Here is a 288358-nt window from a genome sequence, read left to right as displayed (position 1 = left end):
CAAAATGACAAGAAAGCTCCAGGTTGGTATGGACTATCAGCAAACATTATCAAAAATATCCACTTGTGCATTCCTTCCCTCTTTGTCACAATTTTTAGTAAGTGCTTGGTGTTCAGCCTCTTCCCCACATCTAAGAAAATTGATATTATTTCAAGAATGTTTACTGCCAAATCGTTTAGGCCCATTTGACTTCTTCCACTTCTGGGAAAGATTTTTGAGAAGTTAATAATCGATTGGGTCGTGTACCACTTACATAGCAACAATCATTTAAGTCAGTTCCAGTACGGATTTACTCTATAAAATCGACAGAAGATGCTTTTATTTGTGTGGTAAAATGGGCTGAGACTGTTTTCTCTATGCATGAAGTAGCTGTCCTAATATAACTGGATATATCCAGTGGATTCGATAATGCCTGGTGGCCAAAAGTTCTGACGCAGTTGAGAAAGAAGCTCTGTCCCAAAAATGTATATAAATTAATACAAACTTATTTCCAAAATCGTAAAGTTAACTTCAAGTCGGATCAGCAGTCTCTTCTAAGAGCCTAGGGGTTGTCCACAAGGATCTAGTTGTAGTCCTGGTTTCTGGAACATTTTATACGATGATCTTTTAACTTTATATATTCCCGTTGGTTGTAAAGTTGTGGCCTACGCTGATGACGCCTTTCTTTTAATTAAAGCAGATAATGTGCGGAATCTCAGAGTAGGGACAAATTTGTCTCCTGACACTTCATTTACTTGGGGTTGTGATAATAAATTACAATTTAATCCCCAGGAAACGAAGGCCATGCTTGTTACCAGGTGAAGGAAACTGGGAAAGCCTAAAATTAAAATGAATGGACAAAATATCACTATGGAAAATCATATTCTTTATCTGGGAGTTGTGCTTTACAGGAACGTAACCTTCAGGGCCCATTTCAACAAACTACAACAGAAAGGCAGTAAGTTTATGCGAGGTTTAGCAAATGTCTGCAGACCTTCTTGGGGACTAAATTCAGAGGTACTAAGAGTTATTTATGATACAGGGTTTGTACCTATGATATCGTATTGTGTTTTATGTTTTCGAATGACACTTGAGAGGAAATGGGCTCAGCATAAATTGATGCAAATTCAGAGAGGATTTGCTCTTCATATTTCCCGTGCTTACCCCACCATTTCCACTGAAGCAGCTCTTCTTATTGCAGGCATTGATCCACTATTTCTGACGGCGATAACAAAAGATGAACTCACATATTTGAAGAAAAACAAAGTATCACCTAAGCTCATTCTGAAAACCACTCTAGAGCTACCTTGTCATTTTCTACAGCCTGATCGCCCAAGTCTCTTAAAAAACTTCATTATGAAAAGTATTGAATTACACATGAATGCTTTATTTACATAGATGGTTCTCGCATACCAAGCAGAGATGAACAGGACAGAGTAGGATGCGCCTTCGTTGTTCATGAAAACGATTCTGAGGTGTTCTCATCCCATTACAAACTCTTTTCCACATGCTATATTTTCCAGGCTGAGCTGTGATCGAATGGTGCAAATCTAACAACAAGATATATCAGTTATTGATTCGCAAGCTGCGCTGAATGCGATAAATTAGAAATATAATCTGAATCAAATAGCTGTAGCTATTAGAACCACAGCTCAACAAAGTCCGCGCATCTATTTTGACTGGATTCATGGTCATTGTAGAATATCTGGAAAAGAGAAAGCTGATCTTCTGGCAAAAGGAGCGGCCGCATCTAATTTGGAAATTACTTGTGACAAAACATCACCTAGCTACGCTAAAAATATCATAAAGAAGCACGTAATCCATCAATGGAACAACATTTGGATTTCTTCCACTAGAGGACAAGTCACCAGATAAATATTCTTCCCTGAGATTTTCAACCGCCGGCAAAGTAACGTGTTGGTGCCAAGCTTTGAAATTACTCAATGTTTGACTGGTCATGGCAAATTTGGTTATTATTTTTATGATTTGGAATCAATCGTCCTGATGGCTACGTGTGTGTTTGTGGATCCTCACAAACAATGGACCACCTACTGTTTGAATGTGCTGCATTTGGAAGAAGAAACCATGGCTTGAACTCTCATTTTAATTATTGCAACACTGCATTATCAAAACTCCTGTACCATTTGTTTAAGAAGCCGTGCTGTTACAAATATTTTATTAACTTCATCCACTTCATTTTCCGTCGATTAGATACATGAATTCATTTTCATGTAAAACTGAATATCTATTTTAAATATAACCCTAATATACTGTGTAAAATAGGGTACCAAAATGCTTTGTATATTCAATAATAATAATAATAATAATAATAATAATAATAATAATAATAATAATAATAATAATAATAATAATAATAATAATAATAATAATAATAATAATAATTTATTATTATTAAAATAAAGACATAACGACAGATCGTCCAACAGATTCCAAATTTTCTGCCATCTGGTAGTGTAAAGTGGAACAAAGGAATTAATATTTAGACATCCCTAATTGCGTCAAATTATAATGTCTGCAATAAAGTAGCTAAGTCCAAACGATTATTATTATTATTATTATTATTATTATTATTATTATTATTATTATTATTATTATTATTATTATTATTACTTTATTTATTTGATTTAGTACTACCGCCTTTCAGGTACAATAAAATATCTATAGGTTTTTCGGAAGGAGGTGTGAACCACAGTAGATGCCTGATAACATGGGAGTATCCTTCCGATCTCCTTACCCAGCTCTTAATAATGTAGTGATTTGTGTCTATCGTGTTGTATAATTGCCCATCGTGGTGGTCAGACATAACAGAATGACAGCTACTGAAGTCTTTACGGGCTGCCGAACCGGTCTATTTAATGACTCAACAAGGAACATCTACTATTCGTGTTCACTCTGTAATTGGATACGGTCCAAACAGATTATCTGTCTCGCCGAATTAATAGTCTCCTTTACTTCAGAAAATCGGGAAAAGGAAAGCTGAACAATGGAACTATGTTTCTTTCCTCTGCATATGTTTACAAAAAATAACACTGAGGCTAGTTTGAATCTTTCTGTAATGCAAGAACCATTCAGAGCAAGGCAGCACATAATTTTTATTTAAAACTGATTCAAGAAAAATGGTGTGTCTGTTGTACTTACAGTTGTACTGAGGTAAGCAGTGGTTTGTAATGTCTATCACATAGTTTACGTTGATAAATGGAAGATTATATTGTGTATATTACATTGAAGTCCGCCTCTGTGGTGTAGTGGTTAGCGTGATTAGCTGCCACCCCCGGAGGTCCGGGTTCGATTCCCGGCTCTGCCACGAAATTTGAAAAGTGGTACGAGGGCTGGAACGGGGTCCACTCAGCCTCGGGAGGTCAACTGAGTAGAGGTGGGTTCGATTCCCTCCTCAGCCATCCTGGAAGTGGTTTTCCGTGGTTTCCCACTTCTCCTCCAGGCAAATGCCGGGATGGTACCTAACTTAAGGCCACGGCCGCTTCCTTCCCTCTTCCTTGCCTATCCGTTCCAATCTTCCCATCCCTCCACAAGGCCCCAGTTCAGCATAGCAGGTGAGGCAGCCTGGGCGAGGTGCTGGTCATTCTCCCCAGTTGTATCCCCCGACCAAGGGACGACATTGAATGGGAATGGAAATACAGGAGATAAACCGTCGTATTTAACCATTAAAAGCAGGGCATTGCTTACATGTAATGGAAAATTATTGACTTGCTTCTTAGGTCTGCTTTACGAATTTACAATAATTGTACGTTTACTTCTACCTCGCTAGGGGTCGTTAGTGTATTAAACATGAACCAGTTTTTTATTTTATGATTACTCTTGCTAATTTGCTGGAGTGAAGTTTAAACTTTAAACAGTCGTGGTAAAACAACTAAAATGTTGTTTACCTCAGAGAATTCGTGGTACTGAATTGTGGCAGTAGCTATAGTCATCGTACAGATTTGCATATAACGATACTTTAAACATTCCAAAACCAAACCAAACCAAACCCCACGGCACTACAGCCCTTGAAGGACCTTGGCCTACCAAGCGACCGCAGGCCTCCAGATTACGAGGTGTCGTGTGGTCAACACGACAGATCCTCTCGGCCGTTAATCTTGGCTTTCTAGACCGGGGTCGCTATCTCACCGTCAGATAGCTTCTCAATTCTAATCACGTAGGCTGAGTGGACCTCGAACCAGCCCTCAGGTCCAGGTAAAAATCCCTGACCTGGCCGGGAATCGAACCCGGGGCCTCCGGGTAAGAGGCACACACGCTACCCCTACACCACGGGGCTGGCTTAAACATTCCAAACTCTTAACAATTTGACTGATCTAAATAAACATTAAATAAATAATTAAATAAATATATTTTGACTATTATTTTTTAAACGGTTTCAGTATGATGTATTACATTTGGAATGAAACACCATCATATTTAAAAGAAACAATAAATTACGCATTTAAGGGTTAAATTTCATCGTAGAGAATTTAACACAAACGCACTAGCAATAGAAGTCATGTAATGAAGAAGATTAACAATAATAATAGAATACAGACTTACTAGGGGCTGCCTGGCCGAGGCGATAAAGGCGTGCTCGGTTCGTTCGGAAGGACGTTTGTTCGAATCCCCGTCAGGATGTCGTAAAATTCGAGAAACGAGATTTTCACTTCCGGAGGTGCATGTGGCCCTCAGGATCACTCAGCTTACACAAAAATGAGTACCAGGTTAATTCCTGGGGGCAAAGGTGGCCGGGCGTAGAGCTAACCACTCTACCCCATCACGTGCCGAGGTTAACAATGGTGGAAGCCTTAACCTTCCACTCCTCCAAGGGCCCTCATGGCCTGTACGGAGGTGTCTTTGTCTTGACAGATCTACTAGAACGAGAAACAGTGGTTATGTTATGAAATTTGCGTAAACGTTAGGAGTATAACGTAAAAGTACCCCTAGAATTTATGTTATTTTCACTATATGGTTTGACGACACTTTTACTAACCGAATAACATTGCATTCCATCTTATTACTGACTACAGATCCGCGGTCTCTATTGTCTGCTATGTTCGACAGGAATGGAGCATTTGTGCCGCATTTTATCAGGTCTATACATCGGATTGTAGCTCTTCCTAACCTCACGAGCTCTCAACCGTTCCTACAATGATAGCCTCCTCCAGTTCGTCTGCTTTAATGATCTGCTCAAAGAATTTGGCGATTGAATAATTCACTATTCAACGAAGCTGCTTTCCCAGATTAAGCCAACAGACCTGTAATTTTACATGAATATCGATATCGTGACATCCAATTCACAGGGACACACACATGCATTGGATGCATTGGATAGTTCGAACCGCCGCAGCCTTGGTGAGAAACTGAGGTCTGTGCCACGCAGCTGTCACGCCCCCATTTCAGATTAAGCAGTTTTATGGTGGATTCATTCGTCTCTCTAAAAATCCTAGCTATCCTCAAAATCAGTCAAGAGCACTGATGCAGGAGAAAGAAGCAATCATGATCTTAATTTAGGCAAATTCCCAACATTTTCCTGATGTACAATGGGATACCATGGAAATGTGCTGATATTAAACGCACAAACTACCGACTGACAGTTAACAGCCCATTTTCAATTCATCTCAGATCGGCCTTTTTTCTTCGCTCTTTATTCAAATTTCAGGAAAAGAAGAATCACCAGACCACTATCAAGATTCAGGTTCACACATACAAATATCTGAGTTATCGGCTCGTTGATAGAAAGGGATGATGACTCAATAAATTTCATCTGGCAAAGCAAAGTGCCAAGAATCGAGGAAAAGTAAGATTCTTTGTAAATATGAAACAAAGCAGGATAGAATAAGATTTTCCAGAATCAGGATTGGACAGGATGATTAAAGATACGCTTCTGAACTCCATCTCGTTTAATCGCACACTACTCTGGTCCATACAAACTAAACCTCAGCTCTAACCTTTTGTCAGCCCGGCCTCCGGATAAATCCATTGCTCCTGGCGTACGCCACCTTCTTTAAATCAATGGCCTGCCGCAAAACGGAAGAGCTATTTCGAGCTCCATTGACACTCGCCACAAAATAATGAGACGAACTTCTTTAGGTAGAAGAGTGATCCGACGTGAAATAGAGCAGCCTGGAGGATAGACACGCTCCTTTTGTCTTAGCAGAGCTATATATCAATCAGTCTCACTGCAGTTAAGTTTAACCAAGCTATCTACATACACACATTCAGTGCATTTATACACGATAGTTATGTATTTCAGCATGTAAACTTTCCTGAATAATCTGAGTAGTTTCATAATCGTCTGCTTGTGACACCGTATTTTCTTCAATATCGGTATTCATCCTGAGGCACCTTTAGTTCAGTACTTTCAGTAATGTTTTATTTTACATAGCAAGGCATTTAAACCTTCTCTTCCATCTAACCGGGCACTGAAGTATACATATATTTTATTACTCCTAAATAATTAGAGTTAATACATATTAAATTAATATCAATACAAGAATGGTGAGTTTAAATTAAGATAAAATAAATTGAGAATTGGAAATATGTTAATACAACATGTGCACAAGTTCTGCTACTTAGGATCAGTTACTGCCGATGACAACAGATGCACTGTGGAAATGAAACGAAGAATTTCCCTGTGTAAGAAAGCCTTTGAGGAGAAGAAGCAGCTCTTAATTAATAAATCCTTAGCTAATGAAAAAAATTGTTTATCAAAACATTCATTTGGAGTGTGCTGCATTATGGCTGTGAAGGATGGACTCTCTTGAAAGAGGACGTGAAACAAATAGAGGCAGTGGATATGTGGCTATATAGAACTTGCTGGATTTAGAAGAAAACTAATGAAGCAGTGCTTAGAGAAATAAACACTCAAACACATTTAATAACAACGATAAAAAGGAGAAAAGCGTCGGCTTTTGGTCACATTCTCCGGCATAATGACTTCGTAAAGAACTTGTTCGAAGCCAAGGTGATGGGGAAGAAAGGCAGAGGGAAACCACGGAAGAAGATCATTGAAGAGGTAGTTGAGATGATGGGATGCCAAGCTTATGGAGAGATGAAAAGGATAGCAGAGAGAAGAAATCAATAGTTGCAGCGACAAGGCAGCCTTTAGATAATGATGATGATGATGATGAAATTGAGATTAAATTATAAATAAATTAGATAAAAATAAAAGGATACATTCTTAATAAAAGGATGAATTCTGAAAAATATAATCCTACATATAAAAAAGGTAGTAGATCAAATGTAATAACATTTGAAAAACAAGTCGGATATAATTTTTAGACTAATTTTCTACCAGGACATCCATGACAGTAGAATGGTTGTGAGTAGCAGCACCATGTGTACAGATGATCCTTACTGGTAAATAAAATGTCTCCAAAACAGTCTAATAGGCCCGCCTCCCCGTTCCGGGGAGGAATAAAAACGTTTAGTAGTAGTAGTAGTAGTAGTAGTAGTAGTAGTCTCCAAATTGCTTCCTTGAAAGCGTGAATAGTGCTTCACCCTCTGATACTTTCGGGAGGGAAGGAGGTTCCACTCACGGCAGGCAATTACTGTGAATGATTTGTCGTAGATGGCTGTTATGTGGGTAGGTAAAGAAAGGATGGAATTATTAGTAGAACTGGTGTTAAGACTGACGGAAGGTGAAATGGCTGTGAAGTTTGAAGGATTTTATGGGGATAGCATAGGCCATAGGGTATGCACAATAACCTCACGAAGGAAACTACAGTGAGATCACATCTCAGCTGATCGTAAATTTCGCTAATGGCCATCTACTAAAAATTATCTGCAGGATTTAACTGGATATATATATCGAAATATGTGGAAAAAAGCACACGTTATGAAACGTACAGTTTGTGCGCAAACGGGTGGTGTGAAATGGATCACACGCACACGAGATATAATATACAGAAGAAACAACGGAGAATAAACAACTATCACTTCCCTCTGCCAATCTCCGCATTGTTTCCATTCACCAAGCAGACAGGGATGCCGATTGCCGCTGGTAAACCACGATGTCATAATATAATTCCACCCTCTCTTTCGGGACCTTGCAGCGAATATCCTTTCCAACAAATGAAGCCATAAAACCTTCCATATGATCATGTTAAATGGTACTTAATACTCCCTCATTTTTACGCTTTACTTTTCAATAAATTGGAAAAATCTGACGCCAGCTTCGATCACCACCATCTCGATTATTTCATGTAACCAAGTGGAACTTGGTGCAATCTTAACTGTGGTAGAAGTGACTGGTGCAAGTGGATGCAAAATTTGTTCAAATATTTGAACTTTTCGAGTTGTTGAGTTCCATGACTTTTATCCTTGAAGAATAACCTGAAAAATGGTTTAAGACTAGCAGTAGGAACCTTTCAGAAATTCCCTCAACGATACTGGAATTTATCACCACTCTAGACCTGAAGATTTGTATCCACATTCAGTAGATCCCATGCATTGCATTTATTAATTTATTGTAAATAGTAGTTTTTCATAAAAACATGCGCTCTTAAAATCAATTATGTGATAAAGTATGTCGTGTATTGCAAAGTAATTCAAGTAATCTTTTTGTCAGTTAAACCACCTTAAATCTTAAAAAAGTAACCGCGGACTGCTCCATTCACCGTATTCATTTCTAACGTATGACTGGTTCCTCTTATTTTTGTTCTCACCTGTTCATTATTGCTGTTTCTATGACTGATTCCTTCAATTTGTGATTGAGATATTTGCGACAATGAAGGCTGAGCCTGTAATAATGCCAGCGAGTGGGAGAGGTTTATTAATTTATTAAAATGTGGACAAGGGCGACAGCGCGCAAAACATTTAGCGCCGACATATTGTTGAGGCAAGCAATAAAGAATGTTCTAGGAGGAGCTGGAAGCTGATTAACAACGAACCAGGAACCTTGGCTGATCTGGAAGTCGGAACTGGTAGAATCTTTTAACTCGGCGCACGCAATTTAGTCCGGAGTCCGTCTCAAGTGAATTAGTCTTGAGTCCGTCTATCCATAGTCCGTGGTGAGTAGAGATTGGGCTTGCAGGCCGTAGTAACGTTAGAATGCAAACTGATTTGGCTAGTGGGAACTGTCCTCTAGGCTGTTCTTCCGTAATGTACTGAGAGTAACATAAATTCTAGGGGCTCTATTAGGTGTGAAGAACAGGAATTCGAAGCACTGGTGTAAATGTTAAGATCATGAGTAAAATCTGCATCGAGCTGAGAATTCAAAGGCAAGTGAACTTGTGATTAACTGAAAACAGTAGTTCAATAAATTTAGTGGATAGTAAAATATGCTATATCTGTGTATAGTAAATATTGCTAGTAACTATGTTATTGATTTTACGTCCCACTAAATACGTTTACAGTTTTCGGAGAGGTCGTTGTGCCGTAATTTTTTCCCAAAAGAGTTGTTCTACGTGCCAGAAAATCTACAGTAATTAGCCACCTTTAAATTCCGTCTGTATTTAGGGGTTGTTTTAAGGGTGTAAAGAAGAGGGCGTGCAACCTACTTGTAATACACCCAACTATAATATTGTTCCAGTGTATGGAACTCACGCCACGATTACTTGATTTGAGAACTGGAAAGGTTCTTAGAGAAAGTGGCACGATATTTTCTGGGTGTTTTCCAACAAACGAGAAGTGTTATGGAAATGTTGTACACTTCAGGAGGGGAAGATTTTTGGGTTATGAGACGAACATTTCGACTAATGGGAATGTTCCAAGCCATTGGTGGAGAGTTGGCTTGGAATGTTATCAGTAGACGAATAAGGTTGATGGCGTATATAAAAGTAAGATAAATTTGGAATTCAAGTCGGCAATTTGAAAAAAGAAAATTAATCCTTTGTAGGAAGAAAGGATGGAAATAATTTACCCAGGGAGATGTTTGAAAATTTCCATTTTTTATATAATTTATTTCAGAGAAGAATAGATGAAAAAGCGATATTGAATCTACGAAGTGAGCGGTGCCATTTTAGTTTTTATGGACCTCGATAAACAGCCACATATAGTTTCAAATTTATTACGGTAAAGTCGACCAGAAGACAGAACGATAATAATAATAATAATAATAATAATAATAATAATAATAATAATAATGTCATTTGCTTTCCGTCCCATTAACTACTTTTACGGTTTTTGGAGACGCCGTGGTGTCGAAATTCAGTCCTGAAGGATTTCTTTTACTTGCCACCAAATCTACCGACACGAGGCTGACATATTTGAGCACCTTCAAATAGCACCGGACTGAGCCAGCATCGAACCTGCCAAGTTGGGGTCAGAAAGGCCAGCGCTTCAACCCTCTGAGCCACTCAGCCCGGCCCAAACGATAGAGATGAGCATACTTTTCATTTCTTTTTCTTATAAAGTACCGCAGTTTATAGACTGTCTCCAGAATCCTAAGGTATTCATCACGTTATCCTTGTTAGTGAGAGAAACAGCAAACTGACATCTTGATGACAGTAGAAATTCAACTTGGCTCTCTTCATGGTCATGGATGGTCACCCTTAGGCACATTGTCAGTATAATAAGTCACTTTTGACGGAAATTGTGATGATAATGGAAATAGTTTCTCATTCTGTCTGAGCAATCGAATTATTACCGGAGGGAACAAAATAAAGACCTCTAAGAATATTCCCCGATGGCTTTTCTCACAATCAGCAGTTTTCAATGATTATTGTCAGTTAACATTTGAAGTTCATGCTTGGGTTTATGAAAATGAAAATATTGCAACTATGGCCTTCTGCTTAGATAAGCAGAATAACTATATATGGCAAAGTAGCGGTTCTGGGAAATAACATAAAGGTATGTCGAGACAGTAATAGAATTTGCAAGGCATACGTCTGCCTTCTATGCAAAAGGTAGTCATGAATGCAAATTTGAACTCAAATGTTATTACTGTGTTTGTAATGGTTATTACTATACTTCGGAAGTATATGACCTAAAGAAGTACGAAATATGCAAGCAAATATGCTTTAAAAACTGGGTGCATAAGGTATCTATCTCTCTCTCTGTCTATCTATCTACCTACGTATCTATTTCCCTATATCTCTATCCACCTACCTACCTACATATCTATCTACCTATTCATCCAGCTGTAGGTCTATCTATCTATCTATCTATCTATCTATCTATCTATCTATCTATCTATCTATCTAACTGTCTTTCTGCCTGTCTACAGATGTATTAGTTTTGAGTCTTGAAATGGTGTCATTTGTCCTCTTGTACATTCATAAAATTAGCACAGCAATTTAAGCGTTTTCTTTAAAATATTAATAATGAACAACTCACTTCATTCTGTTCAATTTAGACCTATAATTAGTGGCCTGAGAAAATCTCGCGGAGCTGGAGTTAGGAAACTGTCAAGGGGTTGTCTGCACTTGAAAGGCTCACCAGGCTCGAACTGCTACACTGGGGAGTTAGTCATGAAGTGTGGGACAGGGTGGCTAACACGATGACAAGAGCTCGCCTGCCTGCATCTGACGGCAGCCTCAGTTTACTCTTTTCATTCTACTGCTCTTAAATTGTTATTCCTCTGCTCACAACATAAATCAACTCCGCGTTGCTCGGGGACTTCCCCAAACGGATTACAGGAAACAGCTCTTGTCGCGTGCGATCAACCTTGTGGCGAGAGAAAAATGGCACACACACTCTCTGTGGTCATATTCGTTCATTCTACAGTCGGACGCTAAAATAAAAGTAGTAGATCATTCCTCTTTTCACTACACACTGATTACATCAATAACTTTTATCATTCATAATTCAACAGTTGTTAAATAAGTATTGTACAGCCGATTCTTATTATTGTTAATACTACTGCTAATTAAGACTATAAGTAATTTCGATTCATTACCCGAAAATCTTAAAATTTTAATGACATACAGGTAGCAGGACATCTACAGTTCTGGCCCTTCAGGCAAGTAAGGCAAGGGTGTATTCTGCCCGAAGGCAGGTCCCAACCTCCGCAGAGGTGTGCCGGAGCCGGAGTTTACGTACGGTAGGGTGGGCAGTTCATTTCCGCTCCTCCATTCCCTTACGCCCACCAACAGCGCGTGGCAACCCATCCAAATCGTGACCACTCCCAATGTTGCTTAACTTCCGATATCTCACGAGTTCCGGTGTTTCATCATGGCTACGGCCGTTGGCTCAGGCAAGTAATTCAATGTTAAAAACATCCTAGGAATATGAGCTACGAATTTTAGGTAAATAAATGTAATAAAGTACTCGTATGAGAATAGATTCTTTATAATTCTCAAATGTCTTCTTCTCCTTAATCTGCTTACCCTCCAGGGTCGGTTTTTCCCTCGGACTCAGTAATGGATCCCACCTCTACCGCCGCAAGGGCAGTGACCTGGATCTTCAGACTCTGGTTCGGGGGATACAACTGGGGAGAATGACCAGTAACTCGCCTAGGCGGCCTCACCTGCTAATCTGAACAGGGGCCTTGGTGGTGGATAGGAAGATGGGAAGGGATAGACAAGGAAGAGGGAAGGAAACGGCCGTGACCTTAAGTTAGGTACCATCCCGGCATTTACCTGGAGGAGAAGTATGAAACCACGGAAAACCACTTCCAGCATGTCTGAGATGGGAATCGAACCCACCTCTACTCAGTTGACCTCCCGGGGCTGAGTGGACCCCGTTCCAGCCCTCATACCACCTTTCAAATTTCGTGGCAGAGCCAGGAATCGAACCCGGTCATCGGGGGATGGCAGCTAATCACACTAACCACTACACGATAGAGGAGGATTCTCAAATTTACAATCCTTTACCTTAATCATCGTTATCCGGCCGATTAGACTAGTAGTTCGCATTTTTCTACCACTACGAGCGCTAATGTGAGTCAGTGCATTGTTTCACTTAAGCTCTTATAACTACATTGAGTTTGGACATTTTACAAAAAATTTTAAAAAATCTCCTGGGGGTATTTAACCAAGGAACACATTACAGATATAATTATGTAAGTAAGAAACGATCGATTTTAGGCTGCTTTTCCGGAACTGCATTTAAGTAGGAAGTGATTTTCAATTTTTTTTGATAGAGCTATCAGGACTCATTTTTTGGAACGTTTCCTGGCTCTTCAGCCCTTCAAAGTTCGATCATTTTGCGTTTTTTGTTGAATGACACCCGTACTTTATGTTTTCAACATTAAAATATTTTGTTTTATAACTTAAAGGAGTATTGCAAGTTACAAATACTGGGTGGACAAAATAAAAATGGCGTGGAAATATTTGTATGACTCACGCGGAAATGACGCTTTTTTAATGAACAGGAGAAGTGCCCATCACAGGAAATTCTGGAAACCGTGATTTCGATGCAACAATCGGTTTCTGTCACATGTATGCTCAGCACACGAATATTCGTCTGAACGCTGAAAGGCATGAACAGCAGTAAACTTTAAAGGCAGGCCTACTGGTGCAGGTCTTTTTTAGATAATGTTTCGATATTACGCTCTCTTACAGGCCATTCTCACTTGAGCAAATAAACGGCGTTGAGATTTCGTCAGATTTCGTTCACTCGAGCGACGTTTTCTGGTGTTCGAACTCTCTTCCGAAAGTTACGGATTTTATTTGTTACGAAGCCCGTTTCACGCCATTTTGCCACTAAGTTTTGCATTGCAGATTTTGCTGGAGGTTTTGCCAAAAACATTTCCAGTCTTGCGCGAACAGTTTCGCGCAGATTGAACGCAAATCATGCATCGCATAACTTACGACAAAGAACACACGCTATTTTATCGTGAGCACCGTATTGTGTTGCGTTCAACTGGTCCCTGAACAGGTCTGCACCTCCCATTCAGTCACTAACTCACACGTAATGATACAGTGATGTACAGCAACCGCTTCGTGCATCGAAATAACGGTTTCCAGCATTTTCCGTGACGGGCAGTTCTCCTGTTCTTCACCAAGGGCCAATTCCATGCCAGTCTTGTAAATAACTTCCGGACCAATTTTGTTTTGCTCACTGTAAACAGTAATGCGAACATATGAACCATAGGTCTGCGATGATTAGACTCGATGCTTTAAATAGTAGTATTAATAATAGGAAGAAGAAGAATATTAAACACTAGAGTTTTCGTGTAGGAGTTATCTGATTTGCGGCTTATTCATTGAACCTAAGGCAAACACCAATAAGGTACTAGGTAAGGTAAGGGTTATTCTGCCCGAAGGCAGGTCCGAACCTCTGCAGAGGTGTTCCTGAGCCGGAGGTTACGTGCGGTAGGGTGGCCAGTTCCTTTCCGCTCCTCCATTCCCTTATCCCCCACCAACAGCGCGTGGCAACCCATACAACTCCTGACCAAGTCCAATGTTGCTTAACTTCGGAGATCTCACGGGATCCGGTGTTTCAACACGGCTACGGCCGTTGGCAATAATGTACTGCAGGTCTATTATTATAATGACAAGTCACCTTGGATGGATGGATCAGTCTTGATGGCTCGGTCCGAAAAGAAATTTTATACAGAGCACAGTTCAAGTGCACCAAGACCGAGTAAAATAATTGACTCCTCTGAGATTGCAGGGCTAAATCAATAGACGGCGGAATGGCGTGACGCTCCGTACTTGGAAATAGCTGTTCTCGAATGTACATGAACGCGGAAGGAAATGCGTGCTATGTTTGAATTTCTCAAAGCGAAAAGGTTTCCGTGGTAAAAATCTGCACCGTACTCATGCATGGAAACGAAGAAAACGCTCTGAAGGACTGGGATAAAGGATTCTGAAATTAAAATTTAAGATCGTTGAGGCAGAATCAATACATATGAATAAAGGTACGTCAGTTTGTGTCACTGGTATCGAACCCACCTCTACTCAGTTGACCTCCCGAGGCTGAGTGGACTCCGCTCCAGCCCTCGTATCACTTTTCGAATTTCGTGGCAGAGCCGGGAATCGAACCCGGACCTCCGGGGGTGGCAGCTAATCACGCTAACCACTACACCACACATAAAAACGTAAAATGAGAAACAAGCCACGTCTCCGATTTTTTCTACATGTACAGGGTGAAGCGAAATTCGCGCACTCGGGAGTCGTAGCGTGTCTCCTCACATGCCAGCAATAAAAAAATGTCTCTCATAAAAGTTCGTCCTGCGAATATATCCCTGAGAAAAAGGTCGTTGAAAAGTGGCCATCTGGCAACACTGTGACCACATGTAGGGTAACTACCTCTGTCATCACTCATTAGCGGTGCTGTACAGTTGGAACAGTGGCTAGAGTTTTGGTTTAACATGCAGGAGGTCGAGGGGTCGATCCTGGGTTGAGGCGTATGTTTTTTATTTCGTAAATGTAGTCCAGGTGGTGTGATATCTGACAACTTAATCGTCAACAGCGATTGCAGCGGGTTCTCTAGAAACAATTTGCACTAACATACTACGATCCTAGAAATGGACGAACATTCGTTTTCATTGGTCAGCTTTGAAAGACGCCCTTCCCACGTCGTGGGCGTGAATTTCTTCGCACCACTTCATCTACTAGATGCGTTACAACGTGTTCAGCGATACTAAATTCTGTAAATGTAGGGTGCATGTGACCTAGTAAACGGTATCTCACTGTGTTACAGTTTGTAATGTCCGATGGAAATTAACAAATAAAAAATGTGCCTCAACCCAGGATCGAATCCCGACCACCTGGATGCTAACCCAAAACTCTGTCCACTGCACCAACTGTACACCAGGACTTAAGTGTGCTGGCAGAGGTAGTTACCCTACAGGTGGTTACAGTGTTGCCAGATTGCCACTCTTCAACGACCTTCTTCTCCCGGATATACTCGCAGGACGAACTTTTGTGAGATACATGTTTTAATTGCTGGCATGTGAGGAGTCGCGCTGCGACGCCCGAGTGCGCGAATTTCGGTTCATCCTGTATACAGCCGAAACCGTTTATCGACACCTATTTTAATGACGTATTGGATATAACGGCGAAATTTAGCGGCGAGGTCAAAGTGGAATGTAAACACTGTATTTAAAAAAAATCGCTTAGTACGACATCGCTTATAACGACATACCGTATAAAACGACATGTTTTGATCACATTTCCGGTTAAATATATCGGCTATAACGTCCAATGTTGCTTTGTCTGTTAAATATTTGGGGATTGCTTTCAATAACTCTTATTACTGTAGATCTGTCTGGCTCCATGGCTAAATGGTTAGCGTGCTGGCCTTTGGCCACAGGGGTCCTGGGTTCGATTCCCGGCAGTGTGGGGAATTTTAATCATGGTTGGTTAATTTCGCTGCCACTGGGGCTGGGTGTGTGTGTGTAGTCTTCATCATCATTTAATCCTCATCATGAAACGCAGGTCGCCTACGGGAGTCAAATCAAAAGATCTGCATCTGGCGAGCCGAACATGTCCTTGGATACTCCCGGCATTAAAAGCCATACGCAATGTCATTTTTATTACTTTAGATCTCAAAGCAGTCTGTCTGTTAAGTAATATTAATAAATGCTATTTGCTTTACGACTCACTAACTAATTTTACGGTCTTTGGAGACGCAGGAGTTCATTTACGTGCCGGTAAATGTACCGACACGAGGCTGACGTATTTGAGCACCTTCAAATACCACCGGACTGAGCCAGGATCGAACCTGCCACGTTGGGGTCAGAAGACCTCAACCGTCTGAGCCACTCAGTCCGGCATCTGTTAATTAGTCAGGCCAAGCTTCGCTGTGAAGATGTAGCAAAAGGAAAGGAAACAAGAAAAGTCACAAAAAAAGTCACACATATAATATCGATGGCTTAGTGCACAAACATGTATGTACAAAAATCATTATTCTGAGAAAAATGAAATTCAAAGTTTATGAAGTTGCAGTTACGTACTACAAATAATATAGCTGTAGCCAGTGTTACTGACCTGTAGATTATTTATTTGTAATTGTATTTCAACAACTGGACCACATTTTTGTGCATCAGTAAAGGAATTATTCACTATATTTTAATGGATTGTTGGGACATACAACATTTAGCACTAACAATGTGAAAGACATCTTCAAAGCACAAATGTTGTATTTCTCAAAGGAATTGATTTCAACATTCTTTGTCATCATTTATTATTAAATTATTTTCTTTTCTTAATAAAATCGCAATGTAGGAATAGTAAGTAATTAAAAACAGTTGAATTATCACTGTTCAGTTATAAATATGTCTCAAATCTTTCAAAGCAGTGTCCAGGACATACAATATTTGTGCTCCATTGAGGAAGTAAAAACTTAAAATATCCAACAGCAAAATACCCGGTTATTATATCTGCGCCTTCAAGTGAAATGAAAACCAAATGGATATACCTAGGCTAAAGTTATTATACGGGACATAGAGTATTCGTTAAGTAGTGTTATTGATTTAAGTAGGACATGCAATATTTGCACATTGGAAGTCAGCATGTTCCCTATTATTTGGATATACTATAACTGTCTCTTAGCTACATGTAAATTTTTAGGTCCATGTACCTTCACACCGGCGATAGCGGCTTTCCTCGCTCTGTTTCAGTCCACAGAACTACAGGAACACAGAGTAAAGTCTTCCGTTCTGTCGTCTCCAGTCCACGCACTCACTTGGCTCTCCGACACCAAAACACCAGCTTCTGGTTCAGAGCTCGATGGGACACTAGCGACAGCCAACACCTGTGTCGGCCTTAGCCCAGCCACCGAACCTTAACGCACTGAGTATCTCACTGACTTCACCACGGAGTCCAACACTGATATTGTCTGGAAACATATATTGAAGAATTTTTACTTAGGTGGTTTAAGCAGCAAAGAACAAATAAAATTGAAATGGCGTATGGCTTTTAGTGCCGGGAATGCCCGAGGAAATGTGCTCCTCGCCAGGTGCAGGTATTTCGGTTTGACACCCGTAGGCGACCTGCACGTCCTGATGAGGATGAAATGATGAAGACGACGCATACACCCAGCCCGCGTGCCAGAGAAATTAACCAATGATGGTTAAAATTCCCGACCTGTCGGGAATCGAACCCGGGACCCCTGTGACCAATGGCCAACACGTTAACCATTTAGCCATGGAGCCAGAACAAATAATGTGCCGATCAATGGACCTACAGTATTCTACAAGAGAAAGCCAATGAATTTCCTCGTGGTCCCATTCCAGATATACCGCACTGTACACTCAGTATTAAGTTTATCTCATTCAGTTAGTTAATCATGTAAGTACGCAGCCTAACAGATATGACATTTTTAGCAACGAAAACTATCGGATATCGGCTGTAACTACCTTTGAGCGGCGGTCCCTTCTATGTCCCTTCTATGATACAGCATAATAATTTACGACCAGTTTTGTTAATATATTAGGTTTCCAAACTTATTCAATTCATGGCACCCTTGAGAAATAAGGATATCCCTATGACATCCTAGATCAGATCATGTCTAATAGCGGATCGACGCATAAGTTCGTGCGTTTCTTGTTTTTTATGTTTTATTTTACTGTCACTGTCACGCACTGTAACTTACAATCACAATCACTCGGTGATGTATTCACCTCCACTCTCTATGACCTCCTACCAACGTTAGCAGTTGAACGCCTCGCCTGTAGAACTGTTTTGGTTTTGACTGGAGGAAATCTGTTAGCCATTGGTCAAGAGAGGCTTCGTCAGAAAAAACTTTCCCTTGAATGTGATTAGAAAGAGAGCGGAAAATATGGACATCTGAGGGGCAAGGACAGGGTGATACGAAGGATGAGGAAGAGGTTCCCAGGCAAGTTAAGCAATCACACCTTTGGTCAATTGCGCTGTATGTGGACGAACGTTATCATGGATCAATAAGACTGGTTGTTTTCTTTGTCGTTTGTTGTCAATAGCAACGGTAAACCGTCTTAGCTGGTCACTATACACAGCAAAGGTAACCCTTACGTTTATTGGAAGAAGTTATGGTGAACAATGCCATCTTTATTCCACAAAACATACAATACGATTTTCTTTGCATCGGCACTATCCTTGGCACGGTTTGTTGGGCTGAGCCACTCATCCCCTTCTTCATGTTGACATACAGGCACCATTTCTCGTCCCCGGTGACTATGTTCGAAAGGAATGCTTCGTGCCTATCATAAGCCAACTGGTGCCGGCAAGCAATGACGAACAGATGTTTAGTCGTTGATTTTCGTTACTGTCACATAGCATATGTGGTACCCATATACTCACTTTCTGTACCTTACCCACTGAATGCAAATGACGTACAATGGTTGACTGATCACTTTCAAAAACTTGCGCATTTCGTGCGTTGTTTGACGAGGATTTTTCATGAAGCACCTCATTCAAGATATTTTCGTCAAAATATGAATGTTTTCTAGAACGTGGATCATCAGACAAGACCAACCGTCCTGCTCGAAAGCGGGAAAACCATTTTTGTGCTACTCTTTCAGCAATTACTTCATTCGCGTACACTTCAAAAATTGTTCTCGCAGCTCCTGCTGCACTGGATCCTCGGTTAAACTCAAAGAGTAAAATGTGTCGGAAATGCTAACTTTTCTCAACTTGACATTCCATATCCGTTTTTCTGAAATTTACACAAATAATACGTTCACAGCCAGTGTTTCATAACACACGTACTCCAAACACAGTTAAAACAACGAAATAACGATAAGGAATCCCTTCACGCCACATTGTTGCCAACACAGAAGAATACCGCACGAACTTATGCATTGACCCTATAATTTCACCTCACTGGCGCCATTAAGGAGTTAGAAGTGCTACGGCTATGGAGCCAAGCTTCACGTTCGGGAGACGGTAGGTTGGAACGCCACAGTTGGTTGTTCTGAGAATGGTTTTCTAGGTTTTCCCATTTTAACTTCCAGGTAAATGTCGGGACAGTTCCTACACATAGGCCACTGCCGAGTCTCTCCAGCTCCTTACTCAATTTAATTCTATTACAGAAGAGTGCTGAAGGTGCGATAGATAAATCGAATCATGAATGAAGGGATACTGAATCGAATTGGTCAGAGGAGTTTGTTTTGGCTAAATTTGACAAGAAGAAGAAATATAATGATAGGATACATTTTAAGACACCAAGAACTTACACACCTGGTTTCTGAGGGAAGTGTAGGTGGTAAGAACGGTAATAGTAGACCAAGCTATGAATATTACAAGCAGATTACAGCATATGTAGGATGCAGTAGTTACGTGGAAGTGGAAAGGCTAGCACAGGACAGGCCTTGCATGGAGAGCTGCATGAAAACAGTCTATGGACTGATGACTCAAACAACAACAACAACAACAACAACAACAACAATTACAACAACAACATTCATTTCATCTTCTCAACTGATGTTGGCGTCAGGAAGGGCATCCGGCAGTGAAACATATACTATTATTTAACCTAATCCTCGACCCTATCAGAAAGCGGAACTAAGGGACAAGCACACATACACACTGGTGCCATTAAGATTTATTGATTTTTTGACAAATATTTACGCAGAATGTAGTTATAAGGGCTTAAGTGAAACAATGCACTGACTCACATTAGCGCTCCTAGTGGAAGAAAATATCAGATTGCTAATTTAAATGACCGGATAACGATGATTAAGGAATGGATAATAATTTTTAAGAATAAATATGGATTATATTCTCATATTTCACTATATTTTATTTAAATAAAATTCGTAGATAATAAGCCTAGAAGGTTTTTAACGGTGAGTTGCTTCCCCATGGATTTTTGCACGCGTCTTACTGCATTTACTCGACACGACCTAATACGCTGGAAATATATTTCTTATAGGCTACAATGTGACAACGAAAGCTAAATAAGCAATGTGCTCCCGACTGTTTCTGTGCTACTTGATTCTGTTATATGAGGGACTTTCTGCACTTTGAAAAATTGTGATAACACAATTCTCGAGTATCTGACGGGCATTTAACACTAGATACATTTATCAACACGGGAAGCTTGACCAAAGTTACATGGCGGCTTTATCACAGGAGCCCACCCATTTAAGGGTTAGTCCAACTTTTAAGTATGCGCAGGGTAGGAGGTACAGATTTTACTATGCATGGCAATAAAAAGGACCTGAAACCATCCTCTCATGAGAATGTCATAAAACCTCTAAATTCATTAAACTACAAACGAAGCAAAAAATATAATTGCTTCTAAAGTTGAAAAGCTGTTTCCATTGTTTGCCAGAAACTCGTTATAGACGCATGTATTCAAACAAGAAAGGGAGAATAGCAAACGAGTTCACAGTGAGGAAGGGAAAAATCATTAAATGTTTTTCAATTTCTCTTTCTTGTTAATGAGCTGCAAATTGTACACGAAAATCTGAACGATAATACTTCTATCAATGGCGAGGAGTGCCGTACAACACAACTATTCATAGACTGGCTTGATACAGCACTATATGCCACCCTAAGCTGTGCTAACTTTTTATATCTACATAACTATTGCATCCAACATCTGTTCTAATCTGTTCATCGTATTAATACCTTGGTCCACTCTTGCCGTTCCTACCTTCTACACTTCCCTTAAAAATCAACTGAATAATTTCTGGGAATCTTAAGATGTGTCCTGTCATTTTATCACTTCTTCTGATCAAATTTAGCCAAATTGTCCTCATCTCACCAATTCGATTCAGTATCTCTTCATTCATGATTAGATCCACCCATTTAACATTCAGGATTGATCTGTAACGCCACATTACAAAAGCTCCTATCTTTTTCTTTTTGAGCTAGGCCTACTTACTGTCCATGTCAATTCAATGACATGCTCTAGACGGAAGTCTTGAAAAAAGTGTTTCTAATTGCTATATCAGTGTTCGAAGCAAGCGATTTTTAAGGACTTCCTTGCTTCTGCTAGCCTGCATTTTATGTCCTCCTTATTTCTGCCATCGTCAGTTCTTCTACCACCCAAGTAACAGTATTCATCTACTTCTTTTAAGCCTTCATTTCCTAATCTAATGCTTCCTGCATCACCTGATTCCTTCGACTTCACCCCATTACATTTGATTTGGCCTTATTTACTTTCATACCGTACTCCTTCTTCAAGGCTATATCCAAACTATTTGGCAATTCTATATATATTCTGCAGTCTCACATAAAATAACAATAGGAAGAATCACCGGTAAATGTTACAGTTTTGATTTCCTCTATCCTTGGGTTTTGATTCCTGTACGAAATTCCTCCTTTATATGTGGTTTTGATTTATTGTTTTAAGACGATGACTTTCTTGTCTTAATACTAATCAGAGGTAAAAAGGGAAGAATATAGATCCGATAAGATATGATAATATCGGTTAAAGAATGGAAAGAATGACAAACGACGTGAAAATGGAAGACTGACCAGACCTCGCAAAACTAACACCGTCGGAGTCGTAGGAGGGCAAATGTTGGCCAGTGGAGATTGAATAACAAAGTTGTAAGTGAGAAGACTATCATAAGTGAGTTGAGACAATGCCAGAATCAGCTTGGTGCACCCATGGTCTCCCTTTCATGCTCCCACGTGCAGATATCCTGGGTGGGGAGGGGGTTTTCCTCTTTCATTCAAATCCCATTACTGCCAGGCAGGGTTACCGTATGTGACAGACTTCATGAACAATCCGCGATTTAATAGAGAAAGAGGAACGTCCTAGCAGAAAAGTCACAAGTCTGTGAAATTTAGGCCTACCTGCAGTTATTAAAAATATTGAAAGTAATTGAATTTCAATTTGCCACCAATACTTACTAGCCAATTGTTGGCAGCCCTGAAGACGGTTTTCCGTGATATTCACTTTTTACACAAGGTAAATGCAGAGACTGTGCCTTAATTAAGGCCACGGCCGTTTCCTTTCCACTCCTAGCCCTTTCCTGTCCCATCATGGCGAAAAGACCTACCTGGGTCCATGCGATGTATAGCCTATTGTAAAAAAAATGGATATAATGTGTTCATAGATTGGTTTCCTAATTAAAAACGTGTACTTTTGCTATACGTGTCACATTTCAATGAAAATACTCTACACACAAAATTCCTCACAATTTACTGTGCAATATATACGTAGTATAGGCCGGAGTTTTAGGCAGGAACAGGTCAAAATGCAAACTTAATGAAGTGAGTGGCAAGTATACTCTAGTCTGTACAAGGGTTATGCTACGAGTTTTGCATACACTTTAAGCGTACGGTCCATCAGAACCCCTAGAATTTATGTTACTCTCGTGACTTTACTGAAAAGAGGGATAGTATATTCCAGTCTGCACAACGGTTATGCTATGAGCTTTGCATAAACTTTAGGGGTACGGTCCATCACAACCTCTATGATTTATATTACTCTCGTGACATTACTGAAAACCGGACCAGAATACTCTAGTCTGCACAACGGTTATGCTGTGAGTTTTGCATAAAATTTTGAGGTACGGCCCATCTGAACCTCTATAATTTATGTTACTCTCGTGACATTAATTAAAAGCTGACTAGTATACTCTAATCTGCACAACGGTTATGCAGTGAGCTTTGCATGAACATTAGGTGTACGGCTCATCAGAACCTCTATAATTTATGTTAATCTCGTGACTTTACTGGAAAGTTGGCTAGTATATTCTAGTCTGCACAACGGTTATGCCATAAGTTTTGCATAAACCTTAGGCGTACTGTCCACCAGAACCTCTATAATTTATGTTACTCTCGTGAAATTAATGAAAAGCGGACTAGTATACTCTATTCAGCACAATGGTTATGCTATGAGTTTTGCATAAAATTTAGAGGTACGGCAATCGGCACATCCGAACCCCTAGAACTTATGTTAGTCTCGTGACATAGCTTAAAAGCGGGCTAGTATACTCTAATCTACACAACGGTTTTGCCAGCCGTATTCAAAGTTTTTGGTTGGCGCCCAATTGTTTTACCTTCGTACACCCGAAGTACGAATATATTGCGATTATATCAGAAATAAAAAATGCTTGTTGCTGGGTGCCAAATAATATCATCATCATCATCATCATCATCATCATCATCATCACCACCATCATCATCATCATCATCATCATCATCATCATCATTTTCGGCAGCGTATCCGACTTGCTCAGGGTCCCTGCATGCATTGAGGTATGAAGTAGGTGTGCCCGCGGATTTAAGGTCCCTTTCCCTCCTTTACCCCACGGGATTTTCAACTGAAAATCCCAGCCAGCAACCCCGAGTATCAAACAGCGGTTGCCGGGATAACGGGCAAGGAGCTAAGCTGCTACACGACTCTGTTCCCCAATAAAAATAATGTATTATACATAACGGTACACTGTCGCTGGGCAAAAGAAACGTCGCAATTCCTCCGGAGTAAAGTTTAAGGAAGAAGCCCAAAACTGATTGGTTAGTAATGACCGCAAAACTGTTCCTTGCATTTTCATTGCTGGATTATAGCTCAATTATTCCATCATTTGAGTCTTCTGTTCCCTTCTCAGGCAACGTGACAAGCCTTCACGAAAAACAGATGGAGAAACGTGGTTTCGATTGAATTCATGTGACCAAAACGTGGTTTTCTCTTGAATGGAATTACGAGATTGTTATTGCTGTTGTGTTGTATACACTGCTAGCTCAGTGAAAAAACTGAAGGGAATTAGTGCATTTCGAAACAACAAAACTACAAAAGAGCAGGAAGCATTTTGACATACGCAGTCAATGAGAGATAAAAACTGATACATCTTTTATAATTATTTCTATACTTTATCCCCTTTCCATCCCCGTCCTAATGAGTTCTGTAAACGTCTTATCCACACAGCATAATTTTTCCAGATAGTAATTCATATGTGTATCAATTTCGGGTTTCAAATCTCGCTTCTTTAGAATCCTTGAGCTGACGTTGCTATGGTTACGGCTGGTCGTTTCTTTATCGGCTTCCTAGAGCAGGGGTAGTGTGGTGCCAATTTCTCCATAACGGTTGGTTTTATGGCCCTAAAAGTAGTTTTCTGGACTTACCGAGTTTTGTTCTTTGTTTTAAGGGACTTAAATGAGCTTTGTATCGTCCTTGTACGACAAATTCGATATTTCACCTATTATTTATATATCTCTCTCCCCATCGCCTCCTCTATTTGTTTTGATAAGTCAAAAGTAGCCTAAGTTACTCCTTATACCATCAGTTATCTGCCAGTAAAAATTTCGTCAAAATTGATCCAGTCGTTTCGGGGATTAACCGGAACAAACAGAGAGACAGACACAAATTGGAAAAGTCTGTGTTTAGTTATAAGTACCGTATGTACATTCATATGCACTAAGTAAAATGCTATTATTTTGACATTACAAACAGACACTTCAAATTTATTTATATATTTTTAATGTATATATTAATAGTTCGGAAATGGGACTCTGTGTAGTAGTAGACAAAGATACTGAATCAGAACAGGATTTTACTGAAAATGAGAAGGCTCAACAATTTTCTGAAATGCTCACTGAAAATTTGCAAACCCCTTGAGATAATCCCGCGTACACCTAGTGGTACGCGACCACATTTTGACAACCACACGGTTATGCTATCAACATTGCATAATCTTCAGGCACATCAGAACCCCTTGTATTACTCTCGCCATATTACAAAACTGCGGGTGAGGCGACACTTCCTAATAACCGAAGAAGTTTTTATTCTAACCTTTTACTGCCTTAAAATCCGGAGTCTAGATATTGCTATGCAATTCAATAAAAGTATTGCAGTACACAAGACTTACTGCTACGTCTTGGTATAAAACAAACTAACTTCTTACTTAATGGAAAGACTACAACTGGAGAGAAAGCAATCAAATCATCTTGAGCTCATATTCTCCTACAAGGCGAAATAAATTTCGAGATCCCGGTGATAAACGGCAATCCTATGCAAAGAGGCCGTGATGTAAATCATGGAACTACTTGGACGTTTATTGTTGTTATTTTACGAGCCGTGCTGTGTTCAACTTCGACTCTATAAGGCTGGGGGTTAGCAGTGGACATTGACTCGGGGCAGGCCGCGTTAAAGGGCGACCGTATGATATAAAGTTCTGCCTGGTGTTTCCAATTTAGCATGGGCTTCATATGAAGGTAAAGTAAACACACAGCGTCGTGAAAAATCTTTGTATGTTTTAGAAAATTAAACTGAACTACTAAAATAGGAAATTTACCTAGTGTATTTACTTGTCTCCCAATCTTAACCGAGCGATCAGTGGTGAAGCCTTCTAAGCTTGCTCTCGCTTGCTGTAGGATTAGCAGCTCTTTTCTTATTTTCCAAAAATCAATTCCACGCCTAACGTGGGTAATTACGATTAATTCAATTATGACCAAATTTCGAAAAAAGTAATTACGCGTAATCAAAAAAGCCAATTTGCAATATTTACCAGTTAAATTAGATATGAACTATAAATGTTCAAAACCAGAGCTTAAATGCTTTTAAAATTTGCAATCGAACAAATTAAATTATGGTTTCCTTCTGGTAACTTATTTTTTGATACACATTAAAGGAAAGTAAATCAGGCACAACAACGAACTGTACCAACAATTGGGGAGCATTACAATATCTATGAGGAAGAGGAGATTGAACTTCTATTGTCATGTCATGAGAATGGACAATCAGGGGCTCCCCTCTAGAATCTTCCACACCATGTCTAGAGGGAAAGCGACTAATGCCAAGTGGGCAAGACTTGTCAGAAAAGACCTTCAAGAAATCTATGACAGGAATAGGTACAGAACGTTGATCAAAACATCAAACTCTCTCCAGTCACTAACAGTATAAACAGTACGTCCGGGAGGAAGTGTGAAACGGACTCAGGAGCGAAAAGGCATTCACAGTGCAAGAATGAAGGAGTACTTGTCAAAGAAGAAAGCTGCTAGAGATAAGAACTACGTGGTCCATAGCAGGCCCAAACGGAACTAAAAAAGACCAAAGACAGGCATTTACACAAGTGGATGCGCATGCTTCACCTAGTGCACCGTCAATGCAGTGCCCTGCATAAGAGCCTTGCAGTGATGTATCAAGGGCGCACTAGCAATCCAACTGATGAGCCTACTGCTACTCTGGGGTGAAACGCTTATAATTTCACGACTGAAAAACCCTAATGAACTTAAATGATTTTAACATTTTCAATCGATTGAATTAAATTATGAGATAAGATTTTATATAATTATACAATTCATTGAATATACACCGGGTGACTTGTCCCTGTGGTTCAGGTCATGTACCTGATAAATTCCATTCGGGAGATGGGGAATTTAATCACCCCGTTTGTATCCTTAAAGATGACTCTCCATATTTTCCCACTGTCACATTAATGAAATACAGCCACTGTCGCTACCTGCCATCACCCACCCATGTTAACGTTGCCGAATACTGTGGATGACTTAGTGCGACGTTAAAAATTTAGTTAGACAAAATTGCAAGCATTATGTCTATGTGGTCTGGCAAAATAAAAGCCTGCGATTTAATTTCGGCTTCGTTCTCCTTATCACAAGTTAGAGTCTTATGAATGGTAGGCTATAATGTAAGGTATATGAGATGAATGTTAGCAACTCTTTCGTTTCGAAGGAATCAAAATTGCAATATCCACATGGAATGATTGGTAGGCCTTCGTCCTTGTAGTCGGTCAAATCGATTATGACATCCTTGAACGAGGCTTCCGATGCCAATAGGAGTTTTAAATGTGAAGGAAGAGTAACTTCAACCATTCGGAAGTCACCGACAAGGGAATCTGTTCCTATCATTCTAAATTAAAATGTATCCGGTATGAATAATAATCGTATGTCCTCAGCTACCGTGTGGACACATTACATATTGACGCCATCTGGCTGTCTGCTCGTCAATTTCTATGTTCCGCTCTACTATAGGCCTACTAGATGGCAGACCGAGTAAATCGAAACTCTTGGGCGTCTATGGCTGAGGTTTAATGAATTTTGTCGGGTAAACACCAAATGTGTCACCAGAGTTCTTTTACATGCCGACATCGTATGGCATGGAGTGTCGAATGGACTTTCCTTCCGCCCTTCAAAAATCTCACTTCCTCTGCCGGATTTGAACCCGCTTTCTTGGCATCCGGTGGCCGACACTCTACCACTGATCCACAGAAACAGCTAAGGAATCTGTATATTTTATTACTTACAGTATTCATACGAAATGAAATTCGAAATGGCGTATAGCTTTTAGTGTCGGGAGATCCCAAGACGGATTCGGCTTTTGATTTGATTGTGATATGATTTGACGTCTCCCGCAGGCGACCTGCGCATAATGATGAGAATGAAATGATGATGAAGACAACACATACACTCAGCCTCCGTGCCACGGAAATTAACCAATGGTGGTTAAAATTCCCGACCCTGCCGGGAATCGAACCCGGGACCCTTGTGACCAAAGGCCAGCACGCTAACTATTAAGCCACAGAGCAGGGCACAGTATTCATACCTTTTCATCCTAGTTAGCATTTATTCACAAGCTCCCTTACAAACTAGTGCTGAGACAGGACATTGGTAAACGTTACAATCATATTTACCGATGCCATCATCACTGCGCAGGGGAGAAAAACAAAGTGGCACCGATTACAGCGCCTCTTTACTTTAGTATTCGTATCTTCGGAATGATTGGACGTATTTCGAAGATGAAGGTGTTAGTTGATGCGTCTTTATGTACCCCATCTTTAAAATGCCATAGCATCAATTTTATCTTGGCATTATGAGCCGCATTTACTACATTTCAGTTTACTAGTTTACCATTCGCTTAATTCCAACATCAATGTACAGAAGTCTACTGCATATGAAAGAAATATTTATTTCCTTTCAAATGACAAATTGAACATCGAAGTACGTCTTCTGAGTCAGAAGTCAGACACAAGGTAATTATATATATATATATATATATATATATATATATATATATATATATATATATATATATATATACCAGGCGGCTTGCGAGCGCCGTACTTTCTACTTATAAATAAATGGCCAAAACTCACAAATGATGAATGCGATATCTACTAACCAGCAGGCAAGATACATCGGGATATGAAGAGATAACAACCGGATGGTCGCTGGTAGCTTCTTCCTCAGCGTTACCCGTCTCATGCAACCCCTTGCATTAGTAAACCTCGTTTTCGACCGCATAGTACTAGGCTGGTGGATAGCACAGCAGCATTACATTTGCTGCCTGCATATCGGCAATGGATAGTGTGCTCATCAACGACAGACACTATTTTAATATACGGAGAATCTGGTCGGAATACAGCCGAAGCTCGCAGACGGCATGCACAAGAATTTTCAAACAGACGTTTGTCTTCTACACACGTATTTCGCCGAACAGTGTTAATTTTTGTTTCATACAAACAACTCTTTTACAGAGTAGAATTTTTGGGCATGTATACATTTTCCTTTCTGCGTAATTGGCGTTTTTGCAAATGTACTCTGCCATGGATCGTGTACAGTAAAATGACTGAGATTTGTTTCAAAAACATCCGAAATACAGCACGCAGTAGCGCTCTTTCGAAAACAAGTGATTAGGAATCACTATTGCATGCGGGACATTCGCAAGTAAAATGTACGGCGCTCAAGAGCCACCTGGTATATACAAAAACCTGAAATATTATTTTCTTTAAAGCCTTAGCTTCCAATTAACTTTATTGTTTTTATTTGATAGTATTTATAAGTTGTACCCACTCCATTACGAGTTGAAAATAATGTAAAAAAATAATATTTTCCTCACCTTTACATGTAAATATTTACCCATTTCAAATCATTCCTGAGGATATTCTTGTAATTTTTTGGTCAATTTTGTCGTCAATACCCGTTTCTTCAACCCTGTAGTTAATTTATGTCACCTTCAGAATATCAAAGAGTTGGTCCCGGCGACGACCTATTGCACTGAAAAAAAATCCCTTTAGACCTCAGAATTTACAAATGTTTTTATTTTCCTTTCTAGGTAAGTTCGGTGACGTTCATTGGTTGTTCCTGACATTAACTCCTGCCTATGAGGTATAGTATTATAATAATATTTTTTTTGCTAGGGGCTTTACGTCGCACCGACTATAATAATATTAATGCTTATAATGTTAATTCTTGCAACATGCACAACATAGAACCTACTGAAGTTAAGAATTTGATGTTTTTTACATGTTTTACATTTTATAAATGTCAGACTCAGCTGGGGCAGAAATTGGGTCATTCATTTGAATTTTAACAGGAGAATGCACTATAGTCTAAATCTTTCCCGCTATGGTCGGGGTGGAACGTATCTTGATGGCAGTATTCCCCTTAAACTAATACACGAGTGCGAAGTTACTTTTTCTACTAAAAGATGCCGAAGGCACAATCCGTGCGATAAGTTTGGTTAAAGCATTTCACGCATGAACTTGGTCAGTTTCCTAAGAAGGAAAAATACTTTAATTGACCACATTTCTTCCATGACCTATTCTTGTCTTTATCTCGTCGGTACAAGTGATGTTCTCTATCTTAAGTTAATAGATCATTGCAGAAAAGGCATGAGTCAAAATATTGTACTAAAACTTTTCACAATTCTCCCATCAACTATTCACTGCAGAAAAATCTTGAGTCCATGACTCATGACTTTTCACAAGAACTGTAAAGTTATAAACCAAGAAAATCTTGTGTTCTTTTCCAGACTGGTAGAAAATCATTTAAACTGTAGTTTTCAATTAAAATATGTTTTCGCACATCGTGCTGTCTCATGCCCTTTCGGCAATATATGATTCATATATTTCTGGATTTTTTGCACTGTCTATTTATTACTCATTCTTATATAGGTGACCAGACAGTCTTGAACGCAATAAAATGGACTGCTAATCACGGCATCTTAAGCCTGTTACATAAAATTAATAAAAAACAAAAAACATGAACGAAAAATAAATGAGTGATCCAGTTGCCTGTTCTATTATTTACTACATTCATTAGGAACGTGTCAATTGGTGGGCGATATATGGAATGCTGTATACTCACTGGACCAGTTTCTATACATCCGTGTTACTTGTCTAATGTTTCTACATATCGTGATATTGACCCTTGATCTTGTGTGCACGAGATTTATAGCTCGACTGTTGAACGAAGGGCAGGCTAATCGACTGTAAACAGCAAGTACTTGTCTACTAGTTCCCAAGGGAACTGCCAACATCGAGCTTTGAAGGTGTGGTAGTACATGGTTGATACACTACAAACGGACTAAGCAGATTGTCAATGAAATATTAATTAACGATTAATATATCCTAAATATAACGGTAAAATTAATTCTGTTTTAAAACTAAGGTCGTGTTATAATTAATTGTTGTAAAATATCTAAGTGGTCCATTAATAATTCTATTTTAGGCTTACATGGACTTTGTTTACTGAAAGTGAGATTTTAACACCACGAATGGAATTTCACCCTGTTCGAACGTATTTTACTAATACGTGCAATGTGTAAATATATCAAACTATGCAAGTTTTAATACTTCTGGGTCGAGTTAGATACTCAGTCGGTACCTCTGGCGACTTCCATGAAGAGTCTCGCGTTCATCGGAGATCTATGCAGTCACCGCTCATTTTTATCCTTGTCATGGGCATAATAAGACGAGATTTGTATTGCGATGTCCCACACACATGACGTCATGCTGGTAGTAAATACTAGAGAAGAACTGCAGTGACAAGTATAGACATTGGCCGATCGCGGCTTCCTCTTAACACTGCGAGAACAGAGTATTTGGAAACAATTCGGGATGATGATTCCATCCAAGTTAATGGCGTAAAGATCAACACAATGCTAACTTGTTCAGATACCTCGAACCGTACGTGCAGTGTTGAATCGACGGTGATATTAGAACGCGAGTCAGAGGAGCGAAGTCACAGGTACGATTTGTGACAGCAGAATTCCAAGTCAATCATCTACCTAGTTGGTTTACATGCATTGGCGTTACATCGTCACTGCGTAAATAATACCGCGTATCTCAGAATACTCTTCCATACATTTTATTTTCCTTAAGACTGGTCACGCCTCCCACCCACATATGGATATGCAGTCCATCAGAATAACTTTGTGTTCATTTTCCTATGCGAATGTGTAAAGGAGAATGAACCACACTTTAGGAATATATTCTAGCATGATGTATTTACGCAAGCACAGGAACTTGGACAAAACGAAAATTATCCTGATGGACTGCATATCATTATGTGGCTGACCATTCAAGGAAAATAATGGGTAGGAAGGGTATTGTCATGTAGGCGGCGTTGTACGCGCAGCGACGACATAACTAAATAACTATTGTCATTCCACGTCATCTCTCCACTGACAGCTCGGAACATACCACACTACCCGCCACCAAATCAATCAATCAATCAATCAATCAATCAATCAATCAATCAATCAATCAATCAATCAATCAATCAATCAATCAATCAATCAATCAATCAATCAATCAATCAATCAATCAATCAATCAATCAATCAATCAATCAATCAATCAATCAATCAATCAATCAATCAATCAATCAATCAATCAATCAATCAATGATATGATTTTAAAGCTGTCGTCCAGGTGGCAAATTCACTATCAAATATTTACCTCTGCATTTATTACATATTTCTAAAGACTATGGAAATTTACCTTGATACATTGTTCCACTCCCTTATTCCTCGCCTCATAGATGAATATTTGCCCTTATTTGTCCTCCTGAATTTCAAATTTAACTTCTTCTTCTTATTATTATGATCTGTCCTACATTTTAAAACCCCAATCAAACGTATTTGTCTACTAATATATTCAACGCCATCTTTCCACTGACAGCTCGGAACATCCCACACTACCAAAAGTCGACCCCAAGTCATGGACAGCCCTAAATGCAAATAGATTGTGATTGGTTGAACCTAACAAATTGGGCTCAGGAGGCCAGCATTATACCGTCTGAGCTACTCGCCTCTGTAGTTTAATTTTTAAGGACCTCGGCAAACAGTCAGAGATAGTTTCAAATCCCTTAAGGTAAAGTCAACCAGAAGATATAATAATAATAATAATAATAATAATAATAATAATAATAATAATAATAATAATAATAATAATAATAATAATAATAATAATAATAATAATAATAATAATAATAATAATAATAATAATAATAATAATAATAATAATAATAATAATAATTTTGATGTTATTTGCTTACCGTCCCACTAACTACTTTTACTGTTTTCGAAGACGCCGTGGTGCCAGAAATTAGTCCCGCAGGATTTCTTTTATTTGCCAGCAAATCTACCGACACGAGGCTGACGTATTCCAGCACCTTCAAATAGCACCGGACTGAACTAGGATCGAACCTGCCAAGTTGGGGTCAGAAAGCTAGCCCCTCAAACCCCTGAGCAACTCAACCTGGTTCAAACGATAGAGATGAGGGTATTTTTCAATACCTATTCTTATAAAATACCACAGTTTATAGATTGTGGGATTAGAAGCAACCTGTCTCCAGAATCCTTAGTTATTCATCACTTTATTCTTGTCAGTGAGAGAAACGGCAGGCTGACATCTTGATGACATTAGAAATTTAAGTTGGCTCTCTTCGTGGTCGTGAATGATCACCCTCAGGCACATTTTCAGTATAATAAGTCACTTTTTACGGAAATTGTGATAATAATGGAAATAGTTTCTCTTTCTGTCTGAGCAAACCAATTAAATCCCGAGGGAACAAATCCAGTAAATATAGACCACGAAGAATATTCCCGAGTGGCATTTCTCAGCAGTTTTCAATGATGATTGTCAGTCAACCTTTGAAGTCCATGCGTGGGTTTTTTTATAATAAAAATATTACAACTACTGCCTTCTGCTTACTTAAGCAGAATAATGAAAGAAGCTGTTCTGGGAAATACCAACAAAGGTACGTTGGGACAATAATGGAATCAGCAGGGCATACGTCTGCCTCTATACAAAAGGTAGTCAGGAATGAAAGTTTAAACTCATTTGTTATTACTGTGTGTGGGCGGATGTGATTGTTAACGAGTTGGATCTCTCTGCTCCAAAATGAGATTAACTCTATATGTAACATTCTGAAAGTCGATAAAGGTTCGAATAAAAATTGGTGTGAAAAGTGAAAATTTAGGTTAATGTGATTAAACAAGCGATAGATACTTTCAAAGGACATTTGCTCAAGGTGACAGTCTCTGCTGATACAAGTGCCGGTAAGCAGAATGTCAGTTACTCCGATGCCTTAATTATCAGGAAACCTGTAGTTAGCGCAACAAAACATGTATTTTTGATATCCCCTAAAATTCACAACGAAGTGATAGAATCTGAACAGACCTTAAAGTTGCTACAGTCCACTACAAATACTAGGGAAATGCAGATAGATGTGAATCGGGTGGAGGAAACAAAGGCGTAGTTGTTGAATTACAGAATGATGATGAGTGTAAAACAATGGTAAATGCCATAGAAACTGATAATCCTCATCTGAGAGTAGCTGTTCCTCGCAAAAGTAACCCCAGGATAATCATTCACGACATTGAGGTTAGTTTACCAGAAATTGAATTAACAGACTGTTTTATAGAGCAGAATCTAGCCGTAAAGCAAGCTGTCAAGGAAGTTGTTGAGGATAACAGATCGTGCTTCATGCAGAAGACACGAGTTGGCAGCGCGCAATTCGCAGTTGTAGAAGGTAGTGCCGCCATTTTCCGTGCCCTGCAAAACTGCGATAAAGTATTCTTAGGTTATACTAAATATAACTTCTGTGAATATATTTCTGGCATCCGTTGTTACAAGTCCACTGGACTTGGTCATTTTTCCTCTAGTTGTGATAAACAATAGGGGCTGCCTGGCCGAGGCGGTAAACGCGTTCTCGGTTCGCCCGGAAGGACGTGAGTTCGAATCCCCGTCAGGAAGTCGTAAAATTTAAGAAACGAGATTTCCACTTCCGGAGGTGCATATGGCCTTGAGGTTCACTCAGCCTACACCAAAAATGAGTACCAGGTTAATTCCTGGGGGCAAAGGCGCCCGGGCGTAAAGGTAACCACTCTACCCCATCACGTGCCGAGGTTAACAATGGTGGAAGCCTTTATCTTCCACTCCTCCAAGGGCCTTCATGCCCTGTACGGAGATGACTTTGCTTTGCTTTGCGATAAACAATAGTGCTGCTCCGAGTGTTCAAACGCTCATCCTAACAGTGAGTGTTCAAAAACGAGGATTGAATACGTAAATTGGAAAGTAAAAAATCAAATAAATACTGTGAGACACTTTCCCGTAAACCTAAGCTCTCAACACCTTGCTACTTCAACTGACTGTCCAATAAACAAGAAAATCTATGATATTGTAAAATCGGAGATTACTTATTGCTGATCTGTGCTTTTCTCAAGAAAACTTGCATTAATATATTGCACCCACGCAGGAACTTATCTTAAATTACGATCTTAATGGAAGATCAATTCTATGTATAAAAGAACCAAAACTTAGGAAAGGACAAATTGGTAGGCTTCGGACAAGACTTTGACATTTATGCTACGAGAAATAACGCACCTGGAAAGCGAATTCGTGCAGCTATTAAATCAAAATCAGATAACTGTATATCATTATTTCAGTATTGCTCTGCTGACAAATCCGTCGTTAGTACCTCTCTTAATCAATGTTAACTCTACCTGTGCAATGTGTATCTCTACTCTATTCGTGACATCACAGAAGTTCTAAGTGTTCCTCAGCGTATTTGTGACGACTTGAGAGGGAAACCACTGATAATAACTGGGGACATCAACTCTAAACGTAACTCCAATCAATGCACATGGTTCGCTGGACAATGGGTGTCGGGTGTCTCCCTGCAGGATCACATCCGTTCGAGATAAAATGCAAGAAGGGCAACCACGATTGTTTCGTCACGTCTTTATGGGTAGCAACTAGAACATTTGTCTTTGACGGTCAACGGAGACATGGCCGCCCCAAGCAACGACTGCAGGTCACGTATAAACAGCAATCTATGCATCTGCGACATTTGTTCAACTTATATCCAGGAATGCGACGTGGTTATCGAAGATTCTACTACAAGTGGACACTGGCGGGACAACGCAATGATCATCATGAAGAAATCTTGGTCATCTATACATAAACGAGAATACTGTTAAATTATAATTACACAAACGAGGAAAGTTGAGCATTTCTATTTAGAATCACACATTGTTTCATGCTGTAGACAACTTATCTTGAAACGGTAAGAATGGAGCGATCTTCTCTATCTAAAAGTAATCGTCTTACCAAGTTTCATTGTAATAGGTCTGTTCTAAAACAAATAATTTGCATATTCCAGAGAAATGGTTGAATGAAACATAATGCTGTATCTGGTGGGGACGTATGTCCGTTCATATTGTAATGCATACAGCAGGTACTATGTTCAACCTGGGAAGACAGCTCTACAGCAGCGATAACGCAGTTGGCATTGCACTGGAATGGCAGCTAGGAGTTATGCCGACAACTTGTACATCAACGCTGTGAGGTGGCTATGCATATCCTCCAGGCATTCTGAATGGCGATACGAACGGACTTCTGTTCCCACCAGATAAGAAAGTTTCAAGCAAGTGGCAATTAGTAGTACATTCTGTGCATCCCACTGTGAGCGAGGGTGGTAGAATAACATCCGCGATAGCCCCTGCCTGTCCTAGGAGGCGACTAAAGAGGGGAACAGGGTTTCTGAAATTCAGAGTTTTGTTGCCGACTACGATTGCCCTAGCTGACTCTAGCATTAGTTCCACTTGTGCCATGCTCGTCGCTTTCATTTTTCTTACCAAGCCTCCCTTGGTCAACCCTTGTTCTTTTCCAACACCGACGGTGTTAGGTTTACCGGGTCTAGGGATTTCGTGGCCCTTGCCTTTATTTTGACGATATCTTCATTTCCGAAGTGCCGAACTATTTCCAATTATTCCCAGTTGCCCAGTTATACGCCCCCTAAAACAATAATCACTACCACCACCATCACACTCAGTAGAATTGTTCGGAGTGCATTGTTCTGTTGCTTATCCCGAGTTTTCTTGGCTTCTAATTCGTAATTCTTGCATCCGCGACATACCGGGTTCAGTCCCCACTGTCGGCAGTCCTGAAGATGATTTTCCGTGGTTTCCTATATTCACACCAGGAAACTTCTGGGACTGTACCTTAATTAAGGCCACGGCCGCATACTTCCCAATCATAGGCCTTTCCTATCCCATCGTAGCCATAAGACCTATCTGTGTCAGTACGACGTAAAACAAATAGTTAAAAAAAATCGTATGTCTCAGCCAATCATATACTAGATTGTAGTTTTCGGTGAGTTAATGCCGTGTTCGTAATCTCGTGTGTTCCATTTATATGTGGAATCCGAACCTTAGGTACGTGACATTTTATTAGAAAGCGCATATCTAACGTGTTAGCTGGGATACAAACCTTCATAAATAATCAGTGTTGATTACGCCTGGACATCGCGTTGCATTAAGCACCCTTTTCTGAGATGCCCATGTATGTAAAATTAATATACATCTTCGTTGTAGATTAAACAAGCCGGCCCCGTGGTGTAGGGGTAGCGTGCCTGCCTCTCGCCCTGAGGTCCCGGCCAGGTCTGGGATTTTTCCCTCGACCTGAGGGCTGGTTCGAGGTCCACTCAACCTACGTGATTAGAATTGAGGAGCTACCTGACGGTGAGATGGCGGCCTCGGTCTGGAAAGCCCAGAATAACGGCCGAGAGGATGCGTCGTGCTGACCACACGACCCCTCGTAATCTGCAGGCCCTCGGGTTGAGCAGCGGTGGCTGGGAAGGCCAAGGCCCTTTCAATGGCGTTATGTGCCGCGGGGTTTGGGGTTATACATTGAACAACAGATTTGAGTTTGATATTTACGATGACTGGCCATTCGGCGATCGCATAGAATGCCAGTAGATTGTCGCCAGTCCACTCAGGCTATATTAACTTGACGCCGGGCATCTAGAAAGTGCGTCACCGTAAGCACTAACTAAAGAACGAGGTGCCAACAGTAATATCGAATCAAAGGCACGATAGACTAAGCGAAAGCAACATACAGAACAATTTTGGTATAGCCACGTCTGTTTCTGTGACATTTCGACTATTTGTGGTACCAACATATTCCTCACAAGGAAAGTGCTTTCTACTCAAACTGCTAGGGATGATAGAAGAGACGAAAGCATATGTTCTGGTTGCTCACTGGCATTCATAACTAACACATCTCTCTGTTATTTAACTTTCGCTATAACATCGTTTACGCTGAGGGAACCTAATTCTGCCTTTAAACTTTAACAACTTTTTCATGAAGTTTAATTGCTAGTGGACGTATTTTAATGTCAGACATGGTAAAATCTAATCTTAGGCTAATTATATTTTGTTATGTATTATCGTCCACCTCACTTGAATTACAGCATAAATACCCGTTATAACGACACTCGTTTATAACGACACAATTCACCAAATTCCTTGAATATTGTTATGACGAAGTTGTGGTCAACAAATACTTGCTTTTAACGTAAACTGTATCTCATTCTACGCTGAAGTAAAGCGTGCGTTACTTGGTAAAGGCAGAAAAAGTAGATGTTTGTAATTTGTTACTTCCTTTCGTGAATGTCACTACTTAATGAGGTACTTGGTTGACCACGGTAATATATTGGATGCTCTTACCATAGACTCCACTAAGTATGTAATTTGACTTAAGAGAAGCGGGTTATGAAATCTGTCTAAAAAGACCACTCCGAGTCAATATTATCTCTCTCAACACAGCTATTGAGCCCACCAAATGACCATTATCGTTAACGTCCACATAACCTGACGCCGTAGTTAGGCATTTCGACTTAGAGGGAGAAATTATCGCCATCAGAATGTTGGCCTTCAGAGTAGGTGAGGTGGTGGTGTAAAATGTATAATCACTTGACTGTGTGCCGGAAGCTCGGATTTAATTCCAAACCTCTCTTCAGTGTTCGCATGGAATGCGGGCATATAACGCTGTTGATAGTGTTTCGTCTGTCGTATCAGGACGTTAAGCTTTGGACAGACAAGAAAAGGTGATGTGTCGACGTCGAGATTCGCCCCTCTCCCCCTTGCTTCATTATAAACACTTCATATCTAGACGCGCAGGTCAACATGGGCGTCAAATATAAAGACCTATACCAGGCGCACCGAACATGTGCTCGGACACTCCCGGCACTAAAAGTCATATGCTAAATTAATTAATGAATGAATTAATTAATAATAAATAAACACTAATATATGGAGACTATGAGTTAGTTTACTTATTTGTAACAGATAATCTCAGAAACTACTGGGCAGATTTTGAAATTGCTTTTACCATATCAAAGATAATATAATTTCGGGTAACATAGGCTATGTGTCATTCCGGAATATGAAAGTCCTTCCGCGAATTTAATGAAAAAAACTTGAAGTAATAACAAATCTCAAAAATGTTCATGTTTGCCAGTCTGTGATTTTTCACGTGAACTCTACTTGACTGATAAAGCTCAAATTAGTTAAGGTTATAGCTGACCTTTGGTTAACATTCAAGATACTATCATGCTTTCTATGTGGGCCATATAGTAGAAGGAAATGTGAAGTTAGTGAGAGTAAACCGTACGCTTGGGACCCTTGAAATGTAATAAGCTGGCTAAATGGTTAATCCTATTAAATAATGGAGTCAGTTAGAGTACTTAATATTCTGTTTCCTCCAAGAGAGTTTCTAAGCATTTCCTTCGTAATTCTAACAGTATTCCAGAAAAAAGATTCTTTTCTGTGTTTGACTATCACACTACCTCTTAAGCGGGCCATGTAGTGGAAAAATATGTGAAGCAAGTTAGAGAAAAATGTGCGCCTTGGACCCTTAAAAATGAATAGGGTGCCTGAATAGCTAGTCTTATTAAACGTTGGGGAAGATCAGGTGTACTTAAAATTCGATTTGCCAGAAATAATGTTGACATGAATTGTCTTCGTAATTAAAATTGTATCGAATAATTTTTTCAACGTTAAATGTGGTATACCAAAATGTAATTTAACAATCTTCCAAATTCAAATTGTTTATTGGTATAGTCCTATCTCTCCACCATTTTCGTGAATCAAGATTGCGCGAGATGAAAATTGCAACATAAAAAGTAGTCATCTCTGTACAGATCATGAAGTCTCTTGGATGGAAGGAAGGTAAAGGCTTCCACTGACCGTAACCTCGGAACTTCGTAGGGTAAGGTATTTACCTCTAAGCCCGACCGCATTTTCCTCTAGGAATTAACCTGATACTCATCTTTGCTGTAGGATGAGAGAACTACTATGTGCACCTACGGAAGAGGAAATGTCGTTTCTTAAAGCTTTCGTCTTCTTAACAGGGAATCGAACCCACGTCCCTCCAAGCGAATTGAGGACGCCTTTTTCATAAAATTGCAACAAGCTTGTCGAAAATATTAGGAAAATAATTCTCAACAGATTTATGCGCAGCAACCTCAAAATCTAAAATATGTTTTCTGGGTTAAACTATACACTTAGCAGCCAGATTAGTAAGGATTTTTACTAAGACTTGTTCTGCAACCAGCACGGAACAAGAAAACTACGGCGCACGTTGCCAACACCTTTCCTAGAATTTATCTACAGTCGCTACAAATGGTGTTGTGTATTAGCTTGATGATAATGCAACAAGACACGTCTTGCAGTATAATTTAAAATAACTGGTGTTCCATGTAAAACCAAAGCGAAGTTTCCTTACAGTTGGCAACCGTATTTACTTACCCATACATATATTTTACATTTGCTCAAAATGCATTCTTTATTTTGCTCAAAGGAAGCACACACTTTGAGTATTTCTTTATAATAAATGATATTCCAGTTACAATAACGGGAAGTAAACGTTTTATGGTTCCATGTATGGATCAGGGGTAGTGTAACAGTCACCCACCACCCACCTTAAATCCCCTGCCAATATCCACACCATGCAGGGTTGCGCCAGCGATCACTTAAAGGAACTGGGACAAGCTGAAGGAAAGTGGTGCAAGATGTTTTCAGCTGCTAAAATTAGACTAAACTCTAGGAATGGAACGTTTTGAATCAAAATTTATGCAGTGATCACAACCATATCTCTTGCTTAATTCACGACTTAGCCATAGTTCTGCCGTCTGGGAAATATTCCATATCTGATAAAGCGCAGTATTGGCGCACGCTTTAGGAGAAAGTGTACCGGATTCCAAGGAATATATTCATAGCATCGTGGTTTAAATCACTTCCCTTCCACAGAACGAAATTTTTATTTCGTCACTAACCGTGCTAGAAACAATAAACTTGCACCATTCTTGCCACCCATTTAACCTGTGTAGCAACAAGTTAACTTCATAAAAACAATCAATAATAAAACTAGTTGCTGTGGCCTTCAACAACAAACTAACCTGCTCTATCGGCATTCTATAAGCTTGCTATTCATTAAGCAGATCAGTGGAGCAACAACCGAACGGTACTTACGTCATTTACACAGCAGCGGGTGTTACGAACAGAAAATAGGCTAATAGTCATCTTGGCCTTCTCTCATAGGTCAACATTTTCGGGGTTACATTGAAGAATATTTCCTACAAAGGTCCGTCTTTGGAAAGAAGAATGAAATAGAAAACAGATGTAGGGATTGCATTATGAAAAATTATTAGAGTTAGTCACAAAAAAATCCATAATTATAGCCCTTCAGGTAAGCAAATCTTCTTCTTCTCCTTCTTAATCTGTTTACCCTCCAGGGTCGGTTTCTCCCTCGGACTCAGCGAGAGATCCCACCTCTACCGCCTCAAGGGCAGTGTCCTGCAGTTTCAGACTTTGGGTCGGGTGATACATCTGGGGAGAATGACCAGTACCTCGCCCAGGCGGCCTCACCTGCTATGCTGAACAGGGGCCTTGTGGAGGGATGGGAAGATTGGATAGGATAGGCAAGGAAGAGAGAAGGAAGCGGCCGTGTCCTTAAGTAAGGTACCATCCCGGTATTTGCCTGGAGGAGAAGTGGGAAACGACGGAAAACCACTTCCAGGATGGCTGAGGTGGGAATTGAACCCACCTCTACTCAGTTGACCTCCCGAGGCTGAGTGTACCCCGTTCCAGCCCTCACACCACTTTTCAGATTTCGTGGCAGAGCCGGGAATCGAACCCGGACCTCCAGGGGTGGCAGCTAATCACACTAACCACTACACCACGGAGGTAAGCAAATCAATGTTGAAAAAATCCTAGGGATATGGGATATAAATTTTAGGTAAATGCAGTAAAATATAATATAAAGTACAATATATTCTTGTATTTATTCCTAAAAATTACAATCCTCTTCTTAATCATCGTTACCCGGTCGATTATATTATCAGTTTTCCTTTTTTCCACTACGAGCGCTAATGTGAGTCAATGCAGAGTTTCATTAAAGCCCTTATAACGAAATTCGGTGTGAACATTTTTCAAAAAATCAAACAAATCGTGAGTGTATTGAACGAAGGGACACTTTATAGAAAGAAGTATATAAGTACGATAATTTGGCTAGGATTTGGATAAGAATAGAAACGAGCAAGGAAACAAGCGATTTTAAGCTTTTTCTCCGGAACTGCGTTTAGGTCGAAAGAAATTTTCAAAATGTGTCTTTAGCTTTATAGAGCTGTCCAAGATTCAAAATTCGAAAAGTTTCTGGGCACTTTACCCCTTCAACTTTCGGCACAGTAGAGTAAATTGCTAATGTTTACGTTTTTAATAACATAGGGACCCCTACTTTGTCTGCTAAGAAGTGTTCTCAACATTTAAAGAGCGGGAGAAATGGAACAGATTGTTGCAGTTATTTCTTTTCTAGGGACTGCAGTTTATGAGCCACATTATAGAACTGCCAACTCAATTTCTACTATACTGGTTCAGTCCGGTGGTATTTGAAGGTACTCAAATACGTCAGCCTCCTGTCGGTAGACTTACTTGCACGTAAAAGAACTCCTGTGGGACTAAATTCCGGCACCTCGGCGTCTCCTCAAACCGTAAAACCTGTTAGACGGACGTAAAGCCAATAACATCTTTATTATTATATCTACTAGATCACTACTGTCCACACAAAATATCTCTATAAATATAAAAATAATAAATAATGGTATTGGCTTTACGTCCCACTAACTACTTTCACGGTTTATGCAGTTGCCGATGTGCCTGAATTTAGTCTCACAGGAGTTCTTTTACGTGCCAGTAAATCTATCAACAAGAGACGGACGTATTTAATTACCTTCAATTACCATCGGACTGAGCCAGGATCGAACCTGCCAAGCTGGAGTCTGAAGGCCAGCGCCTCAACAGTCTGAGCCACTCAGCCCGGCTCCCTATAAAAACTGTCCAGAGAAAATTGATGAGAGTAAACGAAGAGACCCAGAATTTGAACTAAGGTAAAAGAACCTATTTATCAATATGGAAATAATGCATTAAATAAAGTTAACAACTGATAATTATAAGGAGATCCTCTACCCCTATTCTTTTTTATAACTTGCTTTACGTCTCGCCGACTCAGATAGGTCTTATGGCTAGGAGTGGGAAGGAAGCGGCCGTAGCCTTAATTAGGGTTCAGCCCCAGCATTTGGCTAATGTGAAAATGGAAAACCACGGAAGACCATCTTCAGGGTTGCAGCAGTTTGGTTCGTACCCACTACCATCAAGACGCAAGCTCACAGCTGCGCACATCTTGCTGCACGGCTATTTCACCTAGTCGCATTGTGACATTTATGCTGGACTACTCCAGGTTTCCCTGTCATCTTTCATTCCAGCAACACTCTCCAATATAATTTCAATCATGTGCCATTCATTAACCATTGTCCCGGAGGAATACGAATGGCTTCTGCAGCCGGCACAGTTCCTATCCTCACCGGGATATGGGGGCTTCATTCATTCCATGACTGACTCCCTCAAATGACTGGAAACAGGCTATGGATTTTCTATAATTTACCAAGGGTAGTTTTTGATAAATTTTCAGCATCTTCATTCCAGAAAAGACTTGGTAAATCACACATATTAGTGTCAGCCCTAAGTGCAGATCAGTGTGTATTGATTGATTGATTGATTGATTGATTGTTTGATTGATTTATTGATTGATTGATTGATTGATTGATTGATTGATTGATTGATTGATTGATTGATTGATTGATTGATTGATTGATTGATTGATTGATTGATTGATTGATTGATTGATTGATTGATTGATTGATTGATTGATTGATGTTGAGTGTTCCTAGTTTGTCGAAGGGAAATAACTACTTTTACGATTATTTGGAAAATGTAGGAATTTTCCCCCCTGGAATTCCCTTACGTACCTCAAGACTGACAAATTGAGCAACGTCAAATATCATTAGACAGAACCGGGATCGAAGCTGTGAACTTAGGCTCAGAAGCCCACCTTCGGAACCACTCAGCTCGGCAGAAGGACGTCATATTCATGAGCCAACAACAACAACAACAAAACACCTCAGGTCTGTCTGAGAGGGTGAACGCACGCACACACACACTCGCTACGTGAAGTCTCTGATATAGTCTAGAGAATTAATAAGCTAGCGCTACACGCAATTCATTGCCATCACGTGATTACTTGAGGGTTTATGTTACCGCCCACCAACCTACGCAGATAACATGTAATTGCATATGTTATTAACATAACGACGTGACCCGCCCACAACGTGTCACGTTTACTAGTATTGTACAGTAGTAATGTCACTACAGCTACCTGTTCTCCTGTTGGGCCCGAGAGCGCAAGAGAAGAAACAAACCAATATAAGCTAATGTGTTCATAAACGGCTCCTTCTGTTTCTAGATTAATAATAACATCTTCATGCGTTGGAAGCACTAATTTTGAAAAGGAAACACTGAGAAAAATTAACGCAAAATTATCAATACTTTTTATCAACTTGCTTTAGGTCGCACCGACACAGATAGGTCTTATGGCGATGATGGGATAGGGAAGGGCTAGGAGTGGCCAGGAAGCGGCCGTGGCCTTAACTGAGGTACAGCCCCAGCATTTACCTGATGTGAAAATGGGAAACCACCGCACGGCAACTTGCTCTGTTATCACGAAAATTCTAGGCCCAAAAGTTAGAAGCGAACACTACACAATCAGAAGTAAACAGAAATCAAACAATGTAGTACAGTGATATTAGGAAATCAAAAAAGAATTTTGGAAGGGAATAACAGTCCAAAGAGTGACACCAAAACCCTGAGATCTGCCGGTGATATAATTATTTTATCTGAGTCTGCAAAATACCTGGAGAAATTGCTGAGTGGTATGGGCATAGACTTGGGGAAAGAGCGCAAGATGAAAATAAATAAGTCCAAGGCAAAAGGTAATGAAGTGCAGTCGAACGAAGTCAGGTGATGGAGGAAATATTATTTTAGGAAATGGTCTTAAAGGAAGTAGAAGATTATTGTTACGTGGGTATTAAAATAAATAACGATGGCAGAAGTAAGGAGGACATAAAATGCAAACTGGTACCAGCAAGGTGGCCTTTCTTAAGAAAAGAAATTCGCTCACTTCGAATATTGATAAAGTAATAATTAGAAAGACGTTTTTGAAGACATTCGTCTGGAGCGTGGCATTGTACATAATGGAAACATAGGCGATAGCAAGTTCAGAAAGAAAGAGAATACGAGCTTTTGACATGTGGTGTTACAGAATAATGCTGAAGTTACAGATATTGATTCCCATAGCAGCTGTGCAGGCAGTGATTTAAGGTATGGATGCATGGTCGGACAATGTTTCTCAGCAACTGTGCAGGCTATGTCCTACTGCTGGTTGTCACCTGAAATGAGCAGCCGTTGATGGATGGCCATGGACGGGGAGACATATTTATAAGTAATTTATTTTCTCAACGGGAAATGTGGTTCCTTCTTGGTCACTGTCCAGAGCGTGTTCAGACCAATCTCTCCCGGGATTTACCTAACAGCTGGCAGCAATATCCGAGAATGTGAGATAGCTGCTAACATCGGAATCATCGTCCTTCGTACCCAGAATTGCCTGGAGACAATTCAGAACTTATACTCCCCCGCCCCCACCAAATCTCCCGAAATATTTATTTACGATCTGGCTCCTACCGTAGGTAAACTTAGTTGAAACCATCCCACAGCGTAAGCATCGAAATCTTTTCAGTTAAGGCTAAAATATCAGAAGGCGATGTTTTATTTCGGATGTTTATCAAATATGTATTTGAAATAGGCTACTGATTTATTGTTTTGCTTCCGAATTTGGCCAAATCAGGATTGCATACAACTGAAGGCTTCTCGGCATTTCTTCTTTTCCCAGAACTTCTTTATTGTTTCACTTCTCATCTTTCTCTCCTTTTCCAAAATGTTCCATTTCAATTCTCTTCAAATGATTTTAGACTGTCGACATTTCTTCTGAACCCTCTTCTGTTGCGGATCATCTCTATTGTAATTCCAAATTCTTCAGCATTCCTCTTGACCTCTTTGACCTTTAACCCCACAATGTATCTGAAGATCTTTTTGGTCAGTCGTTTGTCATCTATTATTACCACATGTCCGTAGAATTTCAGCGTTCGCTTCACCATAGTGTCCGTGATATTTTCGGTGTAATTGTAGAGCATCTTATTTCTCGTTTTCCTTAGAATTTTCCTTCTCTTCTTCTTGAGTTCTTGCAAGTCCTATTTTTTTTGCCAAAAATAAGACACTCTGAAGTGTTCAATCATTCCGGCTTTATTATCGAATTATAATATACGATTTTGGCCTTGTGAGATATTGCCCGTTTGTTAAACCGTTTCTGTCTTAGCTTATAGGTTAGATATAATTGATATTTTGTTATTAATAGTATTAACCCTTCTAAACTAAAGTTAGTATTTCTTGTTTTGAGGTAATATACGTCGACATAAACATCCCGCTCTTAATCATACTTATAGGAGAAACGAATTTCTGACCATTCTAATAATAGGAATGAATGTGTCAAGGAAAGAAAATGTAATTATGAACATGAAAAAGAAAAAAGGACTCACACCAAATTGAGAGATCCTGAAAGTGGGTGATGAACTGTACTCTGTATTGAAAGTTAAAAATTAAAGCAATTTTATGCGCTATTTTTAATCAGTTCTGTTATAATAATTCCCAGTAATCTAATGATCCAATATTGTAGGAAATACCGTAACGAAGCTTGAAAAATGTACATTGATCATTAAAAAGTGATAGAGTAAAAGAGTATTGGAGTTAAAAAAGCAAAGTGACACCACGTGGCTATCAATAAAATATGCTACATGCACTCCCTACGAATATTTATCTCCAACTGAGACTAGATTTAATCCATGATAAATATTACATAAGTTTCGTACCACACCTCGATCAATGGAACATAGTATCACAGCAACATCACGGACCTGCATATTGTTAAGGAATAATACAGTACTCAAAACATTTAACCATTAACAAAGAACAGAAGAGCTTTTGAACAGTAATATTTTATCAAACTTTTGTAAATATTTTACCTGTGCATGTTAGAATATTACTATTAGTATAACGCTTGTTGAAAGACCTTTTCCACCCGCGAACGTACAATTTTCCGTGAAAAAACGGGAGATTCACTGAAATTATATTCATATTTATTTCATTCTTTATTATTATTTTGTACCGTTATTTTGATAATTTTTTGCAATATTATCGAATCATGTTATTGTTTGTTGTTATGTAATTTGCCACTTTTATTTATTATAACATCAAACTACTACATCAGTATAGATCCCGGAATATATATATATATATATATATATATATGACCTTCTTTTTGAGCGAGAGAAACCGTTTCAGATACTGTCATTAAATGTTACAAGAACTTTTTTGATGAGTGAGAAATCGTACCCATTTGTAGCAAACAATCAAAATCATCAATCACCACATTTATCGCAATTAAACAATTTTTTGACACAAAATGCTGTCAGACTTTGAGCTAAATTAACGTAATAACTAATTTTGTATTTTACTTGGTAACTTATCAGTAAACGCCAGGATGTTTAAGAAGTAATAGGTTAATGCACTACAGCTATGGGGCCACGCTTTTCATTCAGGAGATGATTTGGTTCAAACCACGTCGTCGGTTGTCCTGGAAATGGTTTTCTGGAGTTTATTTTCACTTCCAGGCAAATGGCGGGACACTGCCTATTCACAGACCATAGTCGATTCATTAAACCACCTTACCAAATTTCATTCACAGTCATTAACTCCATCTCCATTAGACCCTCAGTTATGGTTCACATCAGGAAGGGAATCCGGCCGTAAAACATGCCATATAAATTTATCTCAACTCATTCCCCAATCGCGTAACAGGAAACATGACTGGGGATACATTATTATTATTATTATTATTATTATTATTATTATTATTATTATTATTATTATTATTATTATTATTTAAGACCCGGATGCTGATTACGAAACAAATATTTAAAAATGTACTTGAAAATGTTAAAAATAACCTTATTAAATGACCTAAAAGTTAAGAAATTGCATTATAAAAATGTAAAAATGTTACTGTTTAATAACCCTTAAGAAAGTAATAGATTAGACACAAACTTAAAAAGTAGATAATATTGGTCTTTTATTTGGAGATTGTTCGAAGACAAAGGATACATAAAGCAAAGAATATTGTTTGAAAAAGAAACAGTTTGAAAAGAACTAGAAATAATAAATCAATATTTGTGAAATTAAGGTGTAAAATATTTAAGATATAAATTACAGATACAAAGACTCGAAAGAATAAGACTACTTAACATTATACTGAAATGTTTTATTTCAATATTTGTATAATTGCTAGTTCAAGCTTTTAGATATAATTTCATAAAATAATATGGTAACACGTCAAAGTGGAAAAAAACGACCTAAAAAACAAAAATCTCAAAAAAAAAAAATTCTCCAAAATCAAAGAAAATTCTCTTAAAATATAAAGAAACCAAAACATGCAAATAATTCAAAACAATGATTTATTTTAATCGAGGTGCCATGAAGAAAGTTTGTATATATTGGAGCATTGCACATGACCACTCAATAAAAGGATGCCACCTCGTCAACATCCGGGCCCTACTAATTATTATTATTATTAACTGACAATCTGCTTACCATCCAGGGTAGGTTTTTCCCTTAGACTCAGCGAGGGATCCCATCTCTATCGCCTCAAGGGCAGCGTCCTGGACCGTGAGAATTTGGGTGGGGAATACAACTGTGGAGAAAGACCAGTAAATCGTCCGGGCTGCCTTACCTGCTATGCTGAACAGGGACCTTGTGGGAGGGATGGGAAGAATGAGAGGGATAGAGAGGGAAGAGAAAGAATGTGGTCGTAGCCTTAGGTCAGATACCATCCCGGCATTTGCTGGAGCAGAAGTGCTAAACCACGGAAAACCACGTAGAGGATGGCTGAGGCGGGAATCGAACCCTCTTCTACTCGGTTGACCTCCCGAGGCTGAGTGGACCCTGTTACAGCACTCGTACTATTTTAAAATTTCGTGGCAGAGCCAGGAATAAAACCCGCTCCTCAGTGGGGTGGCAGCTAATGGCGCTAACCACTACACCACAGACGCAGGCACATATAGTATTACTATTAAAAGTACAGCGCATACCATCATCTCGCAAGCGCTGTTAATGGGAGATTATATCTCATGGATTTTAATGGAGTTTGAAGAGCAATTATGAACGTCAGTACTGTGATTAGCTGTAAGCCTTTGCACTTGACACACTCTTGATTCGTGCAACTCGAAGCTGAAGCAGATATTGATTATTGACAGAGTAATAAATGGTAATACGGTATCCACTAAACAGTAATGTCTCTGAGCATTTTATCACTATTGGGATGCCGAACATAATATAATAGGAGGGAAGTTCAATGAGTGATGTAATAAAGAGTCTCACGTAAGAATTTTTCTCAACTTCATTCCAATATCACGCCAAAGTAGAGAAGGCACATCATAGCTTCCAGTCCTGCACATAATATGTGCACATGTGCTGTCTGGATACTTCTTTGAATGTTTAATTTTAGGATTTGTAAAACATGAAAACCTACAACCTGTTTTCCAGTCAGTGACTGGGTTAGGGTCTTGCGGCGAGGATAGGAATTGTGCCGGCTGCCGAAGCCTGTCGCACTCATCTGTGGCAATGATTAATGACTGACAGATGAAATGAAATGATATTGGAGAGCGTTGCTAGAATAAAAGATGACAGGGAAAACCAGAGTAACTGGAGAAATAACTGTCCCACCTTGGCTTTGTCCAGCAGAAATCTCGCATGGAGTTACCGCGTTTTGAACCACGGAACCCACCGGTGAAAGGCCGACGCGCTGCGGCCTGAGCCACGGAGGATTTTTTAGGATTTGTATTAACTGTTAATTATGTATAGAGTGAATTTTTGTAGATGCCTTTATTGTGACTTTAAATTATACAAATTTTATATTTGTTTTGTTTTAAAATTTGTGACACAGATAGGTTCATAGAGACGGTGGGATAGGAAACGTTTAGCAGTGGGAAGTAAGACTTAATTAAGACACAGTATTTACCTGGTGTAACAATATGACCACGAAAACTACCTTCAGAGCTGCCGACATTGGGGCTTGAACCTACCCTCTCCCGAATGCAAGCTGACAGCTAAGTGACTCAAACCGCTTACCCATACGCTCGATTTTTCTTCTTAATCTCTCTTAAGTTGCTTACCCACCAGGGTTGGATTTCCCTCTGACTCAGCGAGGGATCCCACCTCTACCGCCTCAAGGGCAGTGTCCTAGAGCTTCAGACTCAGGGTCGGGGGTACAACTGGAGAGAATGACCAGTAAGTCGCCCAGGCTGCTTCACCTGCTATGCTGAACAGGGGCCTTGGTGGGTGATGGGAAGATTGGAAGGCATAGACAAGGAAGAGGGAAGGAAGCGGCCGTGGTCCTAAGTTATGAACCATCCCGGCATTTGCCTGGATGAGAAGTGGGAAACCACAGGAAACCACTTCCAGGATGGCTGAGGTAGGAAGCGAACCCACCTATACTCAGTTGACCTCCCGAGGCTGAGTGTAACCCGTACCAGCCCTCGTACTACTTTTCAAATTTCGTGGCAGAGCCTCCGGGGGTGGCAGCTAATCACACTATCCACTACACCACAGAGGCGGACAGAAGTTATTGATATGTGTTTAATTTAAAGTTTAAGATTATTTTGTGTCGCGTTTAACTTTTGGCAGTACAGACTGTCTTGGAAAGTATTTGATCCTTTCAAACAATAAAAGTAGGTGATAACTGTACGTATTTACACGTTGCACTACAAATATTATGTGTACGATTTCAGCTGCCATTGGGTCTGCCACCAATCAGCTAAGTGAACTCGAAAACTGTACGTGAAATACTCTCGACAAACCACGACTCCACGATTGCCCACTCAGTTATGTAGACGACAGTGAAGAGAAGTCATACCAGACGGCGCATGCGCGTGCGCCGTTTAGAATTCCCGTCACCCACTGGCCGGCAGTGGTCTGGCGATTTGGCCAATCATAATGCTACATTATTAATTAATATTTTAGAAATATACGGCAAAAATTTTTTATGCTTTTAAAGACACTCTGCAAATCTATACACCAAGAGCTTTCGTCAAAATGCTTCATGATATAATTCGGTTCAGCGGTTTTCTTAAACTCGCTGTAACACGTACCAGCCTAGTGTATTAAGAGTCTAGGTGATTCCCTTGTTCCGAGAACGGGGTGTTTGTACTGCCCCTAGCATTCCTGCAACCCACACAACACTGCTCTCCGCCACAAAATACATACAGTTTCCTATACACGATTGACATTGCTCACCCTCGCCGTAGGGTCCGCCTTCCGAGAGTTGCACCAGACTACATTAAAACGTCGCATAAAATGACTTCTGTTTTATAATTTTTGTGCTAACTGTTTAGTGACGCAATAACTCCAACAACATTTCGGTGGGGATATGATAAATAAGAGCTAGCACTTTTACTGCAGCGACCGTTGTCTTCATGAGGTACCGACACAGCATTTTACTGATGTGAAATGCGAAACCATGGAGAACTATCTTCAGGGCTGCTGATAGTGTGGTTCGAAACACACATCTCCCGAATGGAATCTAACAGTTACGCAGCCAGTTTGATCGGTAACTTACTGCACGACAACACCAGGCCGCACTCAGTCAACTGCACATGAGTACCTACTCCTACTGAGAGATATAAAACTAACTTGTACAGATCGACTTATATCCATTCATTGCAGAGTATTCCAAATGGAACGGATTTGGGACCTGACTGTGACGTTTAGCGAGCTATCGTATCTTCGCGTCAGACATCGGATCTTTATTTATTCCGTGTCCAGTGAGATGCCATTATAACAAGATCTCAGACAAATAGGAGGACAAGTGTAAGAAGAATTCTACCAAGTCCATGAAGTATTTTATACGTCCTAGTTCTATTTTAAAGAAATCTGGAGCGCAGACTATTTGCAGATTGTACAGGTCCTGCGTATTGTATTTTCACTGTTTCTTTATTTAAAAAATACGAATTAAAACTCTCTGTGCAAGGTATGATGTCTACTGGTACCCATTTGAAGGAAATCAAATCTTTTAACATTTTCCGTGCATTTTCGGATAATACCTGCTAGAAAGAAATGCAGGATCTGACAGAATATTTTAAATATAACTTTCTCCAAGTATATCAAATATTGTCAACATTATAATTTGTTGTCATTATTAGATTGGTATTCCCTCCCAAAAGAATTAATTAGAATCCATTTAGGATGTTTAAATTTTATTTTTGTTTAGTGTCAGTTAATCTGGAAACTTGCAGAGTAAATATCTGGTGGTAGTGATTACTGTTTTAAGAGGATGAAACTGGGCAAGAAACCTATATTAACAATAATCAAGAGGAAAAGTGGAAGAGGTTCGAAACTTCGAAAAATGATGAAAGAGAAGTGTCAGAAAAGGTGTAAAATTGAAAGACTCTCTAGGCCTTCAAAATGTAATACCGTAGGGGGTAGAAAAAGAACAAGAGCTGATGAAGGGAAGTTTGATAGGAGAGATGAAGCTGGGGAGCCCACACAAGTAAGTGGAAGCAATGGGAGACTCAGCCACGCTCACAAGTTGGGAGTTCTTGGTTTACATTTTTGTCGCCCCCCTTACGACAGGACTTTATTCAATCACCCACACCTGCAGGGGAAGAGTAAGTACCTAATATATCTATACTAATATTATAAAGAGGAAAAATTTGTATGTATGTATGTTTGTTTGTAACGAATAGAATCAAAAACTACTGAAATGATTTTAAAAATTACTTCACCTATAGATAGGTACATTGCCAGTAAGTAACATGGGCTGTATTTTATTTTCAAAACAATTCGAAGTGGGGTGCACGGAGGAAGATATAAAAATAATAGGCTAATATAGGTAAAATATCGAATTTGTCGTATAAGGACGAGACAAAGCTCAATATAATCCTCTTGACGCAAATAACAAAACTCGGTAAACCTACGGGCCCGAAAACCATGTTTTAAGCCGCTAAAACCAACCGTTACGGAGATATTGGCACCACACTACCCCTGCTCTAGGAATCGGATAAAGTAATGAACTGCCGTTACCATGGCAACGTCAGCTCCAGGATTCCACAACAGCGACATTTTTTGCAATAAATCACAAAAACCTAACATGTTACAGACGTGAAAATTCATATTTAGAATCCCCTTTAAAGTAAAAGAACACAAATGTTCGTTTTAAGAAAATCCACCTAAGGGGGGGGGGGGGTGAAAAGAAGTGAGGAAGGAATTGAATTATTTATATGAGGATACATATATCTCAAAAAAGAAGATGACCGAGCTCGATAGCTGTAGTCGCTTAAGTGCGGCCAGTATCCAGTATTCGTGAGATAGTAGGTTCGAACCCTACTGTCAGCAGCCCTGAAAATGGTCTTCCGTGGTTTCCCATTTTTCACACCAGGCAAATGCTGGGGCTGTACCTTTATTAAGGCCACGGCCGCTTCCTTCCCACTCCTAGCCCTTCCCTGTCCCATCGTCGCCATAAGACGTATCTGTGTCGGTGCGACGTAAAGCTACTAGCAAAGAAATAAAAATAAAAAAAAAGAAATACGCCTTTTTCCAAACGTACAGACTTTGGTACTTGGAATCTTCCTTAAAAATGAACACACTCTTTCTGGAAAATCCACTTAAGGGGATCAAAAAATAAAAAAGCGGGTGAATATTTGAAATGAGTATATTCTTCTTCTTCTTCTACTACTTCTTCTATCGCTTTACCCATACCTGTGCGGTTGCGGGTGCGAACTGTGTCGTACATGTAGATTTGACCCTGTTTTATGGCTGGATGACCTTCCTGACGGTAACCGTGTATGTAGGGATGTAATCTATACTTCTATACTAATATTATAAAGAGGAAAATGTGTACATTTGTTTGTAACGGATAGACTCAAATACTACTGGACCGATTTTAAAAATTACTTCACCTATAGAAAGCTGCATTGCCAGTTAGTAACATCGGCTGTATTTTATTTTCAAAACAATTCGAGGGGGGGTGGTCGACGGAGGGAGGTATAAAAATATTAAAATAATAGGCTATATAGGCGAAATCGAATTTGTCGTACAAGGGCGAGACAAAGCTCTTTTTTAGCTTTTGACGCAAAAAACAAAACTCGATAAATCCTTCAGGCCCGAAAACTATGTCTTAAGGCCCTAAAACCAACTGTTATGGAGATATTGGAACCACGCTACCCCTGCTCTAGGAATCGGATAAAGATACGAACGGGCGTAACCATGGCAACGTCAGCTCCAGGATTCTACAGCAGCTAGATTATGCATTTAGTTTGGGCATAGCTGCCAGCCAAAACAGATACACATATATGACTTAGTATCTGGAAAAAATAAACTGTTGTGTAAGACGCCCTTTTGGGCGGGGATGGAATGGGAGTGAAGTATAAAAACAATAGCCCCGGAGATCTCCGTAGTACAGCGACCGCGGTTGCCGACGGGCCTCCGTTTTTACGTACTGGCTTAGGTTTCAGCATTTTGCGGAGTCTGTTACCTATAGTTTAACCTATTTTCTATCAAATCATGGAATAGTAGGATCACTGATGTTATTAGTGCCGATATTTTGGTCCACTTTTACGATCATTGTAACCATGAAAACAACCTATATACTGTACACAACTGTCAGGATGGTGCGCCCATGACTTGAAAAAATTTATCAACATTTACACTCAGGTTCATTATATGATGTGCGACATGAGTGACAAGCCCTGAGAATTATAATTCTCGTTAATTATAGTAGTTTATTTTATGCATCGCGTATTTCCTTGATAATTTGTAATAGTTACGAAATGTCGGATTAAGCAAATACATTCAAGTGGTATTATCTGGCGGAAGTATACTTACACTAAACATGCAGCTTTGTGAAGGGACCAGACATATCTAGGTGGGAATGAAGGAAAAACATGGTAGCAAAAGATCTTAGAGGTTGACGCTAATTAGGAACTAATATTTAGAGGCCCCATGAAGAAAAAAGAAGATACACGATGATTCCAAACATGACAAATAATTTCTACGTACTTAAGTAAATACACCAGTGATATAAACATCTAATGAAGTCAGTCACACCGATAGTATGAGAAACTAAAGCCAGTTTCTGATAACCCGTACAAAGAAGGGGTACTTCTGCTAGTTTCTAATAATAATAATGTTATTGACTTTAAGTCCCACTAACTACTTTTAAGGTTTTCGGAGACTCCGAGGTGCCAGAATTTAATCCCCCGCAGGAGTTCCTCCGCGTGCAAGTAAATATACCGACACGAGGCTGACGTATTTGAGCACCTAACATATTTCCAGAACGCGTATGGGAAAAAAATTATTATAATTTTACCTTTGCAGACATTGAACACTACCCACAAAAATATATTAGTTTTAAATAAAGAAAAACGTTTTCAGGTAGAAAAGCATTACTGAAGCGCCCTCGTACTTCGAAACATTGAATTCACATGATTAAAACCACTATGAATGAGGGAGAGGGAATTAATTCTGGCTCTCTTTGTACACAAGACAGAAGCTGGGAAATGGTGACCTCACGATAAATTCATTACTTGGACAAAACCAGGACTAAATGGGGATTGGCTGGTCGAAAGTGAGAGAGGTGTTTGTACAATAGGTAGCCCGACTGGCCGAGCGTCCTGCGGTAGCGAACATGGTATGTGGCCGGGGCATTATTCACTAACTCAGTTAAAAATACAGAGAGGTGAATGAATCTGGAACAAGGGAGGTTGGAGAGAAAATGGGAAAAGATTTAATAGACCAATACTGAGAAGAGATATGTTCATGTAACCTCTCTATCCTGTGATGTAGCTTCATCACAAGAGGTGCGTATTGAGACTTGAAACTGTGGACTTTAGAGAGGTCATCTAAATGCTTCATTCAATGTCAGCTATACATTCTGAGAATTGTTTCAATAACTGTTATATTAGCTAGCTTGCTCCACTGTCCACAAGCAACGAGCCTGGCGTTTACCCACAGTCCCCTGGTTCGATTTCCGGCCAGTTCAGAGATTATTACATAAATTTCAGAATTGTTTTCGAAGTTTACTTTATCTACCCCTGAGGAGCTATCTGACGATAAGATAGCGGGTCCGGTCTAGAAAGCCATTAATAACGGCCAAATGGATTCACCATGTGACCAGGTATTTGCTCCGGGGTTTTGCTGTATTTTTCTTGGATACACGTGCCAGAAATATTGGTATTGTTTATGTTAGAGGCTGTGCCTATTTCGATAAACAGCCTTGTATAATTTTTGATTGCTAGGGAGCTTTCACAACCAATACAGCTCTGTTCCCTGTACTGAGTTGACAGTTATTAATGCCCAGACTTAGAGCAAACCTTCGAACTTCTTAAGGCATAGTTATAAGAATGATATAACTGTGCACCAACGTAACTCTATGGTTTTCTCTGTGTCAGTAAAAAACCCTGGGAACTAGATCTACATCATACAACGTGGGCGACCCGAAATATAGTCCACACTAACCAAGGCATATGAGCTGATGAAAATCCAGAACCAGTTCCCTGTTTTAACCCGGTCAGGAATGGAATGAATGAAGCCCCATCTAGCGGTGACCTATGTATCTGTAGGTATCTACGATGAATTCTAATGACGAATACGGCATACACGCTCAGCCCCGAGCCATGAAATTCAACAAATGAAGTTTAAAATCCCCAACCTAGCCGGTAATGGAACCCAGGACGCCGTGGACCAAACGTCAGCACGCCAACCATTTAGCCATGGAGCCTCACATCGGAAAGTAGTGATTACTTCTCACAAAAGCGTCAAACGACTTGTCAAAACTCATACACACATTTCACTGAGGTTCTTTTCATAATCCGGGTGTTACATCGCAAATGAACATGGAACACCTGTTTCTTGAAGGCCAGGCATACGTCACTAGAATTACCTTGTCGTTGCCTCAATCAGGCACAAGTTTACGCAGAGAGTTTTTTGAGGGGTGAAACTGCCGAGATACGAGATTAAATTGTCGTTAGGTAAAAGCTAATAGAGTTGTCGCTAATCTCATAGCAATGCGTCATTTTTAACTTCGTTATTACTGCTTGTGATAACACGGAACAAATTACATTTCACTGTAGATTTCTTCAAACTGGAAGCCTTGGTTTGTAGGTCGAGATTACTTTCGTTCAAACAGATGGTCCAAATAAGAAATAGTGTATATACATCTTCTCGCGACCTGTTCACCAATATCCAGGTTCTGCGAGGGAGATCAACAGTATAACAGTAGACTAGTTTCCCCGTGGTGTATCTGGTCAACGTATTATAGTCGTGCGGAAACAATTTGCGCGATCATACGGTAAAATTTTCAGGTGAAGATTAGGTCTGTCTTAATTTCCTTACTAGATGGTTTTCCGTGGTTCAGAGGCTGTACATTAATTAAGGTCACGGTCACTTCCTTCACATTCCTAGGCCTTTCCTATCCCATCGTCGACATAAGACCTATCCGTGTCGGTGGGACGTAAAGCAAATAGGCCTACTAAAAAAAGTGAAAAATGACTTTCCTTACTACAGTAAAAGCCCTTATTTTACCGCCTAATCAATATGCACTTTTCCTTTGAATAGCACTAGATTCGGTCGATATGACGGGTTGTTAGATAAGGACATAGTGACATCCCATATCCATACATACAAATACATAAAACTGAAGTGTCTGTTTGTAATTTCAAAATAACAGCATTTAACTAAGTTTATCTTGAAGTATATACGTACTTAAAACTAAAAACAATTTTTTACAATTTTTATCTGTCTGTCTGTTTGTTCCGACTAATGTCCGGAACGGTTGGACCAATTTTGACGGGACTTTCACTGGCGGATAGCTGATGGTACAGTATAAAGAGTAACTTAAGCTACTTTTAAATTTTTAAAAATATTATAGTGGGCGGGCGACGGCGTGGTAGATATAAACATAATAGGCGAAATATCGAATTTGTTATATAGAGGCAAGACAAAAGTCATTTTAAGCCCCTTGACGCAAAGATCAAAACTCGGTAAGACCTACGGGCCTGAAAACCATGTTTGTAGGTCCTAAAGCCAACCGTTATGGAGATATTGGCACCACACTAAGCCTGCTCTAGGAATCCGATAAAGAAACGACCAGTCGTATTCATGGCAACGTCTGCTCAATCATTCTACAGCAGCGATATTTGCCACCCAAAATTGGTACACATTTGCAATAGTTACGAAATGTCGGTTCAAACGAGTACATTCAATAATATTTATATTTGTGGTACTATCTAGCGGCAGTATACTTAAACTATGATTTCAAACATGACAAATAATTTCTACGTTTCTGATACCCGGTACGAAGAACGGTTACTTCTGCTAGTATCTTAATAAAAGCAAGTGGAATGGGGTAAAATCCCAAGAATGATGATCGTAAAAACGCATAAAATATAGACATTCAAAGTCTTCATTAGTCTGTATCTAATACTTAACACTTAATCACCTAAAGTGACAGTCTAATGGAGTTGGATCCCAATCAGTCACCGACTATAGATGATCATAAATAACTCACATATAACTTATACAAACAGTTGTTAAAAGTATTCCTTGTAGTCTGTATCCAAAAATTTAACACTTAATCAGATAAAAGGTGACATTAATACAATTATTTGTTGTTACTCTAAAAAAGAGTGAGTTGTGAGAACATGCATATTAGGAACTTCACTGCTTTTTATACTTTACCCATGAAAGTTAAAATGTTTTTTGTTAAAGAGATCACAATGTTGAACTTGAATAGGTTACTGTTCTTAATATTGAGACACATGAAAACATGTTGTCTGTTAGCCTTTAGTTGTTGTTGTTGTTGTATGAGTCATCAGTCCATTAACTGGTTTGATCCATCGCTCCATGTCACCCTATTCTGTGCTAACCTTTTCATTTCTACGTAACTACTGCATCCTACATCTGCTCTAATCTGCTTGTCATATTCATACTTTGGTCTACCCCTACCGTTCTTACCACCTACACTTCCTTCAAAAACCAACTGAACAAGTCCTGGGTGTCTTAAGATGTGTCCTATAATTCTATCTCTTCTTCTTGTCAAATTTAGCCAAATCGATCTCCTCTCGACAATTCGATTCAGTACCTCTTCATTTGTGATTCGATTTGTCCACCCCATCTTCAGCATTCTTCTGTAACACCACATTTCAAAAGCTTCTATTCTCTTTCTTTCTGAGCTAGTTATCGTCCATTTTTCACTTCATACAATGCCACGCTCCACACGAAAGTCTTCAGAAACATCTTTATAATTCCTATATCAATGTTTGAAGTGAGCAAATTTCTTTTCTTAAGAAAGCTCTATGCTGTTATATTGGCTGAGGGATATCCCGATGTCTAAGAAGATCAAGTCAAATCTGTACGTACGGGGGATTGTGGGGTATATCCCTCGAGGTTCCAGTGGTGCACCTTATGCAGCTGTCAGTGTTAATGCTAGTGTTAGACTTAGTGTAAGTTCATTGCTTACACTATTAGGTCTGCCTCAGTGCCACAGCGTGTTGGACAATACTCTGGTACCTTGGCGTCTCGTATATAATGTACAGCAATTCTAATGGTTTAACTTCACACTATTATGTAACTATGGGGAAGATGTTATAGGTCTCTTTTTTCTCTCTTACCGTTCCCTCAATTCTTAGGATTGTGGTCTCCGATAAGGCTATTGGTCAGATGTGCCCATCTCTTGCGGTCCTCGGCCAGACGAGTTGCACCAAAGATGTTCAACTCAGTTATACTCTTGATAATGTTCGACCATCGAGTGACAACTCATGCACGATCTCTCTTGCCGGGAACATTTCCAGGAATGATCAGTTTTTCTATGCTGTCATTCCCACGTCACATAGTATCCAAAAATGTTAACACTCTTTTGCATATTGATGATAATCCAATTGTGAGGTTGATCTGGTTTATAGGGGAATCATTTGTGCGAAATGCTGTCCAAGGCATGCGTAAAATCCTTCGCCAACACCACCTTTCAAAAGAATCTATCTTCTTTAGGTTTGTAGCACGAAGAGCTCACATCTCGGCTATGTATGAATGCATTAAAGTACAGTCCTGGAATTTGTCTGCTGAGAAAGTGGGATACTTTTCTTTACGTCGCACCGACACAAACACGTCTTATGGCGACTATGGGTTAGGAATGAGAAGTAAGCGGCCGTGACCTTAATTAAGGTACATTGGCCTGGTGTGAAAATGTGAAACCACTGAAAACCTTCTTCAGAGCTACCGACTGTGGGATTTGAACCCAATATCTCCCGAATACTGGATATTGGCCGCAGTTAAGCTACTGCAGCTATCGAGCTCGGTAAAATGGTAAAATATAGAAAAACCAGCTTCAGAGCTGCGGGCGGTGGAATTAAAACCCAGCAACTCTCGTACCAGATAACACCTCACTTGGTTCACGAAGCGGGATGCACTCTATTTCAACGTTTGGCATTATTTGGCGAGCCTGGAATTGACCTCGGAGCTTTTAGATTGCAGGCAAGTATACCCCTACACTGCAGTAGTCGTGTCAGGTATGACAAGAAGGAGCAATGGTTTCTCAAAGCTAGTCATCTAACCATATAAATGCGTAACGCACAGAGTGAAAGCGAAGCTGACAAGGTGACATAAGATTTTCATCGTGGGGTAGTCAATGAATGGAAAGGTTAAGACGGGTAAGGGTAACATTACTCTGAAATACCGGCAAATGTTAATTGTGTTATTACTCTCGCACATTACATTAGTATTCTGCTAATAACTTCTTATATAATTCCATTTCGTGTCCTGTAAATTTATTTTAAACGAATAATATGACATACTTGTTAAGGCAAAGCTTCCATTAGTGCAACAACTTTGGTTTTAGTCCACAAGGAGCAAGAAATGCGATAGTTCATTCCAGCACAAGATTTATTCTTCAGTTCTGAGAGGCTGTAGTTCCTGCCCGAGCCGGGATTTTAGCCATATGTTGGTAATTCCTCTACATCAGGGAATGTGTGCTTTTGTTTGCTTCAGTACCCACTCTTCACATACACACATTATTACCGAGCACCGCAGAAAAACCCAATATTAAATACCACAAAGGTTTGGTGTCAGTAAGGACATCCGTCTGTGAAATAGGGCCTAGTTCAAGTCTGTATTGTTAGATTGAACTTTGCTGAACGAATGATAATAATATAAATCAATCTCCTATCAGACGAAATTCAGGTTTTTCATCACTGTAGTCAGGACTGAATGTTTATGTCCAGCTGAGGCAATAGCCAGTAAGGAAGTCTCGGACGTGGAAAAGAAAGGCAGTTCCTCAGAAAGATTCTTGGACCAAAGAAACCAACAGATAAGTGTACTTTCCGCTCAAGACCCAACAAAGAACTAGACGAAAGGTTTTAAAATATTAAAGACTCGCCAACAGGATTCTCACTTTGCAGGAAAACAGATAAACGCAAGTCCCATGGGTGAAAGAAGTGCTCCGGGATCTAGAAAAAGTGTGGAATCAGGGCAGAAGACGTACGAAACAGAGACGTCTTCAGAAGAAAGTCTGCTTACGTAAATGATCTCTCTGACGAGAAAACGAGAAAGAACAGAGTATTATCGGCAGAAGAAAGAGCACGAGTAAGCCAACTGCTGAATGACTACTGGCTTGAGGTAATTATGGAAGTTGTGTAATCGCAACACGTAGGGGGTTGAAACGAATAATAATAATAATAATAATAATAATAATAATAATAATAATAATAATAATAATAATAATAATAATAATAATAATAATCATACAATATAAATAATTTTGAATAAAGTTCAAAAAAAGATTACTGTTTTAAACAAGCGTCCTATAGGCCTACATTTTTACGGAATGATGTGATTATCCATTTTAAATTATACCATGATTTCAGTGTGTATATTCATTCTACTTATGACTTGTCACCAACTCGTGGTTAAAAACTTTTTGAATCTAACTGAAGTAGTCCGTAAAGAAGCCGAAACAAGTACTAGTTTAAGCATGACTCTTAAATTGTGAATGGTAGATACTCAGTATTGAATAGCTGGAACCTCAATTCTTCTAAGAATTAAGTTTAATAATTATTTTTTTTTTTGCTAGGGGCTTTACGTCGCACCGACACAGATAGGTCTTATGGCGACGATGGGATAGGAAAGGCCTAGGAGTTGGAAGGAAGCGGTCGTGGCCTTAATTAAGGTACATCCCCAGCATTTGCCTGGTGTGAAAATGGGAAACCACGGAAAACCATTTTCAGGGCTGCCGATAGTGGGATTCGAACCTACTATCTCCCGGATGCAAGCTCACAGCCGCACGCCTCTACGCGCACGGCCAACTCGCCCGGTTTAATAAATTTTAGTGAGTCGGGCTGATTGTCTAAGACGGTTAAGTTGCTGAACGTCCACCTCTGTGGTGTAGTGGTTAGCGTGATTAGCTGCCACCCGCGGAGGTCCGGGTTCGATTCCCGGCTCTGCCACGAAATTTGAAAAGTGGTACGAGGGCTGGAACGGGGTCCACTCAGCCTCGGGATGTCAACTGAGTAGAGGCGGGTTCGATTCCCACCTCAGCCATCCTGGAAGTGTTTTGCCGTGGTTTCCCACTTCTCCTCCAGGCAAATGCCGCGATGGTACCTCACTTAAGGCCACGGCCGCTTCCTTCCCTCTTCCTTGCCTGTCCCATCCAATCTTCCTATCCCTCCACAAGGCCCCTGTTCAGCATAGCAGGTTAGGCCGCCTGGGCGAGGTCCTGGTCATTCTCCCCAGTTGTATCCCCCGACCCAAAGTCTGAAACTCCAGGACACTGCCCTTGAGGCGGTAGAGGTAGGATCTCTCGCTGAGTCCGAGGGAAAAACCAACCCTGGAGGGTAAACGGATTAAGAAGAAGAAGAAGTTGCTGAACTTCTGACCGCAACTTGGCACGTTCTATCCTAGTTCAGTCCGTTGGTACATCAGCCTCGTGTTGGTAGATTTACTGGCACATAAAATAACTCCACCGGGACAAAATTTCGGCACCTCCGAGTCTTCAAAAAAACATAAAGAAAGTAGTTAGCGGGACGTAAACTCAATAACATTACAGTATTATTTAATTTTAGCTGAGACTGTTTCTCTAGGACGGTGTTTGTGTGGTTCGGTATCAGTTCAGCACACACATGTGAGGATTATTTTTTTGCTATTGGCTTAACGTCACATCGACGCAGATATGTCTTACGGCGACGATGGGACAGGAAAGGAAGCGGCCGTCGCCTTAACCCTAAACCGGGCGCGCTGGTGAATTTCGTTCACAACCTGCGTATTTCATTTGTAGTTTATAGTTCCTAAGAGCTACAGCCGTTGCGCTGCTAGTACCTTCTTATCGATACTCTCAGTGTAGCGGTATCTGCACAGGAATTCGTACGTGTCACGCTATTCGACCTTGGCTCACACGTGCCGTCATTTGGTGAACATTCTTCACCACGCGCCAGGAAATGTAAGTAAAATTGTACCTTAACGTTCTTGGATTTTCATTATTTTGAAATGTAGACTATAGAGGAAACAAAAGTAACTATCTATTTTTATTGTAGGACAAAGTTTGTGAAGGATGAAGACATACAAACGCTGTTACAGGAATTATCCGATGAGGAGGAAGGATCTGAGGGAGCTGAAGTGTGTGATTTTTCTGATGGTGAAGATGAAGTGAAAAATTATTCAGACATTGGTCATGACAGTGAGAGTGAACAAGAAGGTGATGTAGGCGTAGTTGATAGAGATGATCACGACGAACGAGAGGGGAAATTTTTGGTTTGAGAAAGACGAAACAATGTGGTGCACCACAAGCTTTTCAAGGGCTACCTCTAGGATTGAAGAATCTTCCGTTTCAAATCATGAATAAGTTGTTGGTTGAACGAGCTAAGATAGGGACACTGCCTCCGGATATCCGAGCAGTGTTATCCCCATACCATCAGGAAGGAACTTCAGAAGAAATATAAGTGGCATCGAGCACTGTGAGCGGAAACAAAATCAAGCCACCTCAATGATGTGTAATCAGTGTCATAACTTTGTGTGTAAAGCACACTCTAAAAGATGCATTAGATGTGTAAGCTGTGAGAATAATGATAATGATTAAAGAAGATTGTTAGAAGTGTTTCATTTTAAGCACTCATGAGTTAAGTATTCATCTGTTTCAATGTCCGACTCGTTGGCTGAGCGGTCAGCGTACTGGCCTTCGGTTCAGAGGGTCCCGGGTTCGATTCCCGGCCGGCTGGGGATTTTAACCTTAATTGGTCAATTCCAATGGCTCGGGGGCTGGGTGCATGTATTGTCTTCATCATCATTTCATCCCCTTCACGCCGCGCAGGTCGCCTACAGGAGTCAAATAGAAAGACCTGCACCTGGCGAGCCGCATCAGTCCTGGGATATCCCGGCACTAAAAGCCTTCCGACATTTCTTCTGTTTCAATTTCATTTTCAGTCTTCAACCCATGGAATTTTTACCTTTTATTATTATATGTAAGTACTCTCACTTGTAATTTGTGTTGTAATTATTACGTCTAAGGATTATGAAGCACGTAAGGAGTAATAATATCAGTCGTATAAGAGTTAGTACTTGTTAACCAGTTGCTAAGACTAAGAAAAATGAGTGGTGAACGAAATTCACCACGCGCCCAGCAATGTAACACTTATGGGCGCACCCGCTTTAGGGTTAAATAAGGTAAAATACATCCCCAGCATTTGCCTGGTGTGAAAATGGGGAAACCACGGAAAACCATTTTTAGGGCTGCCGACAGTGCGGTTCGAACCCACTATCAACCGAATACTGGATACTGGCCGCACTTAAGCGACTGCATCTATCGAGCTCGGTGGGATGAAATTCAGGAAGTTTTAATAGTTTGTCATGACACTGTTACAGAACTCAAAATTTCCAGAATATTAGATTTTTTCTGGGCTCATTTGGTCACCGTACCCTTGACTCAGCAGTTTCAATACAAAGACGACACTTTTTAATCTTGAAAATATTTCTTAGCAGGCAAAGAAGGGGGTTCCCCTACTACGGAAAACGTATTATTAAGCAATTTCCTGAGTTTTGCCAAAAGTTAAAGGGCTAAAGGGCTCGGAAAAGTTTCAAATTGTGAGTCTTGAATAGCTGTACGAAAGTAAAAAACAAATTTCGGAATTCACTTCCGGTCTAAATGCAGTTCCGTAAAAAGAGCTCAAAGTAGCTTGTCTCATTACTCGTTACCTTATCAGGCAATTCTTAGCTAAATTAACTTGTATACATCATTATGACTTTAATATGTTCCTTGGTTCAATATTCTGAGGTGTTTTTTATTTTTGAAAAATTCCACACCGAATATAGCAATGAGGGCTTAAGTTAAACACTGTCTTCTCTCACATTAGCGCTCGTAGTGGTGATTAATTGAAACGATGCAGTGACTCACATTAGCGCTCATAGTGGCGCTTAATTGAAACAATGCATTGACTCACATTAGCGCTCGTAGTGGTGCTTAAGTGAAACAGTGCATTGACTCACATTAGCGCTCGTAGTGATGCTTAAATGAAAGAGTGCATTGACTCACATTAGCGCTCGTAGTGATGCTTAAGTGAAACAGTGCATTTACTCACATTAGCGCTCGTAGTGGTGCTTAATTGAAACAGTGCATTGACTCACATTAGCGCTCGTAGTGGTGCTTAATTGAAACAATGCATTGACTCACATTAGCGCTCGTAGTGGTGATTAATTGAAACAATGCATTGACTCACATTAGCGCTCGTAGTGGTGATTAATTGAAATAATGCATTGACTCACATTAGTGCTCGTAGTGGTGCTTAATTGAAACAATGCATTGACTCACATTAGCGCTCGTAGTGGTGCTTAATTGAATCAATGCATGACTCACATTAGCGCTCGTAGTGGTACTTAATTGAAACAATGCATTAGCGCTCGTAGTGGTGATTAATTGAAACAATGCATTGACTCACATTAGCGCTCGTAGTGGTGCTTAATTGAAACAATGCATTGACTCACATTAGCGCTCGTAGTGGTGATTAATTCAAACAATGCATTGACTCAGATCAGCGCTCGTAGTGGTGATTATTGAAACAATGCATTGACTCACATTAGCGCTCGTAGTGGTGCTTAATTGAAACAATGCATTGACTCACATTAGCGCTCGTTGTTGTAGAAAAGGGCAAACTGCTAATCTAAGCGACTGGATAACAATTATTAAGAAAAGGATTGTAGTTTTAGGAAAAATAAAGAATATATTATCATGTTTTATTATATATTCTTTACCTAAATATCTCTAGGATGTTTTCAACATTGAGTTGCTTGTCTGAACGACTAGAACTGTGGATTTTGTTCTGGCCTCTGCCAAGAGGCAAATTCAAAACGGCTGCATTAATATCAACAGCCGGATGATGATGACTATGATTATATAATAAGTCAAAATGAGTAAGGAAAGCAAAACGAATCTGTTTACTACCACTTAGTGTTAGCGCTTAATTTCTGCTCTATCCGATTACCCTGAACTCGCGGATGTGCACGCTACTTGTAAATTACCTGTGGCAAGAACATTCTGAGGTGATTGTTCACATGACTCGAAGGCATCTGTGTTCTCCCAAGGTATTTCTACCGTGTCTTCAGCTTAATAGACCTGGCTGATCGTGACCGACTGTCCTTGCACATTTTTTGCTTCGTTTTGATCCTTTTCAACAAAAAATCAAGGATAAACATTGTGAGTCTAATGGAAAGAGATTAGCCACACTATTTTGCTTTTTATCAGAAGAAGCCATTGTTGACGTTCAGTAACTGGTTTTTGATGAATCTATTTTAGTTGGTTATTTACAACAAAAATGGTCCTATAGTTTATCTGCCATTAATCTTACTAAACTATAATGTGCCATTGAATATAATAGACATCCTAACTGTTATCCCAAAATGCAGAAAGATATACCGGCGAGTATAATAGGGCCCTATGCAGCTCAAATACACAGCGCAGTATCACTTTGCGTTTGAAAGAGACTTCATGCGATTTTCCCACTGCATCTCCTCCACTATGTCACTTATAAACACGAATTGACAAATGCAGCATAGTAATAAACTTAATAAAATTGATCGGCATTAATTTCATCCCACTCTTTTTGATAAAATAGTGTTATTCACTTTATGTGCCATTTACTACGTTTACGGTTTTCGGAAACGCCGAGGTGCCAGAATTCGCTCGCGCAGTTCTTTTACTTGCCAATAAATCTACCGGCACAAGGCAGACGAATTTGAGCACCTTCAAATATCACCAGACTGAGCTAGGAAAGAACCTGCCAAGTTGGGTTCAGAAGGCCAGTGCCTCAACCGTCTGAGCCACTCGGACCGGCTCTTTTTGACATAAATATGTCTTCTATCTGAGGTAGATCTGAAATGAGCAATACAAAATACATAAGGCGATATTACCTATCAACCTTGGAGGTGCTGGTGGTAATTATTGTTCTAAAAGGAAACACAACTGGGCAATCATCCTCTATTAACACTAATCAGGAGAAAAAATGGAAGGGGTCCGACACTTCAAAGAATGAAGGTATTGGCCAAGGAAAAACATGGGCCACGAAGGGCGTGGAGACGAAAGACTCTCCAGGGCTCCACACCGAATACCATCGGAGTGGGAAACGAACAATAGTTGACCAAGAGAGATCAGATAGGACAGGGGAAAGTGAGAAGCCTGGCACAAGTAAGTGGAAGCACTGCCAGGACTCAGCTAAGGGCCCCGTGCTCCTCAATCCACGCTCCCAAATTAATGGAACCTGAGACTTCTTTTATTCACCTCTTACTTTCTCCCACCCACAGGTGCTAGCAATTATGCAGGCTGTGATGTGAAGTATTGATGGACGGCCATGGCTGTGACATATAGAAGGCTCTTATATCAAAGGAGCCTCAACTCATCATATTCTAGGGAACTGATTATTCCTTCCGTGGTAGTTTTCATAGGTCTGAGTTACTTTCACCATTTTGATATACTCAATCCTTCAAATTCTATATAGATGTCTCTAGGAAACGATTCGTTAGGTGTAAATAAATGAATAATTATCAATTTGTAATTTCATTAATTAAAATTTGACACCAATATATTTATCACTGATTGGTATCAGTGTCTTTTAAGTGTAAGTTATGAAGGCGTACATAAAAGCTAAGAATTAATATAAAGTAGCGACAAGTAAGGTATTTTCTCTGTCTCTTCTTACAGTAAGGAATATGGCAATGATAGCGACCTATTTGAAATAATAATAATAATAAAACAATTGCGGTCAAATCATATTCATGCAAATAGTGACAACAAAAACACGACGGCGCCATATTATTTCACTTCACTATTTTACCTGCTCATTTACAAATATGTACAGTTGGTCATGGAATACTCCTAAAGAACATTGGTTAAGTCACAAAACTCACGGGATAAAGTGAGCATAAATACAATAGTATCAAAACTCACGACTACAAACTAATAAGTAAATTAACATTCCAACGAGTCACAAAATTCACGACTCCGATATCAGGTTCCTGGAATGTTCGCAGGAGGGATGAGGTGCGCGGTGACTCAAGCTGCCCTTCAACTCCTGGTTGTCCATCCAATTATTAAGTGGAATATCTCATGTATTGTTAACAGGAATTATCACCCTAGCGCACACCGAATTCTCCAAGTATGACATTAATATTTTCTCAATTATTCTGCCTGGGGTCATCGAGCAGTGCACAACATGGAATTCAATATTTCGCAAAAGGGTAAACTAAACTTACAACGGTACAGAGAGAAAAGAAAACTGGCGAAACAGTATGGTTTTGTCATAAAAGACAGTCATCCACGTGTGCCGATAAACTTATAATTACAAGTGACAATAACCTGTTAAGTGTAGCCTCCGCGGCTCAGGCGGCAGCGCGTCGCCCTGTCACCGCTGGGTTCCGTGATTCAAATCCCGGTCACTCCATGTGAGATTTGTGCTGGGCAAAGTGGAAGCCGTACGAGTTTATCTGCGGGTAATCCGGTTTCCCCTATTATCTTTCATCCCAGCAACACTCTCCACTATCATTTCATTTCATCTGTCAGTTATTAAGAGGAGTGGGACAGGCCTCGGCAGCCGGCACAATTCCTATCCTCGCCGCAAGATGGGGGCTTCGTTCATTCCATCCCTGACCCGATCACTGACTGGAAAGCAGGTTGTAGGTTTTCATTCATTCAATAACGTCTTAAGTGAAACAGCCCACCACTGTGGGTTTCTCAGCCGCCCGTCACGTGTACTTGTGCGAGGCTACACGACATATCCACCCCTTGAGGAGAGAGGTGATAATTACAAGAGGGCACGCAGTTCCCACTGGTACTGACAATGGACATCTTCGCACAATTCCGATTACATTTTCAAACATCTACAGTCATTTTGTGGGTAGGGTGGGCATTTATCCGTTCAAAGAAGAACTGGCCCAGTTCGTGATCTTTGAGACTGGTCAATCCTCTAATCCTCTTCTTGGAATTCTTGAATTTTGGTACTTGTGAGTTTTAACACTCGTTAGTTCTGAGACGACACGAAAAACTTTTCTTATTTGCATATCTTGTGCTGTTAACGAAACAGTCCTACACCTCTAGCTGTGGATTTCCAATGTTGACATTATTTGATAGGAGTACACGCAAAGCACACTGCACGTTCACACCAAGAAGTAACGCCACTGCAGAGTGGAGTTGTTCTGGCCGGTGAATGAAGTTGGGCTTTACGGTCCACTCGGGAACTCTTCAACTGTTATGTTGGCCAGTCACCTGTCATATTAAGGATCTCATCCTCCGCCACAATGTTCGAACTTGTGAGGCCTCTGATAAATGTAATAATAATAATAATAATAATAATAATAATAATAATAATAATAATAATAATAATAATAATAATAATAATAATAATAATAATAATAATAATGGCAAGTGGCCTCCGAATAGACCTGGAGTTGACGCGGTATAGGCAATCTGTGAGGATAGGGCCTCACCTATGATGAATTCTAATGTTATGACGGCACATACATCCATCTCCCGAGCCACTGGAATTAACCAGTGAAGGTTAAAATCACCGACCCGGACGGGAATCGAACTCGGGATCCTTCGGACCAAATCCAGCACACTAACCATTTAACTATGATAAACAGTGCGTTAGAGTGTGTTACTCTTTCATACACACTGTGCTGCTTTGATCGTTACCATAAGGGTACGAATTAACACCTACCAGTGTTCACGTACTATGACTGGAAGGATGTTAATATTAATGTTCCTCCAGAACTCAATTCAATTGACCACAAATGTAGTATTCGTGTTTCATGGTGCCGTGTAATTATTACGATGGAAATTTTTATTCTTCTTCTCCTTCTTTATCTGTTTACCCTCCAGGGTCGGTTTTTCCCTCGGACTCAGCAACGGACCGCTTCAAGTTCAGCGTTCTGGAGTTTCAGACACTGTGTCGAGGGATACAACTAGGAAGGCTGACCAGTACCTCGCCCAGGTTGCCTCACCTGATATTCTGAACAGGGCCTTGCGGGGGGATGGGAAGATTGGAAGGGATAGACAAAAAGATGGAAGGAAGCGGCCGTGGCCTTCAGTTAGGTACCATCCCGGCATTTGCCTGGAGGAGAAGTGGGAAACCATGGAAATCCACCTCCAGTATGGCTGAGGTGGGAGTTGAACCCACCTCTACTCAGTTGACCTCCCGAGGCTGAGTGGACCCCGTACCAGCCCTCGTACCACTTTTCAAATTTTGTGGCAGAGCCCGGCATCGAACCCGAGCTCCGGGGGTGGCAGCTAATCACACTAACCACTATACCACAGAGGCGGACGGAAATTTTTCTAGTGGTTAATATATCAAGACTGAGGTAGCTAAGTTGGTTTAGAACTCGTACATGGGGAGCTAGATGATGTACATCGCAGTTTTCTTGCTGTCTCCACATTTGTTGCAGAAATTGTCCAGAGTAAGGTGAGGAGTTGCGTGTCATTCTTAATAGGGAGCTTTGCCAGAACAAGCAACATGTTACTGATGGAACCTTTGTACTTATCATATGTTAGAAGTGGAAGTCAATATTTAAAAATAATATTCGTATTTTCAGAATTGAAAGTGAAATTACGAAACAAATGTGCGTAAAAACGAAGAAAACGTAACACGGACCTGCAACTGCCGTTGCCGTTTCCACCGGTTAGCTTCTCGGGTGAATATAATATAGCGCGTAATTTTATTCAAATCGTTTCGAAATTTGCCGAGATGTGTTGACATTCAATGCTGAAGATATGCGCATAATCTGAAGACTGTGCAATGTTTTAAGAAACAAAATCGGTCATATGCGAGGTGTTCGCCTTGACTTCATATTGGTAGCCGGAAAATACTTGCTATTTTCTTCATATAAGTTGCCCTAGGGTATTTCTTGAACGTGTGAGTGTTATTATCAGTGTTTGACCGTAACATCAAACAAGCATGGCCGGCTAAATGGCCGAGTGGTCATCATCTTGCCCCTCTGTACATTGGGCCTCCAGTTCGATTCCTGGCCCAGTCGTAGGATTTTAGTAATTACCTTGGTATGGGGTCAGGGTGCTTGTGTTTCCTCACAACATTTCTGCAACTGAAATACCACACACACCGTTGCCCTCCACCTCATTTACACGTACTTTTTCATACACAGCAGGCGCTACCCACCCTCGGCGTTGGGTCCGTCTTGCAAGGACTGCACCGGTCTAACACACGAAATTATTATTGCCAAACATCCATCGTCATCCCTGGAGAACGGATGGGTTAGCGAGTTGGGTGACACACACTCCAAGGCTGCAGAAATGAACAATAGCAAAAGTGGTCATGGAAATGAGGACGAGTTTTATGACAGGAAATAGTAGAACCCTCCCACCGTGACTACCGTCTACAAGGAAGGTCCCTGGTTAACTAGAGTTTACCTAACTCTCCCACTTAGAAGATAATTGTTATGTACTCTGCTCACGACTTAAACACACCTGTGTCTTACCACATGTAATTTCCTTCTGATGTGCCGTACTGTGTCTCTGATCAACAGCAATCCGTATCTTCCCAACAAGCTGGTGAGTGATAGCATTTCGTCCAACCCAATTTTTATAACGTTTCTACGTTGCACTAACTTCTTTTTCCAGTATTGGAGACGCCGAGGTGGCGGAATTTTGTCCCGCGGATCTTCTTTTACCTGCCATTAAATCTACCGACACGAGGCTGACGTTTTGATCATCTTCAAATACCACTGGACCGAGCCAGGACCGAACCTACCAAGTTGATGTAAAAAGGCCAGCACCTCAACCGTCTGAGCCACTCAGACCGGCTATTTGTAATTTAGATTGATGATAATTATAATATTATTGATTTTATGTCACACTAACTACTTTCACAATTTTGGGAGGCGCCGACGTGCCGGAATTTAGTCCCGCAGGAGATTGTTACGTGCCAGTAAATCTACGGACGCGAGGCTGACGTATTTGAGCACCTTCGAACCTGCCAAATTGGGGTCAGAAGTCCAGCGCCTCAACCGTCAGAGCCACTAATCCCGAATTACTTTAATGTATTGTCACAAAAATCAAGTCTCTTACTTTGAAAAGCAGTGTCTTCAACCCATTCATAAAATAACTTCAAGATCCCAGTTAGTAAATTATTTACTGCATGGTATACAATATTTACCAATAAAGTCATGACAAACGGTCAGGTAACATTACTCACACGTAGAAGAAGAAAATGTGTTATTTAGACATGTTTACAGAATCGCTTTATTTCAATGTTAGAACTAATTTTCTACAACTTACATAATACACGCATGCACAGAAATGGTGTCGAGATATAAACGGAGCATGAAGCCCCCCCCACCACACCTCCTCGCTTAACACATTGCTGCAGGTAGACAGCCCACTACAAGACTGTTGTGATTGAAATGGACTCAGTGATGGATGTATAGCAATACACACACTGTACCTTCAGCAGTACCGTTCACTTCCTTCCCCTCCTTTCCAGTACTTTAGTGGCTTTCAACACTAGCTCTTCAGCCCTCCCCACCTTTTTAGTACTGGAGTGGCCTTCAACATTGCCCCTTCACTCCCTACTACCCTTTTTGGTACTGGAGTGGCTATCAACACAACCCCTTCAATCCCTACTATCCTCTTCGGTACTGAAGTAGCCTTCAACACTACCCTTCACTCCCTCCTATCCTTTTCGGCAATGAAGTGGCCTTCAACACTAACCCATCACCCCCTACTATCCTTTTGGGTATTGAAATGGCCTTCAACACTATCCCTTCCCTCACTACTATCCGTTTCGCTACTGAAGTGCCCTCAACACTACCCCTTCAATCATTCGGTACTTAAGTGGCCTTCAACACTACCCCTTCAATCTCTACTATCCTTTTTTTACTGAAGTGGCATTCAACACTACCCCTTCACTCTCTGCTATCGTTTTCGGTACTTGAGTGGCTTTCAACACTACCCCTTCACTCCCTGCTATCCTTTTTGTTCCTGAAGTGGCCTTCAAGATTACCCATTCACTCCCTCCTGTATTTTTTGATACTGGAGTGGCTTTCAACACTACCCCTACATTACCTACTATAATTAACAGTCCTGGAGTGGCCTTCAACATTATCCCTTCACTCCCTGCCGTCCTTTTCGATACTGAAGTGGCCTTCAACACTACCCCTTCACGCCCTACTATCCTTTTCGGCATTGGATTGGCCTTCAACACTACCCCTTCACAACCTCCCGTCCTTTCCCGTACTTGAGGGACTTGCAACATTATCCTTCCAATCCCTCTCATCATTTTTAATACTGGAGTGGCCTTCAACACTATCCCTACACTCCCTACTAACCTTTTTGGTACTGAAGTGACCTTCATCACTACCCCTACACTCCCTACTATACTTTCCAGTACTGGAGTGGCCTTCAACACTACCCCTTCACTCCCTCCTGTCCTCTTCGGTACTGAAGTGTCCTTCAACACTACCCCTACATTCCCTATTATACTTTACAGTACTGGAGTGGCCTGCAACACTACCCCTTCACTGCCTCCTGTCCTTTTCGGTACTGAAGTGTCCTTCGACACTACCCCTACATACCCTACTACACTTTACAGTACTGGAGTGGCCTGCAACACTACCCCTTCACCCTTCCTGTCATTTTCGGTACTGAAGTGTCCTTCGACACTACCCCTACATTCCCTACTACACTTTAGAGTACTGGAGTGGCCTTCAACACTACCCCTTCACCCTTCCTGTCATTTTCGGTACTGAAGTGTCCTTCAATACTACCACCACACTCCCTACTATACTTTCGGTACTGGAGTGGCCTTCAACACTACCTCTGTACTCCCTCCTGTCCTTTCAGCACTGAAGTGACCTTCTACACTGCCCCTACACTTCCTATTGTACCTTCCGGTACTGGAGTGGCCTTCAGCATTACCCCTTCACTCCCTCCTGTCCTTTTCGGTACTGGAGTGGCCTTCGTCACTACCTCTTCACTCCCTACTATTATTTTTAGTACTGGAGTGGCCTTCAATATCACCTCCTCGCTCCCTCCCCTCTTTTCGGTACTGGAATGTCCTTCAACCATTCCCCCTTTACTTCCTCCCCATCTTTTCAGTACTGGATTGGGGCAGTGTTGAATTTTAATGTCAATACACTATTTCTGTGCATGTTTGTACATTAAGCATTGGAAAGACACAGAAACAGATCGTAACAGCACAGCACATGAAACGTGAAATGTTCAAAATGCCCTTCGTTAGCTTTGATACACGGATCAACACGGTCTCCCATTGAATCCTGTCTGCGTTGATGTATCCCTGGAATACTTCGTATGCCATGATGCGATGTTTCTTTTCCAAAATGCAAAGAAAGTCCCTTCTAACGTCTTCCATTGTCTTATGCAGGGCCTCTCAAAAGCCCAAAATCTCACGCGTGCAAGCTGAGGTGCAGAGGTTCTGTGTACAGTGCAGCCGTCCCACTCAGACAAGCACGTCGTCTCGGCGCGACTCGGCTAAGCTGATTTGGATCTCTCTCTACGGAGCATGTGACGAAGAGGGAGACAGGCGGAGTGAGCGAGACAGGCTTAGGGAAAGGGAGAGACAGAGCTATTGCTCCAAATCGATGAGTGGGACCTGCACTCTGGTCAACCAAGCGAAGTCGTCCTTTGCACCGTGCACAGCGCAATGCACTGGTGCATGCATTCTGAGAGGCCCCGGTCTTATGTCTCCCTGAATGTTCGTGAACCCACGTGCAGGCCAACAGAACCTCCTCATCAATGAGATCACTTGTATGCACAATCACATTACTCTCTCGACTGAACGGGGTGAGAATAATTAAAGCTGCTTTAAACTCAATAACATTGTTGCCAGTTACTGTATTAAAGGACTGTCTATACAATAAATGCCAGGCTGAATGGCTCGGAGGGTTAGGGCATTGACTTTCTGAGCGCAAGTTGGCAGGTTCCATCCTGGCTCATTCCGGTGATATTTGTTGGTGCTCAAATACGCCTGCCCCTTGTCGGTAGATTTACCGGCAGGTAAAAACCCCGCGGGGAGAATTCGTTCACCTCGGCTTCTCCGAAAACCGTAAAGGTAGTTAGTGGGACGTAAAAACAATGATAATAATATGAAATATGCCGACATAATACTCTTTAATATAGGCTAATATACTTTTCGTCAACCATATATTATGTTTTGGAGCAAGAAATATGTTCGATTATTATCAGTCAAAAGCACGGTACTCCTAATTCGGTACCGGGCGAGTTGGCCGTGCGGTTAGGGACGTGCAGCTGTGAGCTTGCATCCGGGAGATAGTGGATTTTCGGCAGCCCTGAAGATGGTTTTCCATGGTTTCCCATTTTCACACCAGGTGAATGCTGGGGATGTACCTTAATTAAGGCCACGGACGCTTCCTTCCCATTCCTAAGCCTTTCCTCTCCCATCCTCGCCATAAGACGTATCTGTGTCGTTACGTCGTTCGGTGTTCCTTAACTCGTCAGCAGATTGCTGTCATTAAAACATTCTGCTATATTCTCCATAATTTCAGGAACATTAATTCAATTACTGAGTCAAATGTATGTTAATTTATGTAATCAAGTGAAATGTCGGCAACTCGAACTCCTTTTTAAATTTAATGCACGATATGATTCTTTTGTTGCGTTGGTGGAGGATTTTTATTTTTACCAATATTGGCAACGAACCCTCAACCCTATACCCGAGACGTTACTATATTCTGACGCTTCACAGCTCTGCATTTCTGAGCATAGGTTCCCGATAAAAAAATTTTAATTTACTGCTCTACATAACATACTAAGTGCTACCGGTAATTTTCTAAATCATGCTGTGTAGAGATGACCTTTTCTGTTGAAAACTGCAACATATTTACATTAATCTTGGCTGAAAGGATTCACAGTTTATGGTTACTGAATAACTCGCTGGGTGCTGTTAACTTTGTGGCTGCCCTCGTACAATTACTGATGTGTCGCGTGTTTCTGTGTGCTTACAGAGTCGGTGAGACGCGGTTTCTACTCTGTCTGTTGTCCTGATGATGAGTTCACTCTAAACACGCAAAATGTCCAGCATCTCATTCTACCTGTGTGTTCTCCTCCAAGGTAAGTTGATAAACTCTTTTTAATTACCGCCTTATTTTAAGGGCGATAACGTCACCGGTCATAGTACTGCTACTTTAAGAGCATAAATACACGTTTATGCCATTGTGACTATCAAGATTTCGCTGCATAATTGGTAGCCCGTGTTTACTACGTGCACCGTGACATTAGGTCACAGTAGCTATCTCACAGGATCAGCCACCCGCCTGGAGACCCTGATCGTTAAGGCGTGCAGTCTATACGGTCTGATACGATGGTTAGTCGGTTCGAGTCCCGCTGATGGAAGAAGTTGTCACCATCAGAATATTGACAGGCATAGTAAGCTTTTAGTGCCGAGAGTGTTTGGTTGGCTCGCTTGGTTCAAGTCTTGTTATTAGACGCTCATGGGCGACCTAAACGTCTGGGTGTGTGATAAGGAGGATAATGAGGAAAGGAGGTGTTGAAACCCAGCATCCTGTTGAATAACACCAAGGGGTCCACTCGAGGCTTAAAGTCCGCATCGGATGCACGGATCACCATAAGCAACGTCATCTGCCCTCATCCCATATGAAATGATGAAAGTAGAGGACTACAATCACAGGTAAGGGTATTTGTGGATGATGTTATGTTGTATAAAGTAGTAAAATGAGTTACAGAATTGTGGGCGACTTTAAAAAGACAGACAATGTTGTGAGATGGACAGCGGACAATGGCATGATCGTAATTGGGATGAAAAGTCAGGTTGTAAGATCACCAACAGGAAAAGTCCTCTCAGTTTCAATTACAGTGTTGATGGGGTGATTGTACCTCATGGAAATCACTGTAAGTACCTAGGTGTTAGTAAAAGGAATTACCTTTATTAAGATTATCCCATTAGCGAGACTGTTAAGAAAGGTTACAGATCTCTTCACATGATTATGAGAGTATTTAGGAGTTGTTATAAGGATGTAAAAGAGAGGTCTCTCTAGAAGACCAAAACTAGAGGATGTTCCCAGTTTTTGGGACACTCACCAGATCCAAAGGAAAGCTGTACGGTTTGTCCTGGGTTATTTCCGAAAAAGGAGCAATGATACGAAAATGTTTAAACGTCGGGCTGGGAAGACTTGGGAGTACGGAGAAGAGATGCTAAACTAAGTGGTAGGTCTATATTCCGAAATATCCGTGGAGAAATGGCGAGGAATGGCATTAGTAGACGGATATGCTTTAGCGGGGATTTTAAAAGTAAGAAAGGTCATAGTCCGCCTCTGTGGTGTAACGGTTAGCGTGATTAGCTGCCACCCCCGGAGGCCCGTGTTCGATTTCCGGCCCTCCACGAAATTTGAGAAGTGGTACGAGGGCTGGAACGGGATCCACTCAGCCTCGGGACATCAACTGAGTAGAAGGATGTTCGATTCCCCCCTCATCCTTCCTGGAAGTGATTTTTCGTGGTTTCCCACTTCTAGTCCAGGCAAATGCCACGATGTTACCTAACTTAAGGCCACGGCCGATTCCTTACCTCTTCCTTGTCTACCCTTTCGTTTCTTCCTTCCCCCTACAAGGCCCCTGTTCAGCATAGCAGGTGACGCCTCCTGGGCGAGTTACTGGTCCTCCTCCCCAGCAGTATTCCCCACCCAAAGCCTCAAGCTCCAGGTCACTTCCCTTGAGGTGATAGAGCTGGGATCCCTCCCTGAGTCCGAGAGAAAAACCAACTCTGGAGTGTTTTTCGAGAAATTATGTAAACTGTCATTAGTAAATAAATCACCCTCAAATGCCTGTTTCAGTAGTAATGAAGTGGCGTATGGTTTTATTGTGCTGGGAGTGTCCAAGACATATTCGACTCGACAGGCGCAGATCTATTGAGTTGACGCCCGTAGGCCCCCGTGCCAGTGGAATTAACTAATGATGGTTAAAATACGTGAACCTGCCGGGAATCGAACCCGGGACCTCTGTGACCAAAGGTCAGCACGCTAACCATTTAGCCATGGAGCCAGACGCCTGTTTCAGTATCTGCTGTAAATGATTCAAAGAGCGACATATTAACCGGAGGGTATGAATAATCCAAGAACCTTATTTTTTTACAATTTGCATTACGTCGCACCGACACAGATAGGTCTTATGGCGACGATGGGATAGGAAAAACATAGCAGTGGGAAGCAAGCAACCATAGCCTTAATTAAGGTAGAAAACGAAAATTTACACGGTATGAACATGGAAGACCATGGAAAACCAACTTCAGTGCTGGGGTTCGTACCCACTATCATCCGAATGCAAACTCACACCTGCGCGCACCTAAACGCACGGACAAGTCGCTCAGCAGAACCTTAATTCTGGAGTGTGGCTTCAAAGCGAACTGTTAGAGAAGATATTTATTTTGATCTGATAGCTGACGTTAATCGATGAAGGAAACAGATGGCCTGGTTTCAAGATCGTGAATAACTCAAACCCAGATTGTAATCTTTCAGTTGGAAGGAGCGTCAGAGCGATGGTTATGACGTCTGTTTCACCTCACGGAAGATATTTGCATTAATTTATCAACTTTGTTTGCGCTCTGATGAAGCGAACTCAATATCTTTAAACTCTGAATGCAATAACGTTGAAGCCACCATCAAGCACGCTATGTTGTTACTTATCAGGAGGCCGACACGCTTGCCCCGACCCGCTGTAGATAACGATCTGGCACGGCCGCTGCTTCGCGCGTTCAACCAGAACAAGGCCCCAGGCTATGTTGGCTGAGGAAATTGATACATTTTATTATTACGTCAATAAGCTCCATGATTGGTTTAAACATTAAAGGGATGAACTGTTTCGTTACCCTCATTTCCAGTGTATCAATTCAACAAACACATACAGAAAATTAACAACACTACAGCTTTAGGCTGTCTGCCTTTCGTTTTGTTTAACGTGGAGTTACTGTTACCCCCCGTGCGCAAAAAAAAAAAAAAAAAAAAAAAAATACAGCAGACATGAAGGATCATTTTTTTTTAAATTCTCATGTAAATTCTTCCGGTTGCTTTCTTTCAAAATCTCCTTGTATTTTCTTTGCTTACGCTGTTATTCATGTCACTTTTGGTTTTCTTTTTCTTCCTTTCTTAATCGTAGAAACCATCCAGGGTTGGTTTCTTCCCCAGACTCAGCGAGGGATTCAACCACTTCCGCCTCAAACGTATTGGGTCGGGGGATACCACTGGAAAGGAGGACCAGTAAAATGCCCAGGTGGCCTCGCCTGCTATGCTGAGCAGGGGATGTCGTATCAGAGTACTTTATCTTCAAATATTACTGGACTTGACCGCGATAGAGGACTCAAAAATCAATCAGTTTGCCGCTAAGCCCGTCATTCCTCTAGGGTTTTGGGACCGGGTGAGTTGGCCGTGCGGTTAGGAGCGCGCAGCTGTGAGCTCGCATCCGGGAGATAGTGGGTTCGAATCCCACTGTCGGCAGCCCAGGATATGGTTTTCCGTGGTTTCCCATTTTCACACCAGGCAAATGCTGGGGCTATACCTTAATTAAGGCCACGGTCGCTTCCTCCCCATTCCTAGGCCTTTCCCGTCCCATCGTCGCCATAAGACCTATCTGTGTCGGTGCGACGTAAAGTAAAGTAGCAACAAAAACAACAAGGATTTTGGGCAAGAGTCAATAATCAGATGCTATTTCTCATGCTACGAGATTCTTCATTCGAAAATTCCGCCTGGATTCAAGCCTTGGCTTTCTTGACAGATAAGACACTTCTGCTCACAGGCCTTCTATACACAAAGTTTTATCGGAATATATTGTTGTTAATGACAATGTGCACATTTGAAAAATTAGGCCATTTAAATCCTGTCTTGACTGTCCATCGTATGTATAGTAGGGTGTATCCACTAACTGATTCTTCACGGAATCGTTCATTTATGGATTTTCCCACATTTATAATCATTTTCACAAATTTACTTTGTCGAAATGGATCGAAGACAACGCGGTCTTACACCTTAAGACAGGGCCTCTAAAACGCCCAAAATCTCACGCATGCAAACTGAGGCGCAGAGTTCCTGTGCACATTGCATCGGCCCCACTCGGCTCGGCTCGAACAAGCGCGTCGTCTCAAGGTGACTCGGCTAAGCTCGGCTCAACTCGGCTCGGATTTGGAGCGCTACGGAGCAAGTGAGGAAGAGTGAGACAGCGGAACGAGCGAGACAGGTGTGGGGAAAGAGAGAGACAGGGCTATTGCTCCAAATCGAGGAGGGGGGATCTGCATTCGGGTCAACCAAGCGAAGCCGTCTTTTGCACCGTGCACAGCACAATGCACTGGTGCATGCACTCTGAGAGGTATCCATCGCCAGTTAACACGACTGAACGATATTTTCATGTTAGCAATGCTAGTTGTTGATACGGAATAAGCAACAAAAGTCTAAATTCGCGAATTCGATTATAATAGTCGCTACGATAAAACTGCGTAAGATATAAATGATCGGAAATTGTATTCTGTATAACCTTTGTTATGTAGTAGTTTTCGATAAGACCAATAACATAGGTATCTGAGAATTGCATGCTTATGCCTTCCTCTAAACTGTAATTTCACTCAGCGTGAATACAATTATTTACAGCCTATATTGCAGTACTTCATTCCCCGACTTTTAATACCGATTTTCATTAAATTGTCTTCAGCCATTTTCTCGTAATGTGCGTACATACATACATACACATATAACTGTACATATATGCATATTGACAGACAGACAGACAGACAGACAGACAGACAGACAGACAGACAGACAGACAGACAGACAGACATGACAGTATATTAAAAAGTGGATTCCCTTGTTACAGCGGACACAACCGATTAAAAAATAACATTATTTTTAAATTTTGAGCAATGTAGTGACAAATCTCTTATTTTATATGGACTATATATAGATTGCTCTTTTTTACATTTTACAACAGCAATTTATGCTTTAATTCGAATTTTAATAAAATCACTTCATTTGTGAAAATGGTCGGCAGACGAATATGATCAATACAACACACGATGTGGTATTTTGCAGAATACAATATTAACCCTATACTAAAACGAGCAATAAAATTTGTTAAAAGTCCTATATTATATACCTATTGCACTGAATACCTTAAGATCAAATCGAGTCACTAAGTGAAAAATTTGTTGGTTAGTCAATATATGCAAAACAAAAATCTAAAGGCACCACAACGAAGAATGGAATGGCAAAGCGCCATTATACTTACCAGAACAATATACACTCATGTTCATAAAAACCGAAACACATTGAAGGACTAGAGATAGGAAGCACATATTCATAATACATGTGCACTAGTATGTTCTGAAGAAATGATTAGTATTTGAACCATGTCAGCCCTCAGGTTCAAGGTCCATATCGATTTCCCGTGCACAACCACCGACTGGTAAAATGTGCCTGCAGCTCTCATTGTCGGTAAAAACCGAAGGTAATGGATCAGTGTGACTTGAGCAGACGTGCAGAATGCCTCGCAGACGTATGCGAATACCATACCGTCAAATGAGTGAATTTGAAAGACGGCGCATTATTGGCATGTAGATAACGTGCTGCATCCACGGGGCATATGCTGAACTTAGGTAACTGAAATGCTAATCGTTTCTGCAGAACATACTAATATACATGTCCTCTGAATATGAACTTCCTATCTCTAGCTTTTCAGGGTGATCTGATTTTTATGAACATGATTGTGTTTAAAATATCACTAATTTTGATATATTAACAAGAAAATTTATGTATATATGTTCATATTGGTCACAATACTTATCATTTCACTGTAGAGATGAACTAATTCAAAAGATTTTGTATTTGTGTAAATATTTCCAAAATCTATTTATGGCTTTTGGTCAGATGATGCACGACACTACCAAATTTAGGGCAGCAGCTTCTGCGGAATAGACCGAAACATATACTGGGAGTAGAAAACATTGAGTTTCGTAGGAGTCTGGCCAATGGAATGCAAAACCCACTCTATTCGTTGGGATTTTTAATCTAATTTATAACTGTTAAGTGCTTCAATCTCCCGAAATTAATTTTGAGTAATAAATCTATAAATAACTTGAAAAAAGAAAACACATGGTAACAGTATCGACCTTGAAAAATAAGCAACTTTTTAAAAATGTTCGTTCTTGAAAAAATATCATCAGATTCTGTCAAATCACACTCAACTATTTAGAAATGCATAAACATTCAATAATACATTCCAAAATATTAATTTTGAAAACATTTCTTAGCAGACAAAGTAGGTGTTCCCATACTACGAAAAACGTAAAATTAACCGATTTCCTCAATTGTGAAGGTCTAAAGTGTCCAAAAAGGTTTATAATTGTGGGTCTCGGATACCTCTATCAAAATGAAACAAAAAAAATCACTTCCGACCTAAATGAAGTTTCGCAAAAAATGCTTAAAAATCTTTACTCGTTTCGTTGTTAATTCAAATCCCAGCCAAATTGACTTATTTGCATATTTCTTTCTGTAATGTGTTCCTTGGTTCAATACCCTCAGGCGTTGTTTGATTTATTTGAAATATCCACACCGAATGTAGTTATAAGGGTTTAAGTGAAACTCTGCATTGACTGACATTAGCGCTCGTAGTTGCGCTTAAGGGAAATAATACATTGTTTTATATTAGCGCTCGTAGGGTTGGAACAATGCAAACCGCTAATTTAATCCAAGACTTTTAAGAAAATGATTGTAAATTTTAGGAATAAATAAAATATATATTATTATTCTTTATGATATTTGATTTACCTATTCGTATCTCATATCCCGAGGATGTTTTCAACACTGAGTTGCTTGCCCGAGGGATAGAACTGTGGATTGTTTTATTCAGTTCAAATATTGGAATATACTGTTCATACATGTACAACATCTGTCGTAACGGTGTTATGAAATGAATACCGTTTCGAATATTGAAATTAGGTTATTTAGACAATAATGTGTTAAGAAACGAAGTAGAAGAACTTGTGTTTCGTTTTGCCTGGACTTCAGACTGAAAAGGTTATAAAATCTTAAAGGATACGCATAAAATAGAAACGAATTGTAATTTCAGGTTAGTGACATTCCGTGCAAAATTTGATTTGTAACTAAAAATCTCTCTCCACATTCACGGAGTAATCCCTTAAGCCAACTTCACTTCCTTTATTTCATATTCCTGCGAAGAGCAAGGAAGCTAGATAAATATTCCATTTTTCCTGGAGATAACTTATTGTCCCCAAGTGACTTCTCCATTACTTCTCGCTCTGAATGACGTCATGCATCTTCGTTAGTTTGTTGAACCATTTTTATGCCCTTACCAGTAGATGTTTTCTCAGCTGTGAAATTCGTTGAGCAGCTTTACTTTCATCTCCATAATCTTTTGTAATAAACGCGGTTTTAATTTTAAACTTCTTAGCTTGCTATTCACGTTCAGGATACAAGGCTAAACGTTGGTTAGGAAGAATTTACAGGCCTGTTACTTGTTTCATACGAGGCACGATCAGTATTACAAGTGCTAGAACATGACTAACTTGACATTCCAAGCGATCATCCAGTCAGAACGTAACATCAAGATCCACCAATTCAAGGCATTATAAGTTATTACATGACAACAAATACTAGGACATGTTTCGTCCAGTTACTGGACATCTGCTAAATACCATCAGTACTAAACCACTTACACTGAATTGTTAAAAGAGAACAGTGGAATAAATGGAACATTCCAACTACATCAAGACCTTCTGTATCAACACACCAAAGAACAATTTTCAGACTTCAGCGATCAGCTTTATTCAAGAACTGGAAAACACTCAAAAGAAAAGCAGCTCGATTGTTCTGGGTGATTTCGGACAAAATAGTAGCATAACAAAAATGTTGCGAAGTTTTGGTTGGGAAGACTGGGGAGAAAGAAGACGAGCTGCTCGACTAAGTAGTATTTTCCGAGCTGTCAGCGGAGAGATGGCGTGGAATGACATTAGCAGCTTACCAATAACACATGTGATATTTCACGACTTGATAGCTGCACTTTATATTCATATTTTAATTTGGGGTTTCGTTCTAGATATCAATGAATCATGTAGTAGTTTCCCCATGAATTTTAATTAGATTGCTCCGTTTCAATCATTGAGTGGTTTAGTACTGATGGTATTTAGCTGAATATGTCCACCAAGTGGACGAAACATGTCCTAGTATTTGCTGTCAGATTATAACTTTCATCTGAATAAATAGTATGCTTAATTGGTGCATAATTTCATTTGCTTATACAGTATTTAGTAACCTCAATACGGAGACAATATGAGACTTATTGCACTCTTGTAGAGCTCTATATGATGGGTGCATTTTAATATGTAATTTCTTTCTTTCTTTCTTTCTTTCTTTCTTTCTTTATTTATTTATTTATTTATTGAATAATGTACACTAATGATTCAAAAACCTGTTATATCTTAACCATCTCTTCACCGTTTCGATTCAGTCCCTGTAATACCAGACAGAGTGTCACTTTCACTTACCGAAGTGAAGAACTGAATCAGACAGGAATTCTTGATTTATTAAGACCCTATGATCCCTGAATGAATTTAGCGGGATGGTGGATGTAATATGTAATGTATATTGCTATCTTATGTTATTGGTAGCAGTACTGATATTATTTGTCGAAGGCGGCGGTCGGCCGACCCCAGGGGCGAAGCCGGAGCCATTATTCCAGCTGTCTGAAAAGCAGGGAGGATGCTATGTCGGTTTGTGAAAGGAAGGTCGTTGGCCCCTAGTATGCAGGTTTCCTACCACACAGGCGCAACCCCCATTTCCAATTATCTAAAATTGGAAATGTATTGACTCTGTTTGTAAATAAACAATTCAAATCAAAATTGGAGTCACATGCTTCCCCTAGTGCACCTCCAGTGCATTGTCCTACATAGGAGGCTTGTAGTGGTGTCTCAACGGCACATTGGAAAAGTGTAGCATTTCAACTGATAAGCCCACTGCTAAACTGGGGCGAAACGCTGGTAATTTCACGAATGAATAAGCCTAAAGACTTAAAGAGCTTGATTCAAATCAAATTCCTGGGAGCAAAGATGGCTGAGCTTAAAACTACATTGCTGTATCGCACATAGCGTGAAGGTGACGAATCCACTTAGGGTAATTATTAAGGGGACCTTGATTGATGTAGTTTTTCCACCGAGACGTCGGAGAATTGAAGCCAAGTCCATCTCATGGCGGACAATTTTGAGTCAGGGTTGTGCCAAAACCTCACACATGTTAAAGCTGAATTCGTGCTTAAGTGGAGTACGAAAGGTGGTACTCGTAAAATTTTTCCATTTTTAGCTTTATATTTGGAGTTTCCTCTTTAATTTGATGTATGTTATGAATGACTACATGTATTTATAAATTACTCCAGATTTCGTGAGCACTTTTTCAGTTAAGGTATGTCGGGTACTCTTTGGTCTAGAAGGCTGTAATTTATTTTGATATATAGGCTACATTGGTTGATATAATATCTGGTGTATACGTGCTAAGAATCACGGTAGCATCAATGGCTTGTAAGTAGCATTGCACCTTCAGGTGTAATTTGTGAGAAACTACCTTTATTCCCGAATGTTTCCCATTCTCTCAGAAACTGCTTAAGGTAGAGCTCTGAAATGTCTCTCTCTCATTAACAGCATTATTGCTTTTACATGGATATACAATCGTAGAGATATCACACATAGTTCGAACATAAAACATTTTTAAAAAGTAATTCCTAATAAAACTGCAGCAAAGAAAGTATGTCAGTAAATGTAATAGATATGAATCTATATCATATCAAAAATTTGTTTTATTACCATGGACAGTTGCAAGGAAATCGGGATATAAATATGTGAAAATTAACGTTATCAAGATAGACCTTTGATACTCCCCTTAAGGTAAAAGCATTCCAGCTTATCTACGAGTACGTACAGTTACATTCATGTTCCCAGAGTATCTGTTAACTTAAGAAACTCGATCCCTTCTTGAAGCCCTACTAGAAGAAAGCCTCACTGTAATTCGTACTTCGAAAAGAATGAATAAATTATTACGCTTCAAAAATCCAAGTATCCTTACCAAGTTTGATCCTGCAGTCTTAGGACTGGAGATTTTAATCCACCACTGATCCACACAGAGGGATGCAATTTACGAAATATTTGACCACTAAATTCACATTATGCGTGATAAAGCATTGTGTGTGGTGTGAAAGGAGTAGGAATTCCCACGTTACTGTTGAAAGTCAACAATAACAGCTCAGATTTAGCCACAGGGAAGGTCTATTCCTTTCTCCATCATGATGGGTCAGGGCTTCTATTCCACCAGCGGCAAGGGTGGGGCTGAGGTTACATCGTGAGTTCAGACGGATAAACATAACTAGGACTTGACTCTGTCTTATGAGTAGTGAGCCTTTACAGTACTTTAGGGTAGGTACGTATGAGTGTAGTCCACTATTATTAGAAAATACACTAACCGTGCTGATCCCTTGGAACTTGAAAAGAAATGCAGGAAGAATAACATGAAGAAATCCACAATTCCAGCCCTTCAGGGAAGTAGCTCATTGTTGAATGTATCGTAGGAAAACGAGCTACGAATTTTAGGTAAACAAAATATAATGAAATATGAAAATATTTTCTTCATTTATTCCTGAAGAATACAATCCTTTTCTTTGATTCCATCCACTGCGAGCGCTAATGTGAGTCAATGCACAGTTTCACTTAAGTTTTTCGGTGTGGATATTTTTCAAAAATAAAATAATTCTGAGGGCATGGAACCAAGGAACTCATTACAGAAGTAATTAAGTAAATAAATTAATATTGCTAGGGTATGAATCCAAAAGCAAACGAGTAAAGGAGCAAGCTATTTAAGGCTGCTTTTCCGGAACTGCATTTAGGCCGGAAGTGAATTTCGATATGTGTTTCTTTTTAGTTTGACGAAGATAACTAAGTTTCACAATTTGAAACAATTTCGGTACCTGCAGCCCTTCAACTTTCGGCATAATTGAGACAATTATTTCATTTTACATTTTTCGTGGTGTGGGGACCGCTACCTTATTTGACAAGCAATGTTCTCAACATTAATGTTCATTTCTAAGACTTCATTGGCGTCAGTGGGAAAGAAACCCAAGAATACTAAATGCCAGGTACGGAACATTAACAGGAACAAACAGAACATTATTTTTAGGATATATACAGAACGTGTTTTCTCCAAGGATGGTAGTATAGTAAGTGAAACGATCAACGCTATTTTATAAGAAAGGATTCAGCTCCCGGGAAACACTATATTTACATAGATCTGTGCTCAAATAAACTTAACTGTACGGAAGTGAAAGCTAGGTCGACTGAGGATACGTTATTTATAAGTAAGACTTGGATTCATTGCACTAAAAACTCCCAAACTATACATGCACATATGCACTAAAAATGTTGAAAATAAGCACAAAAATATGCGCTAAAATAAAACAAAATACACTTACCAAAGGTATTATTTAATTTTAAAGGTTTTAAATAGATAAACATGTTTCATTCCTTGAAAAATTATGCTTGGCAGTAGATTATCAACAATTTTCATTGTTTTCAGGGGTCAGTGCCTTTCTGTTGTCAGACAGAGTTAATTTATACGCTGAAAATGGTAGTTCCACGTCGACGGACGTAATTGGGCAATACTTGTACTCTGGTACTGACTGCTTAGAACATTCTTCTGGCAAAGACTGCCTGATTCAACTTATGTAGTTGCTTATGGATTGAATGTCAGAAAGAAGTGAATAGCTGTTGTGAAGAGGATAATTTTCCGCCTGCGACAATGAAAGCACGTTCCTTGATCAGGGAAGCCTTCTCCTGTTGCCAAGGGATATACAATATATATGGAGTATTAGATTTTTCATTTCGTTCAGAAATTTTAGCTAATCGACCACGCTTCTTCTTCTTCATCCACCGCCTTTCCCACATAGTGGGGTCCCGGTTACGAACTGTGTCGAACATGTGGATTTTGCCCTGTTTTAAGGCGGATGCCCTTCCTGACGCCTACCCTATATGGAAGGATGCAATTAGCTAATTACTATTGCATGTTTCTGTTGTGGTTGGTAGTGTAGTGTATTGTCTGCATATGAAGAGGAGAGTGTTGTAACAATCACAAACACCCAGTCCCCGAGACAGAATAATTAATCAAACACGATTAAAATCCCAGACCCTGCCAGGAACTGAACCCGGGACCCCCTGAACCGAAAGCCTCGATGCTGACCATTCATCCAATGAGTCGGACCGATCACACATCATAAGAGAAAAATATATTGTATATGCACTAACGTTAAAATATGCGCTAACGTTCAAAATATGCATCTGCTTATGCGCATATGCATTTTTTACAATCCGTGCCCTATTCATAAATTGAATGTAACGGACATGAAGGTAGGGAGGATTGTTGTTGGTACGTACAGGTGAGAACAACTGTAGGAAAATGCTTGGAGTGAGTAAATAAAATGAAATTGCTTATGGCTTTCAGTGCTGGGAGTGTCCGAGAACAAGTTCGGCTTGCCAGGTGCAAGTCTTTCGAATTAACTCCCGTAGGCGACCTGCGTGTCTTGATGAGGATGAGATGTTGATGAAGACGACACATACACCCAGTCCCCGTGCCAGCGAAGTTAACCAATTATGGTTATAATTCCCCGGACCTATGTGACCAAAGGCCAGCACGCTAAACATTTAGCCATGGAGCCGGACAATGAGGAAATAAATGCTAAGTTATGAATGAACTCAACGGATGAAGCAGTATTGGCGCGCATTTTCCTATAGCCACAGTATTTGCAAATCGCACACTTCGTACAATTTTTTAACTCATTTTAAAAAGAAATTATCGATCATTATGAAATTAGAGTGTAATTAGTTAGTGCTAATGTCTATTCTCTTTCTTTTTAATGTTCATATGTAAGGAAAAACTTATTAGGTTATTTATTCATTTATCTCTTTTGTATGGAATATTTATAGAGTTCTTATTTTGTATTTCATTCTTAGAATTGATTAGGATAATGAACTGCACATTTTCAATTACCGGTAATGCAAGATTTAGTTTCAAACCGTGTTTGTATTCGTTCTTATAATTACCTATAATTTAAAGTTTCAGTATTATTTTCTAATATTTATCTTTGTCTGTCTCTATGCTGTAGTGGTTAGTGCGCTTAGCTACCACACCCAGGGGCCCGAGTTTGATTCCCGAGGCATTAGCTACCATCTCGGCATTTGCATGGAGGAGAAGTTGGAAACCACGGACAACCACTTCGAGGATGTCTGTGGTAGGAATCGAACACCACCTCCCGAACCTGAGTGGACCACGTTCCAGTCCTCGGAGCACTTTTCACATTCGTGGCAGAACCGGGAATCAGTTGTAATCACGTAGGCTGAGTAGACCTCCAACCAGTCCTCAGATCCAGGCAAAAATCCCTGACCTTGTCGGAAATCGAACGCGGGGCCTCCGGTTAAGAGGCAGACTCGCTACTTCTACCCACGATGCCAGCCTCAAATTATAAAATAGGTATTTTGGAATCACCAGTAAAACTACGAAGAAACGTAATTATTACAATTGTTTCCGCTGTCCAGATTACACGACATGCAAAGATCTTATCTAAAGCTGAATAAATATGCAAGGTATTTAAAATTTATCAATGAAACTAAGTCAAAACTTACCTAGATATTTCATCACTACTTGAGAGTTAAACACCCTCCACCCTGTGGACTTTAGCTTCATTAAATATTTCTTACAATTCTTAATTATTTATTTCTTGCTTAAATATATCGCCGAAATCTCTCGCAATGAAGGTTTATTATGTGGAAGTTAATTATTCATTACTCGAAGTCGGCCGAAGAGTTCTGAGTCTGCTCGAATTCGTGGCTCGCTCGCTCCGGCGGTGAGTTGTGATGTCACAGAATGTGAGATGATCTTGCAATAAAAAATGATGGTTGCGCTTGTAGTTGCAATATTTAGCAGGGTTAGAATTATGTGTTCAGTACTAATTATCGTGTATAAAATTTGAGAATTGTTCATTAAGGTCAATATATTTATGGACTTTTAACGTTCACTCATGACATTCATTGTAATTATAGAGCAATTTCAATGTTCATCGACCCCACCCTTCCTCATACTCACAGTTGTTTCCTTTGGAGGTCACTTTTTATCTGCATGGACTGCTGCGTGTCGTTACAAGGCGTCATCTCGCTCTTCAGTCAAAAGAGACCCACAGAATACTTTTTTTAAGAATAAGGCAATTTTATTGCAAGTAACATATAATTAAATGACACACAACCTATTATTAGAATATAGATTTAACTAGCTGCTGCGTTCGGGTCGTTGGATGAGTTATTGATTGAACACGGAGCAGAAACACCACCTAGCGGAAGGCAATAAGAGACAGAAAGTACACCTCAACAATAAAAGTCAGTCACTACAATGCCATTATTCTGAGATTCTCAGACTCCTAAAAGTTCCATACAAACCCGCGAGAAGAAAATCCCTAAAACATAGATTTAGAAAATATGAGTACCTGACTAATTTTTAAGGCAGTTTTAATCGATTAGGCATTTTTTAACTTAAATCTTTCTTAATCCGTTTACCACTCAGGGTTGGATTTTCCTTTCGACTCACTGAGGGACCTCACCTCTACCGCTTCAGGGGCAGTGTCCTGGAACGTGAGACTTTGCATCAGGGGGATACAACTGGGGAGGAGACTAGTATCTCGCCTAGGTGCACCTGGGCAGTGTTTACCTGGATCTGACGGCTAGTTCGAGGTATATTCAGCCTGCATGATTACAATCAAGGAGCTATCTGACGGTGAGATGGCAGCCCCGGTCTAGAAATCCGAGAATAACGGCCCAGAAGATTCATCGTGCTGACCATGCGTCACCTCATAATCTGCAGGCATTCGGGCTGAGCAGCGGTTTCTTGGTAGGTCATGGACCTTCGGGGCTTCTGTTCCTTGGGATTAGGTTTTGGTTCTTATGTAAGTGAGGACGTGCAATTATACGATCACAATCACCCAGCCCAACCCGGATGAATTAACTAAACATGGTTAAAATCCACAGATCAACCCTGGAATTGAACTCTGGGCTCTATGAACTACACGTGACTACGAAGACCATTCAGCTAAACAGCAAGATTGTATTTGTTTTTAATAATGAACTAGAATATTCTAATACCGCCTTTCAAAAACCATGGGTCATGTAGTTCGCCGTAGTTCCTAACCTCTTTTTAAGTAATAATGTTATTCGCTTTACGTCCAAATAACTACTTTTTCGGTTTTCGGAGACGCCGAGGTGCCGGAATTTACTCACGCAGGAGTTCTGTTACGTGCCAGTAAATCTACCGACACGAGGCTGACGTATTTGAGCACCTTGAAATATCACCGGACTGAGCCAGGATCGAACCTGCCAAGTTGAGGTCAGAAGGCCAGTGCCTTAACCATCTGAGCCATCCAGCCCGGCTTAGAATTATAATTCGAAACAAGGACCAGCTGAGAGTTGGTTAAGTCTCCACGCTCGTATTTCTCTGCCATCGTGAACTCGTTTGCTGTCGATTGCCTTTCACGAATATTCCTGCCTTCTGCAGCGCATTTCATGCTCTTTAGTTAATGTTCCATAAAGTTCAGTGGTCCCAAACAACGCCCCAATTGAACGGCTCCCCTCTCACTCTAACCTTAATCGCTAACACAATGCTACCGTAAAATAACAAACCCCGCCCTGTGGGATAAAACTAGAGCTATTTTGTTTGATACTGGCACACTTCATACAGTATTGCTGATAAATTAGAGAAAATAGAATTAAACCCTCTGTAACGATGTCATCAATTCGCTAACCGTGTAATGGACATGTAATATGGTTTTGTAAAAATATGTAGCCTTACATCACGTGAGTAATTGGATCACTGTGCAATGAAGAGCTAACCACGCGCAGTGGGAAATTTTTCAACAGTCAGTTGGATCATGAACGAAAGGAATGCTCCATGGAATCAGACAAATTCCGTTTCTTTCTGCAACTTAATTAAAAGACCAGGAACAAACAGATCAACAGTTCCGCGTACAGTCCGACTAGAAATTCTAAGAGCATTCTGTAAACTTACGAGTTGGTTTGCTGCGAGGTACGTCGAGTTAGTTTGTAACTTATTCTGCTGCTTCATTCTTAGTCCTAGCCGTTCGCGATCACATTTAAAAAAGCATGGTGCAACAGCCTCAAATGGCCAGGGCCCAACAAGCAACCGCTGCTCAGCCTGAAGGCGTACAGATTACGAGGTGTCATGTGGTCAGCACGACAAACCCTCTCGGCCGTTATTTTTTGCTTTCTAGAACGGAGGTCCGCTAACTCACCGTCAGATAGTTCCTCAATTTTAATCACGTAAGCTGAGTCGACCACGAACCAGCACACAGATACAGGCAAAAATCCCTAACGTGGCCAGGAATCGATCCCTGGTTCTCGGGGTGAAAGGCTGACACGCTATCCCTACACTGCGCGGCCGGCTCCCAATCCCATTACCACCCACAAAACCTGTCTTAGTTGGAGGGTGACATACAGCCTCTATCAACAAAAATAAAATATAATGATAAGAATAAGAATATACATACATCTTCATTACAGACTTCTATGCCTTTCTGCGTTCAGTCTGCAAGCCTGCGTGAATTTACTAATCGCCGCCACAATAATCTGTTTGCAATTAGTTCTGTGGCCTTGTTTAGTTCTCTATGTCTTACTTTGAAACTGAGTCTGGTCTCCCTCTACATCTCTTACCCTCCATAACAGCGCCATTATTCTCCCAGGTAACGCGTCTTCCGACATTCGCCTCACATGACCCCACCACTGAAGCCGGTTTGTGCGTAGGCCTACAGTTTCATCAATCGAGTAAATTCCTAAATTAACCAATATCTCCTCATTCCGAGTATCATATTGCCATTGCTCCCACCTGTTTCTACCTGCGATCGCTCCCGCTGCCTTCATATATGTTACTACTAACTTTCGAAGAAGATAAATAGAATAGCGTTATTATTATTATTTTTTAACGTATGACACTGTTATCATGACTGTCGTATGTATTTAATGAATAATATAGAAATTTGAATGTCCTCCTCCGCGGCTAATTTGTCAGCACCACGATGTTTGTTCCAGAGCGTCCAGGGTTTGTTTCCCGGTCTGGTTTAGGATTTTATCAGTGCCCGATTAATTTCTCTGGTTTGTAGTTTGTTTCTTTGTTTGTTTGTTTGCTTGCTTGTTTATTTGTTTTTTTATATATCTGTTTGTTTGTTTGTTTGTTTGTTTTAATACACACCTCCTCACATTCACACCCCACAGTACTACAGTACCGATCACCACAGAAATATTATGAATAAATTCCTCCGCGTAGTGTTGACATTGGAAAGAGAAGTCTACACAGATCGCAGCCGGAGCGTGTGTAAATAGACTGAGAAATAATAAAGAACGCAGCCGTACTAGTTTAGTTTAGTTTAGTTTTGTAATGTTTTGTTTTACCTGGCAAGATTAAGGACTTCAGGCCTTCTCTTCCATCTAACCAGGAACTGAAATATACATATATTACATTGTACTACTTACAATAACTAGGTCTAATAAAAATTAAATTAATAATAACACAAGAATGGTGAGATTACATTAAGATGAAATAAATCAGATATAAAAAATGATAAATTCTTAAAAATAATAACCTCAATGTAAAACGGGGGCAGTACATAAAATTGGATTTTGAAAACAAATCGGGTAATAATTTTAGACTCTCTACCAGGACATTCATAACAATAGAATGGCTGCGAGTAGCAGCATCAAGTTTACGGATGATCCTTACTGGTGCACAAAATGTCTCCAAAGTGCTTCCTTGAAAGTGCGAATAGCGCTTAACCCCCTGATACTTTCGGGAAGAAGGTTTCACTCACGGCAGGCAATTGCTGTGAATGATTTATCGTAGATGGCAGTTCTATGGGTTGGTAAAGCAAGGATGGAAGTATTAGTAGATCTGGCGTTAAGACTGTGATAAGAAGATAAGTGTTTGAAATATGAAGTAAGGTAAAATGGCTGTGAAGGATGAAGGATTTTATGGAGATGGCATAGGGTATGCACAGTGCAACGGATTTCTAGTCGGGGCCAAGATAGGTTGTTATATGAAGGAGTTACCTGGTCATAGTACCGTAGGTTACAGACGTATCTCACGCATGCATTTTGACCACGTTTTAATCTGCTCAATAACTTGCCTCGAGCGTCTCTATAAATCGCGTCACAATAGTCAAAGTGAGGGAAAAGCAGAGTTTCTCCCAGCATTTTTTGAGTGGTGGTTGTCATCGAAAATCTCTCAGATCTATTAAATATTTAGCTAAACCTTCATTTCTGACTATATATCCTTCAAAAGTGCATTGCTTATTGCATTGTTCAGTGTGTCAAAAACTCAAATGCAAGTCAAATTATTTTCCTAGTACATACATGCAACATATGTCTTCATTATATACAGCTATGCCTTTCAGTGTTCAGTCTGCAAGCTTCTGTGAATGAACTGAGAACCTCTATAATCCTACATTTAGAACTAAATCTGTGGTCTTGTTTAGTTCTGCTGTGTGTCCCTTATAATTTAGTAATCAAAATCCATCGTTTCCTTTGTATCACTCTACTTCTCTTACCCTCTGTGGCAGAGTCTATAGCTCTCCTACATTTGTCTTACCCATCGAAGCTGGCACATGCATCCAGCTTCATCCATCGAGTTAATTCCTGACATCACTTTCATTTCCTCATTCCGAGTACCCTTGTCGCACCTATTTATTTCACCAATTATTCCCACCATTTTATTCCCGTAAAGTAGTCAGTGCGACAACAGATCGTTATAAATATATTTTCGTATGAAAACTCATTTCTTACAGAACGTCACACCGACACAGATAGGTTTTGTGGCGACTATTGGAGAAGAGAAGGCTGGTAGTGGGAGGGAAGCTATTGTGGCCTTAAATAAGACACAGCATCAGTATTTGTCTTGTGTGTGATGATTGGAAATAACTGAAAACCATCCTCAGGATTGCCGACATTGGGGGGTTCGAACCTACTATATCCTGAATACAAGCTGACAGCTACGTGACGCAAACCCCTCAACTACTTGCTCGATTAGAATATCCTTCATCGCAATTGCGATCTCACAACATTAGCTCGTCTGCAGTTTGATTCAGTTTCACATAGTATTTTACCACCCTGGGAGAATACAATTCCTCTTCTACAATAATACTACACTAGGAGATCCATGCGAGAATCCCGCATGTTCGTAGAGTATGTGCTGGTGTAGCCCCCTGGTGAACTACTGGTGAACTAAGGAATACACAAATCAGTACAATATTAGACAGTGTTACTTACCACTTAATGCAATCTTTGATTTTTTTACATTTATGGTATACACTTGAACGGAATCAAATGTAAGTTAATTATTATACTGGCGAACGCTCCGGAAGTAACCTTTGGTTTTACTATCATTCCATTCTTAACTGATAACTACAGCATATTATAATGCCATAAAATAGGTATCTCAGCAGCCAAAATGTGAAGTGGACAGTAATGATGGCGCGTATTTTCCTACAGCAACAGTAATTGCCAATCGCACACTTCGTACAATTTTAACTCACTTTTAAAGAAATTATAGGTATTTGTGGAATGAGCGTGCAATTTATTACTGTTAATGTCTATTCTATTTCTTTTTAATGCTCATTTGCCACGATCGGTTACTTGTGAGTGCCGCAAAAGGGATCTATGCTACTGAAATAATATATATGATATTACTGAAGGAGATTTCACCCCATACTACGGTAATTTTATATTTTATTTTGTTTACAATCTGCTTTACGTGGCACCGAAACAGATAGATGAGATAGGAAACGCCTAGGACTGAAGGAAGCGACCTTTAATTAAGGTACAGCCTTTGCAAATCGCACACATAGTACAACTTTTTACTCATTTTTAAAAGAAATTATAGATATTTATGAAATGAGAGTGCAGTTTGTTACTGTTAATGTCTACCTGGTGTGAAAATGGGAACTACGAAATACCATCTTCAGGGCTTCCGACAGTAGGGTTCAAACACACTATCTCCCGAACACAAGCTCTCACCTGCACGATCCAAACCACACGGCCACTTGTTCGTTTAAATAAAAATCAATCTCTTTCTTGGAGATCCAGTCATCGCATGACAGCATCTTTGTATTTTCCGTCAGACTGGACATGAGGTGAATGAATGACCCATTGTCCATGACCTGATTCGCGAGGCAGGATAGAGTAATGAGACGTTAGTAATACCGATAATAGCACGGTGTCAGCAGCTGGGATGTACAAATTGGAACCGTGTTCGAAGAATTGCTATAATAATATACGAAGGGAGCGGCTCGAACTCTAATGGAGCTCTCTACAATGTGATTAAAATATGAAATTTAAATGGAGGTTCGTGAGGGTCTGAAAATATGCTACTAATTTGGAAGGATACAATGAGCGTGGTTTGAAGCGTTAAATACATGTATGTCACCAAGAAGGTGAGTTTCCGGAATTAATGGTAGAAAAACACAGAGGGGTAAGACAAAGTAGACTACAGTGGTCATTAGAATATTTCTTCAATTTAATCATTATTTTGATCAGATAATTTATTTATTTATTTATTTATTTAATATACAGTATTTATCCTATCTAGGATATTCGGCACTTAGGGGAGACGTGCATGAAAATTCATTGATTTTCTAAATTCTCTATATCTTGGACATTATTTGAGTTAGAATCATGAAACTTTGCACACTGATTTAAAATACATTGTTCTCAGCTAAAAATATTAATTCGTCAACTTAGATAAAATGTTTGGACTTTTTGAAATTAGAATTTTTGTCATAGTAACGTACCTTTTTCCCAGCAACACCATATTTCTGGACATAGTCATTTCTTAGTAACTTCTAAGAACTGGATCTTTTAATAATGGCTGCAGGTGTTTTTAATTTCCAAATTTTAAATATCAAAATTTTCAATTTGAAAAATTCACAAAAAATAGATATTAAACAAAATCCATAAAATAATATATTTTGTAATTTCCTTGCAGGAAAATTTATGAAAGTGTTTAGCCTGTCTGTGTATGACATTTCACAATGATACCTTTAGTAGTTCCGGAGAAAAAGGTACCTTTGTCATGAAGAAAGGAAGTTTATGAAATGACGATTGAATTTCATAAACACGTAACTTCGCATTCTATCTTTCAAATCAAAACACATTTTTCGCGGTGATCGACATGCTTGACCAACCGGAAATGACCCTTCACAGTCTTCTTAACACTTCTCAGTGTGATACCGTCAACTGTCTGACAAAGCAGATGTCAAGAGTTCAGTAAAAATGAAAAAAAAAGCAATGCATCAAAAAGGGGACGTAGCACCTGGCGCATAAGTGTTAGGAATTTAGTTCACTTACGTACTGAATTCAACTAAATACATTAGGGACTGGATTCCCTACATAACAAGCTAGCAATTTCAGCAGAAAGATAGATTTTAAAGGTTTCATGCATGTTTCCCCTTGAGGGACGATAGGAAAATACAGATTTATAGCATTATCATATAAATAGTAAGAATTCCTTACAAATAATAAGCATTATTTTGGAATTTTCAATTTTTTCAGTTGGGTTTACGTCGCACCGACTCAAGATAGGTATTATGGTAACGATGGGACAGGAACGGGAAAGAAGTGTGAGTGAGCTTACTGTATCTAAGGTACAAAATAGTAAAATCACGGAAACCTTGGAAGCTCGACAAAAGTGGTGTCCACCACATTATTTATCCTAGAACTCGCCTATTTGACTTTAGGATTTCCATTACGTTTTCCCTGGAAGTACTTCAGACATGAAGGACTCTATTCTACTGTAGTGAGAGTTTCCCAGTATATCATTGTCCTCCAAGAGTTGTTCGATATGTCGTTCCCTCTACCACATCTGTGAAAGGAGACAGCTTTATTGCCTCTCGCGACTCGCTGCACTGATTTAAATGTATTCAATAGAGAACAGTTGCTGACGGGAAGTTCCTTTGATGATATTACAATATAATCAATGCCTGTGTGTAGTTACTCCACATACCGGTTATTAATCTTTAAAATCTAAGTAATATTATATAATCATTTAACTTTTTAAACTTTATTTTAGTTATCCGCATTAAATACTTAAATTATTAGAATTACCAACACAATATTTACAATTCATTTGGTGATTCCGGAGTGAAATAGGTGGAGGCCTACATCATTTTGGATGATATTCTTCTAAGTTAGAAAGATCTTCACAATATTTTCTATTCGATATACATTTAGTGGCCATTTACTGCCCCAAGGCAAGTCCGAACCGGAGCCGGAGTTTACGTAAGGTAGGGTGGCCAGTTCCTTTCCGCTCCTCCATTCCCTTACCCCCACCAAGAGCACGTGGCTACCCATCCAAATCTTTTTTTTTCTTGCTAGGGGCTTTACGTCGCACCGACACAGATAGGTCTTATGGCGACGATAGGATAGGAAAGGCCTAGGAGTTGGAAGGAAGCGGCCGTGGCCTTAATTAAGGTACAGGTGTGAAAATGGGAAACCACGGAAAACCATCTTCAGGGCTGCCCGTAGTGGGATTCGAACCTACTATCTCCCGGATGCAAGCTCACAGCCGCGTGCCTCTACGCGCACGGCCAACTCGCCCAGTCATCCAAATCTTGACCATGCCCAAAGTTGCCTAACTTCTGAGATCTCACTGGATCCGGTGTTTCAACACGGCTACGGTCGTTGGCACTGGCCAATAAAGTAGTGTTCAAAATCGTGATCACTTGACCAAAATGTAGTCATTATTCAACTCGTGAGCGTCCAACGTTTTAAGTACCGTAACCGAAAATATATTCAGAGTGCAATTTGTATTGTCTATTCAGTGGAAGTATGGTCAACAATCTAGTAGCAAAGTCACTGACTTCGTTATAAAAAGTGCATGGTTTCGAGCCACAATCAAAACTTTTGTTTGTTTGTTTGTTTGTTTGTTGAAGGAACTCGGAATTGTTTGCTCTTATTTATGTTTTCGGATGTAAGTTGTGTGCTACTCAAAGAAAACGATGTTATGATTAAAACTTACAATGTAATATATTAACAATAAAAGGGTGTATGAAGAAATACATACTTTACAAAACAACATCAGAGTAAACATCATTTTGTGACACTAGCGAGTAATACTGTTATCATTACCACAATATCGAAGCAAATGATTTGAACGTGATCGAGTATACGCATAGGTATCCAGTGAAGAACAAATATAGCCTTACCAAGTTAATACAATATTGTTTATTTCGCGAATTCTTCTTTACCAAGACCATGAAACCTGCGGCGCGAGCTGCGACTCATGTTCGTAAATTACTTACCGCATGTAAGCAAATTTGTGGATATCGCAATTATGATAGTCTAAGTGATGTATTTTCTCTATTTTGTATGTGAGCAGTCAAATACAGAAACGAGATTCTATTGAGTCTTTCACTCCTAATGCATGAGCAAATGTTACTGTGGCATCCATCCTAATAAACAAAGTGAAGTATGCTTATGATGAAATTAATATGCTACTTCACCTGTTTTATTTTATCATGGTTTCATTTAAGATGCAATCATGTATAAGTAGCAATATTTTATTCAGTGCGGTCCTACTCCGTATAACTAAAATAAATCTAAACGCATTCTCCTTAGAAAAGAAGGAGCTCTGGTGTTCCTCAAGGGATGGTCTTTAGGTCCTTTACTAAAGACAAGCTGCATGACAATTCGCACGTGCAGTGACGACAACTATTGTTTGCCTTAGTAATATGCTCCATGCCACATAGATTCAACGCGACTTGCTTTACCTTTTTAAATTGCTAAGCAGCTGGAAGATACGTGTCTTGTTCGACTCTCAAGGGAAATTATGCGGATGGGAGTCATTCTCTACTGCTTGTTTTCCGTTAGAGGCCAAACCTCCATGACAGACTATGCGAGGACATTGAGTAGAGGAGAGAGGAGAGTCGAGCTTTGTGTCCATCCCCGGGCGATGGTAGGCAATTAGCTAATATGCTTTAATTGTGCTTTGTTCGGAGTAGCTTATAAACATTTGAATAAAATGTATAATTGTACTATATAGGGTAATTAGTTGGAATACAATACCAGTTACCACAAATCATAAGGTAATTATATGCACCATCCATGTAATATAATGTATTTTTGTGATGTCACGGTTTGTTTTCATGATTTGCAGCAATATTACTATAATGAGTATAAAATTAAAACAGCTTGAAAACAGATTTTGTTTCAATTAAACGGTAATATTGTACCAAACAACAGTGCAAACTTCAATTTGAGTGGTGGTTTGTGTACTTGGTATGGAAATTTCGGCGAGCGTAGTGGAAACATGTTTTTAACACTGTTGTCATTCTCAGTGAATACGTCATCAGGACTAGTTCATAACATCGGTGAATGAAGTTTATGTACAACTGCAAGAGAGAAAGTTATTATTTTTTGAAGAAATCAAGGAAGTTGTAAATTGTAATTTTATCTTTATCTTCTTGCTGGTTTGGGTGTTGGTCCGTAAGTGCATTTTTTACAAGGAACATTCATGACGTGCCTGATAGATCACAGTTTTTTCCGCATCCTGGTCGACATGCGAACTCAGTACCATTTTACTGCCGGATGCCTTTCCTGATGTCGAACTTATTGTGTGCTTCTAAGGTGCTTAGTAGTATGCTGTGATGCATGTATATGAATCAGAGTGCGTTGGAACAGATACAAGCCAGGAACGAACGAAATTTCTGCCACAATCTGGAGTCAAACCCGGAATTCTCTGAATCGAAAACATCGACGCTATTAGGTCTAGCCCTTTCAGACCTGAAAGAAAACTGGTGGTGTGAATTTTTGTTTGTATGTCTAAAACTAACTAAAATGCTCTTAAATACATATATTTTTAGTTTATTCTACAAATTAAAAATTTATATCTGAAAAAAGCACCCGCACAATTGTGCGTGTCAGGACTTACTTCACTACTTACAAAAAAAAATTACCTCAATGCATGTGAATATACATATGTACATGATCAAATGTTCTATTTTACAGTGGGGAATAATTTAAAACAATTAAATATTCGTTCAAACACAAGTAAATGTTACATTTTCCACATTGAGGAGGAGTTTAGCTATTACTGCCCTTTTGGCAGCAGCAGCTTGTCGTCAGACCTGAAGGAAATCTGGAGGTGTCTAAACATCAAAAACTTACTAAAATGCTCTAAAATACATGTTTTTACAATTTATTTTACAAAATAAGAACTATCAGCTGAAAAACAGAACCCACACAATTGTGCGTGTCAGGACTTCATTCACTACTTGCAAAAAATAAAAAAATAAAAAATTCAACTCAGTACATGTGATTATGCACATGTACATGATCTAATGTTCTATTTTACAGTGTGGAACGGTTTTAAACAATTAAAATCTTATACATTACATTTCTCATGTAGAGTATAGGTTTTTCATTCACAGTCCTTTTTAGACAGCACCCAGCACTCCTGCATACATTGGTTGTAAGGAAACCTAGCCCACACATTTGTGCGTATCAACATTCAAAACCTCATGGTATTACGTACGATGTTGTAAGTTCACAATTTACGTTTGCTACATAATCTACACATTTCATTGATTATATTCTGATATTCAGTAAAGCTTCTAGATTAATATGAATGCAATAAATAAATACTTACTTTAGGCATTACTGCTCCCCGCCATATTCCTAACGAACTGTATTTTTAAACTATTCTTCCTGCCCCCTGGTGATCAAGTACTAAATAAAAACAGCTGAAGTACATGCTACGTGTCCCGCACAAGCACTGCAGTCCGGTCTAGCGCCAAGAAAACGTCAAATAAGCTCAGACATAAACAAAATACGAACCCACACAATTGTGCGTACACGGTCTGAAAGGGCTAGGAGACGAGCATGTGCATTATAGTTATTACTACAATCATCTTCTTCTGCTTTTCTGATACCGCTTTCCCGACACCTGTGGAGTCGCGAATGCGAACAGTGTTACACATGTATATTTGGCCCTATTTTACGGCTGGATGCCCTTCCTGACACCAATACTATGTAGAAGGATGTAGCCACTACTGTCCTTTTTGTTGTATTTGCTAGTGTGGTGAGTTTTCTGAATATGAAGAGGTGAGTATTGAGGCAAACACAAATACTCAGTCCCCGATCCAGACAATTAATCAAACGAGATAAAATTCCCCGATACGGAAAGGGAATCGAACATGGGACCCTCTCAACCGAAGGCCTCGGTACTGAATATTCAGATAAGAAATCGGTCAGATACTAGGACAATATTGCTATAATGAAAACCTACAACCTGTTTTCCAGTCTTTGCCCGGGTCATGGATGAAATGAATGAACCATATAGGGGCTATTATTGCAATGAGGTCGCCACTCCCAAGGTGATTTATTAATGACTGATAAATGCTATGAAATGATAATGAAGAGTGTTGCTGGAATGAAAGATGACAGGGAAAACCGGAGTACCCGGAGAAAAACACTCCCCACCTCCTCTTTGTCCAGCACAAATTTCACATGGAGTGACCGGGATTTGAACCACGGTATCCAGCGGTGAGAGGCCGACGCGCTGCCGTTTGAGCCACGGAGGCTCTGTGCGTATAATATAGAATAAAATTGGAAGTTCAGCTTTGTCTAATAGTATTATATTTGTAGTGGTTCTCAGTGTCTTGGGCTTGAGGCCTCGTGCGTCCGGGATCGATTCTCGGGTTGGTTGTGGAATTTTAATCGTAAAAGAATACTTTCCCTGGCGGAGAAAATGCTTGTTCTGTTTCCAAAATCCCTCCTACTGGCCACAATATCGAACACTGTCATCTAACACGCTGTTTTTCGTACACTGCTATTACAGGAGCTGCATCCAGCCATAACACCCACAGATATTATAATTAGACTCCGAATATTGTATGTAGTAATAGACCGCACTGAGTGACCCAGACGGTAGAGCGCTGGACTTCTGACCCCAACTTGGCAGGTTCGAGCCTGGCTCAGTCCGGTGGTATTTGAAGGTGCTCAAGTTCGTCAGCCTCGTGTCGGAAGCAAGCTGAGAGATATATGACCCAAACTGCATGGCCATTTTCTCGGTATGATCAGAAGTTAGGCGGATCCTGAACCACTGGATGAAACTCAGTCCTATTAAAATACTATTCTAGAAACATTTTAATCTTCAAATTGCTACTATAAATAAACCTTGGGGCTAATGCTAGGCTGTTGTAGTAGTCTCTGTAGGGCAGATCTACCTACGAGGGTGGGCGCCATCTAACGCGTATAAGAAACAGCGTGTTTAGTAGTGTAATATAGTGTTATGAGTGATGTGTGGGGAACTGAAAAATTCAGTATCGCTGGACCCAATAAACACAGCATGTGTTTTAAAGTAATCACGGATCTTACGTGAAGGTAACATTCATTACATCCTGACATAATCGGCGGTCAAGGTTCCGAGCACCATCATTTCAGAAGAATATAAAACTCCGCGCTTTTCATATCAGCAATTCTAGAGTATCTCATAATGGCTACACGTGTTACGATTTGTGGAAGGAGGAGGGTCATGAGTTACTGACATTTCTTTAAGTAAACCTGAAGGACATTTTGGAGCGACATTTTAGTCAGTAGTTGTCAGTAAGAATCGTTCGAACGCTGGATGGCTAAAGTGCATAGAACAAACAGGATTGCTCAATGGTGACAGAATGCTCCTTAAAGGAACATATGTGTGTGCAAGACTGCAGTTACCTACGGCATTTGCCGTATATGGAAACATCTTTAAATGTCAGCAATAGCATCAGGCAAACCAAAATATCTAAAACTATCCTTGTGCATATCAAAATTGGATAATAATAATAATAATGTTATTTCCTTTACGTCCCATTAAGGACTTTTACGGTTTTTAGGAGACGCCGAGGTGCTGGAATTTAGGCTGACATATTTGATTACCATCAAACACCGTGGACTGAGCCAGGTTCGAACCTGCCAAGTTGGGGCATATCAAAATCAACACCAGCACGATTAGCGGACGAGCTAACAAAGGAAATCTTCTTTATTGAGGACATTAAAACGAAAATGCTACTACCATCTACACCGCAGACAACAGGACAGAGGGAGGAAAAATGACAGAAATATTTGAAGAGTTCTAGGCATCGGATGCCATGATAGATAGCATTTGGGTGGGCACAAATCAGGAATTACGAAGCAGAATCAGACGTCGAGCTGTCCACTTATTTCACTATCAGTTCTGTGGAAATTCCTATTCCCACCAACCGAATGAAAACTGTGTGCAAATTACGCAAAAGAAAATGCGAAAGGTATCATTTAAACAAGAGCAAAAATCGTACAAAGTCTTTGAATTAATATAATAAAGAACAGCAGTAATATGTCTTTATTTTGATGATGCTTGTTACGCTTGTTATTGAAAGGGGTCTAACATCGAGATCATCGGCCCTGTCTTTATTTTAAGCGCATTCTTGCACGTTTCAAAAAGTTAAATTAAACTTAAGTTAATTTATCAGATGTTACAGCCTTTGTATGGCAATTTGACTGCAATAAAATTATTAATAACATCCAGCTAAAACGACCTATGTATTTATTTATTTATTTATTTATTTATTTATTTATTTATTTATTTATTTATTTATTTATTTATTTATTTATTTATTTATTTATTTATTTATTTACTTATTTATTTATTTATTTATCTATTTACTTATTTATTTATTTATTTAATCGTATGGTGATTATAACAACAAATTTATAAGTCCAGGTCCAAGTTTTTCAGCCACTCTGCAGCACTTTCAGAAAGATGCAACAGGTCACTCCGGAGGAGGCATGAAATGGACAGCGCACGATGACATGGTCCATGGTCTGCTCCTACTCACTTCATTCACACACCGGAAAATCCATCCAACCCCACATATGGCATAAGAAATGTCAGCGTACATGCCCAATTTGCGTCTGTTAAGGCGACACCATAGATTTTTTAGAAGGTCGAATCCCTTCATTTTCTGAGTTAGCTGATGAGCGTTAGTTCCAGATGTTGAATTTGACCACTCATCCCGCTAGCTCTATTTTAAATTATCATTCCCTCAAGAGTCGGCCAGCCAGTACACTTTCTGGTCTCCTAGATCGAAGTCGTTGTGGCGACGGGTAAAACAATTCCTAGTAAACTGGTAATGAGGGAGATGACCACATATTCTTTGCTTCTCTCAGCAGAGCTTCCTTTCTCCTCAGGTTGGGTGGTGGGATATGACTAAGTACGGGTAACCTGTGGCGAGGTGTTGACTACGCAGTACAGCCACCTATTAGCAGAAATATTAAAAGAAACAAGAGGAATTTCCCTAGCCTTCTATGGTGCGGAGGCTATAATTAGCCACATCCTGGACTCCATAAGTAATACCGACCAAACCCAACGACATGTACTGATAAAGCACGGCGTCCATGAATTCAACAAAAAATCTGTAAAAAATAAGCTTTTCGTAGTGCGGTAGAAGACTGCAAATGCATGTTATGTGGCAGCAGCAGCGGAGAATATAACTTAGAACTATAAGCTATAGGAACGAAGAGCTTAATCGTCCACGGTAGAGAAGACGCACTCCTAACAGAACACGTGCACACTTGTGTGCATTTCCCATTTAATAATATATTTAATATTTAAAATATTCTATCAAAGGTAGCGTAACATACAACTGCAACATGGGTCAACAGAAATTCACACATGCTACACAGAATAATAAAAGTGTAATTAAGAACAATTTCCTTAGGGCAACAAATAAGTCATTTCATTACAAAAATAGTGTGCCAAAGTGATTACATTTCAAGCACACGAAAATTTAGACATGAAATCATTTCAGAATTTAATACGATTTTCATAGGACTAAGCGGTGAAAAGACTCGCTACTGGATTAACATTGTATTTACAAGATTACCACTAGCGAAAGGATTTTAAGCACTAATAGGTTCGAAAGCAAATTCAATCGCAAAGGTGCAAATGTCTTCTACCCGCACAACGGTTCTGCAGTGAGATTTGCATAAATATTAGCGATCTGAACTATCAGAACTCCTAAAGTGTCTTCTATCCGCACAACGGTTCTGCAGTGAGATTTGCATAAATATTAGCGATCTGAACTATCAGAACTCCTAAAGTGTCTTCTACCCCCAGAACGGTTCTGCAGTGAAATTTGCATAAATGTTGCGATCTGAACTAACAGAACTCCTAAAGCGTCTTTTACCAACGCAACGATTCTGCAGTGAGATTTTCTCGTAAATATTAGTGATCTGAACTATCAGAACCCCCAAAGTTTATTCTACCAACACAACGGTTCTGGAGTGAGATGTGCATAAATATTAGCGATCTGAGCTATCGGAAGCCCTAAAGTGCCTTTTACGCGTACAACGTTTCTGTAGTGAGATTTGCATAAATATTAGCGCTCTGGACTATCAATACCCCTAAAATGTATGCAACTCATCGGCTTAAGTGTAGAACGGTCAGATTATACTTGCGCCTTATTCAAATACGTTTGCATTCTAAATTATTAGTGCTTAAAAATCCCATCCCTTCAGGACATTTATTTCGACTTGTAGCATTCAGACAGAGATGCTGTGTGTCCTTGATCTCTAACTTTAACGGAGGGAGATGTGGTCAGCGCCACACTTCGAGCAGACTTCATCCCCCAGAGGAAACACTCAAATGGAGCAGGTTAAACTCGCCTGGGGAAAAAGCCTTTGTCACTAGTATGGATCAATACTTGAGTCTTCCAGTTATGATGCTACTTAGGTCGTGGCCGTAAATCACGTGCGTATAATCCCAGCACATATTTAAGTATTGCCTGTTCTTCGTCTTAGAATTATTTATTGTAAATATTTTCCTGAATTTATTTTCTTATTCATTGCCTTCGTTCTAAGGACATTAACACATCATCGTTGTAAAATGATTACGACATTACAAAAAATAGGATATGAAGGCAAAATACTTTTAAAGTAGCATGACGCAAAGGGCCTAGAAAAGAGTGAGCGAAAAAAAACCACTTGTGATAAAGGCTCTTCCTTCTTCAAATATTTATCCAGTTTTCTTCAAGTATTTTGTTATTGCATTGCTTACACGTCGATCTCAGGTCGCCAGTAAATAATTAAGTACTTCCCTTCTTAGACCTTTCTAATAATTCTATGATTTTTCGTGTAACGGGGAAAATGTACTAATATCTGTAATAGAGGGCAGGAGTGTAGAAGTTCCCCCGCATGGCGTAACATTCCCGAAGAGACATGGCCCACCAAGCGACTGCTGTTCAGCCCGAAGGCCTGAAGGTTACGAGGTGTCATGTGGTCATCACGACGAATCCTCTCGGCCGTTATTCTTGGCTTTCCAGACCGGGGAAGTTATTTCACCGTCAGATAGCTCCTAAATTGTGATCACGTAGACTGCATAGACCTGGAACCAGCCCTCAGATCCAAGTAAAAATCCCTGACCTGGCCGGTAATTGAACCCGGGGCCTCCGAGTAAGAGATAGGCACTATACCCCTACACCGCGGGGCCAGCAGTGTAGAGGTTTAATTACATTAAACAAAAATGCATTTTACACATAAATGTACAGATATAGTTGTGGGTACATTATTTATACTCAGTAATGGACGATGATAGGAAAAGTAATAAACTCACTGTTGGTTTGTTAAGTGATTTACGTGGTGATTGCACGTACTACTTCCCGTAGTGGGATTGACTGGGTCGTTGTTTAATTTGAGGGCACACGTATCTCGCATGAAGGAGCGAAACTCTCGCCCAAGTGCTGACTTCAGTTCGATGTTCAAATCACCAGCAAGTACGATAGGTGGTAAATAGTGCTTGTTTGCACAAAGCTTGCGTTTTTATAGCAACGTATAAATGACACTACTTACCTAGGATTTTATTTATGATGGACATTGGTGTCTGAATTTCATGACGGTATTTCCAGTCAGACCCTCAGTCCAAAAAATAGCTATGTTTAAAAAGGAAGAAAAAACGCGTCCGTCTTTCTTACAAAGTAGGATGTCACTTTCCACGTCCAAAAGCCAGACTGTCCCTAATACCAAGACTTCAGGCAAGCCTATTTCAAGTTATAGCCCTGCCTTGTCCAGTTCGACGGATGCAGAGTTACCTTCGGCTATTCCGGTGGGCACGGCTCTAGCGCGGCTCTACAAGTCTACATTTGGAAGGGGCTGGTCCCCAATGTCGGCTAACCTGAGAATGGTTTTCCATGCTTTGCCATTCTCCTGCACTAAGGCGAATGCCAGGAAAGTTCCTAATATAGCCCACGGCCGCCAACCCTCTCACTTTCACACATCTCCTTCACCGACTCAAATCTCGTGGCCTGAGATACGGCGTTGCCGTCTAATAGGCCCGCCTCCCCCTTCAGGGACTAAATGCATTTTTTTGTGGTAGTGTCAGTTTCCTATCCGTCCGAATATCTGGCAGAATTATCAGCCAACGCCGAGGGTTCTGGGTTCGATTCCAGGCCCGATCGAGGATTTTCAACGCTGATGAATAATTCTTCTGGCTCGGGGAGTGGATAATTTTTATTTGTCCCAACACTCCATTCATCATATTCAGACAACACACCACACTATCAATCACCAAAGGAACACACAATAGTGGTCAAAACCCTCCACATTTGAAGGGGGGGGGGGGGGGTTGGAGTCATGATAGGTATCCATCCGTAAAACGGGCCAAAATCCACATGTGCGACAGAGTTCTTATCAGGTGTGGGAAAAGCGGCATAAAGAGAAGAAAATGGTTCTTATCCAATCGTTACCCAAATTCCTGAGTTGCTGCTACGTTATATAGAAAGAAAAGAAAAGCATGAAATCCATCTCGAATTCTGGGAAGTTCCATGCGATATCTTTGTTGTGCAGCAAGTGACCTTGACGGAAAGAGCTATACCAGTATTATGTGTGGGTTAGGTAATTCTGCAGCCGTTTGTGTGCTTTACACCCGTTACGAGTATTAAAAAAGAATCTGCTAGACAGTCTCTCTCTCTCTAGCATGCAACAAGCTATGCGAAGGTTAGGTGACGTAGTCTCACGTGTGAGAGCCCGTCGTAATGGTTGTAGCGTGCAAAGAGCCCCGCCTAGAAGAGGTGAAGGCTTAGGGTCATCGTGACCTTTACATATACCCACTTGTAGCAGCCGCTAGTACGACAGTAATCCTGCAGGTAGTCTTCAAATCTATGTGTACTGACTCCTTTCAACAGATTAACATGATTAGTAATGCAAGGCTATTATTTACATTGTTTATTGCGTTATACCCATCGCAAAGATTGATTTCCAGTTCATGAATTCATAAATTTATTCGAAGTGAGTCGGTAACTTCCCGATGCAGCTTATAGCCCAACACTCTCTAGTTGTCTAGTGCATCATATAACCAGTGCCGGATTGTCTGTTAGGCAAAGGTCAGATTTAGACCCCATACAGTAAGAGTTATTTCTATACTGTCCATGGCTCAAGCAGCAGTGCGCTGGCCTATCACCACTGGGTTCCGTGGTTCAAATTTCGGTCATTCCATGTTAGGGTTGTGCTGTACAAAGTGGAGGCGGAACAGGTTTTTCTCCGGGTACATCGATCTTCCCTGTCATCTTTCATTCCAGCAACATTCTCCAATATCACTTCATTTCATCTGTCAGTCATTAACCATTGCCCGAGAGGAGTGGGACAGGCTTCGCCAGTCGGCAAGATTTCTACCCTCGCCGCTGGATGGGGGATTCATTCATTCCGTTCCCGAACCGGTTCGAAATACTGGGAACAGGCTGAGTATTTTTTCTTAGTGAAATGCGGATACGTTTAGGAATAAATTTTTGAGTAGCTTCCGAGTTACAATAGAGAGCTGTGTTTCTTTAAAATAAAGATTGTCCCACGAATACTAATTACTTGTCTTTCATCCAGTTCAGAAGTGTACAAGCTTGCAACTCGACAACTATTACCATAGTTGACTCATAAGGATGCTCCTAGCGACCAGTTTTGCTGTCCAAATTTTCTTCGGTGTCATATAGATACAGTGTAACCACAGTTTCGAGATGTTCTGCCAGTTTCACCCACACTTAGGCGTGATCCCAGCTGCGAACTCCGTCGCACTTGCGAATTTGGTCCTATTTTATTGACGGATGCTCTTACTGTTGCCAGTCATACGTGGAGGGATGTATTCCATTCAATGTGTTTCTTTGGTGTGAGTGTTGTATTGTCTTGCGTGTACATGAAAAGGAGTGAATTGGAATGAACACTAACAGCCAGTCCCCGAGTTAGGAAAATTAATTAGACGCAATTAAAATTCCGACCAGACAAGGAATCGAACCCGGGTCCCTTTTCAAAGGCTTCTATGCTGACCATTCAGACAGGAAGCCTGGATTCCACAGTTACGAGATAATGCATCCAATTTTATTTATACTGCTAGGAGTTGGAAGAGAAAACATATTTTACGATTCCTTTGTTAAAAGGTCAGCGTACTGCCCTTTGGTTCAGAAGATCTCTGGTTCGATTCTCTGCCAGATCGGGGTTTTAATAGCTTCCGATTAATTCTTCTGACTTGAAGACTAGGTGTTTGTGTCTGTCCCAACCTTCCCCTCTTTATATGCAGACAATACTCCACCCTACCAACCACTGCAGAAGAACGCCATAGATATTAAATCTCTCCATATATGGTTGGCGTCAGAAAGGTCATCCGGTCGTTAAACATGGCTAAATCTACATATGTGACGGATTTAATACCCGAGAACCCACAGGTACGGAAAAGCGGTGGGAGGAGAAGGAGAAACTACATTCGTTGAAAGAATGAAAATAAACACAAAGAAAACTAAGGTGTTGACATATGAAGATAAAAAGGTAAAAACAACAGGAGGTCAAATTGAACAAGTTGCACAGTAGATCCATTTGTGGAATTACATAAAAATAAGAAGAGCAAGGGAAAAATAAGCTTCAAGAAAAGAAAAGGTTGTTATGCAGCAAAATAGGGATGGAGTTAAGGAAACGATTTACTAAATTCTTAGCGTGGAGTGTTTTCCTGTACGGCTGTGAAACCTGGACGTTGAAGAAGAGAAGTAGAGACAGAATTGAAGTATTCGAGATGTGAGTTTTGGGGGAGAATGGAGAAAACAAAATGGGTCGATGAAGTGAAGAACATTACAGTACTCAAAAAAATCAAGGAATATTGAACTCTCCTAAACCTGTTTAAAAAGTGGGAAGCGACCAGGATGGGATATACATTGAGAAAGGACTCGTAACAACAGTTCTTGAAGCTACAGTGGAAGTCGGAGAAGAATAACAATGTAAAGGGAAGATCAATTTGGATAGGATCATATGGAGACAGCCAAGGCGTCAGGTTCCTGTCAATGGGCTGAACAGCTTATGATGACGGAGAGTTAAATAATAGCTTGTATATTCTCGACAAAATTGTAATAAGTTGACATTTTTTTAAGAACACGGTGTAACGATGACCCTTTAAGTGGCGCAGACTGTAAAGTGCTAGTATTCTATTGAATGCATTAGTTTTCCTGCACTTCAATTCAGTTTAACTCAGTGGCGGCTCGTGGCTGTAAAGTATGGTGAAGAGCTATTACCCGTTCGGTTTCGAGCGACAAATTTAGGAACTTCTTTCTTTCTTTCTTTCTTCCTTTCTTAATCTGCTTACCCTCCAGGGTTGGTTTTTCCCTCGGACTCAGCAAGGGATTCCACCTCTAGACTCAGCAAGGGATTCCACCTCTACAACCTCAAGGACAGTGTCCTGGAGCTTCGGGGGATACAACTGGGGAGGATGACCAGTAACTCGCCCAGGCGGCCTCACCTGCTATGTTGAAGAGTGGCCTTGGTGGGGGATGGGAAGATTGGAAGGGATAGCCAAGGAAGAGGGAAGGAAGCGGCCGTGGCCTTAAGTTAGGTACCATCTCGGCATTTGCCTGGAGGAGAAGTGGGAAACCACGGAAAACCACTTCCAGGATGGCTGAGGTGGGAATCGAGCCCACCTCTACTCAGTTGATCTCCCGAGGCTGAGTGAACCCGGTTCCAGCCCTCGTGCCACTCGTGCCACTTTTCAAATTTCGTGGCAGAGCCAGGAATCGAACCCGGGCCTCCGGGGTGGCAGCTAATCACACTAACTACTACACTACAGAGGAGGACAATATTTAGGAACTACATTTCGTTTTTGGATGTTTTGTACTCGTATCTCGTACCTGTGACTGGTGGAGGGTCCAGCACGTGACCACGATTTATTGAATTTAATGTTTCGTCATGACCACGAAAAGCTAGTTCTTGCTTACTTAAATAGAGCACTGGATCAATTACCAACTGAAGGTAAAGCCTATTTAAATGTACATTTTCACTGAACTGTACAGTTACAATATACAGTCTGGTATATTCCTTCAGGACATCAGAGATCGTATTTTGGTTTGTTTCCTATGTCTTGAAATCTAGCTGCCGTATTTTATGTTCTGCAGAGTCTGAGTGCTTATGTAAAGAACGTGTTATGTTCAAAAGGGCTGAGAATCCTTTATTCCAAACGTTATTTTTATTGATAACAGGCAATCAGGCCCAACAAAACAACTTCTGTAGAGCTGGAGAGGAGCACAACCATGGAAATTCCTTAAACCACGATCGTTTGAAACTAACATAGTAAGATTTACCGGAATGTTTCACTTCTTTTGTAGCACAAATTTGCAGTGATTCAGTAGGGCGATCAAAACGTAGAACTTCATTCTGATCTTCGTTTCTCCAACGTGAAAATGGTGTTTATAATGAAATGCACACTATGTCATAAATAGGATACATATTTAAATAAAACAGCACAACACTAAGAATGAACCACGATGCATAAGTACTCGTACTTCACACAGGATGACGCAGGGAAGACGAAACAATCCGATCTTCCGACAACTTCACTAGCACATTCCGCTATGTGGAAAGTACGCGGATGACGTCACGGTTGTCATGGCAACCGCCGAGGCCAAGCGCTAGGAGGGAGCACTTGGGAGGTAGAGACAGCTGCGGAATCTCTCGTCTTCACTCAGTCTCACGCGCCGTGCTGTGGCCGACAGCCAGCGCTTTCGTGAGTTCCCCTGGTTCTCATCAGGTGATGAGGTGCTCCAAACGCCGTACAATAAAACATTTTCTTTCCGTAAAACCAACAAATGTCATAAGAAAAACAAATGTAATTCATTATGGTAAAAATAAGTGATGAACTGGCACTTCACATAATTCACCTGAAAAGCCGCCCCTGCTTTAACTTAGTAGCACACCGCCCTCCTTGGACAACATACATCCTAAGTACGGCCCAGTTTTGTATTCACAACTTGACTTTTAATCCAATAATAATAATAAAATTCTATTTCGCTGCAAATATATAAAATGTTAATTTGATTTTAAAATGTTATAACTAATTATTAGGCGTTTTCGTTGAGGATGGTTTTTAAAACCCTTTTACCCGCCATTTTTATTCAGATAATTGAATTATCAACCAGCAGAAAAAATCGGATCGGAATTGTTTTGTGAATATGCAGGAGGTTTGCAAGTAAAAATAGTCGGAGACATCTACCGAAGTACAATGGACAACGTGTGGATGTGATTAGGACATTCTGTGAAGCAACAGACGTTTGAGTAGCAACGGCTTAAAACATGTGTCCGAGCCGTAAAGTTGTTATTATCGTAAAAGTAATTACGTGCGTGCGTAACACAAATTCCAAAGGCCGCTGGAAATGTCATAAGGAGGCTATAATTGTGGTGTTTACGTAGCGTGACGAGATATTCCATTGTTTATTTGATCCCCACATGTCGCTGTTCAAATGCTTTCTCAACAGTCCCAGATGTATCCTTTTTCAGTTAGTATTGGTGAATTCCAAACTACAGCAGACGAATCTGACTTTTGAAAGAGAGTGAAGTATTACTTCGATTCCAAAAATTAAGGGAAAATCATCACCGTGATAACTAAACTCCGCAATAACGTATGTCAATTGAAAACCAAACACTTGTTTTCTCAAGAAATGAAATTGGCTCAGAGTTCTAATATTCACCTAAAAGGTGTGAAGGGAAGGAGGTGCTTAGATTTTTAAGGGGAAGAACAACTAGACACATAGAGCAGTACCATAGTAACATCAGCATTTTCTTATGGATGTGAGACATGGAATATATTTATAATATCTGAATAATAAATCCAAAAGTCAACGTTAGCCGAAAAAGTGAAGGATTGGACGGATGAATAAATAAATAAATTAGTAGTAATTTGAAAAACTAGAAAGGGAAAACCTTAGGAAAATTCATTGGCGCAGTACGCATAGACGGAGTGTGGATGAAAGAGAGCTCCCCTGAATTATATCATCATTTCGAGAAAAAATCAGACGCTATTAGTAAAAGTCGATAGAAGTTTTATGGCCATATTCAAAGAATTGACAAAGAGAGACTTACTCAGTAAAATTCAAGAAAACTGGATAATCGAAATTAAAAAAGACCTTCAAGAAATCAGCATAATAGGTGAAACCATATAGGGCAGGCTTAGCTTTAGAACGCTGCTGGACAAACATCATTTTGATGAAAAACCCAAGATGAAAACCACGACTACATGGACGGAAAAGCGGAAGAAAGATCACAGCGAATGGATGAAGAGGTTTGGGGAAGAGAAGAAAGAAAGTTCGTCTGCTAAATCATTCAATCGCGCTTCTTAGTTGGACAGAACGTTGTTAAAAATCTTAAAAAGTAAATAAAACGGAATATCAACCAAAACCTGGAAACATCTCTAATACGTGAACTGGATTAGCAAAACTGTCCCTTGGAAAACGAGATGCAAATATCTACTGCAAATACAATATTTTAAACAAGGTGCAGTTAATAAAGGATCCCACTTCTGGGGTCAACTAGTACCTTCGTACAATTTAATTGTTTTGCTTGTTTCTTAATTCTTGTAGGAAAGACAGCTGAGATCATTACGTAAATCCAACTCCTGTTTTAAGCAGTAGGCTACTTGGGGTACTCTGACTGTGTTGCGGGTATACGACTCTGTCCTGCGGGGGTACAGTATCTGTGGCAAGATCTGCAAGTGTGAGTGCCTTGCATACAAGTTGATGAGGACATGGCGTGGAATGCAATGGTGTCCTGCTGTGTTACACGTTCCTTATCATTGACTTCAGTATCCACGCCTACATACACTTCACTTTAACATATAACAGTTTCAATCGTTGTAAATAACGTACTACACCGCGACCAATGAAGTGACGGTATCAGCCGTCATACGGTTTCAAGTAACAACGTGACATCGAATTTATTAGCAAAAGTATATTATTATTATTATTATTATTATTATTATTATTATTATTATTATTATTATTATTATTATTATTATTATTATTTGTATCGAAATTTTCACGTCGTTCCCATGATCGGCCATGTTCGATTAATTCTGCACCATCAAATCTCCCAAAGTCGACTATGGTCTATTTCTGAATGGAGAATAAACCGCTCTGAACTGGGACCCATTACGTTTCTGAGGGTTAACACTTGAATCCTGAATTGTTTCATCCAGTTTATTTGTTGGGAACGGTGCAGAACGAATTTTTCATTTGTTTATTCTTATTACCGGTCTAGAAAGCCAAGAATAACGACCGAGAGGATTCGCCGTGCTGACCACATGACACCTCGTAATCTGCAGACTTTCTGGCTGAGCAGCGGTCGATTGATGGGCCAAGGCCCTTCAAGGGCTGTAGTGCCATGGGGCTGGGTTGGGTAGGTTATTCTTAGAACTTTCATACAATTTTGTCGCGGCAACTGATCGAACAGGCAGCATGACATGTAACGGTGATTTATTCTATTGACTCGTCTCCGTTTACATTATCTTCCACCTTTGCTTCTCACTGGGAGTCCGAGAGTTAATTTTCGTGGGAATGTAATTATTCGTGAAGTTTTCCTTTACTCCTGAATGTTGATCACACTAAATTCAAGCTTGATCAAGGTTGATCGGAAACCTAATCTGAAGATGGTTTGGATTACACGTCCTATTTTCAAAGCAACTACAGTTTCTATAATAAAGTCTCTGGTGTTTCTACAGTTAAATCACAGAATTCTTCACCAATTTGATTCCAGAGACCACTAAAACATCGATCAAATTCTGAAATTAGAATGTTTGTTTGTAGCCAAAAATACCTGTAAGTTTAACAACTTCCTTGTGATTCAGATTTTTAATTTTGATGTTAAAAGGACAGTCTTATTAAAAAACGGGAGAGAAATTTGAAAGGGCTTATCGTGCTCTTGAAGCCTAGACTGGTGTCTAGAAACATACACTATTTGTGTTGGGCAACATCATAATAGCTGTATGCAGATAATGGTTCGAGGGAGTCTGCAGAATATCACCTCCAATGGCCACTGTCACAATGCTGAACAACGAAAGAAGCTGGTTAAACTATTCTTCCACAACATGAGAAATGGTCAGATCGGTAAGGAAATGCTTACTTCTCAGAGCTTTATTCAGCCGAGCGAAGAGGTATCTATCACAAGGGTAGAGGTCATGGCTATAAGGCGGGTGATCCGGGATGTCCCAGTGCTGATTGACCATTGTTGCTTGGCAGTGTTTTGACGTGTGTTGTCATGGAGCACAAAGAAGTACACTTCATGGCAGTTTTCCTGGTCAAATCACCTTCATTATACAAGAATTGAATCATTGCACATGTATTTGTTTAGACGTAACAGTGGATTTAGTTTTTGCCGGTACATAGTGTACGCGTGATTCACACTGAACATGTTGTGAGATATATTACTACAAACCACAAAGCACTCAGTGGTGTATTCTCTATGTTCTCCTGTTTGTTATTTACAATGTTGGCAGCTGTGTCTATGTTTCATTTGAACACCATTCTGGTGATCCATTTCGTTTTCGGTGGCCCACAAATAACACTTTTTGCTCTTTGCTTTGAAATAAATACCGCAAACATTACCTAGATGCTCTGGAAATGTGTGCATACTATTTCAGAAGAATTATCTCTCTCAGATAACTGCCATTCTCTTCCTTAAAATGACTGACACTTTTCAGAGCATTTTCAGCGATGCGGTTGATGCAGAGTGGGTCTCAGCCCACAAGTGGCTACGGCTGGTCCGAGGTCCAACAGCTTTGCACTCTGACCGGCCAACCGAGCGGAAGGGAGGTGACCACTGCTCTACCATGGCTCTACTCCTCTGTATTCGGAAGATGGCTGTCGTGAGAACTGTTTCCCGTAGTTTTCTATTCTCGTGAGCAAAGGCGAATGCCGGGACAGTTCTTCGTATAGGCCACGGCCGCCACGGGGTCACCGTCTCAGAGGCCCACCTCCCCGTTCAGGAGATGAAGGAAAACATGTTAGTAGTAGTAGTAGTAGTAGTAGTAGTAGTAGTAGTAGTAGTAGTAGTAGTAGAAGTAGAGCATTTTTATCATTTCTATCATGGTTATGGGTGTAAGGCAACTACATCTCTTGGACTATTATCTGTCAATGGCCACTGGTTTGTTGACAGTTACCAGCACCCAGCAGCCGTCATTGTGCAGGACATAGAGAAATTTGTTCAGCCTTGGAATAGGTGCCTGATCGGTAACGGAGTGATTCTCTATACACTCTCCAGAAATGTCAACAGTATGTTATATAGTGTATTTTTCCCAGTATGGAGTGTATTAATATATTTTCTAGATACCAGTTGGATACTTATAGAGGCTGTAAAATAAGGAGACGGTAGAGATACATCAGCGCATCCAGGATTCAATGCGATGGCGGATTGATGCATGCATCAGTGTTAACGAAGAGTATTTTGAACATTTCACGTAAGAAAGAGTTCCACGTGATATGCTGGTACGTTCTGTTTCTGTGTGTTCCCCATGATTAATGTACGGTACTATGCAGAGTTGTACGAAATGAATTCTAAGACGGAAATAAAGCTATTCTCGACCCTAGTCCATATAACACATTTTCTTACCCTACAAAGAGGAATGTGTTCTGAAAGCTTCCACGTGCATTATTGTTACACGCTGTATACGAACATTCACGCATACTCCTTGGTATAGTCTACGTGTATGGCACCAAGGTCCATAATGCTTCCATTCTGAAACAGAGCAACAAGAACAAGTTTTCATCAGTAATAAATCTCTTTTCAAATAAAATCCTACGTTTAGATAGATTATCATTTTAATAGTGAATGTTAAATTAAAACGTACATAGATTATTGTCTGAATCTCTTTGACCTGCTTATCTTATCCGCAATAATCGTTACCAAGACGTGATATACGCTATATAGAGAAGCAGAGCAGAGACTAGACTAGAATAGAAAAGCTCGAGATAGTATCTTTGAAGTCAACGTGACTAGTATTCTACTTAAGACAGACGGTGAGTGTCCTGCTGAGGTAATAGGTCATGCCTGGATAAACAGATGGTGTTAGAGATTTAACACGTCATCGTCCATACTACAGGTTGGATTATAAAACTACTGTCTTTACTAGCATTATTTATTTGCCAGAATGATCGATTCAGGTATCTTAACGAATGGGTCCACCCCAATGGTACAGACGGAACCTCCCTCTTAGACAGATGTGCCAAACTCAACACAGCAAAACCATTGCAGGAAGAAGTGCATTTCGAAGAACGCCAAAATATGACATTACAAAACAGTTGTCGGACCCCAGTTTTTATATGGTGCGGAGACCTTTCTGATCAGTGGGAAAGGCACCATACTCCGGAAAATTAATGGACAAAAAGTGTTCCCGGGTTGAACCCACCGACTGAAAGCGAACTCTGAACTGTACCAACGGATGGAAAGCGGCTAACACTAGCATGCGACGTAGGTTCCTGAAGTTTTACGGGTACCTTTAGAGAATGGACAACGACAGACTTACGAAGAAGACCTTCCCAATCATTAAAAGCTACAAGACTAGAAGCATGTGGATCAATGAAGTAAAAAAAAAATTAGTTTCTGCTGTAATTTCTGATATTGATGTCTCAGACCGTCCTAAATTTTGTAAATTTTAAAATTCGTGGTCTCTTCTACAAAAAGTTCTTACATGTCGCACACATCGTTCACAGGAAAGAAAGTAAAAACTAATAGCAGCACTCAAGAGGTATTGGGAACGAAAGAGATGATCCGAAAGGAATTAGTCATAAGTGCTCCCTAACCCAACCCAAACCCATGGTACTACAGCCTTAAAGGGCCTTGACCCACCAAGCGACCGCTGCCCATCCCGAAGGCCTACAGATTATGAAGTGTCGTGTGGTCAGCACGCGGAGTACTCTCGGACGTTACTCTTGGCCTTCTAGACAGGGGCCACTATCTCGCTGTCAGATAGCTCCTCTACTCTAATTACGTAGGCTGAGTGGACCTCGAACCAGCCCACACATCCAGGTGAAAATCCCTGACCAGGCCGGGAATCGAACCAGGGGTCTCCGGGTAAGAGGCAGGCGCGCTACCCGCACACCACGGGGCCTTCGCATAAGCGTTCTTTAGTGGGATTAAATCACTAATAATGAATAATGACTGTAGAAACAGAAAGATCTAGGGGAAATTCCGACCGAGTGATTTGGCTGTGTGGCTTGGGTGACGTATCTCTGAGTTTGGATTCGAGAGATGGTAGGCTCTAAACGGGGTAATTTTTCGTGGTTTCTCATTTTCACGCAAGGCCACGATCGATTTCTTTCCAGTCTTAACCCTGTCCTATGCACCGTAAGATCGTAAAAACTTCAAAATTTTCATCATCTAAGATGGTCGTCAAACGAATGGAACACATGGGAATCGTAAGGCACTATGTCAATGCTACATACCGGATTGACCACAATCTTCCATCTGGTGCCAATAACGGTGTCAAGGCTCACTTTAGCCTGGTGTGCCATCGCGTAATCGTTCACAATAACGCATATTTACGGTCTCTTTGATAATCTCCGTTTCGCTGTCCTCTAGCACAGAGATGGCGAACCTGAGACAGCGTGCCAGTAGGTGACACACGAAAACGACTTATTTGGCACGCCACACAACACAATAATATATTTTAATTTTTTTAACATGTAATAAATAGGTCGAAAATATTGCACCAAAGCATATCGCAACATTACGTTTTAATAAAGAAGTATGCCACAATAAGTACTATGGATATATGGATTTGAATGTAATGCAATATAATAAATAAATGAAATCAAATGAGGGGGGTTTTAACGATGATTTTGGAGGAAAATAACCGGTGGCACACTGGACAAGAAAGTCTTTAATTGACATGCTGGTTGGAAAAAGTTTGCCATCCCTGCTCTAGGGAGTATGCACAGTATGTTCAATCCTTGTCCCGTTTCTCTACGGAGTTCGGTATGAATGAACTGAATCTTTGTAGCGAGGTTTTAGAGCCTGATGGCCTTCCTGAAGTCAACCTTACCAGGGGAATTCATGAAATGATATGAATGACGTGATATATGATATTAGGAAATGTGAATCCCGATTGCCAACACTTTGCCTAATACGACGTGTTAATAATTGGAGCCAGGATTTAACTATATAAAATTAGAATTAATATCCCTCACCCATCATTTATAGAGAATGCTAAATGTCTCTAGGAGTTTGCACAGTCGCGACGTCATTTCCGTATCGTTCACTGCAGCGCAAAGAGTCATTTAACTCGTTTACAATCATAAAATAGTATTTTAACTTCTTTATTTTACTTACCCATCAGAAGCAATCCTGTTCTCAAATAATGAAGTGAAGACAGTGTCAAATAATTTGTAAACCATCGCCCGTGCTATTGGTAGCGTGCCAGATTTCAAATGTCTTGCATGGCAATAGGTGATTTTTATCCACCTTGAGCTTTAAAAAACATGTAAACTTGTTCTAAAGTTATACACTTTCTTCGTTAACTCGAATAACTGAGTTGTATTTAAAGTTCAACGTTCTCTTCTCATACAGGATAAATCTCAATGCATATTACATAGATTAAGGGCTTGTAGTTGGGACCGAGTAGACATTTTTAATACCGTTTCCATGCTGCGAGCAAAGCGTCACCATAAGTTTTAATATCCCACGTCTGCTGCATCAATGAACGGCACCATAACCTGCCCAAACATATCTCCCTGTCACCTTGCCGTTATTCTTGGCTTCCTAGCCCGGCACAGCAATTACACCGTCAGATATCGGCTAAGCTTTTCAGTGCACGTAATTGTAGACTTTATGATAAGTTTTGGGTTTTTGAAACTCTTTACGTCTCCTAAAAAACTTTGCTACGCTTCTTCAGAAGAAAATTTCGACTGTTCACTAGCAAAACTTCTCCAATGATGAAAGGTTGAATTTAAGAATGCATTACTGTTGGTCTATAGCAAGTGGTACTCTAGTTCATCACTCGATGACTCACTGTCCGCTAGCCTTTCCAGCTCCAGTTAAGCTGAGTTGTTGAGTGTATTTTGTAGGGTTTAAAAACAAACCAATTGTGATAGGATATTTTACGCATTTTTGTTAAAAATCTTGCAGCTTGAATACCCCGTCCATCATTTCTCACCATCGCCAATAAATTCTACACACACTCTTCACACACATACAAAAGAAATATTTCATATTATTTTCATGAATTGTAATGTGTGATCAAGACAAGTAAATCTGCAGCCGTTGATCTCAGTTTACTAGTTCTATTGCATATTATAAATCATTGAGTGTTAATATATTAAATATTAAGTCACGAAGACAATTTGTGTTGAAAATGAATTGCACCCATTAAGTTTAATTTAGTAATGTTTTATTTTAATTGGCAAGATTAACGCCTCCGGCCTTCTCTTCATCTAATCAGGCACTGAAATGTACATATATTACATTGTATTACTTTGCACTAATTAGATTAAATACAAATTGAATTCATAAAACAAGGCTGATGAATGATGAGATAAAATTAAGATGTAATAAATTAGATATAACAAAAGGATAAATTCTTGAAACTAATATCCTACATGTAAAAAAGAGGTACTACATAAAATTTAATAACATTTGAAAAACAAATTGGGTAATCATTTTGGACTAATCTTCTACAAGGACGTCCATGACAATTGAATGGTTGCGAGTAGCAGCATCAAGTTTACTGATGATTCTTACTGGTGCATAAAATGTCTCCAAAGTGCTTCCTTAAAAGTGCGAATAGCGCTCAACCCTCTGATACTGTCGAAAAAGAGGTTCCTTTCACGGCAGGCAATTGCTGTGAACCATTTATCGTAGATAGAAGTTCTATGTGTAGGTAAAGCAAGGATGAAATAATTAGTAGTTTTGGTGTGAAGACTGTGCTAAGAAGAGAGCTTTTTGAAATATTATGTGAGGTAAAATGGCTGGAGGTACTTTCCCAAAACTATGAGGGAAAATTTCGGGTGCGTCCTTTATACAGAGATGTCCATTTCTCCGATAAATAGAGCAAATATTTCACTTAAATTATTAACTACGCTGGAAAATTGTACCTTGTGCAACGATTTCAATGGTACTGCATTGATATTTGAAATGTCCTGTAAAAGTAAAGAAACACACATCATTTTTTTCGGAAAATCCACTGAAGGGGGCTTGAAAAGAAGGTAAATAGGGGTTGAAGTATTTTATTATGATACTTACCTGCATAAATAAAATTCTAACGACCGTGTGTCTATACATTGACTATTTCTGCGAAATATTCCTACAGTTACCCGTTTCAGATTTAATAATGACATTTGCATATATTTTACCTTTCGTTTCCTGAAAGTCCTAATTTTTACCCACTTCGCAAAATCAAGATGGAGGCACAATCTGCCAGAAGAGCTAGACAATTGAAATTTGGCAGAGTTATAGGTTTCAACCTTTAACCGACTGAAAAATTCCAAGATGTTTAGAGTTTTCACTTTTAACTCCGGAAAATACCGAAATATGGAGGCAATTTTAATAACGGTGCAGGCCTCCGTTTTGACGTATTCCGTGGCTGAACGTTAAGTCACATCACAAAACGGTTGGCACAATAAGCGTTCAATTTGGAGTGATTTTAATGGTAATGGTTACTATTGACATATTGGCTTGACATTTTAATTCTTTTTGTTTCCTTCGCACAAGTTGAAAACTGTTTTCGCAATTAAACACAGACCATATTTTACACTGTCTTTAGGATCCAAAACGATGTCTGTTTACTGTATATGATGGACTTCTGTACAAAATTTCAAACATTATAACACAAAAACTGGGATTCAAAGAAACTTCTAAAGCAAGGGAAGCACAAATAAATTCATTTTGGGGAAATAATTTCAATTAAATTGCGCTCAAGGCTGTCCTTTAAACAAACGAACGAAGTTAGAAGGCAACAAGCAGGTAGGAAATAATTGAAATAATTTTGAAATGTGTAGTGTGAAACGGACGATGTTGTACGAGTTTAAAATAGCTTAATAAACAGAAGAGCGATGGTTAATTTTTGGACGGGGAATGGTCGTAGCGTGGAAAGTAAACACTAGCCTTGAAGATCATCCGCGCCGCTGCAGATTGGGGACGGAAATATAATGCTGGCTTCCGAAACACATGGTTACCTAACCGAGAATTACCTCACATTCATTTTGTTAATGGAAAAGTAATTGTCGTAAACAGTTGGCTTGCCCGCTAGCAGGAAAGTGTGATTTAATTTTCTCACGATCAGTCAGCGTATTTAAACTTTCCATTTTCATAACTAACTGCGCAGGTTAAATTAGGATAATGAATCACGCAGCTGTTCTCTTTCCGTCGTAGCATTCTAATCTTGGTTACCTCTGTCTTTAAAATCCAAATATTTACATTTATTCAGTGGTAGATATGGGTTGGGTTTGAGGTCCACGGTTCGTTCTACTTCCTCCGTAGCTCCAAGGTGTATATTCTTAAATTCGTTCTACAATTTCCCCCTTCACTCTTTACGGACGTCCAGTTCCGTGGCTACTGGTCAACATACTGGTCTTCAGTCCAAGAGGTCGCTGGTTAAATTCTAGGCCGATTGGGGAATTTTAATATTCATTGATTATTTCGTCTGGCTCGGCAAATTGTGCTGTATTCAACATTATATTTCATCCTAGGTAGTGCCTCTTCATCATAAGTGCGCAAGACACACATGGGCGTCAAATTTAAAGACCTGAACCAGGACCTCACCAAAGGTTATATTCCATTACTAATTACAGATTAATTACTCATTACTAGAGCCCGGCATTTTAGTCAGTGAAGCAAAGTAACAAAAGCGAGCAGCATGCATATTCTTCCCTGCACAACGGTCGCGTTATGAGTTTTGCATACACTTTAGGAGTACATTCCATCAGAACCCCTAGAATTTATGTTACTCCCGCTACATTACGCAAGAGCGGGCTAAACGGCACTTTCTAATAAGCAAATTAGTTTGCATTCTAACCTATTACTCCCTAAAACTCCACTCATTACTTATTAATGTATAGTTTACAATGCGCCAAGGCATTATCTGAAGCCCGGTTGGTAGGCTGACAGTAGAATGCTGACGATCACAGGCATACAATGTCAGCTGACTTGGATTAGAAGTTACCATAGTAATTTTCCACCCAACCAGTCTATTTTAAGCTCCCCCCCCCCCTGTCACGAATAGTCATAGGGACGCAGAGCTGGGTGCTCTCATGGAACAGTTGAGCAGTGTCTTAAACATCACTCTTATCCATTCCAGGAGCTGCTCTCTGCGGTTTACAGTTTCAAGTATCAGAATGGTACTTAATTATTTAAACTGATTCTGTAATAATTATGAAGGGTTTCCCGTAAGGCAGTATAATTGGATCTTTATATCTAGTTATAAATATAAAGTAGTATGAAATACCGGTCCGCCTCTGTGGTGTTATGGTTAGTGTGCTTAGTTACTTCCCCCTGAGGGCCGGATTCGATTGCCACGTACGTTCAAAAGTGGTACGAGGGCTGGAACTGCATACCCTCAACTGTGGGCGGTCATCTGAGTAGAGGGAGGTTCAAATCCCACCTCAGCCATTCTCGAAGTGGTTTTCCTTAGTTTCCCACTTCCCCTCCAGGCAAATGCCAGGATGGTACCTAACTGAAAGCCACGGTCGCTTTCTTACCTCTTCCTTGTCTATACATTCTAATCTTCCAATCCACCCGCAAGGCCCCTGTTCCGCATAACAGGTGAGACCATATGGGCGAGGCACTGGTCCTCCTCTACAGTTGTATCACCGGCCAAATGACTCACGCTCAAGGACACTGCCTATTCTACCCCCAAAATCCCTGTGGCTGTGACTTGGGCAGGGACTCCGCGTACGTTTTTCTTGGCAGAGAATTTAAATTCAGATGCTTGCTTCCTCGTGAGGTTCACTGGGATTCGAGCTTCAGCCATCTGAATGCGAAACGGGAAGATACTCCTCTACGTTACTTACGTATCCAAGCTTTAATAATACTTGGTAATTATGAACATTTGCGAAAACGCCGGTGGCTTCCACTTTCAACAAAATACGATTGCGTAGGAGGGATACAAGTTTACAACACCAGAACAACTAGTTCATTCCTTCACGCACGCATGAAGAAATCAGCCTGTAGAAATCACTCACCCAGTACGTTCGACATTAAAAGACAATGGAACATACTGTATATGCCAATTACTGTTAATTGGCTCTCTTTAAATACGACCAGTATGTATCAATTACGTACTTAAAACAGGTAACTTATGTTAACTGTGTAAGAAGCTGACGACATTCTGATCTTATTAAAAACGGAACATAAAGAAAATAGCTTGTAAGAGATAGATGTTGTTAATTAAACGTCATCTTCACAGCACTTAAGAATGAAGTAACTTACCAGTACACGTTAAGTAAATATGTAAAAGTTTAATGCAAAGGTCAAATTTGAATTCGCATTTATCACATGTATAGTTATCAACAAAACAAATTTTTCTGCACGGATCGAGTAGCCACGTGGTTTGCGTCTCGTAGATATAAGCTTGCCTTCTGGTGATATTGGGATCGAATCCTACTGTCGAAAAATCTGAAAATGTACCTTAATTACTGCATGGTTGCTTTCTTTACAGTCATTGCTCTTTCCTATCGCATCGTTGCCATTAGACTTATCTACGGCTGTGCAACCTATGATATAAAGTAAACATTTCTCTACAGGAATTATTTGGCGTGGCACTCATAGTACCCGGATATTGCATGAGATGGCGGTGCGTTCGACGAGGTACCACTCACAATGTGATGAGATTGCAGAGTGAGAATGGATGTGACGAGGCAAGAAGAGCTTGCGTACATCAAACTGGCCGTTCGCCGGGGTGGTGGTGCCAAATAATGTCACAGAGTGCTTGCGGAATCTGTGGGGAATAATATACTTCCTTGCTGGACCGTTGTTAGGTGGGCAGCAGAAATTCAATACGGACGTGAGCAAACACGAACCTGCAACGCTCCTGAAGGCCTCCCACATCGTTGTCCCGCTTAAGGGACTACTCCGAGAGTTTACCGTAAATGTTACTGACTCAAGGATTTCAGGACTGAATGTTTTCTTGACTTATATCATACACTTGGTAAACACACTCGGAATCATTCATACATTACACAGCAGTTTAGGCTCCCCACTACCATTATAATTCGTGCAAGGGGGAAAAATATTTGTCATGACTGATGTTCGAACCCTCGTAGAATAATAATGTTAATCTTCTTCTGCCCTACTTGTTCACACATTTCTGGGGCTGAGATTGCGAACACTGGAACGCGTATAGACAGGACCATGTTTTAGGGCCGTCTGCCATCCTGACGCTATTCGTAGGTGGAGGGATGTATTGCGTATTCCTGCCGAGGTTCGTAGTGTTTTGGGCTGTGAGTACAGGACACCCAGGCCTCAAATCAGAAGAACTAATGTAACACGACTGAACTATCCGACCTCACCAACAATCAAACCCTGACACTGACGGTTCATCCAAAGAGCCAGGCGAATTTGTAATAGGAAGTGTTGGAGTATAAGTCATGACAGGTATTTTTCGAACTTTTATGGAAATATAGGAGTGGAGAGTGTAAGGTGCTGCGGAAGGTATGAATTATGCCAAGTAGATTTTTCCAGGTGTACGATATAAAGCGAAGAGACTGCTAGCCATGAAATAATTCAGTACCTTTATGGTAAAACCTCAGAGTAGTCCCATATATTGTCCATAACACGTTGCTTACGATACAGCAGATGTAGGATATCAGTCGCCTCACCATGCGTGAATATTGCAGTCTCATGTTTTTCAGGGTTCGCAATGTCCTCTCGCGTTGCAATGGTTCTTTCTCTTTGCGTATGAGGTCAAAATCGTACGGAGACAGGTCCGGTAAGTATGGCGGATGTTCCAGTACTTCCTACACCCACAGGTGAAGTTACCTGCATATATAATTTGCTGCACGCTTTCTGGCGTTGTTATGGAGAAGTATGACTTGTGACTCAAGTAGTGTCAACCTCCATGCACTGGATAATTACTGTATGTGATACATCAGTCTGGACACCAACAGATTCTCCGTAACGTTGCACGTCACTGGTTGTTTCATGTTCGGGCTGAAATGCTTCTGCCATTCTGGCACCGGTTCAGTACGGAAGGGTATTATTAGCATTTCAACCTCGGTGAACAGCCAGTTTGATATACACACGCTGTTCTTGAATCGTCAAATCCATTCTGCACGGAGCCTAACTTACTACTGCAATCCCATCGGCCTATGGGTGGTACCTGTTCAACGCACTGTCCATTTACTACATATGAAATGCCTTCAGGACATAGACCATTGTAAGGTAGCACCGTGCAAATGTGAGGAATTGTAGTTGTCATAACGTATGCCCAAATACTACTACTACTACTAGTTCTTTTCGATTTTGGCCAGCTAAAGACGACGAAAGGTAACCCAGTGTATACATCTTAACATCTCTTTTCTTGACTTCCAATAGCTCTTCGTCCTTGCACTTCGATATTTCCTCCTCTCTTGTGTCCAGATGCTATTGTATTTCCTCTACTCCTTCTCCTGGAAACCACTGTTATTTCGTATCAATCCTCTGAAGTTTGTTCTGTCTTGTATTATATCTTCTGTTAATCCAATCTTTGTCTTTCTTTTACTCCTTGGATCAACTGGCTACCATTCTTGAACTTGTAAACATGAATAGTCTTTCGTTTTGTTAATCCGCTGTTATCCATCCCCATTATGTGACCAAAAATTGTAATTCTCCTCTTTCTGAGCGTGTCTGACATTCTTTCCTCTTCTCTCCATAATCTCCTTCCTTCATTTACAATGGCAACAAGATTTTCCTCAATATTTTCCTTTCCTTTCTCTCACTCTCTCTGTTATACTTCACCGGTTTTTATAGAGAACGTGCATTTGATTACTGTGTTGTATTGTTTGAGTTTAGTTTTCCTTAAGAGATTTTTTTTTTTTTTTTGCTATTTGCTTTACGTCGCACCGACACAGATATGTCTTACGGCGACGATGGGATAGAAAAGGGCTATGAATTGGAAGGAAGCGGCCGTGGCCTTAATTAAGGTACAGCCCCGGCATTTGCCTGGTGTGAAAATGGGAAACCACGGAAAACCATCTTCAGGGCTGCCGACAGTGGGGCTCGAACCCACTAACTCCCGAATGTAAGCTCACAACTGCGTGTCTCTAATCGCACGGCCAACTTGCCCGGTAGACAGAGGTTTGTCTTCTTGTAGGTATGTTTAGTGAGCTGGTATGTTAGTTCCAGGTTCCCGGGTTCGATTACGGGTGGAGTAGGAAATTTTAACCATCATTGGTTAATTCCGCTTGCACGGGGCTGGGTGTATATATTGTCTTTATCATCATTACTTCATCCTCATCATGACGTGCAGGGCGCCTACGGGAGTCAAATCAAAACACCTACACCCGGCGAGCCGAACATGTTCTCGAACATTTCCGACACTAAAAGCCAAACGCCATTTAATTTCATTTACCGTACAGGACTCAAGTTGTATCGAACAATATGCTTCATTATGTTCGATAGATAGGCATAGTCGAGTTTGTTCATGACTTTAGAAATAGCACTCTCAGGGTAGGAAAAGAATAATAATCGGTTAAATCCTAAATAACAAACGCCTAATGACCACGTCCTTGCCCTTTCACCTTAACAAAATGATGAGCTTGCAGATCCAAGGACAGAGTTCCTCAAATGATGTCAGAAGTGAGGGAAGAATTAAAGCAACCAGAATAAAGTCCTCGAACTTCTACTAAATCCTCGTTAAACCAAGTCTCAGAAAGTAAATTTGGCCGTTGTATTGCGCGCTATATTCACGGTCTGTTGAAACTGTAGTGAAACGAAAGTGATAAGCTGGCTTATAAAATCAATTAGTGGCAGAGAACGCGATACACTTGACTTCTAGAGTGGGCAACTGACCACTTGTTGAAGAGAAGTTCAATTGCATGTCAAAAATCAGGAGCGGATTTAACTTACAGAAAATTTTTATAATTCCAAACGCAACATGGTTTTCCGTTCAGAATACCACTTTAGTTCCGATCCTCAGTAGAAATTCACTTCCACAAAGAGAGGAAAAATACACATAAAATAACACTGCATGTATATCACGGAAAATAAAATTACTATGGATTTTTTGAATTATTCGCATTCACTTTGTCAGTAAGAATGTCAGACATGACACTTGCATATACTAATGAGAACTCAAAATTTTAGTCTTTCGTTATTATTAAAAATATTAAATATGTGAGTAATCGTCTCCTTGACTGAATGACCAGTGTATAGGCCTCCGGTTCAGAGGGCCCCGGTTTTTGTGTCTACCAGGCCGACATTTGTAACTGCCTACAGATAATTTCTCTGGTTCGGGCCTGGGTGTCAACTTTGATCTCAGAAGGATTGTGGCTATTGGGATAATAGCACTTGTACTCTGTAACTCTGTCAGTAATGCACACTTTCTTCATCAGCGCTAAGGAAAAGAATCAGTCAATAAGTACATTAACCAGTCAACACCGATCTTTACTTAGTTCTGTCGCCCAGATGCCAGATACCATTTCAGTTGTTAACCTGGCCTTTTCTTAAATTATTTCTAAAATAATATTAAAATACTATTGTTTCTACGTCCCATTAACTACTTCTAAGATGTTGGGAAGGCCGATGTGCCGGAATTTCATCCCGCAGGAGTTCTTTTATGTGCCAGTAAATCTATCAACACGAGGTTGACGTATTTGAGCACTTTCAAATAACGCCGAACTGATGCAGGATCGAAACTGCCAAGTTGGGTTCAGAAAGCCAGCGGCTTAACCGCCTGAGCCATTCAGCCCAGCTAATTTTATGGATGTAAATTTACCGAACAGCAACGGTCGGAAATGGTTTCACATTCTTTTCTGAGCGAACGCTCACGTAGTAATAAATATTGCCGTTAGGTGTCAGGACATTTCCTAAACAATTTCAATTGGATTTGATTGATTGATTGATTGATTGATTGATTGATTGATTGATTGATTGATGATTGATTGATTGATTGATTGATTGATTGATTGATTGATTGATTGATTGATTGATTGATTGATTGATTGATTGATTGATTGATTGATTGATTGATTGATTGATTGATTGATTGATTGATTGATTGATTGATTGATTGATTGATTGATTGATTTCTACTGAACGTAACATTAAAATGTAATTAGTTTATCTACAGTACCTGGACATCGACAGTTCACATGTGTTTTATCGCGATACTTTTAACTTTTTTTTTTTTACAAGTTGCTTTACGTCGCACCGACACAGATAGGTCTTATGGCGACGATTGGATAGGGAAGGGCTAGAAGTGGGGAGGACGCGGCCATGGATTTAATTAATATACAGCCCCAACATTTGCCTGGTGTGAAAATGGGAAACCACGGAAAACCATATTCAGGGCTGCCGATAGTGGAGTTCGAACCCGCTTCCTCCCGAATACTGGATACTGACCGCACATGAGCGACTGCAGCTGTCGAACTCGGTCATTTATATTTAAACATTTAATCTTTTATCTTGAGTGCAGTTCAAAAATCAGCAGTGGTTTACCGACTATTTCGTAATTCGTGCATTCCATTTCATTGCTTCATGGGACTCTTTTAAGAACGTCCTGCATGCCATGGACTGTGAATTTCTATCATCAACTAAAGCTGTAAAAGGAAGTAGTCTGTGACACAAGTGTGAGGAACGACTTAAGTTACATTCAGAGTATTTTTTCATGTATCAAAAAGGCACTGAAAAGGCTCGAAAACTTGTAGCTCTCATGTTCTGAAAGTTTCGAAATTGTTAATGATACTGTGGAATAGTTGAATCCCGGTAGAGGTAAAGCTGCAGGTATAGTCAAAATGAAGATGAATGCTGTTCTTTTAAAGATGTGAAAAATCGGAAATGTTTGTGCAATGTTGTGTGGTAACTTAAGTGTGAGTTTAAAGTTGGTCTTTACTCCAGAAGACATTGTGAAGTTCAAACATGCCCCTATAATCTCTTCTATTGAGCGCAGTTTCAGACAATATACTGTAAATCTGTCCTCATAAAAAGCAGCTGATTCACTTTCCAGCACTTGAAAGGTCATTTTGTAACCCATTGTTTTGGCAACAGAGAATAAAGATCGTGTGTTTATATTATTATTTATGTATCTTTCAGGTGGCGAAGTAAGGGCGCATGTCCCTCTCTCACACACTTACAATACTTTTCTGCAAATATATCTATATAAATAAAATTGTTTCTGTTTGTCTGTTTGTCTGTTTGTCTGTCTGTTTGTCTGTTCCACCATCACGTCGAAACGGCTGGATAGATCTCAACCAAACTTCATATTTAGAGTATACTGACCCCGGGAAAGGTTTCGATATGCATATCATTTTAAAATCTTTGAAAAGACGGGGGTTTTATAGGAAAAACGGTTTTCCTCCATTTTCTCTTATACTATTATAGGCAAAATATCGAATTTGTCGTATAAGGACGAGACAAAGCTCAATTTAATCCTCTTGACGCAAAGAACAAAACTCGGTAAGCCCTACGGGCCCGAAAACCATGTTTTAAGGCCCTAAAACCAACCGTTACGGAGATATTGGCACCACACTACCCCTGCTCTAGGAATCGGATAAAGAAATGAACTGCCGTAACCATGGCAACGTCAGCTCCAGGATTCTAGAGCAGTGAGATTATGCATGTACGTTTGGGCATAGCTGTCAACCAAAATAGGTACAAATAAGACTTAATATCTGGGAAAAAATATACTGTTGTGTAAGGGTCTCATAGGACTCCTTTGGGCGGGGATGGAAAGGGGGTGAAGAACGAGTGTAAAAATCTATATAAATAAAATTGTTTCTGTTTGTCTGTCTGTTTGTCTGTTCCACCATCACGTCGAAACGGCTGGATAGATCTCAACCAAACTTCATATTTAGGGTATACTCATCCCGGAGAAGGTTTTGATATGCATATCATTTTAAAATCCTTGAATAGACAGGGGGTTTATAGGAAAACCAGAATGGTTTTTTTCCACCATCACGTCGAAACGGCTGGATAGATCTCAACCAAACTTCATATTTAGAGGATACTCATCGCGGGGAAGTTTTTCATATGCATATCATTTTAAAATATTTGAATATATGGGGGGTTTATAGGAAAATCAGAATGGTTTTTCCACCATCACGTCGAAACGGCTGGATGGATCTCAACCAAACATTGTATTTAGAGTATACTAATCCCGGGGAAGGTTTAGATATGCATATCATTTTAAAATCCTTGAATAGACGGGGGGTTTATAGGAAAACCAGAGTGGTTTTCCCACCATCACGTCGAAACGGCTGGATAGATCTCAGCCAAACTTCATATTTAGAGTATACTCATCCCAGGAAAGGTTCCGATATGCATATAATTTTAAAATCTTTGAATAGACGGGGTGTTTATAGGAAAACCACAGTGGTTTTCCTCTATTTTCTCTTATACTATTGATTTTCTGTAAACTTCGTTTACCGTACGTGAAACGTCTCTTCATTATAAACAACTTTCGTTATGTTCATAATTTACCTTACTCTTCACATGACGGAGAAATTTACAATTTTCTGCTGATATCATGCTCTGCATTTAGTGACCGACAGACCGACAACGAACCTACAGGTTACCATGGCAACGTCTCTGACTGCATGCCAGTAGGGAAGTAACGTATTGCCATTTTCCTCATCATGCTTTTAAATTCGTGGTTGTTCCTTGGGTAGATGGCAAGAGAGGCATCAATCGGCTCATCTGCGGGATATTGGCGGAATATCGTTGGAGGTTATAACCGCCCTCGAATAGATTAAGTAATAACACCATTAGTCATCTTCATATTTGTTTACCTAAGAATCACTGAACCTAAATTTCTCCTCTGTTAGCGCTTTATTATATCCATAACTCACGGCATTTATTTATTTGTCGTTATCCGGCTGTCCTCAGTTATAATCCATTTTCTATTAGTTTCAACATTCTTAACTGTATTATTTTCTTCCTTAATTACGCCGTATGTACGTGAATGCTAGAAACTACTGGATGCATTTCCACCAAGATTCGTATTTAGAATACACCTGTCCTTGATAGGTTTCAGGGCAAATATTGTTTCTAAATCCCTGAACTAACTGGGGGTTTATACGAAACCGAAACAGTGATTTTGCACTTCCAAAAAATATACACAACAAAAGTTTATGGAAGTCTACCTACCTTGGTAGAAATTAATGTCTAAACCTTTTTTTCTCATGTGCATCATTTCGATACGAGGATGAATAAGGGAGATATCATTAAAGGACCGTTTTTCTGTACAAGTCCCATCGGAACTCACGAGCGGGTGCGTGTAAAGCGTATTCCTTACAACTTGAAAACTACTGAAGACATTCGAAACAAAATTTATATTTAGCATCCACCTGTCCAAAGGTAGGTTTTAAACGTAAATAACATTTCATGTTCCGGAATGGACTGGCGATTTATAAGGAACCGAAATGGTGATTTTACTCTTCCACAACATATACAGAACAAGACCAACCTGACTGGAAATCGACCAAACCTGATGGAATTCCACCTCTAAACCTTTTTTTTCATGTGCATTTTTTCGTCAGGAGGATTAATAAGGGAGATATCATGAATGGTCACTTTTGCAGGTTAAGTCCAGCGGATATAGCCCAAAAGGTGTTTTACATGGAGCAGATTCCTTATCTATATAAATCAAATCGTAACGACTGTGTACCTCTACACTGACTATTTTGGCGAAATTTTCGTACAGCTTTCCGTTTAAGGGGTAATAATAACAATCTCCATAATTTTTGATTTCCTGAAAGTCCTAATTTTTACCCGCCTCGCCCAAAATCCACATTGTGGCATAATCTGCCAGAAGAATAAGAAGATAATTGAAATTTGACAAAATTATACGTTTTAGCCCGTAACGAATGAAAAATCCTATATCATTAAATTTTTCATTTTTTATCCCCGAAGAATATCGAAATATGCAGGCAATTTTAATGATGGTGCAGACCTTCGGAAATTCCTATCACGTAACGGATTGCACAATCTCCGTTCAATTTGGAATGATCTACAACCTTGGTCTTATGACTTTATGCCGTATCTGTATCCCTTTTACGTTTGATTTTTCTCTATTAATCGATGTTAAGTCAATTTGGAATTTTCACATGCATTATTCATACTTTCAATTACTTATATGAAATACAGAATCATCAAACTCTTCACGAAAATTGGCCCACTCAGTAGCCATATGTGAGCCAAATGCTACGTATGTAGCTGTCACATTATTATCCGAAAAGTAATGTAATGTGATGATCTTACAAAACCTTTACCCTGTTCCACGTTTCTAAATCTGACCCAAGAATAGATGACATATCATTGGACCAGCCATTTAGGCCACTAAATCCGGCGTGTCTTATGGTATAATCCTTTGTCGATATGACGTACGTTTAGTAGCAGTTAATCTGTAAATGAAGGTCTTCAATATTGTAAACACGCATATACTTTCGTATGTCGATCTATATATATTCACTGATGTCGATTTAGCGATCGAGAAAGGGTCGGTCTGCTATTGTAATCAGTAATCCCCACACCGACTTTGACTGGCAGTAGGAAAGGGTTCCTTCTCCAACTCCTGTGTAACTGTCATTAGTAAGGAAGGCCTACAATTGTAATGAATAGTTCCCTTCTCGATTTGACTTGCAGAAGGTAAGTGAGCATGCAGTTTTGTTTAAAACTCCCCTACCCGATTGTGTTTGGCAGTAGGCAAGGGTGCCCGCCATTATAAAGAAATGTACTCATCTAAAATGTGACTGGCATTAGGCATAGTGGCCTGCTATTTTGATGGAAACTCACCAACTTGGTGTGACTGGCAGTACGCTGGCTGGCAGTAGGAAAAGGGGCCTGTCATTATAATGATAACTGCACAACTCAATTTCGAGTGATAGTAGGGTAATTGCCTGCCATTATAATAAAAACTGTAATCTGTCTGGAGGTAGGAAAGGGGGGCTGCCATTTTAACGAAAACTCCCCAAATCGATTCTGTCCGCATAGTAGGCAATGGGGCCTGCAATTATAATGTAAACTTCCCAACCTGATTGTGAATGCCAGTAGGCAAGTGAGCCTGCCGTTATATCACAAATCCGTAACAAACACTTTACATTGGAAACGTACGGGGACCTCCCCATGCTCTTTCTCGGATAACGCTAAGAGACATGCAATTTTAAAACTATCTTATTTACTGCATGTACACTATTTACTTCGATATTCGAATACAATGTAGAATACCGTAGCGAAGCACGGGTACATTCGCTAGTTAAGTTATAAATTAGTAGAATTGCATTATGCTAACACACACGCTATCACTCTCACTCACATTTATAAAGGGATTAAAATATTATACTTACATTAACCAATATGAAATAATATTGCTCGAACACACACAAACCGGGCAAGTTGGTCGTGCGGTTAGAGGCGCGCGGTTTTAGCTTGCATCCGGGAGATAGTGTGTCCGAATCCCACTGTCGGTAGCCCTGAAGATGGTTTTCCGTGTTTTCCCATTTTCACACCAGGCAAATGCTGGGTCTGTACCTTAATTAAGGCCACGGCCGCTTCCTTCCAACTCCTAGGCCTTTCCTGCGCCATCGTTGCCATAAGACCTATCTGTGTCGGTGCGACGTAAAGCATCTAGAAAAAAAACCACACACACACAATATAAATGCACATACTACACAACTGTCAGCTAGGTCTACATACTGGGTATACCAGAAAAACACAGTCCATCGCCATTCACACACTCAGCTGCATAGTGAATACGGCAGTCCATAGTTTTCAACAGGTAGTCTTGACAGGATCTCTTGAATTTAGTTAATGATTCACTGTTCCTGACACTGACTGGTAAGAAATTCTGAAGTCTGGAACAGGTCACAGTAAAAGAATTGTTATATACAGATGAATGGTGAAGTCGAATTGCAAGGGCTAGTTCCAGCGAGTGTTACAGTTATGAAATGAGGAGTGAAAGTGAAGTTAGAGAAAATATACTCAGGAGAGTTGCTATGTAGGTGTATATCTGTTAATACGAGTATGTGATATTTAGGTCTTCATTTTTTGAGGTTTTAACCAGTGAAGTTCTTGATAGTAAGGAGTTATATGCAAATCATTTCTCAAATTAAAAACGAATCTGAGGCAACAGTTGAAGGCTCGCTTTAGTTTCTTCGTTTTTTCCTTAGTTGCGTCAACAAAGATGACGTCACAATAGTCGAGGACAGCAAGATTTTTTTTTTTTTTTTTTGCTATTTGCTTTACGTCGCACCGACACAGATATGTCTTATGGCGACGAACAGGAAGAATAAAAGTCTTCGAAGTTCATGTTCAAATGAGAAGTGCACCATTATATTTCATGAATGCATAGCTTGTTTGGCTTCATTGAACTTCAATATTGAATTTAATTGATAATTTTGTAAATTTAGGTCAATATTTGAAGAAAAATAATTAAATATGAAAATGAAAATTCACAGCCTGTTTCCAGTCATTTAACCCTGTCAGGAATGGAATGAATGAAGCCCCCATCTAGCGGCGAGGATAGGAATTGTGCCGGCTGCCGAAGCCTGTCGCACTCCTCTGGAGCAATGATAATGAATGAGAAATGAAATGGAATGACGTTGGAGAGTGTTGCTGGAATTAATTATGACAGGGAAAACCGGAGTAGTCGGAGAAAAACCTGTTCCGCCTCCGCTTTTTCCAGCACAAATCTCACAGAGAGTGGCCGGGATTTGAACCATGGAACCCAGCGGTGAGAGGCCGGCGTGCTGTCATCTGAACCGCGGAGGCTCTCAAAAATAATTAAATAGTTATTTACATATTTGATTAATTATTTATTAGTACATATAAATATGTTCCCTGATTAACATATAGCTGTTTTTCTTGGTGCAACTACGATACATCGACTATGTCAGATAGCGGGCGTCTCCAGGTTTAAGTAATGGTGATTGTTTAGCGCGTGCGTGTCGTCAGCTGTTCGGTATTGTGGTTCGTGGTGTACTTCCCGTGCGCCCGCGCTTGATGGCTGCGCATTCATTAACTGTAATGCGGCATGAGACCGCATATTAATCCTATCACTCTGTAATGCGTTATATTCATTAGTGGCTGTACTTGATCCAAGCTGTCACCTTCGCTTATCATCACCGAGTAAGGGCAAAGAACTAACTAATCTTCTCCTGGTTAAATCGCTTATCATTTATTCCACGCAGGGGAGAGAAGACCAAACAAGGTATAATGAAATTTCACTCCATCTCGTGTGAAGGAGAGTAGGGAACGTGTTAAGAGGTAAAACAACCTGAATTCTCAGCAGATCCAGCTGAGTCCTGAGCTGTTCCTGCTTGATTTATAATTCTATTCCTGTCTCTTTCCAGTACAGCATTTAATGGAAATTCTTTGTCATTTCTGACCCCGAACACGTTACGAACGTCCTAAGGGAAACTTATAGACGGGCTTATCTTCTCAATTTTCAAATTACCGAGTGAGTTGGCTATGTGGTTCGGGTCACGTAGCTGTGAGCTTCTATTCGGGAGATGGCAGGTTCGAACCCCACTGTCAGCAGCCTGAAGATGATTTTCTGTAGTTTTCCACTTTCACTCCAGGAAAATTTTATTATTATTACGATTCCATTATCGCCGTAAGACCTATTAGTGTCGCTGCAATGTAAAACAAAATTGATATTTAGATGTAGGGAGGTGTATATACATTCTATGTACCACGCGATTTGATCATGTGGTTCGGATCGCGTAGCTGTGAGCTTGCATTCGGGAGCTTGTGGGTTCGAACTCCACTGTCGGTAGCCTGAGGATGGATTATCACCTTCGCACCAGGAAGGGCGGGAGCTGAGCACAGTCGCTTCTTTCTCGGTCTCCACTATTTTCTACCCCATCGTTTCTGTAAGACCTGAGTGTGTCGTTTCGACGTGAAGCTTATTCGTCTACTAATGTAATTGCAAGCCATCTCTCCACTTAATTTGTTTATTTCCCGTTGCTTCCTCAGGTCTTGTCAACCTCTGCGATTTCCTTTACGATCGTCCCCTTTCAGGTCTTCTTGGCCCGACCACGCTTTCTGGTGCCTTGAGTGTTCCAGTCCAGCGCCGCCCTCTCAACTGCTCCATCCGGCTTCCTTAGAAGAATCGACTTTACATTGCTGTTGAAGAGGCGTAGCTTTTCAGTCTACTTTTCTTCGTCAAGTTTCTTACATTACAGAAACCAATTTTCGTTATCCTCTTCTTGCCACAGGTCGTCATCAGGTTATCTGTCCGGTTTTGTACTTTCGCTTCAGTTTCTGTAATCAGATTATTTAAGTAGAGCGAGGGATTAACCCACAGCTTCCGAGTGCCATGATGGATCAGGCTGATTTTCTGTCGGGGTTTCTTTCCCTAGCCTTTGAAGTTCCCACTTCTGTTGCAAGGCAGCTGTTCCTGTTCTATTTGCCCAGAATAGGAGGGTTGCCCTTCCGCTAGTTCCACCATTCTGAAGTCCCTCTTCTCCGCCTTCACTGCCGTTGAGGCCTTCACCGTAACCCTGGCAAGGGACCCGTACCTGGGACTACCTGCCGGGTCAGCTGGACCAAGGTTCTTAAAGAGGTGTTTCTTCTCTATCGCTCCCCCTTTGTCCTGACTTGTGACAGGAAGAGCCTGGCTTCCCAAACATTGGCCTCAGGTTGGTGGGGTTCATCTCTCCACTGACAGTTTCAAACATTCTGCCTAGTCGAGCTGTTGTTCTCCTTACGTCCAAAATCTTCCCAGCTCAAAGTTTGCAACTTTCTAGTAACACTACTACTTTGTCGGAATCATCCAGAACAAATCGTGCAGCTTTCCTTTGAATTTCTTCCAGTTTTCGTGTTAAGAATTCCTGGTGATACTATGTGTGTTGTGGGTATCCACACAGTTTTTATCAACATGGGAGGTGAATTATATTTTGATAAAGTTTAAAACTAAGTGTCATAAAATATTAAATTAAAGGAACCTATAATACCATGTGCTCATTTTTTTGAGTGGCATAGCAAGTAATTTTAACTGTGAAATTTGATATTCCCTGTTTTTGTCTCCTGAACACTGCTACACCACAGTGTAAAAAATAATAACGGGATGTGATATCCATGTGTCATTGTGACAAGATTCTCATTGAGATGGCGGTGGTTCGATTTGTTATCAATGCTTTTGGGGTATATTAAATATATGTGTACTGTATATACCAATTGACGGCCCCGTGGTGTAGGGGTAGCGTGCCTGCCTCTCGCACGGAGGCCCCAGGTTCGATTCCTGGGCAGGTCAGGGACTTTTCTCTCGACCTGAGGGCTGGTTCGAGGTCCACTCAGTCTACGTGATTAGAATTGAGGAGCTATCTGACTGTGAGATGGCTGCCCCGGTCGTGCTGACCACACGACCCCTCGTATTCTGCAGGCCTTCGGGCTGAGCAGCGATCGCTGGGCAGGCCAAGGCCCTTTCAAAGGCGTTAAGTGCCGTGGGGTTTGGTTTGGTATATACCAATTATTAAGTTCGTAACACCTTCAGTTTTTGAGGTATAAATATTCTCATAAAAAGGATTCAACACCATGTTCACTTCTTTTCACCCCTTAAATTGATTTTACGTAAACAAAGAAACAAGTGTTTCACAATTGTTAAATAAGTTTCCAAATACCAAATTTTACGTCTGTAAACTGTTAAGTTGTTGAGATATAGATATACTAATTTAAGCACAGCACCCCACACTTTTCACCACCTTGGTGACGGAATATCCAAGAATCCTTCCTTAATGAGCATCTACATCGTAATATAAATGCAACCCTAGAATTTAATTCCATTATATCTCGTTCTTTTGGCTCGATCATGATGAATCAGTCATGACATGTTATTTTATATCAAGAGATGTTACGGAATATTCTTAAATCCTCATACTTATTCGCTGATTTGCATGTAATTGAATTCAGTTCTTGAACGCAACGATTACTCCCACCATTACGTGTTAACATGTTGGCCAATATTTTAAAATACATTTACTTTTATATTTTAATTGCACAATGACTTGTCATTTATTAACTTTATCTTCAATCCCCTATATCCGTATTTTCCTAGAATTTCTTTTGAGTTAAAGAGGTCAAAAACATTTATCCTCCGATATATAAATATTAACCATACCGCTTTAAAATCCACGACCCTGACCTGGGATCATTTCCTGGACCCTCTATAACTAAGGCCACTGGTTTGAGAATTCATGCTGAAAGCCAGATAAGTATTTTCACTACCGCTTCCAACTCTACCACCATTGTTCAATATATTGTTGACGACTTCAACTGTCACGCAAAATTACAAGATTAGGTTCTTGCTTTCTTAATCAAATAATAATAATACAATTAATAACATTAATAACCTAGTACTCGACTCGGATATTTTTGTACTTAAATGTACAATTTCGAGAGAAGTGGTTTAGCGAGTTTTGTATGATGCCGTAAAAAATCATGAACAGAAAGACAGTCAAACAAAAATTGAGTTAATTGTTCTCTTGACTTTAGTAACAGTTTACAAGCCAAAGAAGTAGATTTTGAAAAGAGGAGACACTGCGAACCTTGTTTTAAGTTCTTTGAAGGAAAGTATCACATACCCGCCAGTCGCTGGGAGGTAAATGGCTTGGTCGTCAGTACTCGACGATTTGTCACAACATTTTTTGTTAATTTCTTCATTCGTTTTGGTATTGGTGTTTCGTTTCTAAAACATGTTTATTTAGATGTTTTACGTAATTCATTGTCAATGGTGAAATATCATTTGTATGGTATATGTAAAGAAAACTAAAGATCTCCTTGTCGGGGATAGCTGTACAGCAGGGGAATTTCAAAATTAAAAAATATGTTAGCTCATTTTATCCTAAGATAAATAGTGTGAAAATTGGAGTGCATTAGGGACATTGCTGTCACTTTGATTCTCTTTTCGTACCGTTCCCCTTGATCTAGGACAATTATCCATTGTTGATTTTCTCTCTCTTCTCTCTTTTATCCGACAAGAAACGAAGAGTAGTTCAAATTTCGAAGTATACATACAACATTAGAATTATACTTATACTATGTGGAAGTCAACTTACTCTTTTTGTTAAGTTCATCTACAACGAGACACTGTCCAGGCGCTAGTCAGCGCCTCTTATGAGTGGAGAGGAAGGCTATTGGCTGGGTGGTCAATATTTTTTCAAAGGGAAGAGAAAATGCCTCAGGTTTGGAGAGAAGACTTTGACAAACACAGCCGTTGTTTGTGTGCCAAAGAACGAAGTGGGCCGATCGTCCAGTCCACAGGGTAAACACCTAACAGACTCCATGTTTACAGCAAACAGCGTAGAGGGAGCATCGGAAAGCAATTCCCTCCTCCTTTCTCGAGAGTCACACTTTATTGGAGAGAAGATTTATCCCTTCACACGTGTTCTCAATTTATATTTTATATAGCTCCATTGACAAACACTGTAAGAAATATTGTGTTAGTTCTAAGAACAATATCTGTTCGCATTCAACTCTGGGTAAACTGAATGACACTGAGGAAACAGGAGCGCGGTTTGTGTCATGTAACTATCAACTTGTATTCGGAAGATAGTGAGTTCAAACCCCACTGTCGGCAGCCCTCAAGATCATTTTCCATTGTTCCCCAATCACAACAAAAATGCTGGGGTTGTACCTTTAAAGCCACGATCGCTTCCTTCCCACTCCTAGCTGTTTTATATCCCATCTATCAGTGTCGGTGCAACATAAAGCAATGGGCAATTTGGCCGCGCGGTTAGGGGCGGGCAGCTATTAGCTTGCATCCGGGACATAGTGGATTCGAACCGCACTGTCGGCACCCCTGAAGATGGTTTTCCGTGGTTTCCCATTTTCACACCAGGCACGGCCGCTTCCTTCTCACTCCTAGGCATTTTCTGTCCCATCGTCCCCATAAGACCTATCTGTGTCGGTGCAACGCAAAGCCAATAGCAAAAAAATTGCAACATAAAGCAAAATTTAAAAAATAACAAACCGAATGACACAGAGTGAGTTGGCTACGCGGTTTGGTCACATAGCTTTTAGCTCATATTTTGCAGATGGTGGTCCTAACCCCACTGTCGGCAGCCTGAAAATAGTTTTCCTTGGTTTCCCATTTTCACAACTGGCAAATGCTAAGGCTGTACCTTAGTTAAGTACATGGTCGCGTCCTTCCCACTCCTTGTCCTTTCCTATCCCATCATATCCTAAGATCTGTGTCGATGGGACGTGAAACAAATAGTAAAAAGAAAAAATAGGAAACAAAGAACAACTGAATTAGCCTTGTTAACTGAAACTTGATAGTATACATCAGTGGGCCGAGATTTTTTATCACAACATACATGTTGGTCAGACTGAGTCAGTTTTAATCCCCAATAACTCCAAATTATTCTAGGAAAGAAATTTACGTTTTAAGAGTGTACATCTATATCGAGGATGATCCCAAAAATCAAGTCTCCTATTTTCTTATAAATACAAATTACCGTTTATTTCTATAATATTTACATCATCTTGAACGTCGAACAGTTCAGCGCCATGACGCTGAGGAAGCGTTGAACCTCAACTTTCACCTTATCGTCGATGTTTGTTCGAACTTTTGAGGATTGGACGTAAGGGGATTCCGTACTCGCGTTATTATTGTTTGGTCTCAGGTGTGAATTGCAACGCCCCGATTTCGTCAGCCGTGAGAATCGAGTCCATAAGTTTGTACTTTTCGTCTGCGAGCTGGTATGACTTGGGTATAAAGAAACTGTCAAGCGTCTACAAAAACGAACCTCACGAAGGGGTGATTATTTTTAAAAAACTAGATACATGTTCAATCTTTAATGTTATGTAGTTATTTAGAATTAAATGTATTTTTGTATTTATAAAAATAAGAGACCTTATTATTGAGATTACCCTCATATTAATAATTAGAATCGGTTAATTTCGACTGGCAAGATTAAGGCCATCAGGTCGATTTTTTCCATTTAACCTTAAAATGCAAGACTTCAAATCCAACAGTAAAGATACTATTATTTTAAATGTTAGATGTAGTGTTTATCATGAATTACCCCTTTTCAGCTACCTGAGTTCCACTTTTATTAAAATTCATATTCTTCCCATAAATACAAAAAATAAAGCCAGAATCTTGAGTAAATCCTACAATATATCTGTTACAGCCAATGGATATCTTTCACTTCATAGAAGGCAGCTTACAACAACAATGTTGCTGAGTATCTAACCACAGTATCCAAAGGATTTGTTTGGACTGAACTGCCGTGAATTGAAATAAGAGAATATTAAAGTTCATGATTAAGTTGTGTAACACTGCAAAATTCTGAAGGGATAATGCCTAGTTTTGTGATGTCTGAGAGTATGAAAGCTTGTGAGATAAATTAGCAGACAAAAACAAGAGACCTTGTACATCTGGTAACTGTGGTGTGATATCTCTCACATTGTGAAGGATGGGCCAACTGTCAAGGCTAGAAACATTGTTGAAGGACATTGTATAACACCTTTGTCTGGAAATTTACTTTCATTCAAACAGTGCATAATGACGTAGTAAGTTAACCACTTCTTAAGGGTATTATCTAATAAACAACACATTCCGGGTTCACCTGTCTGAGTCCATCAGCAACGAATTCGATTTAACGTCATATTATGTACAAGCTGTACCACGTGTCGCTAAATGATTATCGTACAACTTACAAACTATCCGCTTATCAGGAGGAGCTAATTATATACCACTCACACGGACCTCGGACAATAAGAGCTGAAAACCACGCGATTTTGTACATTTTGTAAACAATCGACTGCATCAGTGGTGAAGTGGTTAGTGTGATTAGCCGCCATCTCCGGAGGCCGGGATTCAATTCCGGCTCTGGCACAACATTTTTGAAAAAGTCTCGATTACTGGAACGGGATCCTCTCAGCCTCTGGAGTTGAACTGAGTAGAGAGGGATTTGATTCTCAGCTGAGCTTTCCTCGAAGTGGCTTTCCGTGGTTTCCCACTTGTTCTCCAGGTAAATGCCGAAATGGAACCTAACATAAGGTCACGGGCGCTTCCATCCCACTCCTAGCCCTTTCATATCCCATCGTCGCCACAAAACATGTCTGTGTAGGTAACGCGTAAAGCAAATAAAAAAAAATTGTTGGAGAGACAGAGAGTGAAAGTACCCGGGAAGAATTGCAAAATAATTCATCATTATTAGGGGAATGTGGGGAAGTAAACTGATATGAGGAAAATAATTGATACCAGTACATGCTAGTTAGTAAAAGAATTTTGCGTAAGGCAACCTAGATAACATAACTCCGTTGAAGACTAGAGCAGTTGGGTAAGTAGAATATAGTTATAGAATATAATTCATTTACTGTCGCAATTCTATTAGTTTGCATGTTTTCGGGTTTTTTTCGAGAGCCAGGGCGAGAAATCAGCATCAAACACAAACACACTGTGAGTTTCAGCCGGTACCACCGTAGCGTACCTGCTATGGCGTGATCGTATCATTTCGGAGGACCGTGTTCAAATCCCTCCACCAGCAATGTTTAGCTTTGATTGCTTAAAATCCAAGTCCGACGATGCATAGAACTCATGACTCTGAGAGCCGACGGACACAACGTTGAAAATTCAGCTCAAGAAGCAGACATAACGTGTCTTTACAGTACAGACTAATATTTAATCTTCGTTGGAGAATTATTTATTTATTTATTTATTTATTTATTTATTTATTTATTTATTTATTTATTTATTTATTTATTTATTTATTTATTTATTTATTTATTTATTTATTTATTTATTCATTTATTTATTTTATGGCTTTTAGTGTCACGAGTGTCCGAGGACAGTTTCGGGTTCCCATGTGTGACCTGCGCATCTGGCTCTGGGAGTACGATGAGGCGGTGAGCACACAAACTGCTCCTGGGGTTTGCTCGAGACTTAACGTCTCCATCCGACGAACGAAACACCATCAAGAGCGTCATATGACTTTTCTCACTGCCGAGAGGTTTAGAACTGAACTGAGGCTTTTTTCACGTAATGCAGTGATGGTGATTTTTTTTCCGGCAACGAGACTCGAACTGCTTAACCTAGGAGTCAGACTATAGACGCCTTAATGACCATGGCCAACAGGTGAACTCTTTGGGGAATTAAACTGTCTTTGAATATTGTAACACTCATTCATTGGATATCTATTGCCCCTGCCATGTAACAGCATACATTAAGGGTACAACGTTACTCTTTCTGCCCTATTAACCCGGCACATGGAGCGAGGTTACTAGGAATGGAATTGGGTGAATGGTGAGATTTTCCCTCACCCTTGGAATAAATGAAGAAACATATCTTTATAGTACAGTTTTAGATTTAATCGATTAATAAAGCTTTCTGTATTTATTTTAGTAAGATTATTGTAGCTTTATAATATTTTAGTTACAAACGTAGGGTATTCTACCTTTTTATCCATTTCACGTGTGACTCTTTTACGCATTTATACCAATTTGAGATGGGTATTTTTTTTTGCTAGCGGCTTTACGTCGCACCGACACAGATAGGTCTTATGGCGACGATGAGATGGGTTTAATGCACAATTTGTTTTATAGTATCTTCAGGGGAAAATAAATTCCGTGCTTCCATTGCCTAATTTACTTTTCGTTCTTGTTCTCTGGCACCTGGTAGATGACTCCTGAGATTCCAATGCTTCGTTTTATGTGTCATTTTGAGGTCCCACATCCGACGTGGTTCCTCCATATTTCCATGTGAATAGGGGTCTATTTCGTACCACTTGGCCAGGATTTGCAACAGCAGGTTTAGTTTCAATTTCAGAAAATTTACTTGCTATTTTGTTTAATTCATTCAACATTATTAATTGTCAGTTATATCATCTAAATCTTCACCTGCTTCTTCTTTCCTATTCACCTCCTTTTGCACTTGATCTATCCATTGTAACAGTTTCCGTGCATTCTCATCACCCATAGTTTTATATATTTAAATATAGTCAATATATTTACAGTACTTAATAATGCCAGAAATATTAACATAACAAGGCGCAAAGTGAGGGCAAATCTCACTGAACTGCAAGGATGACAACAATGCACCGCAGACGAAAGTAACGAACATATAACCAACATACAACACTTGCAGACTGATGTCAAAAATAATGAACTCGGAATACCTAGACGATAAGACATGTGTGAGAAACCTTTGCGCAGTGGGACATAACGAAATCAAGGAATGAGGGATTCCCTCACCTACGCCCCGATGCCGGGTTAATATTGAAGATGGTGATTTATAGTTATTATATAACTGTTCGAGTATTACTCTTTCACGAAGAAGTAAAGCATATTATTTTCTTTTTCTGCAGGATTGAAAATATGTTTAGGTAAAACCAGGTAAGTAGAATTGTGGCGTTTTCAAATAATGCGTTTAATAACGTTGTTGTGTTAAAAGACGAACGCAGCATTTTATTAATACGGTCTCACTTCGTCCAATTCGCATGTATAGAATTCAATTAGGATGTATAAGAAACAAGAAAAAACTGCAAGAATTTCTCCGAAAATGAAAGCAACGTTCCCTCCTCTATGAAGATGAGTTCAGTTGAAATGGAAGGAAATTTCTTTACCAATCTAACCTCACCTTGTCTTGTCACGGTACGGTTTGCACTCTTACAAGGAAACATCGGCAATAGGTTAGTCGCCGATCGCGATGAAACTTGGAAAACACATTGAGGTACACGTAAAAATGATGTCGGCATCAATTTTGGGTGTACCTCAATGTGTTTTCCAAGTTTCATCGCGATCGGCGACTAACCCATTGCCGAAGTTTCCTTGTTAGACTTGCTGTATTCGAATTGACTTACGGCATATGTGTACGTAATATATTTGCTTGTATGTATCATTTACAGCGTGCTTTCACTTCACTCCGACAAGTAATAACAAATTTCAGGAGGTGACCTGAATTATTTACACCGGGAAGACACCTAGGAATACGGTTATAGTTATGCGTATTGCACCGAAATTGCCTTCCCAATGGTACAGTATATCAAAATAAAAGTAGAAATATATAACCCTAGCTGAGGTACCCGTGTTTCTACGTAATTCTAAGAAAGACTTTCTTGTATTCCCAACTGAAGTCAACGTAGTTAATTACAATGACGTCAGTAGGAAAGTAGGGATTAAAAGCAATGCTATCATATAAAATACTCGATCAAATGAGAAAACGCACATTTTCTCAATTTTAACGAATAGTACAGTCCGAAGTTCCAGTGCTGGAATGACCAGAGCCGTGAACACTCCTCTGACATTATTCCGTTAAATATATAAACTGTTTATTTTAATAAGTGCCTCAGGGTAGGGATTGAATAGCTGGAATGCCATGGTGAACCAGTGTGTTACGTATCAGTAGTATCGCAAAATGATTGAACCAGAGGGAAGGAATGGCATGGTCAAGAAGAGAGATCTAACTGCCTAGCTACTTCCGCCAATTTTCACGCAGGCTGTTACACGCATCTATCGGAAATGAGTGACAGCAGAAGACACAAAGCACACCACAACAAACAATAGTCAATGAAATGTTATTGTTGATCCATGTTATGAGCTTACTATATTATCGGCCTTCACATTTAGTTTTCTTCTGACTCTCTTATATTAGGGCATGTTATAAAATTAGTTCATTATTCCCCGAATTTACATGCCGATTTTCATTAAAATCTGTTTACCCATTTTCTCGCGACTCGGCGCTGATATGGACTTTGCAACAAAAATCCAAATTCATCAATACCTCTGTTATCGTAGCCTGTTTGGTAAAAATGTAAAAGTCATAAATGATCGGAGATTTAATACTATATAATTTTAGTTATGTAGTATTTATCGACAGGACCACTAATATCATAAATGCTTGAGAATTACATTTTAGACCTTCCCCTAAACTACCATTCAATTCACCGTTAATACAATTATTTTTGGCCTAGATTGCCGAGACTTATTCCCCGACTTTACATACTGATTTTTATTAAATTTTCTTCAGCCGTTATGTCGTTATGCACGTACATACATACATACATACATACACAGATACATACATACATACGTACATATACATACATAAATACGTACATGCATACATACATACCTACATACATACATAGAGGCAGACAGAAATTACGGAAAATTTAAAAAGTGCATTTCCTTATTACATTGGGCACGAGCAATACAGAAATACACTTATTTTTAAATTCTGAGCAATGTACAGATAAAACTATTATTTTATCGTCGTTGCCGGGACAAAACCACCTATGTGTTAATATTTTTGGAGATATACTGACCCGAAGCACATACGTTATGAAGAGCGAGAATGCCTTGGCAACTGTCACACAATATTGCACCTTAGATGAGAGAACCTTACCGGCCAAAGTTCTAAGCTAAAATATTTCACATAGGAGGTATTGTCCCGGCAACGACGTTATATATACTGTAGATTTAATAGTGTGAGGGTGAGGTAGAATGTTCATTCCCTTAATTCACGTTTGAGCTTGAAAACCGACTTAATTATGATATATTGAGATCAGTTTGTTGATGATTTTGTCTCATTTTTTCAATATGTAAACAGTTAGTGATGCGCCATTAACAATAAAGAGAATAGGACGGCGATATTTGTGTTGTGTACAGCTTTAACGTGCTGAGTGCTGTAGTTAAGGAATTGTTGTGTTAGGGCACACATACGCAGCCAACAGGCTTACCTATTGTTACAGCCTGAGATCAAACAGTGACTTTTCAAGCGATCATTGTTCTCCAAATTGACGTTGTCAAAGTTGAAGGGACATTCTTGTATCGCACTTGATAGGTATATTGACAGGTTTCTCTGTGTAGTGTTAACCTCTCCTAATGACAATCGACTGTGTAGGTAGAAAGTGGAGGGATATGCCACTCACTAGTCTTCAGTCCTCATTCAAGTTGTATTGACAACTGACATCCACTTCACCGGTTCAATGTAGACGACTGTCAACATACACTCACACTTCTCCGAAGCCATCACCTTTGACATGTGTGAAGGTGTGTTAAATAGAGAGAATGATGTTGATCCATCACTTGTTCAGATTCTACAGCTACTATAGTATACTTGGATGGTGAAAACTTAACAAAAATATATATCGAACTCTAGTAAGAGTTATTTTGCTTCTTATTTGCAAAAATGTGCAGAATTTAGTGGTAGTGATTGTTCCTTGATTTGCAAAGTTCTGAAAATCGTGATTAGCCGCGGGGAAGATCCCGGCTTAAGGTGACCGTGAGAAGAAAAGTGGTCTCGATTGGTTATGGTTAGACTTCTGATCTGGAGAGGACCATCAATCTGACTGCAAGCGAAGGGGAGGTGTAGGTCCTTGTCTCGCTGAACTGTGACAAAAAGTAAGGTATATTCCTAAAGATTAAGAAGAGTCTATATCAGCACACATTAATATTTTAATTATAAATCGATTTTCGCAAGGTTAGTTCCATCATCAATGAATATTCAAAATTAAACTATTAAAATCCAGAGGGCAGTTGTGCAGTAATAAAAATAGAAAATAAAATAAGAAAGCTTACAAAATAGAACGTATTTTTGCTATTTGCTGTACGTCTCACTGAAACAGATAGGTCTTACGGCGACGATGGAATAGGAAAGGCTTAGAATTGGGGAGGAAGCGGCCGTGGCCTTAACTAAGGTACAGCCCGAGCATTTTCCTGGTGTGAAAATGGCAAACCACGGAAAACCATCTTCAGAGCTGCCGACAATGGGGTTCAAACCCACTATCTCCCGGATGCAAGCTCACAGCTGCGCGCCTCTGGCCGCACGGCCAAGTCGTCCGGTAACAGAACTTGTAAAACCTAATGAATATGCTTTAAAACATACCTTACAATGACAACTGTGCTGTATATCCTTTCCTCCACAAGGATTAGTTATGAAACACGGTATATTACATAGGTACTACGATTTTATCTTTGAACTGCTACTTAAAACTCATTGTGATATGAACGTGCAGTGCAGCGAACAAGTTTTGCTGGTTATTAAATGGAAAAATGTCCAAAGTAAAGAAATGAAAATGTTGCAAACTTTGGGCTGGGGAGTCTAGGAAGTACGGGGACAAGCTGCTTGACTAAGTAGTATTTTCCGAGCTGTCAGTGCAGAGATGATGTGGAATGGTATTAGTTGATTAATAAGTCTGATTGGTGTTTTGAAAAGTTCTAAAATATGGAATTCAACAGGAAGTATTTGGCGTGTTTTGTTTTGTTTTTAGGGAGAGGAGTTAGGGATTGGAATAATTTACCAAGGGAGATGCGCGACTAATTTCAAACTCCCTTGCATTTTTTAAAAAGAAGAACTAGATAAACAATTTCCATGGGGAGAACATATTTTTGAGAACGGAGAATTCACTTCTCCTTTAGCAGGTTAGCAATCGCTATTTGCTAAAATGGCGGGACCACGTGGTTGGTCTGCTACTGCCAAGCAGAGACTTGGAGGGGCGTGCCAATCCAACTGATGAGCCCAAACGGCACGCCTGGGCGAAACTATGCGTACGCACACGGCCTAACCACCCAAAAGCTTGTTCTATTCCCATGATCGTTAGATAAACAATTGTTAGGGAATGTGCCACCTGGATGACTGCCTTAAGTGCTGATGGATTAATTAATCAATATTTTGACCTGACTATCGTCTTAATTGGCAACACTAAAATACAGCTGTCCTTGAACAATGGGCGGTCGCACTGGATGTGTTTCACAACAATGCATAGTAATTGTCTGTAGGCTGTTGGTTGAGTGGGACTGATCTTCCCTCCAAATACGGTCACCGACATCCTCCTGTACGCCCTGTGAACAAGTTGATAAGTCTTCTTGGCAGCTACACCCTAGTCATAGCAAATCCCGCCTTCGCGACCTTGCAGCTACAAGCGTGACATCACTGAAGCCTCCAGGCAACGTTTGTCTTTTCCCTCCAGAAGATATCGCAAGCTAACAATAGCATATTCGTCGCTTGTCGTGACTCACTTGCGCTCTCAGGTCACGTGATAATCTAACCTTCTATTCACCACCGAATGATCGCATCTATGATTACTCAGCCAAAAGTTCATTCTAAAAGGATGCGAACTTATTTATTTAAGATTCCCTTGATTTTTATTGCGCTGAAGGTCAAATTGAAAATACTGAAGTTATCAATCTACTAACAAAACTCTACTGCCTCTCCTTGAGAGATTCACAAAGCCATGGAAAATGTAAGATATTAATATTCAGGGATTCATCATGTATTGTTAGTTCAGATATTACGTAAGAGATTGGGGAGAATTAAGATTTTGCACATCGCTAAACGTCTACTCTATAGTCGGCGTCAACTCAAGTCCTAAGTGGTCCCTTTGAAGTTGTACCGGTAGTCAACTGAAGAACTGAGGAAAGTATCGTTTCGCTTGTGAGCGCTTCCCCTCTTTCCCCTTCTCCATCCCGGAAAAATTTGAAACTGTGAGTCTTGGTAAACTCTAACAAACGAAAAAAGAACAAATCTCGAAAATCACTTCCGATCTAAACGCAGTTCCGGAAAAACAGCGTAAAATCGCTTGTTTTCTTACTCTTTTCTTATTCAAATCCTTGCCAAATTAACTTATTTACATAAATCTTTCTGTAATGGGTTCCTTGGTTCAAAACACTCAGAAGTTTTCATTTTTGAAAATGTCCACAACGAATGTCGTTATAAGAGCTACTCTACATTCATTCACATTAGCGCTCCTAGTGGCAGATAAAGGAAAACTGCTAATCTAATCGACCGGATAACAATGATTAAGAAAATAAATAAATAAATAAATAAATAAAAGGAATACATTAAGAATATAATTCTCTTACATATTATATTTTATTTACCTAAAATTCCTAGCTGATATCTCCGTGGTGTTTTCGACATTGAGTTGCTTGCCTGAAGGGCCAAAACTGTGGATTTTTGTACTTAAAACGTTCTGAGCTCGGGAATTCCTGTGAAGCAGGACTCTAACCTACTTACACTGTAGGAGGAACGGACTTACTTACGCCTCGCTCCCCGCCTAAGCTATTTAATATAGTTAAATTCACGTGGTTCAATCACGTTCAATTCAAGGTCCTGCTACAAATTTTAAGATGGATTTAAATGGCTCGATTAGGGTACGCTCGGCCTTGAAAAGAGACATAAAGTCCTACTTCGGCGATTCCAGAAGTGCTCTTCTTGAGTTTCTTCTCTTCAGCTCTAGAAGAATGTTGTGACGGTACCCAGCGGATTACATAATATGATCTGTTTTATCCCAATTCTAGCACAAATTTGTTTATTACTATTAGAAAAGGGCACGAATGTGAATTAAATAGATTATTGACCATTTTAGTCTTTGCTATAATCACACAGAGATTTGTCGTTGTTTTTACATCTTGTGCTGTGATATATGTCACAGAACTAATCACACAACGAGCACTCACAGCTTTCATTTGGGTCGTGATAAGACATATGTTTACATATTTTATGGTGGTACCCGTGCACTGCTATTTTTATTCATGTCTTAGCTTCTGGTTGGCGTTCATCCAATTTCGATCCAACATAGCATCTGTGCTGTAGAAATCTAGAGGAATTTCTTCTCTCTTCTTTTGTCTCTCCGCTAGGTGTGCTTCTACATTCTTTGTGGATGGTAATGGTAGTGTTATCCTCAGTTCTTCAATAAGGAAGGGTTCCAGTCCTAGTTCGTGTTCGGCGGGAACGCGTATATTTTGAGATTCCCATTATGGTTTTTAGGAATTTTGCTTTAACTCCTTCAATTATGGCCAGGTATTTCTTTGTTAGTCTTTCCCATATCAAATGGATTCCATAGGTGAGTATCGGTAGGATCTTTGTGTCGAATAGGCGAATAGCTGTTTTAAGGATTACTGCTGTAAATTGTTGATGTCGTACATGGCTTTCTTGGCTGCAACTGCTTTGTTTTTTATGTGTAGTCTGAACGACCCAGTAGTCTGTAAGGTTATTCCCAGGTATTTGAATGAATTTACTATTTCCACTTTGCCGTCTTCACATGCTACGTTGTCGTTTGCTGCATTTCGTCCGCCTTTCCGAAAAACCATCTGTTGAGTTTTGGTCCAGTTTATTTTCAGACAGTTATTTCCTGCCCATTCGGCCAGCGCTGAGAAGGCGTGTTGGAGCTTTTCCTTCTTTGTTGACCGTAGGACCATGTCATCTGCATATATGTAGATAACTGCATCCTTCGCTCTTTCTTTGACTGCTGTTGTTACATCCGCGGTGGCAATATTGAATAATATGGGGCTGAGGGGGTCGCCTTGCAGCACTCCATTAGTTTGGGTGATTTCCTTTGTTTTGCAGGTCGCATCGTCTATGGTGATCTGGTTTTATGCCAGAATATTTTGTATTATAACTGTAAGGGAGCTTTGATTTCCAATCATAATTTGGAGTTTTGACATTAATTTATTCATGTCTGTTATGTCGAAGGCTTTTGTATAGTCTATGAAGACAGCATAAGTTTTTCCTTTGTGAAGCCGCTGTGCTTTTTCTATGTCATTGAGTAGGTTTTGAATTGCATAGCACACAGCAGTTCTAGACATAACGGCTTTTCACGTTGTTAGACATTATACATTTGAAAGTATAACTAAAATTGAAAGTTATTCTACGTGAGCCCAACCATAAGCGATACCCTAAAAAGTACAGCAAACAAGAAGTCAAATTTCACGTCTTATATATTAAAAGTTAAAAGGTATATAATTCTTCTGAGTGGCATTGTTTGTATCCAGCCAGGTATTCCTTTCCTACAAATCACAGAGGGTAAATAATAGCTTTATCCTCGCTTTAAATTCAATAGTGTTTGAATCACGCGAAGGTACAATAATAATGGATCTTCCTCCTGCTGGTCATAAATTAAACAGCTCCAAGTTGGCAGCAGTGGGTTGGCTGACGTGCAAGTACAGTGGAATCCCCCTTTGATACAAGCAATAATGATACATTTCGATAGTGTGATGGTAATTGCTCTTACTCCTCGACTGTTTAAATGGCAGTGAATTCTCCTCTCACGAGACCTATTATCTAACTAAACACAGCACGTTCTATTCATGAATGCAAGAAACTGTGCGTGTGCCCAAAGGCTACATCTACATCCATTCATCAACTGCAATCTTCCAGGAAGCGAGTGAAATTCTTCTTTTGGCAAAAATTGACAGTCGAGTGCAATAATAGCCGCAATAATAACTCCACTTGGATTTAAAAATAATTAAATTACTCTCTGCTATTTCTCGTAAGCCTCTTTTGATGAAATACTTCCGCAATTACTTGGATTGGTACTTAAAATTAATAAATATTTTACTCCGTACGAAAAATAAATATATTGCATTGACTTTTAATTCACCGTTCATCACACAGCACTTCAAACGACTAGAGCTGATTTACAATCTGTAATGACTCTGTAAGAAGGAAAGTGCTCTTTATAACAATTTGCTAGGATAAAATGTTTCACATAACTTATTTTAACATTTATATATAATACAGCTCTAGCATGTTCCAGTAATGATAATATGCATTTTATAAACATATTTGTTTTAAAGATGGGAATGAAACTGAACCTGTAAATACGATTTTCTGGAGTACTTGTAAAGCTTATGTGCGTATTAACTGAAAATGTAATGCAAGGAGATATAATGAATATCAACTTTATAGGGAGAAATATGATGTTATTTTATTAAATTCTCTCCTTTATACTGAGGTATAATCTGTTGTTTTCGGGCCCGTGGTGTAGAGGAAGCGTGCCTGCCTCTCGCCATGAGGCCCGGGTTCGATTCCCGGCCAGGTCAGAGATTTTTCTCTCGACCTGAGGGGTGATTCAAGGTCCACTCAGCCTACGTTATTAGAAATAAGGAGCTATCTGACGGTGAGATGGCGGCCCCGGTCTCGAAAGCCCAGAATAACGACCGAGAGGATGCGTCGCGCTGACCACACGGCCCCTCGTAATCTGCATGCCTTCGGGCTGAGCAGCGGTCCCTGGGCAGGCCAAAGCCCTTCCAATGGCGTTAAGTGCCGTGGTTTTTTTGGTTTTTATGTTCTCTTGTTCCAGATGTCAGTTTCAAACTCTAACATAAACATGATCATCATTGTAACTATAATTTATGTACAATGTACTTAGCTACATATATACATTTCAGTTGTATTGTTCTCTTGTGTGTTACAGTGACCCTGTCTCTCTCCGCTGCTTACACCCCTTCTGGCGGACCTGTATATGTGAACCCTGCAGCCCAGTCCAACAACAACCAAAACCAACCTCAACAGAATGAAGCGATCGAACTGCTGACGCAGACCGTGTATGGTTTCCTGGATTTCACTACGACTATCGGGAACACCGTGATGGTGTTTTCCCCGCAGAGCGCTCCTGCGGCAGGTGAGAACAAGAACATGTATTGTTGTAATTCTTATCATTAATAGTGTGATTCCCTATCAGCATCATCGTAATCTGGAGAATGTTGGAATAGGATAAACATTTAGAATATCTGGATTAGTAAGAAAGAAATTCCAGAACATACCAGAATAAGCCTCAAATTTTAAGTACCTTTGTTGTGAAATATGTTTTAATGATGATGACGAGGTGAAGAAGAAGCTTGATCGACTTCAACATATGTGTGTGGGACAATTCGCAGAGCACTGAAAGGAAAAGTAAGAGAAGATACTCAACTTAAATTCTATAAGACTATGGCTGTACCAACTTTGTTATATGGAAGTGAGACATGGGTAGATGAAACAAGCTATATGAATAAATTACAATCTTCTGAAATGAGATTCCTAAGATCAGTGAAAGGATCCTCCCTAAAAGATAAAATACGAAATGAAGACATAAGACAAAAATTAAATATATTCTCAATGAATGAAAGAATATTCCAAAACAGGATAAATTGGGAAAACCACGTTCTGAGGATGGATAACAACAGAATCCTAAAACATGCCCTGGAATATCATCCTACCGGACGAAGAGACATTGGTCGTCCTATGGAATGTAATCTGAGGTCGGAACAGGCTATTAGCTTAATCCAGGAAGAGGAAGTAAGTGAGTACCACGCGAATATTTATAAAAATGTTTTTAACGTAGTTTTTCTTTGAAAATGTTAATTTTTCAGTCTCTAGAAAGTAAGTTATGAATACATTTTATAAACTGCCTTAAAAAGGAAACACATAACAGAATTATGACTGAGAAAGGAACAACTTAATTAAAACAAATCACAGTGAAAAATATTTTGAAATATATAAACTAATATGTCCAAACTCTGTTTAAGTCCTTAAATATTTGATATTTGTAACTTATCGTTATGAAGTCCTCACTTCTCTTCACTCTGGCATAAATACCTTCTATGCCATTCTATTTCAATTATTAAGTTTTTCTTCAGGTATAATTCTGTTATCATAAGACTTCTTTTTCAGGTGGTTTTGTAAATTTATTAATCCATAAATTAGTTTCGAAAGACTGAAGATCCACTTATAAATTAACTGAGTCTAAACTTTAAATTCGCAAAAATTATTTGAAATATTGTAATTTTTCTGGATTTTGGTGTATGTTTTAAAAGGAGTTATAGTTTAGGCTTCTGTAATATTTTTTTCAAAAAGCCGATCATAGAATCATTTATGTTCTGGTAGTGAATTTGAAATTCTTTTTCATGTCAACCTCACATAGAATAATACATATACATTATGTATAATATGTACTATTCGTATATTTATTGATGATGGGTATATATTCCGGGGTAGTCAAAGGAATGTTTATAAAATACTGAGCTGGCATTTTTAAAGTGTATTATGTATGGATTTAGGATATTCAGGAATTAATTTAGTGGTGTCATTGTTGCTGTAAGGGCAAACAGTAGGCCTGAGATAATTTACGAAATTACTTGCATAATCGAGCAGACATTGGTTACAAATGAATCAACTACAATTAACAACAATACAAGGGATTTTATCCGCATGCCTGTAAATTTGTACAGCCAGCTGTAAAAAATTTATATATATATATATATATATATTTATATTGGAGATCTCGGAACGTCTTTATTATATCCAGCTCAACGTTCATGTTTATATTTGTATGCCATCATTCTGGCTTCTTTTTACAATTGGTTATCTTATGGAAACGATGGGATAGGAAAGCCTAAGAATGCGAAGGCAGCGGCCGAGGCCATAATTAAGGTACATCCCCAGCATTTGCTTGGTGCGGCAATGGGAAACTGTCTTCAGGGCTACCGACAGTGGGGTTCGAACCCACTATCTCCCAGATGTAAGCTCACAGCTGCGGGTTCATGACCCCCAGGCCAAATCGCCCGGTCTGGCATTTTTTAATATCTACCAGAGTGCAATTGAGCGACTTGTGGTTTCATCCAACCTAGGAGGTCAACAAGGTTGAAACCCTTCCTCACGGTCTGTTGCAAAGAGGAGTTCCTAAGGAACAACAGCCAGCATAGGCTCAGAAAAAGGATATCTGACTACATATTAGAAATAAAACAACTGTAAGTGTATGAACCTGTACGTCAACAGACTGAAGGTTCCATTAACTGAGCGGACATTGCAGTCTTCTTCCTTTCCTTTATCTGTTTACCCTCCAGAGTCGGTATTTCCCTCGGACTCAGTGAAGGATACCACATATACCGCATACAGGGCGGTGTCCCTGAGCTTCAGACTCTGGGTCGTGTATACAACTGAGGAGGATGACCAGTACCTCGCCCAGGCGGCCTCACCTGCTATGCTGAACAGGGGCCTTGCGGGGGGATGGGAAGAGATAGGCAAGGAAGAGGAAAGGAAACGGCCATGGCCTTAATGTAGGTACCATCTCTGCATTTGCCTGGAGGAGAAGTGGAAAACCACGGAAAAAACTTCTAGTATGGCTGAAGTGGGAATCGAACCCACCTCTTCTCACTTGATCTCCTGAGGCTGAGTGGACCCTGTTCCAGCCCTCGTAACTCATTTCAAATTTCGTGGCAGAGCCGGGAATCAAATCCGGGCCTCCGGGGGGGTGGGCATTGTAGTCATCGATAGGAAATCTAACAAAGGAACCATTATCGACCCAACAGTCATATTTGAGCGAGATGAAGAGCTGTCCAAAGAAGTTGATACAGAAAGAAGAGGCACTATGACCCTTCCATTCGTTACCTGAGATCCAAGTATAACATTAATAAATGGAGAGTTTTTGGTGTGTCGTTTGGTGCACGTAAAACAATGTCTCTGCAAACATTTATAAACGGTTTAGGCTAACAAATGTTTTGAAAGATTTATAAATTGCTATTTTGAAATATTCCAATTTTTCTGAATCTTGTTATGCTACGAGTTAGGTAACAATATCAAAATAGTCATTACACGTATTCCACTGTTGTATTTAGTCATTTCATATTGATGGAGACTTTGTAATCTTGGATTCTCGGAGGAGGAATTCAAACTGAAAATAAGTAAGACCAAAACAAAAGCAGTGGTGTGTAGTCGAACGAACTCACGTAATGCTAGAAATATTTGACTATGCAATGGCCTCAAAGGAAGTAGATAAATATTGTTTCTAGAGCAGTAAAATGTTGACTAGCACAAGCATGGGAGAGCTTTCTTAAGAAAATACTGTAAATGAACTCGCTTCGATCATTAATATAGGAATTTAAAAAATATGTTTTTGAATATTTTCCTCTGGAGCGTGGCATTGTATGGAAGTGAAATATGGACGATAACGAGCACAGAAAAAAGAGAATAGAAGCTTTTGAAATGTGGTGTTGCAGAAGAATGCCGGAAGTGGGTACATTAAGTTGCGAATGACGATATACTGAATCGGACAGGTGAGAGGAGATTGATTTGGTTAAATTTGAAAGGAAAAAGGGATAAAATAAAAATAAACATCTTAAGAAACCCTGGACTTGTTCAACTGTTTTTGAGGAAAATGTACGCTGTAAGAACGGTAGGGATAGACCAAAAAATGAATATAAAAATGAGTTTAGAGCATTTGTAGGATGCAGTAGCCTAGTTACGTATAATGAAAAGGTTAGAACAGAACAGTTAGGCCCCATGGCTAATTGGTTAGCGTGTTGACCTTTGGTCCAGAGGGTCCCGGGTTCGAATCCCGGCCGTGTCGGAGAATTTAACCTTAAATGTTTAATTCCCTTGTCTCGGGGGCTGCGGGTTGCTGCTGTCCCCAACATCCATGCAACTTACACACCACACATAACACTATCCTCCACTACAATAACACGCTGTTACCTACACATGGCAGATGCCACCCACCCTCATCGGAGGGTCAGCCTTACAAGGTCTTCACCGGGCTAGAAACAGTCACAGGAAATTATAAATTATAATTATTATTTTAGTGCTTTCTTTCTGATTTCTATCTTTCGTGCATATAAATGAAATAATATTTTACTCTTTCAGGCGAGCAGAAGAAGCCTGCTGCAACTTCGTCGGTCATCGAAACGAAGCCGTCTTCATCAGTTTCGACGGCGACTACGTCTCATTTGGAAATCAAACCCAGCAAGACGATAGGAAAAAGCACGGACAATAAAAAGGCCATATCCACGAATGTGAACAACCAGCAAAAGAAAATTTCATCTCATGTAGAAGTGAAATCGGGTTCTTCTGCGACTGTTCTTTCTAGTGTAGTAGAGGTACGAGGTGGGCCTCCTAGCACTGTGGAGTCTCGAAGCGGTCCTTCCATTGTGGTGGAAACACGTAGTGGTCCTTCCAGTGTGGTGCAAGTTCGTGGTGGTCCCTCAAGTGTCGTTGAAGTACGGGGTGGTGGTTCGAGTCTCGTGGAAGTACGAGCAGGTCCGCCAGTAGTAGCCAGCAAGGTGGAAGTCCGTGAAGGCTCGTCCTCTGTACGTCCACAGCTCTCCAGTATCGTGGAGATCCGCTCCAGCAATGACGAGCCAGCAATTTCTGGAAATAACATCCTGGAACCTGAGTACGACTTCCTCTCCAGACAGCCATCCGAAGTGGTGGACGAGACTTATAAGGTAAGGAAGTATTTGGTACTATTAATATTTCAGATGTTGGTAGCACTAACTCGAAAACATAACATAACACTAGACTGTGGAATTGCATGTTGTACCTCTTACTCGATCATTTCCAGCTTCTAACATTGGCAGGTTGCCCTTATAGTAGTTATTATCCTCCTTGTTCGCTGGGTACCGGCCATATAAGGACTACGTTAAACAACTATGTTAGCTTTCTCCTTCCTCCTCCACTCCTTCATCCATTCACTTGCTAGTGTTTTTCTCTCCTCATTCCAGATGCTATTTCTATCCGTACACTCCTTTTCTTTCTTAATATGTTCACCCTCCAGGGTTGGTGTTTCCCTCGGACTCAGCGAGGGATCCGACCACTACCGCCTCAAGAGCAGTGTCCTGGAGCGTGAGACATTGGGTCGGGAGATACAACTGGGGAGAATGACCAGTAACTCGCCCAGATGTCCTCACCTGGCATGCTGAACGGGAGCCTTGGTGGGAGATGGGAGGATGGGAAGGGATAGACAAGGAAGACGGAAGGAAGCGACCGTGGCCTTAAGTTAGGTACCATCCCGGTATTTGCCTGGACGAGTAATGGGAAACCACTGAAAACCACTTCCAGGATGGCTGAAATGGGAATCGAACCAACCTCTACTCACTTGACCTCCCGAGGCTGAGTGGACTCCGTTCCAGCCCTCGTACCACTTTTCAAATTTTGTGGCAGAGCCGGGGATCGAATCCGGTCCTCCGGGAGTGGCAGCTAATCACACTGACCACTACACTACAGAGGCGGAATTTGAACCAACGGCACTTGGTTTTTCCAGGCGGTCACCCATCCAAGTACTGACCACGCCCAATGTTGCTTAACAGTGGTGATCGGACGAGAACCGGTGTATTCAACATGGTATGGCCGTTGGCTCCGTACACTCCTACTTTTACATTTTGAGTTATTGTCTGTATCTTAGTCTGTAATTAGTGTTCACAGTGATGCTTTTTGTAATTATTACTTTAGAATAAAGGAGATTTGAAGTTTGAAAATGTAACATGATATATATCTGAATCTATTATTAACAGTCATTTTCCCACTGTTCATTTTAAAATGTCTTCATAATTTATGCCCTTGTTATCACGGCACCTATTAATCAAAAATAACTCCGTATGTGTAAGCCTGCGTGGCTTGGGCGGCAGCCCGTCGGCGTCTCACCGCTGGGGTTCGTGGTTCAAATCCCGGTCAGTCCATGTGGGACTTTTGCTGGACAAAGCGGAGACGGGACATGATTTTTCTAATAATAATAATGCTACTTGCTTTACGTCCCACTAACTACTTTTACGGTTTTCGGAGACGCAGAGGTGCCGGAATTTTGCCCCTCAGGAGATCTTTTACCTGCCAGTAAATCTACCTACATGAGGCTGACATATTTGAGCACCTTCAAATATCACCGGACTGAGCCAGGATCGAACCTGCCAAGTTGGGGTCAGAAGTCCAGCGCCTCAACCGTCCGAGCCACTCAGGTGATTTTTCTACGGGTACTCCGGTTTTCCCAATCACTTTTAATTCCAGCAACACTCTCCAATATCATTTAATTTAATTTCATCTGTCAGTCATTAATCATTGCCCCAGAGGATTGCGACATGCTTCGGCTGCCGGCACAATTCCTTTCCTCATCGCAAGATGGGGGCTTCATTTATTCCACCCCTGGCTCGGTCATTGACTGGAAAACAGGTTGTAGGTTTTCTCAACTTCGTATTTGTATTACTTATTTCATTGTTATGAAACTACATTTTATACGTAACATTCTGTAAGATTTCGAAGATGGAATAAAAAACAGAAACTGAAGTTCCACAAAGTATGCTTCCTGTTCTGCTCGCATAGCTCCTCAATTGTAACTACTTAGGTTGAACAGACAGCGTATCAAACCTCAGATCCATGTAAAAGTCCCTTGACTTATACGGAAATATGTTCTTTCTTTTGATCCAAACAATCTGAATAAATAAATAAGAATAATGAAGCTGGACATAAATACTCTGTTATCTGCTCATCTCGAGTATAAATCGGAGGTCAGATATCGATCCTAGTGCATACGTTGTCGATGTGTTATTAGCATGATGATCCACGGAAAATTGTTAGAATACTCAATAAAACAATTACGGTCGTAGTTTTTAAATTAATTTTGAAGCCATCTAATTTAATAATACCAAACCAAGAAAACCCATGGTGCAGAAGTCCCAAATGCCCATGGCCTACCGAGCGCTCTCTGCTCCCCCCGAAGGCTTGTAGATTACGTAGTCGGTGCGACGAATTTTCTCGGATGATTTACTTGGCTTTCTGCACCGGTGCAGCCATTTCACTATCACATAGCTCCTCAATTGTAACTACTTAGGTTGAACAGACAGCGAATCAACACTCAGATCCATTTTAATGTCCCTGACCCGGTCAGGAATCGAACCCGGGAGCTCCGGGTAATAGACAAAGACGTTACCCCTACACAGTGTGGTCGACTGCAGGATATTAAAAAAATCATATTGCATGATATCCAGAAACTTCTTCTACGTATTTTCCAAATACTGCCTTCAGCACAAAACAAAGAAACTACGATTAAAAACCAGGATGACTGCTCTACAATTTAGCACATAAATATTCGTGAAAGAATTGAGAATATTGTATCCTGTCCCCACAAAAATGTCATGAAAACCCACTGATAAGGTAACTGCACATCAAACTGTAGTGGTGACTGTCGTGGTGGTTGTGATTATTCTTTTGATAAGTAGTACAACTAAGCAACCACATACCCTTAACATTCTTCGTTACATGTAACTGATTGCATAAAAAGATGTATAAATTTAGCGAAGTCGAACTTATGTTGGTGAGCTATTCAGTTACATAACTGTAAACATTTCGATTTTCATCATCATCATCATCATCATCTGTTTACCCTCCAGAGTCGGCTTTTCCCTCGGACACAGCGAGGGATTCCACCTCTACCGCCTCAAGGGCAGTGTCCCGGAGCTTCAGACTCTTGGTCGGGGATACAACTGGGGAGAATGACCAGTACCTCGCCCAGGCGGCCTCACCTGCTATGCTAAACAGGGGCCTTGTGGAGGGATGGGAAGATTGGAAGGGATAGGCAAGGAAGAGGGAAGGAGGCGGCCGTGGCCTTATGTTAGGTACCATCCCGGCATTCGCCTGGAGGAGAAGTGGGAAACCACGGAAAACCACTTCCAGGATGGCTGAGGTGGGAATCGAACCTACCTCTACTCAGTTGACCTCCCGAGGCTGAGTGGACCCCGTTCCAGCCCTCGTACCACTTTTTCAAATTTCGTGGCAGAGCCGGGAATCGAACCCGGACCTCCGGGGGTGGCAGCTAATCACGCTAACCACTACACCACAGAGGCGGACATATCGATTTTCAGTTTTTTAAAATATGGCGAACACTTTCAGACTGTGGCAGGCGTTCAGCGAGCACGATGGTTTCTCTTCAGTCGTGAGGCAGTCGGGCTCTGACAGGAGAGCCCTAAGTAGTTTCCTCGAGTTTAGCAAGTGTGTGTGACCGGGCAAGTTGGCCGTGCGCGTAGAGGCGCGCGGCTGTGAGCTTCCATCCGGGAGACAGTAGGTTCGAATCCCACTATCGGCAGCCCTGAAAATGGTTTTCCGTGTTTTCCCATTTTCACACCAGGCAAATACTGGGGCTGTACCTTAATTAAGGCCACGGCCGCTTCCTTCCAACTCCTAGAACTTTCCTATCCCATCGTCGCCATAAGATCTATCTGTGTCGGTGCGACGTAAAGCCCCTAGCAATAAAAGCAAGTGTGTGGGGTGCGGGAGGAGGCTGGACAGACGATATGAGCTTGTCAGGGGAAGGAAAAGTGCAGATGGGCGTGTGGTCTATCCGGCCGGCAGTAACATCGCCAACCACTTTACGATGTACTTAGGCCTTTTCCCCCTACGTCTTTCATTAATTGTTGCTGTTAGAGATTAATTCCGAAACAATTTATAAGGCAATAAATTCATTATACTGATTATTTTAATAATTAATTTATATCGTTCGTAATCTGTTTACCGTCCAGGGTCGGTTTTTCCCTCGGACTCAGCGAGGGATCCTACCTCTACCGCCTCAAGGGCAGTGTCCTGGAGCTTCAGACTCCGAGTCGGAGGATACAACTGGGGAGGATGACCAGTACCTCGCCCAGGCGGCCTCACCTGCTATGCTGAACAGGGGCCTTGTGGGGGGATGTGAAGTTTGGAAGGGATAGACAAGGAAGATGAAAGGAAGCGGCCGTGGCCTTAAGTTAGGTACCAACACGGCATTTGCCTGGAGGAGAAGTTGGAAACCACGGAAAACAACTTACACGATGGATGAGGAGGGAATCGAACCCTCTCTACTCAGTTGACCTCCCGAGGCTGAGTGGACCCAGTTCCGGCCTTCGTACCACTTTTCAAATTTCGTGGCAGAGCCGGGAATAGAACCGGGCCTCTGGGGCTGGCACCTAATCACACTAACCACTACACCACAGAGCCGGACATTAATTTCTATAAAGAAGCTAAGACAAAGATTCAAAATGTAAACATAAAGTGACGGCGCGATTTGTAGGTTGGTCAAACTGCTAAATACGTCTTTATGTTTTGAGATCTGGGCAAGACGAGAGAAATTCCGCCATGCGCTGTTTGTTTTCGTGAGTGTCATTATTGTCGCTTCTGATGTGATCAGTGAAATAGTGCAGTTATTTATTGTATTATTATGTTTATTATCTTCTTCTTCTTCTTCTTCTTCTTCTTAATCTGTTTATCCTCCAGGGTTGGCTTTTCCCTCGGACTCACCGAGGGATTCCACCTCTACCGACTCAAGGGCAGTGTCGTGCAGCTTCAGACTCTGGATCGGGGGATACAACTGGGGAGAATGACCAGTAACTCGCCCAGGCGGCCTCACCTGCTATGCTGAACAGGGACCTTGAGGGGGGATGGGAAGATGGGATAGACTAGGAAGAGTGAAGGAAGCGGCCGTGGCCTGAAGTTAGGTACCATCACGGCATTTGCCTGGAAGAGAAGTGGGATACCACGGAAAACCACTTCCAGGATGGCTGAGGTCGGAACCGAACCCACCTCCGGCCCTCGTACCACTTTTCAAATTTCGTGCCAGAGCCGGGAATCGAACCCTGGCCTCCGGGGATGGCACCTCTCACTAATCACTACGCCACAGAGGCAGATATTATTATTATTATTATTATTATTATTATTATTATTATTATTATTATTATTATTATACATCTAAAATACTGTGATACTCGTCAGTGAAAAGTGGACCGATTGGGAGGAAAGAGATGACCCCACAGCCTTGCCAGAGTAAACTGTCACGTACCGCCACTGCTGAAGTTACTAGCTTTAGCATAGTCCAGTAAATAGAACTTCAAAGCACGTCTTGTACACATTTCACAGATGTTCCCGCCATTTTGGTCACTCCGTTTTCACGTGTTCATTCTTTTAACTGTAAGCTTTTCAAAATGTAGTCGGAAAAATTCATCAAAGTGGTAAACTATTCTTTGAATGGAAGGATTTTATTGCAGGAATAGACCCCCTCTGCCCCCACCCAACAAAAAGATTGGGCAAACTGGATTTTCTAGAATTCTTGGATTTGAGGGATTGAATCAAGGTGCAGTGAAGCTAATGCAGTGAGGTCGCAGTTGCGATCAACAGTATTCTGTTAGAAGGGTCTGCTCCCGGACGAAACTCTCTTTGCATCGCTCTATTTTCGTACCAACTTTGCTTTAAGGAAGCAAGAGCTGAGTGGACACAGGATATCTTATGCCAATTTAATTGCAGTGTGGTAATTTTGCGTCTTTTTTTCTCTTTGTGAGCGCTCTTACGCTTAGGAATATATCATTTACGTAATGTTGATTCTAAACCTTCTCTACATCTGTTTTAAATGTAGTATTTTAAAAAATCCAAGTATACGTTTTGCAACTTATCTTTGGGCTTTACATGGAATATCCCGTAGTTACTGGGAGGTAAAATGACTAGCAGAAAAGGAACGTCATCAAGGTGTTGCTTGTTGTTCACGTCAAAGTAGTTTTGCAACTCAGAAAGAACTATATAATAGCACATCTGAATTTATGGTTTCTCATACAGATGCACAATTGTCCAGGTACGGTACTTTAATTGACATGTAAATAAGTATGCCCGGCCTTGTAGAGGATCAAGAGTATAAACTAGCAAGTAATTATTGCTATATTAATTGCTCAAAGACAAAGGTGCGATGGAAAGTATTTCTGCCACTTCGCGTGCAATAAATATGTTCCTTCTTACAGAGCACAGCCCATAGCTAACCGGATGTATCAAATTACGCACGGAATTTTCGCTGCAATTACTACTACATTGTCACGAAGACAGACTTATGGCACTTGGGCATTGATTTGTAAATGGCAGGTGATATTAAATATTAGAGACTATATTATTTATAGGCATTATGTTTCTATTTTTCTCCTAAGTTTTCACATTAATCTTTATTTCTATTCCACTCTCTAAGTTCTTGAAGCCTTGGGCGCCGGCACAAATGCCTACAGGGTGTCTGAGAGCAGTAGGGCTTGGGAAATAGGAGATATTTTTAAAACTAGAGTTGAAAATTACGTGTCTTTAAGGCACTTCAGTTAATAGCAAGTGCGTGTCCAAACACTGTCCCGTTTCTCTGCGGAATTGTGTAAGAAGTGAGATGAATCTTCGTAGCAAAATTTGACGACCGGATGCTGTTCTATTAATTACATGTAATTTCTACCATCGTTAATTACTTACATTTTTTAATCTTCAGAGACAAGTGATTTACGAAGTAACACCGACTACTTTTCTTAAGTTATGGAAGTTGTTTTTGTTATTTAGGACATCAGCCTATAGACTGGTTTTATTCAGTTCTCCATGCAACCCTATCTTCTGCTAATCTTTCCATTTCTACGTAACTACTACATCCTCCATCTCCTCTAATCTGCTTGTCATATTCATGTATTGGTCTGCCCCTACCGTTCTTAACGCCAAAAATTCCCTCAAAATATGACTGAACAAGACCTGGGTGTATAAATATGTGTGCTGTCAGTCTTATCTTTTCTTCTGGTTGAATGTTGTCAAATAGTTCTCCTCTCACCAATTCTATTCGTTCTCTCTTCATTCGTAATTTGGTCTACCCAGCTCACCATCAGCATTCTTCTGTAATACCACATTCTGAAAGTTTCAGTTCTCCTTCTTCCTCAGATAATAATTGCCCGAGTTTCATCTCCATACAACTTCATATTCCAAACGATCCTTCAAAAATTTCTTTCTAATTTCTGTACCAGTGATCGAAGTGAGCAAACCTCTTTCCTTGAGAAAGGCTTTTCTTTTCAATTTGATTTGCGTCCCACCGACAGGCCTAAAAGTTAAAGGGAATCGGCCATGGCCTTAATTAAGCTACAGCCTGGTGTGAAAAGTGGAAACCACGGCAAGCCGTAGAGTAGGGCTGCTGAGAGTAGGGTTCGAACACTTGTCACTTGTCGCTTGTTGGTTGTATTTTAAAATATTCGTGCACTTAATTGTTGTGCCTGCGCGTTTAATGTCCCTGCATAAAACTTCCAGAACATTCTCCACCTCCACGTCTTCCGCACTGATTTTTCTGGACCTCCCTTCACCCCACATAGTTATCAGCAGGATCATTATCGCCGCTATTTGTCGTTATTTATGGCATTTCCCACGTTTCCACATAGTAATTCGCATTCGAACGAACTTACTTAGAACGCCAGAATCGACTGCATAGCATTCTAAGTTTCCTCTCTACCTTACGGCTGACAAAAGGAAATTCTTCTTACAAGCTCAGCTGTTTAAGTCTGGTATCATTTCAGTGTTCAGTTTTGCTGTTCCTTTTACGTTACTACAGTGATTACACGTGAGGGAATTATACAGCCCTGAAAATGGTTTTTCCGTAGTTTCCCGTTTTCACAACAGGCGAACGCTGGGGCTGTACCTTAATTAAGGCAACGGCCTCCTACTTCCAACTCCTAGGTCGTCCCTATCCCATCGTCGCCATGAGACCTATCTGTGTCGGTGCGACATAAAGCAAAGTGCAAGGAAAAAGAAGAGATGTATGTAGCTGTCATGTTAATCATCTGTAAATTTTTGTTCCTGTGGGATCAGTAATATATACAGTACCTGATGTGATGTAGACTCGCGTATAAACGGCGATACATACAGTTAATAAATGGTGAACTCATACTATGAATCACAATTAACTGATTCACTAGCAGTAACTACTAATTCACAAATACAAACTCTAAAAGAGTAAGTCCATATAATAACAAATCGCAGTCAAAAATATATTAGTTTATCATAATCCCCATAAAACATACACCCAAAAAGAAAAAGAAAACATAACATATAATACAGACTTAACCACCTATCAAAAATAAAAAAACATAAAAATAACACTGTCAAATTCTAAATTTTTGAAATAAGCCACTACCATGTATTCGAACCACAGAGACAAACATTGACAACCCCAGTGCTCGTTTGCATATTGAAAATGAAAAAAAATATTGTGAAATATAAGTCATTCCTAATAATATTTCTGTACATAAAAATTAATACAAATAAACTCAACACAATACATTCTAAACTTAACAACATTTAGAATATACTTTCGTTTAGAACAAAATACCCATACATCTACAAAAAATATCAAGAACAATACAATTCAACTTATAATTATTATACCATTGTTTTGATAGTTATCTTATTGGCTACGACGATCTTGCCCATGCGGGTGATTTGTAAGGATGCACGAAAGGCCTCACCGTCAACAATGCGGGAAATTCAAAAGCTTTCCAGTGGTAACGTTCTGAGTGAGACGATTATAACTATCAATGGTAATGATTGTTCTTGTTGTTGTTTTAATCAGATGGAAATCCATAGCCACTATTGGCCGGTATGATGATCGAAATAGAAGAAAAATGCGATTGGTCACTCGTATAATGAGGGAAAAGGGAATCGTTAAAGAGGGGACGGATACCTCCATCAATGATTTAATATCACTGAGCCGGAAGAAAACAATTTGATGTCCAGACATCGGATTTTTTAGCAGCAACTGGTTAAAAAGCATACTAATTTTGTTAGTCTGTGTGCCATCAAGCCCACGATTTCGTAATATAGTGAGAGTAACATAAATACTAGGGGTTCTAACATGACGTATACCTAACACGCTGGGCGCCAACATTCATTTTTAACCCGTTCCTCCATAATTAATGTAATATATAGTGTAATATAAACTTTAGATCTTTTGATAGAACATATTCCTAATGTTTAAGCAAATATCAGTGCATACCCGTTGTACAGGCTGAAGTATACTTGTTACTTGCTTCATTAAGTTTTCATTATAACCTATTGCTGGCTAACTTTCCTGGCTTTAGTGACGACTTTCAGTGTTCAAAGCCCCAAAACGTACCAACTATAACAATACATAGACTGACCACTGTTGTTAGTTTAGGTGTACTGACACTCACCTGATATAGATGGGTTTACTGCAAGTATTAATACGTCAACAACAGCTGGTTAGCCGTAAAAGTTTGTATCTCGGTACAAAGATATTGGGCGGAACAGGGAGAAATGTTTCTCTAGAGGGTGAGTTATGGCTGTATCGAGGATTCAGCCGTAATTCACTCACATTTCGATAGCCGAATAGGTAAAAAACATACAATTGAACGACATTAATTAGCTTACTATTCATAATAATAAATTCTAACAAAGACGAGATTTGAAATAACACAATGAAAATAATACACAAAAATTAAAACTAGTATAGCTTACTTGATGTTCATTTCACAAAGGTACACTGTTATCTACTATGTTAACTCAATTTTGTTCTGATTGATAGAACATTACTTTTCATACTAGCAAAAAACTATAATATTCACAGCATCGTATTGTTGTTAACGCAGTACAACACTAGCACAAACATCGGCAATTACAGTCTGTTTCACATTCTTTAGAGACAGGGAAACACTGGAAGATCTTATTTCACAGAGTGTCACCAGATGATTCTCTGAAGAAATAACGAAAATCGGAAGAAAATTCGTTAGTAATTTACAAGATGTAAGAGGTACTGACATAAATAAATATGATTTATTTAAATTTCTGCTCTTCAAATGACGGTGACTTGTATTCCTGACTGTTCGTGTCATCGTAGTACCACGAGAAAAGCATGCCAGCGCGGCCTGAAAAAGCAATCGTAATAGAAGGATTTATCATTAAAATGAGATGAATTGTACAGTTAATAAATGAAATATGTGAATGAGAATATTTTATCATTGTATAGGTGATTATCATTGCTGTGTGGAGATTTCACAGAGTACAATAAGAATTCCATAACCAAAATCCTGTAAGTTATTTACAGAGTAATTTCCACTGTATGGTTAATAATTTGATATTTACAATTTCGCTCCCGGGACTGTGCAGTTTAATTGTATTCGCTGGCATATCCTGTATTGTTCAAAGTCACTGTGGTATTTATTCCGTCCCTCTGTGGTAGCGTGCTCACCTTTCAGCTACGTCATTGTGTAGCTTATTGGTTGATGTTACTTTGTTATCTGATCCAATACAAGCGGCTCAGGGGTATTGTTGGGTGCAAATATTAGCCTCATATGTATTATAAATGAGCTCTGCTCACGTTTCTCCAAGGATCAAAGTCATATGTTAATCATGATTGATTTTATCTATCCATTGAGTTTTTCTTTTGCCTTCATGTCGACCTGTCGGTCATATCTACATACACCGAAATAGAGATTAGTATGAACCGGTTTTAATAGCTCTACTGCTGCAAATTAGATAATACAACCGGGAAACTAGTTGGACAAGGTTTGTAAAGCTATACCTAAAAGAAAAAAGTAATGACTCTACTTTGGCCTTTCATCATACAAAGGGAGACTAAGAATGTGCTAAAATTCAGACAGTGTTTATACCTTATAATTATCCCGTCTATATTACACGTGTGGCATATTCAATGACGCAAATTGTACTGAATTCTCTCTTCAATAATCCTGCTTTAAGAAATTACGCCGCTAAAATTAAAGTGGGGATAAATCCAAAAGAATTGAAATTCACATATATTCTGGAAAACGTTTGTAACGGGGTGGGTGGTAAGGTATATAGTGCCATTGAATTAACGGCAAGAATTTTAGAGATGGTAGTGAATATATCTTACGGGGAAGCACGAATGCACGAAGCACCTTTCTCTTAACAGTAATCAGAAATTAAAAATGACTTGTTCCGATCTTCGAAATTTGCAGGTATTGATAAATGAAATGAATTGAAGGATTTCCGAAGTCTCGCACACCTAACGCTATTTGGGTCGGAGGAAGAAGCAAAAAGAACCTACGATGTTCATAAAGGAGAGAGGAAAGTGACATCTGGATCAAGTAAATAAAAGCAATACATAACTCAACTAGGTGCACATGGACACTAACCTAGCCCTCGTAGGATTTTATATTTCTTCTCCCTTGGTTATGACCTATGATTTAATTTTCAAGCCTTTCCTGACAATTCCCATATTTTTGCTCATAACTTCTGATTAATGATAACAGGAAATTTACCTTTAAAACAAAATGCATCAACCTTACAACAATCACCTTAATTTCAAGTACCAAATCAGAAACATTCCTTTTGTAGGCAGTGGCGTCAATGTAGTGTATAAATAGACAAAATACGTAGGCAAACATGTATGTGTACGTTATTAAGCATTTTTTTGAACAGATAGTTGAATCTGGTATTTAATATTAAGCCAGCTTCCTCTTTCTTTACGCAATGCAGAATAGTATACGATCGTCCCAAACCGAACTCTCGGTGCGGTTGGAGGCAGGGAGCTGTGAGTTTGCATTCGGGGGATAGTGCATTCAAACCCTACTGATGTAAGGAATTACGACGTTTCTCAATGCAATTTTGACTCCAGGCAAATGATGGGGCTGTACTTTAATTATGGCCTCGGCCGCTTCTTTCATACTGCTAGCTTTTCCCTCTCCCATCGTCGCGACAAGACCTACCTGTGTCGGTACGACGTAAAGCAACTTGTTAAAATAATATTGAACGAACCCGTAATGTTTATGCAAATCTCATAGCAGAATCATCGTGTGGACTAGTATGTACTTGAGTAAGTTTGTAGTCTAACCTATTAATACTTAGTCATCCAGACTCTTGTGATTTAAGCCTGGCTGAAAAGCACTCTTCTATCATACAGCACACCCCTTTCCTCTCCATCCAGTTCTTCCAGCCTGCCGGAATTTTGCTACTGAATACTAATTCCACGGGGTTTTCCCTGGCACTCATTCCTGGTATAGACTGAGTTAACCCTAGGGCCACGTGCCTTTCCGGAAGTCTTCTTTATTATCGCTCGATGATAAGGAAACCATTCGCTGAATATTTGTTTGAGTTACCTTCATGTTTAGACAGCTTCCAACAAGTATTCATTGAATCTTAATGTCTTGTACAAGATGAATAACGAGTAACAAATGCATTGTTCTGACCTTTCAACTTGGCGTTCTGTAACATGTACGTGACAGGCAATGTATGAGAATACCAGACCTCATGCCGAAGGTTATGATTTTAAAACACGTTGTTGACAGTGAGACGTAATGGTTATTTATAAGCCTGTCAGAACACGCACAAGGTGGACTAGATTCGTGATAATACCTTTGTGTATTTTGTAACCACCTATCTGGGAGATCAAATGACTTGTACTACCTTTAAACTGTGAGGTAATGTCCGGAAGGCAATAATTTCTTGACGTTCAGTAATAATAAATACCACGTGTTTACTCCAATACTACCCGGGTCCAGTCGTTCAGACCAAGCGAATATTCTCTTACTTAGAAAATTGTCAATACCGACTCGTCCGGCCTTGTAATCATTCGTCGCTAGAATTCTAATATACTGTCCTTTGGGACACAAAAATCACGCAGCCCGTTACGAAAACCAACTTATTGAATATGTGTGTTCAGATAGAACCCGGGTGATCTAAACTGTTTGCAATCCATGTTCAATAAAGAATGGTACAAATTCAAGTAATAATGTGTATTTTCTTTATGACAATGTACTGAACGTTTCACTTGGTCATAAAGGAATCTTACAGTGTAATGCAAATGCTATAATGTACAATTTATAATTAATTTTACATAATATTTAATAAACATTTCTACTTAATCTTTTCAATTCTTCGCTTTGGTATTGTGAATTTCGTTGAACTAGATCCTACTGATCAATAATTAACAAAAACGTAATTAAAAGACCTCGTATTTGTATGCAGTAACAGAGCAGAATTCAAACTTATTTCGTTAATATGAAGTGATGTCGACTAGCCCGTTCTTCGGTAATGTAGCAAGAGTAACATATATTTTAGGAGTTATGCTGGGCCATACCCCAAACGTATACACAAACCTCATAGCATAATCGTTGTGCAGGATGAACTGACGTGTTACTCGCATCAGTAGGTCTGCATTCTAACCTATTACTACCGAAAATAAAATTTTAACAATGAGACTTTAAAGAGATCTCGCATACTTGTTAATATACCTATCATTGTATCCGGATGGTGAAGGGTTAACATCCGTTTGTCTATAGGAGACTCAGGCATTAAGGAATTTTTCCTCGAATAAGGTACAGCTCTGTTAGTTTCGTCCCCTTACAGGACGTTGGTATCCATCCGTCGGCGAAATACTTCTATATGTTTGTGCGACGTTAAACAAGTAGGGCGAAAGCCTTCTTTACTTTTAAGCATAGCGGATACATTTACTTAGATCTTTCTTGAACTTTATTCAACAAAAATTTCTGAAAATATTCCTATGATTATGTATCACTTCTGGAAAGAAAAATATTCGGAGGGACATATAAATTGTGCATTTAAAGGTCATGTTCTATTGAACCTTTCTAGGACAACGTTAAGCTATGCTGATCGAGACATGAAAGGAAGACAGAGTGTGCTGAGGGTGATATCTGACGCCTAGTTAGAAGAGTACTGTCCTCAGTGCCGATTGATTAAGTTACCTTTTGTTTCCCTCGAATACATCAGCTCGCACGATATGCGAACTGAGGTGAGGTTATTGATGTCATTGGTATTCACCTGACACCACTGTCATCGACTGTATTGTACTAGCCAATGATCAGCCGCTACTCCCAGATGCACGACGTCACTTCAGCTCAATCCATAATCGGCTGCGCTGCAGAAGGAGAGAGAAGTGTCGCCTAATAATTCTTTCCGGTAAATTTAAATAACAAAGTCAAGCTAACTCACACTAAGCGAGAATAGCAGTGGAATCACGAGCGGCTAAATCTGCATTTACAATGATATGGTTCTTTACTTTGCACCTAGAGTGTGATAAGTACAGTCATTATTTCTGGAACGAGGGATTGATTCTGATATTCTAATACAGCAGCTCACACGATATTTGAAGGGAATAATTCAGACTAAATTGTGGCAATTAAAATTAAATTTTAATACGAATTTGGTTAATCGGCACTTCGTTACCGTTTTAAGAATTTGATGACATTTGAATATTATCCATTATAGCTTCAAATCAATCATCAACCGAGCTCGATAGCTGCAGTCGCTTAGGTGCGGCAAGAATCCAGTATTCGGGAGATAGTAGGTTCGAACCCCACTGTCGGCAGCCCTGAAAATGGTTTTCCATTGTTTCCCACTTTCACACCAGGCAAGTGCTGGGGCTGTACCTTAGTTAAGGCCACGGCCGATTCCTTCCCACTACTAGCCCTTCCCTGTCCCATCGTCGCCATAAGACCTATCTGTGTCGGTGCGACGTAAAGCAACTATAGAAAAAATCAATCATCATCATTCAGGGCTGCCACCCAGGTGTCAGGTTCCCTATCAGCTGTTTAGCTAAACCTTTTCTTAAACGTTTTCAAAGAACTTGGAAATGTATCCAAAATTTCCCTTCTTAAATTTAGCCCTCCCTGGAATTAGGATGTAACCAATAAATCACAATTTTTCAGTAGAGAGGAAAATTATTTTCGTGGTCTATTTTATGGTGTACACTATTTGAACCAATTGCATATTCAAGTGTACAAATGAGTTCATATATTAAAAATATTTTAATGTTATAAATTAAGTTTTAAAAATAATGTATGATTTGGAAGTAATACAGTGGAAAATAATCTGCAAGTATGTCTTACATTTGTATAAGACGGAATATAAATCATGTTCTTGCAGTTCCGACACAAATGATAGCAAATACGAGTAATATTACTTCAATAATAAAAATACTATCAGAAAGTCCAGAGGTCGCAACTATCCAGATTAACCTCTTGGAAAGAATCGCCGGCCAAGCAGGACTGAGGATCTCAGCAGAAAAGACCAAATTCATTATGAACATCAAAGATGGAGCAAAATTCCTGTAAACAGAGTTAGAAAGGGTCAGGAAGTTGAAATAACTTGGCGAGACCAAACAGGAGAATGGAATAAAAAGAGAGCATACGACTTGAAAAGAAACATCTATAATAAGAAGTGCTTATCCTGGAATTCCAAATTAAAACATTACAACACCGTGGTCAAAAGAAAATGCCTGCCCTTGAACGAAAATCTGGAGAGGCTAGAGGTCCTGGAAAGAAGAATCCTCAGAAAAATTATGGGAGATTTCAAAACTGAAAGTGGATTGAAACTTCGGAGCAACCAAGATGTTTACCAGAAGGTGGAAAGAATCTCAGAAACCATGAAAGATAGGAGACTGGCGTTTCTCAGACACCTGTAGAGAATGAACGCAAGTAGACTTACCAAATATACATTTGATTACTTCTGGAGAAAAAAGTCCACTTCAGCATGGATTAAGGAAACGAAGAAGGATATGGAAAAGTTAAGCATTTCGGAAGTCCAGCTGAGGGAAAGTAATACGTTTAGGAGCACAGTGAACAATTTGGAAGGTGTTCAAGCCGCAGGAGGAACTAAGAAGACTGGTAGAGCCTGGACGGATGAACAACGGAAGCAGGCCAGTGAACGCATGAAGGAGTATTGGACACGAAGAGAATGAAATGATGTTGTAGCGTGATCATTAGTGGTCCGTTCGCTTGTAAAAAATGAATAAATAACAACAATACCAATAAAAATGTTTATCCTGGAATTCCAAATTAAAACTTTAAAACACCCTGGTTAAAAATTGCCTGCCCATGAACGAAAATCTGGAGAGGTTAGAGGTCCTGGAAAGAAGAATCCTCAGAAAAAATATGGGAGATTTCCAAACTTAAAGCGGATTGAAACTTCGGAGCAGCCAAGATGTTTACCAGAAGGTGGAAAGAATCTCAGAGACCATGAAGAATAGGAGACTGGCGTTCCTCAGACATCTGTAGAGAATTAACGCAAGCAGACTTACCAAATAACTTACCAAATTATATTTCAAAGTGTGAATGTAATTTCGTCTATGCAAATTATTTAAATGATCTATTGCACCTGGTGACGAACCAACACAAGCACTCTCCACCATCTTGACTGATTTTCCATCCTTACACCGCGGAGGACAAAGTTCTGCTGGTTGCAAACCACCTTGAAGTTCAAATATAAGCTGACACCGCAGCATAGAGGCGGAGTGGTGCACCCTATTTCTACTAACATTTCACTTTTCAAAAATTTACTGGTTACATCCTTATTCCGGGAAGGTCTTCATATATTACAATCACTTATTCCCCGTCCTATAAATGAATATTTGCCATATCTAGTCTCCTTAATCCCAAGTATTCCCAGCACAAAGTTTACAAAATTTTTGTAACACTATTCTTTTGTTAGAAGTCATCAAAAAGAAATCGTGCTGTTTGCTTTGAAGTTTCTCCAGTTATCGTCTAAATTAATCTTTGTGCCGTTCCAATACACTGGAACATTACTCGAATTGGGGTCTTAACACAGACGTATATGCCCTCTCCTTTACATTCTTACTACAGCCATTAAGTACCCTAATAATCACGCGAAGAGATCTGTGGGATAATCGAATATATTCGATAGTCGAATAAACTCTATCCGATTATTTAAATTATCGAATAATTAATCGAATAAAATAATCGAATGAGTTTCAATTATTATTCGAATTTAGTTCCGAATGAATAATCGAATAAAATATTACTATGGAAAACTCCGCTTTTCGATTGCCTCATATACTCCAATGGAGTTTCGGATGGATAATAAAAAATAGAGGAAAAATAATTGAATGGAAAAGAATATTCACTATTCGATTGCCTCATTCATTCAAATGAACAATCGAATTGGGAAATATAATCGAATAATGTAATAAAATGAAATAATCGAATAATCGATTATTTCGTATTCATTTATCCCATCACTACTTACAACCTTGTTAATGTGATCACCCCAATGAAGATCATTCATTATATAAACATCTATTTACTTAAAGTGGTACCCATGAGTCACTATCATCCCATCAACACAGTAACTAAAAGTTAGAGGACTTGGACTTGACAGAGCTTGTCTGATAGCGGTACATATTATACTTAAAATATGAAATGATTCAAGCTACGATCAAAGAAATTCGTTAAGAATACTTAAAGAGTGAAATATGAAACTGCTAAACAAGAACTACCCTGAAGCCAGTCATACAATTTATGACAACGTTACCAACTAAATCTTTCTCTTCAAATTCGAGGAAAGGGATTCTTTTTATCAGCTTGTTTAAAGAATGCATAGATCCAACAGAATACTTGAAAAATGCAATAATTTTTAAATTTAACTTAGTCTCTATTTTGAGTCCAACCGTTCGTGAGGGTGTAGTGGAGGCACATGACAAGCCTTTTGGTGATCTGCCTCCAGGAGTCTCTGCTTTGGGCATGGGGACTTGCTTGCTGCAAGCTCATCCTGGTCAAGCTATTGATCTGGTCCATCCATCGTAACGGTGCGTGTCCTATAGGTCTTCGTCCCTCGACTTTTCCCTCTATGATAAGTGCTTCATTGCCTCCTCTCTTCTGGCAATATGACCAAAATATCTGAGGTTTTTTCGTTGATTAATATCAACAGTCTCGTTCTGATGCCGAGCTGTTCCAGGACCGATTCATTAGTACGGTGTGCTGTCCATGGTATTCTCCGTAATCTCCTATAGCACCGCATTTCTACAGCATCAATCCTTCGGCGATCCGACGTCTTTATCGTCCACGTTTCTGCTACGTAGGTCGCGATAGGGAAGATCAAAGTTTGAATGAGGGTGAGCTTTGTCTTGGAAGTAGTGGAGGTGTCCTTCCAGATGCGAATAAGTTTTCTTACATGGTAATCGTCAGAAATTTTATTCGAATAATTAGATAAAATGAAATAATCCAATAAGCGATTATTTTGTTTTCAATTATCCCATAAATACTTACAACCTTGTTACCCCAATGAAGATCATTCATTATAAAATCATCTAGATACTTAAAGTGATACCGATGAAGTACTATCACCCGATCAACACAGCAATTAAAACTGAGAGGACATGGACTTGACAGAGCTTGTCAGATAGCGGTACATATTGTTTTATATGATAAATTAAATTACAGAGGGGAAATTCTGATTGTAAGACGTAAATGTACAAATGTCCACGTTTTCTATGTTTAGGATTCCACTCCACTAAGAAACAGTCTCGTAGGTCCTCAAGGTAATAATGTTTTAGTTTTGGTGCAATTTTGCTGTTGTTTGGGTCATCAGTTCATAGATTGGTTTGATGCAGCTTTCCATGACATCTTATCCTATGCTAACCTTTCCATTTCTGCATAATTCTACATCCTACATCTACTGTAATCTGCTTGTCTACCCCTTCCGTTCTTATGACCTAAAATTCCCTCAAATCCTGATCAAATCCTGGGTGGGAATTTGTCCTATTGTGTTATCTCTTCTTGTTATCAAATTTCACCAAATCGCTTTCCTCTCACCAATTAGATACAGTATTTCTTCATTCGCGATTCGATCTATCCATCTCACCTTAAGCATTCTTATGTAACGGTAACACCATATTTTACAACCTTTTATTCTCTCTTTTTCTCGGCCAGTTATAGACCATGATTCATGTCCAGACAATACCACACTGCAGAGAAGGTTCTTCAAAATATTTCTAATTCCTACATCAATATCAAAAATGAGCATATGTCTTTACTTAAGAACGGGCTTCCTGGATTGCGCTAGTCTGCATTTTATGATATCCACCTTACTTCTGGTACCATTCGTTTTTCTATCACCCAGGTAACAATATTCCTATTCTTCCTTTAAAACATATTCTAACCTAGTATTTCCTGCATCACCTGCCTTTGTCCGCCTGCACTCCATTACTTTTGTTTTAGATTTATTTATTTATATATTTCGTCTTATACTCTTTCACCATGCCGTTCATCATTTCCTCCAGACCATCTTCAGACTCAGATAAAATAACAATATCATTGGCAAATCTCAAAGTTTCGAATTCCTCTACTTGGATTGAGATTACCATAGCAAATTCCTCTGTAATTTCCTATATCATCAGTTCTACGTAATGATTGAAAATGGGAGGACCCCCACTGTAACCTTCCCTCACTCTTTTCTGGATTGCTTCTTCCCTTTCATATCCCTGCACCCTGAATTTTGTACATATTGTAGACAATAATTCTTTCTCGGTATCTGATCCCGATCACATTCAGAATATGGAATTTCTTTACCGAGAAGGAAAATTTATGTGGATCTGTCATAACAAAGGATCAAATTTAATAGTGTGTGTTTTTCTTTCTGTGCAGGTAATCAACCTTAGACCCAACTCTAAATTCCATTTGAAGCCCCGTCAAACAGCTGAGGTGCGCTCCAAGGTGAATGTGGTGACCTCTGGAAAGGATGACCGCCCCACAGGTGTGGTGACCAAGCTTGGAGGCACTGTGGTGAAGGATGGCGTCACGACGGTCCATGAGACCACAGTACTCGGTACTTACATCTCTGGTAAATACGCTCAAGTGCTCCACAGTTCATCGCATGTTCTACAGCCCCATGGGAAACCCAAGCCGACTGCCGTGTCATCCGCGCCGCGTATTCTCAAGACAGCCGCCCCGTCCCTTCATAAGAACCGCCCTCCCACGCTCGAACCTACCCCCGCCGGATCTCTACACGACGAAACAGTAGCCCTCCCACTGGAAGCTCTATTCAGCTCTGCACCTGCTGCGGGCAGGAGTTCCAGGAAACACAATTCAGCATCCCGCAAACAGCAAGAGATCATCCCTACTGGCACTAAGAAGTCATCAGCAGGATCTTCGCGTACAACTCGGACCTCTCAGGCTGTGCGACCTTCATTCCGTGCCTCCAGTAAGAATGGGTAAGTTCACTTTAATTTTATCTGATCCCTTAATCCAGTCCTCTGCGTGTGTTTTATGTCTCGCCCCCTTCAAGAGCGTAAACATTTTGCATCCCCCTTTTAGCCTTCCCTTCCTCTCACTACTCATTAGATCGCACAAGAATTCAGCTCACGAGAACTACTGTTAATAATAATAATTATTATTATCATAATAATACCGAACGAGTTGGGCGTACGGTTAGGGCCGAGCAGTTGTAAGCTTGCATCCGGAGATAGTGGGTACGTATCCCATTGTCGGCAACCCTGAAGATGATTTTCCGTGGTTTACCATTTTTCAGGCATATTTTGGTGGTGTACCTTAATTAAACCCACGGCCACTTCCATCCCGCTCCTAGCCTTTTAACTTCCCATTGTGGCCATATGACTTATCTGTGTTGGTACGAAAATCGTAAAAAAATCAGATAATAATAATAATAATAATAATAATAATAATAATAATAATAATAATAATAATAATAATAATAATAATGTTCTTTTTGATTTTGGCCATCTGATCATCACGGAAAGTAATCCACTGCATTCATCTTGATCCTTCTGTTCTTGAGTTCCAATAGTTGTTCATGCTTTCACATTGCTGCTTCCTCCTCTTTTGTGTCCAGGTGTTATTATTACCTTTCCTCTTCTCCTTAAAATTGGAAATATTTAAAATTTTGTATCAATGAATTTCGAAAGTTGTTCTATCTTGTATTATATCGCCTGTTATTCCAAACACTGCCATTTCATTTTTTTTACCCCTTGGATCCTCCGGTTGTCATTCTGTCTCTTGTAAACAATCGTTTTGTCAATCTTTTGTTATCACTCTTCATTATGTGACAAAAACATTGAATTCTCCTCTTTCTGCTCGTGTCTGACACCCTTCCGATTTCTTCACACTTGTGCAGATCGTTATCCTTCCTATTTCTACACTCGCCTTCCCCCATTTTCAATTGTCCTCAGATTTTCTTCAATAATTCTCTGTCCTTTTGCTTTATCTCTTCTATTTCACCGGATTTCAAACAGAACATGACTGTCTTTATCATCATTTCACCCTCATCACGACGCGCAGGTCCCCTACGGGAGTCAAATCAAAAGATCTGCACCAGGCCTCGCCAGAGGCCATAAGATATTTCATTTTCCCAGAACATGCATTCTGTGACATACAGACTCTGGTTTAATTCCCGTGTTATAGTTTCCGATTTTAGTTTTCCTTGAGAGATTCTTCTTATTGTAGGTAGCTGTAAGGAGTTGGTATTCTAGTTCCAGATTTCTTTTTCTTGATCTGTTTGCTTCTTTATAGAGTCCATTAAGCTGAATTATTTCATCTAAATATTTAAAAGTTTTAACCTTTTCTTATTTTCCCGTATTCTGTATTTTAGTACTCTGGATGAATCTCTAATTTAGTCTTCTGAAAAGATATCTGAAATCCAACTTTTCCTGCTATTTTTTTCAGAAGGTAAATTTGCTCTAAGAAAGTCTCTGTACTTCTAGAGAGGTTTGCTATATCATCAGCGAAGGCCAAACAGTTTACATCAGCCCCTCTCTGCTTTGACCCTAATCTTATCTCATGATGGTGTATTAATAATAATAAAAAGTCCGAGTATTTTGGCCTCCGCATGAGGTCAGACAAATATCGCCACCGCTATGAAAAAAAGACGAAGGTCAATGATTTACGCTCATCTCAAGAGAATAAACGCGGAGAGTTTGGCGTACAAATTCCTCACTTTCCAGGTAAAATGGAAATCGTATGCCTGCTGGTTGAACGAGGTGCACAAATATACGCGGGTAAATGATGTAAGACCAGAATACATTATGTGGAGAGGACAAGCTTTAGGAGGAAATTTGAGGGGATGAGGGGTGATCCAGAGAAATGATCACCTAAACCGCTGAATATCTCTGCGGAAGAATGGCTGAATAAGAGCATGACGCTGGAAAGCCTTTGATTAAAATGTGTATAAAGAGGTGTAAGCATAATAAAGAGGGGCAGGTTGCTTGTGTCGCCATAGTCCACATTGACTGTGTCTATGTTAATTAATTAATAATATTATTAATTATTAGTGGCCTGTGATAGCAAATGATACAAGTAAAAACTTCTGAGGAAGCTCTTAGTACTTTCCCAGGAAATGCAGCATGCTAGGATTTTGATCTTCGCTTTCAACTGTTACTCGTGACGCTTAAAAATGTTCATGCACTGGATGTTTTGTCCGGAAATATCTTGTAAATTTCACTGGTTTTCAAAATTGCTGTCTAAAATATCCAAGCTAGAACACACTGTGGCCGTTCTTGGTAATTCACAAAATTGTTAGTGAAACCTAGCTTTAGATAATAAATAAATAAATAAATAAGTAAATAAATAAATAAATAAATAAATAAATAAATAAATAAATAAATAAATAAATAAATAAATAAATAAATAAATAAATAATTATTAATGTGTATATTTATAATTTGTATAAACTCCGTTACGAATTAGAGGCACCGTAATGAATACAATGTCCATTTTTAATATCTTTAATATTTTAATTTTTTCTTCATATCTTTTGGTCATCTCTTTGCTCATTTTAAGTCATTTTTTGATGATTTTAATACTTCTTTAGTATTTATTAGGTAATCAAAATCGCGGGGCCTGGTAATTACCCTATAATTTATGGCAGTATGACATTAACTTTTATAATATAATACATAAACGTTGAAACATTCCAAAGTGATATCTGTTGAGGAAATGCAGCTGGTTAAATGAAAACTTTTAATTCTGGAGACGAGGGCGGAGACCATTAGGAATAATACTGCAGTGATTGCTCTCTCATGACCGATTCGTGATTGGCATCAGAATGAGCCGGTCGAATATAATTAGCAGACTAAATATTGTAGAGCTGGAACCACTCCCATTCCACACGCTATGAGAAGAGATCGTAAGATAGTAAGCAATTTAATTGCAGCTTGCAATGCCTTGTAAAGCTGTACGAAGCGGAAGGAGCCGTGTTTAGCATTGTGAACGCTACAATTGATGGTGACGTTAATAACCAGGCATACAGAGCAACCTTGGAACGTCTGTGTTTCCTTTCGTGTGAGGAGATCGCGGTGGGTTTTGCTCACTGCGCCGGTGGATATAGCCTAGCCTTGATCTTCATCACGGATTATTTCTTTAATAGTAATGCTCCAAGCGTTTCACGTGATGATAATGCAGGTATTTCTAACTCGTAAGCTTGCTAACTGTTGTAAAGTGCTTGGATGAAATTTACTTCTCTGGGTGGGGCAGGTAGAATATATCCAGAGTATTCCATGCCTCTTGTAGGAGACGATTAAGGCCTGTATTCCCCAGTGTCAGTTACTTTGGCTGTTATCTTAGGTTAATAAATCTTTGATAATAATAATAATAAAGAATCCCTTTCTAAACGGTATAACTAATAAACCTTCTCCGTAACTCTAATTATTTGCACATGTCTGTTAATGAAATTAAATACCTGGAAATGCTTTGTTGAATTGTATGTAGACCTATGTAGGCTTGCCTCTTAGTTCCGTTTCGTGATACGGGGTCGGTTTGAATGCTTTTCAGACACAAATAATACCCTTTCATATTATCTTAAACTTATTAGCATTTAAGTTTCTTTCCGTGAATTCATTTAAATTAATAACCATCTACGTCTGTTAATTTGACTCTGCCGGTAGAATACGTCCACTTCCCTGCTGGTCGAAAGAGGCCCCTCGGGTGTAGTGAATATTATTTTGAGAGGAAGCACAATTGGGCAACCATCCTTTCTTAACGCCAATTAGAAAGTATAAAGATAAAGAGGTCCGAGCGTTCGAAAAATGAAGGTATCGGCAAAGAATAGGAAATTTTGTGAAAATCCAGACAAGAGAATTTTTTTTCACACTATCCACTTGAAAGGGGAGTTAATGTTTATAAGTCTTGTAAGAAATAATTCCTCAGATGTCATCCTATAAAATGAGCTTTATAATATGGAGATTTCAGTTCCAGGAGTGTCGCTTAATTACGAATATGAATTATCACTAACCACTTCGCCTCAGGTAGTTAAGCGAAACAGTGCTAATAACCATATCGAAATTCTACACGTGCTAACTTCCCATGCCACACATCTGTTGGGATGACACACGTGTTGTGTTAGAGAGCTTCCTCTTATACGTCAATGCCAGTAATATTGCTAATTAACTCAGTGAATGTATCACAATCAGGGCCCTATGTCCCGGATTCCGTTCTTCAACTCACGCGCTCACTGTTCATGAAGAAAGAACGTCCTGCTTCATTAACGATGTGTCCTCACGTCGATGAGACGTGTCCGCTAATCATAGAGAGCAGATGGAATTAAAATCTTCAGTTCCTATGGACATCGACACCTTGGGCCGGGTTGAGAGGCTCAGACGGTTGAAGCGCTGGCCTTCTGACCTGAACTAGAGAGTTTCGATCCTGGCTCAGTCCGGTGGTATTTTAAGGTGCTCAAAAACGTCAGCTTCGTGTCGGTAAATTTACTGGCACTAAGAGAACTGCTACGGGACTAAATACCGGCACCTTGGCGTCTCCAAAAACCGTAAAGTAGTTAGTGGGACGTAAAGCCTATAACATTATTATTACCATCGACTCCTTGGTTGAATGGTCAGAGTAGAGGCCTTCGGTTCGGAGGGTCCTTCGATTAATCGCGTGTACTTAATTCTCCTGTATCGGAGACTGGGTGCTTGTGTTTGTTTCAACATTTGCTATTCATACACGACAACGCACTGCACTACCAACCACCACAGAAACACGCAATATTGATTACATCCCACCATAAAACTTAACATATGCGACACAGTCAGCACCGTCGTTCTTACAGGTGTAAGGAAATCGGTATTAGTAGAAGAAGAAGCTTCTATGAACTTCATTTTTAAGTATATTTAAATAGCAAAGCAATGTAATCTCCGTACAGGCCATGAAGGCTCTTGAAGTGGTGGAAGGTAATGGCTTCCACTATCAGTACCTCGGCACTTGATGGAGTAGAGTGTTTAGCTCTATATCCGGCCGCCTTTGCACCCCAGGAATTATGACTAATTTTTTGTGCAGGCTGAGTGAACCTCAGGGGTACCTCTGGAAATGGAAATCTCGTTTCTTAAATTTTTCGACATCCTGACGGGGAATCGAAACCAAGTCCTTCCGGGCGAACCGAGCACGCGTTTACCGCCTCGCCCAGACAGCCCCTGGGTACATTTAAATGATCACATTATGTCGAAAGTCCTTAATCGTACATATGTGCTACACGGAACATCATGGAATCATGGATACGTTTATGGGGTATAAAAATAATTTCGTGTGGCTATTTCTAGCCGGGTACAGCGCTTGTAAGGCAGACCCTCCGATGTGCGTGGTTGACATCTCCCATATGTAGGCAACTGCGTGTTACTGTAATGGAGGATAGTGTTATGCGTGGTGCGTGAGTTGCAGGAATGAAGGGGATAGCAGGAACGCCCAGTCCCCGAGCCAAGGGAGTTAACCACTTAAGGTTGAAATCTCGGACCCAGCCGGGAAGTGAACCCAGGACCCTTTGGACCAAAGGCCAGCACGATGACCATTTATCTATGGAGCTGGATTGTATATGTCGTTAGAAGAGTGGTGGTGATTATTGTTTTAAGAGGAATTACAAATAACAACCAACCTCTATTATCATTATTCAGAGGGAAGGAAAATGGTAGGCTGGCGACACTTCGAAAAATGAAAGTGTTGGCAAAAGAAAGACAAGGGCCATGAAAGGCGTGAAGGTAGATACCCTTGTTTACAAGTTGCTCTACATTGCACCGACACAGATAGGGATAGGGATAGGAAAGGGCTAGGAGTGAAAAGGAAATGGCCGTGCCTTTAATTATGGTACAGCCTGTTGTGAAAATGGGAAACCAGGGCTGCCGACAGAGGGACCTCAAATGCCCTAACCGTCGGCGCCGGAAAAGAAAAAATGTGGACTAAGGGAGATCGGATAGGAAAGATGAAAGTGAGGAGCCTGGCACAAGTAAGTGAAAGCAATTGCAGGATTCATGGGCTTCGTGGTCGGCAATCCATGCTCCTAAGTTAAGGGCCACTGTGGCCCCTTTTAGTCGACTACTACGACAGGCAGGGGATTCCTTGGGAGTTATTCCAGCAACCACACCCACAGGGGTTTGAAGACAAGAGTGCGAGTACAGATTATTTGGTCGTTCCCTTCTTAGTAGCTTCTTACGTCATGCTAGGGGTTCCTTTGACTCCATCCACAGGGGAGATAAAGTGTTCCGATAAGTCTAAAGGAACTCTGATTGTAACCACAAAAGAATGGTAAGGGTCATGGATTGTAGAAAATTAATGTCACTCTTGATTGCGTAAATATATATCTTACTACAAATCTAATGATTTATTATTATTATTATTATTATTATTATTATTATTATTATTATTATTATTATTATTATTATTATTATTATTATTGCATTAGGGCCTACTAGGGACTATATTCCAATTTCAGTTTTTCATCTTTTGTTGTTGTTCCTTCCTTTTCTTCCAATATTCATTAATTGTTTCACTATGTTTCTTTTTTTCTTTCTTCAGACCACTTTCTACCGGTTCCCTTTGACTCCCTACCTTGGAATCTTTCCATCTTAAAAAATTTCTGCCTGAAAATTTCTCTTTCCATTACTTCTTCTTCTCTGATTTTATTTCTTTCCAGGTATTTTGTTATCTCTTGAAACCAGGTAGTTGTTGACTTTTTCTTCCAGAGATACGTGAAGATATTTTTGGTTAGTCTACTCTCCCCCATGCTGTAAATATGCCCAAAAAATGTCAGTTTTCTCTTCCGTTATAGATATGTTTTCTATGTTCTGATAAATTTCGTTATTAGTTCCTAATTTCCAAAATTCTGCACTTTTGGAGGGCCTAATATTTTTCTTATAGGCCCTAATTGTTTTTTTCTAGTACTTCCAATCTTTCGAGTTTACAATTGAGTAGTAAGCATTCACTGGCATATAAGCATTCTGGTCTCAGAACTGTGTTGTAGTGCTTTATTTTAAGATTTTTAGATAAACATTTTTGTTGTATGTACTTTTGTTATACCATATGCTCTTTCCATTTCCATTATTATTATGATTATTATGATTATTATTATTGTTACCGAGTTTTGGTGGTAGGTAGAGGTGTAAGAAGGTGCGGGCGTGAATGGGTCTCAAACTACGGAATCAAAGTTAATGTAAAAGTTAACAAGGTTATATTTCCTTTTCAATATTAAGTAATAACAAAGAACAGGTACTTAGTAGCCGAAACACAATTTGAAATGTACAATTACAGGGATTACAGAGTTTGGGCTTCGAGCCCTGAGTTCACAATTTTTGAGCAACTAGCCCAACTTTCCGATATACAAATTTTAACAAAGGGGCAGAAGACCCCAATCAAACCCTGGAGCACTTGCTCCAAATTACACAGTAAAGCCTCCTCGAGGCATACAACACTCCGTTTCCAAAAGAGCCACACGCTCTTTAATTTAAGCCTCTCCCAGGCCACACCAAACTCCACCTTCAAGTTGTCCTCAACGGACATAAACACAGGGGTAAAATACCCAATCTACTGAGGTCGATTAAATGAAAAGCAGGTTAATTGAATGACCTCTAAAACAATTTGAGAGGAGGCGAACTTGCACTCCTAATACACTTTGATTTTAAAACCTACTTTGGCACTAGGCCGTTATTACAAGGGCTAATCCCCTACTACAGAGGTGACTTAATAGCAATTTACATTACATTACGGAAGAATTGGTTGAGAGAATAAGTTCACCTCAAGACGATGTGAGTGGGAGCTCGAGAGGGTTAAGCACTCTCTATCCCGATATGTCGTTTTAAAATAGAATAGATACCAGTTGTTTTTACATTTTAGGAAAAGGTTACATGGTTGAACGCTTAGAACCCGCCCCGAAAGTTAAACTGCTGAGCAAGAAAAGAAAAAATTTATTAATCGGCCATTACCTTATTGTTGACCGCCGCCGAGGAAAGAGGCGCTTCCCGCCTCCTGCTATGTACTTAATACACTGAAAGATGGAACAGAAGTGGCCCGGAGACCCTAAAATCAGCAGTTTATATACTCTCGCGGAAGTTTCTAGGCGTTAGGGGAATGAAAACACCCGCCCACAATGTTTTTATTGGATAGGACCCCGCAACAGATACAAGTTGGGGGAAGATACACCAGATTGGTCAGAAATTACTAAAAGAAATTCGGGATTGGATAAATCTAAAACAAGGGGAAAAAGAGGGGTATACAGCCAACTTAAACAATAACAGAAAGAAATTTAACAAGAAACAAACTTTTGAAATAAAATTTTCTCCAACAAAATAGTTCTTTGACTCCGCACTAGGGAGCGCTATTGTTGATCTTCACTAGTGTCCTCTAGAAGAGAAAGTTCACACTTCTTACTTCAAGCGAAACAAAAACACATCAAAAGTGACACAGTTCAAAAACTCAAAATTTTCCACGTGGTGACATCTTCTGAGAAAGTAGAGAATTAATAGAGTAGATAAAGTTCAACCTTCCTCCAGAAGAGGAGTTTCAACTGGCGCAATTTTTATATAAACGGTGTAGAGGTGTACCGCCCGGTACAGACCTCCCCCCCCCAAAAGTTCCTCCAGGGGTGACACATGAAATCAGTTTGAAACAAAGTCCAAGTAATGATGTTGATACGAAGATAGATAGCAGAAGCATTTACAAGATTTCTTAATTCAGTTTCAAAATGTTGTTGTTGCAGGTGAATGAAAGTCTTTAAGTTGTAGAATTTGAATTTCTGAAGATAAACTTTTAATACTTAGAAGTGAAGAAAATTTTTTTGCACGGTCCACCAAATATTGCTGTTGAATTCCCAAATGTAGTTATCTCTTATAGTAACTGTCCATGCAGTTGATGTTGATGAAGTTGGATGGCCGGACCGGCCGTTGCAGCTTGCGTCCAAAAGGAGGCCGCTCGGACCCCTCAAGTACCCTGAGATACCGCTCGCCCGCACAATGAGGGGAGCAGAGTGTTGAAACACGCCGCGCCCGCGGTGAACATATACAGGCTGCGGGCCAGTAGCAGGTCGTGCGCCGCACATCAGCCTTGGCCGGGAGGAGAGCTCCGGCTCGCCGTGCACATGTCGTCCTCGCTGGAGAGGAGGGGGCCCATCCCCCTCCCCAGTTGCTGCACGGCGCTGCGCGGCTGCGGGGGCACTGAAACATTAAGGCTAGGCGGCAGAATTGTGTTGGACCATCGTCTTTTTGAAGGCACAGGCATTATGGAGAGGTTGAGGGGCCAGCGGCGTGTAGATATCCGTGGCATTTAATCTTATTAAGCCACAGTGTAAGGTGGAGCAGGAGACGGGAGCGTGGTAATGGCCGTGGCAAGAACAGGATGGCAGTTTAACGGGTCGGGGCAGATTTTACACAAGGCTTACATCTAAAACCAAAATATTACAGAAGGGGCAGAATGCCTTAAAAGTGAAACTCAAAAAAAAAATATAACCTTCATATCCTTTCAAAATAATATGAAGCAAGTTAACACAAAATTACACCGGTTTCACCTGGGACAGGTGAACCCTAAATATCCTCTCGGTGGCTGGATTACTTAACAATAAGGTAACCGGCGTAAGAAAATCGAGAATGATACAAGGCCCATGAAATCTGGGGGCAAGCTTGCCCGCGGGAACAAAATTTTTGACCATAACCTGGTCACCTACCTTCAAAGGGGTGGGTCTCCGTCCACGATCATACCTTTCCCTAACCTTTTCATGAGACACTTTAAGATTGGCTTTAGCCTTCTTCCAAAGATCTTTAATGTTGTCCGGATCTATTATCTCGGGTAGAATGTCATTCAGAGACCAGAGGTTAGAGAGCGGCGAGTTGGGAACAAACTTGAACATTAAAGAAGCTGGAGTGAACTTGTGAGATTCATGAACCGCTGAATTCAAAGCAAAAGCTATCCAATGCAGGGACGTGTCCCACCTGGAAGGATCTTCATGATGATAGGCAATGAGTGCGGACCTGAGATTACGGTTAACCCGTTCAGCCAGAGATGGTTGAGGGTAATAAGCAGAAGTAGTTACATGAGAGATGGATAAGTCAAAACAGAATTTACGAAATAAATTAGATGTAAAAGCCTTAGCATTATCGGAAACTATGTATTGACAAGGACCAAAAGAAGCAAAGATAGTATTAAGACAAGAAATGGTGGACTGAGCGGTAGCCAGCTTAGTCGGAAATAACCAGGAAAATCTAGTAAAACCATCTACACATACAAAGATGAACTTGTTGGCATTCCCCTTTGACTGGGGGAAGGGTCCCACATAATCAATATACAGGCGCTCCATGGGGCGCGACGCTTGATGAGAAGACAAGAGACCTACCTTAGTGGACATGGTCGGTTTACTAAGCAAACAGGATTTACATGCCTTTACTAATTCACGGATTTCACCGTCCATACCCTTCCAGATGAACATATCACGAATCTTTTCACGAGTTTTAAAGATACCAAGATGCCCTCATAATGGGGTCTCATGATAATACTTGAAGATCATAGGTACAAGAACCGCTGGAACAACAACTTTCATCATCTTATCATGCCTCGAAGGGCAACATAGAACTCCATTCCTCAGAACATAAGGGACAACATGTTCCCCAGAAGAAAGGGTTTCCATTATCGGAGCCAGCGTCGGATCTTCACGTTGGTATTTCTCAATATCCCTAAAAAGCATGGGAGCATCTGTTAAGATGGCATTAACACCAGATAGTATGGACTCGGAAGGTGATGAACTGTCGACCGGTTCGTGGGTCTCTACGTCGTTATGAAACATACGGCTGAGTCCATCAGCAACAACATTTTCGGTACCTCTGATATGTCTAACATCAAACTGGAAGGCGGAAATACGAATAGCCCAGCGGGCTATACGACCAGTACGACGCGGCCTACCTAAGACCCAGCTTAAGGCTTGATTATCTGTCTCCAGGTCGAATTTAACGTGTTCCAGATAGAGACGGAACTTTTCTAAGGCAAATAAGACTGCCAAACCTTCGAGCTCATAGATGGAATACTTGGCTTCTTGAGCCGACAATGTCCTAGACGCATAGGCGATGGGTCGCCTCCCTAGTTCAGTCTCTTGAAGAAGGACTGCAGCTACTGCTGACGACGACGCGTCGGTTTGGACGATGAATTTCTTCGAGAAATCAGGCATAGCAAGTACAGGGGCATTACAAAGAGCTAATTTAAGGTCTTCAAAAGCGGCTTGTTGAGAAGGTCCCCACTCGAATTTGATGCCTTTCCTACGAAGAAGGTTTAAGGGCGCCGCTCTATTAGCAAAGTTAGGAATGAACTTTCTGAAGAAATTCACCATACCAATGAACCTGGCGATACCTTTAATGTCCTTGGGAGGTTTAAAATCACGGATGGCCTGTGTTCTAGAATGATCGACTGCTACACCATCGGGTGACACAATATGCCCTAGGAATGACATAGAGGGCTTAGCAAAGGCAACCTTGGACAACTTAACAGTTAACCCAGCCTTACGAAGGCGATCGAGAACTTCTCGCAGATGATCTAGATGTTCTTCAAAAGTCTCTGAAAATACTACGACATCATCTAAGTAGTGATATAAGTACTCGAATTTGATGTCGGAGAAGACCCTATCTAGTAGCCTAGTGAGCACAGCTGCCCCCGTGGGGAGCCCGAAAGGCACGCGGTTGTATTCGTATAAATTCCAGTCCGTGGCAAACGCTGTAAGGTGTTTAGACTCTTCGGCAAGGGGAATTTGATTATAGGCCTGATTTAAGTCCAAGATGGTGAAGAACTTGGCCTTACGAAACCATGAAAAACAAGAATGAAGGTCGGGAAGGGGCACAGATTGTAACACCACCTTCCGATTGAGAGCCCTGTAATCAATGACAGGCCTGAAACCTCCTTGAGGTTTCGGTACTAGAAAAATAGGCGAAGAATACGCTGACTTAGAGGGCCTAATAATACCGTCCTTCAACATCTGACCGATGATTTCCTTCAGAGCCTTCATTTTAGGTGGAGATAGCCTATACGGTGGAAAACGGACAGGAATCGAATCCGTAACCTCAATCTTGTATTCAATAAGGTCAGTGACACCAAGAGTATCAGAGAACACCTCGGGAAACGACTGACACAGTTTGCGAATACTATCAGCCTGCTCCTCAGGTAGATGTCTAAGGTCTAACAACATCTCATCCTGGGTAGGCGAAATAGAAGCACATGACACAGAATTACACTTTAATAGTGTAATTTTACAACTAGAAGCAAATTTGAATGTGCACGACCTAGACTGCAGATCGAGCACAAGACCAGTGTGAGAAATAAAGTCAGCTCCCAATATAATGTGGCAAGACAATTGCTTGGCCACAAACAATTTAACTTTCCATGTAAACTTAAAAACACGAATTTTGACCAGTAAGGAACCTAGAATTTCTAATGGAGATGAATTAGCCGAAACGTATTGAACAGGAGAAGAGACATAGTCAGGAAGTTTACAAACCGTTTTCAATTTAGAATACCATTCAGCCGCAATAATCGAACAAACACTACCTGAATCTAAGAGAGCTGTTATAGGCTCGTTATTTACCTCAATCTTAAGAAAAGGAACAGGTGCGGGGGTATCCGCCGCAAACCTAAGACATTCTTTAGGGCATTCAAAAGATGAACTTGAAGGCTGATCGTTCTCTGCATTTACAATCTGTTTACTAGGGGCTGAGTCTCGGGAAGATTGATTAGTCGACTCAGCCGAAGCCACTAGTCACTTTTTATTATTGGCATAGGTGGAATTTGCACCAGAAGTTGAGCAGGAGGGGGTGCTATTTGAGTTTGGGCAATTCTTGGCGATATGTGAGAAGGCCCCACATTTAAAACAGCCTTGTGCTGAACCAGCTCCATTATTTGCCCTACTACTTTTGACTAATGGACATTTATTGCGAAGATGGTCAGGCGACCCGCAAGCATAACATTTACGGGGCGTGACTGGTCGGCGAGGTGGAGGCCGAGTGTTACTAAAGGAAGGCGGGGGTTCTTTCGCTACACGCAAAGAATCGGCGTATCTAACTCCTTCCGCTGAGACGGCCAACGCTTCAAGTTCAGAGAAAGTTTGCGGGCACGCCGCAAAACACAAGTATGACCTATAAGATGGTGAAATGCCTTCCACAATAGCTTGTACAATTTGATCCTCAGGGAAGTGAAGAGCAAACACCCTGGTATAAAACTTAATGTCTTGTATGAAATCAGCCAAGTTTTCATCCAAGCGCTGTACCCGATAATAGTATTTCTGAATCAGAGATGACCTCGCGCGGGCAGGAATGAAATTTGCAAGCAAGTGTGCGTGAAAATCTTCAATAGATGACTGTTCAGCAATAGCTCTTACTATCTTATCTGAGAGAACACCAATAGCATAAGGATAGATTATTTGAAAAATTTGACAAGGGGAAAGAGAAAACACAAGGGCGTGATCCTGAAATTCAACTAAAAATCTTAAAAATGAAATAACTTCACTGGTGGTGTTGACAGAAAACTTAGAGATACCTCTTAGCAACATTGCCAATGGATGAGGCAAGCTGCTAAACCCGGGTGACATAGTAGGTAGAGGTTTCAATGGCAAGGAAGTCAATTCAGAACGGATGTTACTCAATGATGCACGACGTTCAGATTCGTTGTCCAATGGGGCAGGGATAGTTTGAGCAGCAACGGTTATCCTATTAACTTCTCCCTTGGGAGGCGCTTCCTCACTACCTGGATTCACTATAGTGGGTTGATCAGATTTGGGAGGAACTTCCCCAGTTAACAATTGAGTGACCTTACTAGATAACTCGGAAATATTTTCCAGGAGCGTACTAGCTTCCTTCCTCTGAACGTCATTCAGTTTTAGAGACAACAGATCGTTAACCCTATTCGAAAAATGATATAGCCTGCCTTGCACACGCTTAATTTGATTTGGAGACGGATCATTTTCATCAAAAAAACTAACTACAGAAGCTAGCCCAGTAATATTCTCCGTGATCGTGGAAAGAGAGTCGTCAATTTCTTTCTCTCCCAAATTGGGGATGGAAATGGGCAAATCAAGGGACTCTCTAAGCTTGTTAGTGTCTACTGCAACCGTGCCTCCAGATTGTACATTTCTAATAGTCAATTCATAGATCAACTCCTCCTTGCGCAAATAGTTAAGAAGGAGAACATCGCGAGGGCCGGGCATAATGACAGAACAACTTGAAAAAAAATCAAAAAATTCCAGCAACTGAGAAAATGGTTAGAGTTCGGAACAAACAATGTTTAGCCGTCAAAAGGGGCTAAATTGAGACCCATTCAACCACGCTCTGCTACCACTTGTTACCGAGTTTTGGTGGTAGGTAGAGGTGTAAGAAGGTGCGGGCGTGAATGGGTCTCAAACTACGGAATCAAAGTTAATGTAAAAGTTAACAAGGTTATATTTCCTTTTCAATATTAAGTAATAACAAAGAACAGGTACTTAGTAGCCGAAACACAATTTGAAATGTACAATTACAGGGATTACAGAGTTTGGGCTTCGAGCCCTGAGTTCACAATTTTTGAGCAACTAGCCCAACTTTCCGATATACAAATTTTAATAAAGGGGCAGAAGACCCCAATCAAACCCTGGAGCACTTGCTCCAAATTACACAGTAAAGCCTCCTCGAGGCATACAACACTCCGTTTCCAAAAGAGCCACACGCTCTTTAATTTAAGCCTCTCCCAGGCCACACCAAACTCCACCTTCAAGTTGTCCTCAACGGACATAAACACAGGGGTAAAATACCCAATCTACTGAGGTCGATTAAATGAAAAGCAGGTTAATTGAATGACCTCTAAAACAATTTGAGAGGAGGCGAACTTGCACTCCTAATACACTTTGATTTTAAAACCTACTTTGGCACTAGGCCGTTATTACAAGGGCTAATCCCCTACTACAGAGGTGACTTAATAGCAATTTACATTACATTACGGAAGAATTGGTTGAGAGAATAAGTTCACCTCAAGACGATGTGAGTGGGAGCTCGAGAGGGTTAAGCACTCTCTATCCCGATATGTCGTTTTAAAATAGAATAGATACCAGTTGTTTTTACATTTTAGGAAAAGGTTACATGGTTGAACGCTTAGAACCCGCCCCGAAAGTTAAACTGCTGAGCAAGAAAAGAAAAAATTTATTAATCGGCCATTACCTTATTGTTGACCGCCGCCGAGAAAAGAGGCGCTTCCCGCCTCCTGCTATGTACTTAATACACTGAAAGATGGAACAGAAGTGGCCCGGAGACCCTAAAATCAGCAGTTTATATACTCTCGCGGAAGTTTCTAGGCGTTAGGGGAATGAAAACACCCGCCCACAATGTTTTTATTGGATAGGACCCCGCAACAGATACAAGTTGGGGGAAGATACACCAGATTGGTCAGAAATTACTAAAAGAAATTCGGGATTGGATAAATCTAAAACAAGGGGAAAAAGAGGGGTATACAGCCAACTTAAACAATAACAGAAAGAAATTTAACAAGAAACAAACTTTTGAAATAAAATTTTCTCCAACAAAATAGTTCTTTGACTCCGCACTAGGGAGCGCTATTGTTGATCTTCACTAGTGTCCTCTAGAAGAGAAAGTTCACACTTCTTACTTCAAGCGAAACAAAAACACATCAAAAGTGACACAGTTCAAAAACTCAAAATTTTCCACGTGGTGACATCTTCTGAGAAAGTAGAGAATTAATAGAGTAGATAAAGTTCAACCTTCCTCCAGAAGAGGAGTTTCAACTGGCGCAATTTTTAAATAAACGGTGTAGAGGTGTACCGCCCGGTACAATTATTATTATTCTTAACCAGAAATCAATTTAGATAACTCGTCAAAAAGGTCCGTGGTTTCCAGGAGACTTCCTATACGGAAGAGCAGAAGGAATTTATAGAAAGGATGAAAAGATACTGGCAGTAAGTGAAGGCAGAGAAGGCTAAAAATACTGCAAATATTGTCAAACGTTGTCCTTTGACGGCTAAAACGAAAATTAAACTATTATTATTATTATTATTATTACTATTATTATTATTATTATTATTATTATTATTATTATTATTATTATTATTATTAGCCAGTACTGTGGGTTAGAGGTAGCTTTTCCTCTCACCCTGGTGTGGTAGCAAGAGCGATCGGTGTCGTGCAAGTATACTTGTCTCTGTTTTAAGTCCGTATTCCCTTCCTAACATCAATCATGTGTGGGGTGATGTATTCATGTTGCGTGTTCCTGTATTGGTTGTTAGTGTGGTGTGTTGTGTGTCCGTATCGAGACAAACACCCAGTCCGAAGTTCAGGGGAATCGAACTGCGGGCCCCTTGAACACAAGATTGCGACGATGACCATTTAGTCAAAGAGCCGAACTAAAGGCCACCACACACTCAGAAAGCTGAGCTATGCTACGCAACGAAAATGATAAATAAATTACTCCAATTAAGTTATACGGAAGTCACAAACAAATCGCCAAAGAGGCGATTTTTTTTTAGTTTTAGCTGGCTTCCCGCATGCACACAATCACATTTTTGCCCGATTAAAGAGTAAAGACATAAAAATATGCTTGACTGATAAATTTTTATAGAGATATAACCACGGAAGGAAAATATGAGCAACGAGCGAGGTGGCCGTGCGGTTAGGATCGCGCAGCTGTGAGCTAGCATTCGGTAGATCGTTGGTTCAATTCCCACCGTCCGTGGCCTTGAAGATAGTTTTTCCATTGCGGCCACGACCGCTACGTTCCCAATCGAACTGGCTCTTTGCAATCCTTTAGTCGCTGAATTCTTTCGATATGTTATGGCGACGTTAAAAATGTTATCAATTCTTGGCAAGAAATAATTGAAACTCTAAGAATAGATTGTGCGTATCATTTATTGCTTATATTTACATATTTTCCCCTACATTCCAATAATAATTCTATTTTTACGGTTTTCGGAGAAACCGGGGTGGCGGAATTTAATTCCGCAGGAGTTCATTTACGTGCCAGTAAATCTACAAATACGAGGCTGTCGTAGCTGAGCACCTCCAAATACCATCGGGTTAATCTAGGATCGAACCTGCCAAATTGGGATCAGAAGGCCAGCTCCTCAACCACCTGAGCCACACAGCCGGCCCCTGTCCGACTCGTTCGCTGAATGGTCAGCGTTCTGGCCTTCGGTACAGAGGGTACCGGGCTCGATTCCCGGCCGTGCGGGAATGTTTACCTTCATTGGTTAAAAAAACAGACCAGATGTAAGGCTTTTCGGGCGTTTGCTCTATCAACCAGCGTTTCGTCTTATCAGTTATCAGACTGTGCCTCTTATCATGGGCTTCTGATAAGTTTACCTGCATACAACCCAGCGTCAGTGGGTAGGGTCTGACACATTCCACTCTGATGAGTCTAGTGTCAGACCTAAGACGAAACGCTGGTTAATAGAGCAAACGCCTGAAAAGCCTCACATCTGATCTGTATTTTTTTGACATGCTCTATTGGTGGAAAAATATCGAATTCCCTCCAAGGGAACTTAGAACTTCCATTCATTGGTTAATTCCAGTGGTTCGGGGTCTAGGTGTTTGTGCTGTCTCAAAAATCCCTGCAACTCACACACCATACCCAACGCTATTCTCCAACACAATAACACGCAGTTACCTGTACATGGCAGATGCCGCCCACACTCATCGGTGGGTCTGCCTTGCAAGGGCTGCACCCGGCTAGAAATAGCGATACTAAATCAATTAATTAAGTCGGCCCCTACATTCTACAGTTTAGGTACTTCATATTTATATGTTAATAATATCATCCTTAGTAATAGACAGAAGTCAATGAAACTGTTCCTGATTTAGACAAAAGTAATTTTAATTCGTCTTTATGTCCATACAAGCTTGCATCAAATGATGGATTTCACCATGTGCCATTCTTATTTCAGTTTCACGTGTACAGAATCTTCTCCTATTTCTATTTCTTTCTCTTTCCTTATACCCACGACACCGGGCATTAAAAATGTCTGCTCTTCAATGAATCCGCCATCTGTAAACATCTGACCAGCATAGTTTAGCTTAGGTCTTTATTGACACGATGTAACTTAGTTTAACGTATCATATCTTAGCTTAGTGTGTGTTTGCGTGTGTGTGTGGTGGTGGCCTTAAGGGTATAAAAGAAACATTAAGAGACAATTACCTACTTTTTATGTTCATAAAGTTACATTGAAGCATCGCAGAACTCATCTAGCCGTTGCCTTCACCATTCTTGTCAATTATTTCATCAAGTAACGTGTCCACTCTGTCCTTCCTGGATATCGTGTTTGTTAGTGCTGTGGGAACGATCATCTTCTGTCGCAACACTTACAGCTGTCAATGGAAGAGCAGTGCATTCTCACGCCCACAAGTAATTATTGTTTCCTCGTGCCTGATACATATGTTACACTGCAGGAACACGACACGATTATCCCTTCCGAGAGACACGATATATATTCGACAACCTGCTTTCTGGTTGAGCAAACATGCCAAGATTTCATCACATCTCTATACGACTTCGAGTGGACAAGCCACTAGAGAGCCCCCATTTTTTCAAAAAATTTACAATAAGTCATTTTGCTTTTCTCTCTGTAACATACAGTAGGCTACTTATGAAGATGACGACACATATAGACTTAATACATGTAAAGGCCTGCTGACCAAGATGCCCGCGGTATCATAATATAAAGAAACAAAGGGAAACCTGTAGAGTGACAGCCTATTAAGGCCTGTTATCGAGCAAGATAGCTTGCAGATATTGGAGATGTTCATGGTCAAAGTTATAACATTCTCAACAGTATTGCTTAGCATTCTTCACTGGATCTGCTCCCTTTCGTATCAGACTCTTCCGTAGTTGGCCTCCCGAATCGGAGTGAACCCCGTTCCAGTACTAACTTCATAATTTACATCCCTAGACTGGGCTGGAACTGAACATAGAATCTCCAGTAACAGACATTTGAGCTATCTCCGCACCACAGTACTGACTCCAATATGGAGTAACACTAATAACAATATATATATATATATATATGTCTTGCTGTGAAGGAGCAGAAATGACCAAGTCCATGATGGATTAAGTGTAATAGTATGAATCCATAAGTGATTGAAATATTTCCTCCCCATCATTTAGTGTTCTGTCCAACGGCAGGCTTCTACTTGTTCACCGTTAAAGTTCTCTATTTTTCGCCTCCCTTTACATTCTTTCACTGCCTTCTTCTCTTTTGCTCCTCTGCCTTCATTTCCCGATGAAAATATTTCGAGTACCTGCATTTGAAAGCATCCATTTCTTTCATTGTATCCTATCCAGTTCCTTTATTCTACTCCGGAAAATCTGTAGCACGCTTCTATCCTCTCCGCATCTCTTTAACATCTCTCAGTCTACAGGCCTAGTTCATAAATTGTCGCCACATCCACATCTCAGCTAGTTGAATTCACTCATCCTCCTTCCTCATTGTCCAGTTTTATGTACGATACAAAGAAACACGCCGAACAAAGAATTTCGCCAGATATTTTCTCACTCCCTTATTCAGGATACCACAAAGCAGGCTCCTCTTCCTGTCAATACATCTTTATCTATTGCTATCCTGACGTTTTTCTTGTCCACATTCCACTATCTCTGATCAAGCATCCCAGATAACTGAAGGCCGATGCTTTACCTGTTTTCTTTCCCCATGTCCTATCATATACTGACTCTTAAACCATCCCCTTTGCTTTTCCTTCATTTCATTTTACGTAAGGGAAGACGTGCATGAAAATTCATTGATTTCCTAAATTCTCTGCAACTTGGACACTTTTTCAGGTTAAAGTATGTTGAAACGTTGCACACTAATTTAAAATACATTATTATTAGCTATAAACATTAATCAGTTAATTTAGATAAAATATTTTCGAAAACAATATTTATTTACTTTTGAATTTTGGTGATATATATATATATGCACCTTTTCCTCAGAAACTCCAAGGTCATAGACCTTGTAATTTGTTTTACTAATTTTTAACACCTGTATGATTTAATTTATGCAGGCGTTTAAAATTTTAAGCCTTTTTCGATTTTTTAAAATAAATGAACTTTTCAATTTGAGGGTTGAATAATTTTACATATATATTAAGCTATGTAGTCCAGAAAGTTACATATTTTTCAACTCCCTTTCATGCAAATGTGTGTTAGTATTCAGCCTATCAGTATATCATGTTTCAGATTAATATCTTGAGTAGTTCCTGAGAAAAAGGTACATTTGTTATGGAAGAAGGATGTCCAGGAAATGACAATTGAATTTCACAGCACGAAACCTCGCATTGCATCTCTCAAAGTAACACAAAATTTGCTTGGTAATCCCCGTGCTTGACCAACAGGAAATGACGCTCCAAAGCCTTCTTCAATACCCCCAAGTGCGATACCGTCCACTGCCTGACTAAACAGACGTAAAGTGTTCAGCGAAGATGGAACTTAAAAACAAAAGGCAAGGTCTGAAAAATATAGTGTGGTACCTGACGAGCATGTGTCAGGAATTTAGTGCACTTCCATACTGAATTCAACCAAATACGTTTGCGATTAGATTCCCAACATAATAAGTTGAAAATTTCAGAAAAAAATATTTTGTATTGTTGTGAAGGATTTCGTACACGTCTTCCCTTTACATTTCGTGCAATTTTCTTTCGCTTTCTGCCAAAAGCAAATTTTCTGAGAGGGCCATAAAAGAAATACACGTGTAGGAACGGGGTGACTGATCATTACGGATATGATTTTTAGGCATTAGTAGGTTACAATGCAAACGTATTTGAACACGGCGGAAGCCATTCTACAGTTCTGTAGGTGAGTTGCATAAATTTTATTGGTTCTTATAATTCAAATCGCTAATATTTATGCAAATCTCACAGCAGAACCGTTGTACGGGTAGAGGACACTTTAGGGGTTCTGATAGTTCAGATCGCTAACATTTATGCAAATTTCACACCGGAAACGTTGTGCGGGTAGAAGACACTTTAGGGGTTCTGATCGCTAATATTTATGCCAGTCTCATAGCGGAACGGATAGAGGACACTTTAGGGATTCTGATCGTTCAGATCGCTAATATTTATGCAAATTTCACACCGGAAACGTTGTACTGGTAGAAGACACTTTAGGGGTTCTGATAGTTCAGATCGCTAATATTTATGCAAATCTCACTTGCAGAACCGTTGTGGGCGTTGAAGACACTTTAAGGGTTCTGATAGTTCAGATAGCTATTATTTATGCAAATCTCACTGCAGAACCGTTGTGCGGGTAAAGGACACTTGCGCCTTGCTTAAATCCTTTCCCTACAATGATCATTAAACAGAGAAATGAAACAATAACCAGGATATATTTCGAAACTCTGCTGGAAGAGTAGCCATACATGGAATTCACGATCTTCTACGTGCGAATATAACAACAAATGCACAACCATGTCAAGGACTGCGATGTGAAATTGATAATGAAACCAATCTATACCCATTATTCAATTCAGAATTGCTGACCCATAAACCTGAAATGTTCTTGCCAAGTGATTTACGTGAATATCACGGTCTCCATAAAAGTTTTGTTGTATGTTATTGTGTCGTGTATTCCAATTATACCCAGTATAGACACTGGAAAAGCCTCTTCAATGCCGAAATAATCAGAAGGAGAAGTAATCTCTACAGACGATTAGCTCAGCACTTTCAACTCACTACCAGGCTCTCAACTACTTGAGTAGAGGAAACAACAATCAAGATTCGATTTGCTTGGTGATTTTCTCCAGTAATACCCGGCAATGTTTGGATCACTGCAAGGACTCATTTCTCAATATGCTATACATACCAGAATTCCCACTGTTACCGCAGAGGCATTGCTGCAATTCCTTTGTAGATTAACTTAAGTGGTCGTACTGCGTCCTACTGCTTCCAATAAGGGAAATTATTCTGACTACACGCCTCACTAATTTTCTGATTTCAGTTCAAGCACTAGGAGATGATTGACAAACTAAAATGCTGTTACCGTTATTGCATTGGATATGGACAGATATCTTGGTCGCTGACATCATTCATTTCCTTCATGGGGATATAATGTACCAGTGATATTATACCGACCCGTTTATATTTGAATCCCAGTCAAAGTATCGTAGAATATTAATAGTGTAAATCACGTCCCATCGATATATATCACGTTTAAAATTTTGGTCCTGTAGCATTTAGTCACGTCATTACTACTGGAAGAATCAATATCTTTTACATATTTATAAAGGTAGGAATTATAATTATTATTATTATTTTGGTGTGGGCGAAAAAATTGTAGACTGGTTTTATGTAGCTGTCCATGCTACACAATCCTGCACTAACCTTTTCGTTTCTACTTCAGGTAACTATTACATCCTATATCTATTCTAATACGTTTGTCATAATCATACCTTTGTCCACATTTACCATTAGAGTTTCACCACTCACTTCCCTCAAAATCTAACTGAATAATTATTTGGTGTATTAAGTTGTGACCGGTCTTTCTATCCTTTCTTCTTGTCAAATCTAACTTAATGGTTCTCAATTCGATTCATTTTCACTTCTTTCTTTATTCGATCTATCCACTCACCTTGAGTATCTTTCTGTAACACCACATTTCAAAAAAGCATTTATTTTCTTCCTTCTTGAGCTAGTTATCGTCCATGTTTCATTTCCGTACAATCCCACGCTCCAGAATAAAGCTTTCAAAAAGGTCTTTCTAATTCGAATATTAATTATTCCTAAATTAGTTATTCTAAAACCCAGTATTAAATATACTACTACAGTACAAGATTGTGGGCTTGTCCCGCAGTTCATTACCTTAAACATTCTAGAAGTCCCTCCCTCGGTAGTAGCACTATCAACCCCCCCAAGAAAATTGAAAATCACGAACGGCTTAAATGTACTTTCGAAAAACTGCTTGTTTCTTTACTCGTTTCCTTTTTTAATTCAAATCCTAGCCAAATTAACTTATTTACGTAACTTCTTCTGTAATGTGTTCCTCGGTTCAATACATTTATTATTATTATTTTTAAACATCCACACCGAATATAGTTATAAGGGCTTAAGGGAAACTCTGCATTGAATCACATGAGCGCTCGTAGGCTCGTAGTGGTAGACGAGGTAACAATGATTAAGAAAAGGTTTGTAATTTTTAGGTGCACATAAGAAATATGTTCTCATATAATATTTCTTTTACCTATAATTCGTCGCTCATAACCCTAGGATGTTTTCACCACTGAGTCGCTTGCCTGAACTGTGGAATTTTTCAGCCCTGAAAAACTCCGACTGCCTATGCCGGGTTTGAACCTGCTATCTTGGGATACGGAGGCCGACACCCTACTACTGATCTACAGAAGCAGCTTTCATAAAGACGTGAAGTATGGACAGTCAGCAGACAAGATAAATCTAGCACTGCTGCTGAGATAAAAATTAAGAGAAGCACCATCCCACCGCAGAAGGAAGGGAGATGTGATGAAAGAACTAAAGACAGAATCCATGACAAGACCTGGTGAGGCAATGGCAATAGAATGCCTTGTGAATGAATCCCAAAGCAGGTCGTACGGATACCAACTTAAGGGGACACGATTGTCGATGTTATCTTAGACAAATACTCGGTGAGAACAGGCACTTTGTATCTTCTCAGCATACTTCCAATGTTTACAGTCTATTAAACCCTTCCCTAAGCCGTACGTCATGTTCGCTATAAGCAGCAGCAAGTTATTAACCTATTACTTCCAGGTTATTTACCCTGAATGAGTGTTAGATAGTACCACATCCACTTGAACCATACCAGACATCTAAACGGAAAAATATGGCACGTAATTTAGGGTGTGTTATTTGTTTACGCCGCTACACGCGGTTCCGAGTTTTGTGTTCTTAGGAAGAGGTAATTATATACCATCTCACCGAAAATAACAGCTTACTGAAGGATAATTATTTTCATTTTTAACACAATGTTCCTTGATTCTATTTCACGCGAGAATAAGCGTTGACAAAAATACTTGGGGTGCAGGACTAAATAGCTTAGTGAATGTTCATATTTCGAGTCCAAAGTTGTGAGTTCTATTCGACTCGAAGCTGAACCCGAGAAATGCTCAAATTATACAGGGAAAGATTCATGTATGCATGTCTAACAACTCGAGTGTGTCAGTATTGTATGTTAGAACAAGATTTTTATTTTAATTTCGTTCCTTTTCGTTGATTATTGCTTTATATAGATGTCTAGTATTTTTTAAAATAAGAAACTCGGAATGTAACTTTTATTTTTACTATTTATTATTATTAAGGGGCTGCCTGGCCGATGTGGTAAAGGCGTGCTCGGTTCGCCCGAAAGGACGTGGGTTCGAATCCCCGTCAGGAAGTCGTGAAATTTAAGAAACAAGATTTCCACTTCCGGAGGTGCATATGGCCCTGAGGTTCACTCAGCCTACACCAAAAATTAGTACCAAGTTAATTCCTGGGGGCAAAGGCGGACGGGCGTACAGCTAACCACTCTACCCCATCACATGTCGTGGTTAACAATGGTGCAAGCCTTTACCTTCCACTCCTCCAAGGGCCTTCATGGCCTGTACGGAGGTGTCTTTGTATTTATTTATTATTATTAAGCTCATGTCATTGTACACGACAATATTCCACACTGTGTACATATGTATCGTCGTTGATGAAATAAAACCTCTTATGTCACAATGCTCTTCGTATACATTATTTTCCTTAAGAATGGTCACGTCATCAGCCACATATGAATATGCAGTCCATCAGATCCATTTCCATAGTGTCCATTTTTAGTGCACAAGTATAAAGGAAAATGAACCCTAAATGTGTTATACTGTAACCTACCTAACTGAACCCATGACACTACAGCCCTGAAGGGCCTTAGCCTACTAAGCGACCGCTGCTCAACCCGGGAGCCTGAAGATTACGAGGTGTCGTGTGGTCAGCACGACGAATCCGCTAGGCCGTTATTCTTGTTTTTTTCTATACCGGAGTCACTATCTCACCGTCAGACAGCTCCTCAATTCTAATCACGTGGGCTGAGTGGACCCCGAACTAGCCCTCAGATCCAAGTAAAAATACCAGACCTCCCAATGAAAAGAAAAATCAAATATACAGCCCTGTTGTCAAACCAGAGAGTCTGTATGACACAGAATTCTTGTTCTCTATGGGAATCAGTTACTTTTCATCTATCAGAAGCGCTAATATATGCATATAAATACAAACTGAACAACCAAAAGACAACTATATAACAACATAACAATCATAACATAAAGGAAAAAAAGTCCCAGTGTGATATATCTGCACTATAGATGTGACTTTCTGTCGGGCACGGTGCTTGGAAAAGTGGGTGATGCGTTGGTTCCTTAATGTAAAGACTGTCTTTAGAAATGATGAACCACAATAGGAGGTTCTACGAAGACCAAAGAACATGGCAGAAGAATAAACTTACGTGGACCGGGCGAGTTGGCCGTGCGTGTAGAGGCGCGCGGCTGTGAGCTTGCATCCGGGAGATAGTAGGTTCGAATCCCACTATCGGCAGCCCTGAAGATGGTTTTCCGTGGTTTCCCATTTTCACACCAGGCAAATGCTGGGGCTGTACCTTAATTAAGGCCACGGCCGCTTCCTTCCAACTCCTAGGCCTTTCCTATCCCATCGTCGCCATAAGACCTATCTGTGTCGGTGCGACGTAAAGCCCGTAGCAAAAAAAAAACTTATGTGGTTGCTAACCAAGAGTTAGCCACTTTCATGGACTCAGGTGTTGTTTGCATGAGCTCTTTTATAGTACATGAAGTTGGACACACCTCGACAGTTTATATTTTACGCTTATAAAACCTGAAAGTAATCTATTAAGAGCCATACTCCTGAGCGTTTGAAACTCTCTCGCCATGTATAAAATCGGTCTTGGTGTGCTGTCCCTACGGGAGCCTCCGTTGTCATCATCATTATCATCTGTTTACCCTCCAGGTTCGGTTTTTCCCTCGGACTTAGCGAGGGATCCCACCTCTACCGCCTCAAGGGCAGTGTCCTGGAGCTTCAGACCCTTGGTCGGGGGATACAACTGGGAAGTATGACCAGTACCTCGTCCAGGCGGCCTCACCTGCTATGCTGAACAGGGCCCTTGTGGAGGGATGGGAAGATTGGAAGGGATAGGCAAGGAAGAGGAAAGGAAGCGGCCGTGGCCTTAAGTTAGGTACCATCCCGGCATTCGCCTGGAGGAGAAGTGGGAAACCGCGGAAAACCACTTCCAGGATGGCTGAGGTGGGAATCGAACCCACCTCTACTCAGTTGACCTCCCGAGGCTGAGTGGACCCCGTTCCAGCCCTCGTACCACTTTTCAAATTTCGTGGCAGAGCCGGGAATCGAACCCGGGCCTCCGGGGGTGGCAGCTAATCACGCTAACCATTACACCACAGAGGCAGACAGCCTCCGTTGTTCTGAGGAAAATATGAAAACCAACGAAATAGAGAAAGGACCATTGAAAACGGAGTAAGGAGAATTTAGACATAGGAAGACTAAACATAGGCTATATACAAGAACGAAGAAAATAAAAGGGTGTCAGACACAATCAGAAAGAGGAGAAATAAAATGTTTCGGTCACATAATGAAGATGGATAACAGCAGATTGACAAAGCGAGTGTTTAACCAAGTTTACAAGAGCAAGAGTCGCAACCAGTGGATCCAAGGAGTAAAAATATATATATGACAATGGAATAACATACGATATAATACAAGAAAGAAGAACTTTCAGAAGACCTATGCAAAATTTTATGGGTTTCCAGGAGAAGGAGAAGTGGAAAAGTAATAATAATATCTGGATACAGGAAAGGAGTAAGCAACAAAGTGAAAGAATGAAAAACTCTTGGAAGTCCAGGAAAGAAGGATAAAGATGGTTGCACAGGGTTACTTTCCGTGGTCCTCAGATTCTCAAAATCGAGAAGATATGATAGTAGGTTTTCCTAGTAGTACTTCTCTTTTAAACAGTAATTACCTCCACTATAACAGTCTACGCACTAGTCGATTTTTTCTTAAACAATTTTTAATTCCGTATTAACCTTTTACAGTAAGCGTATACAATGTATAGAAAAATACTGATGAGATACCTTGCCTGAAGTTCATCGACCTGGTTGCTTATGACAACAAAATTATGACAAACACTGAAGACCTTCTAACTTTATTTCTTTTATAATGTCAGTTCAGTGAGCTATCCGTGTAACATTAACACCTTATATTGATATAATAATCACAACATTCAAACACTGTTACGCAATGAATTAAAACTGGCATCAGAATGAGCTAAAACCTGTTGAAATGATCTGAATACACTTATATGTCCTTCTTTCCATCCGTATGTATTATTGAAATGTTCTTAGGTTTAATTATCTTGGTTTCCGTCAGCGTTCCATAATGTAGTGAGTCGTTGCTGCCATAGAACTGCATTGTTAACCCTGGTCGGGATAAATGCATATTCTGTGTTAATGATTCGATATTTTAAGATGAGATGTGGAGTCATTTGAAGTATTTTGGATAATTTTTTGCGACAGGCCACTCCCATATATCCGCACTTACACAAGACTTAACATGACAATGTTCACATATATTGGAGTCAGACAATCCATGTCGGAATAAGATACCCTTTGTTGGCTATGGGCTTTACGTCGCACCGACACAGACAGGTCTTATGGCGACGATGGGATAGGGAAGGCCTAGGAGTTGGAAGGAAGCGGCCGTGGCCTTAATTAAGGTACAGCCCCAGCATTTGCCTGGTGTGAAAATGGGAAACCACGGAAAACCATCTTCAGGGCTGCCGATAGTGGGATTCGAACCTACTATCTCCCGGATGCAAGCTCACAACCGCGCGCCTCTACGCGCACGGCCAACTCGCCCGGTACCCTTTGTTGGTAGTTTCATTTATTGTTAGATATAATGTTATTTTCCACTGAAGATTTATTATCACTATTATTCCATATTAGTTTCCAGTGTCGTTAAGGATACTTTGCCTGTATTGTGTGCGGTTTAATATTCCAGTTTATTATACGGTTATGATCGTATTTTTGTCGATGTACTCCCATGTATGGGTTAAAACTAATATCAAATGATGTGTACAGTAGTAGGTTCTATTGTAAAATTTACAAAAGTTTTTCAGGGCGCTGATGGCTGTGTTAGACTTCTGTAGAAAGGATCGCAAGGAATCCAGGGGTTCAGCCTGTAAAAGCCACTACTCTCCAAACGACTTAATGTGCAGAGCCGTATGCAAGCTCCAGGTGTCTGAGTACGTGTTTACGACTGCAATCTAATTTAACAGGATATAAATTCAACTCTCAAATCATATAGTCGAGCAAGCAAATGCGGGGCCGTCCAGAGACAAAAGAGAGAACTTGGTGGTGTATTTAATGTTCTTTATGGAGGTGATGATAATAGAAAGGTTCTGATCACAGAATGATATCACACAGGAGGTTATAAATTACTTTTCATGTCATCTCCTTTTCAACCTCATCATCCAGAAAACATATAAATGAGGGAAGAAAATTCTCACTTTGTGCATAGAATCATGGAAGAGAGGGACAGTGAGTACAGATTGGTTATTTCCCCCTTATTACCATTCAGGTGGTACAGAAAATGCATCGTTCAACTCCACGCACACGGGAGATAAAAATAATGCCAATAGATCGAAAGGAAACTGAGTGTTTTCTCAAAAGTATGGAAAGGCTCACAAATTATGATAAAATGAAGGACATTTTAGACTTTGTAAGCATAACACTAACCTAATGATTGATATTACTACTAGCCAGCCTTATGCTGTGCATGTAGTTTGCCTTCCTCTTATTCCAAAGCCCTGGGTTCGTTTTCCGGCCAGTTCAAGGATTTTAACTCTGGAGCGACGAGTAGAACGGGGTTTCACTTGATACGAAATTTCCTCAAGATCTCAGTTACAGGAACAAAGCGGACAATGAGAAGATGACGCTACTGACTGGCTGTGTGCCTGCTTCCTTCCATCCGTCCACTTAGGACTGGTGGACCCGTACTCCTTTTGCTTGTGAGGGGCAGTAAGAAGATTCTCTGTCGGTACTGAGATCGGCTTACTATAGTCTCTGTTGATATATTTAGTTCCTCTAGGTCTGATTTTACTGAGGTGTTCCACTTGGCCTTGGAAGCCATTCCCCTACTTGTCACTGTGAGGATTCTCTTGGTCAGCCTGCAGGAGTTTTGGCAGGCCGTGTGCCCATAGAAATTCAGCCTCTTTTTACTCATACTATGTCTTCCTGATGTTCGTATAGTTCGTTGTTGTAACTGATCCTGTAAGCGCCATCCTCCTCTGTTAAGGCTACTAGTATTCCTCAAGATCTTCCTGTTTCCTGAGTGGACCCTTTCGATTCTAGAATAGGTACTTAAAGGCGTAGAGTACAGAGGGTCTTACTACTTAGTTGCAGTGCTTCAGTTTCTGGTTCTTGGAGAGGTACTTGTAGGTGTACATGGTTTTACAGGAAGATGGACACTCTCTAATTTGGTACACGTGGGGTCTATGGCCAAAGTTTCGCTCTCGTTTGCTGAGATCCATCCTCCTGAATATTGAAAATAACGTCATTCTACATACAAACTAAATTAGTCTGTACGTAAAATCTTATTACTTCTTCCTTAACCCTTTTTCCTCCGGGTTGGCTTTTCCCTCGGACTCAGGAAGGGATCTCACCTCTACCACCGCAAATGCAGTGTTCTGGAACATGGCGCTTTTGTCCTGGGCATACAACTGGGGAGGAACAGAACCTCGCCCAGGCAGCCTCACTTGCTAGGCTGAACAGGGGACTTGTGAGGGATGGGAAGATTGGAAGGTATAGATAAGGAAGAGGGAAGGAAGCGGCCGTGGCCTTATGTTAGGTACCATCCCGGCACGTACCTGAAGGAAAAGTGGGAAACCACGGAAAACCACTTCGAGCATGGCTGAGTTGGGAATCGAAATCCTTTTGTCTACAGACCCCGTTCCAATCCTCGTATCACTTTTCAAATTTCGTGGCAGAGCCGTGACTCTAACCCTAGCATCCGTGGGTGGCAGCTAGTTACACTAACCAATACACCATAGAGGCGGACAAAACATGTTTTGTACAAATTAAGATAAATGGACACATTATTCTATAAACTGTGTAGTTGTCTGCTTGTTTGAAAAGTTCTTGGAATAGAACTACATCACTGCCATGTGATAAAAAAGTGTTTGAATCTCGCCGATGATGACCACAAAAAGATAGAAACATATTCTGGTTTAGGCATGACTATTTAGTTGTTAAATAACAGATATTATATATTGAATAGGTGGATCATTTTTAATGCAATCTTTATAAGAGTTTATTTTTGAATATTGAAAAATCGTATTTTACGTAATATGCGCCTTATGTGTGTATGCTGCGCGTGTGGCAGTGGTTGTGAATGAGTGTGCACACAGGGGAAGGAGTGAGGGTATAAATGACTGGATATCCTTACTCTAATACGTATACTCTAGAATAAATCCAGATAATTATTATCGTAAGAGTGCAGTGCTTTGAGTGTAAGTATGTAAATGTAAAATTGTCTAGATAACTGGATGGAATTTCACTTGGACAAAATTCGATTTATAGAGTATTTTTTACTTAAAGGGAGGAAATATTTTCTTCATGAAATCGAGATATTCGTGTAACCGAATTAAATTAATAGAGAAATAAATACACGTGAAGAATATGACAACCGGCCGGGAAATTCAAGTTATATCGAGATACTGAAAATTCGAGTAATGGAAGTTCGAGATATCGGGGGTCTTCTGTGTTTCATTCTTTATTTATTTATTATTTATCAGTGTGACCAACCCTCTAATGCTAATATACGCTGTTCGGGTTGTTTCTGACCACCCCTGTATATGAGTTGCGTCACGTTAGGCAATGAAACGGTCTTATTCATTGATTCGTCCCCGTGGAATTAAGAGTGGACAGTGGAGTTAATTAGATCGTCACACCTGGTCAGCTACATAACTCGTAGTAAATAGAGTACACAGGAGTAGGCACGACCTGTCAAGTGCACGATGCTAGTGATACAGTTTAATAACCCAGTGCTCACAAATACCAACCATTGACCTAGAAGGAGCCGGTAACTAATGTGATCATGACCACACAGAACAGGTTTCAAACGAGTTCTCCAGGATGTTATGCTATGGAGAATTTCTGTTCCCCACTCTTAATCGCAGCTCTTATTAATTTCTATGCTGGGCAAGAAAGTTGCGTGTCCTTGACGTGAATGTGGGCCTTAAGAAGGCAGCGTTTCTACGGTTATATGTAGGTCAGAAATGCTGTCACTTTTATTTGACCACCATTTCGTGTATTCTCAGCATACTTGGAGAAATGATTTGTAATGTTTCGAAGTATCTATACGAAGAAAACAGTAACGAATAACAATTCCTTGTTTGTTAATGATATATATGAAAGCTACGCCCGTATCTTTTTCTTCCGGTCTACTTCCGGTCGTCGATAATTTACCTCCGTACTTGTGACAGTCTCCTCCCTTTTAACATATCCAAACCAACCTCTCTTGGTCAATTCTAATTCTCTTTCACCCCCGACAGTATAAGGTCAACGAGATCTAGAGACTAATTTCTTTCCCACGCCCTTTGTGGCCTTTTCTTTTTCTTTATTCATATCTTAATTCTTTGAAATGTGGCGAAGGGAGTCTCTTGTTTTCACACACTTCTTGCCACGCCCAGGGACTGTCAATTTGGGAACGTCGCTTAGCTTCAAGGAGATCCATAGTCATGCGTCAGTCTCTTAACTTCCATATCTCGTATCCGACCACCTTAGGTTCACTCCCGACCTCGACTGTATCAGGTTTGCGAAGCCTTGGTCGTCTTTTTTTAATTTGCATGGCCCTTTGCCAATACCGAAAAGTGGGACTTCTTCCACTTTTCCTCTGATTTCTTTTAGAGTGATAGTTTACCAGTTTACTTACCCTGAACATAATAATCATCACCCTCACCATTTTCTTCCTTGTTAAGAATGGCAAACTGTTTAGCTTCCCATGATGTTTATGTGTTACGAAAACTCTTTCGTCGTTGCGCCTGCAGAAAACTGCTCTGTGATAATGTTGTGGGAGGAATACTATCCCGCACCACATATATTCTTCTAGAGTATTGAACCATCTGACCGTTTAAATGATGTATTTTTACCCGCCAAATTTCGAAACTGAAATATTCCACATAGCAGACGCAAATAAAATATTCATTAGATGCAGCGCACTCATTCTATTACGATATCCTAGATTTCTGGCGCCAAGGTAGCAAATGTGGTTATAGTTAATCTCTTTTGAGGGCGCTTAAATGTGATAACACCGTGTCATTGTCTTTCTTTTCGAGAGAACTTTGACACCGAAGTGCCTGTAAAAGGGAATGCCTGGCCGAGGTGGTAGACATGAGCTCCTTTCGCCCCTAAAGACGTGGGTTCGATTCTCTGTCAGGAAGTCATAAAATTTAAGAGGCGAGGTTTCCACTTCCGGAAGTGCGTATGACCCTGACGTTCACTCAGGATACACCCAAAAGAAGTGTCGGGTTTATATCAGGGGGAAAAGGGGCCGCTAACACTCTATCCCACCAAGTGCCGAGTTAGGGATAGTGGAAGTTGTTACTTTCTACCCCTCCAAGAAAGTTCAAGGCCATTGCGGAGATGATTTTGGTATTTTGATTTTGCTTCTGTTTTGGTACCTCTAACCATCTGCACAATTTGAATGAATGCTAAATGAATAACTTTAATTTTATTCACTGACACGTTAAGTACACAGAATTGATGTTTATGATATTCCCACTCAGCGAACTGCACCAATAGCTACAACAATCGATTAAAACTTTCAATTGTTTTCCGGCAGCGCACTGTTGACATGTATGGACAGACAAAATCGTTCACACTCCCCAGGAATCTGACCCTGTAAATCACACGTCTGACGGAACATGACGTCCGCTAATAACTTATTCATTTTCGGAAGACAAGTTTAGCAATCCTCTACCACGAAAGTTATGCGCTCCACCAGACCGTTGTTCACCTTCACGTATTGCCCTCATTCGCTGCACCATAATGGACTGTCAGTGACCGTAGCTACTTCCATAATCGAATTGCTTAACGTCAATTTTAGTAATTTATTGTATCAGCTATAGGAAAACAGTGAATAATTATCTGTAATAATTTAACGAGAGCTGCAGTATTTATCTAGAGAGAATAAGCCATTCGGGTTTTATTTATTTATATTTAAGCGGGTAACTGCAAATTTCATTAAGTACTGATAAATAAGTGCATGCATATAAAATCATTCAAATATGATAGTTGGTGCAAAAGTCATGACAGCTATTTTCTCAATGAATTGAAGGTCGTAGCAGATAAATGGAAACATACACATGAGAGTGAGGAGCGTAAGGAGCAAGGCAATGCATAAATAATGCCTACTAGTTTGAAATCCTTTTGCTACATAATGTTTATTCTCAGAGAGTATAGTTATCTCTACGGTAAACTCTCAAAGTCATCCCCTAGGTTGTCCACAACACGTTGTGAATGATACAGGAGACGTTGGGTTCCAGTAGCCTTACCATGTGTGAATTTTTCAGTCTCTCAGTATTCGCATTGCCCTCCTGCGTCCCAAATCATCTCGCACGCAATGGTTCATGAACGTTGGGAATAATATTAAAATGCAAGGGGACAGGTCCGGTGAGTATGGCGAGCGTTTTAGTACTTGCCTCGTAACATCCATTCTGTACAGAGCCTGACTCACTACTTCAGTCCCATCGCCCTTTACGTGGTACCTGTCCAATACACCACCAGCTCGTGCTGTGTCCTTGTACTAAGAGTGGCATGCTTTCCAGGACATATGACCATGGTAAGGCAGACAACGTTTATTTCTCGTCAACGTTGGTCAGGGATAGAGATAACCACTTTATTTCACTTAAGCCAACGGAACATAACATAACTATGGTATGTATAGATTCAACCTTTTGTAAAATATTATAGTAGAAAATCTCGGAATGTCTTTTCGTTCCTAATTACTTCCAGTTGTTAATGCTAGGCTCCATACGTTCATCTTCTTATCCGATATTACTTGGTGGTCTCTGGTTCTCTTCTTAATCTATCTACATTACGTTTGGGAGTCCTAAATATACTTCATTTTTCACGCCCTTCGTTGCCTATCCCTGCCTTTTACCAATTTGGTTTAATTTTACAAAACGTTAATGCTATGAATAGGCTTAAAATGGTTAAATTAGAAAAGTTCTGCATGGTGTGTTTGGACGGAGGTTTTTCTTAGATAGATATGCCTAGCCTGAAAATAAGTTTCTTTGAATATAAATTATATACACGAAAATCAATAAATAGTGCGTTTTGAACATGTATTATCTACAGAATTCCGATTTGCATATAAATTGTGAGGCTGTGGGTGTTGTATAAACAAAATGGCCCATCAGAACATCTGTAGGAAGAATTGGAGGATATTTAAGGTAAAAATAGGTAGTTCACTTTTTTTGGAAAAAATCGTAATATTTCGGTCATGATTCCCTTTTAGGAAGAATGGTTGCCCAGTTGTCCGGCCTCTTAAGCAATAATAACTAACACAAACGCCTCTCCCTATAGAAAAGCTATTTCAGTAGGGTTTATGAAGGCGCTAGGAGTACTGAAGAGTGAAGTCTTCTTCTATTCGTACCTACAGTATTGCTGAGATGTCCACCTTTGCTTCAGAAATGAACCTGGTTTTCATGTTCGGTGTAGAATTAGTGAAATACAAGTACAAGTGCCTTTCCAGGAAGCGAAACCTCATCTCTAAAATTTTCGGCTTCATGACAATGCATGGAACCCACGTTCTTGTGGGTGAACCGAATACTTCTTTACTGTCGCGTATAGACAGCCCCTACCTCTTCATTTATCGGCTCTTAAACTGCAGTATTAATGACATTACGAAGTATGAATGTAAAAATATATCAAAATTATAAATTATTTAACATATAAAAATATATTAAAATCTGAATTTACTAGACCTTTTCAAGTCTTACATTGTAATAATATCAGAAGCACCATTTTTCACTTGTGGCCCTCTTCTGTGTGTGATATACGTACACATAGTTTGCGGAGACCCTCTCCATAATCAGAGGTGTGAATTGATTGCGTTCATTGCCGTTCTCACACGACGTGATACAGAGCTCTTGCCTGAAAATTGCACACAGCATGTGATATAAAGAACGGTTTTCAGGGAAGTCAAATTATACCCGTGTAAATTTCCGCCACAGTAAAATGCACTTCAAATAACGAGTGAATAATAAAAGGTTAAATAAGGCTAATTTGAAGTAAACGAGACTTGTTTTCTATGTTGAGAGCTGATTTCAAACTAGAAACGAGTACATAGACGAAATGTCGATTTAACCAACAGCGTGCTGGAGAACGAAATGAGGGTTAATTACCGTACTCTGAAATATCTAGCGCGTGGTATAAATGTCAGGCAAAATGCGAGAGAGCGTAAAATACCCCGCGTAGTAGACGTGCTCTTAGTCTGAATAGAGTTGGTGCCTTATATAGGAGCAATCACGTGGTTGTTTAGTGGTGAGTTTTAATGAGGAGGTCACGAGGTTATTCCGTTCACTCGCACTGAGGGTGAGGATTTATTTCACGGGTCCATAAAACGCCAACATTTGCATCTCTTCTCTAAATATGCTCTTGATAGGTGTTCAAAATAAATAAAAAAACAGGTTCACAAAAGATTTTCCGAAATTAGAGTCTTCACTTACAAAATTGTGTCAAAAAGAGATTGATACTCGAATCGTAGATTTTTTTACCTCCCTCCGTGGTTCAATGATAAAACGTCGTCTCGGGATCCGAAGATCGTAAGTTCAAATCTGGCACAAATATTCGGATTTTTCAAGTGTGAATAAAATTCCATTGGGCAGGTAATTGTGGTGATTATTAGCACCCGGAATTTAAGGCAGCCCTTAGAGGTTCGATTGAAAAACTTACTGAAGAGAGTAACTGGCATATTCGTTAGGCCGCGCGCTGTAGGGGGGAACGCAACCGCCTGTCACCCGCCGGCTCCGGGTTCGATTCCCGGCGGGTCAGGGGTTTTTAATTACTCATGATTAATATCCCTGGCCTGGGGGCTAGGTATCTGTGTCGTCCTTAATGTTCCTTTCCCCACATTCAACACTTTGCACTTCCGCATTTTCCAAATACACGCAGGTTCATAACATATGATGCAAAGTAGGGGCAAAACATCTTCTTAGGTCGACGCCCCGAATAAATAGCATTTATAAAAAACTGGTATACTCTAGGCTGCACAGCGGTTATACTATGACGTCTGAAAAATATTAGGGGAATGGCTCATCAGAACCCCTAGAATTTCCGTAACTCTCGCGACAATACCGAAGAGCGGGCGAGTATACTCTAGCATGCACAATAGTCATGCTACGGATTTTGCATAAACATTAGGGGAATGGCCCATCAAAACCCCTAGAACTTATGTTACTCTCGTGAAATTACCAAAGAACGGGCTGTACAAAAGTTATGCTTTGAGGTTTAAATAAATATTAGGAGTACGGCTGATCAGAACCACTAGAACTAATGTTTCTCTCGTGAAATTACCGAAGAGTGGGCTCGTATACTCTAGCCCGCACAACAGATAAGTTATAGGTTTTGCATATATATTAGGGGAAATGGCCCATCAGAACCCCTAGAATTTATGTTACTCTCGCTACATTAAGGAAGAGAGGGCTAGACGCATCTCACTACTAACGAAATTAGTTTGCATTCCAATCTATTACTACCCAAAATTCTGTCTACTATTGATTACTGATTTAAGGAGAAGTACAACTAGGCAGCTATCTTATTATTATTTTCATTCTTCCTTTTCCTGTTTATACAGGGTAGACGATTTTATAGAGCCGTTTTCATACTCCACGGCTCCACACATCGTCTTCTGTTAGTCATGTTTCTGTCTAGTCCCTTCGCATGCAATGCTTTCATCTTGTTTTAGATCGACCTCTTCGTCTGCTCCCTTATGCACTCATGCCCTCAAATTCTACTAACTGGCAAGAAAATAAGACTACAGAAGGTGACGCCCAGAATGAACTGGTGCAATTTAAAGACCCAAATATGGAAAAGGAATTGAAAACAAATCCTTTTGAGAGAAATGCATTGTAGAAGGGGTGAAGAAATGGTGAACAAACAACGAACTGTTTAGACATGTAGGGAGAGAGGTTTCGGCTAAAATATAAGGAAAGCGAATTCGAGTGGATGAGGAAATTTGATGCTGGAACGATGAAGTGCAGAAGGCAGAGAAGGAGAAAAAAGTAGCTAAGGCAATCATCCTCCATTCACAATAATGCTAGCAAGAATGGAAGAGATCCGACACTCGAAGGACGAGGGTATCGCCGAAAGAAATGGGTTGACGACGAAGGGTGTGAAAATTACAGACCTAGCGCAAACCTAATGCAGATGGTCGTAAAATAACAAGAGTTGCCCAAGAGTGGTCGAAGAGGAATGGTTGACGTGAGGAACCTGACAAAGTTAAATGGGCATACTACTAGACTCAGGAAGGGGACCGGCGATCATCAACTCACGCTCCCAAGATGGAAGGCCCTAGTCCACATTTTAGTCAATGGCAGGATGTACCGTGGTGTACTTTTCCACACCCATCCACAGAGTGTTCCATTCAGCACTCCATGTCGTACGACGTAAAAGTTATATGGAAACACGATCCGTGTTTACTCGAAAAAATGTATTAAAACTCAGCCATAAATCCCCCAACTGGTAGAGAAAAATGGAACGATGGAATTGAGAAGCAGGCAGGGTAAATGGCATCCAATAAATGTGTCTGCACAGGTTGTATGAGACCGGAAGATTTCTTATTATTTCCCCTCATTGGGTAAGGTGAAACGGAAGGAAGTAACCTTCAGAGGGTCCATAAATTGAGTGTGTGTAGTGGCAGCCGTAGGTCCTGTAGCTGCGTCTGACAATGTTTCAACTTCCTTGCTAAGGGAACACCATTTTCATTTTTTATCCAATCACTCTTAAGCAATTTTTTCTCTCTTTTGATCCCGACTCTATTATGTTTCTTGCCTGAATTTTGCCAATAACATGATATATTCTAAGATTTTACACCCTTTCATCGAAGGAGCAGAACTCTTCCATTTGTTCCTCTGATTAATGCTAATTGACGATGTTTGCGTATCTGTACTTCCTATTTAAACAATAAAGGGTTTTATTAGCCTCGGTTGTAAATTCCAGCCAATAAATTGAAATTAGAATTCAAAATTCAATTTAAAATATTCGTGGTGCAATTTAGTCACATACTCCTTAATTTGGATTAGGTAGATGGTGAGTTGGCAGTCATGAAACCATGTTTTTCAATTTTTGTACCAGGCAAATGCTCAAGCTCTATCTTAATTAAGTCCATTGTCACTTCATTCTCATTCCTAGCCCTGTGATATTCCATCGTTGTCGTAAGACCTGTCTGTGTCGGTGACTTGCAAAACATATAGCAAAAAGAAGCATTAATCACCATCTTCTTTACTACTACAACTTTATTATTATCATCAATATTATCACCGTAGTATAGAAAATCCTGAATTAACTTTAGGAGGAGCAAAATTCTGGCTAGAATGTGTAACACTCTCTGAAGATGGCTGATAAATTTCGAATCAAAGCTTTTGGAACGTGGGTTCGGATGAGAATGGAGGACATAAAGCGTGTGGTTTGCGTGATAGAGTATTACAACTTGTCAAAGAACACACAACTCTCTGAATGGTAGAAGTAGAAGAGGAAAAACAACAACCAAGCGAGTTGGCCGTGTGATTAGGGGCACGCAGCTGATAGCTTGCATTTGGGAGATAGTGGGTTCGAATCCTATTGCCGGCAGCCGTGAAGTTGTTCTCCCGTGGTTTCTCATTTTTACAGCAGAAAATGCTGGGTCTGTTCCCTAATTAAGGCCAAGGCTGCTCCCTTCTCACTCCTAGCACTTTCCTTCCCAATGGTTGCCATGAGACATAATTGTGTCCTTGCGACGTGAAGCCAATTTTAACGAAAAAATGGGAACAATTGACGGAGAAGAATAAAAAAGTTGAACGAATAGAAGAACGGAAGATATCAGGTGAGCAAAGAACAGGCCTGAAACAGGAGGAGATGGCGACAGTGGTGGTGTCCTGGAAGTACCATTAGGTAGAATAACATATGATGATGATGTGTTCCGTCTCTAAGAGCACAGATTGAATATTAAAGCTGCGAATCTTCTGCAAGAAGAAAAAAAATCAACAATAGGTCTAGGTACACTAATTTTGATTGCACCAGCCCGGGTAAGCATTACATGAGGTGAGAGGGACTCAAATGTTACCGCAGCAGATGTACATTTACGTCCAGCATCACGTGAGGGCAATCATTTCATTGGGTGCCCTCTGGGTTGAGTATACATGAGAAATCTTCTCAGATTGGTGTTACCTTGGAGAAGATTACACTCCTCTGAGTGACATAAACTGAAGCTAACATGGAATATGAAGTAATGGGGTATCATTACTCCTAATTAAATAACTTTATAACATGTATTAGGCTCGCTGTTTGAACGATGCATTTAGAAACGTTAAGGACTGTGAGTGAAGGGAAGTGGTTTTGACAGCAATGCTAATTCCATTCCGTTCCGCATAATGTCTAAACAAGCAATTTAGGAATTTCACGTGACTTATAATCCGGTAATAGTTTAGTCGTAACTTTAACACGGAATCCAAAATGTAAGACTGGGTTGAGTGGCACAGTTGCGCTGACTGTATTTATTTATTTATTTATTTATTTATTTATTTATTTATTTATTTATTTATTTATTTATTTATTTATTTATTTATTTATTTAAAGTGCATAATACTGTATATAAAAGCGGTAACTCCCTGTTATAGTATTCGCTCATTCAGTGATACAGTCAACATACAAATAATAATAATAATTGATTAATTTGCTTTACGTCACAGCGACACAGATAAGTGTTATGGTAACTACAGGATAGGACAGGCCTAGGAGCGGGAAGGAGGTGGCCTTAACCTTAATTAAGGTACAGCCCCAGCATTTGCTGGTGTACAAATGGGAAACCACGGGAAACCGCCTTCAGGGCTTCGAACTCACTCTCTCCCGGATGCAAGCTCACAGCTGCGCGGCCCTAACCTCACGGCCAACTCACCCGGTAATACAAATTCAATATTGAACATATATGCAATTAAAAGAAACAATAAAACAAAGAGGAAAACATACAAATTCTAGAGAAAAACAACTATATTTTAGAAACATAGATGCCTAATGTATCCGGATTTAATATTAATGAAATTAAGGTGGAAAATTTATTTAGTAATTAAAGCTGCAATATTAATTATTCAATTGCTACATACGGAAAGGTGCTGAATTCGATGTCAGCTCAATCTCCTTTTCTTTGAAGTTGCTCGAATAGGTATACATTTCAATTTTTATTCACATCTTGTTTAAGGGTGTGTATGTTGAGCAACCTATAGACGACATTTTAAAAATCTTGGGAAAATATCACCAGCAATGTCCGATGACAATATTTGGAATAAATTAGGGGCACAAATTTCTGTATATTGGATGAGGATAAGTATTGAATCTATGATTGTCCAAAAACAATCACGCTGGACAGGCCCTGTGGTCCGCATGCCTGACAAATACCTTGCCGAACAGATATTGTATTCTTAGCTATCACTGTATAATCGCGGTATCGGAGCTCCAAGCAAACGCTTTAAAGATGTGATTATATCAAATCTTACGTGGTGAATCATCCATATTTATAGCAGGGGGACAACAACTCTGGACCAAAAATCTAGGAGGACATTGGTACGTAATGATACTTTTCGTTTCGAAGAAAGTCTGCGTCAGACTCAGGTTGACAGGAGAAGAAAAATATGAGGGAAATAAGAAACGGAATGTTTCCCATTAAATATCCCAATTACGCTTGCGCTCAATTTGGTAAATCAGGTGCTTCCGACATTAGGCTACGCAGCCACCTCAAGAGCCACAGATGGAGTTGGAAGATCAACCTATTTGTTTTCAAGTAGTTTTGCACTATATTGCCACTATACTTGCTGGCACTTAAAATAATTTATTAGGAACAAAATATGGCAATTTTACGTGACTGTAAATGACTCGGCATATGCTAAAAGGGCCTCAGTCACATAAAATGGCAAAGTGAGTTAAGCATGAAAATCGCATTTTAGAGGAGAGATTCAACTATCTATGCTGAAAGGAATTGCGTCACACGCGCGCGGGTGAGCTAATATTAGCTAGGGAATTTATTATTTTTAAATTAGGATCGCTGAGGGAGTTGTTTTCGTTTTTATCAAAAGTGAGTTGCTTGGACTGAGTCCCTTTTAGCATGTGACAATTAAAAATGTAGTTCGCAGGATGGCACAATAAAATTATTATTATTATTATCATTATTATTATTATTAATATTAATATTATTACTACTGATTCGTTACGCCGAACTAAGGAGCGCGTCCGAACTTATTATCTCCGTTTGGTTTTTCTTCTTTTCTTCCCAATATCTCTTCATCCTCTGGCTGTGTTCCTTTTTACGTTGTTTAGTCCATCCTGTATTTAGTCAGGTGGGCTTTACAGAAAAATTGTGTTTGTGAATTAAGGTTCCGAATTTTATTCTATCTTGAATAGTTTCTTCATTAATGCCAATTTCATTTAGGTCTACACTGATTTCTTTTAGCCAGTTATTGTCATTTTTCATTGATAAGGCTAAGTTTAAAATTTTCTTCCTGAGACTTGTAATATCCATTCTATATAGTAAGGTAAGGGTTATTCTGCCCTAAGGCAGGTCCGAACCTCCGCAGAGGTGTTCCTGAGCCGGAAGTTACGTGCGGTAGGGTGGCCAGTTCCTTTCCGCTCCTCCATTCCCTTACCCCCACAAACAGCGCGTGGCAACCCATCCAACTCCCGACCACGCCCAATGTTGCTTAACTTCAGAGATATCACGGGATCCGGTATTTCAACACGGCTACGGCCGTTGGCCGTTCTATATAAGTGACCATAAAATTTTTATCGTAGTTTCATGATTGTATCTGTAACTTGATAGGATTCATGTGATTTCTTTTTTATCCAAATTCCATTTTCGCATTTGGTCCTAAAGATTTTCCTGAGAATATTTCTTTCTTGTCTTTTGATCATATTTATACTTTATTTCTTCTCTGTTCTTCTTCTTATTATTATTGTTATTATGACATGACGTCTCATTCCTAATATTATTATTGAAAATTCACAGGATAGGAATCGTGCCGGCTGCCGAAGCCTGTCGCACTCCCCTGCGGCGATGATTAATGACTGACAGATGAAATGAAATGACATTGGAGAGTGTTGCTCGAATGAAACATGACAGGGAAAACTAGAGTACCCGTAGGAAAAACCTGTCCCGCCTCCGCTTTGTCCAGCAGAAATCTCGCGTGGAGTGACCGAGATTTGAACCACGGAACCCCGCGGTGAGAGGCCGGCACGTTTCCGCCTGAGCCACGCAGGCTCTACAATATTATTATTATTATTATTATTATTATTATTATTATTATTATTATTATTATTATTATTATTATTATTATTATTATTATTAATCCACAACCGGACCTTCAGTTGCAAAAATACCCTGATTTCATAAATCGAGATTCAAATGTAGGAGTATCAATTCTACACTACCACTAATAATGATAATAGAAGCACCACACCTCACGTAATGGCTCATCCCTTGCTCAAATACGTCAGCCTCGTGTTGGTAGTTTAGTTGCATTTTGAACGAACTACTATAGCACAAAATTCTTGCACCTCGGGGTCTCCAGAAACTACAATGATAGTCACTGGGAAGTAAAACTTTATTAACAAACAATTTAAATGAAGTGATAGGTTCTTCCAAATACATACGATATTATTACCACAAAAAACAGACGAGGAGCAAAGCTAACTTTTAGTGATCCGTGACTGTTGATTTCGTGATCATGGCCGTGCGACCACTAGTTATTGACAGGATTTCCTTTACTGAAATGGCGAATGACGTTTAGTGCCGGGAGTGTCCAAGGATAAGTTCGGCTTGCCAAATGCAGGTCTTTTATTTGACTCCCATAGGCGACCTGCGCTTCGTGATGAGGATGAAATGATGATGAAGACGTCACATACAGCCAGCCCCCGTGCCAGCGAAATTAACCAATTATAGTTAAGATTCCTGACCATGCCGGGAATCGAACCCGGGACTCCTGAGACCAAAGGCCAGCACTCTAACGAATTAGCCATGGAGCCGGACATTTCCTTTAATTCCACATATATTGGCTGGGATTGGAACTGCGCCCACCTTGGTCAGAAGTCTGTGACATAGCCAATCTTCTATCACATATCCTAAGAAGAGAAAATAAGACAAAATATTATTATTAAATAGTAAATAATTAAATAACTATGTACAGATTTATTACATTCGTGGCTAATAAAAAGAAGATATATCAAACTCTACTTTATTACTAATAAAGCATATTTCTTTCGTTTATATTAGAAAGGAGGTTTTATATTATTACTAAAGATAAAACTCAAAAAGAAATTTGTACCAATATTGCAACTAAGAAAGTAAACTCATATCCTCATAATGAGGTGGTGCATCTCCTTTCAAGTACACCCCCAATAGAGGTGAGCTGCATGAACCATTTGAACCACATACCAGCCCTCCAGCCATTCTTAAATTCCTGGCAGTACCGGGAATCAAACCCGGGCCCGCGAGGATGGCAGCTAATGACTTTTAACAGTTCAGCTACGGAGGCGGATATATTACAACTAATTAGTTTTGTATTATAATCTTTTATTTCATGATAAAACATCGCAATGAGTGTCAAATACTGAAAATAACATTACAAATTAGAACGTATTGACAAACAACAATTATTTGCAGCACGAATATGCAACTACATTCCCAATTTGAGAGAATATCTCAGAAACGTTGCCGTAAAATTTTATATTGCAACTGATTAGTTTGGTATTAAATTTTACGGCAACGTTTCTGAGATGTTGTCTCAAGCTGGGAATGTAGTAGCATATTCGTGCTGCAAGTAATTATTATTTCTCAGTACGTTCTAATTCGTAATGTTTTTTGAGTACTTGACACTCATTTAGATGTTTTACCATAATATAGAAGAATATTTCATTTTTAATCCTCTTCAAACGTAAACTTCACTGTGCTTGGTTGAAGGGAGTGACACATTCTAATTTAATCTCTCTTTCATTGTTTCAGATTCTCCAAGCATTTTGCACGTACTTCTACGCCTGAAGTTGCCACCGTGTCCGTGTTCAGCGAGACTGCCTCCGTAGCACCAAGCAACGGACGTCGTTTCCAGCAGTCTTCTCAGCGTCGTGCTGGGTTCCGTCCCTCAACCGCCGGTCCTGCACCTCCTCCCCCTCCTCCTCCCAGTTCCACTCAGAGTGACAACGGTGGGTACACTCGACGAGGATACAAGCCCCGACAACAGCAGACAGCAGCCCTGGAGGTGGCTCCAACTACTTCTACCAGTTACAACAAATTCAAGCTCCAACGCCCAACAGGAAGGTGGCAGTACAAGACGACACCCAAACCTCGCATTAGCATTCGACGACAGTCAGAGGACGAGGCCGAGACCACACAAGAACCCCCGCAGCCACAGTACACACCAGATGACTCCGAGAACGAGCAGCTTGCCCCTGAAGTAGAGGAGATCCCTGTCCAGGTCGCCCCCTCAGAGAAGGAAGTCGACGCTCAACCAGTAGTCGAAGAGACAATCAAAGTAGAGATTTCCACTCCAGCCGACTTCAAGGATGTCTACTATGAAATTGCTACAATTAAATCCCCTTACACTTTCCAGGTAAGTATTTCAGAACGCGTTTCACTTCATTGCATGACATTACCAAGCCCTGTGTTCTAGGTTCGGCAATATTATGTTGCCATCTAGTTGCTCTCGAAATAAGGAAGGGGGGGGGGCATATTTCATCCCATTAGCAGATTTGGACTTGTAAAAATTCAGGAATATTATGGACAAGACTAAAAATTGGTATATGTATACATATATATATTTTACCGAATATATTCCTTAATTACGGGCAGGTTGAAGTGAACTGTTGGAACGAAAGGTAGTCAACATATTTGACATCATCAGTACAAAAAGCTAAACCAGTAAAACGTGTTCGTAAATTCGTACCCCAACAAATTCATGAAAAATACAAATAATTTTTATACACTTTTCCCTTATAACCTTATCAAATGAATTACTTGAAGGCCATTTATGAAAAATATTTTCGTGGTATTCTTTTCAGCATAGTCCTTCAGAGTTTCTCGTGGGGTGTTAAACGTTTTACTTGCACGTTTGTAACCCATTACCTTGTCCCTCACTGCCTTAATACGCTTTTTAGCCTCCTTATCCCAATGCTTGAATTTACCCATCTGAAAAAGAAATACCGCCTCTGCAGTGTAGTGGTTAGTGTGATTAGCTGCCACCCCCGGAGGCCCGGGTTCTCCCTGCTCTGCCACCAAATTTCAAAAGTGGTACGAGGGCTGTAACGTGATCCACTGAGCCTCGGGAGGTCAACTGAGCAGAGGAGGGTTCGATTCCCACCTCAGCCATGCCCGGAAGTAGTTTTCCGTGGTTCCCACTTCCCCTGCGTCCGACTCGTTGGCTGAATGGTCAGCGTACTGGACTTCGGTTAAGAGGGTCCCGAGTTCTATTCCCGGCCGGGTCGAGGATTTTAATCTTAATTGGTTAATTCCAATGGCTCGGGTGCTGGGTGTGTGTGGCGGGTTCAACATTAGAAATAATCCTAGGTAAGGCCGTCATCTTCACAGACATGCAGGTCGCCTAATAGGCCGTCTACTAGAAAAAGACCTGCACCAGGCTTCTCCGGAGGCCAAACGCCATTATTATTATTATTATTATTATTATTATTATTATTATTATTATTATTATTATTATTATTTCCCCTCCAGGCGAATGCCGGGATGGTACCTAAAGGCCACGGCCGCTTCCTTCCCTCTTCCTTGTCTACCCCTTCCAATCCTCCCATCCCCCCGCAAGGCCCCTGCTCAGCAAAGCAGGTGAGGCCGCCTGGGCGAGGTATGGGTCATCCTCCCCAGTTGTATCCCCCAACCTTCAGTCTGAAACTCCAGGACGCTGCCCTTGAGGCGGTAGAGGTGGGATCCCTGATGAGTCCCAGGGAATAACCGACCCTGGAGGGTAACCAGATAAAGAAGTACAAGAAGAAGAAATAATAATAATAATAATAATAATAATAATAATAATAATAATAATAATAATAATAATAATAATAATAATAATAATAATAAAATTAAACAAGAAATAAAATGAAACTTTAATAATAGTTCCAAACTTCGTCCCCGTGACAGTAATAAGAACTATGAGAGGGACGAAATTACGAATATTCCCTGATTTATTATAATGGTCGCTGCAGTAACTCACGCTAACCACCTCACTACAGCGGTTACACTCCAGGAACTGGGCCACACGACTGAAATGCAGTCCAGCATTTCATAGACATATCAATGCTCACTTTAGGAATAACAGGCTCTTAATGTGAATGCTGCATTTACTCAGCTCAGCATGAAAAATGAATCTTCCATGTACACGGAAAGTAAACGTGGCGCACACAACAAATGCTCACAACAGGACAACGGGTGCGCGGCTAAACATTAGGTACCAATTGGAAATCCCTAGGGAGACCAAATTGGGTGCGGGGACGAAATTCGGCAACTCTACCTTAATAATTGTATTTTGACGTAGAATAACGACGTATGCAGGTCAACGTTACAAACTCAAGAACGTATTCAAATCATTCTCATTTCTAGATAACACGTCCTGCAACAGTATTCAATATATCAGCGTAAGGAGATAGGGCCAATGTGCCTAGGGACGGGATTCTAGCCTTATTATGACGTCATTGGGTGATAGAATCGTGCATCTATTTTAAGATAAAATTCGCCCTGCCGCTCGGCAAACGGTCAGTGTAGTTCTGAAAACACTGAAGGTAGAACATCGTATGAGGTATCATTAATTCGATTTGTCTCAGTACGACCTACACAATTATGGCGAACAGTGAACACCCATGAACATGGTATTGTGAATAAGTTGTGAAAAATATTTTTTTGACGCAAAAATATCTTTGTTTTCGGTCCGGCACTGGGCGTGCACTAGAGCTCAAATGCCCTTAACCTTATTTTGCAAATGCTGATATCTGCGTATCTATTAAGGATATCACAACGTTGCACACTGAGTCTTGTTTTTGGTCACACATGGACTCCACTTATTGAAAAATTGATACTATAAAAGAGACTTAATATTTAATAGGAGGAGTAGGATCAGAAAATAGGAAAGCTTGATGCATGTAACAGGTGATACTGACAGGGGCTCTACAGCATGCAAGTAGGTGGCGTCAGAACAAGGAGAGATAAACATCAGACGGCCGCTCGCTGCAATACCCGTATAAAGCACCCGTTTGCATTATTAATCCTCATTTTCAATCGCTCAGTAGTATGTGGAGCCAATCGTGGTGAAAATTTTGCAGGAAACCTATTCGTATATAGGGGAATTTTCCATACCTGACAGCTTTTGAACACAGCAGAGTTTTGGATCATCAGGATACTGCGAGTGAAATGTCTACCACATGTCCGCCTCCTACCTTCCCCTCAACTGCTCAGTTACATTCTCTGTTTTGCTTCTCTCGTGCCATAAATATGCTCTGACGTTACAACTTAGCATGATGGTTGAGCCTGCATTAAATGGTAATACAGTATTATCACTCCGTGGCTCAGGCGGCAGCGCGCCGACCTCTCACCGCTGGGTTCCGTGGTTCAAATCCCGGTGAGATTTGCGCTGGAAAAAGCGGAGGCGGAACAGGTTTTCCTCCAGGTACTCTGATTTTTCCTGTCATATTCCGTTCCGGCAACACTCTCCAATATAATTTTATTTCATCTGTTATTCATTAATCATTGCCCCAGAGGAGTGCGACAGGCTTCGGCAGCCGGCATAATTCCTGCCCTCGCCGCTGGATGGGGGCTTCATTCATTCCCTTCCTGACCCGGTCGAATGACTGGAAACAGGTTGTGGATTTCCACAGTATTATGAATCCAGTTATTGGGGCCCTGCAATCCGCGTTACGTTTCTGAAAGAAGGACAGTATGAGAAACAGGGTTCATTAACATTTTTGGTATCTTTCTCCACTCCCCTGTTGTGTCTAGTGACATCGATTTGCTGTTTTCAAAATTAGTGGTGACGCTCAATTGGCTACAGTATTGGACGCGGCACAAATTCCAGTAATCCCCACCTGTCTGAAGACAAGTGACAGGGAGTTCGCGAGAAGAGGATTTAGCCCTTGACCTGAGGAGTCAGACAGTCAGTCATTAAATGTTACGGTGATGGTTCGGCTGTTATTTCACACCTATTGTTAGAGGCAGCATAATGCACAGCAAAATCATAACCTTTATAATATTTCCTGGTGGTCGTTCAGTGGACAAATAAGCAGAGAGATAAACTGAGACATGCTATTCGGGCTTTCTCTCTCCCCACTCCTAGCGTTCCTATGAAATCGTCCCCATAAACCTTACCTGTGTCAGTACGACGTAAAGCATCTTGTAAATAAAAATAATGTGTACTAAATCTTTCAGTATGGGGCAGAACAAGTTTATTACTTTCATCTGTCTACCTCGAATCTTCATTACATTTGACAATGTGAAAGATGAAAATTCACCATCAGGGCAGCCGACAGTGGGGTTCGAACCCACTAACTTACGAATGGAAGATCTCAAATGTGTGCCCCTAACTGTCTGGTCAACACGCTCGGTAATAATAATAATAATAATAATAATAATAATAATAATAATAATAATAATAATAATACTGATAACCGTACTATTATTTTTCATTTATTGTTATGCAAGTTTCTTAATTTGTCTAAATAAAGAGGAATTCATTACTCAATAAATTTTATGGGTGAAAAATTATGTGTATCAGCATAGAGTGTCGGCCTCCTGAACCCAAGATAGCGGATTCAAACCCGGCAGAGGTAGTCGTATATTTCAAGTGTGGAAAAAAAAAAGTCCATTCGACACCCCATGTCGCACGATGTCGGCATGTACTGTAAAAGATCTCTGGTGACACATTTGGTGTCTACCCGACAAAATTAATTAAGTCTCAGCCATAGACGCCCAAGAGAGCTTTGCTTTACTCGGACTGCCATCTAGTAGGCCTAGAGTAAAACGGAACGTCGAAATTGACGAGCAGACAGCCAGATGGCGTCAAATTGATAGGTCTGCACACGGTAGCTGAGGCCATACGATTATTATTATTATTATTATTATTATTATTATTATTATTATTATTATTATTATTATTATTATTATTATTATTATTATTGGTGAAAATATCAAATAGGATTTGAGATGGGATTAATTAATTCTTGAACAACAGCTGTGTAAAATTACTACTATTCTACTGCTTACTTGTAATAATAATAATAATAATAATAATAATAATAATAATAATAATAATAATAATAATAATAATAATAATAATAAAATGGAAAGAGCATATGGCTTGACAAAAAACATCTACAATAAGAAGTGCTTATCTTGGAATTCCAAATTAAAACATTGCAACACCGTGGTCAAAACTGAATGCCTGTATGCCAGTGAATGCCTGTCCATGAACTACAAGCTGGAGAAACTAGAGGTCCTGGAAAGAAGAATCCTCAGAAAAATTATGGGAGCTGTCCAAACTGAAAGCGGATGGAAACTTTGGAGTAACAAAGAAGTTTACCAGAAGGTGGAAATAATCTCAGAGACCATGAAGAAAAGGAGGCTGGAGTTTCTTGGACATCTATACAGAATGAATGCAAACAGACCAAACAGATATTTGATTACTTCTGGAGAAAAAAGACCACTACAGCATGGATTAAGGAAACGAAGAAGGATATGGAAAAGTTAAGCATCTTGGAAGTCCAGCTGTTAGAAAGGAATACGTTTAGGAACACACTGAAGAATTTGGAAGGTGTTCAAGCCGCAGGAAGAACTGGGAAGACCGGAAAAGCCTGGACAGATGAACAACGGAAGCAGGCCAGCGAACGCATGAGGGAGTATTGGACACAGAGAAAACTCCACACGAAGAGAAAGAAATGAAGTTGTAGCGTGATCCTTAGTGGTCCATTCGCTTGTAAAAATAATAATAATAATAATGTGACGACGACGATGATGATGACGATGATGTTGATGAAGGAGGACTGGATTTTTTCTGAAAGTTCATCTGATCGATATATATTGAACACGTTTGCTTAAGGTAAGTCTTCCGTGGTTTGGTAACGTCTCACTAACGTCTTGATGGTGATTATGACGATAATAATAACACAAATAGAGTGACTGCGCGATTTGAGTCATGTAGCTGTCGCCTTGCACTTGAGAAGTAATAGGTTTGAACCCCACTGTTGGAAGCACTAAGGATGGTTTTCCGTGGTCTCCGTAGAGACCTGGAGCGGAACTTTCTAGCTGACGCGTGTCAGTGGCTTTACCTAAAATGAATTCTAATAATGAAGACGGAACTATCCCCCAGTTTCCGTGGCAGAAGAATTACCAATTAAGGTTAAAATTCTCGACCCGGCTGGGAATCGAATCAAGGACACCTAGAACAAAAGGCCAGCATGCTAAACGTTTAGCCATGGAGCTCAACAAATAAGTTGGCTGCACACTTGTAATTCTGCTTAAAACCATAACCACCACCGTCTTCGTCCCCCGACAATATTAACATTCCCGAGTCTGGAGAGCCCGAAACGTGTATACCTTCCATTTCTCCTCTCTTCTTCACGCTGTTTCCTCAAATTTTCGAATATTCGGAATGTCATATTTATTTATGTACTTAATTCGTTTACCCTCCAGGTTGGTTCCCCCCGGACTCAGCGAGGGATCCCACCTCAAGGGAAGTGTCCTGGAGCGTGAGTTATTTGGTCGGGTATACAACTGGAAGGAGGACCAATACCTCGACCAGGCGGCCTCACCTACTATGCTGAATAGGGGCCGTATAGAGGACGAGAATATAGGAAGGGAAGGAATCGGCCGAGGCCTTAAGTTAGGTACCATCAAGGCATTTGCCTGGAGGAGAAATGGGAAAACACGAAAAACCACTTCGAGGATGTTTGAGGTAGAAATTGAAACCCCTTTACTCAGTTGACCTCCCGAGGCTGAGTGGTCCCCGTTCCAGACCTCGTACCACTTTTCAAATTTCGTATCAAAGCCGTGAATCGAACCCGGGACTCTGGGGTTTTAGCAAATCACACTAACTACTGCACCACAGAGGTAGTCGGAGCATTCCTATTGAAGTTATTAAGATGGTGTGATAATTTTATTAATTTCCACCTCTAAATAATTACCTCCGTGAGAGAACGTAGGAAAAGAGTAATTGACCTTTAAATTTCCTAAGTGACTCCGCTCCGTGCGCACAGGTATGTTATAATAAAATCAAATATCTTATCAGGAATGTGATCACTGTAACAATCCTCTCTGAGTGGGCGAAATCTTTTGACCTTCCACGACACCTCTGTCAGTAAGCGACTGTTGCAAGGTGTTACTTAAGATCTTTGTGTCTGGAAATGACGTAATCACTCTGTAGTGCAGGTCAGTCCAATTATCGAGACACTTTACGCTGTCATCTGTAATTTTGTAGTTCTAATTACTTTGTAATGATCTAGATTGAGTAATCAGCAGCGAATTTTACTGGGAAATAATTTTACTTGTCTGATGTGTAGTGGACAGTGTGATTAGCTGCCACTCCCGAAGGCCCGGGTTCGTTTCCCGGCTCTGCCACGATATTTAGAAAGTGGTACGATGGCTTGGACAGGGTTCACTCAGCCTCTGGAGGTCAACTGAGTAGAGGGTTTTCGATCCCATCTCAGCCATCCTCGAAGCGGTTTTCCGTGGTTTCTCACTTTTTCTCCAGGAAAACGCCGGTACGGTACCTAATTAAGGCCTGGGTTGCTTCCTTCCCTCTTTGTTGTCTATCCCTTCCAATCTTCCCATCCCCCACAAGGGCGCTGTTCAACATAGCAGATGAGCCTACCTGGGCGGGGAACTGTTCTCCGACTGAATGTCTCACGCTCCAGGACATTGCCCCTGGTGCGGTGGAGTTGGAATCCCTCACTGAGTCCCTGCTGATGGAATGATATGAAACGAGAATGAAATAATATTACTTTCTAATTTACTTGATGTTTAAAGGGGCCTAATGTCTAAGGTCACTGGACCGAACTTTCTAGTTTAGCGTCGCATTAACAGGAGGAGATTTTAGGTGACAGATAGAGAGAAAAAGGCTAGGACTGTGAAGAGGTAGTTGACGTGACCTTGATTAAGGTACAGTCCCAGCATTTGCCCGGTGTGTAAAGGGGAAACTATGGTAAACTACCTTCAAGGCTCCCGAAGGCAAGCTGACGGCTACATAACCCGAACGGCGTAGTCAACTGAGTCGGTTTTTTGTACTGCTAACAAGCTAGAAATAACAAGAACGTTAGGTAATTAACTAGCGAGGGCAGATCATCTTCACTGCCTTCATCATCAACATGTTATTTCCTCTCTTCTTATTTGAAATGACAAAATAATACATAATATTTTTCTAAAAGCTGAACCTGTAATTGTAGAATTCTGTTTGTTCCAGTCTGCGTGTGTCCTAGATACACAGAACGTCACAAAAATACTTGGACACGTGGTGTGGGCGGGGTGCCCTGCATCAAAACAAAGAAAAAATATCACACACACACACACACACACACACAGAGAGAGAAATGCTCCTTTATTATTATTATTATTATTATTATTATTATTATTATTATTATTATTATTATTATTATTATTATTATTATTATTATTATTATTATTATTATTTTCATTACAGCCGCGATGTTTATGACATGGCATATTTCTTATTTATATTTTTCCATGGAAAATACAACTTAAGCATGATTTTAACTACGGTGACTAAAATGATGCAATTTTCACGGGTCATATAAAGTCATATTTTGGATTATTTAACGTGCTTTTTCATATTTCTCCGTGAATATTGGTACTTTTGTCATATTATATTTTTATTTCATTTTCGCATACCGGCTTGTAGTCGTCTCAAAGACGGATTTTTCACATCTCCTAATGGTTGTCTGTATAGAAAGAGCCATAAGAGTAGAAAGCGACAGTAAGGTGAGTCCCAATTGATCTCTGATTACCATAGGTTTGCGTTGCCTGTAAATGGCGCCGCAATGTGCGAAACACCATAGGTCTGTATTACATGTGCGAATTTCATTACCTGTGAGTAGTACCATATTGTGTGGAATACCGTGAGTCTACGTTACTTTTGATTAGTACCGCACCATGACAAATACATTGGTTCTACTTTCCTAGCGATAAGTACCATTATGAGGAGCCGATGACTTGGATTTTTTACCCCTTTAGACTGCAAGCATCATCCACTCAGCATTGTGCTTTAGAAGCACTCCTTTGGTCAGTAATACTGTTGTTTTCAGTCAGTTTCTGTGAATGTGAGGCACTGTGGGTCGGATCCACTTATTGTTTTAAATTCATACCATCCTTTCATTCTTCGTCCTCGCCTTTTGATTTCTGGTCAGTGGAGGATTTTGGACTTTTAATTTGTCATTACATTTCGTCTCATTTCGTACCATTGGAGGCCGATGAGCTAGATGTTAGACTCCTTTAAACAAGAAACATCACCATGGTCGTCTCTGATTATTGGACTTATTTCAAATATGCCCCATTAACATCCTCCGATGTTGAACGGTATTTTCCCGGTTTCAAGTCAATGTTGCGTGAAAATAGAATATCGTTCCAATTTTAAAACTTTAAAAGGTATGTAGTTTGCTACTTTCAAAACTGGACAGTTGTTTCATTCTGTGCAGAGTCGACAGTTGCCTCTGGATTGAAAAATGAAATAAATTCAAAATACCACATAATAACAAAAATTAATATCATTACTTATTTATTATTATTATTGAACGTGCTAGATTTTAAAATTATATTTTCAATGTAATGTTAATTTAAACATCGGCAAGATATTGAAGACATCGAAAATGATACCAAAACATTATTTATTTCACTTTCCGGGTTGAACCGTTTTGTTGTTTTCTGTACATCACGTACAGTTTGCCGACGTTTCGAATACATTGCAATATTCTTTTTCAAGACGACTGAAATACTCCTACTCGATCCGAGGTAATCAGTCTCCCAGGCAGCAGTGTTTACCTTGAGGCAGGCACAAGAAGTCCAGGACAAGACACTGTGCCTACTTCATTCTCAACAGTATCAAGGCGGCGCTTCAGCTAGTGAACTGCAATGTATACGAAACGTCGGCAAACTGTGCGTAATGTATAGATAACAACAACACGGTTCAACCCGGAAAATAAACTAAATAATCCTACACACGGTGGAAGCTTCACCTCTAAGTTACCAAAACATTTTGAAATCTTATTTATTGTCATATTTTAATACATTTTAAGTCATAAATACTTACATAATCCGAACATTTTTAGGTTATAAGCATCCGGGTCCCTATTATTATTATTATTATTATTATTATTATTATTATTATTATTATTATTATTAGTATTATTATTATTATTATTATTGTTGTTTTTGCAACGTATGTTCCGCGTACTCTCAAACATCGTAAGTGTGTCACATAATCAAGTGATGTTCTGATCCATGGCCAAATATTTAGCGTATATTAGCCATCTTGATTTGGGGGACGGGGGATAAAAACGTGGAAATTCCTGATAATTATTTAATTCCACGAAACATGTAGGTTGTCGCTTTGTCTAAATTATACGAACAAAGGGTGCCGGGTTAGATTACCGGCCGTGTCGTGGATTTTAAATTCCATTGATTAATTACGATGTTTAGGGGCTGTGTGTGTGTTCCCTCTTCTGCATTAGAATTCATCATTGGAAAGGCGCCCTTCTAACAAGGTCACCTACCAGGCATCAGTTCGCTAGATATACAAGAGGCGTCTCCGGAGATCGCACGCTATTACAATCGACTTATATTAGTAATAGCTGGTGGCAGCGTAGTTTGTGCGTTAGACCCATTACGACAAGATTGCGGGTTCTAACCTGGCCCAGGTCGGTTTCTACTTCCGATTGTGGCAAAAAAATAACGTGCCATGGTTAAGCTGTTCCAACGCGACAGTATTATATTCGACAATGCACCAGCCCGGTTACTGTGCTTAAATTACCTATCGACTGGAAATACAAGCACGATGAGGACATTTTGAACAGTTTCCTTGAGTTCCTATGAGTCGAACACTTCCTACGAGCTGTCAATGTAAAACAGGTAATGCGTCATTGTAAAAGGTTCCTTCAGTCATACCTCCTAAATGAATTATGTTTATATTCACCACTGGTTTTCTGAGGCATGTGCACCCCCACCCCCAATGTATGTCTATCCACCTTTTTCGTTTGTGTACCTCCTGAACCATTACGTCTCACGGACACCAATTACAAGTACCATCAAAATACATTGACGTTAATGGCATCAAATATTCCAGTATCTCTGAAGGGGTTAAATCAAAGGAATTTCTAAATGGCACCTGCGATGGCTGTGTTCGACACCTCATTATAGAGAAGAAGGATCTGGAAGTAAGAGTCTTGTCTTAGCATGACGTAGTTGTATAATGGAATGGTGCCATCATTTTCATGTCCTAAAACCTTCATGCCGCGCGGCTACAAAGCGTAGCTCTGGACTCCGACATGGTAGCACTTCGTATGAGGTATCGTTTGATTCACCTCAGTGAGTTGTGTAAACGCAAGGCAAAAATGAATTAAATATTGGACATTCGAGAAAAATATGCTGCGAAGAGGAGTGAAAACCTTCTCTTCCGAAAAGGGTCACGACAGCAAGTGGCTTCGAAGTTATAGAAGACGATTTATATACAGTAGGATAGAGCAATATATCACAATTCCAAAAGGTTCAAAATCACAAATTCAGAGTGTCAGAAGGCTTATTGGCAGTATCTCAAATTTGAGGCGACCGAGAATCGTGAAGCCATTTTCCACTCCATTGGAAATTCAGCCGAGCACAGTTACTGCGCCAGTACGGAAAAATGATTTTTAACTCATGGGTATGGATTATTCTCACCTGATCGGCTTTACCTGGAAGATGTGCACATTTATTTAGATTTAACAAATAATTTGTCAACAATTGCATTTTAACCCCAGGCTGGGGTTTATTAATACTTATGCCGAGGGAGTTGCCTGCCCTGATGCGGCACATTTGGATTCGAATCGGACAATCGGCAGATCTGAAGATGATTTACAGTAGTTTCTCATTTTTACACCAGGACTATACCTTAATTTAGCTGATGGCCTTTATATTTTCAAACCTAATCTTTTCCCAATCTTCGAAAGGCGATGTTACAACAAGCAGAAACGAAAAACGGGTGTTATTATAGATCTACCTTTTGATTTTGTAGTGGCGTTCTTGATTATCCAGATAGCCCTTAAAAATTATGAGAATCAACCACATTCCTGTATACTTTGCGTAATTTAAGTAAGCAAGTAAGTAAGCAAGGTAGTAGATTTACGTCACTGTTGATACTGTGATCACCGAACGAGTTGCCCGTGAGATCAGGGGCGCTCAACTCTGAGCATGCATCCGGGAGATACTGAGATTGAACCCCATTGTCGGCAGCCTTGAAGAAGCTTTTCAGTGGTTTCCCATTTTCACAGCAGGCAAATGCTACTCCTAGCCCTTTACTATCCTATCATCGCCATAAGATCTACCTGTGTCGGAGCGACTTAAAGCAAATTGTAAAGTAATAATAATAATAATAATAATAATAATAATAATAATAATAATAATAATAATAATAATAATAATAATAATAATAATAATAATAATAATCACTATCACTATCAATATCAGCCATATTCAATAGTTTTTACGATGTGGCCTCTTTAAGTCCAAAGCAAGGTAGGTTTTCATGAGGTCTCTCCATCTGGGACGGTCTTGAGCGATGTTCTGCCAATTGATCCCAGTAATCTTCCGGATGTCTTTACCCCATCTGTCCGGTGGTCTTCCCCTTGGTCTGAGATGATCTTTCGGACACCACTCAAGCACAAGCTTTGTCCACCTACCATCAGTTCTCCGAGCAACATGGCCTGCCCACTGCCATTTTAGGGTAAATACCCTTTCTAAAATGTCACTGACCTTTGTGACTGACCTGATGTAATCTGCTCTCTTCCTGTCTTTCTTCGTCAAGCCTAGCATGAACCGTTCCATAGCTCTTTGGGTTGTTCTGAGTTTTTGCTTAACAAACTCGCTCAATGTCCAGGTTTCACAACCGTAAGTCAGTACGGGGAGAACACTCTGGTCAAAGACTATCTTCTTTAGGTGGGGTGGCATGTTGGATTTGAAGACTGAAGAATTTCTTCCGTAGTCTTGCCATCCTAGTTTGATACGTCGGAAGATTTCCGGTCTTAAGTCCCCTTTCATGTTTACAAGTTGCCCAAGATAGACAAATTCATTGACCTGTTGTAATGTGGTGCTTTCCTGCTGGGGCCCATTTGTTAAGCATCACTTTGGTTTTAGAAAGATTCATGGATAGTCCCACTTTTTGACAGGCTGAGACAAGATCATTTATTAGAGTTTGTAGTTCATCGATGTCGTTGGCCAAAAGTGTAATGTCGTCTGCAAACCTTAAATTGTTCAGCCTTTTCCCATTGATTTTGATTCCTGTGCTTTGCCAGTTGATTTTTGACATGGACATTTCTAATACGGCTGAGAACAGCTTGGGAGATATGGGGTCGCCTTGCTTAACACCTCTTTGAATGGGAAAATCCGTGGTTGGCACATTGATGTTCACGAAGGCTGAAGAGGTTTCGTAGATATGCTGGAGAACTCTTATGTAGGCAGCATCGACGTCGTGTTCAGCTAAGGCTTGCATACCAGCAGCGTGGCTCACCGAGTCAAAAGCCTTTTCAAAGTCCACAAAGGCTAGACAGAGCGGCATTTGATATTCATTACTTCTACTGATAACTTCTCGAAGGGTGAGTATATGGTCGATTGTTCCAAAACCTCGGCGGAAACCTGCTTGTTCAATTGGTTGGGCAAAATCAAGCGTTGAACTGATTCTATTTGTCAGTACCTTGGTGAAAACCTTGTAAAGGACAGAAAGCAAGCTAATAGGACGATAGTTTCTGATGTCATGTATATTCCCTTTTTAGTGCAGGAGAATTATCATTGCTCTGTTCCAAGATGGAGGGATGAATGCATTGTGTAGGCAAGACGTGAATATTTTCGCCAAGTGGCTTAAAGTTTCATCACCAGCAAGTTTGAGAACGCTAACTGAAAGGTTATCGCTACCTGCGACTGATTCTTTTTTCATACTGTTTATAGCATGTCTGATCTCAGATGGGAGAACTTCCGGGACTTGGGAAATGTTGGATAAGTCAGGCAAGGACAGGTTATCATCAGCCTTCTCGTACAACTTGCTATAAAAGTTCCTGATGAACTCAAGAAGTTCTTCCCTATCAGTAATTCGTCCGTTGTCCCCATCTAATGCAATTAATTGCTTCTTCCCGATCTGTAGCTTCCTTTTAGCAGACTTCAAACTTGTTTTTTCAGATAAGCAAGTTCTCAGAGTATCTTCGTTGAATTTCTTTAAGTCGGCTTTAATTCTCTTTCTTATGGTTTTGCACAGCTCAGAGTACTGTATTTTGTCACAGTCAGACTGAATTTTCATTTCTCTCCTCCTCTTTAGCAGGTTCCTGGTATCGTCACTGAGTTTCTTATCACGAGTGTTATTCTTTTTCAACCCTCCAATTACTTCAGCCGAATCCATTAGCATTTTTGCCAGATTTTCACCAGTTGTGTCATGTAGGCTTTGTTGAAGGGCTTGATGGAATTTCTCTTTATTTTCTTCTAGATGTTTAAGATTTATTTGTTTCTTTTTCTCCCGCACTAGTTTAAGTCGATGTTCCCTAATGTTTAACTCGGCTCTAGCCCTTACTAGTCGGTGGTCACTACCAGTATTGAATTTGTTGAGGACTGATACATCTTTAATAATTTGAGGGATGTTACAGAGAACAAAATCGATCTCATTGGTGAATTCAAAATTGGGACTTCTCCATGTCCATTTACGCCCTGGGTGTTTCTTAAAGAATGTGTTCATTATACGCATGTTGGTGTACTCGGCAAACTGGACCAATCTCTCCCCTCTCTCATTTCTCTCGTCTATCCCATAGTTTCCAATAACAGTTTCACCAGTCTTACAGGTTCCAACCTTCGCATTGAAGTCACCCATTACTATTTGAAAGTGACAGTCACTCCCCTTCTCACAGGTTTCATGTAGACTCTCATAAAAGAATTCTAACTCCTCGTCTGAGTGGCTTGATGTGGGCGCATATGCTTGCACAATGTGCATTTCGTATCTCTTAGAGAGTTTTAGAACTAATCGCGCAATTCTACTTGAAGTACCTTCTAATACAGAGACCTTGTTCACGAGATGTCGGTTGATTAGGAATCCTACTCCATTAAGCCCTCCTTCTGGTTCACCACAGTAATAGAACAAATTACCAGAATTCAAAAGGTAACGCCCTTCTCCTTTACGGCGTACTTCAGATAGACCGATTACGCTCCAGTTGATCTTTCCAAGTTCATCTTCGAGCTCTTCTAATCTGTCATTGCTTAATAGAGAACGACAGTTGTACGTGCAGAGCTGGTAGGTTTGGATTTTTCCTGTGGTTGTTTCTCTTTCACGGGACATCAAAGTAGCACCCACCCGGAGATCCGATTGTGGGGCTATTTTACCTCCGGAATGTAGGAATTTCACCTTAATGTCACTCATTGTCTTTTGACTTAAAGGATGTGAAGCATAATCACCACGCCTGATTCATTGACGGATTGGTGATCCTCCCGCACTGATCGGCTCGCCGACCCAGCTTCCCGCTGGGATTGGTTACCCGAACCTTCCGCTGGGTTGCTCGGCTGAACGGGGACACCTCTTGTAGGTTACGTGCTTGGAGTTGGAGTGTGAGAGGCTAGAGGACTCAAACTTGCCGAGTCCTTATGTTATTGTTGCAAGATGGATTACAACGACGCATCACACTCCCATTACGCCCCCAATAATAATAATAATAATAATAATAATAATAATAATAATAATAATAATAATAATAATAATAATAATAATAATAATAATCTTGTGATCACAATCGCGGGGCAGGAACGTGATTATTAATTTAAAGAATCCCACTTGCATCGGAAGATATTCGAACCTCGACTGCTTTGGTGAGATGCCAGTGGTCCCGTCTATACTGTATAATATCGGAAGTATGGCCTGGAAGTGAGAGACCTTTGAGGTCCAATACATTCTTAAAACAATTGTCATCCACTAAAGCACTCTTAATAGCCAACGGTCTGCGCTGGAATTCAATGTCATAACCTTAAACACAGGATACAAACACTTTATTGCCTACTGTAGTCATTCGATTTTGAACATTAAATAATTCACGCCTGAACAGATAACTTTGTATATTTGTAACATTATTGGAAGTACTGTACGTACCAGCTAACAACATTTACCTCATAATTCCGATATTTAAAGTGTAAATATTTTCATCATCAGACTCACACCAATCCATATTTTAATTACTGAAAAACGTAGCACGTTATTATAAGTACTGGTAATGATCGCACGCGCTGTCAGATGATCTGAGTTTTATTAGAAACCTGTTAAATGTAGCCTCTAGCCTCCGGTGAGCAAATAATGAAAAATTAACTTCATCAATTTATATCGAGATCAGGTAAACATATCAGTGGGACGTGTTTATATTTCACAATAAAAATCATCTGCATTTATTTATATAAAACCTAATAATGTACGTAAATGCTAATTCAATTTTTTTTACAATTTATTTTACGTCGCACCGACACGGATAGGATTTACGGATAAGGTGGGATAGGAAACGAATAGCAATGGGAAGGAAGCGACCGTGGTGTTAATTAAGATACAGACCCAGGATTTGCCTTGTGTGAAGATGAAAAACCACGGAATATCATATTCAGAGCTGCAGACAGTGGACAATGAAATCACTATCTGCAGAATGCAATGTAAACCAAAGTAGAATTAAGATTACCACTTATAAAATGATTGTGCAACGGCCGATTTGTGCATTGTCTGCCAAGGCGACTGCTGTCCAACCATATGAAATGAAGACAATGATGTGAAAATCCTCAGCTGACTCGCTTGGCTATCCTAAGGAGGATTTTCGTCTCACTAACGACTTTTACGGTTTTTTGGAGACACCGAATTTCTGAAATTTTGTCCCGCGAGAGTTCTTTTAGGTGCCGGTAAATTAGCCAACATAAGTGGAAGAGGTTCATTCCATGACATTACCTGCCATAAGGCAGAATACTTAGATGATGATGATAAGTGCCATGTATTTGAGAAACTTCAACTATCATTGCACGGAGCTGGGATCGAACCCAATAACTTCGGCTGAGAAGGCCAGCGCTCCTACCGTCTGAGTAACCCACCCCAGCGAGATCAGAAATATTTCATATACATGGATGTTACTGAGTTAGGATTGAATATCGTACAATTTACCCCTGTGGGTGAAGTCGGTAGAACGCATACCGGTATTCCTTTCCTGCCTTACGAAGAGACTGCGAAGTGAACCTTCATTTTTCCGGGACTACAGGGCCTTAAGCTGAGTCTGTTATTGCCTACAAATATCTATATCTTTTGCTTACTTTCTCCATTCATATTCAACCATTTTTGATCAACTCATATTCTCTTATAAACCTGTAGGTATTATGTTAGCGAGGCCTACCGAAACTTTCATTTTCACGCCCTTCAATTCCTTTTCCCTTTCTGACACCCTTATTGCTATAAGAATCAGACTCAACTGATTAGTGTTAATAGAGGATTGTTGTCAAGTCGTGCATCTTCTTAAAACAATAATCGCTATCACCAGTGTTAATTCATAGTTCAGTCTGCTTGGCAAATTATAACACGTGAATGGTTGAATGCATGCATAGTGTTGCTTTATGAAATACTATATTGAACCTAGTATTGAACAGAAGTACGTGAAATACATTGTATTACTCGGCGTAGTTTTCCTTAGATGAATTCTGTACGTGCCTCACGCATAACATGGCGGATGCCCAAGTGGTTCGACAGTAGTGATGATATATTATTTTATAATTGTCCAAATGTCCGACTCGTTGTCTGAATGGTCAGCGTACTGGCCTTCGGTTCAGAGGGTCCCGGGTTCGATTACCGGCCGGGTCGGGGATTTTAATCTTCATTCGTTAATTCCAGTGGCCCGGGGGCTGGGTGTTTGTGCTGTCTCCAACATCCCTGCAATTCACACATCACACAAAACACTATCCACCACCACAATAACGCGCAGTTACCTACACATGGCAGATGCCGCCCACCCTCATCGGAGGGTCTGCCTTACAAGGGCTGCACTCGGCTAGAAACAGCCACACGAAATTATTTATTGTCCAAATCATTTGTAGACAATCTGTATTCTGTCCACACCTGCGAGTGAAATAAGGCGTAGATGTAGGGCGGATGATTAATGTAATTGTTTAATACTGGAATTCCAGATCACTTGTATCCTGAACTGGAATTTCCACCTGAAAAATTGCGTGACGTCAGGAGTTAGAATGTGAATTCTTACTTTTCATAAGCTGTTATTCGATTAGTCCATTACTGGTTTTTAAAGTAAACTAAAATTTAATTTTATATTATCCAACAATAAATAAAGCGGACTGGTTGTGCTTGTTAACGCGCTGGGCTATGGAGCCAAGCTCCACATTCGGCAGATACGTGTGGTTCGGGCCTTACCGTTCGTTGTCCTGAGATTGGTTTTCTGTAGTTTTCCATTTTCATTAACAGGAAATTTCCTATTCATAAGTCACAGCCGCTTCTACCCACCTTCATAACCAATCTCCATTCAAAATAAATCATTTCGTCTTAACTCCCCAGATGAGGTTCGTACCATGAAGGGCATCCTGCCGTAAAACATGCCATGTAAATCAATCTTACGTCATCCACGACATTGTATTAAAATGGGATTAAGGAGTATACGTGCATTTATACCCAAGTGTTCAATATATTCATTATCATTTCTAGTTTAATTTTCCTTTCTTCCTTTCTTAATCCGTTTACTCTCCAGGGTTGGCTTTTCCCTCGGACTCAGTGGATGATCCAACCTCTACCACTTCAGGGTCGTGGAGTGGGACTTCGGGTCATGGGAATAAAACTGTGGAAGAGGACCAGTACCTCGCCCAGGTTGCCTCACCTGCTATGCCGAACAGGGGCCTTGTGGGAGGATGGGAAGATGAGAATGAGATAGACAAGGAAGAGGGAAGGAATCGGCCGTGGCCTTAAGTTAGGTACCATCCCAGCATTTGCCTGGAGGAGAAGTGGAAAACCACGGGAAACCACTTAGAATATGACTGAGATGGGAGTCTAACCTCCCTCTACTGAGCTGACCTCCCTAGGCTGAGTACATCCCGTTCCAGCCCTCGTACCACTTTTTTAAATTTCGTGGCACAGCCGGGAATCGAACTCGGGTCACAGGTTGTAGGAGCTAATAACAATAACCATAACACCAGAGAAGCGGGCGTTTAATTTTTCATGTTTCTTTTTTATTTAGAGGTTTATTTACGTCGCACCGACACAGATAGGTTTTATGGGGCAGGAAATAGTTAGGAGTGGGAAGGAAGCGGCGGCCGCGACCTTAATTAAGGTACAGCCCCTGCATTTTCCTGGCGTGAAAATAAGAAACCATGGATGGCTAAGTGCCACAAAGCACGCGGCCACTCTATCGATGCTTGTTTATTTATTCGTATTAAGGGAGGCAGGATAAGCTCAGTCTCACAGTTGCTGGCTTCCCACGAGGAAGGCTGAGGTTCAAGTCCCAGTCGTAGGCTGAGATTTTTATCTAAAAGTGTCACAAGGTGTCAGGAAGTCCATGCGGCTTCACACGCTCGGAAAAATCCAACATGAGCCTGGTTGCTCCAGCCACCCCGACCGAGAATTAACTGGAATAAACTGAAGACAGTGGGCGTGAATCTAATGATTCAATCTAAGAGCGACAACTGTAAACGACGGTAAATAAACGCAGTTGTTTGTAACAAATAAATAAATATTAAATAAACAAAAATGTAAATACATAGATAATATCATAAAACTCCGACCTCACGTCAAAATAAACCAGAGCGACTAAGTAGCCTAGATGTTCATGAGTTTTGTGTTAGGTTTGAATATGATAAAAATTAACGGATAACAAAGGAATCTCGCACAGAATAGTTTGCGTGCTGCGGGTCAGTATTTCCCCCCTAAATGATTGTCCCATAGCTGCTTTTATCCTGGGCACCAGCGATTACAATTCAGGGATGAGACAACCTCGAGCATTTGCTGAAAATTAGTATGATCGAATTCACTATTCTCAGAACTTGTCAATGTCACTGGAATAGGTGAAGGATTAACCAGGCAGTGGTTGCTGCCTGTTAAAGCATGAAGTACCCAGTTACAGGTGGAGTTTGAACGGGTATGGAAATGACACGGCCTTGCATTGTAGATTGGGGTGTCGCTCACGAGTGCAAGAGCTCTTACATCACACAACGAACGTCAGTTTAGATTGCTCATGGCTCATTGCTGTTTTATGGTTCGAGCAAATCCCGCGAGGGCCCCACATTTTTATGACAACGACGCCGGCTCCGCGCTTTGCGATGCCGAGACGAATGATAGATGGAATGTAATAACACACGACCAGTTTTGAATTATTTAAAACTGTTTAATGATGTCCAACTTAGGTAATTAGAAGTTGAACAACATGCATTTTATTCTACAACATAAACACTTTACGTAAAAATAACATCTACTTGCATACTTATACTAATTTATGACAAGAACTTACGCCTGCGTTTTATAGGTGAGTCATACTGCAAACCTGGAATAATAAAAACAACTCTATACTGGTGGAAATTGTTAGAAATTGGAATGAAAAATTAAGAGAACTTAAAAATTTCGTCAATAACCTTGGGGAGATAAAACAGAGGTGTTGAAATTAATTGCCTAGCATTTACAAACAATTTTGAAATACTTTCAGAGAGCCAGACAGATGAAAAAATACAAATTAATCTCTTAGAAGAAATAGCTGTCCGTCTCTGTGGTGAAGTGGTTAGTGTGATTATCTGCCACCCCCGGAGGCCCGGGTTCGATTCCCGGCTCTGCCACGAAATTTGAATTGTGGTACGAGGGCTGGAACAGGGTCCACTCAGCCTCGGGAGGTCAACTGATTAGAGGTGGGTTCGATTCACACCTCAGCCATCCTGGAAGTGGTTTTCCGTGGTTTCCCATTTCTCCTCCAGGCAAATGCCGGGATGGTACCTAAATTAAGGCCAAGGCCGTTTCCTTCTCTCTTCCCTCTCTATCCTTTCCAATTTTTTCATCCCCCACCAAGTCCCTGTTGAGCATAGCAGGTGAGGCCGCCTGGGCGATGTACTGGTCATTCTTCCCAGTTGTATCCCTTGACCCAATGTCTCACACTCCAGGACATTGCCCTTGAGGAGGTAGAGGTGGCATCCCTCGCTGAGTCGGAGGGAAAAAATCTTGTGGGGTAAACAGATTAAGAAAGGAAGAAATAAGAAATAGCCAACTAAAGGTGCTTGAGAACCTCTTTAGAAGAAAACAAATTGATTATAAACATTTAAAAAACGCTCCAAACTTATAAATAGTCGATCAAATAAGTAAGTAAAGAAATTCAAATACATGGGGAAAATAATTCAAGAAATGGTTTAGAAAAAAATCTGCTTTGAAAGGAAGGATACACAAGATGGAAAGAATTAAGAATACGATAAAAATGCTTATTTAAGAATCTAAAAAAAGGCATTAGAGTAGAGTGTTGCAGCCAGAATGTCTAGTTTTAGATAAACTTGAAATACTAGAAGGAAGAATAAATATAAAAATCTTACTCTATGTCCAATGAAGAGAATAGAACGAAAGAAATTAAAGAGTAATAAATATACCAGAGCAAGGGAAATATAACAGAAACAACAGCAAAATCAGATTGGTAAAATTTGAACATATCTGTAGAATGGAAGACAACAGTTTGACAAAACTTTTGTACCTTTGGGAGAAAAAGTAAACAACGAGCTGGACTCAAGAGGTCAGGGAAGATTTGCAAAGAAGTATAATAAGACAAGAAGGAACTACGGAAGGAGAGATTTTTATACAGAAGGATTACATGAAAGAATGTGAAGGAAATCCGATCCAGCGTGGTCTTAGTTGAGAAGAATAACGCATAGTGCAATGATGAAGGAATAATGGAAAGAACGGTAGATGAAACAAGAGTGAAAATGGGAAACCACGGAAAACCACGACAGTGGAATTCAAACCCAATATCTCCCGAATACTGCACTCTGGCCACACTTAAGCGACTGCAGGTATCGAGCTCGGTAGGGTGAATTGAAATGGGCATGTGGTCCCTACCAGGTCTCGTCGTAAAGAATAAGAACAAAAACAGAAACATACAGTAAATAACACTTGTACATTTTCTCCACTATACTGAAAAGTATAGAATCTTGGATATGTTTTAGGCTCAGAAGGCGACAGAGCGTTCGTATTCACAGTTAATTCCCTTCCTTCTGCGCATGATTCTGTTCGCCATACCTTTTACGCTTGTCAGCATTCAGTATTATACGACACAAGCAATACTTGTCTAAGAGCTTGCGTTCTCATATCAACATATACAGAGTGTCCCAGGAGGAATGGCCAATATTCAGGGATACCACAGGAGTATTAATAATAATAATAATAATAATAATAATAATAATAATAATAATAATAATAATAATATGTTTGATTTATTCTGGCATATTTAGGGATGTACTCTCTTTCTTGCACAACCAGATTTAACCTAGAACACTGGTAATAATAGCGACTGATGTCAATAATATGGAAACAGTATTAACAATAATAACTAATGGTATTAATAAAATAATCACACGTAAAAGCAAATCATATCACCTATATAATGCACATCGTACGTAGAGTACATTAAAATGCATGAATAATGAGTACTTGAGAGGTGAAGATGAGTATTAGTAAGAAGAAGATATGTGAAAGGAAGAAGTATATAATGAAGAAGAGGCAGTAGAAGGAAGTGTTTTCAGGTCATAACTTGATGATTCATGCATGTTTACCTTGTATTTACACAAAGGCATGTTTAAAAGCTGAGCTGCTGGACATGCTTCTGACATCCACTGGTCGAGCTGCAGTAACGGCGAATTCCTCCTCGTACATTGCAGTTTTGTGTAGAGGAAGGGATAAACACATAGTGCTGCAGGATCAGGTATTTTTGTTATGGTCTCCGGAGAGGAGTTTGATACGATCACGGAAATTATGCAAAAAGCAAAGAGTATGAAGTGTGCGTCGTTCTTGCATCCTAGTTGAGTGTATGACGGTGTGACATGGCCAGCGTAAAGAAGTCCACAGGTTAATTTTACACAATCATTCCGAGCAGACTGTAATTACCTTCCCCATTCTACTCCTAGGTTGTTGTAAACTATATCCCAATAATCAAATTGAGTTAATGGGAGCGATTCAACAATATTCTTTAATTTAAAAGGGAAAGTTATTTTGAATATTCTGAGTCAGTGTAGCGCTCCGTATATTTTTCTACACACAGATATAGTTTGGGCAGACCAGGACAGATGTTCGTCAAATATTTTAACAAGGTTCCTTACGTTTCGGCTCTTACTATATGGAAGTACCAATAATTTAATTTAGTTTAATGGGTGGATAAGACATGTACATGCGCGACCCTAGTGCAAAAACAAATGTACACTAGAAGTGTTCTATCTCGAAACCATTCAGAATAGGGCAGATATAATTTCTAAGTTTCTTGCTTCAAATGATAATACCTACCATATCCCTGAATATCGACCATTCCTCCTGGGATTCCCTATACATGACGCTACTAACAGTAGTTGCCATGGTTACAATAGTGTCGTGAAATTTGATGACGCTAATTTAAGATGGAACCCCCAGCCCTAAAATATATCCGTGTTAACAAACACAATGCCACTAGAGCCTTTATAGAGCTTTGCCTACCAAACAACCGCTGCCCAGCCTGAAGGTCTGAAAATTACGAGCTGGGGCCTGATCAGCGTAACGAAACCTTTCGGCCGTTATTTTTGGCTTTCTTCACCTGCGATATTTACTCACTACCAAATTGTAATCGCGTCTCGTTATTTCCTCTGATTTCCGGACTGGGTGTTTGAGTTTATCACATCATTCTCATTTTCATTTACCCGTAACCAAGTACAGGGTAGGAATCCTGCTCGAAGGCCATTGATTGGACTTATTATTAATAAAAGGAGCGCATTTTGTCGATAGAGGATGGATTAAGTAGTTAAAAAAGGTGAAATAGAGAAAAGTATTAATAGAACGCATTAATATCATTTAATACTTAAGGGGCTCCGATAGGACGTATCCTTTCCATGCAAATTTTACAAATTTCATTGCACCTTTTCTCAAGGACCAGATAATATACGATTCTGTGATGATTCTTCAACAATTTAACACACTGTTTTACAAAAATCTTCATTTGTTTTCCACAAAAAAATGTTTCGAAATACTTAATTATTGTTAACATTATAAGGTGTTCTCCAGACAGTAATTCACTAAGTATGAGGTGTAATACAATATGCCTGTGCTAAACTACTCACAGATATATACCTTCAATGTTGTGAAAGTTTCATTAAATTCATGCAATTAGTTTTCATGAAAAGGTACAATAGTCTTTCAAGATGATGAAACGGGAAAATTCAGTCAAAGTTTTAGTGCATTCCAGCACTATAACTTGGGTCATCTGGATGCTACTGGTAGGTTCCTTTTTCTTTTTTTTTTTTTTTTTTGCTATTGGCTTTACGTCGCACCGACACAGATAAGTCTTACGGCGACGGAAGGAGAGGAAAGGGCTAGGACTGGGAAGGAAGCGGCCGTGGCCTTAATTAAGGTACAGCCAGAGCATTTGCCTGGTGTGAAAATGGGAAACCACGGAAAACCATCTTCTGGGTTGCCGACAGTGGAGTTCGAACCCACTATCTCCCGAATACGGGGTAGGTTTCTTCCAGCCTCATATTTAGTTTTCTTCTCTTTCTTCTTGCCTTTTATTCCACTTCCTTTCATGGTTTCTCTGAAGCCCTAACTCCTTTTTTGCCGACCTTGTACATGGCTTTTACGGTGCGATATTCCACGATATAAATATTGCCACGCCCACACCGCTTACTTTTAAATTGTTTATTATGGGAATTTTCTGGTAAGAAAGATATATGCCTTGTATACCAAATTCAAGGACAACTGAAAGGGCACGATTCGGTAACAAAAGAGGAAAAGGAATTGTCATCTTTACCCCACTACAGCTCCTTATGTATATGAAAACGAAAATACACAGTCTATTTCCACTTATTCGATAGGGTCAGGAATGGAATGATGAAGTCCCGATCCAGCGGCGAGAACAGAAACCGCGCCGGCTGCCGAAACACTCCTCTGGGGCAATGATAAACGAATTACAGATGACATTAAGTGGCATTGGACAGTGTTGCTGGAATGAAAGGTGACAGAGAAAACACGAGTGCCAGCAGAAAATCCTGTCCGCCTCTGCTTTGTCCAGTAAGAATCCCACATGGCGTGACCGGGATTTGAACCACGGATTCCAGCAGTTAGAGACAGGCACGCTTCCGCCTGAGCCACGGCATTCATAAGTATACCTTGTATGTAACTCCCTTAAACTAGCATTTGACTAGCGTAAATTTAGTAAGAAAACGATGCTCGTGTACCCAATTGTGAACAATACAGTAAGTCAGAATCAATTATTATCAACATTGGCTCGAGATTCAATAGCGGTATGTATTGAGCTGAAGTACTATGCATCAAAAGATTTTATCTCTTTCCCTCTCTCCGTCTTTAGTGATCAAAAGAAAAGGAATGAAATGAAAGGAAGTCACGGATGTTACTGGCATAGTGGGAACTGCCAGTAGATAGTTATTACCCAAATTGAAGGTAATTTATTGCTTCTACTTTGATGACGTGTAATTCGCCCCATTGCAATTCATGGGCATTAGCAGATGGAGATGATTATCTCTAGAACGATCGTGATTGTGATCAACAAGGAATCAAGTTTGTTATATTCTAAAATGTTTTATCCATCTAATTGATTTAGATTCTTCTCGTTAGAGGAAGCTAAGGCAAGTTCTAGAGTTGCTTCGTTTACTAGAATGTTTGTTGTTACTGTGGAAGTGCAATAAGTATTCACTATAATGTATTTAGGCTTCTATCTGTGAATGTTAAATTCAAAGTTCTTAGAGTACTGAGACAATTTAGTGCAACACAGTTGACTGCCGTGGTAAACAAATAATCCCACTTGACGCCCATCAGTTTAAGCTTTAAACCCAGTCGACTTCTAATCTTATGCTGTTAAAACCGAGCTCGATAGCTGCAGTCGCTTAAGTGCAGCTAGTATCCAGTAATCGGGAGGTAGTGGGTTCGAACCCCACTGTCGGCAGCTCTGAAGATGGTTTTCCGCAGTTTCCCATTTTCACACCAGGCAAATGGTCGGGCTGTACCTTAATAACGGCCACGGCCACTTCCTTCCTGTTCCTAGGCCTTTCCTATCCCATCGTTGCCATAAGACCTATCTGTGTCGGTGCGACGTAAAGCAAATAGCAAACTATGCTGATAAACGTATAAAACCTAAGTATGAAGAAAATTAATTGTCAGGGCATACTAACTAGACTTCAGAAACACATTCTAATACTAGGTAAATTCTGTTTGCTTGATGACCTCGCTTCTTCTAGAATTTTTTTATTTAATGTACCAACCTTACCAGTTGTCCTTGGATACCTAAAATAAGAAAGGTATGCCCATCAAAAATGAATTCAGGCACTAATGCACGGTTATTAAATAATGTCACTGTGGTATAGGGTGTATGTTCTCCATGTAAATAGGAGAAACAGAAGGAAGAAAACCAAACCCCACGGCACGTAAGCCCTTGAAAGGACCTTGGCCTACCCAGCGACCGCTGCTCATCCCGAAGGCCTGCAGATTACGAGGGGTCGTGTGGTCTGGGCTTTTGAGATAGGGGCCGCCATCTCACCGTTAGATAGCTCCTCAATTCTAATCACGTAGGCTGAGTGGACCTCGAACCAGCCCTCAGAACGAGAGAAGAATCCCTGACCTGGTCTGGAATCGAACCCGGGATCTCCCGGCAAGAGGCAGACACGCTACCCCTACACCACGGTTCCGGATAGAAACAGAAGGAGCTAGAGAAAAAAGGAAAAGAGAATTGTAAGAAAAATCTAAGGCGTTCAGACTCAGTACGACTGCAGAGCTGCAAAAATGAGGAAACTGAACGAATGTCTGATACCATCAGGAAGAGGAGAGTAAAATTTTTGGTCACATAATATGGATTGATAACTCCAGGCTCACAAAAAAAATGTTTAATGATGTTTACAAAGGTAAGAATGACAATCAGTTGATGTAAAGTATAAAGAGAGATATGGCAAAGATGTATATCATATCAGATGTAATATAGGTCAGAACACATTTTAGGAAATTGATACAAAATTTCGAGGTTCTCCAGGACAAAGAAAAGAAGAAAGTGGGTAACATATGGACAGAAGAGGAGGAATATGTTGATGATACGAAATGAAATAACAGAAAATTCAAATTCATCCACTGACCAAAATAAAAGAAAAAAATCATGAAGAATGAATGGATGTACATGAACCCTACAAAAAAAAAAACAAAAAAAAATAGTGGATCAGACTCAAAAAGGAGGTAGTTAATGAGAGTATTACGGACCAAGGGACCATTTATAAAGCACAATGATGCTTGATGTCGGAATGGGTGCTAAAGTCACGTCTAAGGCCCCACAGAATGGTACATGTCGCGAGTTAAATAGAACCATGGTATTTGTCATTTTGGGGTACTGATCAAAAGTAGCGAAGACTCACGGTGATCCACACAAGATGGTACTACTCACAAGTATTGCAATTCGTACAGGGAACGCAGACCTATGGTGTTTCTCACACAGTGGTGCCACTCATAGCCAACGCAAACCCGTAAGGTTCCTCACCTAGGTGTACTAGTCACGGACGCCGGTATTCCCGTGGTGTTCCTCACATAGTGGGCAACGCTGACTCACGGTGCCGCTCATATAGCGGTACAACTCACAGGCTACGCCCAGACCCGCGGTGTTGCTCACATGGGTACAACGCACGGGTACTGGAATCCACCAGGCCAGGCTTTTTACTGCAACTAATCACAAACATATTTTGTACCAATTTAGTGATACTACTCGCAAGTACATGCCACCCATGGTGTTTCCCGCATGATGGTACGAATCAAGAGTCGCCCCTTGTAGTCGCCTCTTACGACAGGCAGGGGATACCGCGGGTGTATTCTACGTGTGCGTCTCCCACCCGCAGGGGGTAGTGTGTTTGGTCCGCGAGAGGTATTTTATTTCCCTCAAGTCCGCCGGCAAGCCGGTTAGGACCCCCCTATCCGCCACCTGGGACCGCCACGTGGGAGGAGGAATAAACACAGTGAAATAATGATGAAAGGAAGCAGGGAACAAACCAAAATGAAGCAGTGGGTTATTTTACGTATTGCTGAGATGGCCAACATCGATAAAAGAAGAATAACTTCACGTGTTCTTCGAATTTCTACACATCATGTTTTAATTCACTATACATTCATTCTGAAGGTCTTTCATAGGGCAATTCTTTGCCTTTCTCGTAACTGAGTCACCTTACGTCGATTAATTGCAGTATACAATTTCTTATCGTAATCGTGACTTAACATGATTGAAATTCACATATTTTAAAAATGAAATGCGGAGTATACCATACAGGGTAATTTCGTGCATTTCCAAGATATACCCTCCCATAAAAATTTGTAGAGATTGGATTTAAAACTATTCATCCCTACTGAGTGTTTCCCGTTGTCATGGTATAATGCTTCGAACTTCATTTCGGAACTAGCAACGTTGGGTGGGAAGTTTTTAGCTGAATTCGCGTAGACTAGACAGAAAGCAAACAAACGACAGACCCGTTTACAACTATAAAATGATTAAATAAATGTCACCCTGATTGAGAGTAGGACCAGTGTAACAGTGAAGTGAGAAGTCGGAACATTTTTATTTGCTGAGCGTATCAACTGTTGTCCATCAGTTAACTTATGAATTTGTTTTGTTGCTCGAACTTATAACATGTGCAACCCTAGAGGAAAATAATGGAAGTGAAATTGTGTGTAACCAAGCAGCGAAGTACAACAATTATTTAACAGCAGTTTTTAAAATTGAAGGCAAATGGAGTGCACCGTAGACAATCACTTGAACCTTGAAGACTTCTCCTGGATGAAAAAGTCAATTTTTTCCAGGAAATTACGAGATCAATTTCTTATGTAATAAGTAGTCTTAAGCACCTTAGAACACAGAATGTTTTTGTTAATACTAAATATCTGCATTCATTAAATCACGACAAATTTGAGTAATATTATTTCAATGGCGATAAGTTAACAGAGGAGTAATTTCATTCCTGCATATTTGATATATCACATGAGAAGCATTTTTGCTCTAAAATGTCATCAACATATCGTTTCCTTTCGTAGTAGGTACTACAAATACAGAATTTCGATGAGATTTTGATTCCTACGATAAGAAAAGGCAAAATTGATAAAGATACACATACCACACCAAACGGCAAAATATAATTTCCGTCACAGCTATGTTGTTTTTCTGACCTCAGTAATGTAGTCATTATTTTAACTGCTTTCAAGGGAGAAGTTGAAAGGTTGTTTAAAAATTGGTGTCAAATTTTCCACTGGAATGAAACTCAAATTGATAAAGTTTAATTTATTCGCTTCCGAGAGACATTTGTACGGAATTTCGAGTCGACTAGTGTAGGATATAGTGTATCGATAGGGAGTCCTCTGAAACTATCTCGAATTAAATAATCTGTTCTCTAGACTATGATGAGATGAGCCCTTATTGATAAGACAGGCATCTATATGTCTCTCCGTTTTGGGCATACATCACTACCTAGTACGATTTGTTGGTAGCATCACGTCACACCTTTCGTATCGCTAATGTCGTGACGCAGATTTTCAAGTGACTTCCAGCGACAAGAATTATTTTTGGCAAAAAAGAAAAAAAAAGAAAGTACTGTGTTGGACTTACGAAATTGAAGTATCTAATGTTGAAGCTTTGAACTTCAAAATGTATAAGCAGCTGTATATTCACATGCCCATTGTGTGAATACTTGAAATCAATACCTAATCATCAATTGTAGACCTAGGCAAACTGTCATCTAACCGATAATTATATCGAGGCGAGAAACGTAGATTTTAAGTTTTTCGTTGATTATAATTCTCTAAGAATTGGCACACATATTATATTTCTCAGGAAACACAACTAAAATTGTTCAATACATAAGTATTAATAATAATATTATTACCGAGCGAGACGGTTAGGGGCGCCTAGCTAACACCTTGCATTTGGGAGACAGTGGGTTCGAACCCCACTGTCGGTAACCCTAATTATGGTGTTCCATAGTTTCCCATTTTCACACCAGCAATCGGTGGGGATATACCTTAATTAAGGCCACTGTTGCTTCCCTGTCCCATCGACATCATAATATAATCTATCTGTATTTGTGCGTCTTAAAGCCAATTGTAACTAACTTAATGATAATATATCATCAGCTGACGTCATTTAGACAACCTGTATGTCAATTTGATATTTTCCTGTAACAGATACCAAAATATCTAAAGCTGTAACTTTAATAAGCTTCTCCTTAGGCCACGCGCCATTATATTCAATATTGTCTCTCTGTTAGGTCAACAGCCCAGAGGATGGTTGGATCCTCAAATAGCACCACCACAGGTTGTGGGGTTATAAGGAAACCCCAAAAACCAACAGCAGCACCAAAATGAGGCGTACTAGGCAAGATGAGGAGTGAGGTAGTTTGCCATTGCTTTCCTCACTGGGTCAGAAAGTACTATTCCAGCATGACTGACCCTGTGAGCAGCACCTTTCATAACACTTAGAAGCACTAGTCGTGCACTGAATGTCATTACTCAGCAGTACCCATACCCCACCAGCTTCCATATTGTCACAGCCATGATGTTGACTGAGACTTCGGTGGAAGCTACACTTTACTCTGTCCTGTGCCAAGAGATGGATGCAAAAGTACTGTATCCGTCGAGAAATGACAGCAGGCAGATTCAATATTAGTATTAGAAAAAAGTAAGCTGTGTATTCTGGTCTTCTATGAAGCTTGAATACAAAAGCAAAAGCAAAGTCACCTCCGTGCAGGCCATGAAGGCCCTTGGAGGAGTGGAAGGTAAATGCTTCCACCATTGTTAACCTCGGCACGTGATGGGGTATAGTGGTTAGCTCTACGCCCGGCCGCCTTTGCCAACCTGGTACTCATTTTTGGTGTAGGCTGAGTGAGAAGCTTGAATACAGAGCATGGTTATCGAGCAAATTAAAGTCGATACAACTGAAGTGATGAGAGAGAAAATTCAATTGAAGTTGTTACTGCATATAATGACAGTGCGGGAAGAGGCGTTGTGGGTGAGACGCATTATTGCCACTAACGATTGCTAACTGCCAATAAGAACAAAGTTCCATAGAAGTACTTATCCAAGAAATAACCTTGCTGAAAACACGCACAGCTTATTTGAAGAGCTGCTTAAAGGACTGGGAGTGTTTATGCTCACGAGTTTAGCTCTTCGGGAGGGAATGTTGTCTGTAATTGGTGTTTCTCCAAGGGACATGCATGTGATTGGTTCTTCTTCTTTGATCTTTAAGTCCGTGGCAATTGTTTTCAAACCGGATGCAATATGTAGTTAAGCATGCAAAGGTAGCGGTGTGTCCTTGTTTCTCGTTTGCGTCATGCTTCTTGAATGTCTTCTGGCTTGTTATTTCCTTATCTTAGCACGGCGTTGGAAATACAGCTTCTTAGAAGTAAGGTCAATGCATAGACACACTAAAATGTCTTAATGTAATCTTGTGAGAATAAAGTACGGCCAAGAAATAAGGCGCTTTGTCGAATGTGTTTTTTCGAAAATCAAAATTACTGACACACTAAGAATTGGACATCAAATGAGAAACATTTATGAAGTGATCATCACCGTCTCTCACAAATATTGGTGAATGTTTTAATGTTGGACACATTTCTTAGCACACAAAGTAGGGGTCCCCATACTAAGAAAAAGGTGAGACTAAGCAGTTCCCTCAATTTCGATGAAAGCTGAACGAGTAAAGGGCGCGGAAAGGTTTCAGGTTCTGATTCTTGGATCGCTCTATTAAACTAAACATTCCGAAAATCACTTCCGGCCTAAAATCAGTTCCGGGAAACCATTCTAACTTTGCTTGTTTCTTTACTCGTTTTCTTTTTAATTCAGATCCTTTCCAAATTAACTTATTTACATAATTCATTCTCTAATGTGTTACTTTGTTCAATACCTCAGGCGTTGTTTGACTTTTTCTTAAATGTTCACACCGGATGTAGTTTTAAGGGCTTAAGGGAAACTCTGCATTGACTCTCATTTGCACTCATAGTGGTGTTTTAGCGAAAGAATTCATTTCCACACGTTAACGCTCTTAGTGGTAGAAAACGTAAACTGCTAATCTAATCTACCGGATAACGATGATAAGGGAATAGATCGTAAATTTTAGGAAAAGTTCAGAATATATTCTCATACTATATTTGATTTTATTTACCTAAAATCTGTTGCTCATATACCTAGGATCTTTCCAGTATTATGTTGCTTGCTTGAGGGGCTGTCTGCCCGAGGCGGTAAAGGCGTGCTCGGTTCGCCCGGAAGGACGTGGGTTCGAATCCCCTCCAGGAAGTCGTGAAATTTAAGAAACGATATATCCACTTCCGGAGGTGCATATGGCTCTGAGATTCACTCAGCCTACACAGAAAATTAATACCAGGTTAATTCCTGGGGGCAAAGGCAGCCGGGCGTAGAGCTAACCACTCTACTCCATCACGTGCCGAGGTTAACAATGGTGGAAGCCTTTACCTTCCATTACTCCAAGGGCCTTCATGGCAAGTACGGAGGTGGCTTCGCTTTTGTTTGCTTGAAGGGCTAGAACTGTGGAATATTTTAACAAGTTACACGAATAATTTTCCATTAAGCACTCCTAAATCTTGTGTGATGTTATGGTGATAATTACACCAATGAGACAAAAAATGGAAATGGTCAGAACTGCCAAACTATTACTGTATTGAAAAAACAGAAGGAATAGGAGGGAATGGCATGACGTACTTCCTAGGCCTAGTAAAATAATACCTTCGGTTTCGGAAGAGAAAGTAAGTTGACCAAAGGGGTTCAGATAAGAAAGTAAGGAATCTGGGACACATGTAACTGGAAGCAATGTCAGACTCAGCTATGGCCCCGTGGTCGCCAAGCCACACTGTAAAGTTGAAATCGCCTGGGGTCCACTTTCCGACAGACAGGATATACCGTGCATATATTCTACCACCCAACACACAGAAGGTCTAAAATTTAATGTTGATAGGGGTGCAGATATTTTCTCCACAATGTTGTGCCCAACTATGCAGCACGATTGAAATTTAGCAGATGAATTTGCCTTCTATCCGCCTCTGTGGTGTAATGCTTAGTGTGATTAGCTGCCACTCCCGGAGGCCCGGATTCGATTCTCGGCTCTGCCACGAAATTTGGAGAGTGGTACGTGGGCTGGAAAGGGGTCCACTCGACCTCTGACCTCTGGAGTAGAGGGGGTTCGATTCCCTCCTCAGCCATCCTCGAAGTAGTTCTCCGTGGTTTCCCTCTTCTCCTCCAGGAAAATACCTGGATGATACCTATCTTAAGGCTACGGCCTCTTCCATCCCTCTTCGTTGTCTGACCCTTCCGATCCTCCCATTCCCCCCACATGGCCACTGTTGAGCATAGCAGGTGAGGCAACCTGGGCGAGGTACTGATCCTCCTCCCCAGTTGTATCCCCCGACCCAATGTCTCACGCTCCAGGACACTGCCACAGAGGAGTCAGGGGTGGGATCCCTCGCTGAGTCCGAGGGAAAAGCCAACCCTGGAAGGTAAACATATTAAGAATTGCTGTGCAGTACAGCGTCATTTTCCGTACTTTTTTAAGTGTGGAAATATCGCCATTACATCATATTTTTAAAAAATATCGACACCTTGTGTCATCAGAAAAATTGCCCTGTTATCATACTTTGTCACTGAGTGTCGTGCATGTTCCCAATAAGTTTGTTATTGGACTCAAGGTTCATCCTATAAATTTTTACCGTCTACTTCACGTATACGATGGGACATGATTTAACGATATAGACACCCGTGCTCGTTAAAGCGGCAAGCAGCCCTCCCTTGGGAAGTCGTTACTCCCTAACAGAAGGTCATCTCTAAGCAGCTGACTACATTCCCACCGTATCACGTCCTTCCCATTATAGCAGACCCACCTACCTTCAATTGTAGCACTAACCTTGGCCTGTGAAAGCTTCACCGAACGAAATGCCAACCGATGACATTTTTATGATTTGAAACTGCAAATAAGGGCAATGATGTTTCTCTACGTCTCGGCACGTGTTATGCGACCGCAGAGAGACATCCTAAAATATACACTTCGTGGCTATGTCTTGCCACTAGTTGCAGTTTATGTGCTCACGTATGATTCACATTAATGTTAATGGTTGAAATACAAGCGGAGGAACTGATATCGTACAAGAACGGTAAAACAAAGAAGAAAGAAAAGAAATTTGCTCATAACCTCGATGAAACTGTCTCAGTACATATCTCTTCATCTGCATACAATACTCCACACTACTAACAACCACAGAAACACGCAAGAGTGAATACACACCACCACACCGAGTTGGTGTCAAGAAGGCCATCCAGCCACAAAACTTGACCCAATGCGAATTAAGTGACAACCTAATAAATAGAGAAAAAATCCAGAAAGGAGAAGAAAAATATTCATTAGTAATATTAGTATGAATTTTTACCGTCCTCTTTAAGAGATGTCCGTTTGTTAGGCGGTATTCACCGAACACAGTAAGCTATTCGTTGGCTTTCTGTTTCTAATACAGTGGGTTGGAACCCGTTTCATACCTTTTATTAGAATTTAGCTAGTTAATTCCCAACGAGACGAGCTCCCGAAGTATATGGATCCCGTCAGCTTTTCAAAATGGACGTTATATAAAGACATTACAATTAAATTAAAATTAACATACACACCGATTAAATACCATATCACTTTAGTACTAATTGGTTGGTCATTAGGGTAGATGTTATAGAGCAATGGTGCTAGAACACTTCCTTGGGGTAATCCATTCTTTTGAGTTCTCCAACGGCTGTTCTCATTTCGAAGAGGGACGTACCCGCTTCACATGTGAGCAATTTTAAATTTATGTACACTTCCTACTAGGCGACATTACCTCGCTTTGCGTAGAAGAAACCTCTATGTGATAATATTGCACCTTAAAACTCTGACCTGATTTGTTCTCTCATCTGAGGTTCGGAATTGCGTGATATACATCAACGAATTTTCGTTCTAATTGATGCATGTGCTGCGGGTCAGTATTTCTCCCCTTAACATTGTCAGATAACGGTATTTCGAGTCGCAAAAACGATTATACAGTATGGTTTCCTCCTGAAGTATATACACACCCGCACAAAACTTTGCCTGTAAATAAATATTTAATATTTTATACATTCACGCAGATAAGAGGATATTCATAAACATTACTGTGGATCCAATGGTTGAAGTGATTATGCTTAGAAACATTCTGCCTGCACAATACATTAATTCTATTTAAAACAAGAGAACTTTGAAGAAATGTCCACTTCTACGAAGGCGAACTCTGTGGAACTACGCCGACCATTCAGCCATTGAGCCTAGGTCCGGGTTTACGTATATCAGTCTGACGTCGTGCGACTCGTTAGCTGAATGGTCAGCGTACTGGCCTTAGTTTCAGAGGAACCCGGGTTCGATTCTCGGCAGGGTCGGTGATTTTAACCTTCAATGGTTAATTCCAATGGCTCGGGGGCTGAGTGTGTGTGTCGTTTTCAGCATTAGAATTCATCATAAGTAGGGCCCCATTCTCATAGACGCGCAGGTCGCCTATACGGTGTCAACTCGAAAGACCTGCACTCGGCCTCTTCGGAGGCCATACGCCATTATTATTATTAGTCTGACGCTTTTTTTTCCTAAGAAGTTTCGAGGTGTCTGCCTGTTACACCGTTCCTTTCTCATCATACGATGTTTAAATCATCTCTGCACTAAAATGAAGAAAGGTCATAAACCATTCACGCAAATTACACACTGTTAAGATAATTTTTAAATTAACGCCCGGTTTCTTAAACTCTGTGTTAAATTTCACTTAACAAAGTATGTCAAGTAACAATTGTTATTACCTTAACTAACCTATTTTCTATTTCTTCTACTACCTTCGTCAATATGGCATTTGAAGAAGTTGAGAAGAAGTGGGAAACCACGAAAAGCCACTTCGAGGATGGCTGGGGTGGGGGTGGTGGGGATCAAAACCCCTATAGTCAGTTGACCTCCAGACGATTAGTGAGCACTGTTCCAGTCCTTGTATCACTTTTCAAATTACGTGGCAGAGCCGGGGGGGAGTGAAAGAATAAACAGGTATTGGGAAGAACGAAGACGTGCTGAGCATGTCAGAGAACCCAAGGGTCGAAAGGAATAAAATGAATTAATAATAATAATTATAACTATAATAACATTAGCGTTATTGTTTATTACGTCTCACTAACTGTGTGTGTAGAAATTTCGCCCCAAAGGACGTGTCAGTAAATCTACAGACACGAGGCTGACGTATTTTATCACTTCCAGATTCACACGGTTTAAGCCAGGATCGAAATAATAATAATAATAATAATAATAATAATAATAATAATAATAATAATAATAATAATAATAATTTACAATTTGTTAGCGTTAACAATTCTTGATGAGACGACCATTTTGTTAAATTGTGTGTGAAGTTTTCTTAACAGCAGTGTTAACACTTTACATTCGTTGAAGAAACGGGGCCTAAGAATTTATTAAACGCACTACGTACATATAAGGGTTACTTCCATTTCCTACTACCTGCATACTACGCCTGTGAAATAATCCTTGCTAGGTAGACTAATATGTGGTACTGTTGAAATCGCTGTCAATCAGAGAATGCAATGCCTGATGGAATTCTCTTTGGCCACTTATCCTGTAATGGAAGCCGTCAGTCGCAGTACTGGTGAACACGTGCCGCACTGCAAAGTCGATTTGAATTAAGGGTGGATGCGAGGTAGAAATCCAGATCAATACACGTTGCTTTCTTTCAATTATATGAGAATCAATATGGTGCTGTTTTTTTCTAGGCCGTTGATCTATGCTAGCTCCCTGATAAAGAAGTCATTCGTGACAAGGTCAATGCTGTTCTCAAAAGACAAAGGCTCGTTTTGAGTATGCAGCTAACTGCCTTTAGTCCCTTTAAGTTTGTAGGTGTGATATAGATCTATATCTTACTGAATACATATCAGACAACCGGTCTATAAAACAGGCACAAATCTCTTCCTAGTGGGAGTTCCTAATTGTTTGTATCATCTCAGTTGTACATCTTTCCACAATGTGCACGCTAAACATTACCCTGTTATTTGTAAATGTATTCCCAAATTCACCAGTACTAGGCAGTCATTTCATAAGCTTTGTTCTGCTTGTATTAATTTTTAACACTCCATGATATCCTAGCCTGTGCTAACCTCTTCATTTCTACTTAACTACTACATCTTACACCTACACTAATCTGCATGCCGTATTCATACCTTGGTCTCTCTCTACTCTTCCTACCAACTAAACTTCCTGTAAAAACTAATGAAAAATTTCTAGAGGCCTTAAGATGTGTCCTATCATTCTATCCATTCTCTTGGTCAAAATCATTCTCTTCCCACCAATTCGATTCAGTACCTGCCTAACTTTCGGCATTGTTCTGTAACACCACATTTCAAAAGATTCTACTTTGTTTCTGAGCTCTTCATCGTCTATGTTTCACTTCCATATAATGCAACGCTCCAAGCGAAAGTCTTCAAACCCTTCTTTGTAATTCCTGTATCAATATTCAAAATGAGCCAATTTCTTCTCCTAAGAAATACCTTCCTTGCTTGTGCTAGTCTGCATTTTATGTCCTCTATAGTTTATTATTCTACTACCCAAGTAATAATATTCATATACTTTATTTAAGAATTCGTTTCCGAATCTAATGTTTTCTGCACCACCTAACTCCACTCGATTACACTCCATTGTTTTAGTTTCGGATTTATTTGTTATTATAGCGAACAAACAAACTTGATTTTGATTCTGCAGATATAGATACACAAATTCTTCGTTTGTAGAAAAATGTAGACGTCAGATGAACAATAATTACAATGTCATCTGTTTTCCTACATATCATATAATACAAGGGGCGTTTAATATAAAATGCAACACATCTTATTTCATGGCCAATTTCGGTTTAAGAATGCAATTTTTTTGGGATATCTTTGATTATTCCCGCGTCGTCTCGTAGAGTTTTAATAATTTCTGATAGGTGGCATAGATATAACTAGCCTTCAAACTGGCGTCTGTAACGGAGGTGCGTATCAAACAGAGAGCATTTATTGAGCTCCTTTTGGCGGAAAACCAGGGCATCAACAATATTCATAGGCTTTTGAAGAATGTCTACGGATACAGACAGGGCAGTGTACAAAAGCACGAAGAGCCTTCTCCACGACAACGCAAGATCTCATACAAGTCTGCCAACCCGAGAGTGGTTCACACAGTTTCAGTGGACTGTCCTTTTTCATCCACTCTGCAGTCCAGATATCGCTTAATTTCCATCTGTTTGGCCCAGTGAAAAATATACTACGCGTCTTGCACTACGTGATTGTGAGGAAGTTATCGATACAGCACGACGTTGGCTCCGACATCGACCAGTCAAGTAGTACCATGCAGGCATACAGGCTCTCCCAATACGGTGGCATAAGGCCGTAGCATTGAACGGAGATTATGTTGAAGAATAGTGTTGTAGCAAAAGAATTTGGGAATAATCCTCAATAAAACCACCCTTCTTTAGAAGAATGTGTTGCATTATATATTATATATTGAACTCCCTTCGCATGTTTAGATTTTCTGCCATTATATCCTGGTCTAATTGATTTTATTTTCAGGTGGGAACTGTAAAGAATACCCGCTACATCACCGTGACATCCACATTTGAGAAGAATTTGGAATCAACAGAGACTCCTGCTATAGCTAGCTCAAGTGTGACGGAGCCTCTGACAGAGAACATCCTGGCCAGTACTCTAGCTCCACACTACGAGAAGGACCACAGTCTACCACTGGACTCGAGCATCGCCACCTTACCGCCCATCGCCCTAGTAGGAGACGCATCCACCCCACCTCTGGAGACTCTGACAGAATCCTTCAGCACCACACAGCTGCTGCTCAAGACACACATCCTACCGGTCATCAGGGAAGGTTCCAATACCACGAGGTAAGTATCTAATTTCTAACCTGCTTTTGCAAGCAATTTTACTTCGGACTGACATAGGCAAGGTTTTGACTGGGAAGGAAGTGACCTTGGCCTTAATTATGGTACAGCCGCAGCATGTGCACTGTGTGAAAATCGGAAACGAAAGAAATCATTCTTCAGGGCTGTCAATAATGTGGTTCGAAATCACCACCCACCGAATGGAACTTAACAACTCCACGACACAAAACAAGTAGATCGGTTCTTATCTTCTTCCGTTTCTTTCTTTCTTTCTTTCTTTATTTATTTCTTTCTTTCTTTCTTTATTTCTTTCTTTCTTTCTTTCTTTCTTTCATAATCCTTTTATCCCCCAAATCTTGACTTTTCCCTCGGACTCAGGGAGGGTTCCCATCTCCACCGCCTCAAGGGCAGTGTCCTGGAGCGTGAGATTTTGGGTCGGGGATACAACCACCCAGGCGGCATAATCTGCTATACTGAACAGGAAATTTGCGGGGGGGACGGGGAGATTGGAAGTGGTAGGCAAGAAAGAGGGTAGGAAACAACCGTGACCTTACGTTAGGTACTATCAAGGCACTTGCCTGGAGGTGAAGTTGGAAACCAGGGAAAACTACATCGAAGATGGCTGAGATGTTAATCGAACCCCTATCTACTCAGTTGTCCTCTCGAGGCTTAATGGACCCCATTACGTTCCCGTACCACTTTTAAAATTCTATGGTAGAGCTTAAAATCGAACTCGGGACACCGGAGGTAGCAGCTAATCACACTAATCACTACACCGCAGAGGTGGACTACCTTCTCCATGTTTACCAAAACTTAGGATGTTAACAGTGTCCTCCATGTCAAGTGTTTCCCAAGACACACATCTTTCTTCTCACCTTATTCTTCTTCCTATCCTTCTTATTGTTTTCATTCTTGTTCTTGTTATTCACCTAAACCCATGGAGTGCACGGTGTCCTTCAGGCCAAACAAACGTTTCTCAAGATACAAATCATTAGCGTTATCGTAAATGGTTCCAATACCACAATATGTGCCTTCATCTTCTTTTTGATTTACAAAATAAGAGACTTAAAGTGTCATTGACCGACAAATAAATCTTTCTTAAGATGTTCATTACGTCCGTCTTTGTTATGAGCAGATATTAGGCAATATACCGTCGCTGCCGGGACAAAACCTCCTATGTGAAATATTTCAGGTTATAACTTTAGCTGGTATGGTTTTGTCATCTAAGGTGCAATATTATGTGAATACGGTCAAGGAATTCTAGCTCTTTATAATGTATGTGCTGAGGGTCAGTATATCTCAAAAATATTACCACATAGGAGGTTTTTGTTCCAGCAACGACGATATTTTCCCCTTCATCCTTATTACCAGGCCGGGAAATTATAGATATTGAAAATGCTCAAAATTTGTACACATATACAGAGTGTAATACAACCAGTCAGAATATGTGCGTTTATATGCATTTATGTTAATATATAGTGAACTATGGTATACTGTTAAAGCGTTTTATTTAACGAAAGCGAATTTATCAATTATTAATTAACAGTTTTCATTCTGCCCCATTTATTAATAGATATTACATTAAAACTGATAAATATGTAATTCTATTTATTCTCCTTTTTAATATGAGCTAAACCCATAATGTAGAAAAATATCTAAAATTTGCATACATGTATTACACATAAGATAAGTGGTAAAAATTACTTTAAAACAGAATACATTTACGGCAAAAATATCTATTTACGTTATAAACCGTAGTCCTACTAGCACTCCATTGTATATTAAGACATTAGCTATTGTGGCTTGCTTTCCTCATCTTGTGAACCAGGAGGATTTAAAAGCAAAGCTAGTTTTCTATTTTAAACGTAATCTATAATTATAAAAGGAAGTGTCTGTCTGTCTGTCTGTCTGTCTGTCTGTCTGTCTGTCTGTCTGTCTGTCTGTCTGTCTGTCTGTCTGTCTGTCTGTCTGTCTGTCTGTCTGTGTTCATGTGTGCGATGCCCAGCCAAATCCACGGCAAACAAAGATCTAAAATGTTTGTCATAGGTGGGCATAGGTTTTCACCTAAGACGAATGGCTGTGTCTGAGAGCAAGACATGAAGCTGTCAACGTCATCAACAAGCAACACTCACAAGAATTATCCGGTTTCCTATAAATTGAAAAGTCTATCTACACGACATGTCATACAGATGAGGCTGTCAACTACACGACAGAGATTTTGAACAATTTGGAGTCACCTGGAGTACCCTCGAACATCTTGCGGTGGACGATTGTGGCCCCAATTATCCTTCACAGGAATATTAATCCTTCCCTCTGCAATGAACAAGGCTCTGAAACTGATGACGAATATTAATGAAGCCACCATTATGACTGAGCATGCCGCGGGTGAAGTAGTATTCTTCGGACTGTAATTTTTCTATCCATTGAGAAGGAAGCTATTTTCGGCCCGCGACACGAGGAGCCATCAGCCCGTAATATACGGAAGTGTTTGTGTGTATGTATGCGAAGCCCAGTCAATCTACGACACACAGTGATCTGAAATTTTGACATAGGACAATCGCTTAAAGTTGTAGGACTCCATCTTCGAAAACGGTGCTTTTGCCATTGTCAACTGTACGTGGATTGTTCAGGAGTTCGAAAGGCAAACACAATACAGTATTCATCTTACCTCCAAATGGAAGTACATTATTATAGTTTATTCCGAAGCTCTAAGGAAATAATATATTTTGTATTATTTAACATGGTCTTTAACATGGTTTTAATATTATCTGTACCATCAATCAACCCGGTATCTTAAGCATTGAAAGTAACAATATAAAAATAATATAATGTATTTCATGCAGTTTACGTCAAAAAAATGTGAGTTAATAAATATAATGCTTTAATGTGCTTTTAAATGAAGAGTTTATAAACATCTAACGGTTGAATTACTAAACGCGGGCAAAGCCGCGGGCACATGCGAGTAGAATACTAAGTGTGTTTCGTTTCTCAAGGCCGATTCCTTCACCATCTCCAATTTACTTTACGCAACACACACGCGGATGACTATGATTTTTTCTAATGGAAAATATATTTTCATTCTAGGTGGATTAAAGGTTGTGTAAATGTTAGAGAGTGATATTTTATGTATTATAACTGATGTAAACTTCATTTGTATGAATGGTAGGTATTCAGCCCGAATGCTGTTTGATCCTACACAGCTTCGCCAACTGTTCTCTTAAATAGCCTAGGCTTCACTCAAGAGGCATAATAGGTAAATGACGAGTGAGGAAGTTTCCTGTTGCTTTCCTCACCGAGCCAGAAGTTGTTATTGAATTACAGTCTGCCAATACCACTGAAATGCATGCACATACCAACCACACTATTCATAACATGGACTGACTGCACTGGTATTACTAGCATCGCGCAATCCTCGGTCACTTTCATATTGTCAAATCCAAGGATGAGGCATAGACAGGTCAATGAAATCAACAAATTAACTCTAACCCATACGAGAATGCATAGTGTTCTTTAAATACTACATCTAGCCAGCAAAGATATCAGTTTCATTTATCAAAATAATATATACTGATAAAGCAAAAATATAAAATAGGAACCTTAACACAATGAGAGCCACTTCTTTATTTTGCTCTGTGGCCCTCTGGAAGTGGACACCAGTGCTCGCCGGGACCTAATAGGAATTCCAAAAGTACTCAGCAGTATCCGCTGTCGAATTCGATGTGTTGAAAACAATACAGTAAGGCAGGAGATCTACAGTACGTACTTATGTAAAACATTTATCGAAATAATTAATGCATCCGAAACCTGCATGTAGGGGAAAGGAACACAGCCACTACACCCAACATCTTGCAACTCAATTATGAAAATATATTTTAGTTCATGATCTACAATTGTCTAGAAAATATTGTAACAAGAACACTCGTGCGAATGACCATTGCCACCATTGCCTACATCAAAACGAAACTGAAGAAAAATGGACAACCTAATTAACACAAACTCTAACCAATATTAAGTGGTATTTATTTGTGAAATACAGCTGAAAATTGAAACGTTTGCCTCACTTTCGTTAACTTTTCTTTCTTTTATTCTTTCTTTCTTTCTTTCTTCCTTTCTTTCTTTCTTTCATTCCGTCTTTCTTTCGTTCTTTCTTTCTTAAGCCGTGCTGGATATTTTTCTCGTACTGTTGTGGGGAACAGGGTCTTTGTGGGTAGATGGGAAGATTGGAACGGACACACCACGAAGATGGAAGGAATCAGCCGTGGCCTTAAGTTAGGTACCATCGGGGTATTTGCGTGGAGAAGAAGTGGGAGGCCTCAGAAAACCACTTCCAGGATAGCTGAAGTGGGAGCTGAACCACTTCTACTCAGTTGACCTCCCGAGGCTGAGTGGATACCGTTCCAGGCTTCGTACCACTTTTCAAATTTCGTGGCAGAGCCGGGAAACGATCTCGCACCTCCAGGCTTGGCAGCTAATCGCACTAATCACTACGCCGCAGAGGCTGACTCTTCATTAACTGCTAAACTAAAATATTAAACTGTGGTTGACTTTTGTTACCCGCGCGAGTATTTCATTGACATAAATAAACCAAATATAATATGGCTCATAATTACGTTTCATCAGGTAAAATTCGTACATGAAGCAGAATCCAAATCCTCTCTTTACCCATATTTTACCTGACCACGAGGGCTCATTCGAGATCCACTCAGCATTCATGAAATCATTAGAAGAGCTGCCTGACGGTGGGATAGCGGCCCCGGTCTAGGAATCCAAGAGTAATGGCCCAGAGGAATCGTCGCGCTGACAACGCGTCATTCGTAATCTTTTGGGCTAAGCTTTGTAAACTAAATACGATATTACTCTCATAGGATTCGTTTTTCTCTCATCATCTCATTCTTTTTAGCAAATTTTTATTTTCATCGCTCATTTTCTTTCCATATACTGTATATATTATCATCCCTCCTTAGCCTTTTTTCATGTTTTCTCCATGTTTTAATATCCTGTATTTCAATTTAATTTCTATCACTCTTCGAAAAAATTCACGGAGATAGTTGATTGACTTTCAAGCACTGCGTGTTGCGTGAAATACTGCACGAACATGACTGGACATTTAGTCACGTAAACCTCTTAAACTTTTCTCTTTAACAGTTATCTGAAGAATTTGCCTTTCACGTAGCGAGTGACATTTTTAGAGAATATGACATTGAAGACAAATAACCTACAGTGAAGTATTCTGAATACTCATGCTTATTAAATTTAAACGGGCACATTCCCTGCTATTTCGTGCCTTACTAGCTCGTGGTATAAAAGAGGATTGAGAATGAGGAAGCTAAATCTGATAGCCATAGCTTGTCTTTACTTTTTAGTATGAAAATAAATATGGACACAACATGAGTTTGTAAAATTGTTTATTTCTCTCTCACTCTGTCATGGAAAGCACATTACTATGATTGTGGTTGTATATAAGGCATACTTGAACAACAGACGTGCTGGCCTTCGATTTCCTATGGAAACCTTGGGATACTATCCTTGATCTCACACACAGCTTATTAGAGCAAAGGTGATCTAACAGAGTACTCATTAATATTCGTGCATTCCTCTCGGAATCTTGATATATTTAATAACTATCAATTATGTTCATGGTATCAGTTTTAGTAATCAATAATACTGAATAGTAAGATTCATTATAACCGCTGAAGACTAATAATAATGAGAGAGATGCTGGTATGGATTGATGTGATCATACTTTCCTATCACACGACCATGAAATCATTTCCGCCATGATTATTGTTTTTTTAATAATCATCGTCATCAGAGTACTAAAAAAACTCTCCCTCAGTTCCACTATGACTTTCATCGGTGCAAGAAAACACTGTTTCTATACTTTTATAAGAATTACAGAAGGTCGTTCGGGATATCTGGTGACGAATTTGAAGGCCACTGGTGAAGCATTTATCAACTTGAACACGTCAAAACGAGGAGTAATGATTCATGTCAGTGCTGAGAACTTGTATGTACAGTTTCATGATAGTGGATAGTGGCTGCAATGCTATCGATGCGGATCGATCCTTACTGGGAGGGCTACATAACAGTCGTTTCCGATGCTAAATACAGCTATTCTGCAATCCAAGAAATGTGAAACAAACGCGATGTCTTGGTATCAAAGAACGGGATCATTTTTATATTGAATAAGAAGGGAAAAGACCGACTGGGCGTAATTCCAGAGGGAAAAAAATAGGCAACTCCACATTCAGCTATCAGCCGTACACCAGAAGTGGTGAGGAAAGTGAATGCCCTTGTCTCGGGTGGTACCCTGTCCCCACAAAGGACTGTCGCACGTACGTTGGCGATATCTGTTTCAATAGTTAACACCATAATCAACAAGTACTTGCAATTAGACGTGGGGCAGAAGCACCGAGTTCATAAGCTGCTGCCTCTTCACGTTTTGGAACGTCGAGTTAACACAAGAAAGCTGTATCTGGGCTAGGGGACAGATGAGAAGATATGTTGACATTAGACAAAACACGTGTGTACCTTATTGATTTAACAAACCCCACTCCATTTACTACCGCCCTAGTGACCAAAAAATGCTGGCTTTCAAATTGAACATTTAATTGGTGGAGCCATATCTTTTAATAAGCTAATTACCCTTAAACAGCATCGTCCCCAGAGATAACGAACGACCTTCTGTAGATATATTCTGGTACAAACTAAGTGATAAAAACTTTCTATCCTTAAATAATTACAAAGTACGATTTTTGTAGACTACTCCCGGAGTGTCAAAATACACTCGTTCAATGTTGGTATTCGTCCACGCTAGAGATTCCTTCCTACTAGTTCCGAGAATTAAGCTAATACTGTCCTCCACAGACAGTTGGAAGTGGAAGAAAATAATGGAGAAGTGATGCAGTAGCTCCGACACTTTGTGAATAAGCTGGTAGTGCACGGGCACTACCATGAAAACTGCAAATAGCAGTCCTTCTAGGAACAGGATGAAAATTTCATTAGTGAACAATGTGACGAAAACTGTGACCGATATGACATTATATATTTCTCAAAACGCGAGAAATAAGTGATAATACTTTTGCACAAACCGAACTGAACTCCAATTGTACATACCTAATGTTAATGCTGCAAAATAATGAGTGCCAGTATCCACAATTTGGGGGATTGTGGGTTCGAACTCCACTGTCGGCAGCCCTGAAAATGGTTTTCCATGGTTTCCCATTGTCACACCAGACAAATGCTCGGGTCGTACTTTAATTAAGACCACGGCCGCTTCTTTCCCACTCCTAGTCCCTTACTCTCCCATCGTCGCAACTTGTAAAAAAATGAGTGCATTGTTAGTAGCACAGATTTTATAAATGTCTATACTTTGGAGCACAGAACAACCAAATATAATTTTAATATTGAACACGCACGGTGTAATTAAGGTAGTAATTTAACTTGTGATATTATCAATTAATTTGGTGCAGTGTTAACAAGACCGTATTATTTTATTTGAATCTCACTCAAAGTACCAAATGACAAGTCTAAACGTACTCATCCCCTGCCATCCAATCACTGGTAAAACCATACCAGCATAGAATAAGCTTAATTCCAGAAATGAAACTGTCCATTAGGGAAGAAGTATTCAGGAGAGGGTAGGATGGAGAAAACTAGTTTAATATTTTCGAGCCCTGTATGGATTTTTCGAATTCTTATTCCTAGAATTGTATGGTGTTCTATTTCCTCCTTGCTACTTACAAACTGGTCTGCAGGTGCGGAAACCAGGAATAATTTCTTCCAATTCATCATTTGCTTGCCTTCCTTCAGTCTAGGTAAAACTCTTCCGTACTACAAAGACCGTACTTCGAAGAGATATTATCTGAATGGCAATCAAATCTTTACCTGCGTGTGAACGAAAACTAAATTATAGACGAGTGAAATTCCTTCCACACCACAGCAAAACTGAATCAGGTTTAGCATCCGATTAAAATGCATTTGATAGTTAATTGAATGTTAAAATCGGCCCGTTAATCAGTTAGCAGTTTTAATAATATTAGACATTCCACCTCACCCTAATCAATTATTCATAGAGCAACATTGCGTATCTCTTCGATTTTCAATCCACATTCTACACCGTTCACTGATTACGCTCTGAAAACTCGTGCACCTTAGATCATGATGTATTTACATAAATAATTTGAACAGTATTTACTGTCGTGAAGAATCAATTTGTACATGTTCACGCTCCAGATATGATCGCAATTTAGATAATAAATTATAAGAGAATGATAATAGTAATCATCATTTATGTTCCGTTAGACTTTCATGGAATATTACTATGTCGGTGACCACTCTCTTGGAGCTAATTCAGCTAGTTGACTTGTTCGCTCTCTGAGAGGTCATGGGATCACGCCTATAGTATCTCAATGACCTCAATTTATATTCTTACTAGACACTCACACTTAGTAATGACAACCAGTAAGAATCACTCATCGCAATGCCATTTATACATTCACAATCTAATTTTCACTCTCTTAGTAATAACTAGAGCCCGGGTTTCGAGGCGGTAACAGGACAGAATGCAAATAACAATTATACACTGCCCTGCACAACTGTTGTGTTATGAGGGTTGCATAAATATTAGGGGTTCTGACCATCAGCTTAAAAGAGTTTCCATTTACGAGACACAACACTTCAGCTATCATTCACTTTTGGACACATGTTGCCATGTCTTTTTCCTTCGAGTAATCCATTTCTGACGTTTCGTCGTTGAATTTTGATACGCCTTATATATATTCATAAGAATGTCAGTACACGTACTGTGTATGAGTACAAGAAACTTTAATTTTATTGAAATGCTAGTAGACGTAACGTTACAATATTTGAGAAACAATACAAGTATACATAATTATGTACAAATATTAGCCTTCTTGGACACGATTAAAATTCACATTTCATGGGATGAAAACACGACAGATGCATAAGGTGATAATTACACAAAATAGACTAGATAGACAATCATGAAACGTAGAGGTGGTGGTACAGAATACTTAACAAGTCTTTGACAACGCCTATTATATTGAAAGTATGAAATGGTAGAAGCTGGGATCAGAGTTCTTCATTATGAATACTCGTACAATGAACCACAGAATTGTTATTCAATAGCTGCACTTCAGGCAGCCATACTTGTTTTGTTAAATATAAACCTAAAGAATGAAACATTATTGGAGGAAAAGAAAGATATATGTATCAGCCAGTTCAGGAAATGCAGCGATTTGAAAATAACTACATAAAATGGAATAAATTTTAACTATACCTTGTAAACACCCAGACCTCGACCCAAGTAAATTAACCGTTCCCGACTGAAAAACCATAAACTTGTCAGTTATAAAACCCGAGAACCTGAGGCCCGAAAGCTAAGACATGAAGTCGGACGTAATTTGGCTGTGGCGTCCCTTAAAAGTGCAACAAGTGTGCGAATTTTATATACCTCGTTTCAGTCAAGTTTTATAATGATTACACCGTTATTAACACTTATATGTCAGAGGTAGTGAATTACAGAAGTTCCTGTGTGATTCTGTTGAATATAAAATAATTACATTATATCATTCTGTTTGCTAAAGTAGCATTCTCGTGACGGAGGTGCTTCGTCACATCTTAATAAGGAAATAGGCCGTAATCAAGGTTTCCTTGAAGAAAACGATGAAACATAAAACAGTGAATCACAGCGGGTTGTCTTCGAAGGGATCCTTAAGTGTACAGGTATCTTGCGCTAATGAGCTACACAATGCTCAAACACAAGATAATATCGAAAATGTTTTTTAAAGAGAGAAACAGATGCGACGTAACACTAGCAGCTTTAGTAGGGAGAGGATTAGAAGAATTTTCAAGTTAACTGACGGGGTTACACGAACTCTCTGATGGTAGAGTACAATTCACGATACCAATATCATAAACGTGAGGCTTAATAATCGTTGTAGCTACGTAATACTCATTACTTTGAATATATTAGTTTAATATTCTACACAACAGAGGCAATGTTAATGAGACATCCTATTAGTAAGATAGACCCACTAACGATTTTAACTAATTGCTTTATGATTCATTAGAATATTAAATTTAAACGTCCTAATTTACGAGTAAAAACTAATATGCATACATATTTCGAAGAATAAATATATAAACTGTATTATTCTTCCCGAGGTTTTCCCCCACCCTGCTGGGGTAACGGGTGCGCACTGTGTCGCAAAAGTGGACTGGGCCCTGTTTTATGGCAATATTTCCTTCTTGACATCAACCGTATATACTTTCTAAAACATACTCATTTAATATTGTTTTATTTGTTGTCAAAATAGCACAGTAGTAGGTTATTAAACGAATAATTGAGCGGGTTAGATACACGATGTTTTTCACGTAACCGCATGCATACTTTCTGGAGATCGTGGGTTCTAAAAACCATGGCAGCCCTGGAGATGGTTTTCTGTAGTGTCTCATTTTTATACTAGGCTAAAACTGCCCCTGTACTTTAATTAAGACCATGGGCGCCCCCTTCCCTGCCCTGTCGCAATCGCCACCATGAGATATTTTTGAATATATGCGGCGTAAAGAAATATATAAAACGAGCAGGGGGCCAACAATGCATGATTACACGAAAGATTTGAGCGAAAAAGTCATGGAAATAGCAACATTCATATTTTAAGATCATTGCTTGAGCCATCGTGGCTCAGGCGGCAGCGCACCGGCTTCTCACCACTGGGTTCCGTGGATCAAATCCAGGTCACTCCATGTGAGATATGTGCTGGAAAAAGCGAAGGCGGGTCAGATTTTTCTCCGTGCACTTCGGTTTTCCCTCTCATCTTTTATTCCAGCAACACTCTACAATATAATTTTATTTCATCTGACGGTAATTAACCATTGCCCCACAGGAGTGCGACAGGCTTATGCAGCCGGTATAATTCCTACCCTAGCAGCTGGTTGGGGCTTCATTCATATCACTCCTGACCTGGTTGGAACTGGAAACAGACTGTGAATTTTCACTTTCATTCTCAAGGTTATTGCTTGATGCCACTTCCATTCATATCCTCGTCTCACGTTTCTAATTGCAATTCAATTCGGTGATTCATTCAGTTTTGATGAACCTGAATCTGTGGTTTTAATGACGTTTAGGATCAGGAAACAAACAGTTGGATGTTGCACAATCGTGTGAATTTTTAGATATTTGCTCCTGTCGTATGTGTGCGCGAATTAAATAGTGTTCAGTCGAGCAACATGGTACGTTGTTCGGCAGCATATAGCATTCAGTAGGTAGTGGTTTCGAACCATAGTGCTGCCAGATCTGAATATGGATTTCCGTGGGTTTTCTAGGCAAATATTGAAGCTGTATTATAATTGAAGTCAGGTCACTTCTTTTCCCATTCCTAGCTGTGTCCTGTTCCATTATCGCCATGAAATCTGCCAATGTTATTGGGACGTAAAATAAATTGCGAAAAGGAAAAAAATTACGAAGGGCCACGTACACAGGGAAAGAAGGGTTAAGTAAGAAATAAGTTATTAAAACTTGAAAAGTCTCACAAAAAGCAATCATTTGTGGAATCGTGGATGAACAAACCCTAGAGCTTAGCAAAGTGTATGTGTTAAAATAGGGACTAACAGCAGGCAAAGATTGAAGACCAAAAATGTTCCAAAATTACTAGTATTTTCGTAAAACATCTAACTGATGACAAAGGTTATACAAGGATTCGAGAGCCCTTTAAAACAGCTCGGTGGCTGGTTGCTAAAGAATAATACGAAGATGTTTAGGACCATAATGTTGTCGACTAGTTGATGTGATGCTGATCAGGCCTACTGATGCACAGTTTTTATTAACAAGTCTAATGTAGTCTAAAACGAGTAGTACAGATTTTCTAAATGGAGGATATTAAATAATTAAGGATTTTTTAACCTTGCAGATGGATTTTCCGTTGTTAACGTTGGAACAAACAGTATTATTATTGTGGTATGCAGAATCACCGCCCTTCATTTTAAAACATACACCTTCTACTAGAATTTGTACGGGGTATTCTTCCTCGTCTGTCATAAGTCCAGTTTAAAGGTCAAAAAAGGATTACAGAATGTTAAAAACCTGTGATATTATACAAATATCACTATCGTACTTATTCTCCTGGAGCTGCCTGGGCGAGACAATAAATGCGTCCGGAAGGACGAGGGTTCGATTTCACGTCAAGAAGTCGAAAAAGAAGCGATATTTCCATTTCCGGAGGTGTACATGGCCCTGAAGTTCACTCAGCCTACACCAAAAATGAGTACCAGGTTAATTCCTGGAGGTAAAGGCGGCCGAGCGTAGAGCAAACCACTCTACCCATTCAAGTGCCGAGGTTACGTATAGTGGAAGCCTTTACATCCCATCCCTCCAAGGGGCTTCATGGCCTGTACGGACATGACTTATTCTCCGCTACCCCGAAAAGCATAGAATCATTGACATGATATTACAAGACGAGAGGGTGAGTATACGTAAGCTCGTTTGTTCCTCCCCTCATAGGTGTTACTCCACACACAGAGGAGATAAGAGGTGCAATAAATGGGAAGAAAAATGTGTATATCCACAAAGGAAGTAGGAACCATGAATTGTGAGGAAATGAAGGATAGTCTAGACCCTATAATCCTTTATGAACTTATTTTATACGCCGTTCATCAGGCTATGAAGCCTGCTGTTATGGCAGACAATCTTATACGTGCTACGTTGTACAAACTACAGAGTCTTAAGGTTCGTAATTAAAACCTAAACCCAAACCCCATTTATCAACATCCCTGAAGGAACCTGCCCATCCCGAAGGCCTTCCGATTATGAGAGTTCGTGTGATCAGAATGACGAATCCTCTCTGCCGTTATTTCTGGCTTTCTAGACCGGTGCTGCTATCTCACCGTCAGGTGGCTCCTCAACTGTAGTCACGTAGGCTGAGTGCGTTTCGAACCAGCAGCGGATCCAGGTAAAAATCCCTTACCTGGCCAGAAATCGTACCGCGGGTCTCCGGATAAGATGCAGGCACGATACTCGTACACCGCAGGATCGGCTAAGGTTGCTAATTACATATAAGTAAATATGAAATTAAATGTAAAGGGCAGTTTAATGGAAAGATGTATTTTTCAGAGTTACTATAAAGAATCACTACATTATATACTAATTTCTTAAGCCTGTGTACCATTCACAATATCAATTTTTAAATACATTTCTACTATCTATGTCTCTAACTACAGCCTAAAAGGAATTGGTGGAGCGTATGGTTGTAGTTACGAATAAGCTGCCGTAACTTGTCTTGCGGTAAAAAGATAATACTGATGACACTTATCAAATTATTATTTTTGCAATCCGGCCCTGTGATGTAGAGGTACCGTGCCTGTTGCTTAATCCGAGGCCTTGTATACCGTTTTATGGGAAACTGAAGGATTTTAATTCTGGATTGAGGAGTATAACAAGGTTCACTTGATATTTTTTCAAGTCATGTGTTACTGGAAGATAGCACAGAGTTAGAAAATGTCACTACTGGTATAGTATACATAGAGGAACACTGGTTGTCATGGTTACAGTGATGCCGGGAAATTGATGAGGTAAATTCCAGATAGAGTCCGGCCCAAAATCATGTCCGTTTTAATATCTTTGAAAACACTGCAAATAAAATTCGAATTACATTGATATTCAGAGGATAATTTGTATATTTCTTCGTCATATGTGCACACTGAACCATAGGAGTGTTTATGCACATCAATACAAATCTGTCACTTTCTTTTCTCAGGTACACGTTGGTGCAGTCGTACCACGTAACGCGGTTGGTTACGGCCTTCAAGACACTGCCACCAATGGAAGTTTATCACTTCGTCCCCAGCAAGACGCTCAACGAGTTCAACACGAGGTTGGAGGAGGCTGGTTCAGAGCTGCATCTCGAACTGGACTTCGGAGATGAGAACGAGAGGGATGACGAGGATCGACCTGCGGCCCTCAAGGCCTTGCAGCCAGAGCTGGACCTCGCCAACATCGGCTCTGACTTCGACCTGGCTGATGTGGACAAGACCAAGTTGCCCGAGGCACAACATCTTCGTTTGAAGAAGGCTCAGAAACCTGATCCACCTCAACAACAGCTGACTCAGCCACTGCCTCTGCAACAGCCAGTACCTCCACAGTACACCCCCGAACAGCTCCAACAACTGGCACTGCTGAGGTTCCTCAACCCTGCTGCGGCCGCTCTCCCACAGGCAAGTTCCTTCTTTCTACGTATAACAACCTTCAGACTTTGTTCATGCATGAATTTTGAATACATTTAGAATTTAAATCAATAAATATCCCTAATTAAACAAACGAACAAATAAATTAATCAGTTAATAAATGTTCGCTTCGTCATGTTTTTGCTCTCATTTCGACATTCGTCTTCTTGATATATACATACTGATGGTCGCACAAAACAAAAACAGTCAATTCGTAACCATGAAGACTTAAAAATATTTCCACAGGTGGACATAACAACAATGATTTAATTCGCAAAAATCTTCATTATAATAGCTCATGCGGTAACCACGCATCAGATACAAACGAATTAAAAATCGATTTTCAATAATTTCTTATGTTTTCGCTGTTCAAATAAAACATATATTTCTGAAACAATTGAGCTTTATGTACAATATTATAACCGTTGAAAAATGGAATGTCGTATGGCTTTTACTACCGGGATATCCCAGGACGGGCTCGGCTCGCCAGATGCAGGTCTTTCTAGTTGACTCCCGTAGGCGACCTGCGCGTCGTGATGGGGATGAAATGATGATAAAGAAAACACATACACACAGCCCTCGTGCCATTGGAATTAACCAATTAAGGTTAAAATCCCCGACCTGGCCGGGAATCGAACCCAGGACTCTCTGAACGGAAGGCCAGTACACTGACCGTTCAGCCACCGAGTCGAACATTATAACCGTTAATATAGCGGGTATCAAACTCAATAGCGAAATTTCACGAATGAGTTGCTCATACAGTATATAGAGTAGAAAGAAATTGTATGACAGCGTGGGTCCGGGAATTAATATTTACAGAGTTGTCCGAGCGTAAATTTATTGAGTGCACGGCGGCACGTGGGACACCGTATACAATTGTTACATAAGTAATCATGTTGCGAATGATGTTGATGTGAGCCTGATCTAAACCTAGGAACCCGCACATTGGATTCTATTCACTCCAGTTCTTGGTGAGAGCTTGTTGGGACCCTGCGTTCTTCGGGCATGCTTACTGGACATAGCTACTCAGATTTCTTGACTATTACATTCCCTGATAAATTCGAGGACATACAACCAGCACCCTGTCAACAGCTGTATTTCAAACATGATGACGCTGCGTGTCTTTTCTCACAGGCTACGTAATGCGTATTTTCCTGTGTGGTGGATGGATAGAGGAGGAGCTATTGCTTGAACGCCACACTCGCCTGATTTGAACCCCCTGGGCTTTTACGTTTCGGGACACATAGTGTCTTACATACATTGGACTGCTGTTGATTATCAACCAACTCTGAAATTAAGCATTCCTGGAGTCATGTTGTCATACTAGTTCTTTCCCCCTCTTTTTATATTAGGAATCCATTTCTGACGTTTTGCCGTTGAATTCTCTTAAGTGTATACTAAATGCAAAATAATAAAAATTAAATTTTTCACAACATTCGATACAGGAAAATTAGGCATTTCTTCTTTAGTTCGCTTAAAATCGCAGCGAAAATATATAAATCTTCTTCCCGGCATTTTTCAGTTTTCTTGGGACCGGGACGGATGTGGATTTGGGTCAGTATTACAGCTGGATGCCCTTCTTGACGCAACCCTATATTTTTCTGTGCTCATCGGTAGTATAGTGTGTTTCATATGGATGAGTAGGAGTGTATGAAGACGAACACAAACGCCCAGTCACTGAAGCAATAACATTAACCATGCACGTAAAAAAAATATCCAATCCAATCGAGAATTGAATGGAATCCGAGGCTCTGAACCGATGACTAGTATACTGACCATTCAGCGAAGGAACCGGACAATATTATAGCCCTAAATTTTTAGTTACCTAAATAATATGAAACTCTATATTTTTAAAATTATATGTATATATATATATATCCTAGTGCATAGTTCGAATGCTTCTGGAATTTAATACCGAATTTCAAGGAATTAAATTAAATTAAATTAAGACATTACCCGAGATACTGGAGCAGACAAACAAACAAACAAAAAGAACAGAAGATTTCACTGAACGAATTATGAGGAAATATTTTTAAGTGTGCAGACAAAAGCGATAATTCCCAAACCAAATGGCGAGACTTCTTTTTGAAACATAATTTTGTTCAAGGGGTATGAATAAAATGCAACACGAATAGATTAATATTTTTCTACTTTAGATGTATCTTCTCTATAAATTGTAAATTAGTTCCAATTTATATTTTTTGTTTTTGTTTTTGCTTGTTAATCATGACCTTGTACTGACTGCTCTGTTCTGCAACTAATTAGTGTGTAATTAAACCTTGCACAAATATTTTGACGAGAGCTGTTATTTAATGTTTATTTGACGTTCCAGTCTAGTGGCTTTGGCGAGCACCGTCACTTAATGAGTTAGGTATCCCTTCATTTGAAACTATTCCCTAGATGAACGCCGTCCGGTGCCTGCAAAATCATTGTGCATTCTGGTGAAGGGGAGGCGTAACATCACTGATAAAAATGCTTATAATTATTGATTTTCAAGTAGCCTAACCTCGAAACCATCACTCTTCAAATTCTTGAAATATTGTAATTTTCCTAGCCGTTTATTGTGCAATTTCGAACTTACGTATCAAATGAATTTGGCCTATATGATATAAATTCAGGATTGGGAGTAATGCAAACGTCCTTTCTTCTCTGAAGTTATTCACTTGAATGATGTAGGAAAAATAAACCACACTGGACTGTTTTTCACTGCTGGTAGCAACGGGACTTCCAATTCTAAATCGAATCCGAACGACGGGGGAATTACAAAATTCTCAGATGTACTGGCCATAATTTGAACCATGTTGGTAGGCAGCAGCGCTGCAAATCGCTTTTCATATTGCCATCTACAGTAGAAATTATTATTATTATTATTATTATTATTATTATTATTATTATTATTATTATTATTATTATTATTATTGATGGTCCAATCTTACGAACTTGAGGGTCCTGAGAAGGACTTATTCGGGTATTATTTCTCCATAGTCTTTGACCGAGAGGTCGTTTTCGGTCTCATCGTGATTATTGTTACTCGCTTAGCGCCACCCAGGGGACACGTGCAGATTAATGAGGAGGTAAATTCTGCGGACGTGAGCAACAGTGCGAGACAATAACTTCAAAATACTAGATGCATGGAACAATCAGTGGCATATTCAAAACTGCCTGACATATCGTTACTTAATTAAAACTACTTGGGAGCAGCCCGCAGGCATTCATTCACCTCGACGACAGTGGTGTGTACTGAATAGGATAAGGACCGGCCAAGGAAGATGCGGTGCAATACTGTACAAGTGGGGATGGAAGTCCTCTCCTCACTGAGACTGTGGTGAAGAACAGCAAACCATGGATCACATAGTGCTCGAATGTCCCCTCAGAGCGTTTAGAGGCTCAACGGAGGATCTCCACAACCGAACACAAGAAGCCGTTGAGTGGATTAACCATCTGGACATAGTATTGTGAATAATTTTATGAACTTGAAAGTGTGTGTATATGTGTGTATTTTCGTACATATTTTGTAAATGGCTGATATTCCTCCTTTCATCATACGGTAAATAAATAAATAAATAAACAAATAAATAATAATAATAATAATAATAATAATAATATTATACCTTTAATTGCGCCAAAAGGTGAATGGCTAAAGGGTACGGAAAGATTTTAAATTCTGACTCTTGGACAGCTCTAACAAACTAAAAAATTATTATTATTATTATTATTATTATTATTATTATTATTATTATTATTATTATTATTATTATTATTATTATTATACCTTTAATTGCGCCAAAAGGTGAATGGCTAAAGGGTACGGAAAGATTTTAAATTCTGACTCTTGGATAGCTCTAACAAACTAAAAAATTATTATTATTATTATTATTATTATTATTATTATTATTATTATTATACCTTTAATTGCGCCAAAAGGTGAATGGCTAAAGGGTACGGAAAGATTTTAAATTCTGACTCTTGGATAGCTCTAACAAACTAAAAAATTATTATTATTATTATTATTATTATTATTATTATTATTATTATTCTTTCTTCTTCTTTCTTTTCCTACCGCTTTTCCCACTCCTGTGGGGTCGCGGGTGCGATCTGTGTCGCACATGTGGATTTGGCCCTGTTTTACGGCCGGATGCCCTTCCTGACGCCAACCCTATATGGAAGGATGTAATCACTATTGCGTGTTTCTGTGGTGGTTGGTAGTGTAGTGTGTTGTGTGAATATGAGGAGGAGAGTGTTGGGACGGACACAAACACCCAGTCCCCAAGCCAGAAGAATTAATCAGAAGCGATTAAAATCCCCGACCCGGCCGGGAATCGAACCCGGGACCCTCTGAACCGAAGGTCAGTACGCTGACCATTCAGCCAACGAGTCGTACTATTATTATTATTATTATTATTATTATTATTATTATTATTATTATTATTATTATTATTATTATTGATGGTCCAATCACTCCCGGCCTAAATGCATTTCCGAAAAAAAACAGCCTAGTTCACTTGTTTCTTTAACCGTTTCGTTTTTTATTCAAATCCTAGCCAAATTAACTTACATAATTCCTTCTATAATTTGTTCTTTGGTTCAATACCGTCCGGCATTTATTAATTTTTGAAAAATGTCCATATCGAATGTAGTTATAAGGGCTTAAGTGAAACTCTGCATTGACTCAAATTAGCGCCCGTAGTGGTATCTTAGTGAAATAGTGAATTGACATACATTAGCGCTCGTAGTGGTAGAAAAAGCAAACTCGTAATCTAATAAACCGGATACCGATGATTACGAAATTTGTTGTAATTTTTAGGAATAAATAATGAATATACTCTCATACATTATTTTTACCTAAAATTCGTAGCTCATATCCCTAGGTTGTTTTCAACATTGAGTTGCTTGACTAATGGACTAGAACTGTGTGTTTTTAGATGAGGTTCTGAACTCTGACTGATTTATGTCGTTGCAGGTCATCACGACGTCACGGCCGGTTCTCAGGTTGGAGACAGTATTCGAGTCCCACGTGATCCCAGTGTTCAACGGCGTGACTACAAGCTACAGCACCATCTCACGGCCAGTGGCGACAGTCAGCAAGACGGAGTACGAGTATGGTACAAGCACGGTACCGGTACCTGCAGTGCCCCCAGTCAACCCACTGTTCCCTCAGCAAGCGCCTCAGTTCGCTGTCACTTCAACCCCCGTCGTGACGCAGACGGTTGTCACCGCCACAGAAAGCAAAGTGCTCAAACTTACCTTCGGAGCCAAGACGGCGTACACCACCATCTTCTCCACCAAGCTGGTACCAACAATACTTACCACGTACATCACGGCATCCTTGCCCGTACCTGTACAACCCACGGCGCCGGCGTTCCCCGGATATTACCCTCCGCCTTACCCTCAATTCCCCTTCGTAGGTTGATCGAACCCTACCAGGTGAACGAACTGAAATACTTCTGAATGGAAATAAAGCAGAGTGTTCAATTATCCAAAGACCACGCTAGGATGAGAATTCACTAGTACACCGCTTCCTTGTCCACATGACTTCATAAAATTAGGTGTTCTCACTGCACTGAGTGACAAGACCTTCATTATACCGTTAGAAGTGAGGGATGCGTGATCGCGTATAATACTAACGAGTAAAAGAAACCCGAAGTGAATTGTAGAATAGTGGTGTCTGCTCTTGACAAGGGAATAGAAATATTATCCTATATTACAAAGTATATTCCCAATTTCTACCATTTATTGAAAAATGACACACATAAGAAACTTATTTCCGATGATATTCGAAGACTTGAAATGTCCTGCAAAATATAAATTACAATGTTCGAAATGAAACTCCAAAGTTGTATTCAAAAGCTCAGTTCAAGTGAATTGCACACTGAATAACATGAATCGCCAATAATTTATAAAGCATTAAGATATGTGAACAAGGTAATGATAATTCTAGTGGATTCTTTGACGATCGTGGATAGAAAGCTAGACGCTCTGATACAGGACAATGATACATGGCGGATCCCATGTTATATCGATTATGCGCAGTTTGTCTGTCGTGATGGAGCTGTCAGGTATTGCCTGTCTCACATTCACCGCGCTAATGCTCAAGAAGCTGACAACTTCCAGAATATCTACAAATGATCCTTGCGTGTTAATCCGACCAAGTAGGTCTGGAGTAATACATACGTTATATCTCAAGAGGGAAGAGAGTTATTCTCCAAACGATTTGGATTAAATCCTTGATGCAGGTCAGGGTATCTGCGTGATGTACTGAAATGAAGACTAGTTTCTTCATTTACCTCTTGCTATATTCCTTCTTTGTATGAAAACAAAACTTCTCTGAGTAAGTTACAAAGATTGCAACAATCTGGGTAATGGTGATGTATTCCTGAGTATTTAGTAGTTATGATCTTTTCTGAAGTGCTAGATAAAAGGAGGAACTCTCAACTCATACCTCAAATACATCGAAGAATGGAAGAAGATCATCGTTAATGTGAACTCACAAAGTGAAAACATGTTCCGTTTACCCCTTGCTCAGGTGTTGATAATTTACCGTGTGTGCCTAATTTAACGTGCGAGTGGTTGTGTCGAACATCAGTGGCTACAACACAGACCTATATTATCTCATTCCATAGACCTCTATATCGAGTTTAAACGCGTTTTATGCGTTATCATAATTCACTACTTCATTTGCCACTGCAAACCAGTTACTCTGATAAATGTGGATGCCGTCTCCTAAGTGATCAAACCTCCGCTGTCTCCAAGATATTCAAACAGGGTAGAATGATGTCTGAAGCTAACATCAAGCAGAAATATACTACTACAGAGCGTTTCATTGCTCTATATTGAAGTATTTAAACGTATTAATATAAATTTTAACGAAATGTGTCTTAAAAATGCAATATCTGCTATAATATAAAAATGATGATGATACTTTCATCACACAGATTATTACAAGAGTCCTTGAAAAGTTTCAAACCATTATAAAGGACACCTTACCTTGGATCATAGTCGGGTTCCAACCAATCAAAATTCACATACGACAATATACAAACAGATTTTGTTATAAAACACACAATTTGTGAGATTTTAAATTACACATTGAACTGAAATTTTACACAAAGTCATTTTGCATAATATATGTCCACATTTCGAAACAATATGATTCCAAGAACCGAATCTATATTTACTGAATCTATTTATTATTACATTTCTGCACACTTAAGTTTAAGAAGAACAAACTGACAAAATTATTAGTAATATCAGTATTTTTTCCTCACACAAGCACATGACCACTTTACATCACTGTGATATATAATTTCATGTGCTCATAATTTCGTCAAGCCATTCCATTCGTTATAATAACATTCCATATACGATTCAGAGTTTATATGTGACAGGCATTCTCAAAGCCCTGTATTGTTTAGTTGGTCATCAACGATACTGAATAAAAAAAATTTCTGCGTGCTAATAAGGTAATATTTTTAGTTAGAAAAGTAACAAATGGGTTAAATCGAATTTCCTTAGGACCAGTTGTTTCTAGAATAAAAATATATATCAGACTACTTATATGGACCTTTGGTTTTGACTTTAGATTCTTAATTCTGTTCAGGTAATCGAATAATCAATATTACTACGGTGTGGTGATTATTATTTCCAGGACTTTATGCTTTACTAAGGAAAAAGCACAGCAGTCTTGTTCTGACAGCCGAGGTAGCAAGAGGAGAAATGATGTCATCAAAATGTAAGCCTCCGCTTCATCAACGAAGGACGTTCACGATCGAGATTTTGACGCAGTCGAGAACGTTCTATGTTCTTCTTTGCATTTTAGTGTGTATAAATTTTAATTATTATTTTAATTTGATTAATTTTAATGAAATCCTTTATGTAGCGTTTAAACTGAATATAATATATAAACATTTCGGTACGAGATAAAAGAGGAACTTTAAGTAAAATCCTAAACATATAAAAATTTGATAGATAGAAGTCACCTCCTTGAAACTCATGCAGACCCGTGGAGGAGGGGAAGGTAAAGGTTTCTACTATCTAATATTGGGCACTACAGTAAGTGAGATAGAGCGGTTAGCTCTATTCCTGGTACTCATTTTTGTTGGTGGCTGAGTTAACCTCAGAGCCATGAATACCTTCAGAACTAAAAATATAATTTCTAAATGTTGCTACTTTCTGATGAGAAATCGAAACTACAGTATATCTTTCCGTGTGAACCGTGAACGCCTTTACAGCCTCAACAAGGTACTCCCAAGTATAATACTGGAAGAGATTATAATTATTTAATCATTATGAATTTATGCACAATATTACGTGAGTCCATTATGAGCTGAGCAAAGGCTTATAAAATACCGGCAGTTAATCTTAAATATTAATGTGATTACGATGATTTAAATATGTTAACTTGTTTATAATAAAGAACTCTGTTGGTGAGAGTAGAGAAGGAATTGAATTGAATTAATTAATTAAAGCTTATGGTAAGAAAACTATTTTGAAAGGAAATAAACTAGTATTTTTTAATGTTGCTTTACAAGCAGCTAGATGTTGTAGCGAATTCAGTACATACAAAAATTATTCACAAATTAATTGAAATAAATTTATAATACTACGTTTAAACATGTAGTTACTACTAACTTCTGTATCCATCCAGGAAGCAGGTTGTCAAGCTGATTTTGAGAGTCATGATGTTAGTAGAATTCGTAAACAGGTGAAGATAAAAAGAATAAAAAGCAGTAATACTGCGTACAGGAAAGATTTAACTTGACCGTTTAATGTGTGCAAAGTGCATATTTTGTGTGTAGGTTCTTTTTCTTATGGACGGTATTTATTAGTCTAAATAGGCCATAGAGTTTAAGGTTATTTATCAGTTAGTACCTCTTTGTTCACTGGGCACACGCTTTACCTG

The 288358-nt window shown here is 40.0% G+C and overlaps 1 protein-coding gene and 1 non-coding gene across 2 annotated transcripts; one reads left to right on the top strand and one right to left on the bottom strand.

Annotated features, from left to right (window-relative positions):
* Nucleotides 1-117206: 117206 nt before the first annotated feature.
* LOC136866872 (uncharacterized) lies at nucleotides 117207-284869 on the top strand. Its single transcript, XM_068226878.1, has 8 exons — nucleotides 117207-117318; nucleotides 156475-156681; nucleotides 160680-161260; nucleotides 180980-181545; nucleotides 225829-226432; nucleotides 264896-265221; nucleotides 278994-279450; nucleotides 284420-284869. The coding sequence occupies exons 1-8, from the start codon at nucleotides 117207-117209 to the stop codon at nucleotides 284867-284869; spliced, it is 3303 nt and encodes a 1100-aa protein (XP_068082979.1).
* On the bottom strand, nucleotides 162051-162169 carry LOC136867512 (5S ribosomal RNA). The gene has a single exon (XR_010859711.2). It is a non-coding gene; the product is annotated as a 5S ribosomal RNA (ribosomal RNA).
* Nucleotides 284870-288358: the final 3489 nt, after the last annotated feature.

Source organism: Anabrus simplex, chromosome 3 (assembly GCF_040414725.1).
Source record: "Anabrus simplex isolate iqAnaSimp1 chromosome 3, ASM4041472v1, whole genome shotgun sequence".
NCBI classification, from domain to species: Eukaryota; Metazoa; Arthropoda; class Insecta; order Orthoptera; family Tettigoniidae; genus Anabrus; species Anabrus simplex.
This window is presented reverse-complemented; position numbering and strand designations above follow the sequence as displayed.

What these genes read in the sequence shown, in the direction of transcription:
- LOC136866872 (XM_068226878.1), top strand. Translation starts at nt 117,207, where the DNA reads ATGGTTCGAGGGAGTCTGCAGAATATCACCTCCAATGGCCACTGTCAC. An exon ending in AATCCCCTTACACTTTCCAG is followed by an intron (nt 226,433 to 264,895) that starts GTAAGTATTTCA and finishes TTTTATTTTCAG; the next exon opens with GTGGGAACTGTAAAGAATAC. An exon ending in CTGCGGCCGCTCTCCCACAG is followed by an intron (nt 279,451 to 284,419) that starts GCAAGTTCCTTC and finishes ATGTCGTTGCAG; the next exon opens with GTCATCACGACGTCACGGCC.